Raw genomic sequence first — 257745 nt, 5'->3', positions numbered from 1 at the left:
CCAGTTTCCAAAAAAAAAAAAAGCGACAGAGGACCGTGTTAGACATCCCCACTAGGGACACTCTACAGGCAGCTGAGCTGGTGTAATAAAATACGAAAGGCATGGGAAAAGGTGAGAGTAAAAAGGCACAAGAGACATCCAGAGGAACACAATGGGCACCTTGGACCCTGATGCAAATACATTTTTTCAAAAACAATTTTTGAGATACCCAGCCAAATTGGAACAGACTGGCTATTAGATGATATCAAGGAATCACTCGTTTTGTTGGGGATGGTACTGGCATGATGGTTAGGGAAAAAATCTGTTAGAAATACATATATATAAATCTAATCTACATATTACATATATATGTATACTCCAACAGTAAAAAATAAAAAGCCCTGACCCACGTGGCTCAGTGTGTTGGTCATCACCCCGCAAAGTGAAAGGTCACTGGTTCGATTCCTGGTCAGGGCATATTCCTGGGCTGTGGGCCAGGTCCCAGTTGGGGGTGTGTGAGAGGAAACAGCCGCTATGTGGTAGCTTCGGCAGCTGACTGGATTTCAGTGCCACATGATTGGGAGGTGAAGTGACCACCCGATGAGGCAGTTGACAAATGGCAGACTCGGGTCTGGAACCCACTGGAAGCACCCACTGCTTCCCAGAGCTCACACACAGGCTGCCGGGTGCCACATCAGGCCACAGACATGTCGTGAGGGGCCCATAGAATATTGTTTTTCAATTACAGTTGACATTCAATACTATTTTATATTAGTTTCAGGTGTACATGGCCCATAGAATATTTTAAACCATTTTCATAACTAATTGCTAACATTTAAAAATCTAGAGATTCCACACTCTGGCTGGTGTGGCTCAGTGGACTGGGCACCAACCTGAGAACTGAAAGGTCACCAGTTCAATTCCTGGTCAGGGCACATGCCTGGGTTGCAGTCCAGGTCCCCCAGCTGGGGACATGCAGAGAGGCAACTGACTGATGTTTCTCTTGTACACCGCTGTTTCTCTTCCTCTCTTTCTCTGTTCCTTCCCCTGTCTCTATAAATAAATAAATAAACAAGTAAATAAATAATAAAATCTTCAGAAATAGAAAGAAAAAGATATGGGGAGTGGGTCTATATGAGGCAGGACAAGCAAGATGTTGCTAGGTATAAGGGTTTTCATTATTCCATTTCATTTACTTTTGAGTACATTTCAAAATTTCCATTATAAAACTTTGTTTAAAAAGAGAGCTAAAAAATGTTGGCTTAGCAACAGAAAGAAGTCCATATGTTCAGCCAAAGACATGAACAAGAATGTTCAGAACAGCGCTATTTATAACCGTACCAAACCGGAAACAACCCAAATGTCCATCAACGGTAGAATGAATCAGTGGTGAATATTCATAAAATAGAATTAATAATGCGGATGAATCTCAGACATGATAGTTGTAAAGAGCACACATAAAGTTATACACACTGTCTGCTTCAATTTAACACAAGAACAGGCAAAATTAATCTCTGCTATTAGGAGTCGGCATATTGTTTCTCGAGGTAGAGACTGAAGAAGAGCAAGAGGGGCCGGAGGAGTGACAATGTCTGAGGGCAGAAGGTGGATGTCCCAGCTCAAACAGCAAATTCTTCCTTCCTCCAGCTGTTCACTTTTTTCTTTTTTCAATTTTTAGTGAGGGGAAAGGAGGGAGAGAAACATCGGTCGGTTGCCTCTTGAAAGCCTCCAACTGGGGACTTGGCTCACAACCTAGGCACGTACCCTGACTGGGAATTGAACTGGCGACCTTTCAGTTCCCAGGCCAGCACTCAGTCCACTGAGCCACACCAGCCAGGGCTCACTTTTTTTCTAATTAGGCTCTCAACAAATGGGGTGATGATCATCTGCACTGGTGAGGGGGGAACTTTCCTTACTCAGTTTACTAATCCAGATATTAATCTCTTCCAGAAACACCCTTACAAACACACCCAGAAGTAATGTTTTACCAGCTATCGGGCATCCCTTAGTCCAGTCAAGTCGACATATAAAATTAACCATTGCAACGAGTCACCTAAAATGGTCTAGAAAATTACTTTTCTGCTGAAACAAAAACTGGTTTCTGTTCCACACAAGCAATATTTTCTATTTGTCCTGTCTTCTATTGCATTTCTCCTTCCTTGCTTGAATTTTTAATACCTTTTCTTTTTACTGGGTTGGAGGTTACAGACTCTTTCTCTTTTTTTAAAGTATATTTCATTGATTATGTTGTTATAGTAGTCCCAATTACTTTTCCCTTTGCTCCCTTCTGTCCAGTACCCCCCTTCCCTCCAGCAAGCTCAACCCCCTTAGTTCATGTCCATGGGTAGTGCATATAAGTTCTTTGGCTTCACCCTTTCCTATATTATTCTTCACTTCCCCCTGTCTATTTTGTACCAACCGGTTATGCTTCTTAGTCCCTGCACCATTTCCCCATTTCTCCCCCTTCCCCTTCCCAGCTGATAACCCTCCAAATGATCCCCATACCTATGATTGTGTTCCTATTCTGGTTGTTTTCTTAGTTTGTTTTTGTTTTTTAGATTCAGTTGTTGATAGTTGAGTTTGTTGTCATTTTAGTGTTCATAGTTTTGATCTTCTTTTTCCTAAATAAGTCCCTTTAACATTTCATATAATAAGGGCTTCGTGATGAGGAACTCCTTTAGCTTCACCTTGTCTGGGAAGCACGTTATCTGCCCTTCCATTCTAAGTGATAGCTTTGCTGGATAGAGTAATCTTGGTTGTAGGTCCTTGCTTTTCAGCACTTTGAATACTTCTTGCCAGTCCCTTCTTGCCTGCAAAGTTTATTTTGAGAAATCATCTGATAGTCTTAATAGGAACCCCTTTGTAGGAAACTCTCTGCTTTTCTTTTGCTGCTTTTAAAATTCTCTTTTTATCTTTAATATTTGACATTTTAATTACGATGCATCTTGATGTGGTCCTCTTTGGGTCTAGCTTGTTTGGGACTCTCTATGCTTCCTGGACTTGTATGTCTGTTTCCTTCGTCAAGTTTGGGAAGTTTTCCTTCATTATTTTTCACATAAATTTTCAATTTCTTGCTCTTCCTCTTCTCCTTCTGGTACCCCTATGGTTCAGATGTTGGCACATTTAAAGTTGTACCAGAGGTCCCTAAGCCTCTCCTCATTTTTTTCAATTCTTGTTTCCTTGTTCTGTACTGGCTGACTGTTTATTTCTTTTTTATGTTCCAAATCATTTATTTGAACCCCAGTTTCCTTCCCTTCATCATTGGTTTCATGTGGATTTTCCTTCGTTTCACTTAGCATAGCCTTCACTTCTTCCCTTCTGCCTTTGCCATACTCAAGCAGGTCTGTGACAATTTTTATCACCAGTGTTTTGAACTCTGTGTCTGTTTGGTTAACTATCTCCTCGTCTGTTAGATTGGCTATCTCCTTGTCACTTAGTTATCCCACTGGAACCTTGATCCGTTCCTTCTTTTGGGCCACACTTCTCTGTCTCCTCATCTTGAGAGCCTCTTGTGTTTGCTTGCCTCTATGTCTTAGGTAGAGCTGTTGTTCCTGTTATGTTGTAAGGGGCAGAGCCTCAGGGATTCGTCAGTACAGGGCGACCTGTATCACCATGTTGTGGCGCTGTGTGTGGGGGAGGGGTATGAGAGGGAACAATGCCGCTTACTCAGCACTCGCCCCTTTTCCAGGCATTTCTCCCACTTCCTGTATGGGACTAATGCCCCTCTAGCTGTTGCCCTGGTTGTGAGTCCCAGAGTGGGTGGGTTTGCGGGCATTCTAGGACCATGGTGGCCTCTAAACAAGTGGACTCTGCTGAGAGACCGGCAGTTTCTTCTGCCACCCCAACCCTCACTGGTTTTCACAGTCAGAAGCAATGAGGCTTGATTTTCCCCGGCACTGGGACCGTGTGCTGCGTGGTCTGACCTGGGACTGGGAACACTTCCCAGGTGTCCCTTCTCTACTTTTAAAATGTATGACTTCACTTTCTGCCATGAGCACAGCCACAGCCACTGCCTTGTCACTGCCATCACCACACCACATCCTCTCCGCCCTGGATCCACCCGTCCTACCTGTCTGGATGAGTATTTCTTCTTTATTTCTTCGTTTGTTGGACTTTTATGAAGTTTGATTTTCTGGAACTTCTGGTTGGCTCTTTTTTTTTTTTTTTTTTTTTTTTTTTTAGGTTTCAAGGTAGTTGTAATGCCTTCTTAGTTGAGGAGAGGCAGAGTCTCCATCTTGGCTGAACCTTCTGGAATCTCCAGACTCTCTTTTTCTTAGATTACCCTTACCATTTTCACATGTGTATTAACCAAGTCTAAACTTAGTCAGCCCTGACTGGTGTGGCTCAGCGGATTGAGTGCCGGCTTGCAAACCAGAAGGTCACTGGTTTGATTCCCAGTCGGGGCACATGCCTGGGTTGTGGGCCAGGTCCCCAGTTTGGGGCATGTGAGAGGCAACCAGTCAATGTTTCTCTCCTACTTTCTTCCACCCTTATTGTCTCTCTGAAAATAAATAAATAAAATATTTTAAAAATAAAATAAACTTAGTTAATAGATCTTTCTCCCTTCAAACTACACAAAGCCTTCAGAACCCTTTAATTATAACTCCTCCTCTGAGTCTTGTTTTTGTTCTGCAGAACTTGATCTTGACTTTTTAAGGACCACCTCCAAATTAGCATCATCATTAGTGAACTTGCTCCTCGTTCCTTCCTGCTTCACAGATCTCTCCTCTGCTGGGGTCATTTTAATTCTTTCTGAAGTTCCTTCTGTCTGTTGGTGATAAACTCCTATATTCTGCTGGCCTGAATTTCCTCACCTTGGCACAGGATGGGGATGGCTGAACTCGCTCATGGGCTGTGGTGAGGATCACAATGGGTCCCTTTGGCCATCTGTCTGAGGCTCTAATGCCCTGAAGAGATGGAATTGGCCCCACTGGGGGCCTTCACTCCAGCAGCCTGGGTCCCAGCCAGTCCTGCAACCCTCCTTCCCCGACTCTTGAGCCGCCAGAGCCTGCCATCTCAGGTGATTCTCATCAAAACCCCTTAGCCTGGCATTGCAGGCTCTGCACCTTCCAGATTTAACAGGCCCAATGCGCACACCATGTTACCTGCCCTTCCCCAGACCCCTGGCCCTTCCTTCCTCTGTGTACCCGCTCTAGAGGACACTTAGAGATGCCATATTTCCCTCTGTGACATTATACGCTACATCTTGGAGAGTGGGGGAGAGACAGGAGGGGTCCCTCAAACTGTTTTGTCTGCCATGGACAGAAAGAAAGGGGGGAACCAAAAAGGGGAGAACCCCACCACCGAGGCCTCCTCTCACAAAGCTATGTGTGGCCACAGATGGTAAAGAGGATTGGTAAGGCGGAACTCGATGGCCCAGATGCCACATTGTGGGAGATGTGAGGTGACTGGGGGCCGACCTGAGAGGCGAAGGCGGTGGGAGGCTTCAGAGAGACAGGGGAGTCCGAACGCTTCAGCAGTTTCTAGAAGAGCAGTTGAAACAGTGGGGTGTGGGGGTCCCTGGGGAGAAAGCCCCTTTAGAGATTAGGGTTTCGAGGTTTCAGGCCCTACATCCACCTTGAAAAGTCCCACGCCTACCGGGTCCCCTGCCATTTTTTGAAGCAGGGTTTCTGGAGGGGACACGAGTAGCCACAGACACTGCCACACTGCCACGTGAGGTCCCTGCACCTGAGTCGGGCACTTGAAAATGAAAAGACCGGGCAGCTCCCCCTTCTCTCCAAGAGTTCGTGAGCACTTGCTTGTCCGTACCTGCCAGACAGGAGGGGCTGACGAGGATGCCACGGTGAACTGCCCCTGGAGTGGGGAACTTGTGTTACGGGTGGTAGACCAGTCACCATTGCTGTTGGACGCTTTTGCTGGACAGGGTCCAGCTATGGGATTGCATACTTGGGGTGGGTGGCACGGGGTGCGGCAGCCCAGGGACTGTTGTTGACTTGCTGGTTGGACGTGCTTACTGTGACCCCTGCTGGTAGCTTCTATGTTGACTGGATAGGGAGCCAGGAACTGATCACACCTGGTACGGGCCAAGGGCATGCAGTCAGAACCGCGGTGCATGCCACAAGGAGGAAAAGTCTTCTCAAACGAGCATTAGTGAGGACAGAGTGATACCCGGGCCTCTGTCTCCATGCTTAACAACCTGGAACGGAGTGACACAGAGGTTCCGGTACTTGGCGCCCCGCTGTGAACCAGCCCGGTTAGAGAGCAGAGTGGATATCTTAGCATCGTCAGACTGTCATAACAGTAACTGAAAAAACCTGCTGCCAACAGCCTCGGCCACTGCTAATGCTTTATTCCCTGTCACCAGGCAAGGCTTGTGATGCATGCACCTTTACACCGTCCACAGGGACTTCGGCTTCTCTTGCAATGTGTCACTGGACCAAATGCCAACACAACATGAGCCCACTGGTGTCCTGACTTTCTGTGACATCAATGATAATCTGACAGTGGTTCCTACTAAGGAAACGTCCCACGGTGCCTTGCACAGCCCTCAGGCACCTGCAAGTGGGGACACTTGGGCCTCGTATGAAGACAAAATCCAGGGAGCTGCAGCTCAACTGACTTCCTTGGGGGATATCTGGGGCAACTTACTAAGAATCAGTTGCTGGCCTGACACCTCCAACTACAGAGAAAGAGGCCCGTCACCAAGTTAGCTCCTTTGTACATCACAGGCAGCATACTCCACTTTGAAGAATTTTACAAAAGCCTTTGAACTGGGCCACCAGCCAAGAGGCTGAGTCTGAATGGGCCCCTGCACAGGAAGCCTGAGGGTCAGGAAGCTGTGAACCAAGCCCTGCCACTGAGCCCCTCCCCTGAGACGCGAGGACTTCATCTCAGCTTTGGGAACCATGTTCCACCAGGACTCGCTGCCCCCCACTGTCCCCGGCCTTGTGCACTTACGGATTTCTTCCTGCCACTGGGGAGCGCAAGCTCCCACACACATCACCGAGGGTGCTAGCCAGCCCCTGGCACACTTGGCCCGAGGACTTCCCCAGCCACGGAAGCCCGATCTACCCACACACCTGTCTACCCACACACAGGCAGGCTGGGCCAACACGCCCCTTCCACAGTGACTTGTGGGAGCTGAAGGGAAAATAGCCTGGCTGCCTGGCTCCCAGAGTTCTCTGCAAAGGAAATCTCCAGTATGGCCATTTGTCATTTAAACCTGCCAGGGAACTCAACTTGAGCTGAAAGAAAGAACACAATAGACAGGATACCCCACGGAAAGGATGCACCTGAAGAGCGAAAAGATGTGGAAGATAGGAAGGTCTGAATACTAGGGATTCTAGAGAGAAACATAACCATGGAGGGAGAACACACCTGAAGAAATAATGGCGACGAAATTCCTGGAATTACACAAACCCGAAGCGCCTTGGGTCAGAAAACCCCCAAGAGTGCCAAAGGGAGAGAAAAGGAGTTAGCCCCACCTGCATGCGTTACGTAGAACTTTAAGAGTCCAGAGGTAATGCTTACCAGGGAGAAAGGAGCACATCGTACACACGGGAACGAGACTCCGACTGGTATCAGAGTGTTCAACAGTACCCTGGATGCAAGAAGACAAAGTAATCTTTTCAAAGTATTGAAGGCAAAGAATTTAGAATCTAGAACTTCTTATCCATCCAAACTGTCTTTCAATGATAACATATGGGTCGCAATATACTAACTGTTACAGTGGGTTAAGTGAACTAAACATTTCAGTTCAAAGACAAAGAGTGAGCCCTGGCCACTGACTCAGGAGGCTGGAGTGTCGTCCTGTGTGTCAAAACATTGTGGGTTTGGTCCCCGGCCGGGGCACGTATGGGAGGCCACCAATCGCTGTTTCTCTCTCACGTCAATGTTTCTCTCTCTCCCCCTTCCCTCCTCTTCTCAAAATCAGTAAACACATCCTCAGGTGATGATTGAAAAAAAAAAAAAAAAAAAGACAAATAATGACTCAATTCTTAAGAATCCAGCTAACACCTAGCGACACCTAGGGCCTGGGAACAGGCACTGACTGCGAGTCAGAGGACGGAAGGTGACTCACCAGGCAAACACTGACCAGAGGAGACCCGGGGCAGCTATGCTGCCATCAGGTGATGTAAACCGAGACACACAGCAGCGGCACGGATGCAAAGAGTCCCTCTGTAACTAAGGGGCCGAAGACAAACAGAGGTGGCAATCTTAACGCGGACTTAGGGAAACCAACTCTAGATAGAGTAAGCAAACATTGAGCGTACGGGAAGGAGTCGCTACCCCCACCTCAGGGAGCCCCTGTGGGTGAACGTCAGTGGGTCCGGCTGGAAAACATGTCCCAGCATTGCCTAAGGCTGTGACAGAGGAATTTCACGCCCAGGCACCGTCACAAGAGAAACTCTCCCACATGAACACCAACACATGCATGCATGATTACGACAACAAAAACATGGGAAGGACCCAAAGGCCATCAGCAGAGGAGTGAATGGATAAAGTGGGATACAGGCCCACAGAAAAATAATACTGACAGTCAAACGAACTACAGCAACACAGAGCAACAGGGGGAAACACAGCAATGCACAATTACATGAAAGAAGTCATTTGCCAAATATGACACTCAGCCTGTTGTTAACCTGTTCATAGGGTTAAAAATAACTTTAAAAAACTCTTTAAAAAATACATGTAGATATAAAATATATATAAAAAGAAAACAGGAGCATATGAAATTCAAGAAGACGGGTACCTGGGGTGGGAGAACAGAGAATGGGATGGGTAGGGTAGGGTGGAGGACTATGGTTGCCTGGGTTACTGTCAAAGTCCTAGCTTTTGTGGTGTGGGTCTGAAGGTGCTTACGCTATCAAAAATATCCAACTAAATATTTATATTTTTAAGATTTTATTATTTTTTAGAGAGAAGGGGAAGTAAGGGAGAAAGAGAGGAAGAGAAACATCGATGGGTTGCCCCTCACACGCTCCCAACTGGGGACCTGGCCTGCAACCCAGGCATGTGCCCTGACCAGGAATTGAACCGGTGACCTTTAGGATCACAGTCTGGTGCTCAGTCCACTGAGCCATACCAGCCAGGGCCCAACTAAATATTTAAATACATTTTATGGACCAAAAGAGGTATCATAATGGAAATTAGAAAACACTCTAAACTACACTTCACACCTATCAGAATGGCTATTATTTAAAGGGAAAAAAAACCCAAGCAAACAGAAAATAATGTGCTGGCGAAGATGTGGAGAAGTTGCAACCCTTGTGCATTGCTGGTGGGAATGTAAAATGGTGCAACCACTATGGAAAACAGTAAAGAAGTAGCGCCTTTGAAAATTAAATATAGCCCTGGTTGCTGTGGCTCAGTGGATTGAGTGCTGGCCTGCGAACTGAAAGGTCATCTGTTCGATTCCCGGTCAGGGCACATGCCTGGTTTCTGGGGCAGGTCCCCAGTTGGGGTCATGTGAGGCAACTGACTGATGTATCTCCCACACATCGATGTTTCTCTCCCTGTCTCCTTCCCTTCCCTTCTTTCTAAAAATAAATAAAATCTTTAAAAAAATTAAATATAGACTTACCATATGGTGCAGCAAATCTACTTCTGGGCATTTATCCAAAACAATTGAAAGCACAGTCTCTAGGAGGCATTAGTACAGCCACGTTCATAGCAGCATTATTCACAATACATAGTTAAAGGTGGAAGGAATCCCAAGAGCCCACTGACCGGTGAGTGGATAAGCCAAATGCGGCATATTAACACACGGGCAGTGGAATAGCACTCAGCCTTAAAGAGGGAAGGACATTCTGCCACCTGCTACACTGCGAATGAACCGTGAGGACTCAGTGAACTAAGGCCGACACAGAAGGACAAATACTATGATTCCACTCACTCGAGGCTCTCTAGTCAAACTCATGGAAACATGAGGCAGAAGGGGGGCTGTCAGGACCTCGGGCAGGGGCAGACGGGTAACAGTTAACGGGGGGCTGGTTGCACAATAATGTAGATGTACTTAACACAACCAAACTGTACTTTTAGAAATGGTTAAAATAATAAATTTTGTGTATTTTAACACAACTTAATTTAAAATGTTTTATTGATTATGCTGTTACAGTTGTCCCGATTTTTCCCCCTTTGCCCCCCTCTGCCCAGTACTCCCACCCCCCTTAGTTCATATCCATGGGTCATGCATATAAGTTCTTTGGCTTCACCCTTTCCTATATTATTAACTTCCCCATCTGTTTTGTTCCTACCAATTATGCTTCTTATCCCTGCATCATTTCCCCATTCTCACCCTTCCCCCACCCCACTGACAACCCTCCAAATGATCCCCATACCTAAGATTCTATTCATTTTAGTTGTTTTCTTAGTTTGTTTTTGTTTTTTAGGTTCAATTGTTGATAGCTGTGAGTTTGTTGTCATTTTACTGTGTTGATCTTCTTTTGCTTTTTCTATGTATTAGGTAGAGCTTCTTTGACTCCCTGCCTGGACGCACCTGTTACATTGCAAAGGGTGGAGCTCTAGGTATTCATCAGTGCGGGGCGACCCATTTCATCACTTTGTGGCGCTGTCTGTGGGGGAAGGATCAGAGAAGGAACAATGCCGCTTGCTCAGCACTCACCCCTTCACCCACTTCCTGCATGCGACTGGCACCTCTCTAGCTATTGCACTGGTTGTGGTTCCCAGAGTGGGTGGGCTCGCATACATTCTAAGACTGTGGGGGCCCTCTAAATGAACTCTCCTGAGATGGGAAGTTTCTTCCGCTGTCCCAACCCCCACTGGTTTGCAAAGCCTAAAGCTATGAGGCTTTATTTCCCCAGCACTGGAACCCTGGGCTGCATGGTCTGGGATCGTTCCCCAGGTGTCCCTCCCGGCTTTTATCCTCCACACGTGAATGTGGGACCACCTGGCCTGTTCTGCCGGCTGTAGCCACTGCCTTGTCACTGCTGACTCGCTGCAGCCACACCACACTCTCTCTGGATGAATATTTCTTTAAATCCTTGGTTGTCAGACTTCCATACAGTTCAATTTCCTGGCAGTTCTGGTTATTTTTTGTGTTGAGATTAGTTGTGATTCTTCTTATGGTTGTGTGATGAAGCAAATCATGTCTACCTACGCCTCCACCTTGGCTGGAAGTAGATGTAACAATTAAACATAAAAACTATATGTATTGTGTCTACAGAGAAACTGAATATGCAAATGTTCTACTCTGATGAAGGATATTACAGGTACTTATTTTACAATTCTTCAGGTTTGAAAATTTCCTTAATAGTTTGGGGTGGGTGAGGAGGTAAAGCTGAAAATTGACGAGCTAAGCACCCAACCAAAAAGTCAGAAAACCACAGAATAAACTCAAAGGGAGTGTGTGAGTACAGGGCAAACAGGACAAGAGCAGGAGTCAAAGAAACAGAAGGAAGCTAACAATGAAGAGGAATGACAACAAAAAGCTGGTATTCAGAAGAGACTAATAAACAAACTTCTGCCGAGATTGACAAGATACAAGGAGAGGGATCACAAATGAATATTAGATATAAATCAGATATAACTTTGGATACAGTCAAGACTACGAACATAATTCAATTCCAGGAACCATTTTGTGCCAACAAATTTGAAACCATAGGTTAAAAAGTGGGGAAATATGAAAGTATGTTTCCTTGAAAATATTACTGATTCAAGAACAGAAACCTGAGCAATCTATTATTAAAAACAACCTAGAATTTAAAATCCACCCATCTTCTCCAAAAGGCCAAGTGCAGTTGGTTTCATAGTAAGTTTTACCATAAATTTTAGAAATGCAAAATTGCAATCTTCTACAAGCACTTGTAAAAAAATACAGGTCAGCCCTGGCTGGTGTGGCTCAGTGGACTGAGCTCTGGCCTGCTAACGAAGGTTGCTGGTTCCATTCCTGGTCAGGGCACATGCCTGGGTCGTGGGCCAGATCCTCAGCTGGGGACATGCAAGAGGCAACATATCTCACAGTGATGTTTCCCTCCTTCTTTCCCTCCCTTCCTCTATCTCTCTGAAAATAAATAAGTAAATAAATACAGGCCAGCGAATGATCTCCAAATCATCTGAGGAGGCTGCCATGACCCTGACAGAGAGACTGGACAAGGGCAGTACAGGACAGGGAAAGCTCAAGTCACCTCCCCTAGGACCTTGGATGCCAAAATGCCCCCCAATATCAAAAACCAGCCCCAGCAATATACTGAAAAGTATATCATGACTCTTATTCCAGGAATGCAAGAATGTTTAAACATGAGAAGCTGTGTGAAGATCGCACCATATTTACAGTTTAAAGGAGAAAAACCACATGGCGAGCTCGGATCACCAAGTGTGCTTCTTGGCACACACACAGGATGGGGCAAGCACAGGCTGGCAGTTGTTCATATGGAAGATAACACAAAATAAACAAATAACAGTACAAGAATAAACTCTGTGTTTCACATATTCACAACTGTAGCCTACTTGCGCCCCACCCTGTGTATGGGTGGCTGGGTGACAAGAGAGCGAGCCAGGCTGCGTGGGGACACCGTGTGCCAATGACCTGGCCAAAACGGTTGGTCCTAAAGCGACAGAGGTGCAGAGCCTGAAGGGCCACAGATCTCGAGCTTGACCGCAGGAGGGGTCCGTGCTGTCAGGCAGCCAATTACAAGGACTGTCCTCGGCACCAGGGAGGGGGGAGGGCTCTTAGAACACTCAGCTTATTCAGGGTGATCTATTCATGCAGGAGAAGTCCACCACTGAGCTCGGAAACAGAGGTGGACGTCAGCTTCAGGGAATGACAAAGGGGAGAAGCACGCAGGGTACAAGGACTCTGCCTGCACCAGGATGCTGAGCTACAGCCCTGCAGGAGCTAAATGGTTGATTAGAGATGGAGAGGTGGAAATGAAAAGGTTTCAGGGAAGGAAGAGCCTATCAGTAGGTAGCAGAATCACCGAGGGCTGGAGGAAAACTTAAGGCCAAGTTGGAAGACACAATGTCAAAACGATCACACAAAGTGGGCAACAGTCAAAGGAGTACTTGGAGGAAAACTTACAGCCCTAAATATATCAAAAAACAAGATGGAAATTAAATCAACAAAACATACAACTCAGAAGCTAAAATTGAGAAAATAAACCCAAAGAAACAGGAAAAGGCCAGTAAAGTAGACAGACATTTTGCAAAGCTAGTCAAAGAAATACAGAAACTAGGACAGGTGATTGCTGGTTTGATTTGCTCCCGCTTCTTGTCCCTTTTTCAGGCCTAAGAACACGGTCAGCCCTCGCTGGTGTGGCTCAGTGGATTGAGTGCCGGCCTGTGAACCAAAAAGGTCTCTGGGTTGTGGGCCAGGTCACGTGAAAGGCAACCAATTTCTCTCGCACATTGATGTTTCTCTCCCTCTCTTTCTCCTTCCCTTTCCATCTCTCTAGAAATAAAAAATAAGTAAAACCTTAAAAACAAAACGAACAAAAAAACAGGTCGTATGATCAGGTCAGGTGTGGCTCATCTTCCCTCTCTCCAACCCCTTAACCACCCCCTACTCAGCCCTGGCCAGTGATTGCTCAGCAGAGGACAAGTGACTGAGCAAAACCAACTGGTCTTCCCTGAGATACATGAATCCTGATGAAAGAATGCTTTGGAAGGACTGAGTGGAGAAGGGAGTTTCCTGAGGAACACACTTACAGGGAGAAAGGGATCATCAACGGAAAGGAGCAGAGATAATCCAAGGGACTGAGGAGCAGCTACCTGATGGAATCCTGCGGCCCTGGGTCAGCGCTGCCTAAAGCTCTGCCCTTAGACCTCAGGCCAGTGAGCTCGTTTGCTTCTGCCGATTCAGATTAGTATTTATCCCGTATAAGTAATTTACCAAAGCCCCAAATACAAATTACTACACATGACTTTTTGCCCCCAAAATCTTAAATATACATGAAATATAAGATTATCAAAAAAAAAAAAAAGTTATCAAAATTGACTCAAGGATAGAAAACTTGAGTCAGAAAAAATTAAAAGGCAAAGATCCACCCCTGAAAAAAGACATCAAGCACAGATGTTTTTATAAATATTTTACCAAACTCTGAAGAAACAAGTAATTCCTCTCTAGAAATTAAAGCTGGAAGAAAAAGATTAAATGTTTCTAAGTCCATTCCACATGCCAGCATAATCGTTATCGAAATGGGACAAGGAGATCAGATCATTAAAGCAAAATGTGAAATTGGCCCAGAGAAAAATATAAAAATCCCAACTAAATAAATATTATAATACTAAGCAGGATTTACATCAGAATGTGAGAATGCTTCCACATCAGGAAACCTATTAAAGAAAATCTGTACAATAAGACAAAGTCCTTTGATTATCTCAATAGATGTCGAAATTCATCATGACATGTTGAATAAAGGAAAAGCCCCATAGTCAGCTAGAACAGGAGACACCTTCAGCCTAATGCAGGGTATCTACCAGAAACCTAAAGCAAGACCCGTATTTCTTCATGAAACATGAGCACCACTCCTGCCATTCAACATTGGTCTCTCTATAAGCCAAGAAAAAGAAATGAGTATAAAGGATGAGATGACTCTCTCTCTACTAGAAGATCTGACTTTTAATCAGAAAGAGAAGAGAGCCAACTGAAGAGTGAATTAGATCAGGTGAGCCCACAATGGTCGACAGCTTTCCTATACACCATTAATGGTTAGAAGCGTAATTTCAAAAGACCCATTCATAACAATAAATAACATTAGAGACCCCTGTGAAGACAACACTTTACAAAAGGGCAAACATAACCTCACTTTTGGATAAGACGATTCAGGAGCCCTGTTGGGTAGCTCAGTTGGTTAGAGGATCGTCCCGATACACCAAGGTTGCAGGTTCAATCCCTGGTCAGGGCACATATAAGAATCAACCAATGAATGCATCAATAAAGGGAACAATAAATGTTTCTCTCCCACTAAAAATCAGTAAGTTAAAAAAAATTTTTTTTTTAAATTCAGAAGTTTTAAGATAGTGCTTCTCTCCAAATCAAAGTATGAGACTTAAATCCATGCCAACGAAAATCTCAACAGGACTTTCAAATGAAAATTGACAAATCCACTCCAAAGTGGATATGAAATTTTCAAAGAACACCGGGGCAGAGATGAGGGAACTGTATCACTCATGCTATAAATGTGGTTATGCACACACAGATCAACAGGACAGATTAAAATGTCAAAGAGAACCATATTTATATGCAGGAATGTAGTTTATTTTAGAAAGGTATTTTAAATCAGGAAAGAATGGTCCATTCAATAAATGGTATAGACAAATGGCTGAACAAGTTAAAAAAATATACCTCATCTGAAGTTTGTGTGCAAATATACATTTTTAAACATATGTATATACACACAACACACACATATATGTATGTTTAAAGCTACGTTAAGCAAACATAAGAGGTGAATGAGGGGCAGATACATGAGAGGCTGAAGGCCACTGCATTACAACGGGAAGCACAAAGACAGGCAGACCCACGGGCACACTCGCAGGGCTGGTAAAGGGGGGTGAGGGTTCGCACCAGTGGCTATTCCTTCTGTTTTTAATCCCCACCCAAGGACGTGCTTATTGATTCTAGAGAGGAGAGAAACATCAACGTAAGGGACAAACCTCAATCAGCTGCCTCTCGTGCACGCCCCAACCGTGGGCCAGACCCACAGCGCAGGCCTGTGCCCGGCCCAGGAATCAAGCCTGCAATCTCAGAGTTCACATGATGTCGCTCCAACCGACCGAGCCACGCCGGCCAGGGCTGGCTACTACCTCTTCATGAAGTGTGAGCTGTGGTAACTGACTAGCAGAAAAAGGAGGAATGCGTCGACAGGTAAGTGCTGATACACCTGTCAAAACTTACCCGTCTACCCAGAGCAGACCTGCTAGGCAGTGCTGAGGGTCTGTCTGAGGTTTGTAATGATGAATTTTAAGGCAAAACTAGAGCCCACTTGGCTGTTTTCTCTAACAGGTACAGAGGTGATGCCTGGGTAGGCTGGGGTTAGGTTACGGAGATGAGCACAATGAAGACAAGGGAGTGGAGGGTGTGGGCCATGGAATCCACGTTGCACAAGGAGGAAAGTGAAGATAGATGGGAGAATAAAGGTGAGAACGAGGTGCGGTTGGAGGAGGAAGAAAAGGGTTTTGCAGAGGCGGCAGTTGAGCAAGTGAGCGAGAAAGCCAGGAGGTGGTGACTGTACAGGTATTTGAATTCAAAAGGTGCTACAATTCCCACTGATGCCAGGGATCCAGGTGCAGGCAGCAGGCAAGCAGGAGGAGACAAGAGCATTAGTGACGCAGATACCAAGGAACTGCAGGAAAGTATCTCCAACAAGCCCATCCACGGGATACAGAAAATAAAGACTAGGCAGAGGTAAGAGACTCTACGCCAGGAGAGAAGCTTTTCAATGTCTGAGCAGTGACTAGCAGATCAACGCCAGCCCTGACTGGTGTGGCTCAGTTAGCTGCGTGTCCTTCCGCAAAGTGAAGGGTTGCTGGTTCAATTCCCGGACAGGGCACATGTCTGGGTTGCAGGTTTGGTCGATGTTTCTCTCTCACACTGATGTTTCTCCCCCTTTCTCCCTCCCCCCGACCTCTCTAAAAATAAATAAATAAAATCTTAAAAAAAAACCATCAATGCCAGCAACGAGGAGGGAGAGTGTATAGCCAGAGGTAAAAAAAAAAAAAAAAAAAAAGAAAGAAAAAGAAAAAAAGAGAAGTGGGATGATGTGGCTTACAAGACGGCTGAGGAGTGATGGTCTGAGCTGCCCCAGGGGCCGGCAACCAGGGCGCGTACATAGCTGCACAGGGGTGGGTGCCCCTGCAGCCACGGGGGACCAGAAGGGCAGGGAAAGCAGCTGATGAGGCACCGTGAAATTCGTCCTGAGTGTTTCTTAGTGGTAACTGGGGATTAGGTGCTATGGCTGTGATCCTCAATCAGTTCTGATTATAAGCAGGCAATAAAGTGGGACTGTCCCCAGCTACAAAGTACATGCAAGGAGGGACGGCATAGGGCCTGCCACCTACTAAGTGAGCAGCGGGAGAGAACCCAGAGAGGACTCCAGCCGCTCCCTAGTTCCTGCCTGTTCAGCCCACCTACCCATGAGGCCTCCGCCAAGGAGACACTTTTAACTTCACCACAGGTCCTTCCACCCTCCAGAGAGCCACTCAGACACCAGCACACATCACCACCCACCAGGGGTTTAATTATCTTAGGTTAGAAGGCCAGTTCAGAGAGGGGTCCTGCCTCGTCCCCACCCGGAGGGGAGGGAGAGAAGACGAGCAGGGCACCCTGGGAATGTCCAAGCTCAGAGAAGCCAAGGACTAGGCTCTGAGTAAGAGAAGTCGGTCCCGGGGTCTCAGGCCGTCTCCTCCTCTTCGCTCTCCTCCTCACTCTCGTGATACTGCCTGCGGTTGGTGTTAACAAAGAGGTCAGAGTCATCCTCAGAGCTGGACTCTCCTCCTGACGACTGTGGCTCAGCTGGGAGTTCTGGCTGCGTCTGTCTGCATGGGGAAAAAGGACAGAGTTAGCCCAATGCCTTCTGGGAAAGCCAGATGTGCACTCAAGGAGCCCCACAAAAAGGAGGCCCCTATGGCCAAGCAGTCAGGGCTCAGTGAGTCAAGACGGGGCAGAGTCAGGGCAAAGAGCGGAAAAACCCAGCCAAAGGAAGCAGGCTAAAGACTACCTTAGAAGTTTACCAGAGTCACTGCTTTCAATAAGGACTCTACCACCAGCAGGCAATGGACCCATACTGCATACCAGATATCACACTAAGCAATTTTATAAGCATCAGCTCCTTTAACCTTCACGAGACTCCATTTTATAGGTGAGGTAACCCAGGTTTAAGAGATGAAGCAACCTGCCTCAAGTCCCCCATCTGTAAGTGGGAAATCCCAGATTTAACCCACCACATCGGACTTTCAGGCCCTATGTATAACCACACACTCAGGAGCTCTCACCAGGGAGAAAGGAAGGCTCTATTTCCCCCTGAAGGCACTAAAGCCCAACCTCCCATTTGTCTTCCCTGCCCTAAGGCTTGATCCTCACCTGTTCCTGTTGTGTTTCTCAGCCACTTCAGAGAAGGCCTCGGGCCTGTGTCAAGAGAAGAGCCAGGGTAAAAAAGAAGAGAGACACCTCTCAGAATAAGACCTGTTTCCAGCTGTTCCCACCTGGGATGCCATGATCTTCCCTCCCCCAATCTCTCAGCTAGGAAGTCAATCCCTCCAGAAATCAGGCAACCAAGGACCAAGGGGACCACCTACCAGAGCCCTTCCTTCTGCAGAGAGCGCACATGGTCTTTGCAGAGCACAAAGGAGATCTCGGCCTTTACCTTTTCTCCCTCTTCAATAGGGTCAACAATGAGAAAGTCCCCTGCACATGGAGAGAAAAGGCACAGCCAGTCCAGCTCGCAGTGGCGGAAGCCAAGGTCACAGGAAATGCTCTTATCTCCTAGAGGGCTGCCTCTCTCACCTCTCTTGATCCAGATGTTCTTGCGGTATTTGGAGGGCATGCTCACCAGGAAGCGCTGCCCCTGGGCTGTCTCCACTTCATGCAGATTGTTCCCTGGGGTCCTGAGCACCTGGTCCAGGAGACCAAGAACCAGTTGGCCTCATCAACCAGCTCACAGACCCAGTGAGCTACACTGCACCCTCCCTGCACCCCAGGGGCCCAATGCTACTCACTCTCACGATCTGCTGCTGGTCAGAGGGAACCATGTGCTCCCCCAGCACCTCCTTCACCACATGCTTTCTTTTGGTGGCCTGAGACATGCTGGGTCCTATCCCAGGGCAGTGAGGGACACAGAAGCTATCAGCTCCTCCTCCTGAGATTCTTGGATGGCAGGCAGAAAACCCAGGACTGTTTTGAAGATGGGGAGGGACTTTTTACTGAGAAGTGACACCGTGTCCTGGTTAAGAACGTGGGCTCTGAAGTCCTTGACCCCTTCCTATGGACGAAACAGGGGTTCTATGGTTAGTGACCTCACAGAGTGTTCCTGAATAGGCTGATCAAGGCGGGTGGCTATGCCTCAGGCCTGTAACTTATTCAGTGAAAGGTTTTGATGTTTGAATTTTATTTATTTACTTATTTTTAGAGAGAGGGGAAGGGAGAAAGAAAAAGAAATATTGACATGAGAGAGAAGCATCAAACGGTTGCCTAAGTGCCTCGACTGGGCACTGAATCTGCAACCCAGGTATGTGCCCCTAACATGAATTGAACTGGTGACCCTTTGCTCTGAGGGACAATGCCCAACTGACTGGGGCCACACTGGTCAGGGCAGTGAAAGGTGTTTAAGACAGCCAATACCCCCGGAAAGCATGACCAACCTCAAGAAACATAATCCTGTTAACCACCCTGTAATCCAACCCCCACCTTGCTTTCTCGCACCCTCCCGTAATCTCTTTAGCTCCTTCAATTTCAAGTCCCCCCCCCCCCAAAAAAAAAAAACTACAAAACTGTAAATCTCCGGAGCATTTAAGATCTTGCTCCCTGGCATATGTTGTCAGATTGGCTCAAATAAACTCATAAAAATTCTCTCCAGGTTTGGTTGTCCTCGCGTTGACGATCCTCACTGCTCAACTTTTCGCGGCTTCTGAGAAAAACAACAGCTAACCCAGAACACTGTCATTAGACTGAGATGATGTAAGCAAAGCCCTCAGCACTGTGTACGGCGCGCAGAAATAACTCATGTTGTTCTAAGTACTACAGCACACGTAGGGACTAAATCAACCCCGGCAATTGCTCAGGAAGGAAAGCTAAGCTGTGCCTTCCTCCACACGCTTGTCCATCCCAGTGCACAGATGCTCAGTCTCTCAACACACTCCAGTTAGGAGACCACCGCGATGGGCCAGGCCAGGGACGAGGTCATTACCGGGCCCGGTAAGCCGGCTTGGTTTATGGCATCCGGGAGCTGGGTGCCGAGGTGACAAGGACCGGCACCACCACGGCTGGTGGTTTCCAAAGGGAACTCCTAAGTGCTGCCTCCGGTCGCCGCTCCCTGTCTTCCTTCCTGGCCTATCGCGGAGGAGAGACGCTCAGAGAGAGAGAGAGAGAGAGAGAGAGAGACCCACGCTTACTTTCTCACGCTCTCCTCTCACGGGCGCTGCCTGAACGACTCTTGCTCTCTACGCCGGTCGCTGGGAGCGGAAGCTTCAAGACTCACTTCGCAGCTGAGCTAACGAAAGTACAGAAAAGGGACCTGCCGGTTGTCACTACGGCGGAGTCAGCTTGGGCTCGGCTCTCCGGCGCCTCCGGTTCCGGCTCCACTCCTAAAAGTCCGAAAGCAATGAGGACGACACAGGCCGGCCTAAGTCGGACTCTTCGGAGCTCCGTACTTCCGGCGCTCTGTCATAAGCCTCCCGCCACGCTTCTTCCTCCTTGTCCGTCTCTCTAATTCTTCCCACCGCCAGGTCGGCGAGGGCTAGGTCCTTGGGTTCCGGATGCCGTGCAGCGGGGAAATGAAGTTTTCTCCCTGGAGGCTTCTGTTCCCTGAGACCGAAACGCTGCCCGAGAACCGAGACTATGCAAGGGAGCCCGGATTTCTGCGAATCGACCGAGAAGAAACGCCTACTAATGTCGCGGTCGAGGTCCAGAGCGCTTCATCTCTATGGCTCTATGGGGCTAGAAGTGCCAAATTTAATTTTTTGGGGTGGTTCGTGAGGCGACCCGGAAGCGGAAGTGGAGGAAAGTTCTAGTGGGTGGAAGTACTGGCGGGAGCAGCCGGGCGGCGGGAGGAGCCGTTACTGAAGCTGGAGGTGAGCGCCAGCCGCGGAGCAGGACCTGGTCTGGAGAACGGTGGCGGTGCACGGAGGAGGGGAGGAGAGGGGTTGCAAGCGCTATGGGCGGCCAAAGGCTGGGTCCTCCAAGAGCGTTCGGCGGGACGCGGCGCGTGGGCGCGGTGGCGCGTGGAGGGGGCGGGGCTGGCGGGGCGCTCCCGGAGCACAGGCGTGGTCGCCCGCGCGGGGCCGGGCGCAGGTGTACGCGCTCTGGCCTGCGTCCGTGAGCGGCCTGCGGCGCGGGTGGGGCGGGGACCCTTTTTTAGCTTTTCCGGCCAGGTAGCCGTTCCAGGCAGTGTCAGTTCCTTCTTTTGTTAGCCAAGGTCACAGAAGGTGTGACACTTTCAGGGCGAGCCCTGGCTGCGGACTGGGAATTTTCCCACTGCGCCGCGTGCGCCACCTGATAGGACAGGATAGTCTTTCCTCTGGGGCAATACCAAAATCCACTTGTCGCAGGGAGTGGAAGAGATTTCGCTCTCGATTCGTGGGAAAAACTCTTTGGAGCTCAGTTTTCTTACCCGTGAAATGAAGGGCAGCGAGTGAGCCATCATCATGGCTGGTTTAGCTCGCTCTTAGTAGGAGATTTGGGCCAGTAGGCCTTGGGGAGCTCCCAGGTTTTCAGCCCTAACCAACCTTTTCTTGGGGTTCCCAGATTAGTCGCGATCAAGATGACAACCTCCCAAAAGCACCGAGACTTCGTGGCAGAGCCCATGGGGGAAAAGCCAGTGGGGAGCCTGGCTGGAATTGGTGAAGTCCTGGGCAAGAAGCTGGAGGAAAGGGGCTTTGACAAGGTGCGGGTGGCCGCGTGCGGCTGGGGAGGGCTGGGGGTGGCCACTAGTTCGGGAGCGAGGCGTCGAGTTTGCCTGTCGGGGGTGGACAGCGGTGTGTAACCTGACGGGACGGCCAGGGCCGGCCCTGCCTCCTCGGCTCCTCCGCTTTGAACGGGGCAGAGCGGCCTTCTTGTTTCTAGTCTCAGAGCCTTGAGCAACTTGCCCTTCACTTTGCCCGTTTTGCAGGCCTACGTGGTCCTTGGCCAGTTTCTGGTGCTAAAGAAAGATGAAGACCTCTTCCGGGAGTGGCTAAAGGACACATGTGGCGCCAATGCCAAGCAGTCCCGGGACTGCTTCGGGTGCCTTCGAGAGTGGTGTGACGCCTTCTTGTGATGGTCTCTGGGGAGCCCCCAGTCCCCAAGCCCCGCCTCAAGTGTCCAGAGTTCGCAGCTGAGTGGGGGCTCCTCCCTCGTCCTCTACAAAGGAGACGATTGCTGTCTGCTCACCTCCGACGTCCTCCAGGGTCTTTGTGGGAGTTCTCTCCCGTCACCATTTCAAGTGTTTTGGAATTTTTGCTCTTGCATGCATGCCCCTTCTCCTTCCCCTGCCAGTTTTAGGTCAATAATTACCAATTTTTCTGGGTGGATTCCTGGCCCCTTCCCTCACCCCCACCGTCACCTTTGGTCTGTTTTATGCCATTGGGCTTCTCTTTTGGTAGAAGAGTCACTGTCCATGTAAAGTTTTTTGAATCAATAAAGTGTGTGGCCTTCAAGACTGGGTCCTATGGGTGAAATGCAGCTGGGCTGGGAGTCGCCTCTTCTCCAAGGACTGATAGGTCTGCTGTACTCCTTATCAGTGCGGATCGAAACTGGGAGCTTCCTCCTCACTCCAGAGGACAGCCACCCTTGCCATGCACACCTCGGACAGGTGCCTTGGAGTGTCTCAATCCTTTAGTAACGTGGGAGAGTGTGGGTTGATCCCTTCCTGGGATCCAGATGGGCTGTGGTGTTCCAGATGCCAGTTGAGTCAACAGCTAGGCTAGGCAGCACCTGGTGGAAAAGTCAGTGGGAGTCAAAGGTACTGGGAAGGGGTGGGACCCTGTGTGGGTAAAGGTTCACCTGCTAATCATCATGTGCTCCCCTGGCTTCTGGGAAGAATGGGCAGGGGAGGCAGAAAAAGCACGGGTATCACAGCTGAGAAGGTGTGAGTTACGCTTTTATCTGGTACGCTTTCATCCTGTTCTTGGTTGAACACTTAATGAAACAGGCTCACAGCTAAGATTTTTGCAAACATTGTTTTTCTTCCACAATAAGTAATTGTTTTCTCTTTTACAGGTGAGGAAACCAGGGGCTCAGAGACTAAATAATAAGTAATATGTTCATGGACTTACTGGTAGGAGGCACCCAGACTGGCCCTCAAGACAGCTTGGAAGCACATGTACCTGAGAGCCCTATGTTTCTTGGTCATGCCACTCTGCCTCTCTGAGCCTCAGTTTCCCCACTTGGAAAATGAGGTTGTAATGATCAGATGAAATGTTACCTGTGCAGCACTGAGCCCTGCTTGGCTTTCAGTCCTTTGGTAAAGCAAGAGGAACTACTTGCTGAATTTTCCTGAGTGTTACCAGACCTTGAATGTCAGGTTCCTGAGTGTCATTGTCGTAGAAGTGAGCAGTGAATTCAGTATAAGAGCAAGAAGATAGAGTTTATTAAAAAGTGATTGTGGCCCTAACTGGTGTAGCTCAGTGGGTTGAGCATTGGCCCATAAATCGAAAGGTCGCCAGTCGGGGAACATGCAAGGATTGCAGGCCCGTCCCCGGCAGGGACGTGAACAAGAGGCTACCTATCAGTGTTTTTCTCTCTTTCTCCCTGCTTTCCCCTCTCTCTAAGAATAACTTTTTAATGTTTAAAAAAAAAAAAAAGCTTCTGCACAAGGGACTTGGCCAGAAAAGAGAAGTTGAGCTTCTAAGGGGTTCTTATGGATGAGTTACACTGGGGCCTTGGGGTGGGTGTAGGGCTTCGGGATGTGGATGAGGCCAGTTGTCCCACAATTGTCATCTGGTAATGGTTGATCCCTGAGGTAGTCACAAGATGTTTGGGGAGTGGACCACTCAAAGGGCCTGTAAAATAATGCTTATACAAATGTAGTTACAGTTTAATTGACAGGATAAATGAGTGTTCAGAATATGACAAGAAAGGATTGTAAGAACGGAGTCGCTCAGAAGGCCATCAAGACGCAGCGAGCAGGAAAAAAGTTTATTGGGAGAACCAGCAAGCAGGGAGGGAGCCGTGCCGCGGGTGGCTCCGACTCCGAACTCCTAGGGGAGGAGGGGTTGCTTTATAGGGGGAAGAAAAAAGGAGCTACTGAATTTAGTCACCGTTTTTTGGTTATCTTGGCAGCTGCAAATATGACGGGCCGATCAAGGCCAAACGTGGCTCAGCTTGACGCATCCTGCTATCTTCCAGCCCACTACAAGCAGGGATCTCCCGGCCCAAAATATCGTTCTCTCAAGCAGCTGCAGGCGGGCGGGGGGAGGGCATGGGAACTGAGTCTGTCCAGGATGTTCTAGCACTCGATACTAACTGAGCTATCTGTATCCTAGCCTTGTGGCCAAGGCTTGTGATGTGCCGTGGTAGCTGAGTTGAAGAAGTGCAATATTAAAAGCCATGAGTCTTAAGCCCAGTGTGTGAAGACACACTCTGAGTTATAACTCAGTGGCACAACTGGAAAACAAACAAAGAGGTTATGGTTGTACATTATTTTCTTTAAAGATGCGGCTAGGTTAATTTCAACTCCGGGAGTCTACTGAAAGCAGGGAGTTGTGGGCCTCTAGGATGAGTTCTTTCGGTCAAGATGAAATCCAGTTGTTATCCCCTTTGCTGTCATGAGGGGGTTACAGTCTGGTTAGAGGAGACTGACATGTTAAGTAAAAAATGGAGGATGTGAGAGATTTCCATGATCTTGTGATAGGGGAAAAGTAAGAAAAAAAGTCGATCAGTTCAGCTGCATTAATAGAAACTAAAGATAACCATGAACAGGGAAGGGGCAAGGCTGACCCAGAATGGGAAAGGACATCTGTAACAAACAATAGGGTTGTATCCAGAGCACTTACAAAACTGCAGTGAAGGAGAAGCAAACAGCAGCAGAAAACCGCGTAAAAGGCTTGAAAGGCAGCCCTGAGAGGGTTACCCAGATGAGTGAGACTGGAAAGGGGCCTTATTAGACTCGTAATCAGACGTTTGCTCATGGGATTAGCGAACACTGCAGTCAGACGATGCCGAGTGCTGATGAGGGGATGGAGCGCCAGGGGCTGGTGGGAGTAAATTGATATGAACCCTTGGGGACAACGGTCGGGTATTTTCTAGGAAAACTGAAGACCCACTCTGTGACCCAGCAATTCCACTCACATGGGGCTATGACTGAGGACCCCCGCACCTGCCCCAGCACTTATGGGAGCCTTGACAACAGCTTTGTTTATAACAGCCCCCAACGGGAACAGCTCATGGCTGTCAGTACCAGTGAACGTGAACTTGGTGTGGTACAAAGGTTGACTCAAGATATCAAGTAGTGTGATGCTACTCTTGTTAGCTGTTGCTTGGGGATCGCCTCCTAGGTGGTACCATTAGATAAGCCTATTGATGAAGCCAGCAGTGGTCGCCTGTCAGGGCAGGAGGGGCAGGAGGCGGGGAGCGGGGCAGCCTGGGAGTGGCGGCAGCCGCTCCGTTCCTTGACCCGCATGGTGGTAATACAAGCACTGACCAGTTGTTAAAGTGAATGGAGGTGTTCTGCGCACTTTACTGTGCGTTAGCTACACCTCGGAACAGTAGAAGAAGGAAAGGAAAACAAAAATAAAGACCCGGGGATAGAGCAAGTACGCAAGCAGTGGGGAACGATGGTGATTAGTAGGGGTGAGGGTGCCGTGCAAGGTTGGCTCTGGCGAGCGTGGGTGGCCCCTTGGAAGGGCCCCAGGTGGTCAGCAGGGCCCGGCTTGTGTTACAGCCACTTCCTGGGAGGGCGCCAGTGTGAAGCCCAGGCTGAGATGGTAATACGGGCTGTCCCAGGAGTTTCAGGCCTTACTGTGTTTCTGATGTTTTCCCGGCTGGGTCCAAGTTCGTTTCAGAGGCCCCTCACTTTGACCCTTGTACTGTGACGCGGCCACGCAGTCTAGTGTGCTTGGGGGAGGTGGGGGCTGGTGCTCGGCAGGGCCCCAGCCTCCCCCCGCCGCTGTCCTGGCGCTGCCAGGTTGTTGGCTCTCTCCGAGGTAATGGAGACCGGGTCCTCCTGCACGACGCCTTCCCCAGGGTCCTGCCCACACTGGCTGCCTCGTTGTGCTGCCCGTGGCTCTGGCACTGGGGCCGTCTAGCAGGCTGTGGGTGGGATGTGCTGCCTGTCTGCTCTGCCCCTTCCTGGGTGTGGGCTCTTCCCTGCCTCACCCACGGGCTTTGTCTGAAGGGCTGGGCCCTGCGCCCTCACCTCTCTGCTCAGGCAGTACCTGTGACATCTTGGAAAGGCCCAGACACTTTATCTGTGTGCCTCCCACACAGCTTTCTGGGTCAGTCCTGGAGCAATAGGCGACAAAGGGCATCTGGAATGTACGTTGTGACAATGGCCTCAGAGATCAGGCCCCAGCTCGGCCAGCAGGCCTAGATATTGGAGAGAAGAGACCCAGGGGGGGGACATGGAGAAACCAGGCTATCTAAGTGTCGGCCACATGGCCCAGCAGGACCTGCTTTGTTGGTGGGCACAGGCGGGCCCGGAGGTCAGCAGGCGCCGACTCGGTGTCATTGTTGCACCCGCGCCTGCTGCCACTGCACTCGGCCACAGCTGGGCCCCCTCGGCCTGCCTAGGCATGAGCGTTCAGCTCTGGCCCAGCACTTGGGGCGCGCCCTACCCATGTGTGCTGGGGTCGTGAGGGGGTCCTGCTGTCCCTGGCAAGGAAGTAGGGGGGGTTGCAGGACGAACCCCAGCCCCATACCTGCCCCGCTGGCGGCCCAGGTAGTAGGAGAGGCTCACAGTGTGTGCTCACGACTGTCAAGCCCCCTTTCACGTTGTCCCCTCCCTGCAGGGCCCAGGGCTCTCCTGTTAACTCCTGACCTTGACTGGCGGTAGCCTTATAGCCAGCTGGTCTCTGTCCCTCCTTTATTCTCCGCGACCTGAAGCGGAGTGCCTCACTGCTCTGAGCCTCGGCCTCTGCTCAGCTGAGCAGGATGGTACAGACAACCTGCTAAGGAGTAGACAGCCCCTGCGCTTAGGAGGGGCCCCTTGGAAGGGGTGCGCCTCACTGCTGGATCACAGCTTCCCGTGCCAGGTCTCCTTTCCATGGTCCAACAGGGAAAGGGGAGCAGAGCCCTGGGGGGTAGAGTCAAGGTTAAGGGTTCGGGGGGGCAGCATGAAGGACCTGGGTGGCCTGATCCCAGGTAAAGGGAATGTCAAAAGCCCACCCTGGTCAGTGAGGCCCACTGGCTAGGGACAGGCGAGTGGTGCCATGGGCAACCTGCGTTGGGACGTCTGCGCTACAGCTAAACTGGAGGCCTTGCCCTGTGGCCTGGGGGGCTGCCAACCTTGGGCTCAGCCTGGCTTGGGCCTCCTGGAAGGCAGAGGGGTCATTCCAGGGCCAACAGGGTAGAGTCCACGCCAAGTGCTCTTCTCCAGATGAGACCCAGCGCCGGGAAACCCCTGGGTATCCCACCTGCAGGGCAGACGGCATATTCCGGAGGAGCAGTCCAGGACTAACACTAGGATGCTGGCCCTTGGGCGCCACCCCAGAGCCCACCACTGACCCTTCCCCTCTGACCTCCCATTTCTTCCTTGGAGAAAGAGGAAATATTCGCTGCTCTGCAGAGCTGTTACGAGGATGAGAAAACAGGTTGAGTCCCTGGCACACACCAAGAATTCAGTAATTGTTCATTTCCCTTCCCCTACCCTTCTTTTCTCACCAAGACACTGCTTCTAGCTGTGTGACCTTAGACAAGTGTCCTGACCTCTCTGATTAACTTTCTTAATCTGCAAGCTAAAGATGATGCATACTACTTTGTGCTGATTATGAGAACAGACCAGGTGAAAAGTCTTTGGTAATTGTTAGGTCAGGGTGCAGAAGGCTCGTCACCATCAGCACAGAGGAATGACAGGGAAGGTAGGGGCAAGTGAGCTGGGGACTGGGCCTTCGCTAATTCTCCAGGGGGGTTGTTGGAGGTAAGTGTAGCCAAGGCTGCACTCCAAGTGACAGGATAGCAGACCTGGGAGAGCCTTACGAGGCTCCTGGCCCCTTGGGGCTGCCTCGTCTTCCCTTCTGTTGCTGTCCTGGGTCTCCTACTATCCCCCCTCCCGGCTTCTCTGGTCAGGTTCCTGCCTGGCCTTGGCCTCCCCAAGCCAACCTTGAGCCAGCCAGCTCTCTCACAAACTGGGGTCTGTCTCTTTAAGGCAGATACCTGAGCCCACAACAAACCTGTGACAGTTCCTTGGAATCCCAAGATTGTTTTCACAGCTGGGCTGAGAGGGTAGGGTAGCAGCTGGACTGGGTACTGACCGCACATGCTGGGAGATGCTAGATGCTTAGTCATCTATCACAGTCCAGTGCATCCCGGAACACGGACGACCACCCCAAACTTTCAGCTCTCTGTTGACCAGAAGCCTTCCCAATAACACACGGTCCGTTCTCACATAGTTTACATATGTGTTACATACTGTATTCTTATATTAAGCCAGAGGAAGGATGGTAAGGAAGTCGTAAGAGAAAACACATTTACAGTACTGAAAAAAATTCGTAGGTGGACTCATGCAGCTCAAACCCATCATTCAAGGGTCAACTGTGATAATACCCACTTATTAAGCACGACTTTTGTCACATACTGTAAACCAGTCCCTTTGCCAAGCCCCAATTAAGACCCTTGACCCTAAGCACTGACCAGATCTTAGTGTTATAAGGGCAAAAGGCCCGCCCCCCAGCAACACGACTAAAACTGAGTACTGTGCTCATAGTTGAAACAGAAAGCACCCTAACAAAATCTGGGCTGCTTCCATGTTTACTTCAATGCTGTTTTTTTTTTTTTTTAATGTGCTACCAGATTATCCCACACCCCCAAAATGATAGTGCCCTGTTTTGCTGGTACTTCCAGCTCATGCCCAGCTTCCCTTTGGGTGGCCCAGTCTCGGGCCATTAATAGAATAACCTTAGAAGATAATAGCTGTTCCCTTTCTTCAGATGAGGACACCGAGGCTCTGGAAGCTCGAGGGACTTGTCAGAAGTCGCCCAGTTAGTAAATGGCAGAGCTGGTATGGCACGTCCCCCTCCTCCTGGCCAGTCCTCATTCTTTGGTCTCAGTCTGGTTTAACAGCAGAGATTTGAGTTATGCCGTCCAGGCTCAAAGGCCAGCATCACCAGTTCTGATACCATCTACCATCTGGGGTCCTTGGGCAAATTAGTTGTCCCTTGTGTCCTGTTTCCCCCTCTGCCAAGTGGAAACGTAGATCCCCAAGACACGCTGGCTGTGAGGGTTACACCGCATCCAGCTCAGCATAGCAGTGGCCCTTCTTCCCAGGCCTCCTCTAAGCATGTTACCTATTGACTCCTCATGGCACCCCATTTTACAGAGGAGCAAAAACTGAGGCAGGAAGAGGTTAAGTAACCTCTCCAAGGTTCCAGTTAGTAAATGGGGTGATAGAAAGCGCTTGCTCATGGCTGTTGTTGGTTTTTCCGACTGGATGGGCCTCCTGCAAACTGTCCTGAACGAGGCACTTGTTGCTGAAGACTGCCACTGCGACACGCTGGGTGTGCCCGTCTGCTTCTCCCGTTGGTGCTGGGAAGGGGGCCTCCCCAGACTGCCCAGCCCCGGCGACCCGTCCCTGAGCGGGGGCGCACAGCGGCGACGGGGCGGGGCCGAGTGTGGTCGGGGCGGGGCCTCGGCGTCCTGAGCCCTTAAAAGCGGCGGCGCGAGGACGGTCAGGCACTGTGGACATGGCGCATCTTAACCTCCCGCGGACGCTGGGCCTGGCCCTGCTGGGGTTCTGCCTCCTGGCGCTGCCTCGCGACTCCCGCGCCCGGCCCGGGGAGCTCTACGTCGGAGGACGAAAGGACCTGGCGCTCAACGACCCGCAGGTGCAGAAGGCGGCGCAGGCGGCTGTGGCCAGCTACAACATGGGCAGCAACAGCCTCTACTACTTCCGAGACACGCGCATCCTCAGGGCGCAGAGCCAGGTGCGGCTGGGCCCCCCCGGGGCAGGGGGCGCTGGGACTGAGGCGAGCGGGGCCCCAGAATAGGGGAGAGTTACGAGTAATCAGCATATTTCAACACAACATATTTTCAAAACTAGGATTCATGGCAAAAATTTCCAATGAACAAAATATTTAACTTTCAAATAGGATCCAACCCTGACCTTGCACAGCTGCTTCACTAGCCTCGCACTAGGTCCTGCCCCGCCTAGTGACTAGGGAGGCGGTGGGCTTCAGGGTGGCGTGTGCACTGATCAGCTTCCTGCCTGGCCCAGGCCTCCGCCCCTCTCCCCAGGGATCCCCACCAGAACGGTCCTGTCCCAGGTCTGAATCCCAAGGCCAGTGTGCTAGATGTGCCCAGGGGAAGGGAATGGGAGGCGGGAGACTGGGGAGAGAAGGGAGGGGTCCGGGCAGGGGTACTGTCCCACACCTCTGACCTGCCCTGCCCTCCATCCCAGCTGGTGGCCGGCATCAAGTACTACCTCACCGTGGAGCTGGGGAGCACAGCCTGCCGGAAGAGCGCAGTGACCGGAGATCGCATGGACCTCACCACCTGCCCCATGGCCGCAGGGACAGAAGAGGAGGTAACAGCCCCGCACACCCTCCCCCTCACTCCCCTTCACCCGGGGCCCTCTGGGTGGCCAGCTTGAACTGGTCTGGCTGGCCAGACTGAGGCCAGGCTGAACCTGTCCCTGCCTTCTGGATGACTCAGCCCCAGGTCAGGGTGCGGTGCAGAGAGGAGACTGGGGCGTCCCCGTCAAGTGAGCGAGTTGGCTAGAAAGACCTGGGATCTAGTCTCCACCACAGGACTTGTCCCTTGAGCCAGTGACTGCCCCCCACTGTAGGCCCGGCCTGCGCCCGGACTCACCCCTCCTCCTCTCCCCACGCTCTGTCCGCAGAAGCTGCGCTGCGACTTTGAGATCCTAGTGGTTCCCTGGGAGAACTCCTCCAGACTTCTGAAGCACCACTGTGTGCCCGTGTAGCGGACCCCTGCAGTCGACCCCTGCGGCCGTGGGCGTGGGAGGGAGCAGGCCGGCCATTGGAGCGCACTTAGGGTCGGTGGGCCACATCTGTTGCAATAAATTGCTAGCACTGCTTCTTGCATCCGGCTCTTCCGAGTGTCTGACTCCTCCCTCCCTCTCGTTCACCACGCCCACTCCTGGCCCTGCCCTGCCCCGCCCCGCCTCTGTGCCAGCCCAGATGGTGCGGAGGGGTCCGGGTTCAGTCCCCAATCTGGAGTTCTTCCAACTGCCAACCCCCAGCTTCACAGATGTAGATAAACAATACTCCAGATTCTCAATATTCTCAGAGTTAAGGGGAGGGAGACAGAGTCACAGGAGAGGGATGGAGCCCCATCGGAGCGGAAAGAGTAGGAGTCAGTGAATTCTCTGAGGAGCACCTGCATGCCCCTCCCTCTCAGCCCCCAGGACGACTCAGGGCGGCATAAGAGGGTGGCGGGGTGATGGGAGGGGTGGGTGAGGGGAGTCTGCCAGCAGGGCCCTAGGACTCTGCTCTCAGCCTGTGAGACTGCTCTACCCACATGTGCCCCGGAGATGGCAGAGCCCCTGCAGGCTGAGACTAGGAGGGCTGGGACAGTGACTCTCAAGTACACATTGTGGGCTACGCGCCAGAGGGACTGCCCGGTGCTTTGCCCTGGGTGGGATCCCCAGAGGGGCTAGACAAGAACCTCTAAGAGGTTGAGGTCAAGTCTGCTGCCCACAGGAGGAATACAAGGCAGACACAATTTAAGGAAAACAGAGTTGTAACATATTTTGCCCACCTGAATTTGCAGCTACAATTCGTACTCACCACACACGCACTCCCAGAACTCCCTAACACACTAGACATGCACATACAGAGAAACCCAAACACACACTCTGGAGCTCCCAGACACCACACACCTATACAGAAAAACAAACACAACCTAGCAACCCAGAAGCACAGACACAAATGCACAGAAGCACCCGCACCCAGAAACCACCTGGAGATGTGTGCATGATCCCCAAACACACAACCCCAGAGATCCACATGCTCCACCCAGAGCTGTGCAACATCCATACCTGGGACAGGTGGGGCAGTGACTGGATCCCTTGGGAGCACTAGGTGTGGGCACCATCAGGCCCAGACAGGCAAAATGCGGTGGCTGTGGGGCACCCCCACCCCTGCCTGCTGGCTCCCAACAGGCAAGGTCACACCCTGCTGCGGCTGCCTGGTCCCCTGCCCAATGCTGGGACCTAACGAGGACCAGTCCCAGCTGCCAAGCCCTGCCCCCTGCCTTAGAGATGGGGACCAGGTATAAAGTAGATGTGACTTCCACGTGGAAGACTGAGGAGCTGAGGAGCTGGATTTGACAGGAGTTAGGGGTGCAGGAGAAACTTCCAGTCCCGCTTCTGCACAAGCCTATCAGGCGCCGCAGCTCACGCAGAACAGGGACACGTGGAGGGGCTGCTGCTTGGGAGGGCTCCCACGTGCAACGAACCAGGAGCTTTCAGCATGTGGCTGGCACAAAGTGGGTGGCAGGAAATGCTGGCTGAATGAATGTATGAGCTGGTAGAGTGAGGCAAAGCCTGGAGACATATGCCAGATGGCCTCTCCACCCTGACATCTGTGCCCAAATTTCAGATGGCATTTCCTCTGCACAGCCAGCCCTGGGCTCTGGGCCCTGGGCCAGCCAGCTCCCATGGCCAGGCTGTGAGGGGAGGTGCTGCTTCTGTCCTGGGGCCTGGAGCCTCTGCCACTATCATGTCCAGCTTAGAGGTACAGGGGTGTTTGGCAAAACTGTTTGCCCCCACTCCGGAGTGCCACTCCGGACACCCTGCAGCCTGTACTGCATGACAGCTTCACTGTACCAGAGGTGAAGTGGGTGCTGTAGATAGGAGGGGGTCTTCAACTGTCTACAGTATCTGCATGGGAGCCCCCAGAGCCGGGCTGGGCGTGTGCTTGACTCAGGGCTGGGTCTCTAGCACCCAGCTCAGGCCCAGGCACTTGGGGACCTCTGGGTCTATGATATTATCATGGATACTGAATGTGTGGTAGGCCTAAATTCCTGAGCTCTGAACCCCCATTTCTGGATTCTGTGGGTCCCCAACGCCCTGACAACAGGGGGCTATTCCAGTTTGTTCTCGCTCCTGACTCCTGGGCCAGAAAGGACTTCCTCCCCGAAGCAGAACAACGGCCCACTCTCCCTTCGGCACTGAGCCCGGTCCCCTTTCCAGGTCACCCCTCTGGTTGCTGCTAATGCACTGCTGGGCCAAACTAGGATGCGGGGCCTGGTGGGGCTGCAGGGGACCACGAACAGCGCCGCTCCTGTCCAACACATGCACACACGGGTGTGCGCACACACATGCACACACACAAGCTCCCCTGCCCTGTGCCTCGGCCCAGCCAGTGAAGACGCAGAGCTTCTGGGGTTTAAACACTCTGTTAGGGCCCAGCCCTGCAGCCTGGACAATCATGCCGGCGCGTCTGGGGACTTGTCCTGACCAACCCCGGTGGGCAGCATGCCAGAGGCTGAAGTCTGTATCCGCTGTCCGTGTCCAGGGATCACTTCCTGAAGTCCTCTTCTCCAGCCTGTGGGGCAGGACGGGAGGGAGGCTGACCGCCAGCGTCTGCCTCCTCTAACACCCATGGAACTGTTACTCAGGGCCACTTCAGGGTATGGGTCCCCCTGCCTGGCCTTTCAGGGCCCCCCTACCCCGGCCCCTCCCTTCTGGGCCTGCGTGGTTCACCTCAAACGCGGTGTCCACGATCTCATCAATGACGGACGCCTGGGATCGGAACTTCTGTTGCCACTGCTCCACGGCAGCGGCCAGCTGCAGGAAATGAAACAGGAGCTCCTGCTGCCTGGGGGCAGGGGCGGAGGGAGCCCTGGCCCACCTGCTTCGGGGCGCTAGAATCCCCAGGTGGCTGTTCTTGCTTGCCTCCCCCCGCCCCCACTCACACACTCACACCACCCCCCGGACCTCCATTTCCAGCCATGGCCACAGCTTTTCTAAGTGTGGCCTTGCCTCCCCCAAGTCCCCCTGTACCACAGAGGGTGTTAATTGTGTCTCCTCCCAACCCTCCACCCGTCCTCCATCTGCTGCCCCTCCCACTGCCCGTGCCTCTCTGGGCACCCCCCACCCACCCATCCTCCCACCTGCCTACTTGCCCACTCGCCCACCCAATCACCCCACCCTTGCACCCACTCACCTATCCCTCCATCCACCCGCTCTTCCCTGGACCTCCACCCCACCCCTTCACCATGCTGTGTGTGGTCAGTCACCCAGCTAAACCCCCACCCGTTCGCCCGCCCTACTGCCCATTCACCACCTGCCTGTCTTACCGACCCATCCATCAGATCACCCTGAAATCAATCTACCCTGCAAGGTGCTTGGAGAACACAGAACTAAGAAACAGCCCCTGCCCTCCAGAAGCGCAGTCTGTGGCCGAGCCAGAGCAGCAAACCAAGTGTGTTTACGCTATGAGAAATGCAAACGCAGGATCAGGAAGGGCTTCCAGGGCAAGTACCACTCGGCTGAGTTTGAAAGATGTGAGCGTTTGCTAGACTCGGGCAGGGCTCCGTCAGGGAATGGATGGACTGGAGGTGGAGACACCCAGGCAAGGACAAAGCAAGGCGCCTGGACCTTATCCTTAGGGAGGCGGGAGCCCTTGTAGGCTTTCAGAGTCAGAGGAGGAGAGAAAAGACCATACTCTAAATAACTTAAAAGGAAAAAAAATGATTTAAACAAACAAACACAACACAGAGCACTCTTGACGGAGGTGGACTAGTGGGGAAGAACTTGGGGGCCAAGACGCCACCGAGGAAAGTACAGCAGCGGCACAAGGGCCCAGACGAGGCTGAGGGCCGGAGAGCTGGAGCGCTGAGAGTGGGCAGGAGGGCCGGGAGGGGGAGTGAGCAGGATTGGAACTCTGCTCTCCCAACTCCGGGTCACCTGACCCTGGCATTGGCCACCTGGGAGCATTCCAGGGAGAGAGAACAGTGTGGGCAAAGGCCCGGAGGTGGAGAACTATGTGCTCTGCTTGGGAAACGCTGCGGGTGAAGCAAGGGGGTGAGGGGGCAGCAGTGGCTGCAGCAACACAAGCGAGGCTGGCCAAGGTTTGCTCATGGAGGGCCCTCGGGGTTGGCCTCCGTCAGTGGGTGACGAAAGCCGGGTGGCCCTGCCCGCTGCTGTGGAGCCAGTCTGGATGACGCGGTGGGGTGAGGCCCGGTTTTCAGAGAGAGGGCTTTTAGGGAGCCAGGCCTGAGAGGCAGGCAGCAGGAGCCTGTGCCAAGTGCCCCACCTTGCATGGCCCTGAGCGCCTAGCTGTCCTGGCCCAGCTGACCGCTCAAGTCAACGGAAATGGGGTGTTGCCCATCAGCCTTGACCCGCGCTGTTCCCCCCACTTCGCTGACGGCCAACACAACTGCAGAGGTGGGGCCCCAAGGGCAGGAGCTCATGCGTGTCCTCTCTGTGGCCCTAGAGTCCTGGCAGGGCCTGGCCCAAAGCAGGGGCCGGAGGTGCTTCTTCAGGAAGAAGGTGAGGGGGCTCACTGCTCCTCCAGGGCCACTCTGCTATCTCTGCCCGTGGCCCTTGGCCTCATGGGCTTTCACAACCCTTTAGGTGCTGCTGCTGGGATGCTCTTGGTGGCACAAGACAACTCTTGGTGGGCAGAAGCCACTCATGTTCTGCACATCTGACCCAGAGGCTCTATGGAAGCCTCTGTGCCCCAGCCCCACCACAGAGGTGGCCCGGGGACCTTTCCCTGCCAGGCCCCCAGGACTCCCCCCTTAGACCCACAGCCTCCCCTCTCTTCGGGTCTCCTTACTTTTCCGTCATAGTCCCAAATTTTTTCTCGATGAGACGCTTCTGTTTAGTGTGCTCGCTCATCTCCTCCTCGGGCTCTGGGTGTGGAGAAAGGGCGGGGGGCTTAAGGAGATGCCTGGCCTGAGAGGGAGTAGAGGGAGCCCCATGTGCCATGGGGATATTCAAACAGGAGCGGCCACGTTTTTGCCCAGGATGCCCTTGAAGAGCTCGCTTCTCCAGGCATGGAATGGGTAGCAGTTGTGTGTGTTTGACGCTGGCCTGGCCAATCAGAACAGCCTATCCTTTTGACTGCAGGGATAGGTTCAGAAAGAGGCAGGTGATCAATTGGAGCAAAAGAGCCAATTAATTTTTCACTTAAGCTCTTCTGCACTGATGGAGAGGGCAGGTGAAGGACCAGGTGACCCCTGAGGGCCTTTATTCCTCTGGTGTTAATGATCCTAAGTGGGAGTCTGGAGCTCAGATTCTGAAATTCTTTTATTTTATTTTTTTAGATTTTACTTATTTATTTTTAGAGGGAGGGGAAAGGAGGGAGAAAGAGGGAGGGAAACATCAGTGTGCAAGAGATACATCAATAGGTTGCTCCTTGTACACCCCCAACTGGGGACCTGGCCCGCAACCCAGGCATGTGCCCTGACTAGGAATTGAATCAGTGACTTTTCGGTTCATAAGCTGGTGCTCAATCCACTGAGCTACACCAGCTAGGGCTCTGAAGACCTTTAAGCGGGAAGCAAGTAATGGGCTCAAAATCAATTCACCCAGAAAGTCAGGCGTGTAAATATGAATATGTACAGGAAGCTTCATTTTTGTGAGCAACTCTGGACCAGTGTGTATCCGACCTTGACAAAACCGCAGACAGCTGAAACCATCTCATGTAAAACCACTGCTAGAAACTTAAGTTATTAACAGAAAAAAAATGTTTGGTAAATCATAATTTGGCTAATTAGTCATTTGCCAACAGGTCTTTCAAGAACTGACTCTCAGTTTAATTGATTTTTGGAGGATTGCCTTAGTCTCTCTGGACCAAAGATGAAAGCTTGTGGGAGAGGCAGCCAATTGATGTTTCTCTCCTTCCCTCTCTCTCTCTCAAAAAAGGAAGGAAGGAAGGAAGGAAGAGAAAGAAAGAAAGAAAGAAAGAAAGAAAGAAAGAAAGAAAGAAAGAAAGAAAGAAAGAAAGAAAGAAAGAAAGAAAGAAAGAAAGAAAGAAAGAAAGAAAGAAAGAAAGAAAGGAAGGAAGGAAGGAAGGAAGGAAGGAAGGAAGGAAGGAAGGAAGGAAGGAAGGAAGGAAGGAAGGAAGGAAGGAAGGAAGGAAGGAAGGAAGGAAGGAAGGAAGGAAGAAAGAAAGAGAAAGAAAGAAAGTCCTCCTGAGCCTCAGATTTTAAAACTAAACCTGAGCCTGGAATCCTGGGCCTGAGTGTGGAAGGAGGGGAGGGCTGATACCTGCTTGGTCGAGCCCTGTCAGCGATTCATCCAGCAGCAGCTCATGGATCTGGGCGGCCCTCTGGGAAGAAGAGGCTTCGGTCCAGTCAGAGTCCCTGTCTGCCATCCCTGGAGCAGCTTTCTCCCTTCCCTCCAGCCTCTGTGCCCCCTCCTCCTGTTTCCCTGATTGGGCCCCCTGCCCCACCCCACCCCACTGGGTACCTCCTGCTTTACTTTCTCCAGGCCTCTGAGCAGTGCCATCTGGAAGTTATCCACCAGGACGGCAATCACGAGGCTGGAGTTGGGGGGATAGTGGGGTGCTCTCAAGGAGGAGGCTGGAGGAGAGGCTAGCACCTTTCTCCGGGTGCATCAGGTCATGATCAGGGTGAGAGGGCTGGGGAGGGGTTGCCCCAGCGTTGGGTGGGGGAGGGCAGTGAAGCTGGGAGCAGCGCAGGGGCAGCACCCTTACTTGAGGAAGATGAAGTACTGGATGATGATGTAAATCATGAGAATGGGGATGATGTACCAGGCACCTGGGAGCGGGGGGGTCAGAGCTGTGAGTTCCCTGCCGGCCCTCACCGCCCTGCTGCCAGCAAGCAGCAGAAGCCCCACTTTGGAGGGAGAGTAACCAGCCCTTAGGGTCTGCCCACCCCGCCAGCCTCCTGCCCTCCACCCAGCCTGGGTCCTGCCGCACCCTGGGCCCGGCTGTCCAGGTAGATTTGGGACCAGTCATCCAGAGTGAGCAAGGTGAAGAGGGTGAAGATGGTGGTGAAGATGTTCTGGAAGCGCTTGGGGTCAGACTGGCGGAACAGTCCCCGGAGCACCACAGAGAAGAGGACTGACTGTTAGGGCCAAACCAGGCTCACAGGGCCGATTTCCCCCTGTCCTCCTGCGCGTGGTCTCTACCCCTCCCCCTCCCCCACAGCCCGGCAGGCTTGCCCCAGCCCCCACAGTGCAGGATACTGAGGCAGGCAAACATGAGGACAAGGATGGCGGTAATGGATGGCATGGACCGAACCAGGGTCCCGGTCACTTCCTGGAGGCTGGTCAGGAAGCTGTGGGCAGAGGTTGATAGGGAGGCTGAGTCAGTGGTGGCGGGGATCTGTGCCCAGAAGCCAGAGCTCATGCTGAACCCAGGAGGTCCCTGACTTGCTAGTGACTTGGAAGAGTCCCAGCCCCTCTCTGGAAAATGACGAGAATGATCCGACAGGAGGCTTATCAGAAGCGGACTGGAGTCTGCAGGCTCCTCCTCCCCCATCCCTGTAACAAGTCACAGCACATTCCTGGGGAGTCCAGGCCTGTGTCCCCTCTTCCTCTGAAGTCCCCACACCAGAGTGGGCAGCTGTGGCCCAGCTGACCTGAGTCTCTGCAGGACTCGAATAGCCCTCAAGGCTCTCAGGCTCTTGAAGACCTTGAAGATCCGGAAGACGTTTGGGTTGTAGATGGTGCTCTTGAAGGAGTGGGAGTTCAACTGCATGAGTGTGAAGTCCAGCACAGCCATGACCATGATGGCGAAGTCTGAGGGCACAGGGTGCCTGGGTGTAAGCCGCAGCCCTCCCAAAGCCAACACCCCCTGCTCCTGTCCCCTGTTGTCCTTAGCATCCCTCGGGCAGTTCAGTGGCTCCCCCCACCCCCCATCCCTAAACACATGGGCCCATCCCCACACACCCAGATTGTTCCAGAAGTCACGAAAATAGTCGAGGCCCATAGCAAAGATCTTGAGCATAGCTTCCACCATGTAGATGCAGAGGAAAATGGAGTCAAAGGCCATGAAGAACCACTCTGCGGGGACACCAGGGGCTTGCTCAGGGTCATCCCTGGCAACCCTGGCCCCTCTCTCCTCCCCGTGGGAACCTTACACACAGCCATTTGGGGAGAGCCTCGCTCTGCCCAAATAGCTGTATGTCTTAACTGCTCCGCGCTTCAGTTTTCTTGTCTGTAAGTGGTGATAACAACAGCTTGCCTGATAGTTTTCATAAGCATGAAAGGCATTTAACACAGTAAAATGCTTACAACGGAGCCTGAACCAGTGACATGCAAGAAATATCAACCATTTTTCCTCTTCTTCTCTCCTTAGTTTATGTCCTTTCCTTCACCCTGATCCCCAGGGTCTTAGGGGCCACCTTCTCAGGTTCTCCACGCTCACCCTTCTGGGGTCTTCTCAATCTCCCGGCCCTTCTAGCCCGCCTGGGTCCCCAGCGCCCGGCAGCAACGCAGCGTATTTAGAGCGGACGCGCCACCTAGTGGCTGCAGCCACAAACAGCCATCCTCTCGTTCCGCGGGCCTTCCTGTCTGGCTGCCCGGCTGACCTCAGCTGTCCCTTGGAGCCTCATCCCTAATGCTGAGCAATGTTGTCTGCTTCCCAGGCGTGAGGATCAAATAAGCTAAGTCCTGTGCATCACTCAGCCCTGGGTCTGAAACAACAGCACTGGCCTTCTCCACGTGAACGCGGCTCCCAGTTCTTACCGCCTCGGATCTCAATTTCCGGGAAGGTCTGCGCCACAAGTGTGATGGTGTTGAAGCAGACGATGAGGAAGATGAAGGCTTCAAAGACCAGGGACTCAGTCAGGGTCCTGAGCATTTTCCGAAGGCCATGAAAGAGGTTGCTCAATTTTCCCCACAACCAATTGTGCAGCTTCTTGTGGGCCCGCTGGGTTCTGCCGGCTTTAAGGGGGCCAGAAGGTCAAGTTAGTGTGGGACGGGGGCATAGGGATCCCCAGCTTCCTCCCAGGCTGGGCTGGGGTTCATCTTCATGCCTGCCTGCTTGCTTGCCAGCCACTCACTAAAGTGCCTCTGTGTTGGCCCTGTATTGGTATCGGGGCAACAGTCCGGCTCCTTCCACAGAAGATGCCAGTCTATTTGGGGTTCAGGGTCTGCCTGCGCACCCCTTGAGGGCCCATGCTCCCTCACTTCCATGCCTTTCTTTACTTGTATGGCAGCTTCTGTGTGGAGAACCCGATCCTCCACCCCACCCTGTCCTCTGGGTTCATGCTCCCTTTCCTTTTAGGGTTCTGCTGAAACATCTTCTCTTGGCTGCTTTCCCTACCCAGTGCACTAGACATTCGCCCCCCTCTGCTTGTTGGTGGGATTGTTGCCATGTTTATTGAACTACTAGGGGCCAAGTTTGGGGTGGGGGTGTATTAACAGCCAAGGTCTCTCATTGCCCTCTAACCAGGCCCTCATCCAGGTACTGCTCCCCAGCCTCTGTCCTCAAGAAGCTCACAGTTCAGCGTGGGAAATATGGGGAAATAGAATCCATGAACGTTCTGTCATGGAGGATAAGCTTCCATCCCTCGGTGGTCTGGGATAAGTTGGTTAAGTGACCACCCCCAGCTTTGGAGCCCTCGAGGTCTGGTCTTCCCTGTGCTTCCAGGGCCCCGGTAGGCCAGGTACTCATATTAAATAAGAGGGGATGTTTGAGACGTGAACGTGTGAATGAATAAAGCAGTGACTGAATGAACAAACAACTGGTGGCCGGAAGAGGCACCTAATTCTGGGAATGAATGATTGGATGGTGAACAGACAGGGGAGTGGATAGTCAGTGAAATCTTCCTGCTGTGAGAGTCAAGCCTCATGACCTGCGCAAGGTTGGTGCCGGGCCTGAGTCAGGTGTGGAATCAGGCCAGGCAGTGGGAGCTGTGGGGGAGGACAAAGACTCACTTTTGTGCTTCTGAAATTGCTCATCTTCAGCCCAGCTTTCTGAGGTTTTAGAGGCAGAATCCTGAGGATGGACTTTCTTGGAGCCCTTGGGGTCACGTGGGTGAACTGCACTGCCGGATCGAGTCAAGCCGACGCCCCCGTGAGGTTGCGGGGCTGCTGCATGAGAATGGGCCGGGCCGACTCTGACCGCGCTGTGCGGGCCAAAGACCCGGGAACCGGCACGATGCCCCTTGTCATAGCCATGGTCACTGTGGGGGTCATCGTGGCGCCGTGCACCATGCTGGTGCTCTCTGTGGTGGTGATCTCCACTGCGGCGCTCGCCCCGGTGGCTGTGGTGGTGCTCAGTGTGGTGGCTTGGGTGGTACTCGCTGGGGTGGTGGGGCACGCCATGGTGAGAGGACCCCCCATAGGAGTGGTGGGAATGGGTCTCTCCATGAAGAAGAGGGCTTCTGTGGTGCTGGGCTTGATGGTGATGGTGCCTGCTGTGGTCGTAAGCAGCATAGTGCTGGGGCCCCCCGTGGTCATAGGCCTCACTGTCCTGGTGGGACTCTCTATGGTAGGGAGGCTCCCTCTCATGATGGAGCCCACTAGAGTGGGGAACGTCACTGCGGTGGTGAGACCCACCGTGGTGGTGGGGCCCCCCACGGGGGGAGGGCTCACTCTGGTGATGGGGCCTGCTGTTAGGTCTCCTGCTCCCCTGGCGGTCTTCATCATCAAAGTCGTCCTCAGCAGAGGAATGGTGGGAGAGGGCGATGCTCCAGGAAGCAGCCGAGGCGAAGGACGTGGAGTGGTGGGCCCCGCCATGATGGGAGGAGTGGCGGTGGGGAGGGGAATGGCGGGAGAAGGCAGGGTCGGGGGAGTCTTGGAACTCACCACGGTGGTGAGACCCACCGTGGCGATGGGACACATTGTGATGATGGGACTTGTGATGGCGATGCGCTGAGCCGTGACCTGGCCTGTGGTGTAGGGGTGACGAGCCGGGGTGAGGGGACATTTTCAAGTCACTGGTGTCTGCCTCATCTTGAGCCTTTTCAGCCATTGCAGGTTGACCTGTGACTATGAGGGGAGCCCTGAACAAGAAAAGCTCAAGACGTAAGCACCGCAGGCCCTCGGCTGGACGGCCTCCTCGCCTAAGCTGTGGCAGCGGGGCTGTGAGGAGAGTCTGGCTCTTCTCCTGGAACTCCTTCCTCTGTGATGTCACCAGCAGGCCCCTGCCCAGGCCTCATTCGCAAGTGCCTCCCACGGGGCTGTAGTTCAGAATCGAGGCTGTGTCTAACTCCTTCATTGTAAAATTAGGAAACTGAGGTCCAGAAGAGGGAAGGGAATGGTCCGAAGTGGCCCAGAGGTTCAATGCAAAGCCAGACGAAGCACAGAAATCTCCTGTCACACACGGAAATGCAGTAACTTCGTCCTTCCTGTGGGTCCATTGAGAAACACCAACTTGCCTGGGGAAGGAGGCAGGCTGAATCCGTGGGATGGGTCACCTTATGTAGTGAGGACTCCCTGGCCAATGGCCTCCTCGTGGGAGTTTACATGGGATGTGAAGAAGTACCCATTCTGCGAGCATTTTCAGAAGCCACCCGCAGATCTCTCTCCCAGACCATCACGTCATCAATGCCCAGTTGTGTTCTTCCCAAGTCTCCGCAAATGGCCAGCCCGTCAGACGTCGGTCACGAGTGCAGACCATTCTGCCTCCCAGGCCCTCTCTCCTTCGGCACCAAGTGGATGACACTTGTACTGCCCAGTGTTCCTCCCGCAGGGGGGATTTTCCCTTCCTTCATCCCCATCTTCCAGGGCCCCCTCGGGATGGGGCTGGCACTAGCTTATGGTGCAGAGCCTTCCATTAGTTAGACCTGTCCTTCCTCCTCTTCCCTGTGAAGCTGTTGAGTGTAAGCTAAGGGAGGGGAGGCGCAGCTGCAGAAACAAATGCCATGGGGCTCCGACGCACCTGCTCGGGCGCTTCATTTGTGCCTTCTGGGTCTGTTGGGGCACCGTATCGTATTCGCCATTCCAGTTTCCAGTGGGATGCAACTGCAGATCCAGCTTCATGATTCTGGGCCTCAGAGAACACCCGGTTTATGAAGAACATTTGGTTCCATAACCACTTGGTGTTCCATAAATCAGGCATTCAGCCTTTGCCAAGGTCCAGTGACAAGCCAGAAGCCGCTTTTTAGAATGTAGAAGAATTGTTGGCAGAGGCCAGCATCGCTAAAACTCCAAGGGTTGTAACTATGATACTCCTATTGGGACTTGCCAGAGGTAGCACATGGCATCTTTGGCTGACACCTAAGTCAGGCACGTGGATCTACCAGGCATAATGCCCAAGTGGTAGGGCAGCTTGTATCATAGCCTGGACTTTTGAAGAGCCATTTTTAGATCCGGACTTAACACTGTCAGGGTTATAGTTTGCCCAGGACATGAGTCAAAGCACCTTGTCCACAGGTGTTATATGTTGGCTCCAAAATCCAACAGACGTAGCATATGTCACTCTTCTTTCTTTATGGGGTATGGCGTAGAGGGCAGCAACGTGTTCCTCAAATTAGAAGATATCTGATATTCCCCAGACCGCTGGTCCCCTAGAAACTGTCCTGTTCTGGCAGGCCCTCGAACTCCCACAGGGCTCGTTCCCGACTCTGACACACCTAGGTCTATGGCACCGGAGGTGCTGGACGTTCCCGGCTCACAGAGTCTAGTTAGCATAATGGCATCAATTGAATGTATCAGCCTAGGGCCCTCTGTGTTGTCAAAACGCTTATGGTCCCTCTGGACCTTGCAGTTTGCAGGAGAATGGAAACCCCTATTCTATGTGAATGCACACTGAATGTAATTTACCCTACTCGTGGGAATATGAGAGCGGGCATTTGTTAATTCAGTGCCACACACCAGTGACTGGGGTTTGTATTAATTTTGTCCAATGAAGATATCAGATCCAGAATTGCAGCTGTGATTGGCATCACTGGGTTTCCTTTTTCCCCTGTGAAAAAGGTGACTTATAAGGGGATGTGGGTGGAATCACCTTCGCATCTCTCACGTCCTTGGCAGTGGCACTAACCTCTGCAATTTCTCCAGGGTTGTGCCGTCGCTTTTGGTTCATAACTTGGCAGGGGTGGGAGGACAATGCCAGGGGTTTCCCCTTGGCCCTCTTTTTTTGCAATGTCAGGGAACCAGTGGGATGTTCTGTCAGCTACTGAGGACTAACCTCCCAGTACATTCTGGGATAGGGGAAGAAACCACAGCACACATCTGAAGGCCTCAGGAATGTGGCCTTGGATCTCCAAAGGCCTCTGGTGCTAATTGGTCTCCATGGGTATAATATTCAAGTTAACATCTGTCGCTGCAGTGAATTTGTACAGTGTCATTTTAGCTGAGCTGGAAATATGATTCCCAGAATCCTCTTCCCTGCAGTCCTGACTTAGCGGGGGCCACAAGTGACACTTTGTGCAAGATTTGGAGGGTAGGAGTGAAACAGGAGTTGTATCCTTTTCCCACTAGGAAGGTGGGCGCAGGGCCACCAGGAGCAGTCGCAGCTCCTTCGTGATGACCTTCCTCGCTTGTGCATCCTGTTGGCAGCAGCGGGGTCCATGGATCCTTCAGCTTTTGCCAGATCCTCCAGCTTCTGTCACTCCCGTTCCAGGTGTATGTTTAGCTCCCTGACAGTGTGCCAGTGTGCCAGCTTCTCCTAGAGGTCATGTGCATCACCAAAGCTGGAGGCTGAGATGCAGCAAGATATGGATGCGGCTTCTGGTCTGTCCTGCGGGTCCTAGCCCATCCTCACAGGTGCGTTCTCGCTTCCCCCGCCACACATTCATCCCAAAGGTCTGCCGGCTGCTCTAGGCTCCAGCGCCGGCTAAGGATACAACGGCCTTGCTTAACCAGCTCTCACAATTACGTAGGGCCTTCTCCCTACAGTACATCTTTACCATATATCATCGCTACCAGTAATGTCGTTTCTCTGATCAAATCCTGGCTGATATGGTAACTTTAAAAGACACACAAACTGCCAGTTTTCTTTGTTAGAAGAGTCTTAGAGCTCTATCCATGTCTCTCATGCCTTTGTGCCAAAGGCAAACAAATCAATGTCTCTGGTAAATTCCTTATCTTAGCAAAGTGCTCATGCCAGGTCTTGTTTGGCTTCCTAGCAGTGCTGTATGAACACTGTGTCGGGAACAGCTCCATTGCTTGAGGAAAGAGGGAAAGTAGTGTGATAGAGTGAGTATTAAAATAGCCCCAGCTCTGCCCTGCCTTCTAACCATAATGCATCTTGAAATGTGACTTTCTGGTACCTATGTCCCTCGAATATGGACTTGCTTTGGCTAATCAAATGTAACAGAAATGCTGAAGGGTCTCTTGAAAGACTGAAGAGAACTTTCCTGCTGTCCTTCACTCCCTCAGACCCACACTTGGCCAGTGAGCATAAGCCCAGGCTCATCTGCTAAAGAGAAGAGAGACCAGATTTCTCTGCATTTTTTCCACCATGTGAGGCTACAGAGAGAAGTTGACTTTCTTCATCTGGGAAGGGGACCCTCACCAAACCCGATCATGCTGCCGCCCTGGCCTCAAACTTCCAGCTCCAGAAGCTGTGAGAAATAAATGTTCATTGTTTAAACAAACAGTAGAGTCACCTTGGTGGAGGCCATCGTAGACTAGCCAGCTCCCAGCCCCCCTGCTGGCTGATCCATGAGTGAGCTCAGCATAATGAAATCCATCAAGCTCAGCCCAGATCAGCGGAACCACCAAGATAAACTATAATCTAGTGAGAAATAAAACGTTTTTTAAGGCCATTATATTTTGGAGCTGTTTGTCACACAGCACATAGCTGATACAAGAAGCATGGGAAAAGGGACATTTGCATGGGGTTTTGAAGAAGGCATACAAATTCTCCAGGTGGAGCAGAAGAAAAGAAGCACCGTGGGCAGAGAATGGAAGTGTAGATGGGCACAGCACCTTCAGGCAGGGATATGCTGTTACGTGTTTAACACCCACTTCTCCACGTGTAGTTCTGATAGGCATGTTGGTTGGTCTTTTCATTTCTGTTAATGAGTAACAAACTTTTCTCATGAAGGGCCCGTAGTAAACATTTGGGGGCCATACAATCTCCAGCACAACTACTCAGCCCTGCTGTTGTCCTTTAGGGTGCCACAGAACAATAAGCAAATGAATGGCTGTGGCCATGTTCAAATAAACTGTTATTTACAAACACAGGTGGTGGGCTGGCTTTGGTTTGTAGTGTGCCAGTCCCTGGTCTCGTTGGAGAACAAAGCAATCAATCAATCTCTGAGTTAGAGTGTGTGCTGATTGTAGTATAACTACTCCCATGTGGCTGATTCCGCGCTACCACTATAAGGTCACGGAACGCTGTTTGGATGAGACATGCGTAAGGAGCACACAATCCTGTAGGACTTCCGCCAGACACATATCATGGATATAGAGACCCTTAAGAGTATAAATAATAGTAAAATCTAGTAAGCTAACTAGGAAGTGGTGAGTTGTATTTATGTATTACCTTTGTTATTAGTGTAATTGATTTAATGGTAAGTTTATATAACAATAATATGACTATTAATTTTTCATATAATTTAATTGTGTTCAATTGGCTGGTAAAATTCAGCTTTCAAAAGCTAGTAAGAGCCAGACCTGACAGACATACCAGTGCATCCAGGGAATGCTGCCTGACACTGTGGCTGGAACCCGATGGGGGCTGAGGGACAATGGGAGATGTAGCTGACAGGTTCTTTGGGGTCAGGCTAGGCTGGGTCTTGTGGTCCTGATGGGGGGGGGGGCGTGTTTTAACAAGGGAGTGATAGGATCAGAGGGCTTCAAGAAGGATTGCTCTGCCTACAGAGAGGAGACTGCGTTTGCCGTGGGAGCCTGAGGCAGGCAGGTCCATGAGGAGGCTGTTGATGTAACAGTGGAGAAACTGAAGACTTGGGCAAAGACAGATGTGGTGGGAAAAGAGGGGGAGATGCCTGTTATTCAGGAGTCAGAATGTACAGGACGTGGTGGAAGGTAGGTGGCACTGGGGAAAGGGTGAGGGAGACATTAAAAAGACACCAAGGACTGATTGTAGAGACTTCCGGTCAAGATGGAGGCGTAGACAGACACACTGTGTCTCCCTCCACAACTAAGAAGGACTACAACTGCCTCAAAACTAGAAACAACCAGAAGTTCCAGGAAATCAAACTGCATGGAAGTTCAGCAAACAAAGATATAAAGAAGAAATACTCATCCAGACAGGTAGGAGGGGCGGAGCTGGGGTGGAGAGGATGCCGTGTGGTGGTGGCAGCAGCGGCGGTAGAACAGCAGAAAGCACAGTTACATGTTTTAAAAGTCAGGAGGGACACCTGGGGAGTGCTCCCAGCCCCAGACCTGACCTTGCAGCCCATGGTCCCAGCACCGGGGAAAATCAAGCCTCATTGCTTCTGACTGTGCAGACCAGTGGGGGTTGGGGTGGAGGCAGAAACTGCCGGTCCCTCAGCAGAGTCCACTTGTTTAAAGGGCCCCCATGGTCCTAGAACGTCTGCAGACCCACCCACTCTGGGAACGACAGCCAGGGCAGCAGCTAGAGGGGTGCCAGTCCCATACGGAAGTGGGAGAGGTGCCTGGAAAAGGGGCAAGTGCTGAGTGGGCAACATTGTTCCCTCTCAGACCTCTCCCCCGCATATAGCGCCACAACGTGGTGAAACGGGTCGCCCCGTACTGACGCATCCCTAAGGCTCTGCCCCTTACAATGTAACAGGAGCGACAGTTCTCCCTGGGACATGGAGGCAAACACACACAGGAGACTCCTGGCCAAGATGGAGGCCTAGACGGACATGCTCCATCTCCCTCCACAACTAAGAAGGAATACAACTACCACAAAAGCAGAAATAACTGGAAGTCCAACGTATGAAGTTATAAAGAAGTGGTGCTTGTCCAGACGGGTAGGAGGGGTGAAGCTGGGGCAGAGAGTTCAAGCTGTGCTGGCAGCAGCAACCTCGGTGGGACAGCGGTAAGCACAGACACCCGTATTTAAGGGGAGGCGAGAAGCGCCTGGGGAACACCCTCAGCTGCAGACCAGACCCGTCAGCTCGTGATTCCAACGCCAGGGAAGGCAGACCCCCATTGCGTTGGACTGTGAGGCCCAGAGTGGGTGGGGATGGAGGAGGAGGCTCCCCGTCTCTCAGTGGAGAGTGAATGGCAGGAATCCATCTTGGACCCTCGCCCCCACAGAAAACACCACAATGTGGTGAGAAGGGTGGCCCGGTTGTGATGAGTGCATGGGGCTCCGCCCATATAGTGCAGGAGGTATGACAGTCCCACCCAGGAAGCAAAGGTAAACACAAAACTGTCAGGATGGCAGAGATTATGATAGAGATTCCGGTGACACAGCTGACCAGACAGCAAATATCTAATCTAAAGAAGCAGCAGATAGGAAATCTTTCTGAGGCTCAGTTCAGAGCTTTGGTTATATGAATGCTTACAGACCTAACAGCAGATCTTAAACAAGACAGGGAGGAATGAAGGCTAGTCCTGCTGAAATGAACAAAAACACATACAAAACTAAAGGTGAGGGAAAGAAAACCAGGGATCAAATCAACAAACTGGAACATAGGGAAGGAACAAACAGTCAACGAGGGCAGAAAGAGGAAACGAGAAGTGAGGAAAATGAGGAGAGACTCAGAAACCTATGGGACAGCTATAAGTGGGCCAACATCCAAATCATAGGGTTGCCAAAAGGTGAAGAAGAAGAACTAGAAATGGAAAAATTATGTGAAAAAATAATGAAGCAGAACTTCCCTAACTTGGGGAAGGAGCTAGACTTACAAGTCCAGGAAGCACAGAGAGTTTTGTGATTACTCTATCCAGCGAAGCTGTCACTCAGAATAGAAGGGCAGAGAAAGTGCTTCCAGGACAAAGTAAAACGGAAGGAGTTCATCAGATCCAAACCACTGTTATATGAGATGTTAAAGAGACTTGTTTAGGAGAAAGAGGATCAAAACTACGAACATTAAAATGAAAACTGTATCACAACAACCAACAACAGAAGCTAGGGAACTGAAACAAAGGCAGACTAAGTAGGCAAGGAGAGTGGGAAAAGAATTATAGGTATGGGGAACATTATGGGAGGAGGTCAGCAGGGAGGGGGAAGGGGGAAAGGGAGGGAGATGGTACAGGATTTAAGAAGCAAAGTAGGAGGGGGTTGAATAGACAGGAAGATGTTGAGAAGAACTATATGCACAACCAATGGGCATGGACTAAGGGGGGGACAACTGGAGGGCGGGGGCAGGGGTCACTGGGTGGAGAACAAAGGGAAAAGAAACTGGGACAACTGTAACAGCATAATCAATAAAGCATACTCAAAAAACAAAACAAAACAAAAAAAAGACACCAAGGACTGGGGCTGGAGTAGCTGCTTGAATCGGGGTGCCAGCCCCTGAAATTGAGAGCACTGGAGGAGCCGGTTTGGGCAGAAGATGAGACATTTGGTTTTGAACACTATGCATTTGATGAGCCTGGGGACACTCACCAGGGAGGGAGCTCTGGACCAGAGACACAGCTGGGATTGAGGTCCAGGGTCTTGCCTTCCGTGGCGCCAGCTCGTGGGAGTGTCCTCGCTCCTGCCTCTGGCCTGGCTCTAGGCTGCCTCTGGAAGCCACATCCCCTCTCTGGGACTCACTCTCCCCATTTGTAATGGGGTATTAGGCTCTGAATCCCTTGCCCTGCCTGGGTGTTGTGAAAATCCCATGACATTGGAATGGGGGTGGAGGAGGCTGTCCCTGTCCTGTCCTTTGTTTATCGGAGCGTGCCAGGAACTCTGGGGGAGGAGAGGGCTGGCCGGCTGGCTGGGGTCCTCAGATTCCTGCAATCCTGCTGGTTCACAGGACTAATCTCAGGTTTAAGAGGTTGAGGAAGGGGCGGCCATGCTCACCTCCCCCATCACATCTCTTTTCCCTCCATCCCCTCATCTGGATGGCCAGCCCCTCTCCTCAGGTGCTCCCGCCCCCAGTTCCCTTTTCACTCCACGGGCACCTCCTGGGAAGCTGCCCAATGGAGTTGGCAAATGGCCAGCTTCCTCTCTCTGTGCCCTGCCTTTGTTACCTCGGCTCCTTCCTCCCACGGGCGCCCGCTCCCAGGGGGCTTATCTCAGATGGCTCTTTGAGAAGGAGCCTGCAGGGGGTTGCTGGGTGTGTGTGAGCTGGTGGGACAGTGTGTTCCAGTAGTGGGATCAGGCTTGGGAGCCCGAGGCTACTCAGGGTCTGTTCTTGTTACTCCATCAAACAGAGAAACCATCTCCCAGAGCCTGGTGTTTCCAGTTAGGCCCTGAGTCCATTTTTCTGAGTCCAGAGCTGCACTCTCTGCTGAAGTGGGGCAGGTTTGTGAAGGAGAGCCCACCTGCCTGAGCGTTAGGGAGGCAGGAAAGGCCTATTAGGGCAAATATTAAAGTGAGTTTCCTAGGAGGATCCAAAGCAAGATGAAGGATGTTTCTGGCAAAAATATGACGGAGGCTAGGGCTGGGAACAAGGAGGTGCAGGGGACAGTGACAGACGGATACTTCATGGCCTGGTGCCACAGCATGCTTGTCTTTAGGTGTCTAGTACAATTTTTTACTGCTGTTTAATGCTGGAAGCCTAATTATACATTTGCATGTCTATAATTACTGCTTTATTTGCCTTTCCAGAGTTCTACTGCTAAAAAGGGGGGAGCTATCAAAACGACCTCCTTTCAAGGCCAGGGTATGTCATTCAGCCTGTCCACAAACCATCGCAATCTCCGTTGCCCAAAGAGGCCAACGATTGTCTCCGTGGGAAATAGAGGAGGTGCTAGCAACATCTTGGGTTCTCCACTTGCTGACCTTTTGGGGGAAGTCCCCTACGGTCAGCCTAGCCTGGGGCATGTGAACTTCTTCATTCGAATGGCCCTGCGACAGCACTTAGGAGCACAGATTCTGAAGCTACACTGTCTGGGACCAGATCCTAGCGGCCCCATTCTAGCCGTGTGACCTCTCCAAGTTTCAGTTCCCTCGCCCATACAATGGTACCTGTCTCACAGGTTAAGGGATATAAATCCCTTAAACAAGTAGCTGGCGCACAGCAGACCACTTCAGTTACTATTACTTGTCTGGGTATGTCAACGCAGCTGGACGTTCTAAAGTGGCAAAGAAAGTAACAAGAAGTCCTGGTTCTCTGCCAGTTTTAAGAAGGAGTCTTGCTGCGCTAAAGGACATGAGAAGCAGGAAACGACCCTCCTTTGAGTAGGGCTTGTCTTCTCCTTGTGGGAAGAAGGCCAGTGGTGAAGTTGGTGACTCAAAGATGGCAGGTACAATTCGGAGTCTGTCATCTCCTTCCCTGGAATGACCCGCCTCCCGCCTCAGCTCTGCCCACGGAGCTGGAGCTGCAGCTCTGCTCTGATGCCCCGCAGCCCTTCCTCTCTGCTTCCTGTCTGCTCCAGGTTCAGTGCCCCCCATGGGCCCCACGAGGAGAAAGGCCCTAGCTGCCTTGCTCACCTGTGTCCCCGAGTTATAGAGATGATGCTCAAAAAACATTGTTCAATTGAATGAAAATAATTTAGGTGTTTCAAAGGGAATGACTGGGGCTGAGGTGGCCTAGTTAATCAAGGGTGAGCTCCTGTCAAGAGCAGCGGAGGGGCCCCCTCCTCATGGTGACCACAGCCATTCTTGGGCATCTGCCTCATCCTCAAATGTGGGGAATCCGGCTTTCAATGACTGACATGCAGCCTGCACATTTTAGAGATATTTTATTAAAAAAAAAAAACAACAAAACAACCCAACCAACCCAAACAAACAAAAAGCCCAACCCAAGAACTCCTGGTTCTGGGAGTCTGGGAGCAGCTTAGGTCTGTGGCAAGGGTGGAACCTGGAAGACAGATGGTGTGGGGACCTCTGACCCCTGTGAGGCAGAGCAAGAGCCCCGGGAGGCTGGCAGGCAGGGCCCTTCTCTGCAGCCTGCGCCCATTCACTGGGAAAAGACCCAGAAAAAGGTAGAATGGACAGTTCTGGATAAGCCTCAGACCTTCTGTAAAAGTCACCAACCAGTTAGGAAGGTGGACAGGATGGTCCGGGCCTTGATCGGGCCTATCAGCACCCTCCCAGAAGGTGGGGTTCGTCCACCCTAGGGAGGTGGGCTCAGATAGAGATGCACCCCCAAATAAGGCGCGGGGCTGAAGCCTTTTGGAAGGAGAGGCTCAGATGAGGCAGGACCTGGAGGCAGCCCCAGGCCAGACCCCTGGAGCTCAGTGCCCCTGGGGGCCGCGGGGCAGTGCCCGGATGGGCCGAGGGGGCGGGGGATTGTCCAGTACCGGTGGTTCGGGCCGGGTCCGCAGGGCGACCCGGCGCTTCTGCTTGCGCAGCAGGTAGTTGGAGTACTGTACCTCGGGCATGGCCAGCTTGAGGCAGGCCTCAGTGGCCGGGCCGGCGTCGCCGCTTGGCAGGTCATAGCCCATGATGTCCACCTTGCGGCTGGGCTGCCACGGCTGCAGCTGCTTAGTGCGGATCTGCGCCGCGGGTCGCAGCACGGGCTCGTCGCCGAAGCAGCGCCGCAGCAGGCGCTCGCGGGCCTCGCGCAGCTCCCGCGCCTCGCGCTCCACGCAGGCACGGCCGGCGTGCGCCACGCGGCGCCAGAACGTGGCATTGAAATGGTCGTAGAGGCCGGCGTCGAGCGCGTTCCAGGCGCGCGCGGCCTGCGCCAGAGCCGCGGGGATGCTGGCCAGGCGCGAGCTCGCGGCCCGCGCGTTCAGCTTGGCATAGAGCACGTCCTCCAGGTCCCAGGCCAGGAGCCGCCGCAGCAGCACAAGTGACTCATCGAAGTACTCGGCGATCATGACCAGCGAGAAGACCTCCTCCACCTGGCGGATGAGGCCAGCCAGGTAGGCGGCGTCCTCGCGCGGGCTGCGCTCGTTGTCGCCGCCCAGGTCGTAGGCCAGGGTGTTGTGCGCGTACATGGCGAAGTGCTCGCCCGCGCGGTAGTAGGCCTCGGGCGCGCGCAGGAACGCCTCGAGCGACGCGTTGGGCACGCGGCGGAAGGCAGGGCAGTACTGGTTGTAGTAGCTGAAGAGCGACTCGAACATGGCAGCCGGCTCGCGCAGGATGGTGACGTAGACTGTGTCCGGCGGCATGAGGCGCTCGAGCTCCTCGCGATCGAAGCGCAGGTGGCTGGCCAGCACGTGCGGCGGGCGCGTGGCCGGGTGCACGAAGTGCGTGGAGAAGTTGCGTGGGTAGCAGAACTGGTGCTCGCAGCTGGGGTGCGGCAGGGCCACCGTCAGGTTGTGGCGCTCGGCGAAGCGGAACAGGATATTCTGCACCGTAGTGCCGGCAGTCTTATGCGTCTTCAGGAAGGCCACGGTCAAGTGCTTGGGGCGTGGTGGCGAATCCCGCAGAGGCGGGCAACTCAGAGGGAACAGCTTGGGGTACCTGCAGGATCCAGGGAGGGGTGCAGGGAGGAGGGTGTGAGAGGTGTGCGGCTTGACCTCTGACCCTTCCCAAGGATTGTGGGGTGGGCCACAGAGCGGCTTATTTTGGGCTTTACCCACAGAGCAGTAGAGGGGTATGGTAGGCGGCCTCTAAGATGACCCACGTGATCCCTGCTGGCCTCCTGGTATTCATGCTCTTGTGTATTTCCTTCCCCTTGAGTATGGGCGGGACTTATTGCTGCCTCTAAGGAATAGAATAGGGCAGAAATGATGGATGTCACTTGTGAGATTACCTTACAGAAAGACTATGGCTTCTATCTTGGTGTCTTTCTCTAGGAAAACTCATGCAGGGGCAGCAAGCCGACATCCTGTGAGCAGCCCTATGGGGAGGTACCACGTGGCAACAGCTCCCCAGGAACTGGGCCTTCGGTCCATCACCCTGCTTAAGGAATTCAAATCGGCCAACAACCACATGAATGAGCTTGGAAGGGGGGCCCTTCCAATCAGACCTTCAGATGACACTGCAACCCCATAACAGACCTCGAGCCAGAGGTACCCAGCTAAGTGCCACCTGGATTCCTGACTCACAGAAGTGAGATAATAAACGTAGGATAGGCTCAGCTGCTAAGTTTTGAGGCAATTTGGTTATACAGAAATAGATAATAGAGGGACAATGGCCCTTGGAGGTCCTTGAGGAATTGCACTTGATACATACAGGAAATGAGGGTCAGAAGAAGAAAAATCATTTACATAAGTCTGGCACCTCGGATAAAGTCACAAAATGCTCCTGCTCTCTGTTTTCTTTTTTATGTTTACTTTTTCACTGGCTCCTCACCTTGTGGACGAGTGGCTTGGGCTTTGTCATGTGATTCTGTTAAGACCTCTGGATCTTTGTTAATTCAGCCAATATTTTTTTTTTAGCATCTCCTGTGTGCCAGGCACTGTTCTAGACTCAAGAACTATGATAGCATAAAAAACAGATGATAATCCGTCTTCATGAAGCTTTAATTTCTGTTTCCCCAATTCTGAAACAGGGTGTTTGGGATTATCGGTGACCTATAAGCTCTCTTCAGACTTTGATTCACTCTCCTATTTCTTTTCTTTCTTTAAGATTTTATTTATTTATTTTTAGAGAGAGGGGGAGGGAGGGAGAAAGAGAGGGAGAGAAACATCAATGTGTGGCTGCCTCTCGAAAGCCCCCAACTGGGGACCTGGCCCGCAACCCAGGCATGTGCCCTGACTGGGAATTGAACAGGCAACCTTTTGGTTTATAGGCTGGCACTCAATCCACTGAGCCACACCAGCCAGGGCTCCTGTTTCTTTTCTACCATCTTAAGCATAATGTAATGAGGACAACTCTAAGCAGCTTTGAGAACACCATTGAGAGTTTCTCTCTGTGGCTGATTTGGGCTCATGATAATGTCTACACAGACATTAAATACCAGAAAATCATCAGGGGGGTTGGGCCCACTGACACCATTCTCCTGGGAAGACCATGTAGAAAATGGGGACGTGGAGGCTCTGAAGGGATGCAGGGATTTATTGGGTTCATATGTGAGCCAGGAGTAGGGTCAGGGCTCGTATTAGTTGTCACATGGTATCCTGTGTCAGGGTGACAGGCTGGGCCACACATACCATCATCTGTTTCACAGATGAGGAAACTGGGGCTCAGAGAAGTGAGGGGACCTCCGCAGCACAACAGAAGTAACGAGAACTTGTTTGCAGTCCTTTGTGAAGGCACCCTGTGATGCCGAGCAAAGGACTTGGGCTGGATTAGAGTCCCAGCTTAGTCACTGACTAACTCGATGACTTTGAGCAAGTCACTCAGCCCTTTGAGTGAAGGTGGGTCCCTGCCCTGGGAGGCTGTGTGGATCTAAACAGATGTACGGAAAACACTTCCAGGAGAGAGGGAAGGAACAAAGCCGAGCAGAAGACAGACTCTTCCGGCAGGTGCGTGGAATGGGAAGAAGTGCTCTCAGTTCTGGTGCTAACGCAGGCAGCTGGCGGCAGGAGAGCCACATCATCCCCCGGCCCTGCCCCCTCACAAGGCCCTGACCCCTTACCAGCTGAGTTGTGCCCCCTGGTGGATGAGGAGGCTCAAGGTGCTGCACCCTAGCACCAGCAGCAGGATTTTCCTGCGGCTCATCATCTTGGTGGCCTGCTGCAGACGCTGGAGGATGGGTGGCATGATGGGGTGCCCACCCCTGGACTGGCCAGGGTCTCGCTATCCAGGACACCCTTTGCCGGCACTCATGGGGGCTCCTGAGGCTCTGGTAGCAGGGCCAGTGTTCCTGAGAGACCTGGCAGGAGAAGGAGGCAAACAGGTTTGTAGTGGGCAGAGGAGACGGGCTTCGAGCCCCAGCAGACTGCTGCAGAGGAGAGCTTCCAAGAGTGGGGTGAGCAGGGAGGCCAGGGAAGATCAGATTCCTGCCTCCCTTCACCAAGACCCTATCTCCGCATTGCTCCAGATAACTTAGTCTTGGGTGGAATTACAGACTCTGGGGTGTGGCCAGCCCTGCGGGCTGTAGCCACCGCCTCCCTTGGGCCCTGTCTCTGCTTCTCTGCCTGCCCCTAATTGGTCTCTGTCTCGTAGCCATTTGTATGTCTCCCCAGTAGACTTGCCTTAGCACCGAGGCTTGGCTCAGAGCACAGAAGTCTCAACTCAAGGTCTGCCCTCCTCCAGGACTCCTTACCTGATGACCTCAGCCAAGGGTCGGTCTTGAGGCCCCAGAAGCTGACCAAGCCTTCACCTTCTCTGACATAGGGAAGGAGTCAGTACTGCAGGCTACTGTGTACTGCGCTATTATATACTTCATCCTGTTCAAGCGCCTGAACCCTAATAGGTACCCCCACTTTACAGACAACGGAGACTCTTGTCTGGGCCACACAGCTGGTGTTAGCGGAACCTGGTGTCAGACCTGCTCTTTCTGGCTCCAGAAGTCCATGCCCTTAGACAGATGCCCTGCTTCCACAGAGCACTGATTGCCCCAGCCTGCCCGCGCCTCTGGCACTTTGCATGCTTCTGAGCCCCGAGCCCTCCTAGCTAGGCGCCTGCTCTCAGGGCCCGAGACCAGTAAATCCATGAGGGAACGAAAGGGAGGACTTGAAATCCTGGAGCCCTATCTGGATTCCATCCCCAGACACCTGAAACCCTGGCTACCCCATCAGCTTACTCTGCAGGGAGAGGTGCCTGGCCCAGGCAGTGGGATGGCAGTCTGTGAGGGGCTCCTGCTGGTTGCCCTTCTGAGGATCTCCCGAAGAAGGGGGGCCTGCATCCCAAGTGAGGGATGCTATAAGAGGCCGAAGGGCCTGGTTCCAGCCACTCACCTGTCCCCACACATGAATGCCTTGGCTCAAGGGCAGCCCAGCCCTTGGCAGCTGCAGTGGAAAGTCAGCTTCAGTAGCAATGCCTGTCCCCTAGCTAGGTGCGGGTCTCTGCCCCAGGGGCCTCAGTCTCCAGGTTGTGGTTCAGCTTCTGCCTCACATACAGCCTTCTCCAAAGGGGAGGGGGAGCCTGGAACCTCACGGGCATGTGCGAGTGTGGAACTAGGACACCTGGGTCCCAGGAGGGGTGAGGTAATGTGAAAGCTCTTTGACCGTCACCTCCCCTGGCGGCCCTGGGCTTGGCTTCCAGCTCCTCTTCTTCCCCCAATCCCAATTAATCCTGGATTACATTTAAACCTGTTTGGGTAGAAAGATGTCCTGCTTATGCCTGTCCCCTCTCTCTGGGCCCCATCACCTTGTTTCCTCCACCAGCTTGCAGACAGCCTTAATCCGCCTGGAGCCAAGGAGGGTGAAGGGTCCAACCACAGAGGACAACCAAGGACATAGCAGAGAAAGTCCAAGTCCTCCCCCCACCCGGGTCTTTTCAAGGGTTGCTGAGGGAGGCGAGGGCTGGCCTGCCTGGGTGGGCAGCCTTCAGGAGGAAGTCAAAGCCAGTGGCCCTCACAGACCTTCTTCCCTTTGTCTTTGAGCCTGCCTAGAGGACTTGGTGACCACACAGAGTTTCCCAAAGAGGCAAAGTGGGCATTCAGCCTATTCCCATCTTTGCTAAATTCACTGAAACCACCCTATTTTTCAGAGGACTCTGGTTCAGCCAAAGATATCAAGCCTCGAGGAAGCTATAGTGGAATTTCCCCTGGGAGGTCCTTCTACATGCCCCCCCCCCCAAGAGAAGGGTGGTGGTCTACCTGGTGGCCCCTTCCATCCCATTCCCCGTAGCCTCAGGGAGCCAGCCAGCCAGACCCCAGTGTGAGGCTCACTTGGAACAGGGTTTCATCAGCACAAGAATTCTCCGGGCACCAGTTTCTGCTTGGCCGCTGTCAGTGACGGGATGCTCAACACCTTCAGATACCTCCTGGTCCATTTCTGAGCAGCCTGGGCTGCTCACAGGTTCTTTCTGGGACAGCTGGGATCTTCAGCTTGTCCCCTTCCACCTTCCCCTCTGCCTGGTTGCTAGCGCTGCCCCCCTACACCACGCGGACCTTCTTTCCCCACGACAGGCTTTCAGGTGTCTGGAAGCAGGAATCCTGTCTCCTCTGGGTGGGCAGGTCCCACAGAGGTGCTGCTGGGACATCAGAGGCAGCCTCCCTTCTCCCGGCAAGTTCACTCTCTGGTGCCTCTTCTGGAGATGGGGTCAGGGCACTGGCACCCAGGAGGGGCTGTTTCCCTCTGTAGTCTCCCGGCTGGTGTGGGTGGGTCTGCTGGGGCCAGGTCCTGGCTCCTGCGCCTCGCCTCGTATGCTCCAAACTACTTCTCGGCTTCCCCTGTGCCCTCTCCGTGGAGTGTCCCTCAGCCATCCCAGACAGGTCCGTGTGCCCAGCCTCATCAGAATATCAGAGCTAATTTTAGTCAGAACGCTCTACCTCAGGCTGCTGCCCGCTTTTTGCAAATTGCTTTTCTTTCTCCAGGGAACCAAAGAAGAATGGAATAGCTAACCAGAGCTCTGCAAACTGGCCTGGATGCCCCCCCCCCCCAAATAAGCCCTTTTTTCTCTCCCCTCCAAGCTCTAGAGCTGTTATTGGTACATTTAGAGGAGGAGGGTGCCCTGGCCTTGACCACCCAGCCCTGATGACCTGAGGGACCCTTGGCTGACCCAGAGACTCCCTCCTTATGTGAAGATGGAACAGCCCAGTGAACGGGAAGCTGGCCGGGCACTAGAGAGGAAGGGACCAAAGGCTGAGAAGGCTGCAAATTAGTGTCCCAGGATATCAAGTGTCTTTCTACCTCCCTCCTTTGCCCGCCCGCCCCAGCCTGCACCAGGTTCCTCTAGCCCCCTTTCCCTGTCATCCACTTCCCACGTCATCCCTGCCTCCGAATTCACCTCCTCTCCACTCTCCATCACTGCCTACTGCCCCCCACCCCCATTCCCTCCGTTTCATCCCAGCCTCCCCCAGGGATCCGTCACTGGGATCTGCTCACCACAGGGAATGGGCCAGATTCGCCCTCTCACCCAGTCCTCTCTGTTCCCCAGGGGGAGTGGGTCCCCTTCCTCAAGTTCTCCAGGCACTGGGTCCCTCGGACACTCTCCCGCCCACCCTTCGTCCCCAACCCGGGTCTGGTCCACCCTGCTCCCCAGCCCCCCAGCCCCAGGTTGACTACCGCAGTACTCACGCGCAAGGGCTCTGCCTCCGACCTGGGTGGCGGGTGGTCGCTGCTACCTCCCAGCCCTTCTGAAACCTGTGCAGGTCCGAGGGTGCTGGGGCCCTGCGCACCGGGTGCCCGTTGCTCGCCTCTCCGCGCCTGGATGGGATCAGGTGGCGGCGTCTGCTGGGCTTCGCTGCTCTTGACTCTGCCCGCTGCCCGCCCCTCATCGCACACTGGAGGCGGGGCGGGGGCGGGGGCCCAGCAGCAGCGCAGGGGAGAGGGAGGGGAAGGGGAAGGGGAGGGGGCCGGCCTGCCTCGCTGGCTGCAGAGCATCTCCGGTGGCACCTTCGGATGCGGGCATCTTCCCCTGGCAGCCTTGCCGAGACCTTACCCCAGTGTGGTCATCTCCTTGCCCTCACTTTACAGAAGGGGAAACTGAGACCCAGACGGTATCTAGATACTACAGCATTGCTGGACATTCCTGGGCCCCACAGGTCATTCTTGAACTGGTGGATCCTGGGGGAGTTAGTGACACAGGGACATTTATAAGCACCCACGTGCTCCCTCTCTCCTCTCCTCCTCTTCCCCCTCCAGCCCTGGGTCTGGTCTCATTTGCCCTCACATCCCTGGGCACCCCTTCCCCTCTAGCCCCTGAGGCAGCCCCTTGCTGCTGACCACTCCCACTCTTCACCTTCACCAAGACCCCAGACCCACTCACTCCAGACCAGAGCCTTAGTGCGCCTGGGACTGGTTGCTTCCAGCCCTCTGACCGGGACCTCTTCTGCAGGGATGAGAGATTCAAAGGCTCTGTGTGAGCTCCCGTGTGTGTGGGTGGCCTTGAATTTTCTAGTGCCCTCTTATTCTTAGCTCCTACCACCTGGGAGCTGGGTAGCAGCACCTTCCACAGTCACGCCAGACACCAGGGGCCCCATTTTTAGTTCTGTGGTTCTCACGGATCCCTGCTTTCTCCTGCCCTCTTGGCCTGGTAGAGCAAGGATCCTGGAGCTGAGGCAGCCACCCACAGCTGGCACCGGAAGGGACTGGATGCCATTCTAGACCTTCACAGGGAGGTATTGTGTGAGCACCCTTACTGAGGAGGAGGAGGGAAAGGGGACACTCGGTGTCAGAACTGCTTGTGGGTCCAGTGTGGCTCCTCAGTCTTGCCCTCTGAACAATGGGGGTCCTACCCTGCTCGGGTCCCAGAGCTTTTAGGATAAACGGGGCCCCTCATGTGCTGTCACTTTCTGGCCTAAGCTACACTACCTCCTTATCCATCAGTCCTTAGTTGTCCTGACTCAGAGACCCCCCACCCCATTCCGCAGCACATACACAGGCCTCCGGGCCTCTAGCCTCAGATGACTTATCATTGGCTCTCCAGTTACAGGAGCAGAAAGACACTTCCTCTGTGTCAGATGGTTCTGCTTGAGTGGGCTGACAAGCTGGAGCAGGGCAACACTGCTTTTTCTTCTGTCCTCTGTGCGTTTGGCTTCTCCTCTGCCAGTGTCAGGAGACTGGGATGGTGGTAGTGATGGAAGCGGGAAGGGTCGAGGCCTGGGCAGGAGTGAAGAGAATTTCCTAGCCAGGCCTTTTCTCTCTCGTAAACCTCACCTGGGTTGGACCTGGCACCCCGTTCTTATTTTCCCTGCTCCCAGTTATTTCTCTGTTGGAGGCAGCCCGTGAAATGGAGCACGCTAGAGATCTGAAGGATGTGGGTGTTTGGGGGAAATGTGACCATTTCACTTGTTTCCTGGTTCTCTCTTCCAACGCGCGCGCACACACACACACACAGGTAGTGAGCCTGTCAGAGACAGAGCTAGAATGGCAGAAGTGGGGGGAGAAACTGAATTGACTGGTCAGAAGAGGGAGTGGGGGGAGCTGGGCAGGCAAGGGGTACCTGCGTATTTCTCCCTCAGGGACACAGGCCACTGCGGTGGGTGGGGGGTGCGGCAGGAGGCAGGGTCGACCCCCCAGGAGGCTTGGTGGGGATGGGGAAAGAAAAGGTCCTTATTTTGGAGACAAAAAAAAAAAAAGGACATAAATCCTGTCGCTGGAAAGAATGTTCCATTTACTGCCCCCCAGTAATAATTTACAGAGCGTCTCTTGAACCCTACCTAGCAGGCCCCTGCTCACATTCTTAGAGATAAGGTTGGGGAAAAGGAGCCAGAAAGACTTCAAAACAAATGGTGGCGGTTTGAACGTGTTATGGGAACTCCATAGATGGACAGGAAAACGGGAGAAGGCCTAGCGGAGACGACATCTGAGCCGGCCTGGAAGCTGCAAAAAGGGGCTTTAAGCCCCAGGCCGGCAGCTGGAGCTCAGCCCGGGCAGGTCCGCTCCTCTCCCGGCTCTGATCCCATTTCAGAGCATTCATCCACCCCTGCGCCGGGGGTGGGCGGCAGGCAGACACTTTTATCACAGGCATCGGCTGCAACTTCCCGCTTTTTGGCGCCCTCAACGCCTGGCCGCCGGGGAATGAGTCCTTAGGGACTCCTTGGGAACCTAAGCGTCCGGGCCATTCGCGCTTGATCTGGAAGTCGGCCGGAAGGCTGGCAGTCTGGGCTCGGGCGGATCAGACGCTAAAAGCAGCCCCTCCCCTCCTCCAGTCCCTAGTGTTGCCCTGTGCCGTGGCCGAACGCCGTACTACAACTCCCAGAAGGCTCTGTGGCTAGGCTGCCTAGAGACCATTGGAAAACAGCAGGGGGTGGGTCTCTATCCGAAGGCCGTCCAACCCTGGAGGGAACGTGGCGTGCGGCGCTACCGGAAGTTCCGGGAAGTGGGCCTCCAGTCCGGCCCGAGCTTCCGGATTGGTCGCGCGCCTTGCAGTGGATAAGATGGCGGCCGAGCATCCCGAGCCTCCGAAAGGAGAGTTGCAGCTACCGCCGCCGCCGCCTCCTGGGCACTATGGCGCCTGGGCTGCCCAGGAGCTTCAGGCCAAGTTGGCAGAGATCGGAGCTCCAATCCAGGGTGAGGAGCCCCGGAGGTCAAAAGCCGGCAGCGTAGGCCTGCGGGGAAGCGGTGTCTGGTTACCCCGGAGACCCGGGGGCGGGTGGCGGAGGCGGGCCGCTGGGGCCTGACTGGGGTCGGCTGGCCTGCTCGGCCTGACCTACCCCGTTAATACTTTGCGTTGCCCAGCAGGGAGTCGCGAGGAGCTGGTGGAACGGCTGCAGACGTACACCCGCCAGGTAAGTGTTGGCCGCAGGATGTCGGGATAGGCCGAGTTTCTGAAGGAGGCCTTCGTGACCTCTCGACTCGGTCTTCATTGTTTGTGCACCTCGACGCAGCAAGCGGAGCTTGCCCTTTTTGCTTGTTACCGTATTTATGTGCTCTGTTGTAACCGCTTCTGTATACATATTGGTTCTCCCCAGCGCCCAGCCCGAGCTCTGGCCGACGGGCACTGGGTAAATTTTGTTGCGTGAGTGGGAGCGAACGTCGTTTAGGGGATCAGCTGTTCTTGGACTGACCTCGAGTCCTTTTTCTTTTGCAGACTGGCATCGTACTGAATCGGCCAGTTCTGAGAGGTGAAGATGGGGACAAAGCCGCTCCCCCTCCCATGTCAGCACAGGTGAGGAGATTGTTCCACTTTATAAAACCCCTTCTGCTTAGGGTGGTCCCTGCTCCCATGTAGTGTACCAGGAATGCGGCTCACAGATTGGTAAGGGAGGTACTGCACTGACGGAATGAGGGGCGCTTCAGTTCTCCCTGGGTCCTGATCCTTGCCTCCTTTCCCAGGGTTTGCTCCAAATTCTACTTATCACTTAAGATTCAGCTTAAATAGCTGGAGTCCTGACTTCATTCTCCCCAGCCCCCCTCACACCAGCTGGAAGTAATTACCCTCTTCTTTGTCCTTCCAGGGGGCACATTTCCTGTGTCAGTTGTTGAGACATTAGTGCTCCTTGATTTGGCATCATACCCATTTAGTGAGTTGTTGAGGCACACTTTATTTAAGTCCTCTCAAATTCCATGTCCTTTCTGATCCCGGATATGGCTCTTTTTCTCTGGGGTCCATTGACTCCTATGTGTGGGGTAAGGAGTCCTTGGATGGCCTTTAGAGGTGTCCCTGAGTCTCCTGAGATTGTATTCAAAACCTGTGTTCACGGTATTTTTCCGGAGAGAGCTGATAGATTTCATTGGTTGGTGCCCCAAAGTTAGCATCTTCTTTTGGTATTGCTTTGGTGTATTGTCTTGAATGCAAGGACTGTGTGTCATTTGACTTTGAGTCTCAGCATCTGTGTGATAGTAGATCCCCAGCAAATGTCTGCAATAGAGAAATGCTTTCTAAATTATGGTCATATTTTTTCCACAGCTCTCTGGGATTCCCATGCCACCGCCACCCATGGGACTCCCTCCTCTGCAGCCGCCTCCACCACCGCCCCCACCTCCACCAGGCCTTGGCCTTGGCTTTCCTATGGCAGTTGGACCCCGCCCACCCAACTTGGGGCCCCCTCCTCCTCTTCGGATGGGCGAGCCTGTGGCACTGTCAGAGGAGGAGCGGCTGAAGCTGGCCCAGCAGCAGGCGGCGTTACTGATGCAGCAAGAGGAGCGTGCCAAGCAGGTAAGGCAGCAGGTAGCCTGGCCTAGCTTCTGAAGGGGGAGTGGAGTCTTGAGAGCTGGATCCTGGGACCAAGCCGCCTGAGAAGGTTTGGATGAAAGACTAGAATTTAGGCCCTAGGCTAGAAGAGGACTCCAGGAAGCAGAGTTGTAGCAGATTGGCCTGGAGGATATTGGTGCGGGTATGAGCTTGTTTTCTTTTTTAAGCAGGGAGATCATTCACTGAAGGAACATGAGCTCTTGAAGCAACAGAAGCGGGTAATGCCCCTCATTTTAACCTTTGACTCCATGGTCCAATTCCTTGGTTGTCATGTTTAGTGCTTAGTGTTTAAAACAAGATGCACTATTCAAGGTTACTTCATCCTTAACTAAGTTTCAGTATCTCCCAAATAATTTCATCTTTTTTGTAGGTTAGGGGTCTGTAAACTGGATTGCAGCCTGTTTTTGTTTTGTTTTGTATGGACTGTCGCTAAGAATGGTTTTTATATTTTTAAAAGACTGTAGAAAAAAAATATCTACCAGTGTATAAAAGAGTGTACAGGTGCCTGAATTTTTTTTTTTTTTTAAGATTTTATTTATTTTTAGAGAGAGGGGAAGGGAGGGAGAAAGAAAGGGAGAGAAACATCAATGTGTGGTTGCCTATCCCCTGCCCCCAGCTGGGGACCCGTCCCGCAACCCAGGCATGTGCCTTGACTGGGAATTGAATTGGTAACCCTTTGTTTCGCAGGCCGGCGCTCAGTCCACTGAGCCACACCAGCCAGGGCTCAGTGGCCTAAATGTTTACTCTGGTTTTTTACAGAAGAAGTTTGATGATCCCTTCTAATCTTACATGATGTTATTTTAGGTACCTTGGAGAGGACCCTGGGCTGATTTAGTCATTTATATCATTCAACCTCGCAGGTGCCTAATGTCATTTGTTACCTAACGGCTTACTCAGGAGTATTAGAAAAAAAGCATTAATAGAACCAGTTATGGAAATACTTATGAAGTACTGTCTTTGTCCAGATTGTGCTAGATCTTGAGGGGTAAATATAATAGAAGAATTCACTGTTTGTTAGAAGTAACTTACTCTTTTGGAAAGAACACTTGTTAAAAAATAGAAGTCAGGGTTTAGCTCAATCTGCTAGGAAGCAGAAGTCTGCTGGGGTATTTCTAGGGTATATGTGTGTGTGTGAGAGAGAGAGATGGGAACGGCTCCTCTGTTTGGATCAGTATCCTGGCAGTGTGGGGGTGGCGCAGATGTCACAGCTCCAGTGGTACCTGATTGTTCTCCTGGGGCCTATTACCTGGCTGAACGGATGTGTTTGCCAGGGGCTGCCTGCCCAGTGGATGTCCAAGCTGTGGCTCCACTTCCACTTCCCTCTTGTAGGCAGCTGTGTTACTGGAGCAAGAACGGCAGCAGGAGATTGCCAAGATGGGCACCCCAGTCCCTCGGCCCCCACAAGACATGGGCCAAATTGGTGTTCGCACTCCTTTGGGTCCTCGAGGTAAGACCTTGATAATGCAAGGAAAGGACTTGGAAGGTGATGAAAATTTTATTTACTTAAGTATATATCACATTTAAGAAGTGTACATATCAAAAGTGTGTAGTTCCATGAATTTTCGTAAGCTGAACACACCCGTACAACCAGTATCTGGACCAAGAACCCCAAAACATTACCAGCACTCCGAAAGTCCAGGCTCCCTTCCAGTCACCCCATTCCCCTAAGGGTAACCATCACCCTGACTTGTAGCAAGGCAGGTAATATTTAAAATGAATGTTTTGTCTCTTCTCACATTGGATTTCTTTCTTAGTTGCTGCTCCAGTGGGCCCCACTCCCACTGTTTTGCCCATGGGGGCCCCTGTGCCCCGGCCTCGTGTTCCCCCACCACCCCCTGGAGACGAGAACAGAGAGGTGAGATTGCTGATTTCTTCTTTGGGAAAGGAGAGTGTGGTTTAGAGGGGGACTACTTCTGGATTTTTAGAGCAAGATTCTGAGAGAAGATGGGAGGACTTCTGGGGCGAGGGGGTATATGTAGTTCAGACATGTTTAGGTGGGGCAGGGTTCTGCAGTTCACTCTGAGGGGTGCTGAGGGATGGTTGAGCCCAGTTGGTGGTGTCCCCTCTGCTGTGTACGTCATCTGGCTAGCAGCCTTCCTAGTACAGGAGGTAGACATCCTTGGGAAAGAGGCACTGAGCTAACCCCTCTGGCCGGGTTGTCTCTGGCAGATGGACGACCCCTCTGTGGGCCCCAAGATCCCCCAGGCTTTGGAAAAGATCCTGCAGCTGAAGGAGAGCCGCCAGGAGGAGATGAACTCTCAACAGGGTGAGCATGTTGCCAGGTCCTGCAGGCTGCGGGGCCAGAACCCGGGGAGGCTGCAGCTCAGTCTGCATTCCTCTCTCCCTTTCCCGAGGAGGGTTTGAGAGAGAAACTGGCTCTTGAGAAAGAGGGGTTACTGTGAGCAAGAGAGGAGACTCACGGCCACTTCCTTCCCTTACAGAGGAAGAGGAAATGGAAACAGACATGCGCTCGTCCCTGGGCCAGTCAGCATCAGAGACTGAGGAGGACACAGTGTCTGTATCCAAAAAAGAGGTAGGGTGCTGGGTCCGGGGGCAATGGCAGGAGATAGGGTTCGGGCACCAAAATCACTCCCACTCCAAGGGCTCGGTGTGCGGGAGCTGCTGTCTTGTGCCCGTTTCCGCCCCCAGCATCTCGTAGGTGTTTTGCATTTGATTGCCATAAGTCCTTTGAGTTCTGAGTATAACACACGCTTACATTTTAAAGCTAAAAAACCTGAGTTTCTGGGAAGTATAGTAATTTATCCAGAGGCACACAACTGGAGGGGGCAGAAGTTTGGAGTCTGGCTTCAAGCCTTCTTTTTTAAAAAAAAACTTATTTGGTTTTAGAGAGAGGGGTAGGGAGGGAGAAAGAGAGGGAGAGAAACATCAGTGTGCAAGATACGTCGATTGGCTGCCTCTCGTACGCCCCCAAATGGGGACCTGGTCTGCAACTCAGGCATCTGCCCTGACTGGGAGTTGAACTGGCGACCTTTTGGTTTGCGGGAGGACGCCCAACCCACTGATATGCACCAGTCAGGGCTCAAGGCCTCTTTTCTCGGCCTCTTGGGGGGAAATTGGGGGAGATTAGAGGTTGAGGGCAGGCATGGTGCTTGGATTCTCTGAGCCAGTTGGTTTTACTTGTTTTGGCAGAAAAACCGGAAGCGTAGGAACCGAAAGAAGAAGAAAAAGCCCCAGCGGTCACGGGGGGCATCATCTGAGAGTTCTGGGGACCGAGAGAAAGAGTCCACCCGGTCTCGCGGCTCTGAGTCCCCAGCCGCTGATGTTGAAATTGAGTATGTGACTGAAGAACCTGAAATTTACGAGCCCAACTTCATCTTCTTCAAGAGGATTTTTGAGGCTTTTAAGGTACAAGGAGCAGCCCTCTCAGCAGGCAGAGTTGAAAGGAAGGGGGCAGGGATGGGGAAAGCTGGGGTAAAGAGGACATCTCTTCAGTGCTGGGTGCAGGAACTAGGGAGGGCCCTGGGGCTGGGGTTTCCACGTTGTCTGCCTCCTCAGCTCACCGACGATGTAAAGAAGGAGAAAGAGAAGGAGCCAGAGAAACTTGACAAACTGGAGAACTCTGCAGCCCCCAAGAAGAAGGGCTTTGAGGAGGAGCACAAGGACAGCGATGATGACAGCAGCGACGACGAGACGGTGAGGCCCACACCCTCCCGCCAGGCTCTGGGGGTGGCTGGCTGAGAAGCATCCAGCGAGGGACCATGGGGAACTCTGGCTGGGGGAGAGTCCCTTTGGTGGCTGATGGTTTGGGGTCACCCGGGTGGTCTGATTGATGCCCAGGAGCCCTGCTCTGAAGAGGTAATTGCTCTGTTCTAGGAAAAGAAGCCAGAAGTCCCCAAGCTGTCCAAGAAGAAGCTGCGCCGAATGAACCGCTTCACTGTGGCTGAACTTAAGCAGGTGAGACCGAGCCGGCCCAGCAGGCCCTGGAGCCCCTAGACCCCCCACACGGGGTTTGCTTTGGGGAGGAGCGCTTTGACGGAGGCCGGGGGGACAGGTCCGGGTCTTTTGAAAAGGAGAAAGAAAAAGCTGTAGACCGGAGAGGTTGATCCTTTTTTGAGGTGTGTTGCTCTTTTTCAGCTTGTGGCTCGGCCCGATGTCGTGGAGATGCACGACGTGACAGCGCAGGACCCCAAGCTCTTGGTCCACCTCAAGGCCACTCGGAACTCCGTGCCTGTGCCACGCCACTGGTGTTTCAAGCGCAAGTACCTGCAGGGCAAACGAGGCATTGAGAAGCCCCCCTTTGAGCTGCCGGACTTCATTAAACGCACGGGCATCCAGGAGATGCGGGAGGCCCTGCAGGAGAAGGTAAGGGCCTGACAGGGGCTCTGATCTGCCCTGGGGGAGCCGCGTCTTACTAGCTGCCTGCTTCAAAACTGGGATCTGGTTCCCGAAACCCACCTTCTTATTAATTGGCTAATTATTTGTTTTGGAAGTCAGCACTGTATGTGACACATAGCAGGAGGGGCAGTCCTCGCCTCTGTGCTCAGAGGTCGCCCTCCCGCCCGATCTGGAGGGGTCTGGTTCTGAGTGGCTCCATTTCCCCCCTTGTCTCCTCATCCCTTCAACCCCTCTGCCTGTGCTTGGCCAGCCAGCGCTGATCTGCACACGGGGCCTCCTTCCCTGCAGGCCGCTTTTGGCTTTGTAGTTCTCTGCCTCCAACATGAGGCCAGTGCACCTTGTGGCTAGAGATTCATGGTGGTTATGTGACTTCTTAAATTTAAAATTAAAAACAAAAAATTATTTGTTTACTTATTTATTTTTAGAGAGGGGGCAAAGGAGAAAGAGAGGGAGAGAAACACGGCTGTGTGGTTGCCTCTCACTTGCGCCCCCAACCGGGGACCTGACGTGCAACCTAGTCATGTGCCCTGACTGGGAATCGAACCAGCGACTCTTGGTTTGCAGGCCGATGCTCAATCCACTGAGCCACACCAGCCAGGGTTAAATTTAAAATTTTTAAATAAATACTTTGTCCTGCAAAAATTCACGAGGCACAAAAGTGCCAGGTGAAAACTTCCGCCTCCCAGTTAGGCTCTCATCCACGAGGTCTCTCGGAGGCAACTCAGGAGTTCAGTCTCTGGGTCAGCTGGATTAAAAGTATTGGCATGGGGCTCCCTCTACATGGTGCATATATTTTGTTCAACATGGATTCTGTAATGTTGAGGGGTTTGAGCAAGAAGGATTTTGGTGACTTTCTGAATAAGATAAATGAAGTTTCACATTAGCTCTTTTGGGAGTGGGGAGGCAGATCTATTAAGAGTTGAACTTGCTGAATCCCTTTTACGGTGTGTCTTTTGCCATTCTCCACAGGAAGAACAGAAAACTATGAAGTCAAAAATGCGAGAGAAGGTTCGGCCCAAGATGGGGAAGATCGACATTGACTACCAGAAGCTGCACGATGCCTTCTTCAAGTGGCAGACCAAGCCCAAGCTGACCATCCACGGGGACCTGTACTACGAGGTTCGCCAGGGTTGGGAGTGTGGCTGAGGAGGGAAGGCTGGGCCTTCGGTCAGGGCTCGTGGCCCCCAGTCTGAAGGGCTTCGGGAGCTGCTGCGGGGGCCCCTCTGCTCAGCTTCAGAGTTGTCCATGAACTCTCCTGGCATGGGATGGGATTTAGAATCTTCCGATGAGGCGGTGGTTTTGAGAGGTGCAGACAAAGTCTTTGAAGTGGTATTTGTTTATGGTGGGTGGTTTAGGTACAGGGGCAGATGCTTTTAGGGAGCATTTTAGGCGTGGGGGGGATGGGAGAAAACTTTTTCTGATTCTTAAAATATTAATGACTACAATATCCTGGGATTTTTGAGGTGGAAGGATCTTGGCAATCATCCAGTCAAATGCCCTGTTTTACGGATGAGAAAGCAGGTCCAGAATTTGCCTTTGTTTGCATAGTGGGTTAATGATAGGACTGAGAGTCCTGCTTTTCAAACCCCCTTCTTCCTGGCCTTTATTCCTCTCTGTGCCCGAGCCAGGGAAAGAAGCGATGAGAATCAGAGTGGGGGCGAGGCAGCCCGCGGTGGGGCTCTGTCTCTGAAGTGGGTCGGGACTTATCACTGTTCTCGGGTCCGCTTGCCATTGAGCTCCAGGTGTGTGTCCAGCATTCACAATCCCACGGCTCTGCTTTTTCCTCAGGGGAAGGAGTTTGAGACACGACTGAAGGAGAAGAAGCCAGGTGACCTATCTGATGAGCTGAGGATTTCCTTGGGGATGCCAGTAGGACCAGTGAGTGCCAGTTACCTGACGGGACGCAGAGAAGAGGGAGGGAATTGGGGCGGAAGGGAAACAAAGGGATCGGATTGGGCAGATGGTATATTGCTCACTTTTTCCTGCAGAACGCCCACAAAGTCCCTCCCCCGTGGCTGATTGCTATGCAGCGATATGGACCACCTCCGTCGTACCCAAACCTGAAAATCCCCGGGCTGAACTCACCTATCCCTGAGGTGAGCACTGCCCTTTCTTTCATTCTTTGCTGCCTCTGTTGTTAACTAGAAGGTGATTTTTTTCCCCCCTGTCATTCCACCATGTTTTTATTTTTAAAGGAAAGAATAATGGGTTTTGTTTTTTAAAAAACCTGACATGCTCATATAAAATAATCAGAATTGAGAAGTACAAAGATGAAAACAAATCACCCACAATCTTACCATTCAAATAACTGGACTTAACGTTCGGTGAATGTGTTTCCAGTTATCTGTCTAGTATACACGTGGGTGGATACAGAAATAATTTTATGTCAGGAATGGCATTAAATTCATTTTTATTACAAAATTAAAAAAAACATTGCCTGGGCTGGGTGGCTCAGTTGGTTAGAGCATCATCCTGATTCTCCAAGGTTGCAGGTTTGATCCCTGGTCAGGGTACATATAAGAAGCCACCAACGAATGCAAAAATAATTGGAATAACAAATCAATGTCTCTGCCCCCCCCACCTCCTCCATCCTCTCCCCTCCTCCTCTTCCTCTCTCTAAAATCGATCAATCAAAAAATTTTAAAAGCATTAAATTAAAAAAAATTAACAGACAACAAAGTCATTGAGGTGGAAAAGAATTGGGAGACTTCAGAATTTCTTCAGAAATAGATTCTAAAAGTTTTCCAAAAGTTAGAAAATTATCAATAAGAAGCAGAAGTCATGTTTTTTAAAGAATCTGTTTCCGTTTAGACAGTATGGGCTACCACAAAAGCTGAGGTTATTTACATGCTTTCTGTCTCTCATCTCCCTGTCCTGTTGCATCCAGACTTTTGTTGCTTGTTACTTCTGCTGTATAATGCTTTTGTTACATTTAATTCGCTGAAATCATAATTTCCAGAATTCCAAAGTGTTAGTTCTCTACTTCGGAGTGTGACTTTTTTCTAGGCCTTCAGTGTTTCTTTAGGAGCTCAGGAATAGAATTGACTTGTATTTCCTCTCTTGCAGAGCTGTTCCTTTGGGTACCATGCTGGTGGCTGGGGCAAACCCCCAGTAGATGAGACAGGGAAACCGCTCTATGGGGACGTGTTTGGAACCAATGCGGCTGAATTTCAGGTATGGGCCATGGCTGGCAAGCTTGGTCTTAATTACGGGCATGAAGTTTTAGAGATAGTTGGTTTATAGCTTCATTATCAGTGGGCGGCTGTTGTGAATTCGCAGAGTCTCAAGAAGGGCGTGCATTTTTCTGAGCTGTAATGCAAAGGCAAGCCCCCCACTGGGGTGTGAGCAGAGGTGGTTTGTTTATTCCTCTATCAGTATCAGTTTCCCTTACAGCAGCTTGCCACACGATGGGTGGTAAACGTTTGTTGAATGAATAGTGATCTCTTTCAGACCAAGACTGAAGAAGAAGAGATTGATCGGACCCCTTGGGGGGAGCTGGAGCCATCTGATGAAGAGTCTTCTGAAGAAGAGGAGGAGGAGGAAAGCGATGAAGACAAGCCAGATGAAACAGGCTTCGTTACCCCTGCAGACAGGTGGGGACGCAGAGTCCTCCCGCCTCTCTGAACTGGCCTGTCTGTCTTTGGGGACCTTCTCTTCACTCCAAGGCTTGTTCTTTTCTTCACAGCGGCCTCATCACTCCCGGAGGGTTCTCCTCCGTGCCAGCTGGGATGGAGACCCCCGAACTCATTGAGCTGCGGAAGAAGAAGATCGAGGAGGCGATGGATGGGTGAGGAAACCAGCAGACTGAGAGGGGCGGACTTTCTCTCCAGCTTCTGGGTTGACTGGCTGATGTTGGTTGTCACTCGCTCGCGCCCCTCCTCCCCCCGTGCACACACAATTATGGAACACCAGCCTTGTGCCAGGCACTGCGCTGGGCGGAGGGGAGTCTGCCGTGAAAAAGACAGGCCAGGTAGTCCTCAGAGAACCAGAGTTTCCGACGGGGCAGGCCGGTGAGGCTGAGGAACCTGGGCCGTGGGATACGGAGGGGCTGGGTGGGGGGAGGCCTTTGGGGAGCCCTTCCTGAGGAGGAGGAGCGTGAGCAGAGGGCTGAGTGTCGGGAAAGAGCCGGTCGCAGGGAGATCGGGGGCAGCAGGAGCTGTGTGCCAACAGCATGAAGGCCCTCAGACGGGCCTGGGCCTTGCAGTCCTGCGTGCTGAAGCTCTTTTGTTACCTAGGTGAGCCTTCTGGACGAACTGACCCCCTTTTTCATGAAATGATCTTCTCTTTATTTTGTTCTTTGTTCCCTTTATTCTGTTTTTCTATTTTTTGGTGTTTTTTAAAAAAATAAAGATCGTATTTATTTCTAGAGAGATGGGAAGGGAGGGAGGAACAGGGAGAGAAAGCTCGATGTGCAAGGGTTTCCTCGATTTGTTGCTTCTCGCACACCCCCAAGTGGGGACCTGGCCTGCAACCCAGGCATGTACCCTGACTGGGAATCGAACCAGTGACATTTTGGTTCACAGGCCAGCACTGAATCCACTGAGCCACACCAGTCAGGGCTATTTTCCTACTTTTTGGATTAATTGAACATTTTTTATGATTCCATTTCATCTCCTTTTTTGACTTAGTAACTAAATCTTTGTTTTATTATTTTAGTGGTTGCCTTAGGGTTAAGAATATCTGTCTTTATCACAGTCTGCTTTCAAGTAGTGTTATACCTCTTCTGGATAGTATTAAGTACTTTACAAAAGTACTTGAATTTTTTCCCTCCCAACTTTTGCACTACTGTCATACATTTTATTTTTCTATGTTAGAAATCCTACACTACATGGTTATTAGTTTTGTTTCAATGGTCAAATATCTTTTAAAGAGAGTTAAATAATAAGAATCATATATTAACCTACATAATTACCATTTCCAGGGTAATGATATCTGGTATCATTTTCCTTCTGCCCTGAAAGTCTTCCTTCAGCATTTCTTGTTGGGGGTTTGCTGGTCATGAATTCTTTCAGCTCTTGCAGTATAAAAATGTCTTTATTTGGCCTTCCTTTTTGAAAGAATTTTGTCAGGTATAGGATTCTAGATTGACAGTGTTTTATTTTTCTTTGAAATACTTTAAAAGATATTGTTCTGCTGTCTTCTTTCTTCTATTATTTCTGATGAGGGATCTGTCTTCATTCTTTTGTTCTTCTGTACATGTGTTACTGTTGGTCAGCTTTTAAGATTTTTCTAGCTGTTTTGAACAATTTGATTATGCTGTGCACTCTGGGGCAGTGTATTTTGTGCTTTTCTGCGTGTTCCTTTGGAGTTTGTTTAGCATCTTGAATCTGGATTTACAGTTTTTATTAATTTCTGAAAAATTTTGGCCAATATTTCTCCAAATACTGTACTTTGATTTGTTCCCTTCTCTTTCTCCTCTCCTTTGAAAACTCCAATTATGTACGTATCTGTTAGATCTCTTAAAGTTGTCCACTTTTCACTGATGCTCTGTTCATTTTAAAAATACATCTTTTCTCTTTGTATTTCATTTTAGAAAATTTCCGTTCCTTTGTTTTCTTTTTATTTTTGCAATTTCTGATCTGACTTTAATCACACCCAGTGTAGTTTTTAATCTCTAGAAGTGTGATTTGGGTCTTTTTTTTTTTTTCCCCCAGTCCTCATCTGACGATATATTTATTGATTTTAGTGGGGACAGAGAGAGAAGCATTGATAGGTTGCCTCCCATATGTGCCCTGATCAATGGACAGAACTCATAACTTAGGTATGTGCCCTGACTGCGGATCAAACCCGCAACTTTTTGTTGTATGGAATGATGCTCCAACCAACTGAGCCACCTAGCCAGGGCAGATTTGGGTCTTTTTATATCTTCTGTGTCTTTTATTTAACTTTTGAACATATGGACTGCAGTTATGACATTTTAATGTACTTGCTTGCTAATGCCAACATCTGTGCCAGTTCTGGGTTGATTTATTTGTTTTTTATTTTTTAGATTTTATTTATTTTTAGAGAGAGGGGAAGGGAGGGAGAAAGAGAGGGAGAGAAACATCAGTGTGTGGCTGCCTCTGACGCGCCCCCAACTGGAGACCCGGCCCGCAACGCAGGCATGTGCCCAGGCCTGTGTTGCCTGAGAGACGTGTGACTGATCATATAGGTATCAACATGAAAGAGTTGTCAGGTAGAAAGTTGAGACCCGAAGTTTTATTAGACAACTGAGGCATTTTTTTCTGTGAACAACTTGGTTGGGAACTGAATTGTTTGAGAAGCAAGGTTTGACTGTACTTGGAAACAGTTTGATTCTTTCAGGTCTTGCCTGTCAGGTTCATTAGGAAGGACTGACACAGTCCTCTCCAGTATTGAGGCACAGAGTGCTCTGTGTACTTGCCCCAGTGCCTCACTAATCAGGAGGGTTTTCAGTCTGCTTTACGGGGCTAGGCACTATTCTCAGTCCCGAGTAAGTGGCAGGTACTGTTACCACTAATCCTCTCAGGTGGTTCTGTCCCTGGCCTGGGTAGTACTCACCTGAGTACTCGAGGAGGACCATCTGCTGATGTCTGGAGTTCTTGAGCCTCTGGGCTGCTTTCTCTCCTCCAGTGCCCTGTCACATGGTCTCTAGCTGCCTTGGTCTTCCTGCACTTTCAGCTTTACCTCTTAAACTCATGGAGCCCTCTGGCTTCTGCATGGGTTACTCCCTCGTTCTGTGCTCTGCAGACTCGCCATGCAGTAGGCTGGGCCATTGAAGGACTCACTCCATTTGTTACCTATCTCTCAGGAATCACTGTCCTTCGTTGTCTCATGTCCAGAGACTTGAAAACCACTATTATACTTCTGGATAGTATTAGAACCTTACATCGATTTTGCCTCCCTTTTAAAAAAAAATTGTTTTGGGTGAGAGGGTACATCGAGTCCTTATTGCACCTTGTCGGAAAGGAGAAGTCTTAACTTTTGCATATTCAAGAAAGAAAAAGACAGAAGGGTACTGTGGCTGAGTATAGTGAGCAGGAATTAGGCAGGGGCCAGATTATGAACCCTTTAGGCCATGGTAAAGAGTTTGGACTTTATTCAAATCATGATCAAAAGCCTCTGCCCTCTGTGGGTTTTGAGCAAAGGAAGGATAGCATCTGAATTCAGTTTTAAGGCGTTTGCTCTGGTTGCTGTGTGAGAATAGATTATCACCTCTTCCAGGTGAGAGGTGGGGATGAAGCTGTGTCTGGGTTGATGTAGATAGATTTGCTCTTATGTTTCAAATGGAATCATTCATACGTTCATTTACTTACTTATTTATATTGTTTTTCTATTACAGTTGTCCCATTTTTACCCCTTTGCTTTCCCCTGCTCTGCCCACCTTCTCCCTCTCCCACAGTCAACCCCCACGTAGTTGCCCGTGTTCATGGGTCCATTTATACTTGCTCTTTGACTAGACCTTTCCCTTTCTTTCTCCCCTTTTTTTCCTCCCCCCTCTCCTCTGGTCACTATCAGTCTGCTCCTTGTTTACATGCCTCTGGTTCTATTTTGCTCATTTGTTTGTTTTATTCATTAGTTTCCTGTATTAGGTGAGATCATATGGTATTTGTTTTTCACTACCTGGTTTATTTCACTTGGCATAATATTCTCAAGGTCCATTCATGCTGTAGCAAAAGGTAGGAGTTCCTTTTTTCTTTCTGCTGTGTAGTACTCTATTGTGTAAATGTACCACAGTTTTTGATCCCCTCATCTACAGACGGGCACTTAGGCTGTTTCCAGCACTTGGCTATAGTAAACAGCGCTGCTATGAATGTAGGGGTGCATAGGTTCTTTTGAATTGGGGTTTCAGGATTCTTTGGGTATAATCCTAGTAGTGGAATCACTGGATCAGTGATGGAAAAGGCATTTCCATTCTTAGTTTTTTGAGGAAATTCCTCAAATGGAACCCTTTAAATAGCTGGCGAGACTGGCTGTGGATGGCCCGTGCACCAGTGGAAGGGCTGGATGTTTGAGTTCTGTATGTTAAAACTCCAGGCTCAGCATTGGGCAGGAACTGCTGTAGCCTCTTCTCTCCTCCTAGCTTCTCTGTTTCTTTTGGAAACTTGCAGCCTCTGACACTTAGCCCTTCTTTGCATGAGGGAGTCTTGGTCCCCTAAACTTGATTCAGGGAATCCCTTAACTCAGTCTCTGTACTCTTTCGAAGCTGTTTTCCCTGTAGTCAGCACCGACCCAGTTCTCTCTCTCTTGGGTTTCCATGACCTGCAGAGGCAGCTTGGGCATCCATTTCCCCTAGGTTTCTCAGAATCTCCAGGGTGCCGGGTGGGGGTGCTGTTCGTGTTCCTTTTGCTTCCCTTTCGTTTTGGGCTTGACCGCTTTGTTCTTCGCAGAAGTGAGACGCCTCAGCTGTTCACTGTGTTGCCAGAGAAGAGAACAGCCACTGTTGGGGGAGCCCTAATGGGATCAACCCACATCTATGACATGTCCACGGTAAATACTTGGAAGATGCTGCTTTTGGGGGCTGGACAGGGGGCAGAAGCTAGGGCTTCTGAGCCTCTCTTTAGAAATGACAAGGCTCTAATCCCTTTTCTAGGTTATGAGCCGGAAGGGCCCGGCCCCTGAGCTGCAAGGTGTGGAAGTGGCGCTGGCGCCCGAAGAGTTGGAGTTGGACCCCATGGCAATGACCCAGAAGTATGAGGAGCATGTCCGGGAGCAGCAGGCTCAAGTGGAGAAGGAAGACTTTAGTGACATGGTGGCTGAGCATGCTGCCAAACAGAAGGTAGGAACTCACAACAGAAACCCCCGGCTGGGGACTGGGACTCCTTTTTCTGTGGAGGGATGTCCTCTAGTGGTGAGAGTGAGGGACAGCTCCATGCCTGCTGCCCTGCCTGAGCTTCTTTGGTGCAGAAACCTCAGAAAGGCTCCAGTGGGCTGCCCTGCTTAAGGATGATGAATCAGGCACAGGGAGGGGAGGAACTCATCCAAGGCTAAGAATCCAATTTCAGCACTTTCTCCACAGACATGTATTGTTGTGTCAGATTGCCCACCCTTGTTTTGGGGCTTAGCGGGTTGTTTAACCTGTTGTAACCTGTTTCTCTTTCTCTCCTTTAGCAAAAGAAACGGAAAGCTCAGCCCCAGGACAGCCGTGGGGGCAGCAAGAAATATAAGGAGTTCAAATTTTAGGTCCCCCTCCCTCACCCAGCCCTCCTTTAGACCCTCTGCCTGGATGCCTGGGCTTCACACATGGGTCCCCAAGAGCCAGCTCTCCCACATTCCCAAGGGCTTGTCATTTCATGTTCTTATTGTAGACCTGTTTTGTAAATAAAGCTGTTTCCCAAGGAAAGAGATGAGTCTGTAACACTCCTGATCCTCCCTCGTCTCCTTTTAGTGTCCTCCTTGCAAAAGGACTAAAGCAGCCTTTTCGCAGACCTTCAGGGCTGCCCCCATGACGGGGGGGGGGGGGGGGGGGGGGGGCACACACCTGGATCAGATGTGGTTGAGACTGGTAAAGCCCCAGCCACATGGAAATTGTGTTTTATCACTGCCTACCTTTGTAGGAAGGCCCTGGGGGAAGTACCTCAAGGCCTGGTTTGACCTTACTACTTTGTCCTTGGGGGCTAAAAATAGCCCTTAGCGCCTGGGCTGGGCTGAGGAAGTATAGTGGGCTTGGGAAGTAGGCCAGGTCGGGCCTTCGTAATAGACCTTGTGGTCAGAAGAGTCCAAGTCCTGCCCGGCAGAGAGAGCTCAAAATCTAGATTGTCCTGAGTCTGTGGTCACATGGGTGGTTTCAGTCTTGGGGGGCTTGCTTTCCCCAGGTTCTAGTTCCTGTCCCCAGAAGTCTTCCTGACAGGCTAGACAAGACTGGGCAGCTGGGTTAAAAGGCATTTGTCGAGCACTTCTGCTGCTGTCCCACTGGAGTTGGTGTAAGAGCACGAACAGATGAGCCCGTGTGCAGGAACCTTCAAGATGGATTCTGGAGCGCGAATGTGGGAAGTCCCATGGAGGACGTACTAGCTGAACAAAGCTTTGGGGGAATAGAATTTTAGGTATTTTCTAAGTAGAAGAAACATTCCAAGAGGAAGAAATTGAGAGCAGCGGTGGCGGGCCTTGGGCCTCTGTAATGGTTCTTTGGGAGAATGGGGCTCTAGGGACAGAAAAGGGATGGTTCCAGAAGGGCGAGGGCTCAGCTTTATAATCCATCTTTGCCAAGGGCCTTTCGGACTAGGTCCCTGAGCTCCCCCTCGCTACACTGGAGAGAAGCAGGGGCGGAAACTCCACGGCCCTTGGGCTCCGTAGTGGCAGAGGGCCCGAACAAAGCCCGGGGCCGCTGCGTGCGGGGGCCAGGTCCGCGGTGGGAAGGCGGGCTGGGACGGGCAGCGGGCTTTGCCTGGGCTCCGCGGACCCGAGGGGGCTGAGGCGCGCTCCCGCGGCAACAACCCCCCCCCCCCACGCCGTCCGGGGCCGCGCCCCGGAAAAGCGGGGTTTCCGCCGGCCTGGCCTCTGCGGCAAGAGGACAACGGGGGAGGGGAGGACCGCTCCCGGCAGCGGCGGACTCGAGGGGAGGGGCAGGCCGGCGCGCGCTGGCGGCTGACCCCGCTCTAGTGAGCGAGGGGCGCGCGCCCACAGACCGGCCGGGGCGAGCGTGAGCCCAGGCCCCGCCCCTCGGCGCTGGGTGGGGCCCGTGCAAGGCAGGGCTCCCCCCGCCCCTTCCCGGACACGCCCACCCAGTGTCTCGGCGGCGCGAGCCGCAACAGGCAGCGGCGGCCGAGCGCGAGGACTGCGCGCCGTGAGGCCCCGCGCCTGCGTGCAGCCTCTCGCTCGCTCGCGCGCTCAGGCGGGCGGGCTGAGGAGACGAGTCGAGCCCTCGCCGCTGCTGCCGCCGAGGAAAAACCTGGGAGTCCGCTTGGCGTCGCCTCGATTCCCGTAACCCCCGCGCCCCTCACCCCCGGCCGCGCCATGGCGGAACGCGGAGGGGTGGGCGGTGGTCCCGGAGGTGCCGGGGGCGGCAGCGGCCAGCGGGGCTCTGGGGTCGCCCAGTCTCCGCAGCAGCAGCCAACGCCGCAGCAGCCAACGCCGCAGCAGCCAACGCCCCCCAAGCTGGCCCAGGCCACCTCGTCGTCCTCGTCCACCTCGGCGGCGGCCGCCTCCTCCTCGTCTTCGTCCACCTCCACCTCCATGGCCGTCGCGGTGGCCTCGGGCTCCGCGCCTCCCGGCGGCCCGGGGGCAGGCCGCACCCCCGCCCCGGTGCAGATGAACCTGTACGCCACCTGGGAGGTGGACCGGAGCTCGTCCAGCTGCGTGCCCAGGTGAGAGGCGGGCGGGGGGGCTGCGGGGCCGGGGCTGGGGTCGGCCCCCGCCTCCCAGTCCTCTCGGCCCCGTCGCCCAGGGGACCCCCCCTCCCGAGGTGCTCCCTCTCTGCGCGGCCCCCGCCTGGCCTCCCCGGACTCCTCCCGCGAAGACCCCGCCCTCTCCCGGCAGCCCCACCTTCCGTCTCGGTCTCGGGCGGGACCACCCGCTGCCCCTCCCGAGCGGGCCTTCGGGATTTTCAGCCCTGGGCCTTCCTCCGGGTGACCGCCTCCGGCCTTCCCGACAGTTTCCCCCGCCGAAGTCATACTTCTGTCCCTGCCGCGCCGGTGCCCACGGGCTGTACATGTTACACCGGTGTGATACAGATCTCCTGATATTGTTATTTCCCAATGTACTCAGCGTGCGCCAACGTCGGCTGTCGCCTCTGCCAGGTGGAGCCCGTATATGAACCCTGGGGGCCTCTAGTTAGTCGTCAGCTCACAAGTTCCTTTGCACTTCCAGTTTACACACGTTCTGTCGCGGCCTCTGTGGTCCTGTAAGCGTCGTGTGTCTTCAGGTGTGTTTTTCATCCGCTCCTTCCCCCTCCAGGAACCGGCCACCCGTTCTCCTCGCCCGGTCAGGGCTCCAGAAAATGCCTGCCTTGTTCCTAAAGTCAGTCCGTTCCTGTCTGTTGGAGCCGCCTGGGGGCTTTCTCCTTCCATTGAGAAGATTTGCCCGAGTTCGGGATGTTTTCTGCTTCTGTGTTGACAAGGCAGCTCCTTAGGGGCAGTGTGCGGCCTCTTCCAGTTTACCCGGTCCCCGGAGTGGACACGGGGGAGCTGGGGTTGTCCGGGAAGCCCGAGACGTGCCTGGAGGTGATCTTGTCACCACGAGCTGATTCTGCTGCCTTGGCGTCTTGGGCTCACTTTTTTCTCCGTCAGCCCAGCCTTGGGCACATGGATGTGGAAGGGCGGTGGGGGGTGTGGTTCCACCCACCCTCAACTCTTTTTCTTTTCTCCACCCTTTATTTTGAATTATTTCATGCATACAAAATTGTATCTATATGTATATGTCCTAGATAGGCTATTAAAAAATGATGACAGGTACATCTCTAGCCTTGACTCAGCTTAAGAAATAGAACATTACCAATTACGGGGAAGCCCTCAGGGTGCCCCTTCCTGACCACATTCCCTTCCTCCCCCGTTATTCCGAATTGTGTGTTTATCATGTCCCTGGTCTTTTAACGCTAGTTTTATTATATATGTGCATCTCTAATGTTTTTAAATTTTGAATGTTTTTGGAGTTTACGTAAATGCTATTATATTCTTTGTGTTCTGTGACCTATTTTAGTGTGAGGTGTTTTTTTTAAACCTAGATTTGTGAGAATCAACACTGTTTTATGGTAACTGTAGTTAAATATTTTCTCTAATGGATGGAATTTCATTGTACGCATGTGTCATGATTCTCCTTTTGATGAACATTTGGGTCGTTTCCTGTTTGTTAACGTCAGCAGTCATGCTGTAAATATTTTTTGTCCGGGACTCCGGGTGTTCCTTGCAAGTTTCTTTTGGTTGTCCTTGATATGTAGGGTGGAATTGTGTTTGCAGGGTATACATCTGGAACTTCTTAGGATAACACTAGTTTGTTTTCCATTCGCTCCCCTCTACTCTTCAGGTGCTTTGTGTTTCAGCATTCGTTTTTACCTGCTTACACTTCCTTTTCTTTTCTGCTCCTCCTTTAGGGCAATCAGGAGCCATGTTAGTTTAGTTTGCTTTGGCCAGCACCCTAGCACAACACCCAACGCAAGTGGGAGTTTAATGTTTGATTCTGTTCCTCTCTTGGTCCTAAGCAGGCCTCTCTTTATACAGGCTCATCTCTAGATGAAGTATTCTAATCAACATCTTTGAAATGCAAAAGCACAGTACCTTTCCCACATGGACTTGCCCAGTCTTCCTTCACATCTGTCTCTGTGTTTGGTGACGTTCAGGCCGCTGCAGCTGCCTTCTCTAGCTTGTTAGGTTGGAAGGCGTGAGCTGACTGGCCAGAAGCTGCTGTGCAACGGGAGTTGTGTGTGTGTGTGTGTGTGTGTGTGTGTGTGGTGTGTAAGTAAAACCACTGATTGCTGTTGATTTTAGGTCTGCTCCATTAGTCACTGAAAAGTCCTCGTTTATTATCCCAAGAAACAGCCAGGCATCGTGTTCAAATCGGTCATTGTTATGTTAACTTGGTGTGAGAGGCTTAGGCCGGCTTGTTTTCACCTGCAGGGAGTACGCAGCCTGTCCTGTCTACTGACCAATCCTTGCTATCCTCGATTGTCTGTTCTGCTCTGACTTTGTGTTCCAGCCCTCTCCATGTGCCTCCTGGCTCCTTGCGGAGCACTTGTGCTCTTCGGAGCATGCTGTTTTATCTGCGGGATGGAAAATAACACCCTGTGGGGGAAATGGCTTGCTCTTGGTCCCGTGAATTATTAGAGTCGTCTGGTTAATTTGAGGTCTCCTTAGGGTACTTGTTCATGTTGTTTAGAATATATTGGCAGTGTGCCCTCTGTATATAGTTTAAGACTAACATTCTTGTCTCATGTAACTTGAGACACAAACATGAGATATATGCTCTTAAGACATGTAAACATGATTGTGATATAAGACTGTTATGGGAATCAGTCTTGTGAAATATGATTATCTAGGGCAGAGAAGAGAGTTGAAAAGTTGAATGTTAGGGTGATCACGCTCCTTTTCTTGCTCTCTATAGAAATATAATTTGCTTTTGAAAAAAAACTTCCCTGTTATTAGATATTTAAATAAAGATGAGCGATGAGCATTGTAGTTGTCCCTCAGGTAGGTACTCAGCTCTTTTTCAATCTTTACCTGAGCGGGGGGATGTGTGTGTGTGTATATATATATATATATATATTTTTCTTTTTTTTAAAGAGAGAAAAAATGGGGAGGGATGGGGGGAGAGAGAGACATCAGTGTGTGAGAAATACATTGATTGGTTGCCAGACACCCAACCAGGGACCTGGCCCACAACCCAAGCATGTGCCCTGACGGGGAATCGAACTGACAACCTTTTGGTTCACAGGCCAACACTCAATCCACTGAGCCACACCAGCCAGGTGGAATTCACAGCTTTCAAGTTGGCATTGTTTTCCTGCCATACTAAGGAGTACTTCTCTACTGTGTATGGGCCATGACATGGATAGTGGTGTGGCGCCATTGTAGGCACCATGTGGCGTGTTGTTTGATGTTAAAGAAAGGGTTTTAGAGTCTCATATTGATTCCTTCTCTTGGGTTTGTATATGAAGTTTTCCCTGATGTTGTTTTATGTTTTTGAATTGCTTACGTAGGAGTGGCAAAAAAAATTACTAAATTATTATTAAAATTTTATTAGATTTCACAAGTGTACAGCATTTCCTCAGTGGCACAAAACTATTATGAGACAAAATGTGCTCTGCTGTATTACTCACAAACTATATCACATTTGTCTTTGAACAAAGCACATTTGCATATCCTTATCTCTATATATACTTAGGGAAGGAGTTCAGTAGTTATTAGTCATATTTCTCCTTAGATCACTTTTTTTTTAAAGTAGGTACTAAAGTTAAGCCTTATTATATACAAGTGTTAGAGCCAAAGGAGGTGGCCATGACTAAGCTGGCACGACTGGACTCCAGGCATGTTTCATGAAGGCACATGGGAGCAGTTGCCCCTGTAACCACAAAAGCACTAGGCAAGCCAGGCTATAGTGCTCTGTGTTCTTACTGCTCTGTGTATGCTAGGCCAGACTCTTCCACACCTTAGTTTTTTTCATCCATTGACTGGGAATACTCTTATTTACTATCCATTCTAAGATGTGGGTAAAATATTCAATAAATATACTGTATAATAGGAGCTGTAGTGCCGTAGGAGAAAGTACCTGGATAATAGCTATAAAGTGAATGTAATTGATCAAATAAGAGAGACCTGGTGAAATTTTTGTTATTTCTCTAGCATTAAAAGTCTTAAAAGCATATTTGTATCTTAGAAGATTTGAATTTCACATTGTAAGTGTTGTAATAGGATATCCACTCTGGTGGGGTAATATTATCCATCCTCCCTGTGGAAGCTCAGATTCCTTAAGACAGAAAGAGAATGACTTTCACAGAGTCCGTTTCACATGTATTGATTTACAGATCTTTTGGACACACTAATGGTTGTGTGATTTCCTTTTAAACTAGTTTTCAGTTTCTGAGCTGAGCCAGTGAGCTGCCGCTCTTCCTGCCCGTGCTTGCCCGGGTGTGCACGAGGGAGGCGCAGGTCAGAAGGTGTGTGGGCTGTGTCTTTTCACTGCTTTGCCCCAGGAGGCTTTGTCCTGTTTGGGCCTGGACTTGAAGGTGGTGGGTCCTCTGAAATTTGGAGTCAGCTTGGCTTGCACCTGCAGCATCACATTCTGGAAGTACTTCGGGAACCCAGGGTAGATGGAATGATTTCAAGAGCTTGTCTTTTACCAGTTGGGGTTCGGGGTGGTATTAAGGGCTCTTGAGAAAAGACAGGGTTTGAAGTTGGTCTTAAATCATCTTTCAGAGGCCCATTGGGCTGGAACTGAGCAAGGTGGTTCTAGATTGGCAAGCACTGGCAGAATCCTCCTTCTCTAGGCCTCATTAGAAGAATAACCAGCAACGCTTCTGAGGGCGTTAGAAAACCCAAGCAAGATGTGCCTGGCTACCAACTCTAGAGTGTTTCCCGCTTACTGCTGTTCACAGGCCAGTTGGGAAGCCTGCTGGGCCTGCATTTCCTACTGTCTCATTACAAACCAAGGAACAGCTGTAGCCACAGCTCAGAGAACCACTTAGGCGGGCGCCCAGCGGGCCTCTGCCTTGGGTAGCGCAGAAGAGGTGAGTAAATGGTGATACGTTGTTACTTAGCTTATATATCTTCTAGAGAACACTTCCTTAAACATTCCATTTGACGTTCAATTATGTCTTTAGGTCTTAAGCTGTTTTATCTTTAAAGCTGTGCTGTCTAATACAATATCCACTAGCTGCATGTGGCTATTTTGTGCAAGCCAAACGAGACACTGGTCACATCTGGCTAGTGGCTTTCATACTGGATAGGGCAGATTTGGAACATTTCCAGGACCAGAGAAATTTCTGTTGGGTTGGCCAAAAAGTCCATTACGGTTTTTTTTTTTTTTCGTAAAATAAAAAACACATTTTTTATTTTTACCAATAACTATATTGATTTGGATATTTGAGTATGTCGGCTCTCTCCCGCTATTGGCTTCTAGTGGGGAGAAGCCAGGGGTGCTGCTAAATATCTCCCAATGCATAAGACGCCTCACAGCAGAGAGTTATTTGGTCAAAATGTCAATAGTACCAAGAAACTTTGCAAACCATTTTTGACATTTTTAATCAGTCACCTCACCTTCTCCATACCCTGCACAAGTCACTTATTTTTGCACTTCAGTTGTGTTTTTACCTTTCTTGAAATAATAAAGCATGATACGCTGAAAATGTTGCATATCCTCTTCCATCTTCAGTATTAAAATGACTGCACAAAAATTCACCAATTTTGATAAGTTTTCTTTTTTTAATGCACGTTGATAATGACAGCTGTCACAATACAGTCTTAAAAAAATTGTTTCGAATGAGGTTAAAGACAACTAAACATTATTGGAGCCATTGTAAGGAAAAACCAAACAAACCTTTTGGCCAACCCAATATTAGTTTTAGGGAGAAAATTTTCTTAAGTATGGCATTTCTAGTATTAATATTTATGGTTTCTCCTTATTCATTTAGTTAAAATGAATACTTTGATTCTTTTCCAGATTGTTTTAAAATGCCTCCCTCACTGTGGTTGGGTTGAAGTTTTGATTCCCTAAAAGGGCACATACCTAGGTTGTGGGTTTCATCCCCAGTTGGTCACAGACAGGAAGCAACACACTGATGTTTCTCCCATCGATGTTTCTCCTCTCCCACACCTCCTCCTCTTTCTAAAATCAGTAAACATATCCTTGGGTGAGGATTAAATAAATACATACATAAAATGCCTCTCTCTTTTGCTATTTCAAGGGCTCGTTAGTTTTCTTTTGCTAGTTTTTTCCCTCTAAACAGTGCTACCTTCTAGTCTGCTCTCTCCTTCCCGGAGGCAGTTTGCTTCCTGGTGCCCCCCTGCCATTTGTTTCTCATATTTTTAGATTTTAATCAATATCCATTGAGAAAACCGCCTGGAGATACTAACTTAAAATGGTGTTTAGATGGTAGGATTATGTGTGATGCTAATTTTTGTCCTTATATATTATTTGATGGTTTATAAACTTGCTACCAAAAACATATATTACAGAAAATACCAGTAAATGTTGTTTTTAAAATACATACTTAAAAATGCATGTTGACACTACTCAATTGTACACCTCAAAGGAGTGAACGTTACGAATTTTATATCACAATAAAGCTGTAAAAAATGTACATATTGATTGGATGAAAAAATGTGGGGACTAAAATTTCACTCCACTCATGACCTTTCTTGGTTCTAGGATTGCTTGTTCATTTTTATTGATAGCAAAAATGATGACTGGAGAACATTCTAAAACATTGCTTCCTTGTGGTGGGGTAGTATTGATAACAGTACATTTATGTATTTAATGTTTGTGTAGATTCTTTCAGAGTGTAAAGTACACTGAAGGCCAGAATAGCTGAGTTTAGTTCTAGCCTCACCAATTACTCTGAGCCTGAATACTGTTCTTCCTCTTTTCTCATGGAAGTCATGCTCCTGTGAACTCCCGGACTCACCTGTATCTCAGTCCGCCTCTCAGCACTCTCAGTCCTTCTCGTTCCATAAACGCAGGGCTGGGTAATAATAGTCCACAGATTATTTTGGCAAAAAAATTTTTAGAACTCTGATGTGCATCTTAGAAATCAAAGTTTTGTGTGTGACCTGATCCAGTTATAGATAGATGTGAAAGGAGGGATGTTTTAAAACTCTCTTCCTATTACAATACCCATTCCTCTCTTTGTAGACTTCAAAACTCCTCCCAATGAGTCTGCATCTCAAAATGTTATTGTGAACAAGATTTCCCCCAGGTAACATTTTGGATATAATTGGCATATTAACTGTCCCAGAGGAAGTTTAGACTGGCTATTGTGCTTAGATACAGGCAGGTGGTTTTTCTTTCCAAAGCAGTTTGTGTGTTTGTGTCTGTCTGTCTTGAGTTTTATTTTGTTCTTCTTTTCATAGGTGAGATAGTGTTTTTAAAAGAAAAAAAAATATTTAATCCTCACCTAAGGACACTTTTTTCATTGCTTTTAGCTTCAGGATTTAGAGTAGCTTCTTCCTGTTTGATGGCACCTCTCAAACGTCTTGCGCTCTGCTGTTTGCAGTTCTGCCCAACCTCTGCTGCTGGTCTCCTCCCTGAAGGCAACCCGGGCAGCAGTTCAGTCACTCCGTCTTCATAGTCTTCCCAGTTCATTCCTTTAGCAGATGTTTCTGGATCAACTGGTATGTGCCACAGACATTTGATTCCATGAAGTAGACATTCTAGTGGGTGAAGAGAAGAGACACTATAAAATAACTTAATAATGCTTTGACTAAAACGTCTTTGACTTAGCAGATAGTTCCCGGTGTGGCGGCTCAGTCCTGTGTCTCTGCCGGCATCTCTCAAGCTCTCCCAGGCTCAGCAGCTCCAGGCAGGCGGGCGAGGCACTTGCTAGGCTCTCTACCTCGAGGCTCTGTCCCGAGATCATCATGTGGCAGGCTCCTGAGTATCATTAAGGTCATCATCATTCAGTTGACCTGCCACCTTGAAAACTAACCGCATCTGCTGAGTCCATTCTGGGAATTTATACAATAAATCTTCACAACTAGTTATTATCATTTAAAATAATCCCATTCATTTGTGTATAATAGTTACTTTGTAGGTGTGTAATAAATACATTTGTCAAATGAACAGTGCCTGTTTATTTATAGTGTTCATTGAGTGGAAATCTATCATGCACAATTCATTTATTTAACAAATTTTTTTAAAAGATTTTTTTTATCTTTAGAGAGAGGGGAAGGGAAGAAGTAAGGGAGAGAAACCTCAATGTGTGGTTGCCTTTCACGTGTCCCCAACTGGGTACCTGGCCCACAACCCAGGCATGTGCCCTGACTGGGAATCGAACCAGTGACCTTTTGGTTCTCAGACTGACGCTCAATCTATTGAGCCACACCAGACAGGGCCATTTAACAAATATTTATTGAGTGTTTCTGTGTGCCAAGCACTGCTCTAGGTGCTGGGGGAACTGGCAGCAAAGGGGTTGACAATGTTCATTCTCTCCTAGTGTACTTGGCTAGTGGAGGGAGACAGAGAATAAACAAGTACTTAGATCCTGGATAAGTAGCCAGGTAGTGAGTAGGGCCGTGATGGAGGGTGGTCGGAGCCTGACTGAGCACTAAGTGAAGGTGCCGCAGCAGTCTTCACAGGTAGGTGCTGGGCTCCCTTTCCCAGAGAGGGAAACCCAGGTCCCGCGAGGTGAGGGCAGTTTTGCAAGGCTACATAGTTCAGAGGTGGGTGGAGCGGGGATTTGTCTTCATGACTCACGATTGTCTGACACCAGCGCTCTTTCTCTGTTTAAACTTGGTGTCCCCCAAGCCCTGTCTGGTTCTCATAGTTGACATACAGCATTTAATATTTTATACTTTTATCACGTTAGAATTATAGAATGCTGTCACTTACCAAATTAGAGACAGCGAGATGCTTCACAGCCTAGTGACTGGGTATCAGTTCCAGTGCCAGTAGCCAGGGTTTTAGTTCTGGCTTGTTTACCATTTGGGTGACTTGGACGAATTATTTCACCTCTAATGCTTCAATTTTCTCATCTATAAAGTGGGCATAATAATTGTCCCTACCCCTCATTTATTATGAGGGTTAAATGAGATTAATAAGTTCAATGCTTATATGGCATGTAGAAAATACTTTAAAATATTACCTATTACTATTATTATTTGTATCTTAATGCTAGTCCAGCTTTTTTGTCTCCTCCGCACCCTCCCCAAACTGCCTTCTTTCTAGAATTAGGGCAATTCTCTCTTAATATTCTGATTTCCTCATTGGGACCATAACAAAGTCTTGAACTCACCTTAGACACAGATCCTGCCAAGCCCCAAGCTTAGTAGACTAGAAAGTCAAAGCAAAATATTTTGGTTCTCTGAAACAGTGGCTGAGTCGGGATCCTGTTTCTACATCCTGCCGGCTTATATGAACGGAAGAGATGGCGCAGGCCCCGCCTGCAAACCACAACTTTGTTTTGAGCCCACTTGACTTGACAGCTTCCCTATTCTGCCTGCTGACTTCTTTAGCTCTGCTTTGGCAGCCAGAAGAGCAACTAAACCGGTTTACGGCGAGCCATTTATCACCAGTAAAAGCTGAGCGACTCCAAGGAAAATTGAGGGTTTAAATAGAGTTGATATTTTTCTCTTGTTTCCTGAAACTTTCCTTTTCATGTCTCAAACGGCAGTAAAACTACTCTACTTCTACAGGAGAAACCTGATTGTACATGTAAGGTCTATCATGAAACATTTGGATCTTTGTATATATGTTAGTTTTCTCCATGAATAACCACCAAGCCTTTGTTTTTCCATTATAGTTGGAAATCTACAAGTATATTTACATGGTTCTGGTTCTTCCTTAAAAATACATAAAGCAGGTGAACCTCTTCTCAAGTGTGGTTAATCATGACGAATGAGGTCCTCACAGTGAACATCAGGGCTTGAAATGAAGATTGTAGACTGGTAGCTGGTGCATAACTGTGATATTTTTAAACTTGGATTTGCTCTTCTAGTTTTGCTTTTGTCTTTGTTTCCCTCCATGGCTATCAATATGCCTTCTTTCTGCCTTGTTGCTTCTAATAATATACCATAGGCTGAAGAACCAGATAATCAAATATGTCAAGAATGAATGGGCTCTGAAATCGAGGGGCTGTAAAATACAGCACAGGGAATACAGTCAATAATATTGCAGGATGTAACTCTGTATGGTGTCAGGTGCGTACTTGAAATATTGGAGGGATCATTGGTAAAGTATATATTGTCAACCACTGTGCAAGAATGAACGGGCTTTGAATATAGGGCTAAGAGTAATGGGCAGTATAAACTGAGAACATGAGAGTCACAGCTGGGGTCTTTTACGGGCAAAGTAGAAACATTTTGCTTGCTTCTTCCTTTGGGTTGCGCGCCAGAGAGCGAGGATTGCTGGTGAGTTTAAGGTCCGGGGTTAATCTTCTAAAGTCCCAGGGAGTGAGGATCTCTGTTGAAGATACAGTTACAGACACTAGTCAGATATGGATTAGGAAGTAAGGCCCTATCTCTTAAGTGGTTGCTTAAATTTTTTTTATTACCTCTGGGCAAGTCACTTTTCCTGATTTTTATTTTTACTTTATTTTATTTATTTTTTTGATTTTGAGAGTACGTGTATTAAAGCTTAGGGAAGAAGGAAAGGCTCAGGCAAGATAAGCAGCAGCAGGAGAGAGCCTAGACGGGGTTGGCCCGGGACGAGCTGCCACTGCCCGTTGCCCCCCTGGTTCCATGTCTTGTGGGGACCCTTAGAGTTTAGGAGAGGGAGGGAGAGGGCGCCACTTTCTGATTTTTAAAAGCGAGGCTACCTTTTTCTGTTGTTGCCTTGTTGATTTGTTATGAAGAGAAACAAAATGTTTGCAAAATGTTTGAGCATCTGTACTCATAGGCATCATTACCTTAACATTCTTGGGTAGTGTCAGTGAAGCTCCGAATATGATGATGTATTTGTAGAGCTATGGTAGGCCTGACTCCCATTAGTCACCGTTTGTATTACTTCACAGGTAGGTTTTGGTCTGGTGCTTTTCAGCTCATCCAGTGGCATGTGGGAGTGTTACCTGCCTTAAGTCTATTGTGTAATAACATTGTCTTATCAAAATGAAATGATGCGGAAAGTAGTCTGCAGCATTCTGTCATCTCTGCCATGCGCCATATTTGATGTGGATAAAAATGAATAAGCAACTCTGGAAACCAAAGTCCTCTGGGAACATAAAAACTCTTGTGGCTATTAATGGATTTAATTGTATTTCCTCTCTGCCACCCAAATGTGCAATAAATTGTTTATGCCGTTGCCTTTAATAGAGAGAATTGTTCATTAACTGTATGTAATATCATTAATGCTTTGTTTTTATTACTTGTAGATAATCCCCTCTATCTTTCCTTAAAAAAACTTATAAAAAGAAATAGCTATAATATTATTAAACATTGCCCATTAATCATTTCGGTTTATTTTTCTCTCCACAGAGAAAAAGGAAAGTATCTCATTGGAGAAACAAAAACTTGGACTGGAAATGGGAAATGTTCTTCTAAACTAAGATTTGGCATAATGTTAGTTTGGTATGCTTTGGCCTGAGGCCAAGTGATATGTTTACTTAATTCTCAGGCAGCCTCACTTATGAACAAATGTATGTCTCACTGTGGTGAGGTGTTATTCTTTTTTTTTAAGGTTTTATTTATTTATTTTAGAGAGAGGGAAGGGAGGGAAAAACAAAGGGAGAGAAACATCAATGTGTGGTTGCCTCTCGCGGGCCCCCAGCTGGGGACCTGGCCCAAAACTCAGGCACGTGCCCCGACTGGGAATCGAACTGGCAATCCTGTGGTTTACAGACCGGCACTCAATCCACTGAGCCACACCAGCCAGGGCAAGGTGTCACCTTATTTGAGTTCATTTAAGAGAAAATTGTATAGACAAATCACTGGGGTGACACTATTTGGATTTTGTTTTGTTTTGTTTGTTTGATGCCCATTCAAGTATTTCCTCCTATTCTTGTATATATCTGGAGGAAATGTATATCAGCTAGTTGCTATAATTTTTTTAAAACCATGAGCCCCAAATGCTTTGGCTTTGAATTTGGTCTCTTATTTGGCTTTACCTCACCATGTGGGTTTGGAAGTAACTTCATTTAGTCAGCAGATACTTACTGAGCATACGTGTCAGTCATCACTTTAGACACTGAGGAGAGAGCAGTCGATAAAACAGACAAAATTCCAGCTTTCCTGAGGGTTACCTTGTAGGGGGCAGGCGGGGTGGCCAGCAAGCGAGTGAGCCAATGTACTAGGGTATGTCAGATGGGGAAAACTAAAGTGGGAAAGGGGGATAAGTAGGGCAGAGAGAGTCGCAGTTTTGAATAAGGTGATCTAGAAGACCTCAGAAGGCGAGCAGTCCTTGTGGAGCACACATTTACGCAAGTCAGTAGAGGAAACAGCAAGTACTGGTAGATTCCAGAAGCATCCAGGAGGCCAGTGGACTGGAGCCAAGTGAATGAGGCGGAGAGTAACAGGGGAGGAAATCAGAGAGGTACACAGGACCAAACCTTTTAGGCTTTGGGGGACTCTGGCTTTGACCTTGAGTAAGATGGGAAGCCAGAGAAGAGGCATGATAATGACTTCTATATTAAAGTAACCACTGGCTGTTGTGTGTAGAATAGCCTGTAAAGAAGGGCAGAGTTGGAGCCAGGGAGACCAGTTGGGAGTACGATGATGTAGTGGGAGCTGATGTTGGCTTGGACCAGGGTCGCAGAGGTGGAGGACATGAGATGTCTTCAGATTCTGGGTATATTTTTAAGACGAAAGAATTTGTTTATGAATTGGATTTGGAGAATGATAGGCGAAAAGGATTTAAGGATGGCTTCAAAGGTCCATTTAACTTACTTTTACAAAATTTTTTTTTTTTACCAAAGAGTTAATTATTATTGTCATCTCTTTATCTTAAGTGACATTATATGAGAAAGAAATCTGTTACAGAACCCTTCAAAGCTCTTGAGAAAGTTTGTTTCTACTTTTGCCATTTGTAATTGATTGAGAATAAATTTCCTTGGAAATACACTGGGTGACAGAATAATCCATAGGTTGGCAAGTGATTGTGTTAAAAATGTAGATAAGTTCTTTTTATGCTGTGGGCCATGCTGTTGCTGTCGGAGCAGCTGAGTCTTAACACCCCTAGTTATTCTGCGGTCATAATTGCTTGGTCTGGTATCTCCTATATGATGCTTACTTGTTTCATGGTTTTGGACGAGGGAGCTCTATTGCAGAAGCCATTAACAACTATACATACTCTTTGTCACTATCCCTGTGAAACTGAAAAGAAAAGTAAAAAACATCTTTTCTGTGTTGTCCTAAATGACTGGTTTGCTACAGTAGACATTCTGTCTGTGCTTCCGAGGAGCTGCTCTGTAAGGAGGAGTCCTGCTGCAGAATGATCTAATTTGTTGTAATCTTGAAGGTGGAGCTATTTTTGAAAGAGAACAGGAAAATAGTGGAGCTCTTTGCTTGTGAGTGCCAAACTGGGTCTAATCGATCTAAAAGGAAAAGAACTCAGATCTTGTAGTTTGAACTCTTATTTTCCTCCTGTTCTGCTCTCTGTCTAGATCAAGTTTATGAAAGGCATGTTTAGGTAATTCCTCTTGAAAATGGCAGCTGGGCTTTTCTTTCTTCTCCCGCCCCTCCCCCCTCCACCTCTTCTCCTTCTCTTCTTTTTAAGGTAAGTATATTACTTACCTTGTGACTTGGATGATGTGAGTAGCATAAAAGAACAGCTACTAAGTTTAGGAATTAGAATTCTCTCTACAGTTCTTTTGATAGGCTGATGGCTTGTAGCTGACTCTCCACACTCTCAGACTTTATGGCCCCTTTTCTATCCTGAAATGAAATTCCCACACAATAAAACTTACCAACATATTTACAACATCTTAATTGTAATATAAAGGAAAAATGAAAAGAGGGCTGTTTGTAATACAATATGTATTTCTAAATGCAAAGTCCCAGAAGACATTTTTAAATGTTCACAGCACATTAGAAACTGTAGCCCGTCAGGTGCTTGCAGGTACACAGAGCTGATCTCTGAACATGACACCCATGAATAGAGACCGATACAGGTGTATTGCGTGGGTGACTCAGATGATATGTGGCAATGCCATCGGTGTGTGATTTTCTAGAATGGTGACTAAATCTTTATCCAGTTCTACACAAAACAAAGTACAGACTTTGCTCTATTTACACAGCAGTGACTTTCTTGGAAAATTTGGTTTACATCAAATGGTGAAAAGCATAGTTAAGATTCAGTGTAAAATCTGTTTAGTTGTAGGCTTAGATAATTATAAACTGCTTTTTATTTACATAAATATGTGCCCTGCAGGACCAAAGGCAGATTTATTATGAATCTAATGAAGATTTGAGATTCAAGGCCCTTCATGTACACTGGCTACGTCCATGGCCCTAAACTGAATTTTTAAAGAAAAATCTTAATTGAAGTTTAATATATACTTAGAAAAGTACACATAGAATAAGTACAGTTGATGAATTTTTACAGATGGACCATATCCATATAACTGGCACCCATAGCAGGAAACAGAACATCACCAGTACCCCAAAGCATTACCTTGCCTCACTTGTAATCACTACCTCTCCCTTCCACCCAAGATAACTAGTATCCTAACTCTAATAGCCTTAGTTTTGCCTGCTTTTGTACTTCATACAATGTACACTCTGGCATCTAACTTCTTTTGCTCAACCTGACGTTTGTGTGGTTCGTCCCCATTGTTGTAGTTGCGGTTTACATGTTCTTGGGTAGCATTGCATGTGTGACTGTGTCACACTTGATTTAACCATTCTGCTGGTGACCACATGCAAGACTTCAGTTTGGGGCTGTTATGAACATGCTGCTGTGAGCATTCTTGTATACATCTCTTGGTGGATGTGGGCACTCTCATGCATTGCGTTTCTTTTTTCTTGAGTTTATAACCAGAAGTGGAGTTGCAGGATTAGGGGGTGTAAGTATGTTCAGCTTAGCAACACGAACAGTTGGTATTCTTTGTCTTGTTATTTTAGTCATTCTGGTTGGAGGTAAAATGGTGTCCCCAGTGGTTTTAATTTGCATTTTCCTTACGATGTTGAGTACCTTTTCATAAACTTATCAGCCATTTGGAATGTTGTCTTTTATGAATTGCATGTTCAGGTCATTGCCCAGTCAATGGATTGAGAAATACCTGGCCTGTTACTGGAATGTAAGTTGTGAGGGAGGAAGGATACTCTGTGCAATTTCAATATGGAATGTATTCAGTGCTCCTAAGATAGTGAATTTCAGTATGATCCCCTCCCCCTTAAGTGTCTGTAGTTAAGTACCTGTAGAGTGCAGATGCTTGCCCTTTTATTTATTTGTTTATTTTTTAGAGAGGGGGAAGGGAGGGAGAAAGAGAGGGGGAGAAAGAGAGGGAGAGAAACATTGAAGCGAACAAGAAACATCGGTTGGTTGCCTCTCACGTTGGTTGCCTCATACGGGCCCTGACCAGGGGACTGAACCCCCAGCTGAGGCATGTGCCCTGACTGGGAATCGAACTGGAGACCTTTAGCTTTGTGGGACCATGCTCAACCAAGTGAGCCACGCTGGTCAGGGCTATACAGATATTTTAGAGGGTCAAGTTGTTCTCTGAGGCTTGTTTCAAAACAATCTTTTTGATGTTGTCTGGTGAGTTCCAAATGTGGAAGGTCATTTGTTTTTGTTTTTTCACCATTACCTTATTCTTCCAACAAAATTGTAATTTTGGTTTATTATTCAGTGTTTTATTATTATAACTATGGAAAGGCAAGTCACTGTTGAGCCATGTAGTAAACTATGATTTTCCTTTTATGGCCAACTTTAGTTTTTCCTAGCATTAATAATTGTCTTTTTAGTTTTGTTTAATAATAGCTAGTATTAACTGGATACATAATATGTACTAGGTGCTGTTGTAATTTCTGTCCATGTGTTAATTTATTTAATTATCAGATAGGTAGGGAGGCTCAGAGAGGTTAGGTAACTTGCCCAAGAAAATCATATAGTAAGAGTTCAAACCCTGGCAGTCTGGCTTCAGAATCTGTGCTCAGAACTGCCATGCTAAATTGTTTTTCTATTAATATATACCTAAACATTTATTTTATTTAAACATTAAACTTAAATGCAGTGAAATGCATAGATCTTGGATTTGTAGTTTGATGAGTTTTGACAAACATATACATTTGTGTAACCAATACCTTAATCAAGATATAGAACATTCTAATCTGTTCCAGTCAAAGCCCACCTCTCATAGGCAGTTACTGTTCTGGTTTGTATCACCATAGATTAAGCACCATTGTCAGTTTTTGAACCTCATATAAAGGGAATCATATAGAATGTATCCTTGCGTTGGCCTTCTTTTGCCAGATTCATCCGTGTTGTGTGTGTTGGTTCATTCCTTTTTATTGTCGAGCAGTATTTCATTGAAGCAGATCCTATAGCTATTTATTCTCCTGTTGATGGACATACAGGTTATTTACAGGTTTTGGCTTTTATGAATAAAGCTGCTGTGAGCATTCTTGTACAAGTCTCTTTATGGACACATTTCCATTTCTTTGGGGGCATATATATAGAAGTGGAATGGTACGTCTTAGTGTAGGTGTACGTTTAACTTTTAAGAAACTATCGATTTACCAGAAATGGTTGTATCAGTTTACATTCCCAAGTGCTGCGGCAGATACTAAGGCGGCTCTTAGGATCTCTTGTTTTTATGCCCTAGTGTATCCCTTGCCCCTTGTATGCGGGTGGGACCCGAGACTCGCTTCTTCCTAATAGAAAATGGCAAAGGTGACAGGATGTACAGGATTATTTTACATCAGGTTGTCACGCCCACCTCGTGCGGAGGCTTTTCCCTGCTGGCACTGGAGGAGCACGTTGCCATGTTGTGAGCTGCCTGCAGAGAGGGCCACGTGGCAGGGAGCGGAGGGCAACTCCAAGCCCACAGGCAGCCATAAACGTGGCCCTCAGGCCAGGGGCCCGTGACGAGCCTGATGCTGCCACCAACCACGTGCGCCTGGAAACAGACCCTGCCCCACGTAAGCTTCACGTGCGACCACAGCCCCAGCGGACACCCTGACTGCAACCTTGTAGAAGACCCACCGAAACCGAGGTGACAAGCATGCATGTTTGCAGCTGCCGCCCTTGTGGCGATGTGTGCAGCAGCGGGTCCACGTGCTAGCCACGCGCGAGAGATCCTGTTGCTCCACATTTCCACCAGCGCTCAGTTTTCCGGTCTTTTAAGTTTTAGCCATGCTTGTGGGTATGAAATGCTCACTTCTTGTGATTTTACTTTTGTTTCCCCAATGACTAATGACATTGACTACCTGCTGATTGCCCTTTGAGTCTCTTCTTTTGTGAAGTATCTGTTCAAGTCTTGCCTGTTTTATAAATTGTTTGTCTTTTAATTTATTTGCAGGAGTTCTTTATATATTACAGATCAGGTTCAGATACATGTGTGTGTATGTGAGTGTGCACATGTGTGTATCTGATACATTTTTTTTTTTCTGTGACTGGGATGAACTCCCACATACCTCTCTCCTCACCCAGATCCCCAGAGTGTTAACATTTTGCCACATTTGTTCTGTTACCCTGTCTTTCTCTAAGTTAGTTTTTCTGAGCCCTTTGAGACTTGGGTTGCAGACACGGCGCCCCGTCACCCCTAAATATTTCTGTGTGTATTTCCGCCACTTAAAGGCACTCCTGAATAGCTACTACACACCCCTCTCAGTCGGGTAACTAGTACTGATCAAACCCTGTTCTCCAGCCCATAGGCTCCATTCAGTTTTCCAGCTGCCCCAACAGTGTCCCCCTTTTTTGGCTTTGGTCCAAAGTCCCACTTAGGAACGTGCGCTGGATTTGTTGTCCTGTCTCTGCATGCCCTCCGATCTGGAGTAACCCTTAGGCTTCCTCTGTGGTTCATGTCCTCAGCAGTCTTATATTCAGGAGGAAGGTCTGCAAGCTGAATGCATTAATATTTTCTCATGACCAGGTTGTGATTTCTTGACCAAAATGTCAAGCAATGATGCTGTAATTTTCTCAGTACATCACATCAAGGGGCATGTGATGTTAACCAGTGCCATTACTGGTGATGTTGACCTTGATCGTCTGCTCATGTTGTGTCTGCCAGGTATCTTTGCTTCACTGTAGAGTCATTGTTTTTCTTTTCATAAGTGGTATTTTGTGTGGAGACAGCTTGAGATTATGCCATTACCCTGTTCCTTATCAAACTTCAGACTACTAGCATCAGTGCCTGCCTGAACCGGCAACCACTGTATGGTTGCCAAATGATTTTTTTTTTTGCTTTCATTATTTCATCTCCACTTATAAATTGACCTTCTACTATAAGGTCAGTTGGGTGGCTAGAAGGCTGGAGGCTGGAATCATCTGCAGGCTCTTTCATGCACATGGCTGGCAACCAGGGCTGCGGCGGGCACACCTGTCGGTGACTCTTCCATGTGGCTCTTGGGCTTCCTCATATCATGGTGGCTGGGTTCCAAGGGCAAGCACCACGAGAGAGAGAGAGGTGGAAACCATGTCAGCTTTTCTCTCTCAGCCTGGGCAGTCACACTGTGTCATTTCTGCTGTGTTGTGTTCATCAGAAGGCATTAAGCTCAGCCCATAGGCAAGGGCAACAGAATTTGTTCTCACTTTTTATGAGAGGACTGTCAAAGAAATTATAGACATGTTTTAAAACTGGCATAGTATTTACAGTATTTTATCTTATAAATTAATGAATGGAAGATTTTTTTTATTTGTATGGTTAAATTTGTTTAGTACTTCTAATTCTTGTTTAAGGTTTTAAAATAAATTTATATATACTTTCATGTAGCTGCATACAAAAGACCATACCACGTATACATGTATTGTTGAGTGATGCCTTGTTTGTTCATCTTGCCTTTTCTCTTCACGTTCTCATTTTGCGCAGCTCCAACCACGTAACTCATATGTGTTTCTTCTTATGTTTTTCTCCATTCTTGTATAGTGTGGAAATGTACATACATATACGTACCGTGACTTGGGGGTATTGTTTAAAAAACAGAATCATATTAAAACTGATTTTTGCCCTGGCCAGTGTGGCTCAGTTGGATGGAATGTCATCCTGTGCACCAGAAGGTTGGGGGTTTGATTCCCTGTCAGGGCTTTTAGAAAAACTGGTGTTTGCATCCTGCTTTTCTCACTGAACACCTTGTAGAAATCACTGTAAGTCAAGAGACTTTGTTCTACTTTGTTCTTAATGGCTGCACATGTTCTCTCTGATTTGATTGTTTGATCATAAAGGGTTAGGAGACTGGACTCAGGGAATAGGATGGAATGGGAGAGGCTTTCAAAAAAAGGTAGATGGAATGAGACAGAGAGAGGGGCACTCAATAGACCAGATCTGTCAGCTAAGGAGACAGAGAAGTTAGAAAAATGTGGTGGGGAGGTGCGCTGGTTGGTTTTGTCTGAGAAGTGAATGTTTTTGCGAACAGTAAAGTTGTGTGCCAGGCAATTGAAGACACAGGTCATGCAGCCAAGTCCAAGGGCAGAACTGGAGTCGGGGCTGATAGATGATCTGTGAGGCAGAATAGATGAGCCCCTAAGGGAGCTGTGTCTTGCCAGGGTGCTGTTTGTTAGTGCAGACCCAGAAAACGAGATTTCTTCCTTCTAGGCTGGGATCCTGGGTGTTTACACTTGATGCAATTAAGTTCTATTCTTTAAAAAGCTGTCCATTTTTTTAGAAGCAGCGTTTTTATTTTCATTTTATACAATGTGGGCTGAGAAACTGTCTTGCTAAATATAACAATGTGAGACACTTAAGACATTTAAAATATGAAACCAGAGCTACCTGATTGGAACTTCCTTGATCTCTCAAGTGAAACCAACCTAGGCTACCTGTGTAATTAGCATCATTGAGTTCTCTTTCATGTTGGAGAGGATTTGCAGCACTAAGGAATGGATGCATACTGAGTAGGACAGACCCATGATTTTGCTGAGGCTCTTAAGCCTTGGTAACCACCCTGATCCATTGGGATGGTGAGGATGTTTAAAATACTCAAGGTCGGTAGTGGGAAATAATGCTGTCTCCTTTTTAGGAACAAAAACCTAGCCCTCCCCATCACCCCGCTCCAGGAAAGTTAAGGGGAATGGTTGTAATTTTTTGTTTTTAGATTGGCTTCCTGAAGGTCAAAGCTAGAGATAGCCCACAGCTCTGTGTAAATAGTACAGTTGAAATGATAAAAGTCCTATTGATTTAATTGATCAGGGGAGGGGACGTGAAAGGTGCTCCTATTATTGTTTTTCCAATAGCTTCAATAAACAATATCAGATGTCAATTCTATGTAAAGTATGCTGGGAAAGTTACACAGATGAATATGTTACAGGCCTGTCCTTAAAGAGCTCACTGTCTTGGTGTAAACAGCTAATAACAATACAGAGCATATTGAAATCAGTAAGAAAAAGAGGTGCAGGAGACAAGGGCATTAATTCCTTGAGAATCTGGCATTGGAACAGGAATTTTGTGTTCAACTTTTTGTTCTGGAAATTTTTTTTTAATATACAAAAACAGAGAAAATGGGTAATGAATCCCTATGAACTCATTACCCAGCTTCATTATCAGCTCAAGGTAGTGTCATCTGTTTCCTCACCCCTCCCCCACTTTCACCCAAGATTATTTTGGGTTACCCCCTCCAGATTATTTTGGAGCAAATGCCAGACATCACAGGATTTCTTCTGTAATAATTTAAGTATGTACGTGTAAGATACAGAGACACTTCTAAAAATCTGTCCTAAAATAATTAACAGTAAGTCCTTAATTTCTGATTTAGTCAGTTGAGCTGGACTTCACAGAGAAGATTTTAGGAAGTAGTGAAAGAGAGAAAGGGATTCGTTTTGAGGAAACGGCGTGTGCAAAGCAGAGAAATGTGCAAAAGTGAAAGGTAGTAAAAGTCTGGTTCAGCCTGTGACAGTGGAGGTGGGAAGGAAATGGCAGGTCTGAGTCATTGTGGAGGAAAACTCAGTGGGATTTTCCAGTTGAGGGTAGCTCTGCGCATCTTCCCTGGGTTTCTGGTCAACAGTGCTTGAGTGGTCACTTTGAGCCATACAGAACAGGGCCAGCAAACCAAGGCCTCCTCCCAGCCAGCATTTGTGAATAAAGCTTTGTTGGCACACAGCCACATCCATTTGTTTGCACACTGTGGACGCCTGCTTTCACCCTACAATACAGGGTCAAGTAGTTGCAACGGAGACTCTGTGGCCTGCTAAGCCCCAGATATTTGCTATTTGGCCCTTTATAGAAAAAGTCAGTTTCTCTAAGAATTTTTCTTCCTGTTTGATTGCTATTTGGTTTTTTAATTTATTGTCTTTCTCCCCCCAGTATAGATAAAGTCAGGGGTTTTTGTGTCCTTTTGTTCACTGACTCTGTCCACAGTGTCTAGATTAGTGCCAGGCACTTCCTAGGCACTCAGCAAGTCGTCGGCAGCCGTCCGTCTCGAGAGACGATGGTGTAGCTTCTTAAGAGTCTATCTGCACCGCCGAGAATGGCTGTGCAGTCCGACTCGGGAGTGACACGGTATCTGTCTCCTCCCGTGTTGAATCGACATCTTGCGATGTCGCTGGAGTGTCCTCTCCAGTGAAGCTGAAGCTACAGAGCCTGGGCAGGGTGATATGGAGGGTCTGCTGTTGCCCATGCAGCAGACCCCCCCTCTCTTCGCAGCTGAAGGATCCAAGGGAAAGACGGAGTCAATACAGCTTGGGTTCAGGTGCGCCGCAGGAGTTGCCGGTGTTGACTACAACGTCAAACCGCCTTAGGGACTCCGGCTCCGGATTTTCTGTCGGGGTTTACTCCCTTAGCCTTTCCCCTGAAGAGGTATGCCGCAAGGCAGCGGAGGTTTTTTGGAATCAGAGTTTTCCTTCTCTGATGTGCCCTGACTGGAAGATCGAACCAGCGACACTTAGCTCGCAGGCCGACGCTCAGCAAGTAACTGTTGAATAAGTGAGTGAATGTGGTAGTCTTTTCGCCCCTCTTCTACGTCAGACATTGGCGCTTCTTGGGGGACAAGAGTGGCGTATTTTTAGGTGGCAATGATGCTATTATATAAATCTGCTATAATTTTCCCCGAACAAAGTTTAGAAAATTGTTTTATCGATACAGTGGAGTCTTAAATTCTTTTTTAATCCTTCCCCGAGGACACTTTTTCATTGCTTTTAGAGAGAAAGTAAGAGAGACAGAAACATCAATGTGAGAGAGAAACATCGATTGGTTGCCTTCTTGTACATGCCCCACCCAAGGATCAAACCCGCAACCTGGGTATGTTCTCTGACTGGGAATCGAACCCACAGCCTTTTGGTCTATGGGACGATGCTTCAACTGACTAAGCCACCCCAGCCCGGGCAATACAATGAAGTTGTAAGCAGCAGTTAAAGCTAGTTGTTATGGAGACCATAGAAATGTGGGAACATGTTTATGATGAGTCAAAATCTGATGCACATAGACTCTCTGAAGTATTTATGAGTATGGACAAATACTAGAAGATAATGCAAAAATGAAGTCATTGTTTGAAGACAGTGGATTTTTGGGTGTTTTCCTCTCCAAATTTTTTTTTACTACTACAGGCATACATTGGAGATATTATGGGTTCCGTTCAGACCACCACAGGAAAGTGAATATTGCAATAAAGCAAGTAAGTCATGGGAATGTTTTGGTTTCCCAGTAGATATAAAAGTTATGCTTATACTATACTATTGTCTGTTATGTATGGAATAGCATTATGTCTGAAATGAAAAAATGTACATACCTTAACTAAAATACTTTATTACTTAAAGAATGCTAACCATCATCTGAGTCTTCAGCAAGTTGTAATCTTTTTGCTGGTAGAGTCTTACCTTCAATTTTTTAAAAGTGCAATATCTGTGAAGGGAATTAAAGCAACGTACAATAAAATGAGGTATGCCTGCATTATTTTCTCGTGTTTTCAATAATGGTTTTTATTTTTATTTATTTATTTTTTAAAGATTTTATTTATTTATTTTCAGAGAGAAGGGAAGGGAGGGAGACAGGGAGGGAAGCATCCATGTGCAAGAGATACATTGATTGGTTGCTTCTCGCAAGTCCCCAGCTGGGGACCTGGGCCGCAACCGAGGCATTTGCCCTGACTAGGAATCGAACCTGCAACCCTTCTTTCACAGGCCGGTGCTCAATCCGCTGAGTCACACCAGCCTAGACAATGATTTTTAAAATACATAATTTTTCCATGCCTTCTTCCTTCCTCATCTTCCATATCTGCACCATGTGCAGATATCTAACCTTTGGTGTGGATCACAAATAATGCAGTAATCAGGAATAAAGAGTTCGTATGGAATCTCGGCGTTCAAAAGGTTGATGGGTATCATGGATCAGTATTTCGCTTTATCCCACGATAAACTGCTGCAATATGCCTTCCAGCAGCAAGTATGCCAGTAAGCACCGTTGGTTAGACCCTGATTTGGGTTTGTAAGTTTTCATTGAGACAAAGCCCTTTTACTTGAAGCGGAGGTGCGCAGGCATGGTGGAAAGGCGTGGTCCAGGTGATGATGTCTTCCGTGTGTGTTCCTCCCTACTCTCGTGCAGAGATGCATGTTCTGCTTAGTTTTCTCCATGGTGCCATAGGAAGGCAGCCTTCTTCTCAGGGCTTCAGTCATTTGGAGCAGTCATTTGGTTTTCTTCCCATTTCACTTTCAGGCTGCCTTTAAAAAACATGGACAAGTCTTTTCGTTGTGCCTCTGTTTCTCCATGTGCAAACTTTTGGTTCTCTCATTTCCCAAGGATGTGGTGAGTTTGAAGTCTTTTTATTTAAACAGCTTCATGTTGTTCTAGCAAATTACATTGCTAGGTTATATATCATTGGGTTTCCAGCCATCGCCTCTAGGGTTCATTGAGTATCTTGTTGGGGCAGCACAAAGCAAAACACAGAAAGATTCCACAGTGTGGGACGCTTGCTTTCTGAGGGGATCCTCTCAGGTGTAGCAAACAGGAACATGATGCAGTACCTTATTTTAATTTAAAATAAAACCCAAAGTCCTTCCAGTAGTCACAAGAGTTACGTGATATGACTCCCTGCCTCTGTTTGCTAATCTGACCACGTGCTACTTCCTTGTAGATCCCCCCATCCTAGCAGTGTAGGGTCCCCCCATCCTAGCCATGTAGGTCCCCCCATCCTAGCCATGTAGGTCCCCCCATCCTAGCCATGTAGATCCCCCCATCCTAGCCATGTAGGTCCCCCCATCCTAGCCCTGTGGCTCTCTTGCTCTTTATGTTCCAAACATTTTACTGTGGTAACAACCAGTGATTTTTCTCTTCATACTGTATTGGAAGTTACTGAGTTTTTTCTTTTTTCTTTTTGTAATCTCTTCCTTAAATTGAGTTGAACCTAGCTCTCTCCAAAGGCAATTCCTGGTGTTAAGTGGAAACTGTTTCCTCAGAGCCTACTGTGCCATTAATAAATGAAAAAGGATGTTGTCAGCCAGCATAATGCTCTGCTTATGAAATTGCAATTACTGATGCTGCATTTTGTGAAGTTCTTACAATATAAATGGCACAAGTAATTTGATGTTACGACTCCAGAGAATTCCTTACATAGTAAGCCAGCATTTCTTTTCCTTCTCAGAGGGATATACATAACATTGAGTCAGATTTGTCTTGGGTGCCATACACTTGAAACTGAGCGGGTTCTCCTGCCTGTGCTGAGACACATCTATGAGAGTATAACTGATTCTCTAGTTGTACAGAGATAGAGGGAGTGACCTTTTCCTGCTGTAGTCTCGTTGATGACTCATGGTCTTGAAATAATCAAAAAGCACTTATCATATGCCTATTGCTTCATAATCCTTTGATAAACTACCAAAGCTCTTACCAAATGCCTCTGGATTTTAATGGCATTTGTTTACTTCATAGCACATTCCACAAAACACTGAAAGTCTGAGGGATATTCTCTGTGATCCTTTTCTGTTGATTCTAGTCCCAGGTTGTTAATCACGTTTCTTGTCCTTGGTCTTCACTTCCCAAGACAAGTGATCTGCTGAGAAGTAAGTTGAACTTACTTTCAATAGCTTTTATAATTGTGTAGTAGAGGCTTTTAAAAAAGTTTTTAAAAGTCTTTTTTCCCTATTAGCCTTCCTTATTCATCCATCTAGCCATCCATACATTTTTCTGTTTTTCCATGTAACATTTATGGAACATTTACTAGGTGTTAGTTGTTCTGGAACTTTCTTGTGTCCTCTTCACTGTAACCCTGCCCTTAACATGTTTCTTTTTATCTTCTTATCCCATTTTTTCTTTTCAATCCTCACATGGAGTATTTTCTAATGTTCCAGTAACTGTTACTTCTAATTAGTGAAGTTAATTTCTTCAGTAGAGGATTCTCTTTATTAACTTTAGAATTTTCCTTGTTTTGTAAATAGGTCTATTACAAATGCTGTTATACAAAACAGACATAAATATGATTTTCTCTTTCTTATTATTACTGTAATTGACTCATGTAACTTCAGAAATGGAGAAACTGTCACTGTCAAATAGAAATACAATGTAAAAAACAGGTTCGTTGAAATATGATTTACATACCACATAGTCACTTAAGCTCACTCGTTGAAAGTGTACAGTCCATTTGTTTTTAGCATATTTACAGACATACGTACTTTTAAGTTTTCTAATAGCCACATTAAAAAGAGAAATCGCAACAGATGAAATTAATTATTTTAAATTTTATTTATTTATTTTTAGAGCGAGGGGAAGGGAGGGAGAAAGAGAAGGAAGGAGAGCTCGATCAGCTGCCTCTCCCACGCCCCCTACCAGGGACCTGGCTGGCAACCCAGGCCTGTGCCCTGACCCCGAATTGAACCAGCCACCTTTTGCTTTGCAGGACAACACCCAACCCAATGAGCCACAGTAGTCAGGGCCAGATGAAATTAATTTTTAAAATATATTTTATTTATTTATCCACTTTATCCAAAGTGAATGTAATCAATATAATAAAAGAATTTTCCACTGCAGTTTTCAAGTTGAAATTCATTGAAGTTACACAGATGTTGAGTTTGAGCTGTTCTGATTCGTGATCTCTCAGCATGAAGACTGTTTACCACCAACTTTATCTCAAGTGATAGAAACTATGATCTTCTAGTGATTCAGGCCAAAAACTTTAGACTCGTTTTTAACTTCTCTCTGTTACACTCCCTGCCCCCACCAGGAAACCCAGCTGGCTTTAATTTCAGATGTATCTGGAATCCGAACACTTCTCACCACCCCGCAGTGTCCCACCCGTTGGAGCCGCCGTCACTCGTCCCCAACACTGAGTTACTTCAGTGTTGTAACTTAGGGGTCAGTGGGCTTTTTGGTAAAGGGTCCTGTAGTAAACGTTTCTGCTTTGCAGGCCATGCAGTTGTCATGGCAACCACTCACCTCTGCTGTGGTAGTGGAGATGGGCACAGCTGTGTTCTAATAATTGGGTATTTACAAAAAGGCAAAAAAATCCATTAAAGTTAAATAGAAGTTTTAAATGTAGTTTCTTAGTCCCACTAGCCACATTCCAAGTGCTTAGTAACCATGCGTGGTTAGTGGTTATCATATTGGACCATGGAGCCCTAGAAGGACTATTCTATTGGACGATAACACTGCCTCGGGCAATTGTAATATTTATTGAACGTGCAAATTTTCTGGCTCTTTTGTGATGAAGATATTTTGGACCATGAATCACAATTATTTGTCTGATGGAGTTAAGAGGCAGTGTGCTTCTTTGACAGTGGACTGTGAGAGAGAACGGAAGACACAGAAAGAGCCTTTTTAAAGTTACTCTGAAAGAATGGAAACATTGGCCAAAAGCCTCACTTTTGCTTCACAACTTCCTAAATTCTCTCAAATAAGCAACAGCCAGCCTCAGCAAGACTCCAGCATGCCCCCCACCCGTACCTCTTGCTAAGTGGCTCCCATCTGGCACTAGCAGGGGCCATCCTAGGTTCACAGCTTCACTTTGCCGGGGAACCTCCAAGCCTAGCATAAGTAGCAGATTGCCTGATGGCTCAGGCAGGGTGTCCCTGGAAAGAACACAAGTAGGGGCTGACCTTGGCCTGCACCACCCGGGAAACCCCAGAGCTTGCACACCCAGTAGACAATTATAGACCACATTGGAGCACCACCACCCTGCCTCCGCACAGCTGATCCTCCACAGAGGGTGGAGGTTGGTGGTCAGTGGTCATTGTCAGTCCTTGCGGCCGACTGGCCTGGGTAAATCCTTCCCATTGACCTTCCAACAGCAACCAAGGCTCAACTACAAGAGGAGAGTGTACTCAGCCCATGTGAATGGCACATTTCGAGTATGCAGCTTGGGTGATAGGGGCGGCTGCGCCACTGGACCCTACAGGACACCTAGTACATTAGGCCTCGCTACCAAGACAGGGAATCAAAGCACCTCTACCTAACACATAGACACAAACAGGGAGGCTGCCAAAATGAGGAGACAAAGAAACAGCCCAAATGAAAGACCAGATCAAAATTCCAGAAAAAGAGCTAAATGAAATGGAGATAAACAGTCTATCAGACGCAGAGTTCAAAACACTGGTTATCAGGATGCTCAAGGAACTTAGTGAGGACCTCAACAGCATAAAAAAGATCCAGTCAGAAATGAAGTATGCACTAATTGAAATAAAGAACAATTTACAGGGAAACAACAGTAGAGGGGATAAAGCCGAGAATCAGATCAATGGTTTGGAACACAAGAAAGCAAAAAAACAAGCAGTCAGAACGAGAAGAAGAAAAAAGAATCCAAAAAAATGAGGATAGTATAAGCAGCCTCTGGGACAATTTCAGGAGGTCCATCATTTGCATCATAGGGGTGCCAGAAGGAGAAGAGAAAGACCAAGAAATTGGAAACCTATTTGAAAAGATAATGAAAGAAAACATCTCTAATTTAGTGAAGGAAATAGACATACAAGTCCAAGAAGCACAGAGAGGCCCAAACAAGATGGGTGCAAAGAGGCCCACTCCAAGACACATTATAATTGAAAGATTAAAGATAAAGAGAGCATCTTAAAAGCAGCACGAGAAACACAGTTAGTTACCTACAGGGGAGATCCTGTAAGACCGTCAGCTGGTTTCTCAACAGAAACTTTGCAGGCAAGAAGGGATTGGCAAGAAATATTCAAAGTCATGAAAAACAGGGGCCTACAGCCAAGATTGCTCTACCCAGCAAAGCTATCATTTAGAATCGAAGGGCAGATAAAGGGCTTCTCAGACAAGAAAAAACTTAAAGGCATCATCACCAAACCATTATTACATGAAATGTTAAAGGGATTTATTTAAGAAAAGAAGATCAAAACTGTGAACAATAAAATGAAAATAAATATCTGTCAACAATTGAATCTAAAAAACAAACTAAGCAAATACGAAGAACAGAGACAGAATCATGGATAAGGAGCGCACTTTGATAGTTGCCAGATGGGAGGAGTACCTTGCGTTGAAGAGGTGAGGGGATTAGGAAGTACAAATAGGTAGTTACAGAGCAGCCATGGGATGTAGGTACAGCATAGGAGATGGAGAAGCCAAAGAACTTATACGCATGACCCACAGACATGAACTAAGGAGTGGGGACCGCCTGAGCGAGTGGGGGATGCTGGGTGGAGGGGCAAAGGGGAAAAAGTTGGGCAACTGTAACAGCATAATCAATAAAATATCATTAAAAAACAAGCCAGACACATTTTATGATTCTATTTATATGCAATATAAATAGAGACAGAAAGCAGATTAGTGGTTGCCTAGGCCTTGTGGGATTGAGGGGAAATAGGGAGCAACTGCTAGCTAATGGGTGTGGGATTTCTTCGGGGGAAGATGAAAGTGTTCTAAAATGGATTGTGGTGTTGGTTGCACAACTCTGAATACAGTAACAATAATTCAACTGCGCACTTGAAGTAGATGAACTGTATAGCATGGGAAGTGTCTCCAAGAAGTTGAGAGGCAGTAGTTCTGACAGTTAGTGCTCAGTAAATGGCAGTGCACATCCTCTCCACATGGGCTTTACCGTTTTTTCTCTCTTTAGCTATTCCCCCTTCAAATAAAAATAAAAAGAAATAAAGCTAAAAGCCTTCCTTTTTCTCTGTATTAGTCTTCTTCAGCCCAAATTTCAATGCTTTCCTAACCATTCCTACCAATCACGTTCAGCATTTTTCATACATAACTTATATTATTATCCTTTTATAAATTTACGTCTTATCAGTCTCATTAGACATGGAGACCCTGGATAGAGAAAATATTGGGCGTTAATGTTTAATCAGAGGCAGTGCTGAAGTGCATTGCGCACACACTGATTTAACCCCTGTGAGGATTCCTGCCTCCACCACTAGTAAGCAGCAAGGGGAGGATTTGAATGTAGGTCTGCTTGGGAGTTACGGTGAGCTGAGAGTGTGTGGACAGGTCTGAATTAGGAAACGAAGCCATCAGAAACCGCTGGTGCCTGGCATGTGCCCAGCAAACTAAGTCATAATAATCCAAAACTGTAAACAACCCAAATGCCCATCAACAGATGGATGGATAAACAAAGAACTGTTATTTGGCATTAAAAAGGGATGATGTACTGATATGTGGTATAACACGGATGAACCTTGGAAATGTTATGCTGAGTGGAAGGAAGCCTTACCAGAAGAGCACATGCTCCATTTATATGAAATTCTAAAAAAGACAGATCTAGCTCTGGCTGGGTGGCTTTGGGGCATCATCCCAGCACGTACCTGCGTTGTGGGTTCAATCCACAGCTGGGGCGCATGCGGGAGGCAGCCGTTTCTCTCTCTGTCTCTCTCTCCGTAAGTCAATAAACATATCCTCAGGTGAGGATTTAAAGAAAAAAAGATCTAATCTATAGTAACTGAAAAGTGCTTAACTGGGGCCGGGGTGGAAGCAGGTTGACTGGGATCGGACCCAAGAAAATTAAGTTTTAGGGTAGTGATTACACAGGTGTATAAATTTGTCAAAACTTACCGAAATGTACAATTAAGATTAGTCTGTTTAATTACATATAAACTATATCTCAATAAAGTTGATGAAAGATCTGGTGCCTGCATGCAAAACACTTGGGTTTCTTTTGTCATATTTACCTCCCTGCTTCTTGGGCAGATAACTGAATTTCAAGGTCCCCTGGCCTCCTGCTGACTCATCCTAGACACACTGGCATTCTTGTTTATGAATAAGTATCACCATCCTTTGGTCCTCTTCTGTCTCTAGTTGGCAAAGCATCTTCTTAATTGCAGTGTATTGGTTATTTTCAGATGTGCTGTTGGAACCTGGATAGTTGGGCTTCAATACCAAAGAACAAGCACGTGCAACAGAAGTATGGCTATTTTACAATACAACGAGAAAAGAAAATGCGTTCATTTAGCTTAATAGGAAGACATTTAAAAAATGAATATTTTAAACTTTCAGTTGTTTTGTAGATTTGACGACTTGTGTATTTTGATTATAGTGTAGCTGTACCACTTCAGAACATTTAAACTATATATAGAGTGTGATGTGAAAATCCTCCCAAAGCTCCCTTACTTTCTCTTGCCCTTCCTAGACTAAATCACTATTAAGAATTCAGTATCTACTGTTTTCTTCAAGATCTTAACCCAAAGCATCTAAATGAAGTACATGTACAGTTCGCATAAATATTTTGTATAAGGAGGATCACCGAGACTTGTTCAGCATGCTCATTTCCCATGACAAGGTATCTTGGAGATTTTTCCATTTCTGTGCTTAGGGGTCTCTGTCATTCTTTTTAATGGCTATATAGTATTCCACAGAATGGACAAAACACAGTTTATTTAACTAACCCCACTAAATAGATATTTAGTTCACTTCTAATTTTCACTCGTACGGTCCATCAGCAAGTGAATTTAGAATAATGTAAATAATTTGTGAGGATTTTTTCTTTTTAATTCGGTTATATAATTATTTATACTACACTTTCGAAAAGCTTATGGGGGTGAGAAGTACCTCTCTGATGTTGTAATGTTGAAACAACACTGTTTGAAAGCCTTTGCTAGAGAAGGTCGAATGTGAGTTCTCTGTGATTGTGTCTTTTCTTTATCATTGTGTCTTCAGGGCTTTTTCCTAGGTGTGATTACAAAGCCATAGCAACTTAAGGAGCTAGAAAATTAACTTAAACTTTTACCTGGTTCGTTCAGAAGCTTACATCTCTTAAGGATTAAACTAGAACCACATAAGAAGCCAGCAGTCAGTTACAGAGGGTTAATATTTTCCCACTGAGCTGGAGCCAAGCGTACGTGAAAAATGCTCCTCCCTCCTTTTGTTCAATTTGAAACCCTATTAATATACATCATTGCTGTGGGGCTTTCTGTCTTCCTCTGCTGATGACCAGCTGTTGCTGGTTTATTAGCACTTGAAATATTAAAAACAAATACACAAAAAAACCTCTTCACTTTTTCTTGTCCTATGTAAGGGAAGATCCACAAATATGGAAATACTGATGTTTAAGCGAATTAGAAGGTTACATTTTAAGCACAGGGGTTTGAGTATTGCAAAAACTGTCATGATATAAACATTCCCTCAGCTCTGCTTTTTGGCAAATAGTAGGGGTGGGAAGCAGGCTGACATTTCTTTTAGCCACCCGAGAAGGACCAGACTGCCTTCCTGTTAGGTTTGACTGCTTGCTTAGTTATGAAACAGCCCTAAAGAGGCTTTTTTTTTTCACATTTATGTGGCCTCATTGTTAACCTCATCCTCCCCCTTTCTTTTTTTGGTTTCTGGTTTGCCCTTCTATTTTGTCACACACTATAGAGTGAAGGAGTTGCAGTTGGTAGAAATTATTACATTTCTCTGGTGGTTTGAGTTGTCTGGCTTTAAGCTTCCTTCCTCTTGGGACTGTATTAGACAACCTTTTATGTCTGATGGTTTAAATTCGTGTTAACCTTTTCATTTATTGTGACTAAGATGAATTTTAAAAGAAAACCATTTCCTCTATTCAAGAATTGCCTTGGCAAGAAGTTGGAAATCCTAGAACCCTGTTGCAAAGGAATGCGCAGCTATTTGTTACGAAGGAGCGTGCTCAGATCCCTGGGAGCGTCTCTTACTGTCAGGGTGCAAATGGGTGTCTTCAGTGGGAAGGAGACTACTTGCAGGCAATGAGGCAAAAGCTTCAGGCGGCCAAGGGGGAAGCGAAGGGACAGAAGTAATAAGCAGGAGACCTGGCTCATGGGCTTTGTTCACTGACTAACCTCGAGGCATTGGACTTCCCTACCTCACATTGTTTCTTTGCCCTCAGTCATTAGATATTAAGTTTACTGTGGATGAAGAAGATTGTGTTTATAAAAGGGCTCCGATGCCTACCAAGAAGTTATTTGTATATATGAAGTATTGTCTATTATCTTTCTTAAGGGTGACAGGTCCAGCGGCCTTCGATTTATCTTAAAGAGTATAGCTCATAGGACATAGGAAGTTTATTTAATAACTCAAGAAATATTTACTGAGTATCCATTATATACCAGGCATTTGGTAGGTTTGGGAAATAGCGTGGTGAGCAAAATAGGTAAACTTCCCCGTCCTCATAGAAATTAGGTTTTAGCTGGGGGGATACCTGAATGAGGGCGCACAGGCTAATACACCGTGTGTGGTGTATTAGTGACAGATGCTAACCAGAAAACACAAAGCAGGAAAGAACCAGGAAGTGACGGAGGAGGTCGTGTGGCTTCATTATTATTGTAATGCGTTTCTTATTTATTTTCCATCTGGCCATGCGCACAGGCCGGGGCAGCAACATGGGGCTACGGCAGGTGCTGCTCCCTCATCCCACCATTTGCTACCCAGCTTGAAGGTGCCCTACAGGTTTCCTTTTTATTTTTATTTTATTTATTTTATTTTTTCTTTATTTTTAGAGAGACGGGAAGGGAGAGAGAGAAATATCAACATGTGAGAGTAACGTTGATTAGTTGCCTCTCTCAGTGCCCCAGTCAGGGACCTGGCCTGCAACCCAAGCATGTGCCCTGACTGGGAATCGAACCTGTGACCTTTCACTTTGTGGGATGATGCCCAACCCACTGAGTCACACCAGTTAGGGCGGGTTTCCTTTTAAAACTATGCATAGTCCTGGCCAGGTAGCTCTGTTGGTTAGAGCATCATCTTTTGAGTTTAATCCCCATCAGGGCACATGCAAGAATCACCCAATGATGCATAAATAAGTGGAACAACAAACTGATGTTTCTCGTTCTCTCTCTCTTTCTCTCTCTGAAATCAATTTTTAAAATTAAAAATTGAAAGACATTAAAAAAGTAAACAAAACTATGCATATTTTATGCATTCAAAAACATTGTTCTGAGAAGGGGTCCGCTGGCCTCTCCAGATTGCCAGAGGGACCGTGGCGTAGAAGAGGTTAAGGACCCTGCAGTAGAGGGTTCTCCATCCAAGCACGTGGGACTGAAAATGTTTATTTCTGTTACGCTTGATGTGATAATGATAAAGTAGATGTCTCCATGTTGATTTTCATAAGGTTTCTGGTGATTGTGGCTTTTCAGCCTTTCTTTAAATGATTTGAAGCCGTCGCTCATTTCCGAGGCTGGCGTTGCAGGACAGTAGGTGTTCCGTTTGTGTTCTGCAGGGCCCCGGGGGGCCTTGAAGTCTTGCCGCAGACGCGATGGTCATTTTAAATTAGTGCCTAGGTCGTTCTCATCCAGATTAGTCTTAAGCAAGTCAGTCAGATGCCTGGCTTTGAGGGAGGCAGAAATAAGGAGAATAGATTGAGGGGCTGATAAACATTATGGGACGTAAACAACATAGATTAACAGATGCAGAAGTGGGTGAACCACTGATTTAACTTCTTGGGCATATGGCACTGAACCACTATTCAGACCTTGTTCTGATATCTATTTTCTGTATAAGAGTAAGACATTCCGAGCTTATTTCTCTCTTATTTTCCTTCTCACCCTTCCCCAGTTTTTGTTTTTCATATCTTGAGCATCATGTCAGCTAGGAAAGTGGATTAAAAATAAAAACATCCTTGCTCTTGATTTGGGGAGATACAGACAATTGAATAATCAACAGAATATATTATGGTGAGTGATAGGATAGAGATAAGCGTAAGTTTTAGTGAAAACACAAAAGTGGGACACCCCCCCCCCAAGTGGGAGTGGGGGGATGGCCCAAGAAGGTCTCCGGAATCAGTGGCACCAGAACTGAGTCGAGAAAAAAGCCATGGCCTTCCTTTGTTGGTCGCTGCTGTTCCTGGGATCTCAACTTACTGAAAGTACTGCTTTGGTTTACCGCGGGGTCAGCGGATGCTCTCTGGCCCACAAGCTGCTCTACTACAGCCCACAGGCTGTACCTTATAACGTAGTTTAAAATAAAAAGAATACGTATTGTATTTTCTGATTTGTGAAAATTTATTGAAATTCAAATGTTTGTGTCCATAAACTAAACTTTATTGGAACACGGTCATTCATTCATGTATTGCCCATGGCTGCTTTCCCTCCCTGAGATGGTACAGTTGAGTGTTTGCAGCGGAGGCTGTAGGGCCCCTGCGGCCTCAGGTATTTAGGCTCTTTATAGAGTCAGTCCGCGTTAACACCTGTAATGCCCTAGTGACGTGCAGGCGGCCGCAGGGTGCGGGGTCAGAGGGGCGCGTGAGGTGCTGCTGTCTTCCGGTGACTGGTTGCAGGCCGTGCGCAGGAGGTGCCTGGGACTTCTCCTTCCTGACCCCCCACTAAAACAGTGCATGCACCCCTCGGTGCACAGTGACAGGCATTTATGTCATTCTTGTGCTGTCTGTTTTGAAATTTTAGTATTTCTCAAAAAGGGAGTATCTGGTATGAGTCAAAATGTGCCTGCCTGAAGGGTAGGAACTGTGGCGTCCACTCCCCGCTGTACTGTGAACTCAGGAAAGTCCTTTAAGTTCCTTGCAGGCCTCTCATAAAGTGATGAGGCCGATGGGTGATCAAGTGGGTATCTCCAGGTACCTTACAGCTCAGCAGAGAGAGTGTCGCATGGGGGAAGGAGCGTGCATTCGGTATCAGGCAGACCTTTGTGTGAGTCCTGGCTCTGTCACTTCTACCCAGGTGACCCTGAGCAACTTACCTGAACTTTCTGTGCCTTAGTCAGCTCATCCAGAAGTGGGGCTGTGAGAACCACCTTAAAAGAACAAAACGAGATCATGTTCTTAAAGCTCCTGGGACTAGAGGGGGGATAAATGGTGATGGAAAGAGACACACAATACAGTATAGAGGTGATGCATTATAGTATTATAGTATTGCACACCTGAAACCTGTGTAATTTTATTAACCGGTGTCACCCCAATAAAGCCAATAAAAAAAGTTTAAGAAACACACTCTTGGCACTAATATGTATTTAATCTAGTGTAACTAGGATAATTATTATCAGTCTGTGAACTCTTACTGTATATTATGAGACATTATAAAAAGCAAAGAAGATCTCCTTGTTTGTTTTAATGATAGTAAGAGCCTATCAGCTGTGACTTAGTACATTTGCGTTTTTGCTAATAACTGGCTTCCTAAAACACTGATTTCTTTGAACCAAAACTTCTCCTAACTGGTAAGTTTTGTAGCTCACGTTTTAACGTGAATTAACACAAAGTATATGTCTGGCCTTGTAAACACATTCAATCATATTGTCATTCTGCCACACTTAAAGCAAATGATAACGGGGAAGAGATTTCGTGGGTCCTATCATCTTCCCTCTGTATCAACTACTTTCTTTTCATTCAGTGCAGTAATTGAGTTGTTTAAGGAATAATTTCAGTTCCCCTTTTGGAAGGTTAGTTCTGATGACGAGCCTTAAACCAAGGAGTTCTCATGTTTGTTTAGCATAATTTTTGGTGGTTTAGAGGTAACAGAGTCCTAGAGGCAGTACTGATGATTAGTCACAGCACTCCGTTTTCTGTTTTTGAATAATTTTCCTTTGATCTTAATTCATAAAAGTATATTGAATACTAATTATATACTTTTTCAGGCAAACTCAGTGTATGAAATATTTGTGTTTATGATTTGCTTAATGGAAAAGATGTGGGCTTTCTTTAAATAGGCAGCTTTCCCAGTGGAATCAAGGTAATTAATTACTGTTTGAAATACATACAACTCTATTCTATATCAGTGTATATAAGCTAGGCAAGTATTAGACTGTGAAGTTAAGAGCAGGGGCTTTGGAGTCACATTACGTAACTGCGGATTCAAAGCCCGGCTTTGCCATGTGTCTGCTAGCTGTGTGTGATCTTACGTCCTCGTGGGGATAGTAGTTCTCAGGGCGGTTGTGAAGATGAAGTGAAATTATGCGGGTGCAGTGCTTAGCCTGGTGTCTGACGGACAGTGAGTGCCTTCATCACACCTGTTGCTGTTAACTTATTTTAGAGGTCTGTGCAGCACATCGCTGTCTTTGAATATAGACCGAATCTTCCTATCTCTGAAGCTTCGATTTTTTGCTGCCTAACATCAAACCCCAGCCTTGTGAGCTGGTGGTGGTTCCCCTTAATTTCATGGCCTCTTTCTTTTCTGTATGTTCCCTACACCCCATCTGCCTAGAACACCTTTCTTATTTCTTTTTCTCCTGACCTATACTTCAGAGCTCAGACCACCGCTCACCCTCTGCCCTGTGCTTCCAGAGTCCTTCCGTACCGCTCTGTGTCTCCCATGCTGCGTCGTAAGGAGCTGTTTACTCACTGTCTGACTGGGGAGCCCCTTGGGGGCAAGGCGTTGGTGCTCAGTTTTGGAAATGCTGTACGGGGATGGGCAGGACAGAGTGTTCTCAGGGGCTGTGTATCCTGGTGGGAAAGGCAGCCTTCATGAGTGTATACAGTGCTCCGATAGGGCACAGAATGCAGTGGGTATAATAGGAGCTTTGGGCCTTGTTTGGAGACATCAAAGAAGCATTTTTCTAAGGGAGTGATGTGTATTTAAGTGGAAATCAGAATGATGTGTAGTGGTTATTTAGTGACATCAGGGGAGACTTCCAGGTGGAGAGAAGTGCCTGGATGGGGAGACTTGGGGCGAGTTAGGCTCCTCTGTGCTTTGATTCTCTTATTTGTCGTGAGACTCGTGTGCCTGCCTCATAGGGTTGCCGTGTGCACAGGACTGTCCTCACAGTCACCGTCCCCTAGTTAATATTCCTGAAGCAGGCACCGTCAGTCCATCCAGGCTGGTTTCCGGGTCCAGTTGCCGAATTGCTGGATGTGTGGGCCCCTGGCTGCACTTGTCCTTGTAGCCGTCTGCTTTACCTGGCTGAAGGCCTCTCAGGTTTTAATAACCAGAACAAGGTATTTTGTTTTGTGTTGTTTATTTGTTTTAATTATAGAGCTCCAACTCTGCCTTTCATTGCTGCAGAAGTCTCATGATGTGCCAGACTCTGTAGGCCAATAAATGTCATCAGTTAGAATGTTTTCACCTTCAAGAAACAGAAAAGCCAACTCAGTGACTTAAACACACACGCAGAAATTCCAATCACAAGAAGTCTGGAGGATAGGGCAAACTCAGTGTTGCTTGATTCTGCAGCTCAAGTTCATTTTCTCTTCCTGCCCTTCCATCTTCAGTGCATTGGCTTGTCCTGGCCAGCTCCCCATGGTCTCAGGTAGTCTGTTGTAATTTAATTCCAGGTATTACAGACAGACACCAGCATATACAGCTGAAGAGGAGGGACTGTTCTTTCCCATGTCTCTCTTTTTATCATGGACATTTGGGTGGTTTCCACCTTTTGGCTATTGTGAGTAAGGCAGCTAGAGAGAAGGAAATCAAAACCCAGGTAGGTTCATTTGCCAACTTCACACAGCTGGTTCAAACGGAAGCAGTGGCCTGCTGGGGAAGGCACCAGGCCAGGGATGAGAGGTGCTTGTTTGGGGCTTTCCTTCCCCTTTGACTCCTAGAAATCGGGGTCTTTCCTTGTTCTGAGACACATTTGTTAGTCCTGACAGGGTTTCCAGCAGAGCAGTGACTGGAAGCAGATTCACAACTGGCAGACCAGGTAATCCCTGAATAAGTAAATCCCAGTGGAACCAGAAAACTGGGTCTTGCTTTTCTTAATTGGAGCCTGACTTAGAATCAGATATTGAACTGAAAAATAGTATTAGCCATTAGAAAAAGAATTTAAATTACTGTCTGTCCATATTTAGAATTTCTTGCTATCATTTCCACTGTATGTAACACTGAAATCCTTTGTGGTTGTCTGCTGCAAAAATGAATCTTTGACCTGGCAACTTTAAATGCTTTTGACACCATTGGGAATTTTGAGAATTCTTAATTTAATCTGTTCTTGTCCAGGGATGGAGGCAGGGATGAGGGAGAGCTCTATCCTTTTGTAGTGAAGATCACGCTCTTTGTAAGCAGAGGCAGGTGCTTCTAGAACTTATGTTACCAGGTAGTGATTCTTGGCCTGATAAGTATCATAGTCTCCCTTTTATTTCTGAAGGCAGTAAAGAACCAGCCAAGCGCAGAGGTGAGTGGGAGGTGCCTGGCAGTGGAGGGCCCTGTCGCTGTTAGAGCAGCGCTGGGCTGCAGGTGGCAGAGGATCCTAACAAAGTGGGAAGCGAGGCCCCAGTGCTCTGCTAATGACTCTTAACTTCCTCTGCATAGCGCAGTAATAACAGGCCTCTCCCCAGGCTTTCGTGAGGTTAGAACATAAACGGCTTTGCTTTGCTCCTCTTCCCCATCCCAGCTTCATGGGTTTTCCCTTTAAGTTCAGTGATTCTTGTTCTCTTTGGCGATAACTCAGCTCTGTCAAGCAGGGACTTGTCCTGCCAGAGAGAGCAGGCAGGCCCTCTGGCTCCTGGCCTAGGCCGGTCTGCAGCCCTTTCACCCACGCACTCATGCTGCTGAGACTTACGGTCTCCCTGAAGGGAAGGCGCAGCATAAAATGGAGAACCACACTGCAACCTGCCTGCCACTGAGTCACTGTTCACAGGTCTTCTCTGTGCCTTCGTTTTCTGATCTGCACAAGGCAGACGGTGCTGACTGGGGAGGAAGGTTGAGGAGAACTAATACAATTGGCTGGGCTGCATCAAGGCCAGAGGAGGGCCTTCCTCAGCCGAGAAGGGCATGGCTGTCCATCCTGCGTGCTGTGTGGGCAGAGCCGTCTGTGGCAGGGGTCCAGTAGGGGCGTGAGGCCGCATTTCTTCTCTCCTGAGCTAAAAATATAACTGAGGAGATGTGACCTCCGCAAAGGATGATCATGGCTGGGTGTGTTCAGTGTATAATTCCAAGGAAATGATATGCAGATACGATGGGTAGAACCGTCTAAGTATTGCACACAGTGACTCAAGAAGTACTTTTTTCTTTGTAGGAACAGCCTTGTAAATGGAGATTGATCTCCTGTACTTTTACACTTTTCTAGATTAAATGAGTCCAATAGACTATAATAACTATTTTTGTTTTCAGTTAGTTGAAAAGACTATATATTACAATAAGTGAGACAAAAAGAGAATGTGTGACATTATATATGTATGTCTCCTAATGGATGTGCACACCACCACCAGTTAGGTAGCCTTGCCAACTAAAATAGAACCCGGATTTGTTAAAACCTCTAGGTCTTGCTACAAATTTATAGGGAATACGAGGGACAGCAAGATAGATGGTGTATGTTTGGGGGTGCAGTCAGCAAATTTCAAACTGCAGGTGCTTTGTAGGAAAACAAACCAGTTTCTTCAACAAATAAATAATAAAGAGGAAAAAGGACAGAGGGGGAGCTGATTGATAGACTTACAAGAGGAGTGAACCAATAGTGATATATAGATCTGATCAGAGAAACAAAATGAAGAAAAAAATGTCAGTCTGAGAAACGCAGATACTATTTATTTGATATATTGAGGAAGTTATTGTTAATTATATTAAGTGTGAAAATGGTATGATGGGTGTGTTTTAGAAGAATATTTATTAGAGGTATATATTAAAATATCTACATATGAAGAGAAATGGTGTCTGGGACTTGGATGACAGGGTTGGTCGTGCATTAAAATTGTTGCAGCTGAGTGTTGGATAAATCAGGTTCATTATAGTGTTCTGCTGTGTGTATGTTTGAAATTTTCCAAATATAAAGCTAAACTTTTTATTTCTTAAAAATGTATCAAGATCACTATCTTAATAGATGGGAATCCAGTGGTTGCCTGGAACGTGGGGCCAGAGGTGGATGACAGCACAGGGCACGCGCAGCCTTTGGGTGTCAGAGATGCTTGGTGTCTTCACAGTGATTGATGGTGGTTACCCAAGTGCATACTTTAAAACTCATCAAACTGTTCATTTAAAATGGGTGCATTTTATTGTATGTAAATTATACTGTACTCAAGTTGATTTAAAAATACTAAGGGTTTTCAAGCCCTGGTTGGGTAGCTCAGTTGGTTAAGCGTTGTCCCGATATGCCAGGGTTGCCGGTTCGATCCCTGCTCAGGGTGCATATGAGAATCAACCAGTGAACACATAACTAAGTGGAGCAACCAGTTGATGTTTCTCGCTCACTGTCTTTCTCTCTCTCCCCCTCTCCCTCTCTCTCTCCCCCTCCCTCTCTGTCTAATCAATACAAAAATAAACAAATAAAATATTAAGGGTTTTCACACGTCATACACATAGTATCAAATGGTAATTTCAAAGGTTTGATGCTGCTTCGCATGGCCAGGCAGCAGGATTCTCTGACTCGTGCTGCATCTCAACCTTTTTCCCGACTTAAAACAAACTTTTATCAGTCACACTCCTGAGTTTGCTGTGGCATCATCATCTTCCTTGCAGCCGTAGAATCAGCTTGAATTCTGCAACAAGTTTGTTTATGTGTCTATTGTCCAAATGGACATACGCATGTGATGCTGGAAGGGACATTTCGCCATGTCCGATGGCAAGTCATTGGACACTCACTGCATTATCATAGTCAAGAACTAAGTGTGAACCTGAGCTGAGAACTGTTCAGGTAGGTTCTGATTTTGACCAACAAACCTGTCAGGCAGTCAGCATTTATTAAATACATTCTTTGCACCAGCCGCTGAGCTGACTTCTGGGTTTATGAGAATGAATATGATATAGTTCTACCCTTAAGAGTATAACTTTCAGGGTGGAAAGCTAGTCGTGTTTACATGTAATTTCAGCAGTATGATCAGTGCTGTGGTAAAGTGGGCGCACGATACAGTGGTGGCCACACTGATGTCTGACACAGCGCCCTCGTCCCCCAGCCCTGCCTGTGACGTCACATGAGTCAACGGAGAAAATGTCAGGCCGTTTGGACACAGGGAACATTCTTTTTACTTGTAAATCTGTGTGTGTTTGGTTTTTTTTAGATCTCAAGATGCAGGGCAGCCAGGCGGCTGATGGCAGCCTCCACCTTGTGGAATTATTCTGACAAATTTGAGAGTTCGTGGTTGCTCGGCAATAAGGAGCTAAGCTCAAAAAACCGGTGTTGGCTGGTCTTGGAGACTGAGGGTGGCTGAGATGGTTCCAAAGAGGTTGGGGGGTGATCCTGGGTCTCTTCCCTCCAAACACTGTTGAAGCCACAGACAGACCCGGGGCCACCGAGGACTCTGCCTGTCTTGTTTTAATTCCTATTTCTCTGATTGCTAGTGAGGATGAGGGTCTCCATCTAACCTGGTTAGCCTTTGGATTGTCCTTTTATGAATGACCTAGTCATATCCTTTTCTTATTTTTTTTTCCTACAAAGTTCCTTATATGTTCTAGATATTAATCCTAAATCAATTCTAAATGTTGCAGATGTCTGTTGTCCTCTGGCATTCGCCCATCTGTTAACTTTGTTCTTAGGTCTCAGTGTCCTTTATGCAGCAGAAACCCTTTGTTTTGATACAGTCGTTTCCTTCACATTTTTTTTTCAAGTAAAAAAACTGCTTTTTGATATCTTACTTAAATCTTTTTCCACCTTTAGGCACTAAGAAATTGCCCTGTGTTTTCTTGTAGTTAGAAGGAATATTAGTTTTAGGTGTGTCTCGTAAACTTGTATTATGTCCCGCTTGATCTTCCCATTGGTCCCTACGTTTGTGTTCCTTCGCCCAGCCGCTAGCCCCTGTAACGCCCGGCAGGCAACTCCATACAGCCCCCGTGGGCCCCTAACAGACACCGCCGCCGCAGCCTCGCTGGCACGGCTCTCTTCGCTGTATCCCTCACTCACCTCGGTCCCTGGGCCCCGCCATCGTTTCTCGTGTTCCCCCCACATCTACTCTGTCAGCAGGTTCTAGACGCTCTAACTCTAGACTTTGTCTCAAACCTGTGCCTGTTTCTTAGCTTCGCCTGCCGCTACCCTAACCCAGGTCACTGCCGTCTGTCTCCTAGGCTCTTTCCCTCTGGCCTCTCCCCGAGGTGTTAGCAGCCGGAGTCACCTTTTCCAAACACTGGTCAGAGCAGGTCACTTCCCTGCTTAATAAAAACCTCCAGTCCCCTGTCTCCACACCCGGCCTCGCGCTTCGGCCTGACCTCGGGTTCCCTTCCTTGTTCTGCTCCCCCTACGAGGTCTGTTTTTTGTTTTACGACAGGTCTGTTTCTGCCTCAGGGCACTCACTCCCTTCCCTAGAATGGTCTGCCCCTGGCTGCTTGCATGGCTGGTTCTTGGCCTTTTGTTACCCACCAGGTAGCCTTCCCTGACCAGTCATCGGGACCTTTGCCCGTCCTCCTTTCGGCGTCATTCCTGCTCTCCGGGGCTCTGTTGTCCCTTTATTGTGGTCGTTTGTTGCGTCACTGCCTCGCTCCAGCCCTGCAGCAAGTGTCACAGAGCAGGGCGCTGGGTCTGTCTCGGTCACGACTGCGTCAGGTGTGCAGTCAGGGGACAGTGTGAATGGGAGGGGGCCTCAGGCATTGTCCCTTGCAGTCAGGAGAGTCACTGCTGCCAGCAGAGGAGGGAGGAAGGCAGCTGGCCCTTCGGGGCCTGAGACTGGAATCTGGTTCTGCCACTTCACTGGTTTGGAGACTTTGAGCAAGTCAGGTACCTTCCCTGCGTGTTTTGTCCTCTAGAGAGTGGAGATGACAGCACATACGTTATCCGTGTTTTGTAAGGAATAAACGAGGTAACTTACGAGAACACCTAGTAGACACCCCGGCAGTGTGTGCCCTGACGGTCTCAGAACCCTCTGTCTCAAAGCTGCCTCCCTAATTCTGGGCCAGCCCCTGAACCCCCAGTGTGTGATGTAAAAAGTGGTATTTCTAACAGGTCTGGTTGTGTTATGGAAGTTTTAAGGGAATATTACTAAATTGCACAGACGAACAGCCATTCTTACCCACTGTAGGAAAAGGTGAAAACAAAAGCAACCAGGGCTGCCACTTAACGAGCGTGAGTGGCGTTCCGCGTTTGTCCAGACTACGACGTCTGTTCGTGCCCTTCCTGCTCGTTTTGGGCACGCTCGTTCTTCTCGGCACTTCCCCTCAGTGCTCTTCCCTGGCGGCCGCCCAAGGCCTCGCTGTTGCCCGGCAGTTAGGGCTAAGGATGTCGCTAACCCCAGTACCGGTCATCCGAACAGCTAGTAATGCTCATGGTTTATAATACAATACAGGTCAAGAGCTGTCTGAGAAAGATTTTGCCTGCCAGCAGATCTGAGGTCTGAGAGCCACACAAGTAGCTTCTGCGGGAACAGATTTGCTTATATGTCCTGTCCAGGCTCAGATGCTCGGCAGATCTTTTTGTTAAATGCACCTTAAAACAGTTTTTCTTTCTTTCTTTTCCATCATGAATTTAATTATTTATAAAACTACCTAATGAGACCAGCAGGAGTTATATCAGTACTACTTGCCCTGGTTAAGTGTGATACCAAGCAAGACATTTAAGTTCCTTCTTTTTCAGATGCCTGTGCTAATTTCTCAGCAATAGGAAAAGCTAGTGTTACCGTATCCATAACACGTAACATCCTAAAGTGTGCATAAAGTGCTCCAGGTCTGCCCTGGCCTGGACATCCCGACTCACTTAATTCCTTTACACCACAGCCTGGGCGGAGGGGCCCCCACCGCGCCGCGAGCTGACTCCTTTCTGCTGCGTTCAGAGCAGCAAGGACTGCGTGGAGGAGTTTCCTCAGCTTCCCCGGCCGGCCTTTGGGGCAGGCCCTGCTTGTCACTGCCCTTGCTGACTTGGGTGGCAGGTGACTGGTTTTGTTTATTTGTTTTTAGTGCTCTTTTTTCTCTGTTAACCTGGGTGTGAAAACATTTCTAATGGCGTATAGTTTAGTATAGCATTTCCCAACTTGGGAATATGCAGTTAGGTGCCAGGTTGTCCTGGGCTGATGGTGCCCCCTGATGGCCTGTGTAGAAAACTCAGGCGCCGGACCTCCCCTCTCCCCCTCTTCCGGGGCAATCCTCCCTGCGCCATGATTTACACACGTTTACTCTGTCTTGCTGGTTTCACGTGTTTACGCCTGAGATAATTCCTGTTATGTCCTCTTTGGGCTTATTTCTAATTTATTGCCACCTTACCTCCTAAGTGCCTTATTTCTTCTCTTCATTCATTCTTTTCATTATACATTTTTGAACTAAAAATTTGCCCCAGTCATGGCTAAAAGTACGTAGTAGCACATGCTTATTAGAGCAAAAGGAAGCACTAGACTTTGAAGTAAAAATAGATGCCAGAACAGACTCACTCCTGCCAACCTCTAAAGCTTCAGAGATGCCTAAGGCGTTCCCTTCAGAGTCTTTAGAGGTTTTGTTAACCTTCTCAGCCGTCTCCAACTAAACTTGCTTGTCTTCAGCATTAGACTTCCAGGCAAGTAAAACAGTTCTGAGTTTTATTTTCCTTTGGAAGTTACTGGTCCCCTGCATTTCTGACCCGCTGTGGGTCGGTGTGCGCTGGCAGGCTGGCTTCCCGTCCCTCCTGTTCTCCATATGTTAGTGCTGTTTCAAATTCTACCCGACTGACTTGCAGCTAGCTTCTGGAATACGGCCCATTTGTAAGCTGTATCTGGTAATACTTGTGCTTTTTAGCTCGTAATCAGACTGCGGTGAAAGTGACAGTGACATCTAGGTATCTCCCATGGGTTCTGGCTTACGGGGTCTACACAGCAAAGAGCCGTACTCCTGAGACCTCATCCTTAACCCTCCAACCCCGGCCCATTCCCAGAACTCTGCGTTTGCCCTCAGTAATGGAGGGGCCCGGGGTGGGGCAGGCGGCTGAGTGGAGCAGGACTACCCCACCCCACCACTGCAAAGACACCAAAGCCTCCTGAGTACAGGAGCCATGACTCAACGAAGCATTCAGAACACCCCCCTGTGCTGCCCCCAGAGAACACTTTGTGCGCTCAAAATAAAAGGTTTAGCCCCCACATCCAGGTGAGCGCACGGAGGACCCTGGGGCTGTGGGGCACAGCGAGACGGGGGTGGGACGACTGTGCCTCTGGCCCGGTTGGATGAGTTGGGAAAAGAAAGATTTGCTCAAGGGGTGGCTGACTGCTGCCCCAGTAGAGGGACCTGCATCCTGTTACCCTCTCCCTCCTACCCCTGACCCCTGCCATGACTGCCTTGGCCCACACCCCTCCAGCTCCCCAGGGGCCCAGGCTGGGGGGCTGGAGGCTCAGGGGATGGCCCTTGCTTGACTTAGTCTGAGCTTGGGTGGCCCAGTGGTCAGAGGGTGGATACAGGCTGCTGGGTCGTCTGGTGCCTTTGGGGGCTTGGTTGCTGGGGTGTTGACTCCTGTAACCCCAGAGACCTCCACCTCCAGCTTGGAAAATCCAGTAGGCTGCAGAACCCCCTGTTCTCTGCTCCTCGCCCCTCACTGGGCTTGGCATAACCGTGCTGGGAAGGAGAGCGGTGTCAGGCTGGTGGCCGCAGCGTACGCAGCCCTTCTGTCGGGGGGAGAGGCAGAATGGGCTGGGGTGGCAGCAGCCAGGTCTAGGGTTTGGCCAAAGGCTCCTTTCCCTGGGGGAGGCCCAGAGAGTGGGCTGGGGCTTATTAAAAAGACAGCCCCTTCCGCCTGCACAAACCGGGCAGATACAGTAGTGTCGACGTCGGCACCATGAGGTGCCCAGCAGGTGGGGCGGTGGCCTTGAGGGCTGTCCTCGAGGGAGGCAGGGGTGACAGCGCTGGAGACCAGTCCTGTTGGTCGTAGGTCTGTGAAGCCCTTTCCCAGTGCCTTGTGTTGCGTACAGTTTTACGTACAAATAGGCAACATTTGGCCAAAGGAGACCTCCTCAAACCCAGGCTGACCCACTCCACGTTTTCCTAGAGGGGACCTAATCAGTCCCCACCCACTACAGAGCATGTCTCTTGGTCGGGGGAGAGTGTGTGGGGAAGTATTTTGGGTCTCTGGAGCATCCCTCACCTCTGGCGGCTCCTTGGGAGTCTCTGAGGGCATGTGTATTCCCGCTGGGGACTATGGGATCATGTCTCCCCCTACCCAGGCTCTCTGGGGAGCCTGTTTTCCTCCCAGGGTCCCTGCATGTCAGGCATAGACCATCTCTTCCCAGGGAAGGGGGCTATCTCTGGAGCATGTCTGAGAAGGGATGTTCCTGCCCTCCCCGCGTCTCTGCTCTGGGGGTCTCTGACCTGCAGCACTTTGGGAACAGACTGGACAGCCTTGAGTTGTTTTTTTCTTCCAGGGGCTCTGGGGTGCCTCTCTCCTGAGAGAGCCATTTCTTCCCTGGCGGCCATCTCCTGGTGGCAGCAGGGCTTGTGTTAGCCGTGAGACAGTCTCTGTGGGGGCGTCTCCACACGAGACTTCTCTGGGAGGGGGGACCACGTCTCATGTGTTGGGGAGTGGGGTGTGTCAGGTGCCCACGCTGGGTTGTGTGTGTCTTGGTTTGTACCACTTCCCACTGCCTCGTCCCTCCCAGGACCTCCTTGTCAGGCTGTCAGCACAGCCCCGTTGACTCGGAAGGATCACTGTCTTTCTCTTTCTCTGACCTCCCCTCCCCCGCTGTGGTTCGGTTTGGTTGCTGAGCTGTCAGTGAAAAACTGGAGTAAAATTATCCCTGAGCTTTACAACAAAAGTGTGAAAACCAGAAACGATGCGAAAATTCGGAGTGATGAGCACCCTGGATTTAATTCTTTCTGGTGCTGTGAGAGCCTGTCATCACTCGATTGCATACTTTTGACTTTCCCAGCGCCGACGCTCTCCTCGGGGCGCAACCGCACGTTGTATTTTGATGGAACCTCGGTGGCCATTTAGCTTAGTGTCCCCGTCTACTCTGAGCCCCTTCCGAAAGCTGCGTTAGAAGTTGGCTGTTTAGCCTGGCCTGAATCCATTATGGACTCGCCTAATCCTTAGAAGGTTCTTCTCTATGTTCCGCTGACATTTAACTCCTGGGAACTTCCATTCAGCCATTTACAGCAGCAGACGGCCCAGTTTTTCCCTCTGACGCAGGGACGCCCTTCAGCTGTGGGACGGCTCTTGGCTGCCCGCGTCCCTCCGGGCAGATTTCTCTTAGCTTTTTGGCCTGTTTTCCTAACAATTCTGGGAGTTTTTGTACAATAGAGAAAATAGCCCTATGTTTTTGACATAAATTATAAAATTTCTCCCCATTTTGTGATTTGTCTTCAGGCTTTGTTTACAGTGGTGTTTTACCATGCAATTTTTTTCTTAATGTAGTGAAATGTATCAATTTTCAGAAACAGCCTCTGCACTTTAAATCCTCAGATATAATAAAAATGAGGATTTTTTTTTTTTTATCCTTAGGAAGCCCTTACCCACTTTGAGGTAATTTTAAAAATATTTTTCTCGTATTTACTTCAGTACTTTAATGGATTTGTTCTTATGTTTAAACTTCAATCCTTCTGGAATTTATTTTGGTATAAGAGGTAAGGGTTCAGATTTACTTTTTTCCAGCTAGCATCCAGTTACTCCAACCCCATTTATTATTCATTTTGTCCTGTTGATTTGAAATGCCATTATGTTAAGTTCATGACATAGGTTGGGATCTCTTCCCAGGATTTGTTCATATTTTGCTGCCAAGCAAACCCTCAAAACGTCTTATACCTCTGTTTATTGAAAGTTTTGGCCTCAATAGAAAAGTTCTTACGTACTCAGAGTTGAGTGTTCAGCCTGTCGTCTGGCCTGTCAGGATGGTTCGGCTGTTCCTTCTTGCCTCAGCGGCCGCTTGCTCTGTGCCACCTGCAGGTTAAGCGTCGCTTTGGTGTCGTTCTCCAGGCCACTGATGGGCCAGTGTAGGGCTGTCCTTTAGACATCAGTGGAAGCCACTGCTCACTCTTTTCTCGGTCAGAGATGCAACATGGCAGAAAGGGCTTAGAGTTTTAGTCTCACTTGCAAGACTTTATATGGGCATCCCTTCTGTTCACTCTTTCTCAGACTTTAATGTGCATAGGTAACCTGAGGCCCTTGTTGAAGTGCAGGTTCTGATTCAGCAGGTCTGGGGTTGGCCTGAGAGTCTGTCTTTCTGATTAGGCCCCGGACCATGCTGGTGCTGCTGGTCCACAGATCATGTGTATTAGGCAGGACCAGGTGTCAGGGCAGCCCTGCTCTGAGAAATCACCCAGAGACCGCTGTGGGGTCAGGGAATGGGTTTATTGAGGGAAAGGGGGTTGGGAGAGAGGCAGCTCCCGGACCAACTCAGGGGCCCGTAGGAGCAAGGGGAATGGGGAATGGGGACTCCCGGTCCTCCTCGTGGGCCCGTAGGAGTCCCACCACACTTCTGCAGGCGCTTTATTTATACTTGTCAACCACACATTTTGGTGAGGGTGAGTTTTCTTATGAACATATTCAGTAGGTCATTTACATCTGATTGCTCCTGACACACACACACACACACACACACACACACACACCACCACCACCACCACCCCCAGGTTAGTTAACATATCGGGCTCCATCCATTACCATTTCCCCTGGGATTGGCTTCAGCCCATCAGCATATCCTTTGGGAAGGACCAAGTCCAGGGCCAGGTTCATTAGCAGATACCAAAAGCCCAGGTGTGCATTCTAGCTGCCTCCATGTTCTGACTCCAAGGACAGAGTGAGCCAAGCAAGGTGCGCTGGATGCAGTACTTCCGGAGGCACGGGCTCGCAGGCGTGCACAGGTGCCTTCGGTTTTGTGCCCCGGGTGCCTGCCAGGCCCAGCACTGATCTCATGTTCCTTAGAATTGTTAGAATCACTCCTGAGAAACCGACTGCATAGGTCTCCTGACAGGTGCGGCCTTGCTATCTGCTTCTTAAAACAAGTTTGAAAAGCACTGAAGAAGAGATTTAGAAGTTCTTTTAGGATTGATTTCTTAAATTAAAATGAACCCTGTTGTGACACTGATGCTTACAGCCTGAGGACATGGTGGCACCGTTCACCTTTGGTGCTTACGGCCCCCTAAGATAGGAGCCGCTCAGGCGCGCAGGGGCATCGCTACTCCAGTGGGCGGCGCCCTCTCGGGTTGGGCGGAGCCAGCCTTCCCTCCACGTGTCGATGATTCTTGGAACATGGTTTTCACTCAAAATCAAACTTATACATAGAAAAAAAAAAAAAAAAACTTAATTACACCTGTTGCTATGGGCCCATACTTCTCAAATTTTAATGAGTATAAAAATCATATTAAAGTTCAGATTCTGATCTAGTAGGTTGGGATAAGGCCTGAGATTCTGCCTTTTTATTTCTTAAGGGATGCTGAAGCTTCTGATCCACAACCACAGACCACAGAAACAAGGATTTTCCCCCTAAAGTGTGAGAGGGTTTTGGTTAAAAATGTATTTGGACAAATTCTTCCTGGGTTTACTTCAGTAAACAAGGAAAGAAGCTTAAGTTGTTTCTCATTTCCTGCTATTACAAACAATGCTACAAAGAATAAATTTATCACATTTATATATTTTATGTACAATATATGCTTTGTTGTCTATTATGCAGCAGTTTATTTTATGGTCTTAAATTTTATCTTAAACTTTTTATATATTTAATGCAATGTTATTATTTTTATATCATAAGTTCTCTCTTGGTGGATTTGGAAAGTGTTTTCTTGTCCCTTAATGTGATTAACACTGAACAAGTGAAGACATGCTTATTCTTTTTCAATAATCCAGGTAGAATCTGTTCATCTCTTCACATATCAGCATTTTAAAAATTATTATTATTTATTTTTTAAGAGTTTATTTATTACCCTGGCTGGCGTGGTTCAGTGGATTGAGCGCCACCTGCAAACCAAAGGGTCGCTTGTTCAATTCCCAGTCAGGGCACATGCCTGGGTTGTAGGCCAGGTCCCCAGTTGGGGGCGTGTGAGAGGCAACTCATTGATGTTTCTCTCCCTCTCTTTCTCCCTCCCTTCCCCTCTCTCAAAAAATAAATAAAATCTGCCTGGTTCATGTGACTCAGTTGATTGAGCGCTGGCCTATGAACTGAAAAGTCGCTGGTTTGATTCCCAGTCAGGACACATGCCTGGGTTGCAGGTCAGGTCCCCATTTGGGAGTGTGCAAGCGGCAACCAATCAATGTACTCTTGCACACTGATGTTTCTCTCCCTCTCTCTCTCCCCCTCCCCCTCTAAAAAGTAAATGGGTAAAAATATTTATTTTAATATAAATTAAAATCCTCTTTAAAATATTATTTATTTATTTATTTATTTATTTTTAGAGAGAGGGGAAAGGAAGAAGGAAGAGAGGGAGAGAAACATCAGTGTGTGGTTGCCTCTCGCACGCCCCCAACTAGGGGACCTGACGTGCAGCCCAAGCATGTTCCCCGACCTGGGCTTGATCTGGCAACCCTTTGATTCACAGGACTGCACCCAACCCACTGAGCCACACCAATCAGGGTAGCATCTTTTTTTTAAAAAGGAGGAAATAATTTATGTCAGATGTAAACCTGATCTTTATATCATTCAGAGCTGTTAGTTTAAACCAAAGCAAATGGAACTCCTGAGAAAAGAGGGGAGGGAAGGTCCAGGCAAACGGCCACCTAACGCTGCCGACCCCTGGAGAGCAGCCTGAAACGTGTGTGGATGTCAGTGGTGTCCAGGGTTTTCACATTCTCTCCCTTTAAATGTCAGCCCCCTTCACTGGAGAACCCCAAACCCAGGAGTGGTGTTTGTGTGCGGCATGCCATCGCTGGGAGAACAAAATGCATCGCACACTGGAGTGGGGCCTACATTGACTCCAGCTACGTGGCTTGGCTGGAAACTGTTTACAGGTAGATCAGGTCCATCCATCTAGTAAAGAGGCTATTTTTTTCTGATGTAGCTTTTTGAACTGCAGTCAGGTGGTTCTGTTAATGAAAACGTCAAACAGAAAGAGTGATTTCCCTCCCAAGCAGTATTAGATTATGGTGTTGTTAGGAGCCTTGCAATTGAATTACCTTTGTGTAATCAATCCCGCCTTATCAGTTAATGCTACTTGTAATGGATTGCTGGCTTCCAGAGACATTGTGTGGATTATTTAAAACTCCTCGCTGCTGTCTGGAAGAGACATCACTATGGCATGTCTGCCTTCCTCAAGTGGTGCGTTCCTCAAGAGAACACTTGTGCAGCTGGCTGGTGCTGGGAAGGTGTCCTGGGGCAGCTCTGGGCACAGAGAGCTGTGCTGTATGCGGGCATCTCCGCTGACCCTTCCCTGTGTGGGGGCATGTCTAGCTGACCCTCCCCGTGTGTGGGCATCTCTGCTGACCCTCCCCGTGTGGGGGCATCTCTAGCTGACCCTCCCTGTGTGTGGGCATCTCTGCTGACCCTCCCCGTGTGCGGGCATCTCCGCTGACCCTCCCCGTGTGCGGGCATATCCGCTGACCACTTCCTGTGTGCACTCAGCTAGGCTGGATCTGGCTGCTTTGGGGTCCTGTTAGTGCAGCTTTGCTCTCCTTCATGTGTTCCTGTCAGGTTGTACCGCTAACCCAAGGGAAACATGAATGAGAACATAATTTGCCATGAGGTTTGCCCTGCCGTAATGTATAATGCTCAACTTGGGAAGCCGTTTGCTTTTGGAGACTTGTGGGAGGGCGAAACATTTTAAGAAGTTTGAAGGGTGATATACAATTAATTTAGGATGAGTTGTGTAAAAGAAATGCCTCTGTCACAGACTTACTGTGTCAGATAATAATGATATTGAAAAGTGCTTTTAATTTTGGGAGTTTTATGATCATAGATATAAGAGTCAGAAATTTTTGAACTTTGATTCCTACTTGCCTCTTACTGATAACTGACCATGTTTAGCTTTTTCTTGAGTTGGGCTCTTATCAAAGGATGGGAAGGCTAACAAATAGTAACAGCAATGCCTGTTTGCTGAGTGACCAGAGCAGCCACGTGATATTTTGCAGTTTTGGGGGGGGTAGGTACAGCAGGAGGAGCCAGTTCTATGACAAAAAGAAACTGTATTGTGTGAGGAAGAGAAGAGGTATGTTAGAGCAAGGAAATAAATCTTGGATTTGATTTTGTACAGATAAATGTAGAAATGGGGTGACCAGCTTTCAGTGGCTTAGGGTTGACCTCAGAAACAAGCCGGCAGAACGCATGGCCCGCAGGGAAGGCACACAAGCGTAGCCACGCAGCTCGCTTTCCTAGGGAATCACGGCGGGGCCTGCTTCTGGGGCCTGGATGAGACTTGAAAGAAACTGCCATTGGTTTATGCTTAGACCAGGTAGAGTTCTTCTGAAACCCTCTTGTAGCCATCTTTTAGGAAGTTCTATTTTGCTTTCTCAAGACCTCGAAGTACGTGGTATAAAATAGCATAGGAAGACAACCGGCCATGAGGAATGTTCGTTATTCTTTATGATCTCGTTGTCATTGGACTTACAGTGTAGTTTTGTGTCATGACTGAGAGGACATTTGAAGATGAGAGATTTACAGGTGGCTAAGGACAAAGGCAGGACTTTGGTGGGTGGCGTGAGGAAGTCAGCAAAGTTGTCCTCAAAAAGCAAAAAGAAACTGGACAGAGCTGTCAAAAATAACCATTTCAGGGCTCTGGAAATAGAACAGGTGCAAATGACAAACTGAGAAGCATTTCTCTGTAAGAAACTGCTGAACATCACATAAGAATCGTGGGGGTTTTTGATATCCCAGCCTGGGACTACTTCCTCCACCCCCATTAGTGTGGTAGTTCTCTGGGTGCGGGGCAGACCATGAAAACTTGCAGCTTGGCTGCTAGCGGAGGCCCACGTGATTTGGAGCAGAAGGGAAAGCCTGTGCCCACTGGCACTGTCGGTAAAAGTATTGATCTCAGTAGGAGCTGAACAAGGCAGTTCCAGTAGCCTAAATAGCTATCCTCAACAGGTCAAGCAACAGACGGGTGGGCAAGCCAAAACGTAACAGAGGTCCTGGAAATGACACGGGCACAGAAAGCTTGAGAGGCTCTCTACACTTTTCTGACTGACTAGAAGCCTATGCACACACGTAGGTGAGACTGGAAAGGGCCCAGCGAAAGTAAGTGGGGGCAGACCTGAACTTTGTATTCCGTAACCCCTGCACAGACCCACGGGCAGAGGCTGCAAGTCTCGCTGGCTCAAGATGTGTGAGTGCAATCTTTAACCAGTTATTGGCTGATCACTAAACTCTGTAGACACAGGGGCAGCTCCTAGGAAGTCAGGTTTAAAAGCAGAAACAATGATTAAAAAAAAAAAAGAAGCAACGAAGTAGAAACATCGTGACTGCACACGTGGGGGAGACAGAGTCTGCAGCTTCAGGCCAGGAACAGCACTGACAGGAAGCGCTGTCCGCTCGGTCACTGTGAACTGTAAGGGACGGCCCGTCTGGGTAAAGACAGAGCAGCACAGAGTGTTTGCTCGGAGACTGGCGGGCCCACATACATTCTTCCCTGGCTTTTTAACAGTGGTCTTCTCTAGAGGTTTATAGAGTTGTTTCTTTACTTTATATTTACAAAATAAATTAGATATTTTTTCTACAGTGTACCATTAATACTTTGTAAACACATACACAGAAACACTTTTAAAATATTACTCATAGCAGAACACTAACTCAGTCCAGTCCACGTCCTGTGTTCCTCTTCTGTTTTGTTTTGTTTGTTTGTTTTTTAACATGTCTATTCAGTACATTATAGAAATCTTTGGGGGAAAAGCTGATCTTCCTCATATTTATTTACTTCTCCCCATCTCATTTCTTTGTTCCTATTATGCATTGCACATAGGGAACCATCTGTAAATATTTACACTTTATTAGAGATATATAAATAGTAATTATTCCATACAGCAGTTGGAATTTAATACTATAATCTGTAGGACAGTTACTCAGTCCACATTTTTTCTTTCTCTTCTCCCCCCCAAAAATAGCCATGATGACTATCAAAACAAAACCCAAAACAAAGAAGAGCTCTTATTTTCTGTGTCCTACAGTTACTAAATACAGGACAGACTGAGTTATGATGACTCCCAGGAAGGAAAAAGACTTGTTTTCTAGTATCAGAATTCCAGTTCATACCTTCTTTAATTTGGGACATGGGCCATGTTTTTAAGGTTTTTTTCTTTTCATTAAAATAAAAACACAGTCCCAAGCCTTTTCTACCTTGGACTTTATTACATGTGGCGCATGGACTGCTTGACTTAATAAATTTCTAAGGACAATCAAGACTTGACCATTGAGATATTATTATTCGTTATTTTAAAACATTTACTTATAAATGTTTTGTGTGTAACACTATGCATTTAAAGGTAGGATGTTATTTTTAAAAACTTAAAAGTATATTTAATTATAAATTGGATTAGAGGAAATTTCCAGTAAAGATGGTAGATTGAAGTAGTTGCTCAAGTCCTCCCACAGATAACAGTTAGAAAGTCTGGACAAAATGTAACCACCTACTAAAAGCATCCGAAACAGCTGGAGGAGAGTTGACTCCTGAAAAATTGTAATTGGAAGGTGCAAGACTTGGAAGTTTGTGGCTTCTTTTGCCAAAAGGTTTGCTCCAGATCCCATGGTGGTTATAGTGGAATGAAATGACCGTGGAAAACTGCAGCCTTCTAGGTAAGAGGTGACAGAGAACAGAGGTCAGGGGTAGAAGAACAGCTGGAAATTTAAGAGGGAAATCCTGGAAGCAAGAGTACCGCAGAAAGGGTGAGGCCCAGCATCTGAATAAAAACTTTGCCTAAGTCCCTAACTGACTATTGTATTATTAGTCAGCGTTCTGCAGACGAACAGAACCAGGATGACTACATGAGTTTTATTCTAGGCACTGGCTTATGTGGTTATGGAAGCTGAGAAGCCCCACTGTCTGCAGTCTGCAAGCTGGAGAGACAGGAAGGCCGGCTGTGGAATTCAGTCCGAGTTGTAGGCCTGGGAATTAGAGGGCTGGTGGTGGAGTCCCCGACTGAGCCCAAGGGTGCTGGTGTCCACGGGCAGGAGAAGATGGACTGTTAGCCCAAGCAGAGAGCACAGACTCTTCTTTCCTCTGCTTTGTTTCTGTTTGGGTCCACACAGGATTGGGTGATAGCCCCCAACACGGGAGAGGGCCGTCTGCTTTACTCAGTTAACCCATTTAAATGCTAATCTCTTCCAGAAACATCCCTACAGGCACACCCAGAAATAATGTTTGGCCAGCTGTCTGGGCACCTGCTAGACCAGTCAAGTTGACACATAAAATTAACTGTTAAGTTACAGATGTGCAGGGAGACCCCAGTGGGCCCAGCGAAACAAAAACAAAATTAAAACCAATTAACTGAACAGAACAAAACAAAAGCAAAAACAGAAAAATCAGGCAGAGGCAAGAGAGGTATCAGTCCTTGAAAGACAGACCTATACTTTCTGAGATATATAAGTTTATTTTATTTTATTTTTTTAACTGAGTTCATTTCTAAACTGCACAGCTCAGGCAGTAGCAAGCTGAAACCTTATTGGCTCCAGGCGACAGAAGCAGCTGGAAAATTAGAGACAAATCACAGAAACACAAAAATCACAGAGTGTGAGCCATTAAATCTTTGGCTGTCTGCCAAATTACACAGGTGCCAGGAGACCCCAGTCAGCTAGCTGAAAAAAGCAGTAGCTAGAAGCTGTCAGAACTGAGCAAATTTTTCTTTTTTTAAGATAGAAGGGAAGGGAGGGAGAACGAGAGGGAGAGGAACGTCAGTGTGAGAGATCAGTTGCCTCTCACATGTGCCCCAACCTGTGCGTGTGCCCTGACCTGGAATCAAACAGCAGCCTTTTGCTTTGTGGGACGAGGCCCAACAAACTGAGCCACACCGCTCAGGGCAGAACTGAGCACATTTATCAGCTGCTGCGTACCGTAAGAGGGACAGATTTATAGTTTGCATCGAAACAAGTTAACTACCTGCTAGAACTTTAAAAACAAAACAATAATCCTCAGGACACAGCAGGATCCACAGTTGCTACAACATCTTACCTATAATTACTAGACATAAAGAAACAAAAGTGTAACTCATACTTAGGAAGAAAGGCAATTTGTAGACACTGACTCTGATAGTCTAAGTGGGTATAGATGTTGGATTTTGCAGGCAAACGCTTCAAAGCAGCTACATACATATGATCAAAGAATTATAAGAAAACATGGTCAGAGAATTAAAGGAAAAGTAAGTGACCAGATATAGAAATTGCAACAACATAGTGGAAACTGAAAAGAGTGAAAGTTTTAGGGCCAAAATAAAACAGTAACTGAAGTAAAAACTCACGAGATGCGCCCAACTGCAATTTTGAAATAAGAGACAAAAGAATATGAACTTGAAAAAGAATAATAGAAATTACCTAATTCAAAAAAGAGGGGAAAAAATATTGAAGAAAAAGGAACAAAGCCTCAGAGACTTCCAGGACAACATGAAGTCGTCTGATATAGTTGTTGTTGAAATTCCAAAAGGAGGAGAAAAATGGGCCGAAAACAATATTTGAAGAAATTAGTAGCCCAAACTCCCCAAATTTGGTAGAAAACATTAATTTACAGATCCAGGAAGTCCATGGACTCTAAGCAGAATAATATAAATACTTATATTAGAATAAGCACAAAGAAAAGCACTTGTAGGCACATCATAGTCAAACTGCTGGAACCAAAGATAGAGGAGGATCTTAAAAACAGAAAAAAATGACACATTACATACCAATATGGCTAACATCAGAAACAGAGGAAGTCAGACAACACAGGGAGGGGCAATAATATATTCAAGTATTGAGAGAAATGAAACTGTCAACGAAGAATTCAGTGTCCAGAGAAGCTATCTTTCAAAAATAAAGGATAATGACATTTCCAGATAAATAAAAGCTGAGGAAATTTATCCTCAGCAGACTTACACTAAACGAAGTTTTGGGAATGAAGGGAAATCATATCAAATGGTAACTCAGATCTATAGGAAGAGACGAAGAGCCCTAAAAATGGTAACTGTAAAAGACAGTATTTTTACTTCTAATTTCTTTAATGGACGACGACCTTAAAGGAAGCATAATATGACACAGTTGCCGGCTTTCTAATGTATGTGGCGATATAGCACAGTGTCAACAGTAGCACTAAGGTGGGCAGGGTAAATGGAAATTTACTGCTGTAAGGCTCTTATATTTTACTTGCTTGTAAGAGACAAACTTTAAATGCAAAGACATTTAGGTTGCGAGTAAAAGGATGGAAAAAGATATATTATGTAAGCAGCAAGCATAAGAAAGCTGCAGTAGCTGTATTAACATCAAATAAAATAGACTAAAAGACAAAGAGTATTATTAGAAATGAAGAAGGACACCACGGAGACAGCCCTGGCTGGTTTAGCTCAGTGGATTGAGCGTCGGCCTGCGAGCTAAGTGTCGCTGGTTCGATCTTCCAGTCAGGGTACATCAGAGAAGGAAAACTCTGACTCCAAAAAACCTCCGCTGCCTTGCGGCATACCTCTTCAGGGGAAAGGCTAAGGGAGTAAACCCCGACAGAAAATCCGGAGCCGGAGTCCCTAAGGCGGTTTGATGTTGTAGTCAACACCGGCAACTCCTGCGGCGCACCTGAACCCAAGCTGTATCGACTCCGTCTTTCCCTTGGACCCTTCAGCTGCGAAGAGAGGGGGGGTCTGCTGCATGGGCAACAGCAGACCCTCCATATTACCCTGCCCAGGCTCTGTAGCTTCAGCGTCATCACAAGATGTCGATTCAACACGGGAGGAGACAGATACCATGTCACTCCCGAGTTGGACTGCACAGCCATTCTCGGCGGTGCAGATAGACTCTTGAGAAGCTTACACCATCGTCTCTCGAGACGGACGGCTGCCGACGACGACGACCACGGAGACACAAAAATCCTCAATGTGTGTGCCCAGAAGAGCAGAACTTCAAAATAATGAAGCAAAAGCTGATATAAGTAAGGAGAAAATAGACAAATTCACAATCATAATTAGAGATTGAACATTCTTTTCTGGGTAATTGAATTGAAAAACTATAAACAAATCAGTAAGGACATAAAAAATCTGAATGACACCATAACCAACTTGGCTTAATTGTCATATACATGCTACATTCCATTTTTACGTGCATATGAAACATTAACCAAGATGTTAACCATATGCTAGACCACAAACAAATTTTGGTAGAATTAAACTGAGTGATAGTTTATAGGATATATTCTCTGACTCCCAAAAGAATTAAATTAGAAACCATGAATGATAAAGACATCTAGAAAAGTTCCAATATTTGGAAATTAACTCATTTTTAAACAACCTAATGATCAAAGAAAATTAGGAAATCAAGGAAAATTAGAAAATATTTTGGACTGGATAATAATAAAAACATAACATCAAAATGTTGAGCTAAAACATTCCTTAGAGGGAAATTTATAGGATTAAGTACTTATAGTAGAAAAGAAGAAAGATCTAAAATTAATTATATGAACTTTTACCTTAGAATACTAGAAAAAGAAAATTTAAAATAAGTGGAAAGGAAGATAAAAGAATCAAACATAAATCATTGAAAGAATAAAAACAAAAAACATCACTTGAACAAAGGTTGATTATTAAAAAAGATAAGTAATATCAATAAATCTCTAGAGTGATAAAAAGAAAAAACATAAATTACAAGTATTAGGAATGAAAGAGGGGGCACCACTACAGATCTTTTAGACATTAGAAGGATAATATGGGACTATTATGAACAATTTTATGTTGATAAATGACCAATTAAAATGAAAGGAAGAAATTTCTTGAAAAACACAAATACCAAAGCTGACACATAGAAATTTGAATAGTGAATAGCCCTTTACCTACCAGACAAGTTGAATTTGTAATTTAAAACTATTTCATGCCCTGGCTGGTATTGCTCAGTGGATTGAGTGCCAGCCTGCGAACCAAAGGTCGCTGGTTCGATTCCCGATAAAGGCACATGTCTAGGTTGCGGGCCAGGTCCCCTGTTTGAGGGTGTGTGAGAAACAACCACACATTGGTGTTTCTCTCTCCCTCCCTCCCTTCCCCTCTTTCTAAAAATAAGTAAATAAATTTTTTTTTTTAAAACCATTTCACAAAGAAAACCCCAGGCCCAAGTGGGTTCACCATTGTATTATAGTGAACATACTACAGTCATATGAAAGAATATACTACGTTTTGACCAAGCAGCATTCGTCCCATTAATGCAAGGCTGGGTAGACACCTGAAAATCAGTCAGTGTAATTAGTTGTATTAACAGAACAAAGGGAAAAAAGCCATCTCATCATCTCCACGTGTTATTCCTAGGACTGGTAGCATCCTGACCATTTAAATTGAAGTTAAAGTTCTCAAGTTTTAACTTATTTTTTATTTGCATTTCTTTTATGCTGAAAAAAATTGTGACATTAACATAATTACTTACCTTCTTTATCCTACACTATATAATAGTTTTTAAATTAAAAAAAAAAATCCTAGCCCTGGCTGCTGTGGCTCAGTGGATTGAGCGTCGGCCTACGAGCCAAGTGTCGCTGGTTCGATTCCCAGTCATGGCACGTGACTAGGTTGCATGTCAGGTCCCCAGTTGGGGGCGCAAGTGGGAGACAACCACACAGTGATGTTTCTCTCCCTGTTTCTCCTTTCTCCTCTCTCTAAAAAGAAACAAACAAACAAGTAAATTTAAAAAAGGAGAATCATTCAATGAATACATAAATAAGTAAAATGACAAATCTCTCTCTCTCCCTTCCTCCCTCCCCACCTTCCTCCCCTTTCCTCTCTCTCTAAAATAAATAAATAAATGATTTAACTTTAAAAAGAAATATGTATCTGTAAAATAAATCCCTAGAGTAAAAATGCTGAGTCAAAGAATATTTGCATTTGCAAGGTGAGCGCAAATGACAAAACTGCGCTGTAAGGGTGTGCCAGCGTCGGTTCCCACAGCGACGTGTGAGCGCCCTTTCCCCACAGCCTTGCCCAGTGTTAAAGGTCTTCCTTCCCTTCTTTGGGGGTGGGGGAGATTTTTGCTAATCTGATAGGTCAAGGATGGCAGTGGTTTAATGAGGAGTCTGTAACTATGAAGATGACGTAGGAATTACCCCACTTTCACAAAAACAGTGGGAAAAGCCCACCTTTCTTTACATTTCACAAGATGCAAAGATTAAGAAATTAACCACAGGACCTAATTAGAAAATGATCTGGCAACATGCCCAGCTTGTCCAGTGGCAAAGGGACAAAATATTCTGCATTTTGTGGCACTGTTTAGAAAGGGATCATTTAAATGCCCTCTAATCTGGTCAGGGACTGTCCAATTAAGAATGTTAGAATGGAAACACTTCAGTTGTTTATACTTAGTGTGGTGAAGCAGATTTGTTTTTCTCCCCTTCAAATCTTCCCTTTAAATATATTTACATTGAATGGTGAAGATTACAGTTTAGTTAAACAAACTGAACATTCCGCATTTTCTTTCAAACCACTGTGCTTGGAGTTAGAAGAATTTCAGTTTTCAGAATAAGACAGAGTCCCTGCCCTTCAGTCACGTTTAGTATGGGGCGACCAACTCAAGCAAGAACATGATGAGCGCTGAACCTGGTAGAAGCGGGGCGGGCCTCAGAGAAGGGAGAAAGCTTACCCCGCGGTGGGAAGTCAGGAGAGGGTGGTGTTTGGGACGACCTAGAATGGTGAGTAGCAGTAGGCACACAGATTTAGATGGAGAAAAGGGAAGATTTTTCAGTTAGTTTTTTATCTGGTTTAGGTGACAGAATGTGAAACATGTATTTTCTTGGCATTAGTCTGTTGTAGCAGAGCGTCAGACTGCAGTCTACCACCAAAGTTCTATATGTAATTCAGGCAACATAACCTAGTTAGGAACAAGGCCTCAGGCTGGACAACCCTGGTTGCCACCCACTGGCCGTATGACCTGGGCAGGCTCTTTAACTTCTCTGTGCCTCTGTTTTCTCACCTATAAAATGAAGATTACAGTTCTCTTGAGGACTAAATTGGCGTATGTCAATCGCATATTGTAGTGCCTGGCTCATAGTCTTATATGCTTGCTGTTATTACTGTGTTGTACCTTCACAAAGTGATACTTTTTTATACTTAAATGAATATTTTTCTGCCCTGACTGATGTGGCTCAGGGGGCTGAGTGTTGTCCCCCAAACCTAAAGGTCACAGGTTCGATTGCCAGTCAGGGAACGTACCCAGGTTGTGGGCCAGGACCCCAGTTGGAGGCATGCAAGAGGCAGCCCGTCAATATTTCTCTCCCTTTCTTTCTCCCTTCCTTTCCCTCTCTGTAAAAATATTGGGTTGGCCAAAAAATTCCTTTGTTTTTTTTCTGTACAGTGGCTCTAGTAGTGCTTAGTTGTCTTTAAGTTCATTCAAAACAATCTTGTTAGATTGTATTATGACAGCTGTCATATCAGTGTGCATTTTAAAAAACTTATCAAAATTGGTGAATTTTTGTGCAGTCATTTTAATATTGAAGATGGAAGAGGATACACAACATTTTCAGTGTATCATGCTTTATTATTTCAAGAAAGGTAAACACGCAACTGAAACGCAAGAAAAGATTTGTGCAGGGTATGGAGAAGGTGCTGTGACTGACTGAAGGTGTCAGAAGTGGTTTGCGAAGTTTCATGCTGGAGATTTCTCACTGGACAATGCTCCACGGTCTGGTAGACCATTTGAAGTTGACAGTGATCAAATCAAGACATTAATTGAGAACAGTCAGCGTTATACGATGCGGGAGAGAGCTGACATACTCAAAATATCCAAATCAATAAAGTTATTGGTGAGAATGAAAAGTTTGTCTTTTATTTTATGGAAAAAACTAAATGGACTTTTTGGCCAACCCAGTATTTTTAGAGAGAGGGAAATAAATAAATAAAATCGTTTTTGAAAAAAGGAATATTTTTCTGGTCACAAAATTAATATATGGTCATTGTAAGAAATGTGCTATATTTAGAAAAGCATTTTTAAAAACTCATGAGTAATCTCACCACTATGAAACAGCGTTAGCATTTTGGCATCTGACCTCAGAAGCAGTCTTGCATGGCGCTTAAGAACGTGGACTCTGGGGCCCACCTACTAGGGTTCCTCTTCTGGTTCCACCATTTATTAATTTCTGACTGTCTCTCAGTGAGCTCCTCTGTAAAATGTGGATAACAGTGCTATTCATAGAGGGGGGATTAAATAAGTTAATATATATGAAGCCGTTAGAATAGTGCAAGGCAGAGTAAATGCTGTATAAGTGTCTTTGCTGCTGTTATTCTTCTCTTTGTGTATGGCCAAGAATTGAAGAATCCCATCAGCCTCTTAAATATAGAGGACAAATAGGTGGGACTGATAGCGGTGGATCAGGCAGTCAAAAAACACCACAGAGAAAAAACACGTGCGTGCGCACACACACACACAACCTAGAGTAAATGATGGCCTAAGGAAAGGCGCCGCCCTAGGGAAAGGGGACTAAAGTAGTGACAGCTTTCCAAGAGGAGCTGTAACTTAGTTACAGTGGTCCCCCCCACCCCCGCCTTTTCCTGTGGTTTTACTTTCTGTGGTTTAGTTACCTGCTGTCAGCTGTGGTCTGAAAATGTTAAATGGAAAATTCTAAACCTAAACAATTTCTAAGCTTTAAACATCGTGCCGTCCTGCCCCATCTTACCAGGGTCATGAGGTTTCCCTTCATCCTTCGTCCAGCTATCCTGCCCATTTGTCACTTAGTAGCTGCCCGTTATCAGAGTGGCTGTCACCATATCGCAGTACTTGTGTGTAAGTCACCCATGTTTACTTAATATTGGCCCAAAGCCCAAGAGTAGTGATGCTGGCAATTCGGATACGCCACCAAGAGGCCGGGAGTGCTTCCTTCAGGTGACAAGGTGAAAGCCCTTGACTTGTTAAGGCACTTTATCTTCCCACATCATCAAAAGAAAAGTGAGTTTAGTAAAATAAGGTATTTTGAGAGAGACCACATTCACATAACGTTTATACAGTATATTATAATTGTTTTATTTATTATTACTTAGTGTTGTTAATTTCTTACTGTGCCTGCTTTATAAATTAAACTATCACAGATATGTGTGTATAGGAAAAGCACAGTATATAGAGGATCTGGTTCTGGTTTCAGGAATCCACTGGGGGTCTTGGAAATTCTCCCCTGCAGATAAGGGGGGACCACTGTTGATGGAATCTTAGTTCTCCCCATTGGAAAATAATTTCTTCCTGGGCAACTGGATGAAAAAAGTGAATAAAACCATGGTTTTAAACTCAAGTAGGGCCTTGACTGGTGTGACTCAGTGGATTGCATGCCAGCCTGCAAACCCAAAGGTCGCTGATTCGATCCCGAGTCAGGACACATACCTGGGTTGTGAGAGGCAACCAGCTGATGTATCTCTTGCACATCAGTGTTTCACTCCCTCTCTTGCTCCCTTCATTTTCCTTCTCTCTAAAAACAAGGAAATAAAATCATAAATTAAAAAAAAACCAAGTAGAAAATAGGAATGGCATAGTGTGGATAATAGTAATAATAAAATGATCCTTTAATTCCATTGGTACAATGAACAGATGAAATATTAGGTAAGAAAGAAGAGATTCAATTGGTTATATTTTCTTCTCACAGGAAAAAAATGCTTATTTCAACTTAAGAATAAATATATTAGGAAATGAGCGTTCAAAACATAAGCGATTCACTGTTGACTCCTGTAAATAATAGCTCTTCCCAAGTCAACTTAGATTCTAGGAAGAATATGATGAGTGTCATGAGTGGCAAACAGTTTATTTTAGGAGCCCCATCAGATGGATATTAATCCATATAGTGGGTTGAATAGTGGGCCCCAAAAAGATGTGTCTAAGTCCTAAACCTCATACCTGTGAATGTGACCTTATTTGGAAATAGGGTCTTTGCAGATATAATTAAGTTGAGGGTCTCCAGAGGAGATCATCCTGAATTTGGGGTAGCCCCTAAATCCAGTGACTGATGTCCTTATAAGAGAAAGGAGAGGAGTGACAGAGAAAGAGTAACACAGACAGAAGGTCATGGGAGGACAGAGGCAGAGAGTGGAGTGATGTGCCTACAAGCCAAGGAGTGCAGGGACTGCCCGCAGCCACTGGGGCTGTAAGAGGCAAGGAAGAGTCTCCTCCAGCGGCGTCGATGGAATGCAGCCCTGCTGACCCCTGGTTCTGGGCTTCCAGTCAACAGAACTGTGAGAGAAGACATTCCTGTCGTCTTAAGTCACCAAGTTTATGGTGGTTTGTTATATCAGGCTTCGGAAATTAACACAAAGAGGAGAGTAAGGCATATCTGAACTTGTCAGAGGCGAAGTTATGTTATGAAGGCTCACAAAAATACATTTTCTAAGACTTAGGCATCTATTGTATAAAACCAAAGTAAAGAATCTTAAAATTTTATAGGGTAATAAATTTGGGATGGAGGAAAATATATCATTTTAGATAGAAATAATCCCAAAAGGGAAAATAAAATGACCCTTTTTATTTGGAGCACTTAGCAAGGTTGAAGGGAGAGACAGACAGAGAGTGTGTCTGTGTTAGGCAATTTTATAAGCATTTCTATTCAATTTGCCATTAGAGAATAATTTTAAAACTGTACTGAAAATGATACAAGTTAGTTTTATGCCATATTAATACAAAAAAATGATTGTGAATCTTCCTTCGAAAGTAGTTATTGGTAGAGTCTAACCTGATGCTCTTCCTATTCCAGTATCTCAATTCCACATGACATTTCTAATTACTTTGAGACCAGGTTTAATTTTATCTTTTAGTTTATTGCCTCTAACATTTCTGATATAAAGCTAAATGATTTTTCAGATCATAAGTCTAAAATTTGTACTTCAGCCTTGGCTTGGCAGCTCAGTTGGTTAGAGCACTATCCCGAATCACCAAGGTTGTGGATTCCATCCCTGGTCAGGGCACGTGCAGGAGCCAACAACGGATGTATAAACAAGTGGGACAACAGATCTGTTTCCTCTCTCTCTCTCTCTCTCTCTCTCTCTTTCCCTCCCCCCCCCTCTATTTCCCTCTCCGCCCCTCCTCTAAAATCAATAAAAATATTTTAAATAAAATAAAATTTGTACTTCATGTGTTGCAGTCCCAGTAAATGGCCTTTTTTTAAAAAAGATTTTGTTTATATATTTTTAGAGAGTGGGAAAGGGAGGGAGAAAAAGAGAAAGAATCGATGTGTGAGAGATACATCCATCAGTTGCTCTCCACACACACCCCCACTGGGGACCTGGCTCCCAGGCCGTCACTCAGTCCACTGAGCCACACCAGCCAGGGCCCAACAGTGGACTTCTGAAATGCTCATTCTTATCCCTGCCTCCTTCGTTTCACGGTGGAAGGTCTTTGAATAGCTAGCTATGACATGGAGCATATTCTTATTTGAAGCCCTGTGGTCTCAAACAGTAAAAATGTTAGTTCTTCTCTATGAAGTTCTTTATCAAGAATGCCTAAAGACTATCCTGTCCCCTTACCCTGAGAGCGGCTGTCGGTTTCCAGAAGCAAATGTGGGTCCTGCCCGGAAGTGGGATGGAGAGGGAGATCAGAGAGCAGTGGGGTTCTCTCGGGGGAAAGGCAGCCGGCTGGTTGTACAACACCTAAACACGCACCACTTAAAGGTAACATGGCAAGACTGTTCAGCCCCCAATGGGACCTGCTTTTTAAAATGTTAATAGTGCTAGTAAAGAAAGACATCTTAAACCCAAATCACACAATTTTCTTCTTTGTTCAAACATTCTAAGACTGCCAGAGGCTGGGTGTTGCCCGGTGGGAGCAGAGGAAAGAGAAGCAGATAAGAAAGGAAAGGGAGCTGGAAGCTGTGGGTGTTTCCTTCCAGAGCCTACAGGGGCGGGGTCTGGGTGGCTGTCATGCCCCCGTAATTGGAAATGAGAGCAGAGAGCTTTGGTTCTCGCCTCTTGCTGTTACTGTGCTTCTTTTGAACTTCACAGACTAGATTTCTTCCTGTGTTATTTGGTTTATCAGTCAAGTCTCATTACAGAGAAGATAACGGATCAACTCCTCACCTCTTCGAATTTAAAAATAGTACAGCCCTGGGATGATGATCCAGTAGGACATCACTGAAACTCTCCGGATCCTTGTTCGCGGGGCCATTTTTCTTGTATACAATTCTAGGGAGACACCTGAGGTACTTAAAAAATATTTTTAATAGTTTGTTGATTTATTCCATCCAGGTCCCCAGTCACCTCTATTCCCTACATTTCGAGATAAAAGGTAACTTCTCTCTTCCCCACGAGAATGCTGAGAACCACACGGGACCTTAGACTTATCCATTTGGTCCTGACACCGTAGCAAGCGGCTGAAGTGTGAACTGTTGGACCCACGCTAGTCAGCGTGGAGGGGAGTCCCTCCTCTGTACCACATTGCTCTTTTCCCAGCTCCTCTGGCCTCTCCTTCAGCTGCAACTGAGTACATTTCTGAGAAGAAAGGGTACTTCATGTAAAAGCTTTTGTTTTTGCTGCTTCGCCCAAACGCCGAGTATTGTCACCAGTGCTCTCCATTTCGCCAGATGCGATGATCAGTGTTCTGACCTTGGCTGACTTCTCAGCAGCATCTGACAGATCTTCTTGAGCACTTTCTTCTCTGGGTCCGTGGGGCACACCCTTTCCCTGCCTCACGGGCAGTTCCTCATTCTCCCTCCCTGGACCTTTCTCTTCTGCCGGCCTTGTAAGCATGGGCGTGCCCAGGGGTCCAGTCCGCCCCCTCTTTTTAAATTTGAACTTTCCTCTGGAGGACTGCAGCCGTCGCCACTGCTTCAAACGCCGTGTCTTTTTACCCGTGACTCCTACCTACATCTGTGTCTCTCGCCTAATCTTTCGGACCTCAGGATTCCTAACTACTGCCCACCTACTTCAGTTTTTCCATTTGAATAGCAGACTCTTTCACACTTAATGATGACGTGACTCTTCTGCCCTGTTCACCAAAAAACTCCCCCATATCCCCCTTTTCAGTCAACAGTGCCACCGTCCATCCACTGAGTTGCCCAAGCCAAAAACCCCAGAAACATCTTTGAGCTTTCTTTCCCCCATGTCCTTCATTCGATTTATCAGCAAGTTCTATCAGTTTACCAGAATCTTCCTGAATTCCACACTTCTGCCCATCTCCACTGCTGCTGCCCCAGATCAAACCTTCCTGTCTTGCGCTGCAGCGGCCTCCGGGCCCGTCTCGCTCTTCCCACCCTCTGCGTTCTGGGCTCCGTTTCCTCACAGGGCAGTAGAGTGAACTTGCTCGAATCATCGATACCGTCCACTTGTTCATAATTCTCCATTGGCTTCCCTCAAAGCGCAGTTTTCTACCACGTAGTCCCGCCTCTGTTTGCCTCCCTAACTTCAGCTTTGGCCGCTTCCCTCGTGCCCTGGGCTGCAGACGTGTCCCTGCCCATCTACTGTTCCATCCTCACGCCCCTTACAGATCTCCCGGACACACCTCCCTAAGCAGTCTCTAGTTTATTTTCGCTTGGTTTTGAACTTGATGCAATGTCAAACTCTATGTGATCATCTGCAGCTTCGTTTTCCCTCAGTATTGTGCTCGGACGTTAATGCACGCTGGAGTCATTTTCACTGCTGGGTAGCACTTGATTGTACGACTGCGCCGCAGTTTATTGTCTGCTCTTCTGACAGTCACTGTGCCTTCGGTGATGACAAGCGTAGCACGAGTAATACCTGGTTTGCAGAGAGCTTCTGTGGGGCAGGCGCTGCTCGCAGCCGATGGGGGCGAACAGGCATTGGACGGTGAAGTGGCTTCCCCCGCCGTGGAGCTCGTGAAGGCGGTGGGCGCTTTGGTACGGGCCCCCTGGGTCATGGGGCAGGTGCGCTCCAGCAGTGAAGTTGCTGAGTCCTGGGCTTCACACGCGTTCGGCTTCACAAGCCTCACAGTCCCCGACGCGCATGGGGTTCCAGCCGATACGCCCACCAGCGGCATCCGAGTTCCCATCGTGCCACATTTTCACCCACATGTAGTTTTGCTGGTTTTGTGGGTGTAAAATGATATTTTGATTTCAATTTGCATTTCCCTGATTCCTAATGAGGTTGAGCATGTTTTTGTACATTTATTAGCCATTAGTGTTTCCTCTTCTGGAAACATGAAACATCTGTTCTTGTCTTTTACCCACTTTTCTATTGATTTGCCAGTCTTTTTCTTATTGAATTATAGTTCTTCATATTCTAGACCTTTTGTCAGCATTATGAGTTTCAAATATCTTTTCCAAGTTCATGATTTGTGTTTTAACGTTATGGTGTTTACTGATAAACAAAAATTCCTAATTTTAATACAATTGAATTTCTCAGTGTTTTCAAGTGTCTTATTTAAGAAATCCGTTCTTGCCTGGCTGGGTGGCTCAGCTGGTTAGAGCGTTGCCCTGTGCACCAAAAGGTTGCAGGTTCAATCCCCGGTCGGGGTGCCTGTGGGAGGCAACTGAATGATGTTTCTCTCTCACATACACGTTTCTTTCTCTTCTCTCTTCTCTCTCTTCTTTCTTCTCTGCCCCCTCCCCACCTCTAAGCATATCCTCCGGCGAGGACTGAAAAAGAAGAAGAAATCCATTCTTACCTCCGAGTCAGAAAGCTATTATCCCAGGTTTCTTGTAAAATTTTGCCTTTCATAATTAAGTATTTAATCCACCTGGAGGTTATATCTAGTGTGAGGTGGGATCCATTTTTTTTTTAACTTCATAGTTTATGCCTTTTCCAGTTACTTTAATGCTGTCCTTTTCTTATATCAAGTTTCTGTATAATGGTGGGATTTTTCGTCTGGGTGCTCTGGTCTGTTCCACTGATCTCTTTTTGTTTTCCTTCAACACCATACATGTTGGTTTTGGCTTGAGCTCAGTGGGCATCCAGGAGGTGGATGGAATAATGTTCCTTTTTGACACATCTCAGGTACAGAAGTTAAGTAAGAGGGATGGATGCTCGCTTCCTGAAGGAAGACACAGTTTGGACTGAGAACGGCATTCTGACATTCTTCCTTTAGATGAAGCAGTGTTTCCCCAATAGATCGTCAGTCACTTTTCTCATAGGTTCCTTACGTCTGACTGGATCTTCTTTCTCTAAACTTTTCTAGGCTGTTCAGCTTGACCCTGAAGAAGCTCGTCATGCTAAAAGAAATGGACAAGGATCTTAACTCAGTGGTCATTGCTGTGAAGCTTCAGGTGAGCTGAGCAGGGCGGTTTGTTCATGATTCAAGGAACCTAGATAAGTTTTGCCCACTGTTGGGGCTTCAGAAATACCGGTGGGGACCATGCCTCTCTTCCTTCACTCAGCAAAGCAGGTGCGACAGTGGACAGACAGTGGGGCGTGTGAGGCTTCCTGAGCCCCAGCGCTGCCTCTTAGTAAAGCACTCCGTTTCTTTAAACCTCAGTTTCTTCCTCTGAAGAATAAAAATGGTTCCTTCTGCCCTGCCTGTCAAATAGGATTGGTATAAAGGGCAAGTGATACAGGTGCTGAGTGTTTGGGAAACTATTCAGAAATGACTGGGGTGGCTCGAGTCAGTATCAGCCTTACTCCCAGGATTTATAGGCCAAGCAGATGCATGGTTTGGGGTTTTCTCTGGAGATTTTCTGTAGGGTAGAAGAAATTCATAGATTATTATTTGAGAATTGGAAAATAAAATTTCACTGGGATATTTTATATTCTGGGTAATCCCCACATTTAACTCCTTATACTTGACTTAGTATCTCCAGGAGACCCAAAAATATTTTACATGTCTTCATATTCTAAGCATCCTGAATTTTCAGGAAGGAAGGGAGAACGTGAACTACGGAGATGTTAAGGAATTTATCTGTTGCCAGCTGGTTACTGAGCGGCAGAAGTGGAACTAGACACTAAGGAGCGGGTAATTCGTGTAGTCATTAAACACCGTTATCAGACCTTCCTTAACTGATGAGTCCTTTCTAATGACGACTCCCTAGAGTTGACTGAGATTCTGAAGTGCCTCTGGAGTCATTAAATGATTATTGAATTCTTCAGTTTAAGAATGGTGTATTTAATGAATTCTTAGTCATTGAAAAGTAGTCAACTAGATGATAACTCCCTACTAACCGGAATATTTTATTAGCTAGATCAGCTATTATTCAGCAACTTTTTGTCCTAACTTGGGCTTCATTAACATCCACATCTATAGCACTCACAGTATGTGAACCATACACCAAGGTCCTCAGCTCTGTTTCTGAAATAAAATTACCTTAATTTAGTCCTCAACACTTGACATTTTAATTACTTCTTATGAATTCCTGTGTGTCCCAACTTAGTATATTCTAACTCCCTATCCATCTTCATGCATAAAACTGTGGGTTGAAAAAGCAAGTGTGGGACAAAGCAAGTGGGGACGTTTAGTATCTTTCCCTCCTTTCCTGGTTTTGCACCTGTTTCTAGATCGTAAGCAGTGTTCCAGTTTAGGGGGCTTGTTTCCTTTGCTAAAAGCCGTTGCTTTCTCGTGAAAACACTGTTGGTGTGGTTTTGAAAGGTCCCCGCTGCTCTTGCCATCCCCGCAGTTAAACTACCTTTGCCAAAAGAAATAATTTCTTTTATTCCCTGATTAAATATTTAACATTCTATAAAATTGAAAAATATACCAAGAAACTACGAATATCCTGAATTTTTTACTGCTTTATTTCCAAGCAGCTGAAAGTAATTACAGATGTTATAACATTCATTTACCCAGTCATTTATTCATTTATTTATTCATTTAATTAAATATGTGTTGTTCGAGCACAGGGGATATAGACGTGAACGAAAGAGCTCAAAATCCCTACCTGCAGGGCTCTTCACATGCTGGTCGAGCAGCAGTTCTCAGAAATGAGGTTTGCAGCCCCTGGGCACCCTAAAATTTCCCTTTCAAGAGAGACAGGAGGTCAAAAGCAATTTCCATGATAATACTGTGGCATAATTTGCCCTTCCCACTGTGGTGACATTTGCATTGAAGGCACAAGTGCAACCCTGGGTGACACAGCCCGTCCTTAGTTCTTGTCCCAGATTGGACCAGGAGTCATTGTGCTGTTTACCATCAGGCTCAAAGGGAAAAAGGCCAGTTTTCTGAAGAATGTCCTCCAAGGAGTAAAAATGGTGCTTTATCTCAGCCCTGCAGTCCATTCCTTTTTAATGCTTTGTGTGATGAAATGGGAAATATGCATGAAGCCCTTCTGCTTCATAGCAAAGAGCGCTCTTGTCTCGTTGACAGGTACTTGGGAAATCAAGCTGTGAACTGAAGTCACTGCTTTCTTAGTGGAACCATTTTTACTTTGAAAGAGGAGCTTACAGACAAACTGCTTATTCAGACTTGTGTATTTGGAAGATACTTTCTCAAAATTGAACTTGAAAATTTTCTTGAACTCTCACTTCAAGGGAAACAACTGAGAATATTTTTAACTAATGATAAATACAATTTGAGCTTTCAAGTGAAAATCAGAATTCTGGAAACCTTGTCTCTGACACTGTAGTTTCACAGCTTCCCAATTCTTACGGACTTTCCTGATGATATCAGTGATGATAGTAATGATTATGATTTTTTTTTAATATGTATAACGAAATGAGTAACTTGAAAGATTTATATCATTCAGTGAACCATTATTTTCCAAATGGCCAATCCATGAGGTCATACAATTATACTGGGTAAAAGATTCATTCAGAGACCAAAACTGACCAGTGGGTTGGATTTTATTTTTAACTTTTTATTCAGAATAATTTTACATTTACAGAGGAGATGCAGGAGTAAGATGTAGAGTTACCATGTACCCCTCACCTGGCTTCCCCCAATGTTAGCATCTTTCTTAACCATGGTCCATGTATCAAAACTAAGAAATTATCACTGGTGCTACACTGTTAACAAAATTTACAGACTTTATTCAGATTTCCCAGTTTTTCTACTGATGTCCTTTTTCAGTTAATTGATTGAATTTTAATGTAGAACAGTACAAAAAGACTTACTGATGTGGTCTTGAATTCTACTTTGCAACTAACCTTGAAGAGACGACCACTTGTAGAGTTTTGGTGTAGGATCAGAGAAGGATGCTCCAAAATGCTCCTTCATTTTCTAACTCTGTATCTCGTTGAGTAAGGATTTTTGCAGTAGACTGAGTACAGAAACAGGTGTGGGAATCCAGCTGCCTTCTACTATGCCAGACATTGCAGAGATTTGCAGAAATGTGAAAGTATGCCATCTCCCCTCATACAATGCTGTTGAGAATGTGAGATGGTGCAGTTTCCAGACTTTGGAAAATAGCCTAGCAGTTCCTCAAAAGGGTAAACATAGTTACCATATGACCTAGTAATTTCACTCCTAAACATTACCCAAGAAAAATGAAAACATGGCCCTGACAGGTGTGGCTCACCGAGGGGAAGATCACCAGTTCGATTCCTGCGGGTCAGGTCTCTGGTTGGGGACCCGAGAGAGGCAACCATCAGTGTTCCTCTTGCACATCGATGGCTCTCTCCCTCTCCTTGTCCCTCCCTTCCCCTCTCTCTAAAAATAAATAAAACCTTTAAAAAGAGAAAAATGAAAACATGTCCATACACTGCATACGGATGTTTATGGCAGCATAAGAGCAATAAAGTGTAAGTAAGCTACTTCCAATAACTGTTGAATGAACAAATAAAATGGAGCAGTACCTGCCGCCTCCTGCCCCGTGCCCCTCTCCTAGGGGCTCAGCCTGCGCCCTGCCCGCCTGGCGCTGCCCCAGCCCTCCTGGCCCGTGTGAGGCCGCCCATGCCTGCCCCCCGCAGCCGCCATGGGCTGGCTCAGAAACAGGAAGACTAAGGACCGGCGCAGCGCGAGGCCAACAAGAAGATCAAGCAGCTGCAGAAGGACGAGCAGGTCAACTGGGCCATGTGCCGCCCGCTGCTGCTGGGTGCTGGGGAATCTGGTAAAGGCGTCATTGTGCCATTGTGAAGCAGAGGAGGATTCTGCATGTTACTGGGTTTAATGGAGATGAGAAGGCCACCAAGGTGCAGGACATCAAGAACAGCCTGAAGGAGGCCATTGAAACCATCGTGGCCACGATGAGCTACCTGGTGTGCCCCATGGAGGTGGCCAGCCCTGAGAACCACATTCTGAGTGTGATGAACTCCCCTGACTTAGATAGTCCTCCCCGATTCTATGAGCACCCCAAGGCTCTGTGGGAGGAGCACTCCGATGAGTACCAGCTGACTGCCTGTGCCCGGTATTTCCTGGACAAGACCGATGTCATAAAGCAGGCTGACTATGCCCCCAGTGATCAGGACCTACTTCGTAGCTATGTCCCGGCTTCTGGAATCTTTGAGACCAAGTTCCAAGTGGACAAAGTCAACTTCCACATGTTAGACGTGAGCAGCCATTGCGATGAATGCCGCAGGTGGATCCAGGGCTTCAGTGGTGTGACTGTCATCTTCCAGTGGTGGCCAGCAGCAGCTGCAGCACAGTCCTTCAGGCGACAACCAGACCAGCCCCCTGCGGAAGGCGCTGAGCCACCTCAAGAGCATCTGGAGCAACAGTGGCCACGCACCATCTCTGTGGTTCTTCTCAGTAAGCACCACCTGCTTGCCCGGAAAGTCAAAAATGAAGGACTGCTTTCCAGAATTTGCTCGCTACACTACTCCTGAGGATGCTACTCCCACGCCCGGAGAGGACCCCCGCGTGACCAGGACCAAGTACTTCACCCGCGGTGAGTTTCTGAGAATCGGCACCGCCAGGGGAAGTGGGCACACTACTGCTCCCCCCACCTCACCTGCGCTGTGGACGCCGAGGACATCCGCATGTGTGTCCACTGCCACCACAGCAGCGCTCAGCGCGCGCACCTCTGTCAGCATGCTCTGCTCTACGAAGAGAATCCCCAAATTTAATTAGAGCCTTAAGCACAATTCATTAAAGGTAAAACAGTCATACACACAGTTAATTACCCACCACAGGGCAAGACTGACAAAGCACCCTTTCCTTTCCCCCTCCAGTGATTTTGAAACCCCCTTTCTCCCTTTTGTCTTGCTCACATTTTACAATTTTAGAAAGCTCGAGGCGGCCTTCAGATAACGAAAGAGAAAAAAGGCCACAATAGTTCCCTCTCTCTTTACGTAATTAAAATAACAGCAGCAAACAAAAATAAATTAATGAAATACTGTCTTGTGCAGCATTAAAATTCAATAAACATTAAATGTGAACATAAATAAATAAAATGTGTTGTGTCCATACAACGGAATATTATTTGGCAATAAAAAAGAATAAAATACATCCATGCTACGATGTGAATGAAGCTTGAAATCATTCTACTGAGTGAAAGAAGCCAGTCACAAAGCCACGTGTTAGGGTTCTATTTGTATAAAATGTACCGAACAGGTAAGTCCAGAGTCAGAAATAAATGAGTGCTTGCCTAGGGGTAGGTAGGGGCGGGGTGATTAAGTTGGTTGGGTGACAGCTAAAGAATATGGAGTTTTTTTTGAGAGGGTGATGAAAATGTTGTAAAATGATTGTGTTGATGGTTACACAACTCTGAATATACTAAAAGCCATTGCATTATATACTTTAAATGGGTGAAGTGTGCGGTATTTGAATTATATCTCAATAAAGCTGTTATTTAAAAATGTATGCCATCTTCTTTCTAAATTCTTTTTATTTTGGAAAAGGTATTTTTTATAAAAGTATTTTTATGTAAACATATAATCGATTTATTAGTTATTTTAGAATTAGTATATATTATTAAATATCTCAGTAATTCCTAATATGATTAATGCTGATAGCTATACCTACATAAACAAAAGTTTATTTGGATCTTCAATAATTTTCAAGAGTTTACAAAGATCCGGAGACTGAAAAGTTTCAAAATCACTATAGGCCCTGGCTGCTGTGGCTCAGTGGATTGAGTGTCGGCCTGCAAGCCAAGTGTCGCTGGTTCGATTCTCAGTCAGAGCACATGACTAGGTTGCGCATCAGGTCCCCAGTTGGGGGTGTGAGTGAGAGGCAACCACACAGTGATCTTTCTCTCCCTGTCTTTCTCCTTTCCCCTCTCTCTAAAAATAAATGAACAAATAAATTACTTTTTAAAAAAATCATTGTAGTAGAAGGAAAGAGACAATAAAAATAATAAATAAGAAAATTATATCCAGGCTTTCCTTGAAAATTAATCCATTCTTGAAAACATTTTGGATGGTGGGAGCCTATCTTCCATTATTTAAATAGGAAGAATAACATTCTCAGACATCAAAAACCTCAAGTATTTCCTGGAATATCACTATAACATTCTTAAATATCTCGTGACAATCCACTGATAATTTTTTTTTAATTTAAAAAAGCATTTAAAACACCAGTGACCTAATTTTTAATACATTAATACTCATTAATGGGTATTTTTACGTGCTGTGAGTAATGATGCTGTAGTATCAGATATAAATTATTTTGCTTCTATACTGCAAATGCAGATATACAATTACATAGTTTTTAATGATATGTAAAGATACGAAAGACAATTTTGAAATTGGGCCCACATTGGTGCCCCAGGCATGTGGAAGAAGCAAGAACTGGGACCCATGGAGGGCCTAGTCTGGAGAGGGCGGGAAGGACGAGAGCAGTGATGCCCGCGCCTTCAAAGTGCCCGGCCCGTGGCTGCGCCGTACTCCGCGTCCCGTCACCTGCACGCTTGATTCGTTTGAACAGGTTTGCGATTCAGACAATGCAGTGGGAATAGAAATGCTTACAGGTATGTCGAGCGCGTATTTAGTTAGTGAGGGTTCAGGTAACAAGGGCTGCTGCTGTTGGAAGGTGGTGTGCGCTGCAGGGAAGTGAGTAAATAATGTGAGAGAAAGAGGATGGAGCATGCAGGGGCGCTGGGCACGGGGAGGGAGTTACAGATTAGACTGCTTGTGCTCGGCGGTCCTGGTGGTCCTGGCGGCGTGGCGGTCGGGGTAGGCGGTCGGGGTAGGCCCCCTTGAGAAGATGGCGTTGATGCAAAGACTTTGAAGGAGGTGAGGGAGGGAGCCTGCCAATATCTGGAGGAAGAACCTTCCAGGCAGAGAGAAAAGCCGAGGCAGGCCCTAAGGCAGGAGTGTGTCCGGCCTGTCTGGCCCAGTGGAGGGGAGGGGAGGCCAGGGAGGCTGGAGAGGACAGAGAGCAGCAGGGAGGGGAGGGTGTGGGCACATGCTGCCAGGCCTTCCGGCTTTCGTCCTGTGTGAATTGAGGGTTTTGAGCCGAAAAATGATAGGACCACTCCAGCCGTCGTGTGAAAACTAGACTGAAAGAGGAATCAGAAAGACCGGTGAATAGGCTCCAGCAGTTATTCTGGCGAGAGATGAGGGCGGCGGCGGTTTTGGGTGAAGCGAGTGGTAGGGTAGACATGTCACCAAGTGAGGTGGGAAAGCCTGTGGGTGAAACAGGCTTGGAGGGAAAGCCCCCAAATCCAGCTGATCGTGTTGCGCTGTTGGATAGAGTTGGATGCATGAGGTTAGAGCTCGGGAGAGGGTCTGGGGGAGAGAAATCGTTTGAGAGTCACCCACCTGCTTGAGATCATTGGGAGTGGGGTGAATATAAAGAACAGAACGGGAAGCTCCAGGCACCCCAACGTTAAAGTCGGAGAGAAGGACCTGAAGCCAAGCTTGAGGGGGAGAGGGAATCCAGACGCGGGTGGTGGTCTGGCAGCCAAACGAAGCACGTGCTGCTGGGTGTAGAGCGGCCCAGCTGTCAGAGCTGCAGGCGGGTCCCGCCCGGAGCACAGAACAGATCATCGGGTTCCCCCAGCGGGGCTAGCTGTGAGACCCTGTCAGCAGCAAGTCCGGGGCACAGGGAGGATAGAAAGGCTGACGAGGGTGGATTTAAGTGGAAACAAGAGGAGACTTCAAGAAACCAAAACCGACTCTTAAGGAGTTCGCTATAAAAGGAAGGTGGGGCAGGAGTGGTAGCCTGCGGGGCCCGTGGGGACAATGGGGGGGCTTTTATTTTTCCTTGAGAGCAATAACAGCATCTTGCTGCCAAGGGAAATGATTGAGAGTAGAGAAGAAAGTTGGTGATGTAGGTGAGGGAAGAAGGCTTGAAGGGTCTGAGCAGTGAGGAGGGGTGAGACCACACGTGGGCCGCTGGCAGCGGGGGAGGGAGGAGGGCGTGGGTACAGGCCGGGCCCGGAAGTGGGCGAGTGTGGTGGGACTTGTGGGAGCTCTTTTCCTGTGTTTTTGTTTTCTCAGCGAAGTAGGAATCGAGTTTATGGGCTTATTAGCACGAGGAGAGGAGGCAGGAGGGGTGGGAGGTTTGAGGAAAACCAGAAGGTGGGAAATCGCCCTCGAGTAGTGTGGGAAAGCGGAAGGACTCGGAGAACACTGTCTGATCGCTTGGCAGCGTTGCAGGTCTACTTAACAGTTGGGGTCATAAATTTAAAGTCAGAACAGTTTGCCTGATTATATGATTCTCTCCAGGCATGTTGAGCGGCACAGCTGGATTTAAACAGGGTTGTGATTTCCAGAGGAGTACATCAGAGCTACAGCAGGCGAAGGGGTGAAGGGCGTGTGCAAAGGCATGTCTGTCAAGACTGATGGTGGCATTTAAGCTGCACCAGGAGGGAAGGAGGGCGAAAGGAGAAGAGAAAGGATGGGAGGATCGATGGGTTGTAGGCCCTGGTGGGTTTGAAGGATTATCATTGTTGACAAACTGTAGAGAATGAGCAGAATGATAGGAATGCCAATCAGAGATGGAGGGGGTCCCGAGTATGATCACGTGAGTGACCAGGACAGTGTGGGAACAAGGTCATTGCGAGAGAAGAGCCGTGGGATTTAGAGGTCAGGATGTTAGGGAGAACGTGTGTGTAATACTGAAAGCGTGAAGCGTTACAACGAGCAGTTTCGGGGAGAGGGGCAGTCAGTGAGGAGCCAACACCAGGACCTGGCAGCAGTGACTGGTGGGCAGTCCTAGGGGACAGCGACAGCAGGAATAGAGGGTAACACGGACGTGTGGCCTCCATTCCAGTGGGGGTTGTAGGCAGGAGGAAGGGAGAAAGTTCTGTAGCTGGTGACGCGGAGCAGGAGGACACCGTGCCACCTCCACGTGGGCCCAGCGGTGTGTGGGTTGTGGGAGAAGAGCAGCTGCTGTCTGAGAGGGCTGCCAGGAAGCAGGGTCTTGGTGGAGGTCAGGTTTCAGCTGTGGGGGCTGTCCTGCTGTTGGAGGGTGGTCAGCAGCAGCCTGGCCTCTTCCCTCTGGAAACAGCGCGCGCGCACGCACGCACACGCACACACACGCACACGCACACACACGCACACACACACACACACACACACACACACCAGTTGTAACACCCAGAAATATCTCTAAATAGTACCAAATGTCCCCCACCCCTGGCAGAAATATGTAAACCACATTTTGGATTCTCCCAACATCTCAGATTTATTTTAGAGATTTCTTAGCCCAAAAGCCTGATTGAACTTAGGTGAAAACTTTGCCAAGATTGTTGTTTGTAATAGAGGTTACTACAAAAACCATTGTCTAACAGATAAAGCAGAGTTTCCTTTATTATTTTTAATTGCTAATTATAAGACATTGTGAAATATATTTAGAAGATTTTTCCTTCTGCATTAAACAGAATCTACATTTTATTTTAAAAAATTAGAAATAGATAAGAAACCTAAAAATAAAATTAAAAAATTTTAAATTTCTAAAGGAAAAAAAAAAGCAAAATATCTGCCCCGATACAGCAGAATAACTTCACAACCTTGGAGTAGGCAAAGATTGCTTAGCTGAGACCCATAATGCATTAAACATAAGAGAAAAAATAATAACATTGACTAGATCAGAATTAAATACTTCATCAAAAGATTATTAAGAAAATGAATAGGCAAAATATTTATAATACATATGCCTGACAATGTTGTGTATAAATTTAAAAACAACTTAATAACAAGATAAGCAGCCTGGGCAGAGAAGTCTGGTCAGGTGCATATTGCATACACGGAGACTTAGAAATCACCCCAACTTGCGGCCAGAGTGGCACCCCACTGAGCGTCCGCGTTAGAATCCACGGGTTCAGGACTGACCACCCCAAGTGCTGGTGAAGATGTGGGGCAGCTGGAGCTCTCCTGCCCCGCTGCTGGGCCGTAAAATGGCACCAGCACTTTGAAACTCAGTTTCTCATAAAGTTAAACACGTTTCTGCCCTAAGACCCGGCAATTTTTCTCTTAGGCGTTTGCCCAAGAAAACACAAAAATGTGTCCCCACAGACTTGTACGAGAACGCAGCCTTAAGCCAACACTAGAAATGACCTAGACGTGAATGTTCAGCCACTGGCAAATGCATAACGTGTGGCCCACATATCCATAGTGTAGAATTCTACCCGGCTGTAAAGAGGAATGAACTATTGGTACACGCAACAGCCTGTGTTGACCTCGGGCGCATTGCGTTGGGCAGAAGAAGCGCTACCAGAAGAGTGCATGCTGGATGGTCCCGTTTCTGTGGACTTCTCCAACAGACAGAACTAATAATCTATGGTGAAGGAGATCAGAGCAGTACTTGCCTCTGGGAGTGGTCCAAGATCGGAAAGGTGCGGAGGGTTTTTTCTGGAGCGATAGAAATGTTCTCCATCTTGATACAGCCGTGGGTCACGTGGTGTATGCGTTTGTCATGCACTAGGGACAGGGGCACTTCACTGGATTTATTTATTTATTTACTTATTTAGATTTCTTTTTTTTTAATTTATTTTTAGAGAGAGCAGATGGGAGGAAGAAAGAGGGAGAGAAACATCAGTGTGCAAGAGATATGATTGACTGCCTCTCACACACCCCCAGCTGGGGACCTGGCCCACAACCCAGGCATGTGCCCTGACTAGAACTCAAACCAGTGACCTTTTGGTTCACAGGCCGGTGCTCAATCCACTGAACCACACCAGCCAGGCTTCAGTGGATTTAAATCAAACCTCAATTTTTTAAAATAAAAGTAGTTTATAGAAATTTATTGGCATCCCCCGGACCCTCCTGCATACCTCTTTTTGTAGTTTAGGAATAGTTGAGCCTAACTTTTTTTTTAGGGCTAAAAACGCTACAGCATCTAACCCAGTTGAAGTTGGAGCAGGCAGGGGGACGAGAAGGAAAGGTTCCTGGAAAAAAATGGTGTCCGAGCTAAGACCTGAGAGACAAGTTGGTTAGCTGTGCACAAAAGCACAGAAGAGCAGGGGGTGAGTCAGCACTGGGACCCGGCCGGCCGCTTCCGTGCTCTCCCCTCGGGGCTACCACACCAAACTCTCCCCAAGCGTCTCCAGTCCTCTCTGCCTTCCCTCTGCTTGAGCCCAGGGAGAACTGCAAGCAATCAAGATGGTATCTGAGCCATTGTACTCCAGAGAGAGGCGACCACTGCCCAGGACACAAGGACCAAAGCCCAGGACACAAGGACCACAGCTCAGGACACAAAGACCAAAGCCTAGGACACAAGGACCACAGCTCAGGACACAAAGACCAAAGCCCAGGACACAAGGACCACAGCTCAGGACACAAAGACCAAAGCCCAGGACACAAGGACCACAGCTCAGGACACAAAGACCAAAGCCCAGGACACAAGGACCACAGCTCAGGACACAAAGACCACTGCCCAAGACACGAGGACCACTGCCCAAGACACAAATGAAAGAATGCTGCACCTTTTATCCAATTAACTTTTTCCCTGAATCCCAAACCCTTACCCTACACTTTTCTCCTCCTTATAAATATTGTCCGTTTATAATGGTATTTAAGACAGTCTGTAAGGGTACGAACCCGCTGTCTTCTCAGATGGCTGACCATCTGAATAAAGTGTCCATGAAGACTCAAAAAAAAAAAAAAAGCACAGAAGAGCATCTGAGAAGAGAAAAATGCATGTGAAAAGGCCCAAAGACAGAACGTGCCTCTGAAGTGTCAATCAGAGAGGAGGAGGCCTGCTGGGGTGAGCGTGGGGAGGTCACCCTGTCGCCTGGGGGACTGGTTCCTGCCGCCTCTTCCTCCAGAGTGCTGGGAGAGCTCAGATGCGATCACAGATCATCTTTATGTGAAAGCCCTTTATGAACGCACAGCATAATACAGGCAGACTCATACTTAGGCTGGGTCCTTGATTCTAACACGTACAGCAAAGACTGGTGAAATATGGGGACAGGTAAGAATGTAGAGTTTTAAAGTTGTTTGCAAGTGTGATGTTTCTTCCAGTCTGATTTTTGGTGACACAGCTTTGACAGTTTTTTCTTGGTTTCAGGGCTCAAAAAGGATTCTCCGCTCCAACGAGATCATCCTTCCAGCCAGTGGACTGGTGGAAACAGAGCTGCAGCTAACCTTCTCCCTTCAGGTGAGAACCTGCTGAGTCGTGGATCAGTCACACGCGATATCCAGCCTAGCCGCCAGGCAGTCCTCTAACCTGGATATTGTTTTATCCAAGAGCAGACATAGTTCCACGAAGGAAAGTCACCCAGTGAGTTAGCCGTAGCAGGAGTGGAGTAAAGTCACCTAGAGCTCCCATGGCTGGCCCGAGGGCCACCGCTCAGCCAGCCATAGTACGGTGCCGGGACCCAGGCGGACTGCCGAGTGATGCACCACGTCTCCTTCTCCCCTTTCCTCTCCTTAGATAAGGCTGTGTGCCCACCCATCCTGCCACGCTCTGCACCTTCATCTCTTGTGGTCCACAGTGTACACCCGCTTTACCCCCATGTTGTAGTCCATGCGCTCCCTGCTCTGCCTCGTGTCTGTCTCTCATCATAATCTCCGTAGCTGAAACTGAGTGCGTGGAGAAAACACGTGAGCACATGGCAAGGAAAGAGGCAGTTCTCTGAACATGTGCCCTGTGCCAGGCACTGCGCTGGGCGGAGGGGAGTCTGCCGTGAAAAAGACAGGCCAGGTAGTCCTCAGAGAACCAGAGTTTCCGACGGGGCAGGCCGGTGAGGCTGAGGAACCTGGGCCGTGGGATACGGAGGGGCTGGGTTGGGGGAGGCCTTTGGGGAGCCCTTCCTGAGGAGGAAGAGTGTGAGCAGAGGGCTGAGTGTCGGGAAAGAGCCGGTCGCAGGGAGATCGGGGGCAGCAGGAGCTGTGCGCCAACAACGTGAAGGCCCTCAGACGGGCCTGGGCTTTGCAGTCCTGCGTGTTGAAGCTCTGTTGTTACGTAGGTGAGCCTTCTGGACGAACTGACCCCCTTTTTCATGAAATGATCACTTCTATTCTTTGTTCCTTTCGACCACAGAGCTGCAGTGCCAGGCACCATGCAGAATCAGACCCCCCGAAAGCAACTTAATGACACTTCTTTATCCCCTGACTCCCCTGTGAACAGGCTGTGTACCCTCAAGCAGGACTAGAACCCCCAAGGACCCAGTTGCTCATTAACCATTCTTGACTCTGTTTTATACTTGGCAGTACCCTCACTTCCTGAAGCGCGATGCAAACAAGCTGCAGATCATGTTGCAAAGAAGAAAGCGCTACAAGAACCGGACCATCTTGGGCTATAAGACCCTGGCCGTGGGACTCATCAACATGGCAGAGGTGAGAAGAATGCAGTCTCTCTCCAGACTGTCGGCCTTTCTGTCAGAGTCTGAGAGGGACACCAGGCCCAGCCGTGTGACCCAGCAGATGGTCTTCCCAGCCTGCGCGCTGGGTGTTTTATTTCCTAAGTTAATTCTTAACATTGGAAACTCAAGATATACCTCTTTTTTCAAGTACTCTCTCCCACACAAAAAGCTTTTTAACTTTTATTTTTATTTATGTGTTTATTTTTAATCCAAGGACATGCTTATCGATTTTAGAGAAAAAGGGAGGGAGAGAAACATTGATTGGCTGCTTCCCATACATGCCCCCACCAGGGACCAAACCCGCAACTTAGGCAAGTGCCCTGACTGGGAACCTGACCCTCCACCTTTTGGTTTATGGGATGACACTCCAACCAATAGAGCCACACTGACCAGAGCAAGCTTTTTAACTTTTATTTTATTTTATTTTATTTTATTTATTTATTTTAGATACCGGAGAAGGGAGGGAGAGAGAGGGAAAGAGAAACATCAATGTGAGACACATTGATCAGTTGCCTCTTGTACACGTCCCGACTGGGGACCAAACCCACAACCCAGACACGTGCCCTGACTGGGAATTGAACCGGCAACCTTTCACTTTGTGGGACAATGCCCAACCAATTGAGCCACACTAGTCAGGACAAGGTTTTTAACTTTTTTTTTAAATTTCAAACTTACAGAAAAGTTGTAAGAACAGTATAAGGAATTCTCATATACCCTTCATCCAGATTCTTCAGTGTTAACATATTACCACATTTGCCTAGTTTTCTCTGTATATACATTCATACATTCTTTCCTGAACCATTGAGAATAAGTTGCAGACCTGATGTCCCGTTACACATTAACACTGCACTGTGTTAATTTCCTAAATCATGGGAACACCATGCCTTCCTGAAGATCAGGCCACCGCCACCAGAACAAGATCACCGTCTGCCACGTGCTTCGGTGATGTCCTTCCTGGGCCCAGATTCCACGCAGGGTTACGCGTTGGATTTAGTTATCATGTCTCTTTAGTCTCCTTAGCCCACGACGGTCCCTCAGATTCTTGTTTTTTATGCCCTTGACGTTTTTTTAAGAGTACAGGCTGGTTACTTTATGGAATGTTGCTCATTTGGGTTTGTCTAATGTTTTCTGAAGATGAGGTTCAGCTTATGTATTTTTGGCAGAATTACCACAGAAGTAATGCTGTGTTCTTCTTATTGATTTGTCCCATTACTGGTGGGGTTAACTTTTATCATTTAATTAAGATGGTGTCCGCCAAGGTTTTCAGTATAAAGCTAGTAAATATTTTGTATTTATCAATGAAAAAATACTTTATAGGGAAATGTTTTGAGACTATGTAACAATCTTTTTTCTCCTCATTTTCACCAGGTAGTTTGAGCGTCTATGATTCTTACATGAATCAGTTACTACTTCGATGCTTGCAAACTGAATTTCTAACCCCACCAGTCCTTCTGTGTTTATTAGTTAGCTTTCTAAGATAGGGTTTTCCCTTCTTCCTTGTTTATTGATTGATTACTTTGGTCATATCAGTTATGGGCTTGTGGATCCCTGCTTTATTCAGTGGGGTCTAATCTGCTACTGTCATTATTTATTTTGATGCCCAAATTATCTCAAATTTGGCCAGCAGGAGCCCCTTCAGGCTGGCTCCTATGTCCTTTTTCAGGTGCCCCATCATTATTCCTTATATACTGCACTTCTTTACTTTCTGAGGTAAAGTGCTAGGCTCCTCATGTGCTTTCCCGACCCAGCCTTGGAGTGAGCTGATTCTGATGGTCCCGGGTTCCTTTCATTGGAACATGGTATTTGGAGACCAAGATCTAGGTACTGGGGGTGCTCGTTTTCCCAGCCAGGGTGTCACCGCTTCCGGACAGAGCCAGGAAGTCTGTGTACATACATGCCTGCGGACGCGTGTATTCACACACATCAGAGCTATTTCCGCATATGTGTCTGCTTATCTCATCATGAGCTCACACCCCAGCCAATCCCAGCCCAACACCACAGGGCTTTCCCAGCCTTCCCATGTGTCTGACTCCCTTCTCCAACAGTAAGAAACCAGGCTCCTGTTGTCCTCGCTGTGTTTGCTCCCCTGGGGAGGCCCCTGTGTGCCAAGCAGATCCTCTCGGCCCTGACAAAGGGGAAGCAAGAGGGGGCCACAGGTCATTTTAAAACTTATTTCTGTGCTTGAGTACATCGAATAGGAAAATCTTGGGGCCATAATAAGTAGAATATGTGGGGTGGTCCTCGCCCATCTTTGTGTCCCCTTCACAGTTTGTATCAATGTGAGGGGCTGAGGGGAGGGGAGCAGGGAAGGCGCTGCCTTCCCAGTTGTGTGAAGCCCTTCCGTGCCCCCCTGTACCCAGGGCCTCTTCCTTGCTGTGAGGCCCGCACGGTGACCACCTGCAGGCCAGCCCGCCGCCTGGAGGACTGGTCTCTGTGAAATGCTTGAGCTGAAAGGTCGTCCTGGGGTTGGCAGTCGTTTTCAGTCTCAGGCTTTGATTTTTGTCCTTACGCACATGGCCTGACCAGTGGCTGGCACGTCTGGAGACAGTTTTCAAGTAAGCCCTTGATAGCGATAGGAGGGGAGTGGCCGTGGGTTTGGAAGATAATGAGGAGGGAAATGTGTTAGCAGAGCGCCGTACCCATTGGCCTGCAGAGACGTTTGGATTTATGCAAACAGACAGGTCTGCCGTCCCCTCCGCAGTCAGATGTCTCCCTTGCTGCTCTGTGGTCTTAGGTGATGCAGCACCCGAACGAAGGCGCTCTGGTGCTGGGCCTGCACAGCAACGTGAAGGACGTCTCCGTGCCTGTGGCAGAAATAAAGATCTACTCCCTGTCCAGCCAGCCCATTGACCACGAAGGGATCAAATCCAAGCTGTCTGGTAAGATGTCTGCGGTGTCTCAAGGCCCTGCCGATCGAGGACCCATCACCCGATCGACCCCGGGGAAGGCTGAATGAGATAGTGCCTGAAACACCACTAGGGAGGGCAAGTTGAGGGACCCCTGAGAGCAGCGTGGCCTATCCCGGCCCAGGCCCTCCTCCGCCCTCGCGTGTTTCCTCCTCAAGAGAGCTGTGTCCTGGCCAGTCGCGTGGGCTGGGCCTCCCCGCTGTGAGATGACCTCACTGAGGTGTCTGTTTCCAGATCGCTCTCCTGATATTGACAATTATTCTGAGGAAGAGGAGGAGAGTTTCTCATCAGAACAAGAAGGCAGTGATGACCCACTGCACGGGCAGGTAACTTTCCACAGCCCCTCGCATGTAGTGTCTGGGGAGCAATTCGAGACCCTCCGGGGGCTGCCCAAGCTTATTCTATCCCCCGCCCGCCCAGGACCTATTCTATGAGGATGAGGACCTACGGAAGGTAAAGAAGACCCGGAGGAAACTCACCTCAACCTCTGCCATCACAAGGGTGAGCCTCAAAGGGCTGCGGAGTGTTGGAGCTGAGACTTCCACTTGGTGGGTGGGGGGTGGAAGGTGGGTTGTCTGCTCACGGTGTTTAAAGTCTGCACGTGAGCCTGCCCTTGAAGGTTCCGGCGTGCCTCTGTGCGTCTCCTCCTCCGCCTGCAGCGTTACTGATAGGAGCATTTCTATCCTTCCGGCTGTCTTAGAATTTTTTTTTTTAAATTGAGAATCTTTGGTTTAGACTTTAGAACAGATAATGCTTCCTCAGGGAGCAGAACCCTTCAGACACCCTACATCCCTCTCCAAGTGATTGCTTCAAATTACATGCTCCCCGCTCCACAGAAATCCAGTCCTCTGGGGGAATCACGATTTTAAATCATTTGTTGAATTTACCCAGAAATAATAGGCTAGTGCTTGGAACTGTGGGTTTGATAAACTTTAATTACATTAGATATAGTTCTTGCCTAAACAGAGACATAACCTTAGAGAAAAATGCCTTTGGATCATATACCCCCTGCCTAAGAGTTCCTCAGGAGTCCCTGGTTTTGGTGCAATTAGAACTCTGAGACACTTACTACCTGAATGTCTAGGTTAACTTTGATTCTGTAGTTCCCGTGCTGAAGTGTGGGAGGCACAAACGTGTTAGGGGTTTTTAGGAGAGAAATTCAGTGTCATTTTTACCCCAGAGGCTTCCTGAGTCTGTAGTGCAGAGCTAGTCTAGGGACCCCAAGGGCAGAGGTTCCCACCACCTTCAGGAGTGACATAAACATGGGCCAGACCTTCCAGATGAGTTGTTGTGCCCAAGCCTGGCACTCCACCGTGACACGCCTCTGTCATCTCCGTCTTCCCGGGGTACCACTGGGCTTAAATCAGGACTACGGCCTTGATTTCCCGTGTTGAGCAGTGAGTTCCGTTGTCCTCGGGTGTCTCATCCTTGACTGGCTGTCCAAAGCAGTCTGGGCCTGTCACCAGAGCCACTGTCCTCTGAGAATGGGAAGAGGCTGGAGCATCGCGTTCTGTTGCAGTTCCTCCTGCTGGGTTTTTCTTCTTCCTGCTCTGTAGCCACAGAGAGGCCCTATTTTCTTCCGGCAGGGTACCCCCTGGAGCTTCAGAAGCCACCCCTTCCTGTGGTCACCATAGCCCCCCCCCCCCCCGCGCCTTATATGACCAGAGTTCAGTGCTCCTGTTAATAACACCCACTCCCCCAAGGGTTGTTATTAGCGGCAGGCACTTCTCAGCCAGACTTCCAGACGTAGTCATTGTTCCTTAGTGTCTGCCTCCTTTTGTGTACGTGCTTGATTCTCTCCCTGCCAGGAACACTTTGTTCCAGACACATTCATTGAATTGCTGTTCTCTGAACACGTCTTATGCTTCCTTCACTGTGAACTCATGCTTTTTTCTCTTCTGTGAATGACCTTTGCACTTTTGGAAGCCCTGCCCTTTCTTGAAGGTGTAGCTCAGTCTTACTTGCAAGTTGGTCTTTTCCATCCCCCAGATGGTGAGTCTGTTATTCAGGCAGGAAGTACCTATGGCCACAAGCTAGTCATTGTGCCCAGAGTTGGAGGCAGAGATAAGGAAGGCCCAGTCCTTGCCATCCAGGAGCTCGGTGTGCAGGGACACAGACACACCTGAACAACACGGCGGGATGGGTGCTAGGGGGTAGAGCTCTGTGTAGGGACAGAGGAGCCTAAGGGGAACATGGCCAGCTCTGAGCAGGGGTGCCAGGGAGCTTCAGGGCTTCGGGGTGAGGTGCTGAGACACGGGTTTCTGAGGATGAATAGAATGTCACCGGCTGGATTTGGGGCAAATGTTGAATCAAGGCAGAAGATACCCGTAGAGAGGCCCCGAGGTGCAAGCGGTGTGCAGCTGTTCAGAAAACTGTAAACAGTTACTTTCTACCTGAATGTGAGGCGAAGGGGTTAAATGTTAAGATGAATCTAGAGACAGGCAGGACCAGCCCTCCGGTCGGGTTGTTCTCTAGGCCCTACGGGCTGCTAAGACCTCTGGGTTGGAGCGGGACCTGATTAGATCTGCATTTGGAGTGGTCGCTGTAGATTTTGGAGGGGACAGACTGGAAACTGGCTGGGTGGGCGGGTAGGGATGCCACCTGAAGGCCGTTGCAGTTGATTCCAGGGAGATATGAGGAGAGACACCTGGACGCGGCAGCGTTACAGATGGAATGAGGGTAGGGGTTAGGGAACACAGGGCTGTGGGGGGCCGGGGGCAACTCCTGGGTGGTGACATTAGTAACTGGGGAGGAAACACAAGGGGAAGATGAGTTCCGTTTTGGAAATGCTGAGTTTGAGGACCCTGTGTACATACGCAGGTAGAAGTCGCCAGTTGGCACCATGGATCTGAAGGACAAGAGAAAGTGATGAACTGCCGGTGCCCATGTGGATGATAGCAGAGCGAGCGCGGGGCAGGGCCCAGGGGACCCATGAGACCCCCTCCTTGCCCCTGTGCACTGGAATTAGCCATGCACGTGCCTGCCTTCCCTCAGAGGCTTTAAGTGCCAGAGTGTAGAACCTGTCTCTTCCCACCTCCATGTCCCCCCACAGCTCCTCACAAACGTGGGCTCTCGATCTCTCGCTCTTGACTTGAATTGATCATGTCCACGAGTTTGAGAACTGTTGTGCAATTTCTCCCTACAGCAACCTAACATCAAACAGAAGTTTGTGGCCCTCCTGAAGCGGTTTAAAGTTTCAGATGAGGTACGACCCCTTCCTCCCGAGGGTGATGGTGAGTAGGTTCCCCTGAGGTGCACCCTCGTTCCTGGGGTGCACTCTTTGTTGCCACTGGGAGTCAGGATTCCGGGGCCCCCAAGTAAGAGAGCAGCTAAAGAAGGGCTTTAAGCTCCCTGGAAAGAGAAAGAAAGGCTTCACATGTAGCACCCAAGGCTTCTCGGTATTGAGAGACAAGGGTGGTGGGTTACACCCAGCCATGGCTTGATTCCAAGCCTCTGGTTCGGGGATCAGTAACAAATCCAATTGTTGTGAGTTCCCTTCTCCTCCCATCCCAAGGGGGACATCATGAGCAGCAGCCCGTGAGGTGCGAGTGTCCTCCATGGTCAACCCTCGAGTGACCTAGAATTGGCCATTAATAGAGAAGCAGTCTGGGCTCTGGCTGGCCCCGTGCCAGTTTTCACAGACTTCTCTTCTCAGTGGACTGAAAAAACGATGAAGACCAAACTTGTTGAGAGATTTCCTTGTCCCGTGGGCTGTAGGAAGGCCAAGCTAGCCCGCATGGGGTCGTGGGCTTCCAGGTTTCCTGTACCCCTTCTTTAGGAGAGGTATGTTAGCGCTTCCGCTTTTCTTCCTGATACCAGCCCCATAGTGTGGAGTGTCAGAGGCACAGAAGGGAGAAGGTGGCCTCCCCACACCCTTGCTCCCAGGGTTGGATCACTGCCAGGACATCAGGACTGCCCTGATGAGTGAAGTTATGGCATGTCCTTTAGTGGGGACTAGTTAGGGAGGCCAGTGGTGCCTGTCCAGGAGGAAGGAAATGCACGTTGCATCATTGTTAGTAGAGGTTACCCCAAACTCAAAAGATGTTTTCCCTTGCAGGTGGGCTTTGGCCTGGAACACGTATCCCGGGAGCAGATTCGTGAGGTGGAGGAGGACTTGGATGAACTGTATGATAGTCTGGAGATGTACAACCCCAGCGACAGTGGCCCCGAAATGGAGGAGACAGAGAGCATCCTTAGCACTCCAAAGCCCAAGCTCAAGTGAGGCCCAGCTGCCTGGAGCCAACTGTCTCCTCGCACCTCTGCTCCCCAGGCCCCGCTCCCGCACTGCCCCCGCCCCCCATTCCCATGGCATCTTGGCTCTTTATTCTTGTTGAACCTCCAGCTCTCTGGGTAAAGATCATTGTTTCTGCCCCTCACTGACGAAGGTCCTGATAGGACTTCCCTGAAGTCCTTCGGTCCAGGTCCCTACTTGTCCGGGCTCTGCTGTGTCCCTCCTTACCAGGTGTCCTTGACGCCCAGGGCGTTGACCTTTCTTGAACACCAGCTCTACCCAGCTCCGCAGGAGCAGCTGTGCTGGGCCGTGTGGCCACTGACCCTGGCTGTGCTTCTTCACCGCAGGCCCTTCTTCGAGGGGATGTCGCAGTCCAGCTCGCAGACGGAGATCGGCAGCCTCAACAGCAAGGGCAGCCTCGGCAAGGACACCACCAGCCCTGTGAGCAAGGCCAGTGGCTGGGGGCGGGGCACCCGGGAGGCGCTGGCGCTCAGCACGCTGGGCCCTGTGCTCCTGGCTCAGGTTGTGGCCCCAGAAGGGCAGTCTCCTCTTGTTTCGACCTCAGTTGCCTTCATCTCAGCCCTGGCTGGGGGCTTAGTTCTCCGAGGGCGCGGCTGTGACTGTGGCTCTTCTTTCTAGTCTGTTCCCGCTGTGGCTTAGAGCCATTCCTCACAGAGCGCACATGCCTCAGCACCCCTCCCTCGGCGTCTGTCGCGTGGTGGCTGGGAGTGTGGCAGCCGGCCAGTGGGAGGCAGTTCAGCGTTCCGGGCTGGGGAAGGAACAGGTGGAGAGCGGGCAAGAAGCCCACAGGTCTGTCTGCTCAGGAGACGCTGAGCATATGTAGGTTTATTCATCGAGGGGAAAGTGCTCTCGGGTAATCCAGAGTTTAGTGGGCAGGGTTCCATGCTGCCGAGTGAGCATGAGAGAAAGGCGCGGACTGCCGGAGCTCCCGGAGAGCCGAGCGTCACCCCGGACCGTGCCGTCCCCGCTTGGGAAGCTTCTCCCAGCGGTGCAGCAGAGGCAGGCACCAGGCTGATGCTGTACCCGCCTCAGACCCTGGGCGGCTGTTCTTCCTCTCATTTGCAGCTAAAGGAAAGAAGACATCATGTCCGGTTTTAGAAACCCCGTTGTATTTTCTTAAGGCAGAGAAACTGAACCCTTTTAGTCCTCCTATTCTTGCCGCTTTACGAGAGGGATTACAAAGTTCATCTTGCAAATAGGTACTAATAGTGGGGAAGTAATGTGAAGTGTGTGGGGCGCCTCAGTCCCTGAAAAGCATGGTGTCTGTGGAAGGGCTGCCACCTGTCCCGAGTGTCTACAAACGGGCAGGAGCTGGTAGGCTGACATACTGCCTGCTGCCACCAGGTGGGGCTGTCTTCCTCCTAATCCCTCTTTCTGGCGAAGACGTTGCAGACACAGTCTGGCCCTGGAACAGTGACACCAGGTGGCGTTAGTGAGGGCGCGGCACCGAGAATCCTGCCGCAGAGAAACGTCAGGCCTGCCACTTGGAGACCCTGCATTTCCAGCCGCTCTCCAGCCCAGGCTCTTGTGACCTGGAGCTGGGGACGCCTTGCTCTGCTACGTATGTGTAGGACACGGCTGCTCTCTCCCCCGGGGCTGCTGGATGGCCCTGCTGAATGTCACTGTGCATGTGGACATGCTCTTGACCACTAGAGCCAGATTCCATCTCAAATATAAATATAAGTGATGAGGAGCTGGCCAAGGAAGATTCTGTCAGTTTCCTGTGATTGCAGAACAGGGCTTTACTGTAACAGTGCAATGACGTGATTAACTGGGGTACTGGCCCTAAAGCACGAGCAGCACCTGGCATAGGGCAGACGCCCAGGGTGCTGCGGGCGTTGGTGAGGAATCAGCCTCTACAGCAGAACGGCCTGAGGGCCCGTCTAGGCAAAGTGCTATTTGGGGAAGGGGAGGACTGGGCTGAGAGCAGGTGTTCTGGAGTCAGACTTCTGAGTTTGAATCTTGACCTCATCAGCCCACGGACTGTGTACTTGGGGCAGTGCCACGCCTTCGTTCCCTCATCGGCGCAGCTGTTCCAAGTACACGCCTTGCAAGGCTGCATGAAGATGTAATGGGAGAATGCAGAGAAATCCTCTAGCATGGTGTTCGGTTGATGGATGCACGGATTTACTGCAGCTGATAGAATCTAGATGTCTTTTTAGTGTCTTTAAAATTCTTGTTTCCTTGGCCAGGTTTCAAACTCGCTTTGCTGATCCTCTGTGACATTTCTATTTTGAAGAACCCATATGTCTTGATGTGGGTGTGCAGCTTTGGAATTCTTCCGTATGAAAGGCATTTTGGGGAAGGAACGACAGAGCAAGGCTGCGCTCCTACATGGAGAACTTCTGAATGTATCAAGGAAAAAGACTGAGGTTGCGCCTACGTAGGCAGGCCTGCACATGCTGCCCGACTTTTATCCACTCGCCCTGATTTCCTAGCACTGTTGTGAATTTATTGTTCTGAATTTTTCTTTTTGTTCCCCAAATTTGAGAGGATTTAGTTTATCACTAGAACCAGAAGGGATTTCTGCCAATGCAAAGTATTACAGGTGTTGCGTTCTCCCAAGGCTGGAGCACACAGGAGCAGCATAATTCGGCTCCTGAGCTGATGACAACAGGCCCTGACAGTGTGTCAGTTGGGGTGGCCAGGAGGTGCAGACTTTCAGCCAAGACTGCCTGCTGCTAAAAACTGCCATTTCCATAGACCTGGAAATAATAGTGTTAGAGGCTGACTAGTCCTTCATAAGCATGGCAGCTGGAAATATGCCCCCCCCCCCCCACAGGATCCTGTGCATCCCCTGCAGCAGCCAGCAGCGCCCCTCACACCCCGGGCCTCGGACCACTAGCGTCTGCCTCCACTACTGTTACCAGAGAAACCCTGGTCTTCTCGCCGGCGCAATAAAGAATTACAGATCAGCGGGCCTGTTAGCGTGCGCGCCACGTTTGTTAGTGAACGGGAGAGCCAAAGCGAGGGGCGCCAGAGGCCGTGTGACCAGCGCCCAGGTGGCCAGAGGGCCAAAAGGAGAGAGAGTCCTTTGTTCTGAGGACTTACGTGGTCGGTGGGGTGGGATGGGGTGGGGGTGAGGGGTTACATTTTGACTGACAGGTAAAGGTGGTGCCAGCTTCCCCAGGGAGACGTGACGACCCAAACGTACGTATGGTTGGGGATCTCTTAGCCCAGATCCTTACCTTGCTTTAGATTATTTGTTCATTTTGCCTACGTGGCAAGGGCCAGGCAGCTAACCAAAGCTGTCTTGTGGGGGCGTTTTCCCTTTAGGCACCGTAGTCCCCCTCCCCTTCCAGGCCTTGGGATGGATGCACAGTCTCAAGGTTTTCCTTTCCCAGCTCGGGGAGGGGACACACAGGCTTTCAAGGGCTCCCCCGTCCGGCACTGTCACAGATTTGCTTGTGTTGTTCAGAATGCCTGGCAGCCTTATCAGACCAGGGTCAGGACTGCTGCGTCAGTGAGGGCACATGTCTTCCTTTGCTTTTAGCCTCCTGTGTTAAGTTCTTTGTTAGCTGGCAATGGTGAGGGCCCTGCCTTTGTTTCCCCTCTGCTGCTCATTCGACTGTAACAGTACCGCACAATCAGAAAGACATGGCTACTGCACGGCTGTGTCCCAGGGTCCTGCGGTGAGAAGAGCCCTTGGAGCGGGAATAGAAACTTGGAGAGTCAGAGGTGGCCCTCAGTGGGGCTGTTGGGAACCCCCAGAGGAGTCGGTCAGTAGCCGGCGGTGCCCACCCACCCCGATCCAAGCTAAAGGGCTTGTCGGGTGTGGCAGCTTCGCTTGGAAATGTGCAGGACTTGACTGCAGGGCATGCCGCCTTAAGACCTTCCAGCAGAAAGGTGTCATACTGAGACCCAAAACAGAGTGAAGTCCTCTTCAGACCTAAGTCTGACCAGGACTCCGCCATGGCTCTGCGCTGCTAACGCTGGCGATTATTATACATAGTGTGTATACACAGAGTATAGCCGTGCAGCCTGGAGGCAGCCTATTGTGTGTGGCTCTGAGCCAACCTGTCTCAAGATCTGGAGTCGCAGGGTCTGTGGAAAGCGTGTTGGGTTAGTCTTGCAAATGGCTTCTCAGCCAGCGGTGGTTTTTACCTCCCAGGGAACGTGTGGCAATGACTGCAGACATTTTTGGTTGTCACAACAGGAAGTGGGGTGGGGATAAGGAGCTGCTTCTGCGACCTAGTGGGTCGAGGGTAGGGATGCTGCCCAAGACCCGGTAGCACCCAGGGCAGCCCCTACCACAGGGGAGGGTCTGGCCCAAAATGTTGACAGCGCCAAGATGGAGAAGCCCTGGTTTAAAGAAGGACACAGAAATCTACTTTTGTGATCCTAGTTCATTAGTTTGCCAAGTGATTCCTTGAGCCTATTTGATATTTATCAATGCTCTTTAATTTATTGATACTTAGAGAAAGGACTTTGAGGAAGTAGAAGGAAGTGGGATATCCTTGATCTTTTCTGACTTCCTGGTTCCCCACAAGAACCAGAAAGATTCACTGAGATCCATACCTGTACTCCAGAGCATTTGAGATCTTGCTCCTGAGCATTGTTGTCAATTGGCTCAAATAAACTTTGTAATGATTTTTAAAAATATATCTTTTCCCCAAGTCCCACAACCCTCAACTGATCATGACTTTGTTATTGGTACGTGCACAGCCAGAGCAATATTAGCAAACATGAAATCTGGCTGTGTATCTGTATTTGCAAAATACATTTTTAACATTTATGAGAAATGCTGGTAAGAGTCAGATACAGAGGGAGAATTAATTCACACCCAAATGGCTTAACATTGGGTGTCTTTTTGCTTGGTATATTCTGAGGGTTTTCTAGGTGTTTGTACCAAGCAACAAGCAAGTGACTGCCATGGGTATCTTCAGTCTCAAAATCAAAGGCCAGAACTATAAGATCCTCCTTTCTTCTCAGCAATTTCTGGCAAGCAGAAGAGGCCCGTAATGTCCCTCCTGGGCCAGGGGGTTCGCTGAGTCCAGGGCAGGACTTTATGGTTCCCATAGCAAAGCCCTCTAAACTCGGAGCTTCTCTTCTCTGGTGACATCTTGGGAGAGTCAGAAACTCTGGGTTCCACGTCTCACTGTGTTACTGATTTAATGATTATAAAAATAGCTAACCCTTCTGAGGCTTAGCTTCCACCCAAGTAACCTTACAAGATGAAAATCCCAAAGATTATACTTGGTCTTTAGATTAAGTGAAAGTATTTCAGGTTTCTTAGGTACCTAGAAAACAAGTTAGTGGTAATTATTTGGGTTGGTGATGACTAATTATTATAATTTTTACAGATGGAGTTGGCTGCTCTAGAAAAAGTCAAATCTGCTTGGATTAAAAATCAAGACGACAGCCTGACTGAAACAGACCCCCTGGTATGCATGGCTCACTCTCCTCTTTCAGCGTTTAAAGTAGTTGTATCTCTAGAAATAAAGGCAGAAAGACCCTCAGGACCACCATGGAAATTTTGCCTAAATTTATGGACTTGTGAATGTCCTGTTCTCTTTCTCCTGAAATCCTTACCCATGGACTATAACCTGCCCCGGAGACCAGGTTAGTCCCCAAACTAACAAACCAGACATGTTCCCATTCTGCCCTTCAATCTGATCAGAGGCTGACTTGAATGATTTCTCACCATCTGTCGCCCTCATTTACTCCTGAGAGAGATGATGACCAGTGTCTTCCTCTAAAACAGTCTCTCCCTTCCCCGTTGCTCTCACAGCGGCCAGGCAGCCACAGCATTAAATCTCCCAGGAATTGCCGGTCAGCTCCCTGCTCTGAGAGGTGCTGGGGCTGCCCAGGAGAGCGGGCCAAGCCCTGGGGAAACGGAACGGACTGGCAGGGCTGCACAGTTCAGTTACACATTGAATTCCGCACACATGTACTGGGCATTGTGTGTGCTGAGCACTGAAGACGCAAACGCGAGAACACGCCTCTGCCTTCGAGATGCAGCCCTGCAGCAGGGGGCAGAGGGGTCCCGCCTGGGGGAGGGCATCTGCTGGGCCTTGGCAGGGCTGGAGGCTGGGCTGTGGGACGGAGCAGAGAGCCTCACCGAATACCGCCTGGGGGGGTGCTGTGCATCAGCCTCACAGGGAGACCTGGAAGCTGAGTGGAGTCCAAAAAGGAGTTATTTTAGGCTCGTGTTTCTTATGGTAAATATTGGTGCATTCAAGATCTGGTGTTTGACAACACATTATGCTTGATTCAAGATTAACTTACAACTTACTTTGGTCCATACTGCACAGTGGTCATCTAAAAATGGAGCTTAATCATATTGCTCCCTGATTAAAACTCTCTTCCTTCCCACCTAGAGAAGCTAGATCCTCGGTTCAGGTTTGTGTGTTGACATATAATTCATAGATGTGGACAGACTGATGGTTAAGACAGTGTCCGGCACAGCAGGCGTGCGCAGTTACAGTAACAGCATTCTCACGGTGGGGGAGCGGGAGCTCCGGAAGAGGAGAGGAAGTGGCTGGTGCTGTCCTCGTGGTGGCGATGGGCCCTGCCTCGGCTCCGCGAGGCTCCTGGTGGCGCTCTGTCAGCAGTAACCCTCGCTGCTCCCTTTCCTCCACGGCAGGAGATCACTGACCAGGACATGTTTGGAGATGGGAGCACAAGTCTGGTTGTGCCAGAGAAAGTCAAAACTCCCATGAAGTCCAGCAAAACGGATCTCCAGGGCTCTGCCTCGCCCAGGTACTCAGGGCGGGGGGTAGGATGCAGGAGGCCAAGCAGAGAGCACGAGGCTGCAGGCGCACTTAGCAGAGGCTCGCGGCCTGGGGGAGAGCGGGCAGCAATGACTTGGGGTCAGACGGATGTTTCACCGCCTTCTTTGCGTGCGTCTGGCAGCAAAGTGGAAGGGGGACACACTCCCCGGCAGAAGAGGAGCACACCCCTGAAGGAGCGGCAGCTCTCCAAGCCCCTGAGCGAGAGGACCAACAGCTCTGACAGCGAGCGGTCCCCTGACCTGGGCCACAGCACACAGGTACCCTCTGAGCGCCCCTGGGCCTCGGCTTCTGTTCTGTCGTCTTCTGGGCAGTTGGGGGAGAGGAAAGGAGGACCGCTCTGAAGGGCTCTCAACGCGAGCTTTAGAAGCAGCCCTGGATAGAGAAGGCCAGCCCGCTTGTTATGTACCACAGTCTGGGATAGGCTTCGGGGCCGTTAGCAAGGAGCCAGGGCACGGAGTGAGACACTAGCCTTGTCCCAGCTGCCATCAGCCCCAAGTGGCAGCTCCACGCTTTCTGGCTTGTTCTGCCTCCGTCAGACACCCGTGTGGGGACTGCGCGTTGACTTGGGTCCTAGAAGATGGCTGCCATCAGGCTCTCGCTGTGCAGCCCCAGCCTGAGCTCTGACACCGTCGTGCTGCCGTGGGCCCCTCGTTCCAGTTTCAGGCTGGCTGACCAGGAGCACAGCGCTGTGACTGAGGCCTTCGGGAGCGGGCTGGGGGAGGAGCGCAGCAGGACCTGGGCCGGGGGCCTGTGTCTGCCTTTTGAAGGCCCGTGGTACCAGCGGGTGGGAAAGGACTTAGTCTGCACTGACACCTCACTCAGCTCCTGTTCTTCTGGAGTTAACAGCAAGCCTGTTCATTTACCTGACAAGTACCACTGAGAGGCAAGGTGGCGTCAGCACGGCTCCCGAGTTGGACATTATGACGTAGCTGAAAATGAACCGAGACTAGAATAGCCCAGTCCTGGGGCGACGTGTTGCCCTCGGGGTGACCTTCGCCCTGGACTGCCTTGGTTCCCGTTGCCCTTCTCACTAGTTCTCTCCCTGATGCCCTCCGTTCTGCACCGTGAGCACCTGCTCACTGTCCTCTGCCTCCTGCCCTGGTCCTTCCATGCCACCTGTCCTATCTGCTGGCCTCGTTACCCGCCCTGCATCTCTAGCTTTGCCTGCCCTTCCTGTCGGGATGGCTGCTGTGGCTTTGATCCCGTGGAGGCGTGTGTTCTCTGAGGACTCTGCTTGCTGTTTGTCCTTCTCCTTTGGGTTCCGACCAGGGGGATGCTGGGTTTCCTCCCCAGATCTCCAGTGTCTCCGAATATCCCTGCTCCAGGAATTCTCTACCCACTAGCCCACCCGGTGCCATCCTCAAGCTCTCTGGGGACTGCCTCACAGACACTTTTGTCCCTGCAGATTCCAAGAAAGGTGGTATATGACCAACTGAATCAGATCCTGGTGTCAGATGCAGCCCTCCCAGAAAATGTCATCCTTGTCAACACCACTGATTGGCAGGGCCAGGTAAAGCGCTGGAGACTGCCGGGTCAGGAAGGAAAGGCTCTGGAGAGCAAGGGACACCCAGGGCCTGATGTGGGAGGCAGGGCGTGGAGGAGTAAGGACAGGGTCCGCGCATCTCAGCCTCCTCCTACCCTGAACTAAGCCCACAGCTCTGCACTCTAGTCCCATTTCTGTTGTTTTACAGCCCATGGTACCTTGCTTCCAGTACCTCAGTTTCCTCTTCTGTGAAAAAGGCAACAGGATCACGTGTTCTGCCTTCCCCCAGGGTGGTTCTGTGTGTCAGAGAACATCAGGGAAGAAGGGTCCCTTAGAAGCTCCAAGTTCAATAGCATCCAGCGGCTGCCCATAGTTTCCATGAAGGCGGCTCTGATGGGGCAGAGGACACCCCCCCCCCACTGTCCACCCAGTTAGATCCCGATGCCCAAATCCCTGGTCTGAAGGGCAGAGGACAGGACCCTGCACTTTGATCTAGGCCCTGCCCGTCTTCTTGGCGCCGCTGGGGAGCAGCATGCCTGCTCCGTGGCCTTAGCGGTGTCCCTGCCCCATCCTGTCCACCCCCAGTATGTGGCGGAGCTGCTCCAGGACCAGCGGAAGCCCGTCGTGTGCACCTGCTCGGCTGTGGAGGTCCAGGCCGTGCTCTCAGCCCTGCTCACCCGCATCCAGCGCTAGTAAGGACTCTGTTCCCCTCCTGCCCTTTGGGGTTCCTCTCACCTCACCCCACCCCCCAACTTCCAAGCAGTGACAGGACCTCCTGGCCTCATCACACCAATAGTCCACATCAGTGCTTGCTGGAGCAGTGGCAGGTCATGGTGCTTGGATGTCCCTGCTGGTCCCAGAGGGTCAGGGCATGAAAAATGTCATTCACCTGCCCTCCCTGCCTCCCTGCCTCCCTGCCTGGACTCCTGCCTCATCCTTCACCTGCCTCGTCCTCCTGAAACCCAGGATGAAGAAGACCAGGAAGAGAGAACCCAGGGTTCTACAAGACCCTTCACTCAGTCCCTCTAAAACTGTCCTGTGCTACTTGGTGTCCAGAGTCAGAGCTTTCCTTCCCAGGACCTCCTGTGGGACCCAGAGTCCCTGCGGGGGGCGGGGAGGACACTGTGGGTGTCCTGGCATCTGGGTTCACTCCCACCTGGCCCCAGGGGCATCGCCAAGCTGTCTCCCTGTTAGCCTCAGCCAACACCGTCTTCCTTCTAGACAGTGAGCCCTCCTCTCTGACCCTGAATGTCTCCCTGTTTTCCAAAGCACTAGCTTATTGCTTTTCTCCGTATTATTATTTTTATTGGTTTGTTTCTCCCGTGTGGGTTGGTTATTGAGACCAAGTCAAGTCTGAGCTTGGAGCCCTCCTCAGAGCAGGTTGCTGGTGAACCTCAGAAAGTGGTTGTGACTGTCCCCTTGCTCCCCAGCTGCAACTGCAACTCCTCAATGCCGAGGCCGGTGAAGGTGGCAGCACTGGGCGGCCAGACGTACCTGAGCTCTATCCTCCGGTTCTTCGTCAAGTCACTGGCCAGCAAGACCTCCGACTGGCTTGGCTACATGCGCTTTCTCATCATTCCCCTCGGTGAAGATGCCAGACCCCCTCCTGTATCAGGGTGGGGTGGGTGGGGCCCATGGGAGGAGCAATCAGGGACCAAAGGCCAGGCTGTCATGCCATCCCCTAACCAGCTTAGCTTCTCTGATCTCCACCTACCAGGTTCTCACCCTGTGGCCAAATACTTGGGCTCAGTCGACAGTAGATACAGCAGCACCTTCCTTGACTCTGGCTGGAGAGACCTGTTCAGTCGCTCGGAGCCCCCTGTGTCAGGTAATGACTTCGGGCAAGGGATGGGGACAGGGTGTGCCTGCTCAGGGGGCCAGCCATGGCTGACGGAGGCTGGCGCGTGCCTACCCCCCTGCGGTGCTAACTCTCCCAGCCACTTCGCATCTTTGTCTGTTCAGCTTTAGGAAGAGGAGGCCCATTAAGTGTAGCCCTTCCACCCTGGGTGCTTTCAGTCCCTGCTATTCGCTCTGCTCCTGTACATCTGGAAAGGAGGAAGGCCGTGGGGGTAGTGCTTGGGGGCACACGCCTAGTTGTACGGGCCAGATGTGAGTGGTCTGCTTGTTTCAGAACCCTGGGCTGCTCCGACTGAAACAGAACCCACGGGCTGTTTTGTTAGGGGCCCGATTGCCCGCCGCCAGAATTATAACTCAATACCAGAGTTCAGTGAAAAGAAAAATAATTTTTTAATAGTTACATAGATTCAGATTTGCGGATTTCTGCCGTTAATTCTTATGTTCCTTAAAACACCCACAAACACATATCCTTGCCTCCCCCTGCCAAACCAGGCTAGTTTTAGAAAAGTTAGAGAAACCGTTTCCTACTTTCTAAATACAGTTCAGCTTTACCAGTAGCTGCCAACCATTCAGTTCTGATTGAGGAGGCCTTGTCTGTGTGAGGGTGCTCACCAGCTTTTAATCCAAAAACCTCGTGGATTCCCGGCCTCCTTGTAAACTGCATGTAGTTTTTCTTTTTTGTAATTTACATGGAGAACCCTTCTCAAAACAGCATGACCCGACCCCTTAAAATGTCTTCCGCTTATTTTTAAATCCCTGACTGCGTCCTGTGATGCAGTGGGCATGGTACCCAGTTCTGACCATTCGCAGAACCGTACGCAGGCTCTGTGTGCTCTTTCCATACCATCCCCTGGTCCAAGACCCCTCCCATCTCCTTGAGGCCTTGGAAGCATCCAAGCCGTTTGTGTAACAAAGACACCAGCCACCAGCACCCCCCACGGCATGTGGAGGCATCCTGAAAGCTGCTTCCTTCAAATAATCCCCCAGCCTGCAAGCTCTGGGGGTTTCTGGACACCCCCTTCTGTAACATATTGATAAACGAGTAACACCAAACCAGCCATGTCGTCCTGGAGTACCGAGTGAGGTGGCGGGCACTGGCGCGAGCTGGAGCTCCGTGAGGCAGAGGGGGAAATGCTTCCTCAGACCTTGAAGGAAGTGATAGGCACAGACTGGTGGGGTGGAGGGGTCCCTCTGGGTTACGGGGTCAGTATGAGCAAAGATGGAGGCCTGGGAGAGGGCAGGGCCATGAGGAGCAGCGGGTGGGGGCTGGAAGGGAGAGGACAGTGCTTCGGCCCCTGGTGCCTTCAAGTCAAAACCCTCAGATCTGTAGAACCCCCACACCCACCTCTACTCACAGTCTCAGAATGGGGTCTCTAAGGGGGCTGTTGGGTTGGCCTGCTGAAGCCAGCTGGAGTTATTCCTGGCTCTTCTGCAGAGCAACTGGACGTGGTGGGGCGGGTGATGCAGTACGTCAGCGGTGCAGGCGTGACACACCAGCTTCCTGTGGCTGAAGCCATGCTGACCTGCAGGCACAAGTTGTAAGTTTCACTTTGGGAGATTTCTTAAAACTAGGTGGGGTGGCCCTGGCTGGTGTGGCTCAGTGGATTGAGTGCGAGCCTGCAAACCAAAGGGTCGCCGGTTCAATTCCCAGTCAGGGCACATGACTGGATTGCAGGCCAGGTCCCTAGTTAAGGGTGTAGAAGAGGCAACCACCATCGATGTTTCTCTCCCTCTCTTTCTCCCTCCCTTCCCATCTCTTAAAATACATAAAATCTTTTCTTTTTTTTTTTTTAAGTTTGGGCACAAGTTGCTATACACGTGGGTTCTTAACCATTCTCACCAAGATGTATTAAAAAAAAAAAAAATTAGGTGTAGTGGGCTAGATCAGTCTTGAATCTTCTTTGCTTTTTCACATTTTTCTTCATACCCCATTTCCCTGTGTAGGAACCCAGGAAAATGAGAGAGACAAAGAGGGACAGTGTTTTTACTGTCTGCCACCCAGACCCTCCCTCCCTCGCCCTGGGCCTCCACACCCATCTGGGTGCCCTCAGTACAGCGAAGCCCACCCCAGGGACTGAACCTCAGCAGTGGGAGCAGGGGGTCTAGTGTGCAGAATTGGGTCTTTTGCCTCCATTTTGTGGCCCCTCATGCCATCCTGAAACCTGATGGAAAGGTGTCATGTAGTGTCTGGACTCCCTTAAAGCCACAATAGAGGATGAAAAGCATATGTCCCCAGCCCTCCACACGGTCTCAGTCACTAACTGTAAAGCTCTCCTGTCTCCCAACAGCCCTGATGAAGACTCGTATCAGAAGTTTATCCCCTTCATTGGCGTGAGTACTGACTCCCCTCTTCTGTGTTCCGCTCCCATGCGCCCTGCCTTCCTGTCCTCCCCCCCCCCCCCACATTCATGCACAGAAGACTCATCTAGACAGTGTTTCTCATCCGGAGGCGACTCCCCCAGACATCTGGCGATGTCTGGAGACATTCTGGGTTGTCACGGCTGGGAGTCGGGTGCTACTAGGATCTTGTGAGTAGAGACCCAGATGCTGCCATGCACAGGACAGCCCCCACCATGGGAATGACCTGCGCCAAATGTCTGTAGTGCTGAGGCAGAGAAACGCTGGGCTGGCACGCGTGCTGAGCTGTTCCTTTCAGTGTCTCCTTTCCGGAATCATGGACACCCCACCCCACCCCGCCCCCAATCATTGCTGGCATCTCCTGTTTATTACATCAGACCCTGAACCTGGTGCCTTGGCCCTGGAGAGTGACGTCCAACATGTAGCTTCTGTGGGCCCAGGGAAAAGAAAGCTGCCTCAGAAAGAATGGTAACCCTGGCTGGTGTGGCTCAGTATACTGAACACCACCGTGCAAACCGAAAGGTTGCCGGTTCGATTCCCAGTCTGGGCACATACCTGGGTTGTGGGCCAGGTCCCTCTTTGGGGGTGTGCGAGAGGCAATTGATCCATGTATCTCTTGCACATTGATGTTTCTCTCCCTCTCTTTCTCCCTCTCTCTAAAAATAAGTAAATGGAATATTTTTAAAAATAAAAGGATATTTAAAAAAGAATGATAGATCATATTCTAAAGAGAAGTCAAGAAATAGGTTGTTTCCATCTTTAGGGTCATAAAGACCACTGAGAATAAGGGTCTCTTTCCCCTATTTAGTCAAGAGAGAATCCCTATACTAGTGGATTTTGAAAATAAAAGGAACACCTCTTCCATGAGGTGTCAGGTGGTACTGATCTTTCCTTCTTTTGGTGGTCACTGGGCCACAAGACAGGAGAGGGAGCCCTGAGGGGACAGCTGACCTCCTGCCAGGGCCAAACTCTACCCTAGAGGCATGACTGAAAGTCAGAGTCCCATGTAGAAGATGGTCAAGTTTCCCTTCCAAATCAGCTCATACCCTTTTATATGCTCTCCTTGACTTCTGGGTTCTGGGGCAAAGGGGCAGGTGAGGGCCCAGCTCCCTGTGCTCCTGTTCCCTGTTAAGCTCAGATGTTGGCTGTCCTGAGCAAAGTTTGGGGGTGGCAGAGCCTGAGGAAATTCACTTGTCCCACTTCTCATGCATCCCAAGGCCTCCCTTCTGGCCGGTCCAGTCAGTCCCCGTTAGCCGCTGGGGCTGCTCTCATAGCCGTGTTGGGGGCCTCAGACTGGCCCGTGGCCTGCGTGGCGGTCAACTCACATCTTCATGGAGCTGTGGATTGCTACGCATTCTGGCCTCACAACCAAGAGAGAGGTCTAAAAATTCAAAATTCAAACAGACAAAGGAGGTGGCAGCCTCCTTCAACACCAGGGGAGCAAGAGGAGTCGTCTCCAGGAAGCTCAGGGTCGATGTGTTACTTTCTGGGATCTAAGAATGCATAGGAAATCCGCGACCAGTTTCGGTGAATGGCAGCATTGTGTTCTGAGCAGCCAGCCTCAAGCGGACCATCTGCATAGGATCTGCACTTCACACCAGCCCCCTGGGTCTGCCTTCTGTGGCCTCACAGCTCTGCTCAGCCTTCGCCAGGTGCTAGAGCCCCAGCCTGCCAGTTCACGGGCTTCTGTCACTTGACATCACAGCTCTGGCATTTAGTTTGTCTCTAGCCGTGCCCCTTGCTGGCCGCTGGAGGGCGCTCTCTGTCCTTCCCAGAATTCACTATATGACATCTAAAATTATTTGGGAAGCTGGTATCAACCCCATTGCCTTAGAGGAGGTGAAGCTGGGACCCCTCCTCGCTGGTATTCCTCCAGATTCCAGGAAGTCTGGAAGGGAGGGAGCAGGTATCAGCATGGCTGCTTCTTGGCTTGGTGCCCCAGGCTGGCCAGGCCAGGAGGCACAGAACTCCTCCCACCATGCCTCCATCTCCCTCGGCTGGGCTATGTTAGGCTGGCTCTTCATTTCTCTCTGACCTGAGGAGATGGCCTCCTACCCATGTGATCTGAGATGAGGGCGATCAGGTGCCCTTGCCCTTGCCCTTGCCCCTAGAGAAGAGACTCAAGGTCTCCTGTGCCCCCACCTCATTTTTTAGAACTGGGTGTTTTCAGATCTCCTCAAGATCTGGGCTGCTCTGGATTCGCAAAGATTTTTAAAACTTATGATCAAATAATGTGTAGTGATGGCTGTTGTACCCAAACATCTGCTTCCAGTTGCATCAGAACAAGTGCTGCTTTGGTGAGGGGACCTAATTCTGTCTCTTCTTTCCTCCCAGGTGGTGAAGGTGGGTCTGGTTGAAGACTCTCCTTCCACTACAGGTAAGTGTGGGACCCCTTTGCTTCTGTGGAGTGAGGGGGGCCTTCCCGGCTTCCCCTCTGGTCTAGCAGGCCAGAGGTGAAGACTTCGGGTGTCCTCGGTGAGGGCAGGGTTTGAGCAGGAACACTGGGCACCCTCACTCCCCGGCGAAGCGCTGGCGGCGGGGGGGGTGGCCTTAGCCCAGAGGAGAACAGGCTGCTACTGAGCCGCAGGGACACCTCGACTCCTTGCCACCAGCGGGTCAGGGTGGCTTCCTCTGGCCAACTGTGTTGTCACCAATAGGTGATGGGGACGACTCACCTGTGGTCAGCCTCACGGTGCCCTCCACCTCACCGCCCTCCAGCTCAGGCCTGAGCCGAGACGCCACCGCCACCCCTCCATCCTCCCCGTCCATGAGCAGCGCCCTGGCCGTTGTGGGGTAAGGCTGTCGCTCGTCCGTGTCTTCCCTGCTGCGCCCTCCCTCAGGGCCCAGGGCTCCCCGCTGCCGCGGTGTCCGGAGCAGCAGCCACACACTGAGCTCAGAGGGTGGAGCGGTGCTGAGAACGCTGGGTCAGAGAGCAGAGGCCCGGGTCACCAGCGGCCCACCCCGTCTGCCTGCCTCACAGAGTCGTGGGGCTGCGTGGGAGGCCCTCTGTAGCCTGTAAAGCGCTGTGTGCACGTTTTGTCCTGGGAGTCAGCCCGCCTGGTTTGGGCTGCGGGGCTGTGGTACAGTCAGCACTGCTTGTTAAAGCGCAGTAGGGGAGACTTGATCCGAGGTGGGGGGCCCTGACGGGTGCACTGCGGTGGGATTTTGGAGTGGGGGGAAGGTGGGGCTCAACATAGCAAGTGAGATTTATAGGCAAGGAGCAGTGTGGGGCCAGGGGGTGGAAATGACTGAGAGGACGCGTGGGGTGGGGGATTCCGGCCAGACTGCCTCATTCCTTTTTGTTTTTGTTTTTGTTTTCTTGAGATTGTTTTTATTTATTTATTTTTAGAAAGAGGAGAAGGGAAGGAGAAAGGGACAGAAACATCCATGTGTGGTTGCCTCTCTCACACCCCCTACTGGGGACCTGGCTTGCAACCCAGGCCTGTGCCCTGACCGGGAATTAAACCGGCGACCTTGCGATCCACAGGCCGGCGCTCAGTCCACTGAGCCACACCAGCGGGGTGGGAATTTCATTAGGATGGACGTATCCAAAGGTCAGAGCCATGGGGAGGGAGGCTGCTCTGCAGGCAGCTTTCCCACTGAGGCCTGGGGGCAGACGAGCAGGCGGGCCCCCTCTGAGCCGAGGGGACAGCTCAGCTCAGGTAGGAGAGCTGGCCTGGGTCAGGAACAGAAGGAGCTCCTGCTGCTCCCCCTCCGTTTCCCTTTCTTCTCCCTTCTGCCTTCGCCTCTTTCTCTTCTGATGTTGGTCCTTGTAGCAGCAGAGGGGGTGGGCCCTGGCCAGCGGCTTTTCCAGAACCGCTGGTGACAGTGTGGGCCCCTGAAGAATATGAAGTGTCCTTGGAGCAAATTCCACATGTGGCCCCAGAGACCCTGGCTCCCCGGCTTCCTGGGGCTCTGGGCATCAGCCCTTTCCTCCTGCTCAGCCAGTTTAAGCTTGTATTTCACAGAACCGCTGCAACGAGGCAGAAAGAAATGTCAGGTGGCTTTTGTAGCCTGTGTTCCTATTGTGTCTGACGCCTCCTTTCAAGAAAACATCAGCTCTTTTTCTCCTTGGAGCTAAAATTACCCCTGAGCTAGAAGTGCCAGAAGTAAGAAAAAGCCGCAGGTCCGCTCCGTGGGCTCCCCCGGGGCTGCCCCGGCGCAGCGGTGCTGCCGCCTCTGCCTCGCTCATCTCGAGACCCCGGCCGGGTTTGGCCCCGACTCTGCGCACTGTGTGCACGTGCGTGGGTGCGTGGGCGCACGTGTGCAGCACACACTGTCCTCCCTCCTGCTTCCCTCATCCCCCTGCCGTGTTTTTGTTCCCTCACAGCGACCCAGGTCTTTACCCTCTCAGGGCTTTGTCCTCAGATCAGCCTGACTCTCACTCCCACGTGTACCACCTCTGTGAGCCTGTAGGGAACCTGGAGCCGCTTAGTCGGCCGCCTGCTCGCACCCCTCCCACGGGCTGCTGGCCCCACTCTGCCGCCCACCCCTACCTGGCCATGCAGTTGGGAACGGAGGGCAGAGCCTATTCTCTGTTATTGTTCCCCTTCTCCAGGAGCCCCAACACACCATATGGGGACGTGATCGGCCTCCAGGTAGACTACTGGCTGGGCCACCCTGGGGAGCGGAGGAGGGAAGGTGACAAGAGAGACGCCAGCTCCAAGAACACCTTGAAGAGCGTCTTCCGCTCAGTGCAGGTTTCCCGCCTGCCCCACGGTGGGGAGGCCCAGCTTTCCGGCACCATGGCAATGACTGTGGTCACCAAAGAGAAGAACAAGAAAGGTAGGTGACATCTGAGGCCAGGGACAGTCAGGGTCACCAGACCCACTGTCTCAGGGTCTGGACGGAATCTTCTTCTGGGAGACCTTGGATGAGGGTGAAGCAGCCCAAGTATTATGTGGCCCAGCCTGGGCCCCCCAGGGGTCCTGCCTCACCTTGTCGGACAAGACCACCCTTCTGTAGTGAAGGGGTGATCCCCAGCAAGTCATCGGCCCCTGTCTGCTGCGCCTCAGCAGAGCAGGGACCGGGCAGTGAGTGCTGTCGTAAGGAAGCTAGCCTTTCTAGCCACTGCCATCAAGGATGGACTGTGTGACAGGAGGACACCTCCATGCCACAGCCCTAAGGTCACCATGGTCCCATGGAGCAGTGTATTCACACCCAGCCCTGGAGGCCACTTGAGCCTTCATGAGCTCCAGGGCATAGTTCTTTAAGCTTCTGGGGAATACAGCCCATTCCAGTTAAGAGGGGTGCCGTAAGGCTTCAGAGGCCGAGTTTGGGTGGTCCTGGGTCCTATGCTCTGGGAGACAGACAGGAGTCCCCACAGTCGGGCCAATGCTGGGGCAGCACTTACTGCAGGTTGTACACCCGCAGACCTGGCTGGGCACCTGCAGTGGCAGGTGGGGTGACTAGGGCACTCACAGCCCCTCACCCCCAGCTGCCAGGAAGGAGGCTTCCGCTTCCTGTTCATACCTCTGTTCCACGGAGGTCTCTGAGGGGGTGGCGGGGCTGTGCCGAAACCTGCAGCTGCACCCCTGAGGCCAGCCTGGGCTGGGCTGCCAGCCCAGCAGTGCCCTCCTGGTCTTGCCTCGTCCCAGGCAGAGCTGCTGCAGACACAGCCGCGTGGCCTCCCGCCCAGCCGCGGCCGGCACAGCCCTGCAGGGCCTGCGAGTGTCCCCCAGGCTGCCTAGGACGTTGAGCTGGAAGGGACTTCAGAGACCGCCCTGCCCCAGGTCCTCATTACACAGGAAGATCTTTGAGGCCTGGGGGTTGCGGGGAGACCTGTGCTGAGACACAGCAGGAACCCCAAGATCTGGAGAGCAGGAAACGAGGGTTGGCCCTCTGCTTCCAGCGGGAGGAGGAGGCAGTGGGGTGGGGGAGAGGGCTGGCTGCCTCGCCAGGGGCCGCGAAGGTGGGTTCCTGCTTCTTTCCAGTCCCCACCATCTTCCTGAGCAAGAAGCCTCGTGAAAGAGAGGTGGATTCTAAGAGCCAGGTCATCGAAGGCATCAGCCGCCTCATTTGCTCTGCCAAGCAGCAGCAGACCATGCTGAGAGGTGGGCGCAGCTCAGCGGGGGATACGGGACTGTGGGGGTGGGATGTCGGTGCCCCCCCAGGGGACCTGGGAGGGTGGCCTCAGCAGTGCTGGTCATGCCCTCCCCTCCCGTCTCCCCCAGTGTCCATCGACGGAGTCGAGTGGAGTGACATCAAGTTCTTCCAGCTGGCAGCCCAGTGGCCCACCCATGTCAAGCACTTTCCAGTGGGACTATTCAGTGGCAGCAAGACCACCTGAGGGCAGTTTCCTGGCCACTCTCCCTCCTGGCACTGCCACCAGCCTCACCGCCTGCGGGCAGGGGAAGGCCGGCAGGCCCAGGCTCAGCACCCCCTCCCTGGTTCTGGGGCCTGCACCCCCCTTGCCCAGGCCTGAAGGACACTGCCACTGGGGACGCTATCCCCGCCCCACTGCTCAGTCCCACCCCTGGGCGGACCGTCCCTCCTCCTCCCCACACCCCCACTGCCTCCTGCTCCAGGCCCAGGCATGTTGATTTTGCCTTCTGGCGCCAGGTCCTGGAATTGAGTCCCCCAGGCCTGCCTTCCCCTGACTCCTAACCTCTTCCCCCACATGCCACCGGCTCTCTTCCCAGAAACAGGAAACCTGGGGTCCCGGCCCTCCCTCCGCCGTCCTACAGCCCAGCTGCTGGAAGCTGCTCAGCCTGAGCCTACACCCCAGGATGGTTTCTGGGGCAGTGCTGGTCTCCCCCACATGCATCCTCACCACCCCCAGGCCCCCTGTAGATGCAGCCTGTGTCCTGAGCGTTTCTTTGGTTCTTTGCACAACCAGTCTCTTGGTAGTTCCATGTGACACACCTGGGCACGGGTCCCTGTCCTGTGGCTCCCCTTGTCGGTTATCCTCCCCTGCCTCCCACCCACTCCACCCAGCACAGCTCTGTCTCTTCCTGAAATCCTGGGCCCTGCAGAGATGGGAGACAGGCGCCCACCGATGTGCTGTCTGCAGCACCCCAGCCCCTCCACCCCTGTCCCTGCCATGTCCCTCTGTCTCCCTTTCCCTGCTGTTCTTCCCGCCTCAGCCCTGGGCCCCTGGTCTGGGCGGAGACCCCATTCTGCCAGCCCCGGGTCCCTGCAGCAGGCTCTCTTCCTTCCTTCCCTGTCACCACGGACTCAGGGTCTGAGCTTCCCCCCGGGCCTTGACCATCAGCCTTCTCAGGAGAGGCTGAGCCCACGGGGTCACGGTCCCAGCCGCAGGCCTCCGTTCCCCACCAGCACCTCCAGGACTTGACCGCTGCCCTCTCACCCCTTCCAGAAGTTTGCACAGGACTTCATTTTGAAATGCGTCTTTCCCATTCTCCATGCCCCCCCAGCTCCTCCCGCCCTGACCCCTGTCAGCCCGGCTGTCCCGAGCGCCCCCGGGGCCTATGCCGCTCTCCTGGCCGGAGGGAGCGTGGAGTGGGAGGGACTGAGTGGATGCTGGATTTTTCATTCAATAAACCGGTGATTTCTTACCAACTCGCAAGCCCTGGGCTTCTGTGCCTCTCACTGACGCAGGGCCCGTCCCACCGCATAGGCACAGCGTGGCCGCCCCCACTCAGAACCGGCGGGGACCTGGCTTTGGGAAGAAGCAAATCCTGTTTTAATTGCGTGAAGGTGTCTTGCCAGCAGGGGGCAAGCCAAGGTCAGAAACAACGCCCTTCCCATCCCACCTCCCATTTTTTCATGGGGCTCAGGGCCCCAATCCCACCTCCCAGGGCCCTGGCACCTGGAGGGCACTCATGTGATTGAAGATTCGAATTTGGCTGACATCCTGCCATAGTTTCTGGAAGTCGGGAAAGGCTGAGGCCACAGGGCTCCCTTCCTCTGCAGGTGGTGGGGGTGGGTCTGGGGTCCATCACTGAAGTGTACCTGACGCCCTTAGCCTTAGAGACGGCAAACAGCCCTGGCCCCTGCACCCTGGGGCCTGGTTCTCCACACACACCTCCCCTGCCCTGCAGGACAGCCACAGACAGAGGGCTGGATGACCAGTGGGGCAGGCTGTCATTGGCTTCCCCGAGCCCTGTGACCAGATGACCTAACAGAGGCTCTGGGACCTGGGGTGTGGCCCTATGCAAATTGTCTTAGCCCGGAAAATGGAATTAATCCTGCCTCCCATGGGGGACAATCCAAGGAGGTCTATGAAAGTGTCCCAGGATTCAACCTACACTTTAGTGACCAAACAAGGCGTACAGTCTGGGTGGTGAGAGGAAACACCTCAGATTGTATATGTGGGGACCAGTGAGAACATGAGTGGTCCCCACGGCAGAGCAGCAGAGGGGGCTGGCAGGCCAGGCGCTGTGGGCACCTGGGAGCCGTTGGGAGTGCCAAGCGGGAGGGGTGTGGGGCAAGCGGACTTGTGTCCCAGGTCCTCACCCGCTCAGGCTCCAGCTCAGAACTGAGAGGAGAGAGCAGGTGGGGGGGACATGTGAGTACGGAGGAAGCATGAACCCCAGCCTGCCTGCACCTGACCCCAGGGCTGCAGCCTCCGCCTGTGACCGTCCACCTCCCCTGCTCCCAGCACGGTCCCTCCCACCTTCTCCAGGGCCTTGCTCCTGCATGTGACCCTCACTCCTGCATCAGCCGTTCCCGCTCTCTGTGGCTCTCTCACGAACACACAGCAATGGCTCCCGTGTTTAAAACACTTTCCCTGACTTGCTCCCTCCGGCTGCCACACCATACATGCTCCCCGTAGAGCGAAATTCTTCAAAAGGGTCGTTCGCTCTCCCTGTCTGCGCATCTTCCCACTCCTTCAGGCTGCTTTCTTCACGATCCCATCAAAAGTGCCCTCACCAAAGTCACTGCTGGCCTGGGCTGCCAAACCCAAGGGTCCATTTTCTCGCTGACCCCTCAGCAGTATTGGGCGTGCATGCTCCCTGCCAGAATCGCTCTCTCCTTGGCCTGTGTGCCCTCCTCGCACTTGACTGGCTACCCTTTTCTTGGCCTTCCTTTCTGGTCGCCCCCCACCCCCACCCCACCCTGCATCTGGCAGCCTTGAAACACAGGACAACCTGGGGCTCCCACCCCTGGCCTCCTCTCTCTCCTCACCCAGTGCCGTGGTGTGAAGTGCTCCCTGTGCACAGACTTTCTCTCTGTTGTTCCGTTGCTAAGGCCAGAAGCCGGGACCATCCCTGACTCCTTCTCTCAGAGCCAATATCCAGTCCAGCAGCAAATCCTACAGGCTTTCCCTTCGGGACAGATCCAGAATGCAGCAGCTCCTCACTGCTTCCACTGCTGCTGCTGCCTCTTGTCTGTGTACTGCAACAGGCTCCTTATTATCTCTGCTTCCTGTAGTCTATTCTCCGCACAAGAGCCAGAGAGAGCCTCTTAAAATGTTTATCGGATTATATTCCCAATAGGAATATTATCCAAAACCATAGTCATAACCTGCCAGGCCTAGCTAATCTGACCTCCCGAGGGCTGTGTGATTATCTCTCCCTCACTCCCCCTTGCTCACTGGCCTCTACATTCTTCAGACACACCCTGTACAGTCTGCCTCAGGGCCTTTGCACAGGCCATTCCCCCCCTGCCTGCCCATTCTGCTCCTTCCCTAGGTCCCTGTGGCTTGCTCCTTCATTCAAGTCTTAGCTGAAAAGTCACCTCTCGAGAGAACTTCCCTGTTCGGCCTGTCTAAACTGGCACCTTCCTTCTCTCTCACCCTTCATTTTTATTAGCATTTCTCACTCCCAGGCATTAATTATTGTTTGTCTCTCCCCACTAGAATGTAAGCTCCAAGAAAACAGGATTCTCCCCGCCCCCCCCCCCCCCCCGATAACATCCTTGGGCCCCAGGATACCCCTTAGCTCATTACAGGCACACAGTCCATGTTGGTGACGGGGAACGAAGAACCCTGACCTGTTGCAACAGGGTCCCTAATGCAGACTTGCTGCTCAGACACCGTGAGGACTCAGCCCAAAGGCCTCCTGAGTTTTCTGCTAGGCCCTGGAGGAAGAAGACAGACTCCTACTCTGAGCAAAGAGGAGGAAGAGGGTAGGAATGGCTTCCAGGCCCCCAGACACGAGACAGCTCGGGGAGGGTTTACCCTGAGACGGCTCTGACCAGCCAGGCGCTGAGGAGTGAAAGCCAGACCAGAGCAGAACTGTCCACGAAGCCCCCAGACGCCTTCTCCAAAGGCAAAGAGGTGGCATTTTGGTGCAGAAGATGCAAGAGCCTGTGTGTCACCTGCACACCAACTCCAGACTTGTTTTTCATTTAAATAAACTTTTCACTTTAGAATAGTTTCAGAAAAGTCGCAAAGATAGAAAAAAGTTGCTACTTACACCTTACCCCGTCTCCCCTAACATGTTACATTAGTGTGACATTTCCTATAACTAATGAACCAACTGAGACATTATTACATACGAAAGCCCACGTTTAACGCGGATTCCTCCGCCTTCCCCTGACATCTTTCCTCCCTCCCCGACTCCTAGCCCTCTGGGCTATGACGTTTGCTCAGACTTTCCCCATCTTTGATGACCAGGACAGTTTTGAGGACCACTGGTCAGGTATTTTGCGGAATGCCCCTCGGTTGGGACTTGTCGGTACATCCTGTCAAGGTCACACCATCACCGTGGCACCCTGACGATGCTCACCTGGTCATGGGCTGAGGTCGTGCGGCCCGGGCCAGGTGCAGCCCCAGTCCACATGGCTCTGGGGACAGCCGGCGCTGAGCACAGCCCACGCTCAGGACTGGGCAGCTTCCCTCTCCATCCACCGTTTGGAATTCCTTCGCCTCCCACTGCCCTGTCCAAGGACTCACGGTGGCGTGAGTAGCCCCCCTGTACGCCCAGCCAGGCTGCTGCCAAGCGAGTGCGTCCTGAGGTTTAGTTCACTGACTTCTCAGTGCGGGCCTAGGATATCAGTTTGGCTGCTACTTCCTTCCTTTCTACCGAGAAGGACGTCAAAGGTCAGCGCTCCCTCCCAACTCAAGACCCCCATGTCTAACCACGTACTTGCCTTGAGTCCTCACAGACACCTCAAGCCTAATATGGTCGGAACACTTCCTTCACTCTCCCCAGTTTTAATAAGCGGCACCAGCGTCCCTCCTCTCGCTCAAGCCAGAGACGGAGGAGTCGCCCTATGTTAGACAGTGACTCCTGTCCGTTCCGCCTCCGGAACACTGTTTTCATCCGTGACCGGGAGCGCCCCCTCCCTTGCCGGAGTCCCGCAGAGGCGTCCTGCTGCCCTTTGAACACAGTCTCCCCACCGCGGTCCCTCAGGCCTGCCTGCGGCTCCGCCTGCCAATAACCGCACTTCCAGCTGCTTCCTCCCGGCAGCTGACCTCCAGTCATCAGATCCCGCTTCCCTGCGTGGGCCTTCCCTGCTGTTTGTCTGGTCCCCTCAGTGCCCTCACTGCCCCCACTCATCCCCTTTGCCTGTGTCACCTCCTGCCCAACCACCCTGCCCAAAGCCTGTCCCCTCCTGCCATAAATGCCTTTGTGCCACGTTAGAACGAGAGTCCCAGGAAGGCAGGGGCTCGGGCTGACCGCCTGGGCACCCACCGCACGGGCGCCTGGCAAGCACCAGCCAGCTAAGGAAGGAGTCCGGTCCAGTCACTTGTCCAGTGTACACAGGCTGGCGGAGAAGGAGCCAGAGTTCTAACCCAGGTCGTCCAAATCCAGACCACCTCTCAAGGCCCTGCTCAGACGCCAACTTCCCGACCATCTGTATGTCCTACTGCGGGCCGGCTCCTGTCCTAGGGACAGTGGCACCAGGCTGAACACAAGGTTGGGTCCTTACCTATATGAGAACTCTGAGATAAGAAAGGGGAGACAGACAAATAGACAGTTGCCACACAGCATGACAGGTTGCATGGCAGCACCCAGGAGGGACATCTAATCCAGCCTGGGGAGGGCTGTCTTAGAGGACATCTCAAAGGAATGACACCTGAGCAAAAGCTACCTGAGGCAATGGATGGTATGGGTACAGGAAATAGCAATAACCAGAGATAGAAGAGAGTCTGGCCCATTCTGAGAGCCACAGGCACGTCTGTGTGGTTGGAAAGCAATGGGATGGCGAGTGGGCAGGCGGACGAGGAAGGAGGAGGCCAGGGCACCGGGGAGCCTCGTGGCTGCGATAACCACTCTGTGCGAGAGCATAGGCTGCGCACATCACCGTGAGGTCCGTGGGGGGCCAAGCGAGGCTGTTAGGCAGAAAGGTGACATGATGGACTTCAGAAAGGTCACCCTGCTCCCACACGTGGAAGGAAACGAGACTGGAGACCAGAAGAGCTGGAAGGGTATTACAGCAACTTAGAGAAGATGTGGCCTCGGCAGGGGTAGAAGACGTGGGGGAAATGGAGGCTTGAGCCTTATGTAAGAGGTGGGATCAACAGGTTGGTCAGGAAACAGGGTCCAAGGAGAGAGAGAGTCAAGGATCGGACTGGCCACCTGCCAGGGGTGAATGGGCAGATGGGGAACATCTCTGGAGGAGATGTGGGTGGGAGGTGGTGGGGTTGGGGCAAGGGGGGCATGCTCTTCATAGGTGGGCATCCAACTGGAACTGAGTCTATAGGTCTGGACTGAGGGAGAGCTGGGTGTCCTTAGCAGGCGGAGCTACCCTTAGGCAGAGTGAAGTCGCCGGGCCGGGCTGAGCCCCCTCCGTCCTGACCGTGGAGGGCGCCTGCGTGCAGCACCCAGCATCCGAGTGCTTGTTGTATTCAGACTTGCCTTTCTCTCCCCACCCTGTGCATTGCTCACTCTCATTCCGAATGTGTTTTCTCTCCAGCGCCGCCAGAAGCAGAAATGGCCTTGTGTTTCGTACTGTTTTCTCCCCACTCGCCAATAAGGAGCACAGGATCTGTTCGATTGTAAGCTTGATGGTGATAGTAAATAACTACTAAGAATAGTGTCTCTATATACAAAGCATAATGTTAACACCTGAACCCTTCTACTTACTCTGTGCTCTTGTGGACCCAGCAAGGTAGGTCTTAGGAATCTCGCCCTGCAGAGGAGGAAACAAATACAGTAAAGAGCATGCGTAAATCCACACAGCCGTCAGGTGGCGAACACGGCTTTGTCCTGGGCCCAGTCCGCCCGGAAATCCTGTGTCCCTTCCCACTGAGTGGGGTGGGGGACCCCTCTAGTCTGGCTGGGGAGCCACAGGAGGAGGCGGTGCCGATTTGCCACGTGGCTGCCCGGACAGGAGCTGCTCAGGGGAGCTCTGAGCAGGCTCAATTCTTGGTTTGGTAGCAGAAAAAACTGACTCCCAGAAGGGATCACAATGGCACAGGCCCCTCGGGAAATGGGGAGGTGTGCATTACGTGGGGAGACATGATCTTTCAGGAGCCTCCGATCTTTAGCATTTATGGCTGACCTCTTGGACATTTGAGGAGTGGGGGGTGATATGCTTGGTCAGATGGTCCCTAGCCACTTCAAAGCTGACTTCAGCGGGGGGAGTGCTTCTGAGGATCCAAGGGGAAGGGTAGGAAGCAGAGGGAGGGATTTTCAGGGAGTAAACTATATTAAAAGCAGCAAGAACAACTTCCCCAGGCTTGGAACCAGTGGGGATAAGCCGATGATGAGCTCTGCAGAAAATGGCATAAGGAGCTGAATCACCGCCGAGCATGGGCTCCTTCCTTTCCTCTCTCTTAACTGAGCACCCATCAGCAGCCTGGCATGAGACCAGCAGCTCGGGGAGGGGGGGCGTACAGAACAGAGCGGATGAAGTAACAGTCCCTTCCTGTGGGAGACGCACAGTGTAGCCCTCAGAGACAAGATAAAGAGCCGAGTGGCTGAAAGGTTTGGACACATGCAAGGTCAAGCACTGTAAGCAAGATAAGAGCCTGAGAACCGGCAGAGCAGGCCAGGCCTTCCCTCCACCAGGCAGGCACGGAGGAGCAGGGCCGGCTGCCCAAAGAGCGTCTCAGAGAAACCACAAAGATTGCAGGGAGTCAGCAGAAAAGCCAGAACAAGAGCCCAGCAAAAGCCGCAAAGGGAGATTGGAAAAGGCTCTTTCCGTTCACCTGGGAGAAGATGATTTTTAAAATGTGCTCCTTTGTGAGATGGGGAGAACGCACAAAGGAAGAAAGCAGGAGTTGCGGACATGTGTTTGGGCTCAGCCAGGTGTGGTTTGCACCTGTGCGTGCCTGTAAACCCCTGCACCTGGAGGGGCCTCTGGGGGAGCCCGCCTCAGGCTGTGTGCCACCGTGCTTTTGCGTGGGTGTGAACAAGCAGCTTGACCCGGCTTTGAAACCGGAAAAGTCCACGTTCATGCTGCCTGTCACCACCAGAACCAATAAGCAGAGACAGGGATTGAATCTCTATGGGCAGTGGTCTGAGAGGACGGAGGTTTATGTACCCTAACAGACCGTCTTATATTTCCTTTCAAGCCAGCCTTTTTTATAAGGAGCGCGAAAGTGTAGGTAAGGGATTTGGAATTCGGGAATGAAGTTAGATTAAAAGCTGCAGTCTGGCGATTTCCCTCACATGCTTTCATCCGTTGACAGGTGATTCTTTATCTGTGTCCTGTGTCCTGGGAAGCGAGAAGTCTCTCCCTGGAACACAAAGGCTCGATACCATCTCAATTGCTTGCAGGCCTCCTGGAGCACAAAGGTGGACTTGCTGTGGTCTCCTGGAGTCAAGGTGGGTCATACCTTCAGTTCCTGAAATGAGCTTTTTTCACGCGTTAACGACTAAGAGTATTAACTATAGAACTAAACTAAAATTTCCCAACTCTTGAGTTCCCCCATCAGTTTATCTTGGCCTCTACTTCATGGGACCAGTGTTGTCCCTTACACATCGGAACAAAATGACCTGAACTCTAGATTAGGGAAGGACATAATGGTTGGTCACTGGGAGCCTCAGCTCCCCGGGGAACAGCAGGCTCTCACCTCTTGCAGCCGCCTTCCCCTCTCTGGGCCTCAGTTTCCTTACTCATAAAATAAAGCAAGGGCTTTCAACCAAGGGGGCACATCACTGGCACCGCTGAAGTTTTTAAGTAAGAGACGGCTAGGGCCTGGCACCACCAAATCCCAGTCTCTAGAAGGAGAGCCTTTTAACAGTTCCTTCACTAGAGATTCTGAAACCCAGCCTCGCCAAGAACCACCCCGGTGCCCTGGGCTCCAGGTTCTGTTTCCTCCCTGTGAGCTTGCAGGCTGGTTGGGAGTGCAGCCATGGGCTGATGGAGACTCTGTGCCCAGAGGCAGCCTAATGACACCCCAGTCAGAGCGCCTCTGGGAGATAGGGCCTGTGTGAGGAAGGGCTTTAAAGGACAAAGGAAGACAGACCCCAGATGTCAAAGACTCCCACCTTCAGGGCCCTGGAGGAAAACTGGCCGGATGAAACTGACCAGGACAAACATCAGCTCTGCACTGATGCAACCAACACAACGGATGGACAGCAACTGGCACCAGCAGGTGCTTCTGGGCAGGGGGCGCTGCAGGGCTGAAGACAGTGGTCAGAGGGAAAGAACCACATTTCATCGTAACTTGCAGCTGCCTTTTGAATTCTGCATCGTATGACTATATTAGCCACCTTTAAAACTCACTGGGAGCCCTGGCTGGGTAGCTCAGTTGGTTGGAGCGTTGTCCCGATATGCCAGGGTTGAGGGTTTGATCCTTGACCGAGTCAACCCACGAATCCGTGAATAGGTAGAGCAACAAATTTCTCTCTTTCTCCTCCTTCCTCTCTCTCTTTCTAAAAAAACAAAAAGTCACTGTGGCAGAATTACAGGACTGGGGAGAAGAACCTGTCTGGATATAACTGGGACATATGGAATCCAGGATGTTAGCTGACAGGCTTACCCACAGCAGACATGGTGGGGTGGCTGTCAGTCAGCCTGACTTGCAACTTCACAGGAGACAGGTGGCATGTTTGTTAAGAGGACTCCATCCCGCTGCGATCTGTGCAGTTCACCTCCTGCTGGATCCCTGGGCCCTGGACTGAGCACAACATTCTAAGCAATGTCTGGGCAGCCATGCTAAACTACACTCAGAGAAGAGAAGCGGGATGGAGAAGGGTCAGGAGACTGGGGCAGGAGCAGGTGAAGGGACAGGGACTGTCAGCGCAGGGAAGGAGAACATCGTGGTCTCTGAGTAGCTTCATTGGCAAAAGGGAGCAGACTTCTTCCCGAAGGCAGAGCTGCAGTTTGGTGTGGCGAGCGCTGCAGGAAGGCGCTGCTGGTGCTATCGAAGGAAAAACTTTCTAACGTTAGTCTCACAGCAGAAGTTAGTGAGCTCCCCGTCACAGGATGTACTTGAGCTAGGGGCACTGGGCCATCTCTCTGTCAGAGGGGAGGCCAGCGAGATTCTTGGATACACCAGGATGCTGAAGCGGGTGGAATCTGAGTCTGAGCCCACCCTGATTCATGAGGAACACCAAGATCTGTGGGAACTAGCATCAGGCCTTGCTTTGCAGGTTTTGTCCTTCTGGGCAGTTATCCTGCTGTCACCCACTAATGACATTGACCTAGAAGCACTGGGGGCAGTGCCAAGACAGCCACCAATCCAGGGTTGCAGAGCATCAGTCCAAACTTGGGCCTGGAAGGGACCTGGTAAGGCCAACGGATGTATCCTTCAGCCCCACCCCACCCCACCCCTTTTTAAAAAATAACCAGCACATACCGAGTGCTGCTCTGTGACTGGCCAGGGGCTACTCTGAGAGTGAACAAAACAGGCAGGGCTTGGTCTACATTCTAGGGAGGAGACAGGAAACCGACAAGAAAAATGTTAGAAGGGGTACATGCTATAGAGATCATTCAACGGGTGCATGAGATGGACTGGAGGCCTGCTTTACATGGGGGGTTGGGAATCAGGGAAGGGCTCTCTGAAGGGGTGACATTTCATCTGAGCTCCGAATGACATCATCACCTTGTCTTGATCATCTCTGGTCAACAGCACTTGCTGTGGAGTTTACCCACAGACGCATGAGTCTTCGTTTTGGCAGATGCCTGGCTGCCTTTTGCCACCCTTTTCTCCCTTCCTCTGTCCCTTCCTCTCCACGAAGCAGCCCTAAGTTGTCGTGAGTCCTACAGGGAAATGAACAGCTCCGAAGGAGTTGGGCGGGGGCACAACCAGTCTCTAGAGACAAATGAGCCTGAGGTCCGTGGGACCTGAGAGACGGGGATTGCAGCAGTGCCCAGTCATGGAGTCTTGGCGAGCATTCAGTGAGTTAACCCGCTTGCGGCACCAAAGCACCTGACACACAGCGCTCAGAAAGTGGCAACTCCCTCAATAAACGCCGATAAATGCCCAGTGTCTCGCTGTGGACCCTGGGCCGGCTCCCTGCGCCCCAGTTTCTCTCGCCGTCCCCTCTAGCCGCGGACTACGTGCGTTCAGGCTCGCAGTTTCCCGAGCCTGTCCACACTCCTGCGGCCTCGGAGCGGTTTACGGTTGACAAATTCAAGGCCGCAGGTGCTTGGAGGCAGCTGCTGGGAACCTGCGCCGGGGGCCAGGCCCCGCCCCGCCCCTGCTGGCCACGCCCCGGTCCTGCCACCCCTTGCCCGGAGCAGGCCCGGCTGGCGCGCTCCTTTAAGGCAGCCTGCGGGCGGGGAAGAGCGTGTTTCGCCCCCTCCGACGTCGCTGAGGTAGCGGCTTCACCTTTAAGGCGGCGCGGGGACTGTTGGGAAGGGCGGCGGGATGGAGGCGGTGGGACCCGCTTTCAGCAGCGGGTCCCAGTGAAACGGGGAGGGAGCCAAAGCCGCAGCCGGAGCCAGAGCCGGAGCCGGGCCCGAGCGCGAGGTGCAGGTCCGCGCGGGCCCATTGGGCCGGGGGACGGGGCTCTGGGTCGGCCTAGGGGAGGGGGTCGTCGCAGGCGCGGCCTGTGCGAAGGCCGGGCCCGCCCGCGCGGAGGGGGTGCGGTCCTGGGTGGCCCGGAGCGGGAGCTCGGTCTTTTCGGGGTAAGTGACCTCTTTGCGTCGCACCGACCTATGGGGAGGGTCTTCGTGGGCGGGGTTTGGGGTGACGGAGCACGCGAGATCTCTGCTCCTCCAGGGGAAGGGTCTCCCAGAGTCAGCCTATCCAAGAGGAGGGGCTCTGTGCCCCGGACTGCCTGTTAGGGCGGGGGCTGCCGGAGGGGCTGGGGCTGGATCTCCCGGAGGGGCCGGGGTCTCCCGCATGGGAGTGAGGCCCCGCGATCCCCGCAGGACTGTCCCCCGGTGCTCCCTGCCCTGGCTAAGAGAGCCCTCCAGGGACGCCCCGAGACTGGGCCGCCTATGCCAGCCTCAGCCGGTGGTCTGGTCCGAATCCGGGTCCAGCCTCACTTGGCCTCACCGCATTGCGTCTCCCGGGCGGAGACGAGCTAGGCGCGCCCCCTGTAGGCCGAGAGCAGGCACGGTGCGTGCTGCCGACTAGAGGACCCGGGCACCCCGGGGACCCAGCCGTCCGGGGACCGGAGGTGTTTACCTTATCCGGGCGGACGGCGCTGTGGCCCCAGGCCCAGCACCCGCCTGCCCGCCCCCTCGCCTTCACAGGCGCAAGGCCATGGCCACGATGGTGCTTCCGCGAGAGGAGAAGCTGAGCCAGGATGAGATCGTGCTGGGCACCAAGGCCGTCATCCAGGGGCTGGAGACCCTGCGCGGAGAGCATCGTGCCCTTCTCGCTCCCTTGGTCGCTCCCGAAGCCAGCGAGGCAGAGCCCGGCTCACAGGAGCGCTGCGTCCTTCTGCGCCGCTCCTTGGAGGCCATCGAGCTGGGGCTGGGGGAGGCCCAGGTAGGCTGGCCTGGGGTGCTGAGGTGGGAGGTCACAGGAGGGAGGGTTATCTGAACAGGGAATCATCTGTCCTCCCGAGCTCCATGGTAGGACCCCAGGAAATACCTGTGGCTTTGGAGACTCCAGTGGGGCCTTGCCCCAGGAGAAGCCTGATCACCCCTTAGCCCCCACACAGAACCCTGTTCCTAGCTTCTCTGCTAGGTAGCAAAGACCGAACTGCATACGAGAACAAAAAGGAAATCCTTAAGAAGCCCTCCCCCTCACTCATTCTTTTCTTTATTCATTAACAGGTACGTTATCAAATGCCTACTATGTGCTAGGCAATAGGTCAGGTCCCGGGGATACAAGTCCAACAAGACAGGCAAGATTTCTGCCTTAGTCCAGTAGAAGGACAGTCAGAAACACACATACATTTGTTACACATTGTGAGAAGTTCTCCAAAGAAAAGAACAAGATCTTATAATAGCTTTTAATGGGAAGTCTTATCTATTGGTCAGGCAAGACTTACGAGGAAATACATTTAAACCGAGACCTGAAGGAAGAAATGAACCAGCCTCCAGAAAGGGAGGAAGGTGAGAGGTTGCATGTGCAAAGGTCCTGAGGTAGGAAAGATCTTATAATAATGGGAGAATTGAGAGAAAACCTATGTGACTGGAGCTTCATGGGGAAGGAGAGGGGGAGAAAAGAGACCTATGGGGAAGGTAGGGGCCAGATCATGCTGTGCGTTACTAGTGTGGGTTTCATTCTTAGGAAATTGGGAAGCCATCAGAGGGCTTTAAGCAGTCAAGGGACACACAGTATGACTTACATTTTCAAAGCTCCCTCAGGCTGAGATGCAGAGAATGAACTCTAGTGGGTCAAGGATGGAAGCAGGTAGGAGGCAGTTAGGAAGCCACTGCTGGGATTCCAATGAGAAATGGTGGCTAGGACTAAAGGGACCAGTTTTAGGTGTTCTGGAGGTAGGCCCAGGAGGATCTGGGGCCACTGTGAGGGGGAGAGAGACCAGGTTTGTGGTTGGAGTAAGTTCAGGGGATGAGAGCCTGCTTGCTTAGGGGTTCTGGTTTGGCCCCCTTAGAAGTTGGGGCTGCCAGAACAATATGCAGATGGAGAAGGAGTTAGGTTTTGGGGAAAGAGTCTTGGCTGAGATACCGGCTGTCTCTGTGAATCCTGAGCAGGTGGTATCATCTTGGTTTCCTTGTCTTTAGGGATCATGCCATCTGCTGTATATACTTGCAGGTTGTTTAGGGAATTTTTTTTGTTTAAAGCTATTGGTTTTGAAAACACCTGTCATTTAGGCATTTGCTAGTCAACTGGGAAGTGCAAGGTCCCAGGCTGCCTGGCCCTTTGGAGGGACAATGTGTTGGTCGTTCATTCCTTGGCCGGTTGGCTGCCAGGTGCAGAAATGGACACACAAGGGCCCCCTCCAGTGTGTGCAGGCCCTTGCACAGATGGGCAACAGGATGGCATGAAAGGAGTGGAAGGTGCCCTGCTTTCCTGGGACGGTGGGTGTAAAAGAGAAGACACTTCACTACGGAAATGACCGTGGATGTGAAGGATGGAGAAAGGGTAGAGCTTATGCAAGGCCCCAAGGCGGGAAAGGCGTCGTAGAACTGGGGAGAGGGGTAGGGTTAGGGTTAGGCCTCCAGGTTTCCTTACCAGCCCTGCAGTTCCCCAGACCGTCTGCTGGGACATGCAGCCCTTCCCGCCCTCGGAGCTGCAGAAGGGCTCGGGCTCACCTGGACCCTTGGCAGAAGGCGGGGTGGGACCTTTGAGCCACCTAACAGGGTTCCTTGAGAAAGGGTTGCAGTGGCTGTGGCTGCAGGGGCTTGATTACAACCCCCAGGAGAGACAAAGAAAGAAAATGGCCAGCGGGGGAGGGGAAGCAGAGCACCCCAACTAGCCCTTTTTACCATCAGCCCAGTGAGGTGGGAGCTGGCCCATCACCGCAGAGAACTAGCTGGAGGCCCGGAAAAAAGAGTCCAGCAGAGTCGGCCTAGGACCCCAGGGCTTCTGACCGCAGAAGGAAGGAGTTTGGGATCCCCAAGCCTCCTGGGTTCAGGTCTTGGCCTGTGGTCTGTTTGGGGCCTTGGGAGAAAACTCCCTTGATGTGAGGACTTTAAGTCCCTGCAGCTCCTCACAGGCAGGGCCAGATCTCGTCCTTCGCTGGGCCCCGGTGCCCCCAGAGGCCTGGGCTGGGGGGTGGGGAGACAGGTCTCTGACCTACATCCCGGCGGGCTGCCACAGGTGATCCTGGCACTTTCGAGCCACCTGGGAGCCGTAGAGTCAGAGAAGCAGAAGCTGCGGGCCCAGGTGCGGCGCCTGGTGCAGGAGAACCAGTGGCTGCGGGAGGAGCTGGCAGGGACGCAGCAGAAGCTGCAGCGCAGCGAGCAGGCCGTGGCGCAGCTGGAGGAGGAGAAGCAGCACCTGCTGTTCATGAGCCAGATCCGAAAGCTGGATGAGGACGCCTCCCCCAACGTGAGTCCTGCCACAGCCCCTGCAAGGCCACCAGACGGGGGCCTGGGAGCGGGGAGGAGGCAGCGTGGAGCCCACTCGGCTCCGACCTACTTGCCGACCCCTGGGCTACCTTGCGCTTCCTTCCTTGATGCTCTCCTCTCTTCCTGCCCAGGAGGAGAAGGGGGAGGTCCCCAAAGACTCTCTGGATGACCTGTTCCCCAACGAGGAGGAGCAGAGCCCAGGTGTGGACGGGCAGCTGGGTCTGGGGGTGGGTGGGTGGTCCTTGGGACCCAGAGGTCACCAGAAACAGGGACCAAATGGCTGCCATGTTCTTTCTTGCCTCATTTCTGCCCATCACATCCCAGCATGTGAGAACTTAAATGGCAGGTATTACATGTTGCTTCTCTCCTCCCCTCAAGCTCTGTAAGGAGCAGGCATCATAGTTCACAGCTCTGGAGCGGCCCAGCCTGGGTTCAAGTCCCACTGTGTCACTAGCTGCTCTGTGACCGCTGGCAGAGTTTCGTTTCCTCTCTGAGCCGCCTCTGACGGTTCAAGGGGGATGCGTGTGCAGTGCTGAGCCCTGGGCCAGTGCTCGCCTTGCTGCCAGTGCCAAGTGTGTGTTGGAGTCTCCCTTCTGCAGCCGAGGAGGCTGAGCATCGGAGGTCAGGTGGTTTGCGCTAGGACACAGAGCTGCAATAATGGGAACTGGGACATCACTAACTTTCTAGGGGGTGACTAGACCCATTCTAAGTATGGAGAAATGGAGGCAAAATAGTAACTTGCCCAGGGCCACATGTCAAGTGAGTTAAAGGCAATGTTGGCAAGTGCCAGCCCAGCTCGCGGGGGGACAGTTCGGTACATCTGAGCTCCTGCCCTTGTCCTTGCAGCCCCCAGCCCTGGAGGCGGGGATGTGGCCGCCCAGCATGGAGGCTATGAAATCCCGGCACGGCTCCGCACCCTGCACAACCTGGTGATCCAGTATGCCTCACAGGGCCGCTACGAGGTGGCCGTGCCACTCTGCAAGCAGGCACTCGAAGACCTGGAGAAGACATCGGGCCATGACCACCCTGACGTGGCCACCATGCTGAACATCCTGGCGCTGGTCTATCGGTGAGGCTCCTCTGGCCACAGGCATTTGTGGGAGTGCCTGTGCTTTCCCCGAAGGCTCCAGCCCTGGGTCACAAACCCTAGCTGCCTGCCGTGGGCCACAACGTTGGCTCCTCCAGGCAATTGGGCAGCAGAGAGGGGAGTTTCTGCCCAGAGGGGGCTGAGCCTGGGCCTGCATGGGCCTGGGCTAAGAAGGAGCATAAGCCTCAGTCTAGTGGAGGAGAGAAGCTTGGACATAACCAGGGAGGGGGCAGCACTCGAGGACTCCCAGGCACCAGGAAGTCCCCACAACTTCTCTAGGCACTGTGGTTTGAGCAGGGTCTTTGGTGGAAGATGAGTCTGCCCAGAGCATGAGGGATTGGGAAAGGTTTTCCTGGCAGAAAGCAGCATGAGCAAAGGCACTGGGGAATACAGAACAAGGTGGGCTGGGCACAAGGCAGTGGTGGTGGGATCTGGGAGAATCTGCCTCCTACCCCAGCACTATGCCCTGGTGAGTTGTGGGTGAATTACCCAAAGCCCCTTGCCCCCAGCTCCTGGAGGGCAAGGGCTGACCAGGTCTCCCCATGCTCTGGGTCATAATCATGCCAACTCGGTAACTATAAGAGAAATCAAGGGATCTTGGACCACTGTGGGCATGGCCTGGGCTGGAGGATAACCCTCTTCATAATTCTCTTTACCCCCAGGGACCAGAACAAGTACAAGGAGGCTGCTCACCTGCTCAATGATGCCCTGGCCATTCGTGAGAAGACACTGGGCAAGGACCATCCGGCTGTGAGTGAGGGTGGGTGGAGGTGGGGGCTGCTGCTCTCTCTGTAGCTCCCAGGTCCCGGAACCCCTGGCCAGCAGGGTCCTGGGTCACGGAGCCTCTGTTCTCTGACCCCCCAGGTGGCCGCAACATTAAACAACCTGGCAGTTCTGTACGGCAAGCGGGGCAAGTACAAGGAGGCTGAGCCTCTGTGCAAGCGGGCACTGGAGATCCGGGAGAAGGTGGGAGCAGGCAGGGCTGGCAGGCCGGGCAGCTGGGCAGGCCAGGGGCCTAGGCCTGCTCTGAGCCCAGCCACTGGCTCCTGCTCCCATCCCAGGTCCTGGGCAAGTTTCATCCAGATGTGGCCAAGCAGCTGAGCAACTTGGCGCTGCTGTGCCAGAACCAGGGCAAAGCTGAGGAGGTGGAATACTACTACCGGCGGGCGCTGGAAATCTACGCCACACGCCTTGGGCCTGATGACCCCAACGTGGCCAAGACCAAGAACAACCTGGTACCCTGGGCCAGGAGGGGCTGGCAGAAGGGAGGGCGGGAGGGAGGCAGGAGGCTAGGGGAGGAAGAAAAGGAAAAGGTTCAGCTGCCTGCATCCTGTTCCTCCTCTGGCTCCTGCCTCTCTAGGCCTCCTGCTACTTGAAGCAGGGCAAGTACCAGGATGCAGAGATCCTGTACAAGGAGATCCTCACGCGTGCTCACGAGAAGGAGTTTGGCTCTGTCAATGGTGAGTGCATGGCTGCCATGTCCTCCCAGCTCACCCAGTGCAGGCTCACGCGGCCATCAGCTTCCACAGCAGCCAGGCAGGCCTTCACGCCTGGGCTTCTGGTTGGCCCCCAGCACTAGTGTGCGCACATGAGCATGTACACACGTCCTGGGCCCTGCCTGTGCCATGCACGCCCTTTGCGTACCCCATGCGCTTGGCTCAGAGCCTTTCCCCTTTCTCTGCTGGGCAACTCCTGTTCCCGTGAAGGCCCAGCGCAGGTGTCCTCCCCTCTGGGAATCTACCTTCTGGCCCCTGATGTTCAGTCATTTCCTGCTCTGGGATCCTTCGGCCTGGCCTGTCATCCAGGCTCAGCACGTGTCTTAGACTGTGGGCCTGAGATATCTAAGGGTCTGCTCCTTCAAGCCCCTCAAGCACAAGCCTGTGCCACAGTCCTCTCTGTTCCAGAGGGTCAGTAATGTTTTGGGTCTGACTTTTGTTCATTCATTCAACAAAGCACAACCTTGGTCTTTCCTGGCTTCCCCTGACCCATTCCCCAGGCCCCAGTTTTATGTTCAACCCAACCAGCAGAGGCCTATAGTGCAGGCTGGTGACAGCCCCCTTTCTCTTCCCCAGGGGACAACAAGCCCATCTGGATGCACGCAGAGGAACGGGAGGAGAGCAAGGTAGCTGTGTGGGGCAGAGCTGGGGTGGGTGCTTAGGGAAGGAGGGTGAAGCTGGGGTTGTGTAGAGGGGAAGGCCTCTCCTCCTACATCCCTGACCGTTCTTTCTCCAGGATAAGCACCGGGATAGCACCCCCTATGGGGAATACGGCAGCTGGTACAAGGCCTGTAAAGTGGACAGGTGAGGACTGCGGGGCAGGGCCGGTGGTAGAGCAGGAGGCAGGGAGCCCGAGTCCTGGGTGGGCGCTGAGGCCGGACTGCACAACTCCTGCTGTTCCTCTCCCGGTCGCACCTCTTCTCTATAAGCTTGTTTTTCAAGGCCTGGGTCGTAGGCCACCTGTCCCTAAATGGCTTTCTCTGCACTAGGAAAGCTTGATTATATCATCCTTGGCACTCCCAGCTTTTAGTCCGAGAGGCAACATCCCACTCAGGGCCCTGGGGCCAGGTCCCCAGCCTGAGGTAATCCAAGACAGGAGAGAGCAGCTGGGCCTGGCACAGAGCTTGACACTTGGGAGGGGCGAGGTCAGGGTCGGCCGGATGGCTCCTTAGAGCCCAGTGTGGGCGGATGCCAGGCTAGGCCCTGGTTCCTGGGGGACATGGAGTTTGAGACTGTCTCGCTGTCCTGCCCACAGTCCCACAGTCAACACCACCCTGCGCAGCCTGGGGGCCCTGTACCGGCGCCAGGGCAAGCTAGAAGCCGCGCACACACTGGAGGACTGCGCCAGCCGCAGCCGCAAGCAGGTGGGGCGACAGACATGCGGGGTGGACGGGGATCTGCTCGGCCCTGTGTTTTCCAGCCACCCTGTTGCTCCACCTACTGTGCCTCCCGTCCTCAGGGCCTGGACCCAGCAAGCCAGACCAAGGTGGTGGAGCTGCTGAAAGACGGCAGTGGTGGCCGGGGAGACCGCCGTGGCAGCCGAGATGTGGCCAGGGGCGCTGGGGCTCGGTCTGAGTCTGACCTCGAGGAGGGAGGGCCTGTGGCCGAGTGGAGCGGCGTGAGTCTTGGGGTCGGGGTGGGCCCGGAGGCCGCGTGGCCAGCAGGGCGCAGAGACAAACCTGTTCACCCCGCAGGACGGCAGCGGCGCCTTGCGGCGCAGCGGCTCCTTCGGGAAACTCCGAGATGCTCTGAGGCGCAGCAGTGAGATGCTGGTGAAGAAGCTGCAGGGCGGTGGCCCCCAGGAACCCCCTAACCCCAGGTCAGCCTTTGCCCCGATAAGCCCCAGGGTGAGCCTCAAGAACGCGCCCAACATACCCCCAGCCCCCAACGCGTTCCTGACCCAGGGTGAACGCCCTCATCTCCCATGCTCCACCACCCACCAAATCTACCCCCCCCCCCATGAGCCTCCCTCCCCAGACCCAGCCCGACCCCTTCCCCTTCCTCCCCCAGTTCCCCCACGGGCACACCCTGGCCTGCCTTTCCCCTCAGGATGAAGCGGGCCAGCTCTCTCAACTTCCTCAACAAGAGTGCGGAAGAGCCCGTCCAGGTATGGGCGGGTGCAGGCCTGCATGCCCCTGTCCCCGCCGCGCCCCTCCTCTGCCCCAGGCCTGAGTGTGGGCCGGACACCGGGGAGACAAATTAGGGAAACCCAGCTCCTGCCTGGGCGGACACGCGAGTGGCCAGTGCCAACACAGTCACCGCGGCGGCGGGCGGGAGTGTGGGAGCGCCAGGGCGCGGGCGGGGCGGGGCTCGGGGACTGCGGCTGCTCAGACCCCCCTGGCGCCCGGGAAGCACAGCCGGGCAGCAGCGCAGGGCTGAGCCGCCTGCCCCTGTGCCCACAGCCCGGAGGCACAGGCCTCTCTGACAGCCGCACCCTCAGCTCCAGCTCCATGGACCTCTCCCGACGAAGCTCCCTGGTGGACTAACACTGAAGGGGCCGCCGGTTGCCACAGCCTCCACCCAGCACTGCCCCCATCCCCAGCCCTGCGCATGGGCCTGCTGCTTGCCCCGCCTGTCTCTCCCAAGGACCCTTGTCTTTTCTGTTCAATCTCAGGGTAACCTCCTCCCTTGTCATCTCAGCCTGAGCCCTGGAGGCTGGGCCTGCCCCGCTGCAGCTGAACCCCTTATTTATTCCTTTCATCAGGGTCCCCTCTTCCCCAGGTTCAGGGCCAGAGAGGCTGACTGCGGTCTTCCAGGTAGAGATTCAGTGGTCCACCATCCCCTGGCCCTGGAGCCAAGAACACTAAGCACCTGCCGTCCCGTCAGCACCCCTGTCCTCTACCGCCCCCCACCCCGCCCCCCGGCCGTTGCTTCTGTATATAGAGAAATAAGTTATTGGCCGCGCCCCTCCCCTCAGTCCACGGTACGGCGCGTCCGGGCCGCCCCTCACCCCGCCCTCCTCTAGTGGTACCGCCCAGGCCTTAATCACCCCCATTCCGCGCGGTGGTATCTCCCAGGCTCGACAACACATGCCCGGGGCCTCCCTAAAGGGTTCCCTGGGGCACTCGTCCCGGACTCTGAGGGGTGCGTCGTGCCCCAGGACAGAGAACCTCCCCTGACAGTCCCCTCACCGCTGGGCCCTGCCCCGGCATCCCGGCCTTATGCACTGCCCTTCCCGCCCGGCCCCGCCCAGGTACGGCCTGATCCCGCCCCGGGCACCACCCGTGGAGCCATCAACCACGCCTCCCACCCCTGCAGCTTCTCAAGGGACACTAATGTCCCCCTGTGGCTGGAGGGGCTGCCCTTGTTGGGGGGTGAGGCGGTTGCTCTATTTTCAAATGTTGCTGTAGAAATAAAGATGGTTTGGATCTGAGCCAGGCTTGTTTTGGGGCTGAGGCCGAGGGTCCCCAGTGTTTCTAGGTTGGGGGTGGGGTCGGGAAAGGCTGCTAGTGTGTGTGTCGCTCACGTCCAGTCCCTTGCAGCTGGAACCCAAAGACTGCTCCTATCTCGGAGTTGTTTGCGGCCCCCACGTTATCTCTGAGGTTCTAGAAACTGCGGGCTTTGGTTGAGCTCTCACCCTTACTAAGCTGTTAGACCTTGAACGAATTACCGAGACGCGATTTTTTCATCTATAAGATACGGATGACAACTCCTTCCTGTGGGGCCTGTGGCTGTGAGTGAGGAGCGCCAGCACACGAAGAACCCTGGATAAATGAGCTTTTACAACTCCGGGAGCTGGGCGGGTAGGGATAACTGTCTTTGTCAAAAAGATGTGAAAAGTGTCAATTCCCCCCCTAAATCGAGCTTTCAACTCGGGGACGCCGTGAGGCTCCCGAACGCTGTTACCAAGCCCAGCTATGTCTACAGAATGAACTACAAGCCCCAGGAGGGAATGTGCGGGGCTAGGAAGCTTGGGCTTCCGGGTGTACACCTGCGTGTGTGTGTCAATGTAAGGAGACTACAAGTTCCGAGAAGGGACGCGGCTAGGCCCCCGTCGTGCGTGCGTGCTTGTGTGTGCGCGCGCGCGCGCGCGTCAGGCAATGTAAGGCGACTACAAGTTCCGAGAAGCAGCGCGGCGAGGACCCAGTCTGGAATGTTTGCGGCTGCGCGTCGCGGGCGGGGCCTCTGGGGCGGAGCAGCCACCATCTTGGAACGGGAGGCGGAGCAGAGCTGACTGAGAGCGACCGAGCGGGCTGCCGCTGCCGCCATGAACCCCGAATAGTGAGTGAGCCCCGCCCGCGCCGTTCGGCGCAGCCTCCATCCCGAGTACTGGGCTGCACGCTTACCGGGGTTGTCCGGCCTGGGTCACGACTGCGTGGCGCCCCCACATCCGGGTCCCTCTTCCGCTGACCCCCCCCCCCACATCCGGGTCCTGCCCCTCCCCCGGGGGCCCCAGGACCCCAGCTCCACACCCCGAGTTCTTGCACCCAGAGCCGCAGAAACTGCGACCCCGAGAGGCGTTCCTTGGAGGCCAAGGGACTGGCCTTAGCAGCAGGCCTTATCGGTCAGGTGACCTGGCAGCCCTGGTCTTTGCAGGCCTCAGTTTCCCCACCTGGTTGAAAGTGGCGATCTGGGCGCTGACAGCGGTCTCAGCGTTTTGGCGCCGTTACCAGATACCTCCTGGTCTCGACTCAGACTCGGGCCCTTTAGGTCGGGCCATAAATCCTTCTGCTCTTCCCATTCTCCCGGAATCCGGTTCTTGGGGCTGGCCCGGGGGCAGGTTAGACACGTGAGGCCCCGAGGCGCCGCTCTGGGTAGCTCTCCCGCAGGTCCTCCCCCCAGGGCTGCTGCTTGGCCCCTTGTCTCCGTGTAGCTGCTCTGCCGTTCCCGGGGCCAGCCCCTTCCCGCCCTCTCCTCACCTTTGCGCAGGCCCCAGCGCCACTGTCACACCCCTTCTCGTGGCTGTCACACTGCTGATGAAGTTTAGATTAATGTGGCCTTTGCTTGCCCCCCTCCTAGTGGGATTCTCTTTTCCTCAAACTCCTTGGTCACTCCCCCTACGGGCAAGTGGCCCACATCTCTGCCTCAGACTGCTCATTGACAGGTTTCCCCGAGTGTCAGCGATCTTCCTCCTCTGCCACTTCCTTTTTCTCCGCCACATCCAGGCCTCACGTGTCCCTGGGGAAGGCTGAGGCTCTGAGCTGGAGCGTAAGGGGGCTTCGAGAGGGGAACTGACAGGCCTTCGCAGAGACTTGGGAGTCTGAGCCTGGTTTCCAGTCTTAAAGTGCTTAGCACAGGGCCAGGCGTTAGCAGGAGCTCAGTGCATTTTAGCCGCTGTCTGTTATCATTGCCACCCCTTAGACTTCACTCCATGCTCTTTACATAGGTATTCATGTAACGACCTCTAGGCTGGGCCCTGGCTCCCCCTTCTGGGCCCCCCCCTGCCAAGTCAGGGACACCACAGGGCAGTGTAGCTGGGTTTCCTAAATAGCGCCTACCGGACCAGAAACCGTAGGGTCTGTCAAGAATCAGGGTAGGATACCCAGCTCTGTCACCGAACTTTTTGTGATCCTTAGCAAGTCATGTCCTTTTCTGTGCCTCAGTTTCCTTTTCTGTAAAGTGGGAATTCATACTCAGACCTTTGGGCCAACTGTGTTATGGGGGTTGTTCAGCTGTCCCCCTCACCGGACTTGTGGGGGGATCTTGTGAGCACCTTAGTGCCCTAAACCGAGACGCACCTCAGTGTGGGAGAATGCCATGGCTGTGACTCCAGGATGGTGGCACGTGGGCTTCCTCCCTCCCTTCACACCTTCCCATCCTTTCTCTTTAGTGACTACCTGTTTAAGCTGCTTTTGATTGGCGACTCGGGCGTGGGCAAGTCATGCCTGCTCCTGCGGTTTGCTGTGAGTAAGAGGCCTCCCGTACCATCCATCTGGGTTTCTGGCTGGTGGCTGGAGGGGAAGGGGCAACCCAGAGCACAGGAGCCGCAAGACCTGGGGGACGGAGGATGACGTCGCAGGACCTGCCAGCAACATAGCCGACTGAGCAGGGGCACATAGCTGGCCTGCTGGGTGCAGTTAGGAGCTTTGCTGGGGCAGGAAACTTGAGGGAGGTTTTCCAGTGAGGCCTCCAGCCTGCTCACTCAGGCTGTTTCTCTGGCCCCTTGGTCTTCCAGGATGACACATACACAGAGAGCTACATCAGCACCATCGGAGTGGACTTCAAGATCCGAACCATTGAGCTGGATGGCAAAACCATCAAACTTCAGATCGTGAGTGTCGGTCTTCCTAGAGTCCCCGGAACAGAGGCATCTGCTGTGGAAGGGGAGGGGCTCTGGGCATGGAGCCCAGGGCTGACCTGCCCTTCCCTCCTGCTGTCTTGCAGTGGGACACAGCTGGTCAGGAGCGGTTCCGGACCATCACTTCCAGCTACTACCGGGGGGCTCACGGCATCATCGTGGTGTATGACGTCACCGACCAGGTACTCCTGGGCCCGCCATCCCCAGCTTTGTCTTCTCAGACTCAGGTCCTTGGCTCTGGCTTCTTTTTACTCTTCCCATCTTCCCTTCCTAATGCGGCCTGGAAAGGAGGCTGGACTTGGACTCGTGGCACCAAGAGGGAAACAGCGTAGAAACGAGTCTTGGCAGAGCCCTTTATTTTAGACCTTCCAGGCACCTGTGTCTTGGGGCAGTTTAGTTGATTGGTTGTTGTGCTGGACCCATGGCCTCCCATGTGGAGAGCCTTAGGCAAGGAAGCGAGGGAGCTCTGCACCCCGGGCCTGGTGTGAGCGGAGGTCTGCGGGCCCTGCGTCTGTTGCGGCAGCGTGCCGTGTGTCCTTGGCAGCAGTGGTGACGTTAACAACCAGAAATGGTCCTGGCATACCGTAGAGTTGACAGAACCTGTCATGGTCTTCAGATGCTCGTGACACTCTAAGGAGGTCTGTGTTCTGTTCCCATGTCACAGATGGGACGTGTCAGGGTGGTGAGGAGACTTGCTCAGAGTCCTGCAGCTGGACACGTGGCGGAGACAGAAAGCCTAGGTCTGCTGATTCTGGCTGCTTGGTGGGGACCAGGCTCTGGGGGCGTGGACGTTCTTACGTTGGCTCCGGGCCAGGGGGAGCGCCTGCTCTGAGGGGCAGCGGGGCGCTTCGGCTCGCCAGGGACTCAGGATGCCGTCTGGACACCAAGCTGTGGGTGACCTGTGCTCCACTCAGAGGTCACCGAGGACCTCTAACTGCCAAATCCTGTGACCTCATTTCGGCTCTCGCCCAGGCTGACCTCCCGTGGCTTTGACTCTGTCCCACTCCTCTCCTTGAGAAGGTTGCTGCCCGAAGCTCTCCCAGCCCTGCTGCCTCAGCCGCTCTTTTCAGCGGCTCTTTGCTGGTTCACCCTGTACTGACCCCCCAAACCCGCGTTTGTGCTTCATGACCCTGCCCCACGCTCCCTTCTGACCCTGCACGGTTTTGGCCACTTGTGGTTTGGCCTCTGTCTTAGGTTCTGTGATTCTTGCGTCTAAACAGCTGTCGCTGTAGAGCTTCTCTGTGCCCTACGTCCCACGGGTGCTTTGTGTCTGCATTAGCTCTGATTTTCACGGTATTACCCGGGGAACGAAGTGGCGGGGTCCCCAGTTTCCTGGTGAGGAAACGTGCTTAGAGAGCGGTTAAGTACATGCCTGTGGTCTCACAGCCAGGACGGGCGAGGCCATGTTTGAGTCCAGGGTGTTTGCTTCCAAGCACGCCCTTTCCTGCTCCTAGACAGCCCCCCTGAGCACTGGGCCGGCTGCGGAGCTCCGCACACCCCGCACTGGCCTCGCCGTCGCCCCCTGGGCCGGGTCTTGCAGCCATGTCAGCCTGACCAGAACAGTCCGCCCCCCCCCGGCCTGTCGGTCCCCGGCCCCCACTGTTCTCCACATCCCTCTCAAACCTGTCTCCCTGTGATAACAGCAGTGATGGGGATAATAGCGGCTCCTTCTAATTAAGCACTTGTTACAAGACAGGCCTGCCTTCGTTATTTCTTGCTTACAAAAGCCTCCTCTCCCCTAGGAGGTGCTGTTTTATACAAGTGAGGAAACTGAGGCTCAGGTCAGGGGACATACCTAGGGTCACCCAGTCAGTGGCAGAACCGGGGTTTCACCCAGGATGGTCTGATTGAATCCTGTGCTCTTCCCTAGTTAAGCGCACAGCTCCTCTTCTCTGGATTATTCCAGCCACTTCCCAGTTGGTCTCCATTTTCTTGCTGCTCTGATCTGACCTCTACACTCATTCTTCTCTCTTCTTTTTTTTTTTTAATCCTTACCCAACAACATGCCTTACTGATTTTAGAGATGCGGGAAGGGAGGGAGAGAGCGAGATAAATATTGATCGGCTGCCTCTTATATGTGCCCTGACTGGGACTGAACCAGCAACCCAGGCGTGTGCCCTAACCCGGAATCGAACCCTTAGCCTCTCGGTTCACAGGACAGTGCTCCAACTCACTGAGCCACTCCGGCCAGGACTGTCCAGGATTCCTGGAACACAGGTGTGCTCCTGCCACTCCCTTTCTAAGGAAACTTCCACTGGCTCCTGGCTGGCGAAGAGGCAGCCAGGCTAAGCCCCCCCACGCACTGGCTGTCTCCTTGCCCCCCCCCCCCAAAGCCTCTCCCCACTCTCCAGCGACACCGATCTCTCATTCTGGGACCGGCCGTCCGTGGGCTCCTCTTGTCCCTTTCCCCATCCCTTCGCGGGCTTTCACACGGGGCCAGTCCATCCCTGCAGGCTAGGTCATCTGCGCCTCCCCAGGCAAAAGTGGTCCTGGAGCTCTGCAGCTGCTGCCCCTGTCCCTGCAGCTCTTGTCACCCTGTCCTGCCATTGTGTGTGTCCTGGGCTAGTTCTGCCTTTTCCGACGGCTTTAGGGCAGGGCCCAGGCATCATTCCCTTCTTTATCCCCAGTGCCCAGCACAGGGCCAGCCTGGGACATGGCAGGAGGTGTAAGTGTGAGCCCTGGCACTGTCTGTCATCAGGCCTCTGGCTCCAGCACAGCCCTAGGAGTTCTGTCCTTTGTCCGCAAGCCGGGCTGGTGTGGGGAATGGCGCGCTGCTGGGAGAGCTGAGTGAGGAGGCTGTTGGTGCCGGAAGCGGGACGAATGTTAGGTTCTGTTCCCAGGATTCCTGTCTCTCTCATAGGCCAGGGGCTCCACTGCCACTGGGCTCCAAGACTTCAGACCTTACAGGGGTCCTCAGGCCACTGTGAGAACTGGGTGGTTCTGGCCGACCTGTTCCTGTCTTCCTTCTGGCGTGTCCCTCTCTTGATGCCACCTTCCCCTCACGTGTGCTTGGCCCTTTTTTGTGTCTCGGAGAGGCGAGCAGCCGCAGGCCTTTAGGCCTGTGCTGTTCAGCTGTAGGGGCTGTCGGCACACAGCTGGGGCTGGCTTTTGGGGTGTCAGATGGTGGAGGCGAGGAGAAGAGCTGAGCCTGGAGGAGCCCCTGCCTCTCTCAGGAGCCCAGGGCAGCCCCTACCCTTCACAGCCCCTGTGTTCCAAGCCTGTGGGTGGGTGTGGGAGTTGGGAGCAAAGTAACTTTTGACCCTGGTCCCCCTAGGAATCCTATGCCAACGTGAAGCAGTGGCTACAGGAGATTGACCGCTACGCCAGCGAGAATGTCAATAAACTCCTGGTGGGCAATAAGAGCGACCTCACCACCAAGAAAGTGGTGGATAACACCACAGCCAAGGTGAGTGGGCCTGGGCTGGGCCTCTGGGGGCGGGGCGGGGGGGACTGCCTCTCACCCCTCCCTCCCCTCCCCTCCTCTCCTTTCCCCTTGTCAGGAGTTTGCAGACTCTCTGGGCATCCCCTTTCTGGAGACGAGTGCCAAGAACGCCACCAACGTGGAGCAGGCATTCATGACCATGGCTGCTGAGATCAAAAAGCGGATGGGGCCTGGGGCCACCTCGGGGGGTGAGCGGCCCAACCTCAAGATCGACAGCACCCCTGTGAAGCCAGCTGGCGGTGGTTGTTGCTAGGAGGGGCACATGGGGTGGGACAGGAAGGGGCACCTTCTCCAGATGATGCCCCTGGAGGGGGCAGGGGGTGCCTCCCTCTCCTGGGGCATTTGAGTCTGTGGCTTTGGGGTGTCCTGGGCTCCCCATCTCCCTCTGGGCCATCTTCCTGCCGTCCTGAGCCTGGGTTCTGCCGGGACCCCCAAGGGAGGACATCCAGGACCTGTGGCTAAGGAGGGGGTGGGGGTTTGCTCTGCTGCTGCCTCTAGGTAACTTTAAAAGATACCCCACCATACACCTTTCTTTGGGATGAGGGCTCCTCTGTCTGGCTCCCTCCCCCTGCCCCCCATGTATGCTGCAGTGGGTTTCTCTCCTTATCCTTCTTCCTCCCCCCGCCTCCCCTTTCCCAAGAGCTGAGGGCCTCCCTGGCCTCTACTGCCTCTGGCTGCAGTCAGCACCCCGGGCCAGGAATGGGACCAGGGGATCCAGGACCTGGGATCCAGGGCCCTGGGTCGGACCTCAGGACGGGCATGGGGGCCCCAGGAGCCCTACAGCCCACCCTTCCCCATCTCCCTGCCTCTCCTTCCACCCCACCCACACTCACAGCTCCAGCCGTCCGGCCTCGGTGGGGTCTGAGCACAGTTAGGGCAGGTGGGCGGGCAGCTGGGCTGGGCCTGTGTCTTGTGCCCAGAGGGAGCCTGCTCCTGCCGCCTCCTGCCCTACCAGAGCCAGGCCCATTGCCGCCTGCCCGCCTGTCCCTTTGTCCCCAAGGCAGGCGGAGGTGGACGGCACACTGTGCCAGAGGCCAGGCACCAGCCTTAACCCTCACGCAGCCAGCTCCTCTCCCTTTCCCTGAGGCAGCACATCTGGCTTCCTCTCCCTTCCCTGGAGCCCAGGAGGGCAGACCCTCACCCCCTGTTGCTGCTTCTCCTCTGGGGAATACGGATGCAACCCAGGGTTGGGGGCCTCTCTGCTCAGCCCCTCCCACCCAGGATCCTAGCCCCTGGCCCCTGGCACAGCTTCTTCCTGCAAAAAAACAAACCTTTGGTCTCTACTTGAGAAGCCATGTCCCTGTGCGTCTCTCGCCTGTCCCACCTGTACCCTGCCTTCCAGCTTGTATTTAAGTCCCTGGGTTGCCCCTTGGGGTGCCCCGCCCACTCCCAGGTTCCCCTCTGGTGTCATGTCAGGCGTTTTGCAAGGAAAAGCCACTTGGGGGGAAAACACAGGACAAAAAAAATAAATTTCCACTGGCCCTCGGGTGAGCCGCGGGTTTTTGCAAGGAAGTTGTGGTGGTGATCGTGGTCTGTGGTGGGAGCTGCCTGGGGTGGGCTGCTCGGGGGTCTCGGCTTGCGCTGTGGCCGAGGGATGCTGTTGAAAGCCCTTGACCCACTTCCTGAAGCTTGTGCTTCTGTGGTCCGGCCCCATGGGCCCCAGCGCGGTTCCAGCAGGGAAGGAGGCGGGAGGCGGCCATCAGCAAGTACCTGGCGAACACCAGCACTACCCGGGGTGTGCAGCTGGGGGGCCGCCCCGGGGCCGGACACTGCGTGCCCCTGGGCCTGCCCCACACACCCTCCAGCGCTCTGGTTCACTCCTCCCTCTTGGCTTTACCGGGTTCAAGCCAGCTGTTTCTGCCCGCTGGGACAGGGACAGATCCTTCGCACTTAAGACCGCTCAGTACGGCCCCCTGACTTGGGTGAGGCCGCTCAGTGAGAGCAGGGTTGTGTGCGCTGGTCCGAGCGGACCTAGTGTGATTGCGGCTCCGGTGGGTTCATCGCGTGACACGGTGGGCGCGTTGAGGGGTGGACGTGCCTACGTGTCCCTGAGGTTGGGGCGGGGTGGCACCCAGGCCGGGTCAGGCAGGCGGCGGGGCTCACCGAGACCCAGCCCCGCCCCGGGCGGCTCGCACGGCGGTCCCGCCCCAGGCTCCGCCCCAACCATCTTCGCGGGCTGGAGAGAGGGATCCGCGGGCGAGAGATCGCAGGATGAGCGATCGGGGCCCGGGCAGTCGGCAGCGGACGCGCCGCCCGAGCCCACCGGCCCGCGGCCCCGGTCCCGGCCACGCCGCCAGCGTCTCTCGAACCCGCGCCTGAGCCCTGCGTGCCATGCCCGGCCGGCCCTAAGTGCGGGCCGGGGCGGGGGGCGTCCCCTTGTGCCCGGGCCCCGCGCTGGCGCCCCCCGGGCTGCCGGCCGGCGCGGGGGCCATGGCGTTCACCTTCGCCGCGTTCTGCTACATGCTCACCCTGGTGCTGTGCGCCTCCCTCATCTTCTTTGTCATCTGGCACGTAAGGCTGGGGCTGGGGGCGGGGTGGGGGGCAGGGGGCTCACGGAGCGGGCGGGGCAGCGGGAGGGTACCGGTACAATGATGGTCTTGGGGCCCAGGGAAACTTGGAGCCTCCTCTCTGCTCTCCTCCATCAGCCGGCTTTGGTTTGCCCCCATTAACGTCCCCATCGTCGGCTTCCTTCCCGGGAGGCCCCCCTTCCTCTGCTGCCCCCGCCTCTCTGTCGGTATGTTAGTCGGTCCCTGACTCCCTTTCCTGCCCCAAGCAGCCTTGGGGTGTGGAGTGGAATTCTGGAATTCTTGCCTCTTTCTGCATATCCCCCCAACCATCCAGTTGCCCCCGTTTCCGTTGGGCAGTTTGTCTGTCTGCCCCCCCCCCCCCTCAACCTTTGTGGGTTTTTCCAGCTGGAGTGATGGAGTCGGTTACTATGGCAACTGCATCTGTTTACAGGACCCACAGATCAGGAGCCCATTAACCCTTTCCCTTTCCACCCCCTCCCTGACCCATCTGCGACTGGCTCTAAGCAGCCCCAGAGACCTGGCCCCCACCACCAGCTCACCTTAGGCTTCCCTGCCCCTCCTGCCAGGGCTTTCCCCCATCAGGGTTCCTCCCCCCTTTCTAGCTTCCCTTCTCTTCCTGCCCCCGCTTTCCCCTTTGTCTGGTGTTCCCTTGGGTCTGTCTCTCACTCTGGCCTGGCCTCACACCTGGCCCTTGAGAATCTTCATGTCTCATTCCTTTATCCTGATCACCCCCATGCTCTCTGGGGCCTCTCAGTGGTGCCCCTGCCTGGCTCCCGTCCTCTCACTACAGAACTATCCATCCGCCTTCAGCTCACTGTTTGGGGCCTGTGGCCCCCCCTTCACTGCCTCCTTCCTCTGTCCCTCCTCTACCCCCACCTGATCGCGTCCACACAGCCGGCCCATCTTGGCCCTGGCCCACTCAGCAGGGCGTCCTCTGCTCGCTCTTCCAGCACACGCACTGATCTTCTCCTCTGGGGGGGTCAGCCCTGCTACCCTCCCTTCCTCCCTTCCACCTTTCCTCCCTCCCTTCTTCTTCTCACTTCCTCTCCATTGCCTCACCTGCTCCTTTCCTGGTCTCTCCACTTCCTCTCCTTTCTTTTCCTGGGACCTGCTGCCTGCCTGCTCCGTCATCCTCCCCACCCCTTGACCAGCTTCTACCCTGCCTGTCTCTTTTACATCAGGACTCCGTGGATTCAGGCCATCTCATGTGTGCGAAGAGTGACCTCCACAGGTGCCGTCACACACGTCCCCCATCTCCAGCTTTCTCCCTGGCTTTGTCTTTCTTTCTTTGGGTCTCTCAGTTGCTTTTCCTTTTCTCCGCCTTTCTGTTATCGCTCCTTCCCTCCGTTCCCCCTGGGTCCATCTTGATCTCTCTGAGTCTCCTATCTCATCTGGGCCTTGGACGATCCAGTGGCGTAGAAGCAGGAGGGCTGGGGTCCTGAGGACTCAAAGGACTTGAGGCCGGGAACACAGTTAACTGGCTCCTGGAATTCAAGAAGCCCCTTTCCAGGCCCCTCCTCACCCAGAGGCCTCCCACAGCCCCTATGGGGGGAGGTGTCTCTGCCCTTAGTGGGTCCTCAGAGAGCTCTCCCATCCAACTTGTCTCCATGCTTCCTGAGAATATGCTCTGGGTGGCTTTGAGGAAATCAAGGATGAATAAGACTCATGCTTTGCCCTTCTGGGGTTCCCAAATTGGGAGAAATGGCCCAAGCTCTCTCAACAAATATTTATTGAGCACCTACTACATGCCAGACACTCTGTTGGCTCAGCTCTCTAGCCGCGTGATCTTAACAAGTCCCTCATCCTGACTTTGTTTCCTCATTGTTGGTAAAATGGGCTCGTGGTGTATACCTCACAGGGCCCAGGGCAGGACCTGCTCAGGGGATGGGGTGGGGACAGGAGGTGTGGTCCTCAATCCAAATTGGCAAGAACTAGAACCCCCAGATCCTACCCCACACCCTGAGCCCAAGCCCACTGGTTGTTAAGCAACCCTGATGGTGAGTGACGCGTGTCAGCTGTCACCGTGGGGAATTGTTTGTTCCAGGGGGCTGAGTCAGCGCCAGGCAGCCTGGGGGGGTGGAAGGCGAGACACCTGCCTCCTGCTGGTGGTGCCAGCACTGGGGCAGACAGACAGCACCCTTCTATTCCCTGCTGGACCCTGTTGCTGTGCCTGGCAGGCAGGTGGCTGCCCAGAGTCAGTAGGAAGTTGGGGGTGCTGTTCCAGATGGCCCCCGCTCCCTCCAGGAAGCCCGTGTTCTCTCCCTCCCGGCCGTCTGGGGTCTGGGCTGCTTGGGTGTGGTGGGCCTGCTGCCTCAATCTAGGGCTGCTGCTGAAGGGAGGGAACCCAAGAAGCCTCCTCTGCCAGCCCTCCTCCCATGCCAGCTCCCCCCAGGTCTGTCTAGTGATCCCCTCAAATACCTTCTCCTCCCAAGTTCCCCATCCCAGGGAGGATGCTGTCCCAGCAGGTGCTCCAATACCCAAAGGCACCTTGGGCCCCCTGCCTCCACTCCGCTGCTATTCGAGCCCTCTGGAGTCTGGCTTCTAAATAGCTCTGGAACCCATCCACACTCTACATCCCCACTCCCACTCTGTCTTCACTCAGATCACTGTCAACACCAGACACTCTAACAGTCCCCTCACTGGTCTGAGTACTCTAGAGTCTGAATTAGAATCCTGACTTGCCATTAACTAGCTGTGTGGTCTTGGACTACTCACTTAACCTCTCTGTGTCACTTTCCTCATTTGCAAAATGGAAACAATAATACCAGTACCTGTATCATGAGGTGGTCACAAGCATCGTGTACATCTTGGCTGGAGCTGTTAGCCAATTTGTACTTTCTGCTCAGCCAGTCCTAAAACATCAACCTGACCACCCCACTCTGCTGCTCCCTACCCCTCAGTGGCTTGTCCTTATTTTTATATTAAAGTCCAAACAACTAACAGCTGGCTCTGGCTCTGATGACCTCCCTGGCCCACCTTTCTCCATTTTCTTCTTTCTTCCCACACACCTCACACTTTCATTCTAGCCCCATGGAACCTGCAGCTTCTTGAATATTCTTTTAGCTCTATGCCTTTGAACCTGCGGTTCCTGCTGCTCAGACTGCCCCCCTCCCATTTGTTCACCAGACAAACACTTACTCCAAGTCCAACCAGAAGCCCACGTCACCCCCACACTGGGTCAGGCACCCACTTCAGGGTCTCCCTGTGCCCTGCCTCCCTGATCACCCTGGAATGTACTTATAGTTCTCCCAAGCCTGGGGTTCTGCCCGGGCAGGGGCTGTGTCCTAGGCCTCTGGGGTCCCAGTGCTCAGCACAGGGCTTGGCAGAGAAGACACCATCTCTTGAGGTGTTTTGGATGGAGGACCATGGACATTGCCTGACTTGAACATCACTAGGGTTCTTTCCAGACTGTTGTGTGACCTTGGGCCAAGCACCCCCCCCACAGGCCTCAGTTTCTCCACCTTTGCAGCAAGCCCCATCTGGTGTGGTCTCCATGTATTACTAACTATCCCACAGAAACACAAGTAGAGGGCCGTAAGCCGCTGCCCCAGCCCTGACAGGCACACGCCCCTTCCCCAGATCATAGCCTTTGACGAGCTGCGGACTGACTTCAGGAACCCCATCGACCAGGGGAACCCAGCGCGGGCAGTAAGTGATACATGTGCTGTGCCGAGGTGTGTCCGTCCGTCTGTCTTTCCATCTGTTGAGGGATAAGGGAGGATGGGGGACTGGAAGACTGGTGTGTGTGGAGGGGTACGGGTACTGGGGACCTTGCCCCTTCCTCTGTCTGTCCCCACCCCCAGAAAACACCTGGCACGGGCTCAGGGCTCGGGTTCCTCCTGGTGGGGCAGCTGTTGCCAGGCTCTGGGCTGTTGCCGTGGAGACGCGGGTGAAGGTCCCTCCATGGTGATGGTTGTCATGGGGACGGTGGGGCGGCTTCCCTGCTGTGCTGACAACGCAACGCCGCAGGCTGCTCTGGTGCCCCCTGGCGGCCACGTGCAGGGCGGTGCGGGAGCGGTGGGGCGGCGGGACTCCCCAACGCCTGCTCCGCCTCCTTCCCCATCGCGACTTTTTCCTCCCCCTACAGCGCGAGCGTTTAAAAAACATCGAACGCATCTGCTGCCTCCTGAGGAAGGTCAGTCTCAAGGTTGGGGGCAGGAGGATCCTAGCCCAACTCGGCCCCACTTTCTGTGACCTTCCTCCTCTGGAGCTTGTTTGATGGGCTTTGCTACCTGGCAGTGGGAGGCCAGAGGCCCTTTAGTTCCCCGAGGTGATGGTGGGTAGGCAGCTTCCAAATCGCAGCTCCCTTCTGTGCCCTCGAAGCTTGGGTCTGTCCTGGCACCAGGCCACTGACCTCTCACCCTCACTCCCCAGCTGGTGGTCCCCGAATATTCCATCCACGGCCTCTTCTGTCTGATGTTTCTGTGTGCAGCAGAGTGGGTGACCCTGGGCCTCAACATCCCCCTCCTCTTCTACCACCTCTGGAGGTGAGGGCAGCAGCGCCTCAGGGAGGGTGGGGGGGGGAGCCTGGAGGGTGGGCACTCAGGCCCTTCCCTGGCTGCAGGTACTTCCACCGCCCTGCCGATGGCTCTGAGGTCATGTATGACGCGGTCTCCATCATGAATGCTGACATCCTCAACTACTGCCAGAAGGAGTCCTGGTGCAAACTCGCCTTCTACCTGCTCTCCTTCTTCTATTACCTGTACAGGTGAGGCCCTGCCCACAGGGCAATCAGAGAAGGGGTTCCCCGTGCCTTCAGACCCAGGAATAGCTGGGCCCCAGGTTCCTCCCTTTGCCCTTGAGGACTGAGAGCAGCCCAGGGTGTGACGTGGGGGGCGGTCAGTACCTGGGCCTGCTCAGGACCCGGCTTACTGCTTCGCCTCGTCTTCCCACAGTATGGTTTATACACTGGTGAGTTTCTAAGGGGGAAGCCGGCCAGGGAGTGAGCCCAGAATGGACCGGACGCCTGTGCACCCCCAGCCCTGCTCCTCGGCCGCAGAGGCCTCAGCCCTAGGGAGGGAGGGGGCACTGGTGCCCCCAGCCTCCTCTCCACCCCCCAAACTGCTGCTGCGGGGACCTCCCGCCTTCAGAGCCCCCTCCCCTTGGACTAGGGCTGGGCAGAGCTCTAAATAGGGGCAGGAGCTCCTCTGCCAGCCTGTTGGCATGGCAGTCTGTCCTGGAAGGGGCAGGACCTCTGGCCTTGTCCACTTCAGGGGGAACTTGGCCCTGCCAGGGGGCAGGGCTTGACCCTGGAAGTTCTGGGCGCCCCCCCTCGACTCCCACCCTGAGGCTCCCCCTGCAGGTGGGGAGGTACCCACACCCAGAATGAGCAGGCTCAGCAGGGGGGCAGCCCCACTCCTAGTCTGCCCTCTCCCCTCCCCCAGGCTCTCTCTTCAGACTCCTTCCTGTTCCCACTTACCCCACCCCCAGTCCACCCTGTCTCTTGAACCTATTTTCTATGTTGCCTGGAGGAGTCCGCACCCCCTCCCCAGCCATTTGTGACAAAATATGAATAAATTACTGCAAACACATGGGCCCCAGTTCTCCTCCTGAAAGGCTTGAAGAGATGGGGCAAAGGGACTGCATAAGGAACAGCCCCAAGCTAAACCCCCAGCACAGCTGGACTCGTCCCACCAGCCAACAGACCCCTCTAGGGACCCCTTCAGATGGATCAGAGGCCTTCGAGGTCTCCTTGGCAGCTGTCCCCTTCCATCATCGCTTTTCCAGACACAGCCATTCCTAATGAAACCCTTCCGTCTGCCTTCGCGGCAGCATTGAGGTCACCAACGCAGGAAGCCCTCCCTGGGTTCCCCTTCTTCTAGACAGCCCCAAGCCTGTTCCCCCGATACTGCAGAGGCCCAGAGGCGCCAGCAACTCCCCCTCACGCCCTAGAGACAAGGGTCAAAGTCAAGGAAATCAAATCTTCACTGTATGGAAAAATCAGAGCCAGTAGGGATCAAAGGTCACCGGACCAGGTGGAAGGTCAGCCAGTATATGATGAGGGGCTGGAAGGCTGCAGCTCCCAGAGTCAGGTAGAGCTGGAGATGCTGCCGAGGGGCCGGGCCCCCCATGCTGTCGGGACCCAGGGTCGCTGTCCGCAATGAGCGCACCTGGAAGAAAGGAGAGCTGAGGCTGAGCTGGGGCCATAGGGAGAGGGGGAGGCTCATCCCTGCTCCAACCCGGGGCAGAGGGGGCGGGGGCAGCCCTGACTCACAATGAAGTACATGAGTGCAGACGAAGTCCAGGCCAGTGCCACGTAGTAGCCATCACTCCCGAAGAGCAGCCCTGTGAGCACACTGAGGATCATCCTGTGGGGGGCAGGGATGAGGAGAAGGCTGGAGACACCCCCAAGGGTCCAGGCCTAAGCCTCATCCCCCCCACCCCCAGCCAGGACCCAGAGCCCAGCATGGACTGCACCCACCACCTCCCAGGACCTTCTACCCCCAGTCTCCCTCCACAGGGACCTCGACTCAAAGTGAATCTGGAAGGCCCAGGACTCAGCCCAGGACTGGGAGATCTGAGACCCCCTTCACTACCCCAGCTCGAGGCCCTTCTCCCCTGTGCTCCCATGGTGACGCACGTTCCCAGCCTCCTGACACTACACAGGTCCTGAGGAGTCTGCCCCAAACAGCTGGCTCCTCTATGATAGAGGAGCTAGAGGCAGAGAGAGGGCCAGGAATCCAGGGCCACAGACCCCCTCCACCAGGCCCGCCTCCCGCCTGGCTCCCAGGTGCTCACCCGACATATTTGTAGCCGCTGTAGGCCAGCAGGTGGAAGGTGCTCAGGTCACTGCGTACGGTGGCCAGGTAGACACCCAGGAGCAGGGCCAGCACCTCCAGCACGACCCACACCAGTGCTGTGCTTGCACACAGGCCCAGCACCTCTGGGGAGAACCTGTGGCCGCACGGGGGTGGGATGGGGTCGGGGGAACTGAGAACCAGCCATCCTGTGGCAAGGGTGAGTGGGGGCTGGGAGTGGGCTTGGGACCTGGCACAGATCCCCTAGGGCTGAGAAGAGTGGGGATGGGGAGGGGGTTGGCACTGACCTTTTCTGAATGCCCAGTGCCATCCCAGCCAGCAGCACATAGGTGATGAAGGCCATTGCTGCCAAGAGCCAGAGATGCCATCAGCCTGGTTTCCTCAACCAGAGCCCCCTCCCTTCAGCTAGGCATCCGAGGCCACTGACACCCCGGTCTCCCCCTGATACTTCCCTCCCTGCATATCCCAACCTGGCCAACTTTCACACTCAGCTCCCCGGCACCTCGCCTGGGATGCCCTTCCCCGCTCAGCCCACTCCCCCTGTGTAAATGACACCCGATCCTGCTCTCAAGGACCACCAAGCTACCTGCCTCGCTGTCCCTATGCTAGGAAATGCACCAAAATTTCCTGCTGTATCTCAGAATCTACATCACCGGTCAAGGCTATAGCTCATCCTTGACCCACAGGCAAGGGCCAAACTGACCTCAGGGAAGACGACAGGACCAAAGTGCAGGCTGGACGCACCCTCCAGGCTGCCCCCGGAGCCCGGCCCACGGAGCTGGCCTCACTGCAGCCAGAAGTTCTAAGTCTAGGCCTTGGTGCTAGCTACAGCTCTGGCAACCCTGCCAATGCAGAGGGTGCCACGTTTAACTGTTTTCACAAAAGCTCAGAACCAACGGGAGCTGGGTTTTCACAGCCTGAACTCCAGTTCTGTCCTCGGCCTGCTGAAGTGCCAGAGCTGACGTGCCCACCAGAGGGCAGGGTCTGAAGTAAGGAAACCAGCTCCACCTGTAAGCACGTGGCTTCCAAGATATTTACGTGTCTCAGCCTTGGCTTCACCATATAAAATGAGGATGGAATGCCCACCTCACTCAGTGGTCCTAAGAGGGAAATGCAATGCAGGATGAAAGAACCTGTGTCCCTCCTGGGGCAACTGGGCTGGCTCGCTGCCCTCCCAGCAGCTTCTCTGAGGCCTGGCCTGGGCCTTGGCTTGTGCAGGCCACAGAGCAGAGAGGAGCAGATGTAGAGTCTGCCAGCCACGGCCAAGTGTGGGCAGCCTGACCTGTGCCATGTGGATGGGCACTTTGGGAACTTAGAAGCGAGGGATGTGTGAGCAGTCCTTGGGGGACAAAAATTAATGATAACAACTGCTATTTACTGCGTGCTTCTTATAGGCCAGTTGCTGTGCCAAGTCCCTGTCACCTCACTGAGTCTCCACAACAATCCTTTGCGGTAGGGACTGCTGTTACTCCTGTTTTACAGAAGAGTGAAAGTAGCCAGCTGAGGTCCCACAGCTGGAAGGTGAAGGCCAGGTCTAAACCCAATGCCCAGGCTGGGGAGGAACATAGTCCAAGTCAGGCGGCAGGAGGTCACTGAAGGCACGCCCGGAAAGCTCCTTACTGGTCACCCCACTGTCTACCTGGTATCTAGTGAGTGCCATACACAAAAGCACCACGAGCAGACGCTGAATCAATGCATGAGCCTCTCTTCATTGGTGCCTCAAGACACAGCCCCCCCCCCCATACCCTAGCCCAGGTCAAAGACTCACTGGGAATATAGAGGTCAGGGGCATTGAGGTCTTGTCGCGGGGGCAGAGGGACATCACGACTGTACTGCACTTCCCAGTTCTGGCAATGGCAGCAGCGGAGGGTCAGGAGGAAAGACAAGAAAGGAAAGAAGGGGGTTGAGGTCTGGGGGCCAGACTCGGGCAGGACGAGGGAGGCAAGGGTTCCACCAGCTCACCTGGTGTGTGTAGGGGAAGACGAGTAGCCCCAGCTTCTTGGCCACATAGGCTGTGTCCACAGCGAAAAAATACTTGAGTTTGTTCACAGACACAAAACGGTGCAGCTGAGAGGGGAGAGGGGAGGCTGTGGGCAAGCTGCACCCCGAACCTCGGGGTGCTCTTCTGTGTGCTTCTTCCCTGAGGGCTGCTGTGAGGATTAGGTGGGATCCCATGATGTCCCAGCCCTGGCCAGAAATCCAGCCACCCTTGCCCTGGGGGAGGGCCACACCTCCTTGTGCACCATGTCCTTCCCGTGGGATGCGATGGAGCTGCCATAGACCATAGCCATGTTGGCCATCGGTTCTCCGAGCAAGTGGTTGACATTGAAGGCCACATCTGCTGCTGGGGCTGGGTATCCCCCTGGATGGTTGGAGTAACCACCGCTTGTGTCATCGAAGAGGGGAGGGGGATCCGGAGCTGCCCGGGCCCTGTGCTTGGAGCCTGTGGATTTGTAGGTACCAAAATAGGTGACAGGAATACTAAGCACGAGCCCAAACCACCGTCCCTTCCCCAGAGGTCCTTTTCCAGAGGTGCTAAATGTAGGCAAAGAGCTGAGGTAGTGCCTGGAAGTGGTTGCCCACCGGGGACTGCTGGGACCTTCTCACGGGAAGTAAGTGATCTCTGAACTGAGACTTGGAAAGTGAGTAGAAGTTTGCTGGGTGGCAAAGATCATGGCGTGGGCATCCCCAAATGAACAAAGGTGGGAAAGGCGACAGCTGGGCACCCGAAGACCCAGGGCAATGGTCAGGGACCCTACCAGGGGCATGACAGGGAAAGGAAGTTCTGGAGGCGGGCTCCGTTCGTGCCCGGGTTGGGCATAGAGATCCCAGCTGTGCTGTCACCGCCCGATCTTAGCTTCACCGAGAGGGCGAAGTCCAGGACGCGTGGCCGAGTCGCGCCGGGAAGGAACCCGAATGACAACCCCCGCCCTGGACTGCGGCTACAGCCGCCCCTTTCCCTTAGGGTGAGCGGGCACTTCGGAGAGTCGGCCCGCGCCCCGCCCGCCCCACGCACCGTGAGCTCCGTAGCCCGAGGGATAAGCCATGGCCGCGACGCTCGCTCTCTCGGAGGGCCCGCTGCGTCGCCTCGTGGGTACGAACACTAATGAGGCAGCCGCTCCGCTATCTGGGCACCGACCTAGGTTACCAGGTAGCCCGACACGTCCCGGACTGCGCGACCGCCGCCACCATGTCTGAGCGTCATCCTACGCCACCCGCCATTGGCTCCTCGGTGGCGTCGGCTCGTCCCAATTGGTTACTGGCGCTCCATCGCCGAAGCGGATTCGGCAGTAGTCAACTTCCGGGAGGGGGAATAGGCGGGGCAACTTGAGGCGCTCTCGGATTGGGTAGTGGATTTGCTGGTTCGGCGGGAACAGCCAATAGATGTGTTAAGGTAGAAGGGCACTGAGAATTCCGCGCCTGCGCAGTGTGGCACTTGACGAAGTCTTGCCACGACTACACCGGGCGGACATCAGGCGGAGACCCGGCGGAGACCAGGCATAGGCAGGCTGCGGCTGCGGCCCGGGAGCCGGTCTTCACTCGCGGCACATACTCCAGGACGGACGGGGGCGGTGGGGCTCTGACCAATCCCCGCCCCTGCCCCTGTGGTCTTTTGCCCCTCCCTCTCAATGCTCTCTTTCCTCCCCCTGTCCCCTACACCGTCCCAAGGCCTGGCATGGAGCCCGAGGTGCCCGGAAGGTGGTGGCAGGAGCCCGGGACGGACTTTGACATCGCAACTGAGTCCCAGGATGCTGACTCCTTCTCCCGCCTCCCACCACTCCTCCTCTCCGCGCGGGTGCTGTCCGCCGTCCGGTGCTGAAATGCTCTCCACCGCTGCCGCCGCCCTGCAGACCCCGGGAGCCTGCTGCTGGAAGGTCCTGCGCTCTCAATCCACTCAAACACCGTTACACATTTTGAAAAACTGGAGGCCAGAATACCTGAAGTCCAGGGATTGTATGGTGTAGTTAGGATAGGATCCTGACCAGGCCTGTCCCGTGGTCCAGAGGATTTGGGGATAGAGAGATCCGCTTCCGAAGCTGAGGTTGAAACACCTGAGTCATTGCTGGCTCTGCGCTCATCTCGAAGTGAGATCCCCCCCAAAGCCTCACTCGTCATTCCGGGGGCTCCTTTCTCTCCACCCAGTTTCTGACCTCTCTCACCCTCCCCAAAGACAGTCCTCAGGGGCCAGTCTTCTCACTTACCTCAGACACCACTTTCTAAAGAGCAAGATCAGGTCCTCTGTGACCTGCCTGTAGTTAGCCACTCAGCGTCCAGTTACACTGGGTGTCCTTCCTGCTCTCCAAACTCAACCCACGTGGCCCAATCTCAGTGCCTTTGCGCAGAAATCCCCTCCACCTGAATGCCCTTCTCCCTCAAATCCACTTGTCCAAAGTCTAGCTGTCCTTTAAGTCAGTTCAACTTGTGCTTCTCAGACAAAGGGAACAGAGGCCTAACCTGGCTTGGAGTGGAGGCTGATGGTCAAGTTCTAGGCTCCCTCTGGGTGCACCAGTTTGCCCTGGATGTAACTTCCACAAGGACGGGGCCCCTGCTATTTTCCACTCCCACTCTTCACAGTGCCAAGCACAGTATTTGCATATAGAAGACACCCAATAAACACACGTGCCAATAAATAAATGATGGATGAAACCCTGGATCAGTCCTTTCCTCTACCATTTCAGTTACCTCATCTTTAAATGGGTAGGGGTGTTGAAATGAGTGGCCTTTGAGTAGCCCTTTTGGGGGAAAAAACGCAAAACAAAACCCACCAACATTACAGATTCCTATGTGTTCCACCCACTGATTGTCTTAGCTTGAGGCCTAGGCCCCAGACCCAGGGGCAGGTGTTAAGGTCTGAGGCCCCCGAGGGCCAGGAAGCAGCACTGGGGCCACCAGTACCTGGGAGGGGTCCTCCCATGCAGGTCAGGGGCACCCCCCCCCCATTGATTGAATCAGATGGGATAACTGAGGTGGTGGATGGAGAGTGCCCACCCAAGGTCACACAGCCTAGGGCCCTGAGTCTCAGAGCCACTATCCAGCTAATGAGACTCATTACATGTTTCTCGGCTGTAACTGCCTCCTCTTCGACAAGCAAGGCTTCCTGGGTGGGGTCGGGGTGGGCTAAGTCCTGGGCCTGCTCCTCACAGGTACCCACCCACCTTCGAGATTTCCCTTCCTCGTTTCACAGCCGGAGACGCTCAGGCCCCAGAGAGCAAAGACTCGCCCAAGGTCGCCAGCGCGAGCGCAGCAGGAGGTGAACCCCGGCGTCGGTTCGCCCAGCCTGGGCTTCTTGCAGGCGGGGGCAGCGCCCGCGGTACCAGGCGCTGCTGGCGGCGCCGCCGGTGCCGCGGGGGCGGGGTCAGCAGCGGGCGGGGCGCCGGGCACCGAGGCCGCCAACGCCGCCGCCGCGCTCCGGCGAGCTCGGCGCACTCCTTCCGCGGCCGCCGAGCCGAGCGGACGCCCTCCGGGGCCGTGCCGCAGCCCTCCGCCCTCCCCCCTATCATGCCCGGGGCCCGGGCCCGGGCCGCCCAAGCAGCCAGGACACCATGCCCGAGGGCGGCGGTGGCGACGGCGGGGAGGTGCCCGAGCTCATTCCGGACCACGAGCCCCTGCGGGAAGAGGTACAGACTCCGTGGTGGGGGAGCTGGAGCCGGGCCGGAGCGGGAAAGGGGGACGAGGGAAGGGGCGAATTCCGGGATGGAAGCTGAGGTGGGAAGTCCCGGAACCCCTGCGGCCAATGACGTCATTGGGGTGGCCTGCGTCCTGCGAGGGGTCCCAGGGGCCTAGGGACCCGCGTGGGTGCAGGGTTGGAGCAGGTAGGAAGGGATGTGGGGGGCGAGTCCTGGTCCCCGCGCCCCCTATTCCAGCCTCTCCCTCTTGTGACGTCAGCACTTGGCCCCTAGCGCCCCCATTCCGCAGCGCTGCCCCTCACCCCTAGGGCCCCGGGGTCAGGCCCCTAGCCTGTCCTGGCAGCTCACGAGGTGACCGGGTGGAGCCTGCAATGCAGCAGCAGTAGCAGGGACTTGGGGGGGGGGTAGTGGGGGGAGGAGGGGAAAGAGGAAGGGAGGAGGCCTCTGGTACCCTTGCTCCCTCTCCCAGCTGTGAGGCCCTAGGGCCTGTCTTGCTGGTTGGAACCCCCAGGATGGCCCCTCCTCAGTCCTAGCTAGGAATAGGGTCTCCGAGGGTGTGGGGCCCAGTGGTGAGGTATTGGGGGTGATAAGTGGCGAAGGGATCTATGTGTGGGGGGGTGAGTGTCATGTGCTTGTGGTGTGTGACTGCTGGTGCATGCTCCCCATGCCTTGGGTGGGACATGTGTATGTGCCCTCAAGTCAAGTGAGGCTCTGATGGGTCTCGGCTTGGGTAAAGTGGCCATGTGTGAGTGCATGTGAGTGTCCTGTCGTGGGTGGGTCTCTCCTGTAGAATCTGTAGGTGTGGGTGTCAGGTTGCAGAAGGGGTGGAGGATGTGCACTATGGCCAGGAAAGGGTCTGGTGTGAATCTGGGCTTCAGTGGACGTGTGATGTGTATGTGTATGTGCATGTCCTGGGTGTGTGTGTGTGTGTGTGTGCACATGTGTCTGCACACACACAGGTTATGGGGCAGGGACAGAAGGTGGTGCCCTGGGCACAGGTGGGGATCTGGTGCATCTTGGAGGAGCAGGCAGCACACACTGCTGTGGTGGGTGGGTCTGTGATGAACGTGTGTGGGTGAGTGGGTATGTGCACCTTACTGGCCCTGCTGCTCAGGGTGCTGATGTGCACCTGTGGTGGGTGAGGATGATGTGGGGGAAAAGGCAGGCCACCCTGGGCTGGGATAGGGGTGGTTCTTTTCCATTGGTGTCTCTCAAGGCCTGGTGGGGCTGGGGAGGAGAGGTGGCCCACTAGCCCCACCTTTGCTATTTTCACCAGACCACCTCTCCCTTCTCTCCTTTTCCCCCCTCCTCTTCCCGCTGCCTCCCCCCTTCTCTCTCCCTAGGCACCTTGGGGAGGAGGCGGAGGACAGGCTGGCAGCCCCGCTAAGAAGGGTGGGCCACACGCTCTGGGCCAGGCAGTAGCCTCTGCTGCCCAGCAGCTGTGTCCCGCCCCCTCCCTCAGCACAGATGGGGAGTGGAGGCCGGCACTCCATCTGCTCCCCCCAGACTCACACCTCCCTCGTTCCCAGCTCTTCCTCTTTCTCACTTCCTTAAAAACCTCTCCCAAGCCTCCTGCTGTCCCTAGTGGAACCAAGGATAACAATAATATTTATTCCCATGGCCAGACCCTGTGCTGAGATCTTCATACATATGATCTCGTTGAATCCTCTCAACAACCCCAGTTTACAGATGAGGAAACTGAGGTCCAGAGTCATACAGTAAGTGGTGGAGCCAGCACTGGATCCTGGGCAGTCGGGCTCCAAAGCCCTTGCTCTTATACCTGTAGGGCCCTTGCCACCCTGTCCTCCCACACCACCAGGTCCAGGAGTTGAGGCCCAGAGAGGGCAGGAATGTGACCAAGACCACACAGCTATTTCGGGGCAGAGCCGGGACCAGAGCTCAATTTTCTCAGTGGCCAGGGGTTCTTCTCTTGGCAGAGATGGGTCTGTTTTGTCCTAGATGCCCTTGATTGGGGAATGACAGGGCACAGTGGAGGACAGACTCGGGCCAGATAGGCCCACGTTTGAATCCTGTGGCTCTATTGTGAGTTCGCTGGAAGGGCGGGGCCTGGAGTGCGTTATTCAATGTCTCAGAGGCTCAGGTTCCCATCTGTGGAGTGGGGAGTGCAGCGCCGCCTGCCTCCGTGGGCCTAAGTGGAGGGGCCGGCACAAGCGGTAGCCCGCCCTGACCGCACCCCTCTCTGCCCACCCTGCAGCAGCGGCCCCTGAAACAGTCCCTGGGAAGCTCCCTGTGCCACGAGCCAAACTGGAAGTGCCTGCTCCTCACGCTGCTCATCCACGCCTGTGGTGCCGTGGTGGCCTGGTGTCGGCTGGCTACAGTGCCACGGCTGGTCCTGGGGCCTGAGGCCGCCCTGGCCCGTGGCGCGGGGGGCCCGCCACCCACCTACCCAGCCAGCCCCTGCTCCGATGGCTACCTGTACATCCCGCTGGCCTTTGTCTCCCTCCTCTACCTCCTGTACCTGGCCGAGTGCTGGCACTGTCACGTGCGCTCCTGCCGGGCGCCGCGCACCGACGCCAGCACGGTGCTCGCCCTGATCCAGCGGCTGCAGCAGGCGCCGCCCTGCGTCTGGTGGAAGGCCACCAGCTACCACTACGTGCGGCGCACCCGCCAGATCACCCGCTACCGGAACGGCGACGCCTACACCACCACGCAGGTCTACCACGAGAGGGCGGACAGTCGCACGGCGCGGGGCGAGTTTGACTACTCGGCCCACGGCGTCCGTGACGTCTCCAAGGAGCTCGTGGGCCTGGCCGACCACGCGGCCACGCGGCTGCGCTTCACCAAGTGCTTCAGCTTCGGCAGCGCCGAGGCCGAGGCCTCGTACCTCACCCAGAGGGCCCGCTTCTTCGGCGCCAACGAGGGCCTGGACGACTACCTGGAGGCGCGCGAGGGCATGCACCTGAAGGACGTGGACTTCCGCGACTCCCTCATGGTCTTCGCCGACCCCCGCAGCCCGCCCTGGTACGCCCGCGCCTGGGTCTTCTGGCTCGTGTCGGCCGCCACGCTGTCCTGGCCCCTGCGCGTGGTGGCGGCCTACGGCACTGCCCACGTGCACTACCAGGTGGAGAAGCTTTTCGGCGCCAGCTCGCCCCCGCCCGGGGCCGTGCCCAGCGGGCCCCCGCTCTCCCGCGTGGCCACGGTGGACTTCACGGAGCTCGAGTGGCACATCTGCTCCAACCGGCAGCTGGTGCCCAGCTACTCAGAGGCCGTGGTCATGGGCGCCAGCTCGGGCGCCTACCTCCGTGGCTGCCAGCGCTGCCGCCGCTCCGTCAGCAGCAATTCGCTGCCCCCCACCCGGCCCAGTGCGCCCCGCCTGCCTTTCAGCCGCAGCCGCCTCTCCCTGGGGGCTGCGGGCCGGGTCACACCCGGGGTCTTCCGGAGCCTGAGTGGGGGGCCGCTGGGGCGCCGCGGAGAGGACACGGAGCCCCTGGAAAGCCCACCATGCTATGAGGACGCCCTTTACTTCCCGGTGCTCATTGTCCATGGGGACAGCGGCTGCCAGGGAGATGGGCAGGGCGCGCGCTGAGACCCACTTGGCCCCCTCCGTTCCACCAAGGGCTTCGACGCCTGAGTAACTGTCGTCCGAAACCGGGGGGGACTCAGACCAGCACACACGGGGAGGGGTGGGGTGGAGTCCTTAAACAGACTAAAATGCAGTGACTCCGGGTCGTTTTGGGGGTAAAATGGATACCACCGAAGTTGAGTCTGTGAACCTTCCCAGCAGGACTCCCGCCCACCACCACCACGTTCCACCCCCTGCAATGGCAGATGATTTGTCTTGGGAGCTCAGGCTGGGCAGGGGAGGAAGTTTCCAGAAAGCTGGAATGAAGGAGTCCTGGGGACAGCTGTTGCCTGCAGCGCAGGACCTCCTGTGAGTCTTCCCTGCATGGCTGAGGCCACACTGGGAGCCCTCAAGCCCCCCAAAGCACAACTCGGTGGTCTGGGGCCATGCGCAGACAGGATGACCTCCATGAAGCCGAAGAGCTGGTTATGGTAGCACCACGGCCTTGGCCCCACTGCCCACTGAAAGTCCCCATCCTCTTCCCCTGACAGCCACCCCCCAACCTGCCCTCTGGCCTCTGCTTGGGGCCAGTCCCTGACTAGACCCTGCAGCACAGCCTCCCCCTCTGGGAGCCAGGCTCTTGGAGCACACACAGCCTTGCCCTGCGCCACCCCACCCGTTTCCCTGGTGTAGCCCTCTCACCCCACATCCAGCTCCCCCTAGAACCCGAGACTCCTTCTCAGGACCAACACTGACCCCACATGCCCTGGTCCCCACTCCTGCCCCACCCTCACCCCCCGAAGTTCACATCCACCTCTGTCAGCCATGCACACACCCTTTGGGCTTCGCACTCATCACTCCTCTGGACTCCTCTGCCCTTCATTTTCCCGGTGACCCATGGGCCACAGGGCCACAGGGCATCCGAGGGGCCTCGGCCTGACACAGCCTCCTGGACGATGCCCTCGCTCTGCACACAGAGGCCTCTGCCCCCCTGATCAGCAGGGCCCGGCCCAGGGGCCGCCATTGCTCCCTGGAGGAGGAAAAAGTAGTCCCTTCCCTTCCCACTTGTGCTTCCAGCCCCTCACAGGGGCCAGTGGTGGAGGGAGGAGGCAGCGAAGATGCAGTTAAAATAAAAGTATAAAACAGAAGGTCTTCTCATGTACATTCCTGAGTGGTGGGTCCACGGCCACTCCCAGCAGCTCAATGCGCCAGCCTGTGGCCTGGAAGGGGAGGCAGGGTTGGGCTTCAGCCTTCCCAGGAGCAGGGTAAGCTGAGAGGGGACCTCCCCGCCCAGCCTGGGGCCTCTGAGACTCAGGTTTGAGTGTCTCTGAGCAGCTGACTCCAACCAGTTGGTGTCTGGGTCACTTCTAAGGCATGGTCCAAGTGGTCCCTCTCCCAGCCCAGTGGGGGTTCCGTTCTGCTGCGGGACGTGCAGAAGACTAAGGAAGGGTGATGGGGCCCCATGGTGGGGAGAAAGAGCTATGGTCAGTGGCACAAGTTCAGTTCCCCTGGTGGCTGTTGGTGTTAGTGACCCTGGGCAGTGAGCACTGAGCAGGTTGGAGGACACAAAGCGACAAACAGCCAACCCCAAGTCAGGGCCTGGGATCCAAAGGCAGAACAGGGCTAAGGAAGAGCCTCGCCTACTGATGGAGCCCAGGAGGCCCCTGGACGTGGCATCCTCACATGTCCAGCTCTTCACTGTGCGGGGGCACCAGGCTGCGGGGTGCCTGTGGGCAGAACCCAGCCTGTAGACCACCCTCAGGGCCTGGCATGGCTCTGCATTCACTCGGATAAAGGGCACTCTTTTCTAACTCATGCAAGGGCTCCCTAAGGGCAAGTGGTGGCCCTAGAAGGGTGCTGAGGATGGGAGGGATTCTCCCGGACACAGACAGAGCACAGGGTCTTCTGGGTGGTGGCAGTTGCCTGCATGAAGGCCCCAGAGCAAGGCACCATGAGGAGGCAGGAACAAAGAGCAATGGAAGTGTTGGCTGAGGCCTTCAATACCACAAAACCCAGAATTTGTCCTTCAACTGGAGCAAACTGGAGTCGTGAAGACGGTTGAACAGGGAGGTGATTAGGTCAGGGCTGCATGTTAGGGTTTTAGCCGTGTGGGGAGGGTGGGGTTGGAGACCAGAACTCATCCTGTGCATTAGCTCACTGCCTCACTTTGGGAGTGAAGACAATTCTTTGTAAAGAAGCAGCTTAGATGAAAAACACTCTGGTGCTCAGGCATTCAAGGAGGCCGAATGGTGGGGGGTCAGTGTACTGGCTCCAGCTCCACCCCCGTGGGGACACTTTCCCTCTTCCATCATCCTGCTCTAGCGACTGTCCGTTCTCCTCTCCACCTCAGAAACAGAACCCCAGTTTTACTTCTGGTGCAGTCAGCCCAGCTAAAAGGCAGCATTCTAGCCTCCCTTGCCCACATAGTGTGGCTTCATGACTTAATTTTAAGATATGAGACATAAGCAGAATGTGTTGCAAGGGATGTCTAAGAACGCTCTGTGAAATACAGACTATATTGGTAACGGCTCAGTCTGTCCTCTTGCCTCATCTCACGTTCAGTGTGGAGTGCAGATGTCATGGTTGGACATCCAGCAGCTTTCCTGGATCAGGAGGTGACTTGGAGAATTCTAGCCAAGTGCTGAGGATAGCAGAGCATAACACTGTGCCCCCAAACTTAGCGGCTTTAAAAAAAATCAATGATCATTGCTGTCTCTCCTTGTTTCTGTGGGTCAAGAATTCAGAGAAAGCAAACGGGGATGGCTTAGCTTGCTCCAGGACATCGAGGCCTCTGCTGAGACTGAAAAGCCAGGGTTGGAATCATCTTACGGCTCCTTCACTCACATGCCTGGCAGTCGATGCTGGCCGATGGCTGAGGGCCTAACAAGGGCTGTGGGCTGGAGCACCCAAAGAGGGTCTCTCCGCAGGGCTTGGGCTTCCTCATAACACGGCAGCTAAGTTCCAAGGACAAGTGTACCTACGGGATGGCATCTGTATTGCCCTTCGTGATCTTGCCTCAGAAGTCACATGCATCCCTTCTGCCCCTTTCAATTGGTCAAGGTTATTACAAAGTTCTATCCAGTTTCAAGGAAAGAGAACATAAGACCCCACCTCTTACAATGTCAATATCACATTGCAAGATTAGCATCATGTGGGATAGGAGATACACGAGTAGCCACCTTCAAAACTGGAATCGCTCACTGAGCCAGATGCCTGTCCTAACTGATCGGTATATACAGAGCTGTCCGAGAAATGAATGCCAGCCTTTTATGATGCTGGTCTGAGGGAAGAAGGTGGTGGTGTGTCAAATATGGGCTTGCCGAGGGCAGAATGACCAGCTCTGGCCATATTTGGAGGACGTCTGGCCTGCGGCAGATTAAATAGGGCTGCAAATTCTTTGCAGCTCCTCCCCTCAAGGGGTGGAATCTACTTCCCCACCCTTTACATCTGGGCTGGCCTTCAGACTCGCTCTGGCCAACAGAATGTGCTGGAAGTGAGGCTGTGCAATGGCTGGGGCTGGGCCTCAAGAGGCCACGCAGCTCCCACCTGTGCTTGCATGGAGCCTGAGGCCACCACGCTGTGAAGGTGGCCAGCCGAGTCTCCTGACAGATGAGAGGCACACACAGGAGCACCAAGACCCAAGCTAAGAGCCAGTATCAGCGTCTAGATCCGGGAGGGAGGCCATTTGAACATGCCAGCCCCAATCAAGCCACATATGGCCGTGGCCACAGGAGCGACCCCGGGTGTAACCTGCAGACAAGCCACCACGTGGATTCCAACCCAGATTACTGACCTACAGAACGTTGAGAAATAAGAAATCCTCATTTTACACTACCACGTTTTGGAGTGATTTGTTACGTACATAATGCATAGCCGATTCAGGACCCTGGACCCACTTCCACCGCGTGATGGTCAGTCACGGGGCCTGCACGACCAGACAGAGAAGGGAACGAGAAACCCCAGTGTCCGCTGGATAGCTCCCACCTCCTGGTCTCCCAATGTCTCTTGTTCACGTGTTCCTTCCCTATAAGAGCCAACATCGAGCTCAAATGCTCCATTCTAAACCATTCTCAAGAGGAGAATAATGTTAGGTCTGGCATGAGTGAGAGGAGAAAGGCAGGAAAACAGGCCATGAGTCTAAAAGGTTTATTTGGGCAGCTGCACAAGCTGAGACCAGGAAGGCAGGAAGGTGTCAGCAGCGAACAAAAGAAAGGCAGGGGGTTTTAAAGGGAATAAGCGGGGGGGAGAGTTGAGGGGACTCTCTGTAGATGGCTTTGGGGGAGTTGGCCCTGAGAACAGAGAGGCTTACTAAAACAGAAAAGTCACTAAACTCTTTGCCAGCAGGCTAAGATATCTCCGAAGCACACAGGGCATCAGTTACTGCAGGGGGCAGCAGATTTACTGGGGGTCAGGCGGTCCCTGACACCAGCAGTTACTGTGGGGGTTTTGCTAAAACCACACCTGGATTCCCACCACCCAGGTCTTGTGCCTAGGAAATGCTGTAATGCTTCAGGCAGGGGGCAGAGCCTTGCTCCAAAACCCCAGAGGCCTCTGCCTTTGCTTTCTGATTGAAGCCTGACACAGCAGGGGTGAGAGAGAACCCCTGAATTCCACCTGCACCCCAACCTGCTCTTCTCTTGGACTTGCCCAGCTCAGTAAACAGAGCCGCCATTCATCCAGTTGCTTAAGCCAGACACCTGCATGACAACTCTCTTCTTTTACGAAAAACTCTGTATTATGTAAAATTGCAAACATCACAAAAGTAGGCCTTGGTGTGCTGAGGCCCCCTGGAGCCAGCCCCAGAGCTACAGCCACTGTCCCCCATGACCACTCCTATTTCACCTCCACACAGTCCTGCTTCTCTCTGCTCCAAATGGGTTTTTTTGAATAATATCGAGAAATTGTAGCATTTCATCCAAGAACACCTCCTTCACCCCCCACATGAAATCTACCCCCCAGGATTCTACCTACAACACATCTCTCTGAACAGCCCCCAGGTCTTCTGTACCGCAAGCCACCAGGCCCCCACGGGCCCTCCTCCAATGACTATTGCAGACTGCAAGAGGCCTCCTCTTGCAGCCCATGCAAAATCGTCTTAAAATGTTAATCAAATCACATCTCCACTTCACTCAAAGTACACCAGTGTCTCCCACCAAACTTCAGATAAAATCCAGACTCCTGCCCTGGCCTGTAGGTCCCCGTGGGATCTGGCAGACATCGCCAAGCTCACCTTGAATCCGCTCTCCTTTCCTTACAAAGCCCTGACCGCAGTGGCCTTGTGTGTGATCCTAGGACAAATCAGGCTTCTTCCCACCTCGAGTCTTGGCACGTGAGGTCCCTCTTCCTTCCATAGCCTAGGGGGCTCCCCTCAACTCATGGTGCTCGGCTTGTGTGTAAGTCCAACTGCTCGGTTTAAAGCCAGCACCCCACTGACCTCACCACCATTCCATTTTTTTAAATGATTTTAAATTTTATTTTTAGAGAGAGGGGAAAGGAGAGAGAAAGAGAGGGAGAGAAACATCGATCGGTCACCTCTCGCAGGCACCCACAACCTAGGTGTGTGCCCTGACCGGGAACTGAAAGGGGGACCTTTTGATTTTCAGAACCAAGCCCAGACAGCTGAGCCACGCCGGGCAGAGTCCTACCCCTATTCTTGACCTCAGCGTCCCTCCCTTTGCATTTCCTTCTTGCCACTCACCATAAGTTGCAATAATTTGTATTTATGTATGTATGAATCTATTACTTGTGTCTTCTATTAAAACTAAAGCTACGGGAGGCCAATGGTCACAGGACCAGAACTCGGAGTCAGATGGGGTCCCAGCCCCGCCGCTGTGACCGCAGCTGCGCCGGGCAAGGCACTCGCCATCCCTCTGCCTCGGTCTCATCCGCTGCGAAATGCGGGATAATAATAGACTCTGCCGACCTCAGAGGCTTGTCATAAGGATTCGGTGAGATAATATGCCGCCATGCGTGAACAGGATCTCAAGCATGGTACGTGCTAATAAATTTAGCTATAACCATCATTTGTATTATTATTATTACTTATAAATAGGCAATTCATATAACACACACACACACAAGCAGCCAGCGCAGCGCCTGGCGCACAACAGACGTCTAGTCAATATGCGGTAAGTGAGCGATTCCCGAGCTCCTACCAACACCTCCAACCGCCGGGAGCTGCTGGGTCCCTGGACGGAGTAGTGAAGCTGCTTATCCATGGCCCAGACCAGCCGACGGAGCTTTGCATCACTGAACCTCCCTTGAGGTGGAGCTTTAGGGTCCTTGGAGAATGGGCCCAAGCGGGGACGTGTATGCAGAGTCCCCAGTGCAGAGCCAGCCACGAAGGGCTGTGTCTCTCCCGGGGATCAGGCCCGGGACCACTGGACCCCAGAGCCTCCCCGAGGGGGCAGGCCCCTGCATCTACTTGCCAGCCACCTCTCAGCCCCTCCCTTCCCAACTCTGCCTCTGCCTGGGTCACCACCATCTCTGCCCGGGCGGGGCCCTGAGTGGCGTCACCTCACATATTCCCACAGCTCTCTTATCTGCCTACTTTTGCAGCCTTGATCCCTTGTGGGGCTGCTGATGCATAGTAGTGTCTCAATAAATACTGGGTAAGTGAGTGAACAAATTATTGTTTTAGCGGCCAGGCGGTTCCGGTGGCCTCCACTTGACCCTTTCCCCTGTAATAGCCCTTGTCGTCGTGGGGACATGGGGCTCTGTGTCACAAGTGCCCTAAGTGACACACACAGGAACCAGGCAAAAGTCCTAGGCAGGAACTCTGTGAGCACGTCCTGCAGCAGAGCACCTACCGGGGCAGAAAATAAAATCTACTTTCTTATTATTTGCTTATTAGTAAGGGAAACTGCTACTTAAAAGTTGCCTGCTGCTGCGAATCAAAAGGTCACCGGTTCGGTTCCCGGTGAGGGCACACGGCTGCGTTGCAGGCAGGGTCCCTGGTTGGAGGTGTGCAGGAAGCAACCAATTGCTGTTTCTCTCTTCCTCCCTTCTTCTCTCTCTTAGAATAAATAAGATCTTTAAATTTTAAAAAATTTGCCTGCCACTTTAACCCCGGTTGGTGGATCTGTAATCATGAGGCTACTACTCCTCTTCAACAGACAGAATTACAAGCACACGGCTCAGGAAAAGCCCAGAGGCTAACAGGAACACACTCACAGGGACACCGAGAAATATAAACCTTGGAGAGAAACAGAGATACCAGAGATCTGTCAGGCAACTGACAGACTTCTAGCTCCAGGCACTCCACAATTTCAACAGTGGACTGCACTATCTTCCTTTCAATGACTTAATATCTTTGTGAACCGGGGTTTTTGGCCATGATACAGGCAGCTACCACAAGGCAAGGCAACGTGGGGCACTTTTGAGGAGTCGTACAGTGCCCAAGACGCACCCCATTAGCTAGCAATTGTGGTTATTTGAGAATAAAATAGTTTTGTATCTATGTATGTGAATTATTTTTTCAAATGACTACCAGAGTACTAAAACACATGTACTTCCTAGTTGTCTGGACCTAACTGTTTATGAAATAGAGCTGTTTGTTGTTTGGGGAGGCCAAGGGGGCACTGAAATGCTTAGGATGTGGTGAACCAGCAGTGTCTGGGGACCTCTGCCCCAGGGACTTGGTGGGTTTGGGACGGCCATTTCTGCCACTTGAGCTTTCTCCCATGAGCAGTTTCAGGGGTCTGTCCTCAGGGTGTCCCAGAGGCAGCGAAAGCAGAGGGCACGTCTTGCCGCAGGTCCGTGCAACCCCCAGGAAGGCCCTCGTTGGCCTCCAGCAGGAAACCCTGACTTGCCCGATAGTCTTTTCTCCTTTTCAACAGGTTACTGTGGCTACAATGGGTACATAGTACACAGTTTTCAAATGAGGAGACAGACATAGTGTGATTAGGGAACCTACCCATAGTGGAATCCGAACCAAAGCAGGCTGTCTGGTACAGGGTGCCTGCTCTTACCTGTGGCTAGTTGGCCTCCTGGCGAGAAACCCCGGAAGTCGCCAGGATCACGCAAGAACACGGCCACTGCCAGGTTCCCTAAAGCTGCACCTAGTCTGACCCCTTGTCTGGGTCCTGCAAAGTCACAGGCAATGAACACCGCATTTACCAGTTTCACCCACCAAAACCACCACTGACTCTTCCCATCCCCCCACCCCACCCCATCACAGTGTGATCAACCTAGGAAACCACAGCTTGCAGATTCACCCCTAAAAGCCAGTTCCCTGGGAGGCGGTGACAAGAGAAGAAGGATGAGGTGCCCGACATTAATTTGCAGCGGGCAAGAGAATGGGAGGGAGAGAAACAGAGCAGGTTAATCAGTAACAGAGCCAGGGGCCAAAACCAACAAGACGGCTCACATTCCTGAATGTATGTTGAAACTTTTTTTTTTAAAGATTTTATTTATTTATTTTTAGGGGGGGCGGTGTGGAGGCAGGGAGAAAGAGAGGAAGAGAAACATCCCCCGGTTGCCGCTTGCACACACCCCAACAAGAGCCTGGCCCGAAACCCAGGCGTGTGCCCTGACCAGGAATCAAACCGGCGACCTCTCACTTTGGGGATGAGGCTCAACCCACGGAGCCACACCTGTGACAGCTGTATGCTGAAACTTGGAATCAACTCCCAGGTGGCTAGTTCTGCTCTTACCCGGAGCCAAGAGCAGCCACCGCACCCTGCTTATGCACCAACTTTCTGGACTGGTGTCCACAACCAACCCAGAAGCACCCAACACGTCTTTACAGCCTATACACACTTACCCCAGAGCTGTTCTCGCCTCGCCTCTCCCACCCCACTTACCTACAGCTGTTGTAAATTCTTTTAAAACCACTTAGATCTTTCTTCTCGAAATTTATTGTATAAAGGACCCCTGTCAATCCCAGGGTGGCAGACACGCTGTCCTCCTCACCTAATCCTGCTGCTGGTGGTTCAGACTGCAGACCCCAGGATCTGGTCATTTTTCTGGCTGGCATGTGGGTCCTGACCAGGTGGTTCAGTTGGTTGGAGCATCCTCCTGGGCACTAAAAGGTTGCAGGTTCGATTCCTGGTCATGGCATATACCTAGATTTCAGGTTCAATCTCCGGTTGGGGTGTGTGCCGGAGGCAACGGGTCGCTATTTCTCTCTCTTTTTCTCCTTTCCTCGCTCTCTAAAATCAATAAAAAACCATATCCTCGGGTGAGGATTTAAAAAAGGAGAAGAAAGCTTTTGTTCTCAAAGGTTTTTGGTTAACAGTGGGCATTTTCTCACGGGAGACATGGCTGTCATTATGGCCCTGCTCTGGGGGTGTAAATCACAGAATCTACTTGGGTTCTGACCTCCACTTTCTCAGTCAAACAGGGCAGGTGGCTTAAATCAGGGCACTCAGGCAAGTGTCTTCAGCTTTCTCCCCTGTAAATTGTGATAATAATAGCGCTTACTTCCTCAAAGTTGTTATGGATCTTAAGTGGGTTAAGACACGTAAAGCCCTTAGACTAGGACCAGACATATAATAATTGTTGCAAGCATTCACTATTATTTTCATTGTTTGGCACCAAATCCTACTCCCATTTACAGCAGCCAACACACCAGAGCTGGAATCCCAGTTGGAAAGCCTCCCCCTCCCCAGGCCTGAGTTTGTCAGGAGGCGGCGCCACCCTGGGCCCAACACAGGGAGTGCAGGGCGCCCAGTTGGGTGCTAGTACCTAATTAAGCTCAGATGTGTTACTTCTGCCCCCTTCAACCTTAGCTACCCCTGGTCTGTCCCAATAATGTTTGAAAAGTGTTTTATTGAGCTCCTAGAGCTGAACTCAGGTGCCTTGGCCTCCTGGAGCCCCAGTCTAGTGTGGGAGTGAATAGGTAAATATTTTCAAGTTTAGTGATGAGTGCTGTTATAGAGATCTGCCCCGACATCAATCCTGCTTCCCAGACTGTGACCCTCAGCTCCCACACGAGAGCCTCTGGACTCAAACCCACTCCCTCCTACCAAACACATACCCCTAGGAAAGGGGTCCACACTTTGAAGTTGGGGTAGGGGAGGACCCCAGGTGACCGACTGCTTTCCCCCGTGGGAAACAGACGTCATGGGGAAGGAAGAGCAGGAGTCCCACCAGCCGCTGTAAAGACTGGCCGGGGCCATCTCAGCTCACAGTGGCTTAGGGCCCGTGCAAAGCCCCTTTGAGGTCTTGCCAGTACAATGAAGGGCACCTGCAAGCGGATCTTCTGTGTTGGCAGATATTTGAGTAACACAAACATTTAATAAATGAAGAAACTATTTATTGAGCACTACGAGCTCGCTCTGGGAGAGGGGCCAGATTGAGGCCTCCCGCTGGCTGCAAGCCGCCGTGCGGAAGGCAGGTGGCACCAAAGGCCCGCTCATCGACGCCGCCCGCGGGGCTAGCGACGCCGTCTCGAGCTCCCTGCGGAGAGTCGGCCATCTAGACGCACAGCAGCGGTGGGTGAGGAAGGAGAGGGGGCGCCTGGGCTGGGTTCAGGGGCACCTTGTTCGGGGACCTGAGGTCGTATCCGCTAGTCTGAGCGTACCCAGAAGGTGGTGGGAGTCGCGAGAAGGTCGGGCCTCAAGGTTTGAGGGGCCGCCCAGAAACCGGAGGAGGAGCCTGGGAGAAGAGGTTGGGTTACGGCCTCAGCATGGGCGGTACTTGTGCACGTGGCCCCTAACGAGGGGCACTCTGACCATCAGGGTCTTGTTTGTGGGCATTCTTCTTTTTAAAAAAGACTTTACTTATTTATTTTCAGAGAGAAGGGAGGAAGGGAGAGGAGGAGAGAAACACCGATGTGTGAGAGATACACTGATCTGTTGCCTCTCCCACGCCCCCAACCGGGGGACGTGGCCCGCAACCCAGGCATGTGCCCTGACCCGGAATCCCACGGGCGACCTTTCGGTTTGCAAGCCGGTGCTCAACCCCCTGAGACACACCAGCCACGGCTTGTTTCCGGGCATTCTTATTCGGCGGCCGGGGACTCTGTGTAGGTGGGCCATTACCTCAGTGTGAAGGGAAAGTGTTAGCCGTACGTAGGCGGAGTCCTTTCCCTTGAGAGATGGACCTGGAGCTCTGCCCCTAAGCCTTGGGTCGGCAGATGAAGGGGCGGGGCTTGCAGTTGGGGGTGGAGCCTTCAGGGGCGCTTGAGGGGAACGTGTGAACTCCTGGAGGGCGGAGTTTGCATCTCTGCGACAGAGTTAATGTCTCCGCGAGATTCCTCGCGCTCGCGGACCCAGTCCCCGGCTCTGGGAAGGGGCAGAGCTTTGGTTCTGTTATGCGGGGCTGCGTGAGGAGAATATGTAAACTCTAGGCAGAGTTCATACCTCCTGGAAGCGAGAACTGATAACTCCGCTAGTCTGTGAGCAAACCGCGCCGAGGAGGCGGGGCTTATGGCCCTGGTGGGCGAGGGCTATTGGTACTGCCTCGGCCTGGGCGGAGTTAACAGAGGGGCGGGGCAATAGTTCTGAGAACCTTTGAGCTGGCAGGGGGCGAGGCTTGTGGCTTGGGTGGGCGGGGCCTCTGGAGAACTCCTGAGGGATCGCTTGACAGCAGTGAGTGGGCGTGGCTCGTAGCTCCAAGGGACCCGGCTGATAGAGAGGGTCTGGGTGTAGGCCGGGGTCGCGCCTCGGTGAGGCGGGGCCTGAGAGTCAGTGGGTGTAGCCTGAGACACAGTTCTGGGCCTGGGCGGAGTCCCGGCTCATCGCAGGCGGGGGCTCTGCCCTGGGAGGCCTTGTATTCAGGCCCGCACGCAGCTCCGCATCTGGTGCTCATTACAGGATGACAAAGAGCCGGCTCTGGGCCCCCTTCCCCACTCCCATCTCCTCCCTCCGACAGCGGTGCATTTAACTCCTTCCTGACCTCGAGGCGCTCTGTCTCCTCGGCCCAGGGTCACACGACAGAGCTCCAGCCCTTCCCGTCCCGCAGGCTTTGTCACTCCCCAGCCTGTGCTCGCATCTCCTCCCCAGACGCAGGCCTTTGGGTGACCCTGCCAACCCCACTCCCATGCAGCAACCTCTCCGGCGGCGTCTCCGAGGTTAAAAGCTTGGGCATGATCTGGAGGGGCGTCTGGTTTGAGTTAGGGAAACGTGAGGAGGGGCGGGAGGTGGTGCGTATTGTTCCCCCCGCCCCCAGGTTGGTCCCCAGCCCCGGCCTCTAGTCTGCTAGACTCTTGGGGCCCAACCCAGCCTTCCAGCCCAGGCTCAGTTCTTGGGACCAGACGGTGGCATAGGGAACCTGGTAGGGAAAAGAACTCTGGTACACCCCTCTTCGCCTGCCCGGGTGGTCGTGGTGGCTCTCCGTCTTAATTAGAGGGCCCTTAAGAGGCTGCAACTGAAAAATTACAGAGGCGGTGAGAACGGGTGCCTCCCTGGCCCAGGTTCGGCCTCTCCCTGTCCCCAAGGCAGTGAGCCCAAGATGCTGGAGTCTGCAGGATTTTCCCAGGCTGTGATATTTGACCGTTCCCTCCTCCAGTTTGTGGGACACTTTAGCCTTGAGCAGCCTGAACCTTCTCTCAAGCTCGGGTCTCCTGGGTTCTTTCTGGTCCCATACCACCCACACAGAGAAAGGCAAAGAGTGGCCCAATATGGAAAGGTGTTGCTCAGGAGGCTGCCCAGGGAGCTGGATTTGGGCTCTCTTTTGGGTTGGTTAGTGCTCTCTCCCCAGCCTAGCCCACTAGGCTCTACCTCCCACCTCCTCCGTGAGGAGGGAGGAGTGCCTCCAGAGTACCTCTGGAGGGGTGGCAGCACTCTTGAATGACCCTGAGCCCCAGCCAACAACTTCTGGGCAGCCTGCAGGGATGGGAAGGGAAGCACCAGAAGTCAGGAGACGCTCACCCACAAGACTCTCCCAGGATCATCAGGCCCAGGGCTTACCTTTGACCCCTAAATCCCAGCTTGGCTCCAGTTCAGCAGAAGCCCTCATTCCAGAACCCTCCCCCAGATTCAGCACTACCTTCTTGGAGTCTTGGTATAAAGAAGAACAAATATGAAATTCTCTCCATCCCAAGCCTCCCACTCCTGGGCGTTCTGTGTAACCTTGAGCAAAGTCCTGCCCTCTCTGGGCATCTATTTCCCTGAGGGGAATAGGTATGACTAAGGGAAGCATACCTTTCCTTAAAGGGTCTTACCTTATTTTCTTGGGGGCCCAGACAAGCTGAAGGAAGGTCCCCTCCTTTTCTCTGAATCCTCCCAGACCCTCCCCTCAGGCACCAATGGGGGTCAGAAGCGTTGGATGAGGTTAGTACTCCGTTTATTGGAGACTACCCCAGCACCCACCCTCTGAGGTCCCGGGGGCCTCAGCATCTCCTCTGTCAAAGGTGCCAGGCCAGGGAGCAGAATTTCCATGAGTCAAGTCTAGTGGCTGACTGAGAGAGGAGCCTGGCTGGGCCCAGAAAGCAGGAAGCCCTCTGTCCATCTGGGCAGCCTGCATGGGCCATGTGTCCACTGCATGCCCCTTCCCCCACCCCAAGGAGTGGAGTGCTATGCCGCATCACACGCTGGTTCTGCAGGTCTGCACCCCTGTGAGGCTGCCCTGGTGGGGCACAGGTTCCGTCGGGCCCTTGTTCCCAGCATGGGTGACCCAGCGATAGCAGTCCGTAATGCGCTTGTTAGGTGCGTGGGGGCCACAGCGGGTGCAGTACACAATGCCCAGTGCGAGCAGGACCACCAAGAAGACGCATGTAGGCACTAGAAGTGCCACGAGCAGCCACCGGTCATCCCTCTGGCTTCGGCCTGCAGTACTGGCCTCCCCCAGGGCTGTGGGGGCTGCTGTGGGGGCTGCTGAGGGCAGCCATGGGGTCAGCTTGGGATCAGAGGCATCTTCTCTTGGGGCCTGTGGGGCTTTAGAATAGGTGTGTGTAGGGCTGGTGGGAGCGGTCTGGTTAGTGGGGCTCTGAGGGGGCAGCGGAGTGTGGAGAACTGGGAGTTGGGTGGCAGCAGGCACAGGGACTTGATGGGCAGTGGGCAGAGGGGACCTGGAGGTAGTAGTCAGAGATGGCTGGACATGCGAGGTTATGGGAAGGCGTGTGGTCTGGGCTTTGAGGACTGGGACATCTGGGGCCACAGGGGGGCGATGAGCACTGGAGGGTGTGACCAGAAGGGTGTGGTTAGCTGGGACTGGAGGCAAATGAGTGGCGTTCTGGGTATCAGCCACCTGAGTGTCTGGAAACATGGGAGACTGGTGGGCACTGGACAGTTTGGGGTATTTGGCTGAGATAACTGAGGGGTGGTGGGCAGGGGGTCGTGCTGGGTGAGTGGCAGAGATAATGGGAGGCTGGTGGACAGAGGGCAGGTCTGGATAGTTGGCTGCGATAATGGGGAAGTGGTGGTCAGGGGGCAAAGCTGGGTGCATGGCAGGGATCCTGGGGGGCTGAGGAGCGGGGGCCAAGGGTGGGTGTGTGGCAGAAATAATAGGGAGTTGGTGGGCAGAAGGCAGTGTGGGGCGTGTGGCAGAGACTACCATGGGCCGGGTGACAGAGAGCACTGAGGAGTGATAGGGGGCTCTGGGGGCACTGAGCGGGGGTGGCCAGGTAGGGTCCAGGTAGGGCATCTGTGGCTCTCCGTCCTCTGGGAAGCTAGGTCTATAGGCCAGGCCAAAGTCAGGCAGATGTGTGGCCTCCATCCATGGAACCCCAGGTGTCCCTGTCCAGCCATCATTGAAGCCGCCCCAGACCCCACCTTTATCCTCCTCATCCTCTCCATCATCCCGTGACCTGTCCTCATGGCCCTGGGAAGCCTGAAGGCCAATGTCTTCCGCGGAGCTGCAGGTGAAGCCATCCTCCTCAAGCTCGTGGCCCTCACGGCAGTAGCACTCAAAACCCCCGACGTAGTTGACACACATATGGTCGCACACGCCCATGATCTGGCACTCGTCTGTGTCCACACAGCGGTGGGGCTCATCCTCGGCTGGCCGGAAGCCCAGGAGACAGTGGCAGCTGTAGCCCTGTGGCCCACCAGGCTCACACTGCTGCTCGCATGGGGCATGGACACAGGGGTCCTCGCAGCTGTGCCCGTCTGCCGCCAGCCGGAAGCCTTCCGCGCAGCGACAGGACACATGACCGTCCTCCTCCTCCACACACTCGTGTTCACAGCCCCCGTTGTCCGGGCTGCAGCCGGTACCTGGGCACAAGGGCCCAGCCCGTGACCAGCGCATACCGCCCTCAGGCCGCTTCACGCACAGCAGAGAGGCCTCCCTGCCGGCCTGGCACGGGACCGCGGCCACGGAGCCGAAGGGCAGCCACTCGAACTCCGTGGAGATCAGGTGAAAGGGGGTGGTGTAGACGGCTGCGCCCGCCTGGCCGGCCTCCTCGGGCAGCGCTGGGCAGGAGCCCTCGAAGCCGAACTGACACAGGTAGCCATCGACAGCCAGCGTGCAGGAACCCTCGAGCCAGCGATGCTCGCCGTGCGCCTCAAGGGCCACGCAGCGCTGGGCAGGGCAGGGCCCGCCCGCGGCCGGCTGGGCCCAGTTGGTGAAGGCCGTGTCCTGGTCTCCCGTGGTCCATGTGAAGCCGCGCAGCGGGCGCTGCGGCTGGCACTGCCGGGCCTGCCGCTGCAGCCCGATCCACAGCAGCTGGCCGGCGGGGCCGGCACCCACCAGGCTGTCCACGCGCTGGGCCTCCTCAGAGGTTCGTGGCGTGGCCAGGTCGCCCCCCAGCTCTCGGCAGGCCCGCCAGGCTTCCAGGAAGGTGTGTCGCCGTAGGAAGAGCGCGTAGCAGCTGTCCCGGCCGCAGGCGGCGCGGGACTCGGTGGCCCTGGGGGCCTGGCCCAGTGTGGGCACCGTGGCCGCCCAGGCCAGCAGCAGGCGCAGCAGCATCGCGACGCCCCCCGACTGGCCCGGGCTCGGTCTGCGGCCGCTCTTGACAGGGGGAGGGACTGGGGCCTCTGGTGGGCGGGCCAGGGGCGGGCCCCGCCGGACCCGACGCCTTGTAAGGAGTGGGCTGGGGCCGCCGCCAGCTCCCCGCTCCTGCTCCCCCGGGGCTGTCAGAGCAGGAAGCAGTCGGGCGGGGGGCAAGGGTAAGGGGGCGCGAGCCGCGGAGGGAGGAGGCGCACCCCCGGGCTGGGAGTCACTGACCGGGGGTCCTGCCTCCCTGAAGAGGCGGGCCGACCCTCAGGAAACTCCAGCGCAGTGGGACTCTTGGCAGTGAGGTGAGGTCACTTCCCAGAGACTGACAGTGACCCAAATCTGGACACACCGATCTCATCACACCCGGGAACAGTCTCACTGCCCAACAGCTTTCCATACATGTGGAAATGTGCTCTGACTCATGCCCTTCGCATCACACACGTGTGTATGGGCCTCGCCCGACACAAGAGCTGTCTCCTCTGACCCTCTGGCCCGGATTTACACGTGTTCCGACACCCAAGCCTTTCCCCTCACTACAGCCCCGTGTGGGCCTGCAGCCCCTCCTTTCCACACGTTCACATCCTCTGACATGCTAGCCCCTAGGTGCACCTACAAAGTGGTGCGGCATCCTACATGCCCCAGCATGTAAAGTCCCTCACATGAGTGTGCAGGCCCTGAATGGGGGCCATCTTCAGCCCCTCATTCACATACTAAGCCCCTGCCTCAACCACCCTCCTCCCCCAACCCAAGCCTCTTGGCTCCAGCCAGACTGCGGGTGTGTGGGTAGGGAGGAGGGGCAGGGGACTGCTCTCCCCTCACCTCTGCTCAGCCTGTGGCCCTGGGAACCGGGGCACAGAGCGGGAGGAGGCCGCCCCCAAACAGGAAATGCTTCTCTGGGCTCCTGCTGCAGGAGGGCAGGGTGCAAGGGGAGGGAGCCGGGCAGGGGGTGGGCTGCATGCTGGGTGAGCAGGGAACTAGTGAGAGGCCATGTATGGGCATGCGGTACACGATGACACGTGTGTGTGACACAGGCATCACGTGTGTGGAGCCCTCCCTGCCCTCAGGGCCCGCTGTGTAGGCCTAGCCAGGGTCCTCTTCCTGCCCCACTTGGAAGCCTCTGGGGGCACGTTCACTGCAGTCATCAGCCAGGATGGTCCCTGGGGAGCTGGTTGCCAGATTAACCCATGCACACCCCCCACTGCACTCTTGGCAGAAGTTTGAGCTGGGAGTGGGGACATGAGGGAGAGGTTCTGCTCTGGTCCAGCTTTCCATTCTGCCACTGATCTGCTGTGTGCCTGGAGGGAAGTCACTGACCACCTTTGGGACTCCATTTTTATCTACAAAATGGGGATAATGTGTCAGGGCCTTTCTGTTCAGCAGGGCTATTGTATCACGGCAGTCAGTGTTTGCAAATGTGCTTTGTCAGCTGCAAAGCATGAGGGGAGTGTTCCTGAGTCTTCTGAGCAATACTGGGTGGGCGTGGAGCCCAGGGCTGCTGTGCTCACCACCTTAGGGTGCCAGGGCCGGCCCTGCAGACCCAGCCAGTCCCCTTGAGAACCAGGGCCTTTGAAGTGCTTTCTACGGGTCCGGAAGGTGGTTCTGTCAAGACCTACCTCCGTGAGACACGTAGAATATCTATCCCCCTTCCCACGAGAGGAGAGTCAGTGTGGGCAGGCCAGCAGCCTTCCTCTGGCGCAAGCCCAGAGTCTTGAGATCATCCCTGAGCCCTCTTTCTCTCACACCCCATGTCCCATTTCTCAGCAGACCCTGGCGGCTTCGCCTTCAGACGAATCCAGAATCTCACGCTTTCTTATCACCCTCTTTGCCACCTATCTCTGGCCCCTGCCACTATCATCTTTCATCAGGGTTCTTGCAACACCCTCTCCTCTGGTCTCTCTTTTGCCCTCTCCATCCTGTCAGAGGGATCCTTTGAAACCTAGGTCAGGTCCAGGCAGATCCAGGGGCTCCCTGCTCAGAACCCGTGAGGTCCCCATCTCACCCCAAGGAAAGGCCAAAGTCCTCACCATGTCCTCCGGGCCTATGTGATTTCCCCCCAAACTTCTCATCCCAATCCCTCCCCCTGGCTCCCTCTTCTCCAGCTGCTCTGGCATCCTGGCTGTTCCTGCAACTCACCAGGTTCATTTCTACCTGAGCACCTCTGCCTTGGCTGTTCCCGACCTGGAATGCTCTTCCTGCCGTGTTTGAATGCTTTGCTTCTTGGTTCCCTCCAGGTCTCAGCTCAAGCATCAGAGTCCCTAAGTACCCCGCCCCCAGGGGCTTCCTGCCCCCAAGTTTTGTTCCATTTTTCTCCTTTGCATTTATCACTGTCTGAAATGGTATATATTTAGTTGTTGGCCTGTAACCCTCAATAGCCAGGATTTCTGAACCTCGGCACCATTGCTAGTCACGGTTGAGTACTTATTTCTTATGTGTTCTTTGTAGGACTTTTAGCATCATCCCTACCTTCTACCTAGATGCCAGTAGCATCCCTCCAGTGGGACAATCAAAAATGTCTCCAGACATTGTCAACTGTCATGTCTCCTGGGGGCAACATTCTCCACCCACCCCCGCCAGAGAACTCCAGCCCTTGAAGGCAGGGTCAATGTCTTGTTCCCTGTTGTATCCCCTGAGGGTTAGGGTTAGGGTTAGGTTTAGGTTTAGGTGCATAGACACTGCTAATAGGGGTTTGTCGAATGAATGAATGAATGAATGAGACTCAGCTCAGCTAAGTGATGTACCTGGCTTAGGACAACACATGGGGTAAGCTGGGATTCTGCCTGGAGCCAAAGCCCACTTGCTCCCCACACTCACCCAGCCCTCCCCAGAGGTAGAACCATCCTAGGATTGGGAGGTCCCCTGGATTTCAGCAAGCCTTCTGCAGATGGGGAAGCTGAGGTCCAGGGATTCTCAGAGTGAGTCGGTGGCAGGCTGGGACTCAGGGACCCTGACTCTTATTCTAGTTCTCTCCTTGCTGCGGTGCCCTGAGGAGTCATTTGAACGCAGTCTGAGAGTTGGGTATGACCCCAAGGAGTGCGGGTAGGAGGGAAGCACAACAGGATGCACAGCCTAGACAAAGGGACTGAGATGGAAGAGCTCAAGATGTGTTTGGAGAACACAAAGGACTCCACTGGGTTGGCGTAAGGGACATCTAGAGGGACAGTGAGGAGTGGAGAGGGTGGCCAAAAGGCTGGCCTCTAGCGTGGGGGCCAAGGGGAAGAGACATGAGCGGAGAGCCCTGTGGCTGGTGTGGTGGGTGGAGAGGGGACGGGAGGCCAGGGACCAGCTAGGAGGTTGTTGCAATAGTCCGGGAGAAGGGAGGGAGCTGGCTGGAGAGCGGGGCAGCAGGGCGGGCCAGGCTGGGGGAGGCAGCCTCTGGAGGCTCCTCAGGGGCGGGCCAGAGCCTGGTCCAAGGGTGTGGCGGGCCCAGTCATGATTCGGGCAATGGCCAGTGCCGGGGCGTCTGAGGGGAGGCTGCAGGCCATCTGGCTAGTGGGTGGGTCAGATAAGAGGTCAGGACTCCAGCCTCATCGTGAGTGAGGGGTAGGGGGAGAAGGCTCCAAGGCCAAATTCCAGATGGTCTGGCTGGGTCTACTTGCAAGTGGAGGGATGCTTGAGCCAAGAGTGGGGAGCAGTGGTGAGGAGGAGTAGGGTACACCTACCCCCAACAAGACTAAGGGTTTGGTAGATATAGGATGAGACCTGGAGACATATCTGGGTGCCCAGTGCGGGTGGGTGCCTGGCACTCACCTGCCCCACCCAGGTTGGGAGAGATGAGGTTGAGGCAGCCTAAGAACTTGCCCTAGTCAGGATGGAGGGTGCAGGGGGCACAGCTTGGGGATTTGGTGGGCAGATGGTAGACGGGGGCTGGGTGCGGTCTTACTCTTCCTGTTGGTGTTGTTCAGCCTGACTCGTTTTGGTTCCTCCATTGCACAGAGAAGATGCTCACTGATGCGACAGATGCTTGGAGGACAGGGGGTGGCTCTATGGGTGGATGCATGGATGGAAGGAAGAGTAGTCGGGGAAGAGAATGAGTAAGGGATGAATGGGTGGTGGAGACGGATTGATGGGTGGATGTGGGAGTGGGTAAGTGAATGGGTGTGTGGACGAGAGGATGTTTAAATGCGTCATTGGTTCAAGGGATCCAGGCAGAAGAGCTAGTTCATAACTAGTCGTTACCACGATGGACAGCAAGCTCAGAATGCAACCCATGGGTCTGTACGCGTGACGCCCAGGTGCGCAGGACAGCTCAGCGAGCCCGGCAGGGACCATGTGTGATGCTTAGCACACAGCCTGATTTCTCTTGTGGGGGTCTGAGGCCAATGTGTCTCCCTGGCTGGGGTGAGGACAGCCCAGGATGCCAGACCCAGCTCCCATAGGGGCTCACCATTCTGGGGTTCGCTGCCCTGATCACAGCCCTTACGGGGCAGGCATGAAAACAGAAGCCCACTTCCCCAGAAGGAGCCTTATCTTCCAGCTATCGGGACAAGCCAGACGGTGGTTTCGGATGCAGTGTGTGGGCCCGTGGGGGTGGGGGTGCAGGCAGCCTGAGGAGGGGCTGGCCTGAAGAGGGCCCAGTGGGACAACCATGATGGGGGAGTCGAGTGTGATTAGGGGGCGCCCCCTGGGCAGGCGTCCTAGAGAGCTTTGGCGCACCCCGCCGCTGAGCCAGCACATTGCTTTGTGTACAAATCACCTCCTTTCCTCCTTTTTCTTTTATCCCCATCCCCCCGCGCCCCCTCCGTTTCTAAATTCTTCCCAAACCACCCCAGCCTTGGGGCTGTCAGGAGAAAAGGCCTGCGGGCGGGGTGGGCGGGGTGGGCGGGAGGCCCCTGTTTGGTGGGAGCCACAGGAGAAGAGAGGTTGGAGCGGTCCCAGGGCAGGGCTGGGGAGAGACGGGAGCAGTTTCGGCCTCCTCCCCCTCCCCACACGCTGGGGCCGCACACTGTGTGCTTCTGGATGGGACTGCCCTGTGGGGTGGGGTGGAGGGTGGTGAGGACTGGACAGGGTGGGAGAGAGAGGGGTCGGGAAGGTGGGGCCCAGGAAGAAGAGGTGTTGTCCAGGCTTGGCCCCTGGGCTAAAGGATTCTGACAGGTGGCGGGGGCTGGGGAGTGTCTTTGCCATGGAGCGAGACTGTGTGTGTGTGTGTTTGTGGGCATGCCCGGTGTTCATGCATGACCATGTGCATGTGTGCTTACACAGGCCCAGCATTGCTGTGGTGTGCACAGCTGGGTGATGTGTGTGTGTCCCCATGGGCCCACACCTGTGCCCACAGCTGTGAGGGGAGAAGCATAGGGCTGCTCCCGTATTGCCCAACCTGGGCCCAGCTGGGGCCCCAGTCCCTCTCCTGGCAGATGCTTGACCTGAACATCTGGCCACATCTGCCCATAGGGAAGGGAGTTCTGAAGCCCCCATCAGAGCTAGAAAGGCCCAGCCCTCCCACTCAGTGTACACAGCCCAGAGAGGGACAAGTCTTGCACCAGGTCACACGGCAGATGGAGGCAGGACAGGGACTGTCCCTGAATCTGGGGACCCTAGGCCAGGACAGATATTCTCCTTGTCCTTACTGTTTCTGTCTTCCCTCTGGTCCTTTGGCTGTGAGGCTGGCCCTGTCCTGGCCTTGCAATGTGCTCCCGGGAAAACCCAGCTGGCCTTTCTCAGGCCACAAAATCCTCATCTGCGCAAGGGGTGTCTCTGGGAGCAGACTCTGGTCCCTGTGGTGTCTGGCAGAGGTCTGTGGCTTCGGGTGACCAGCTCATCCCAGTTTGTGGAAGACTTCCCTGGGCTCAGCACTGCAAGTCTCCTGTCTGGGGAAGCCCCTCAGTTCCAGGCAAACGAGGTTGGTTGGTCATCCTTCCGCCAGGGATGTTTCTCTTTCTACCATGTCTTTCCTGCTGCTATCTCGCTCTCAGCCCGCACCTCTGGAAATTTCCTCTCCCTGTCCAGCGCCCTCTTCTTCCTGTCCCCTCACTGTCCCCAGGGACTCAGGCTGCAGCCTCTTTCTCCCCGTTCCTCTCCCCTCCCTCTCTCTTGTCAGGCGTCTCTCTCTCTCTCTCCTGTCTGTCTCTGTGCGTCTCTCCACTCCTGTTCCCAGAATTGTCACCCTGTTGGTTTCTGAAGTCGGTCTCTCTGTTGCCTGCCCACTTCCGTGTCTCCCCTCTCCGCCTCTGGTGTCTTGCCCACTCTGTCTCCCCAGTCCTATCCCAGGGTCTCTGGCTCACCACCTTCCCTGGGTGGTCCAGGCCTCCCTCCTCTGCCCTGGCATGCACCCCCGGAGCTGGCTGGGGTGGGAGCCAGGTCTGGGGGCTGTGACCGGCAGGGAAGGGAACCCAAGCAGACATGATATTTATGTTAGGACTTCAAAGTGGAGCAGAGCCTGAGGCAGGGATGGTGGGGGTGGGCGGGGGTGGGAGGCCGTGGGAGGGCGGTGGGCAAAGCCAGACTAAGGTCAGCTGTGGCCCCTCCCTGGGGAAGGTCTCCTTGGTGATACGTGCCTCCCACGTGGGACACTGAAATTCAGAGTAGGGACAGAACAGGCTATTTTGGTGCAGAGTTCCAAGAAAGGGACTTCCTGTGCCCCGGTTCTGCCCCCAGCCCCATGCTTTCTTCCTGTCATCCTGCAGGAGCAGCTGGATCCTCTGAGCATCAGCTCGGCCTGGGAGGCAGAGGGTTCAGGGGGCGGCAGGAGCAGGGGGCTCCACCTCAGCAGAACACCCCGATACCATGGCCCTGCCTTCTCAGCTCTCCGGCAGAAGCCTCTCCTGGCCGGGCAGTGAGGGGCTGTCACCTCGGTGGCTGACTGAGCCAGGCAGGTCCTGCCCCTCAGGGCCTCTGGGGTACACTTGGGCGGAGAGCCCAAGGGGCCAAGATGTCTGTGAAGGTCACCCCACCCCTGCCCCCACCCTTGGCCTAACCCTTGCTAAAGATACGCAGCTGCTGGGCCTGGGAAGGCGTGGGGTCAGGGGCCCAGGCCTGGGCGGGAGGGGCCAACTGTCTCATCCCAGGCCTCTGCTCTGGGTCCTCAGCCCCTCCCAGGAGTAAGGCCCAGCAGACACCCCTTGAGGCTGGGCTGCCCCCTCAGGAAGTCCCTCTCCCAGGCTGGAGGCCTGCTGTTAAGCCAACCCTCTGGTCTGAAGGCCACCTAGGCCCCCAAAGCTCCAGCCCCTGGGCCAGATGCCCACCCCCCACTCCAGATACTCCCCAGGCACTTCCGGTGAATTGGTGAATCACTACGGCTGGAATCTGATGAGCTCAGGCCTCCCCACCCAGTGCTGCCGGCTTCTGCCTCCTGCCTGGCCAGTGGGGTTGCCAGCCCCCCTCCAGGGGTCTTTTTAGCAGCTCACAGCCCCCGCCAGGATCCATCATGGCGCAGGGTGGCTGAGTGGTGACGGATAGGCCAGGGCTGGGAGCGAGAATGGCTCGGATGTGTTCCGCATGATTGAAAGTATAAGAAGTATGTGTGTGTGTCTTTGTCTGTGTTGGTGTGTCTCTGGATTTGTGTCTGTGTGTGTCTCAGTGTCTGTGTGTCTGAGTTTGCATGTGTATCTGCGTGTCCTCACTGCCAGTGCCTGTGTGCTGTGTCTGAGCGGGGGACTGGGCTGTGACAGTGGCAGCCCCGCATGGGTGGGTAGGGTGCGTCGTGAGGTTTCTTTGCAGCAGGTACCCACAAATCTCTGTGTCATCCTGTGCTTGTGTGTGTCAGGGGGTCACATTCTAAATGGCAGAGGAACTATCTGAAGGAATATCTCTGAGTTTGCAGTTCTAGAGATGTCTGGGGATCAGAAGAGGGGCCTATGGGGGTCACTGAGTCCCATTCTGCAGGGCACGAATGGTTAACAGGGTCAGGGTGTTCCTGTGAAGGTTGGGGGTGCCCAGGTGTCACAGGACCGTGGCAGGCAGTGTCACACATTCTGTGAGCGTGAGTCAAGGTGTTTCTGTGTGTTCAGTTGTGGGTGTGAACATGAAACACAAAGCCGTGGCAGGTGTGAAGCACCCTGTGTTGAAGGTGGGCCAGGGTGTGGTTGTGGGTCTCAAGGGCCCTCCTGCCCATCCCTCCTGAGGCCGCTCTCAGGCCAGCCCACACGCCGACTCCTGGGCCTGCCCGGCTGGCCGGGGAAGCCCGGGCGGGAGGCGGCCCTTTCCTCAGCCCTTTCCCAACCTCTGTTCTCAGGATCCTCGATTGCAGGACGGTCCCCGGGCCCCGCTGCAGGGCTGTTTCCTTCCTGGCACCAAGCTGCGTGTGTGTCCTCTGAGTGCCGGGAGTCCCTGGGTGGCCTCAGGTGGGGAGGGGACCTGTGAGTGGGAACGGGGCGTGCTCGCCCCCTGGTGGTAGCGGCGGCGAGTGCACCGCCCGTGCCCCGGGGAATTGAGGAACCGTTTGGGCTGCGTCTTCCCGAATCACTGGGCAAGTGTGCACTGAGGGCCAGGCGTGCTCTAGGCGCCGAGAGTTAGCGGGGACGAGGCCAACTTGGCTCTGGCCTTCTACTGGGGAAGACAGACAATAAACAGACTCACACATAGAACTACGGTGACTCCAGAGGTGATAAGGGCAGCACTGCCAAGTGAGGAAATGACTCGGGGCTCCTCCTTAAGAGATCCCAACGTCAGGGCTCCAGCGCTGCGATGCAGCAGTCTGAGCGCTTCCTCTTCCAGAGGCCGAAGGCGGGAGGCTGGGGTGGGGCAGGGTGCAGCGCAAAATCCAAGCAGAGTAGGCTCTCAGGTACCGCCCAAACCTCGTCTGTTTCCCTCTGGCTGGGGCTGGGGGTGCTTGGTCCCTACAGACACTCCATAGGTTACCACTGAGTGATGAGTAAACAGTCCTGCTTTGGGGGACTGCAGAAAGAGAAGCTCCACAGACCCTGGCGTCCGAGCCCTGTGCCCTGTAACAAGCCACTTTCCCCGAGCAAGCCTTGGTTTCCTCACCTGTAAAGTGGGGATAATGAGGCCAGCCTTAGACCGGTCTGTCATTGTCTTCCCTGCCCCTGTATCCGCGGTTATGCTCATTCCAGGCCTGGACTCCTGACCAATCAGAATCTCTTGAGAAGATAAACCCAAAGGTTCAGGCAGGGCCTGGCAGTGCTCCGCGTGAGCCAGGGCTGGGGGAATCTGGGTTCCCAGAGGCCAGGATTAGGGCTCAGCAGGGGAAGGGGTGGTAGGGGCCTGCAGAAGCCCCCAAGGCAGGGGCCCAGGAGCCTCAGCCAGTCCTGGTCTCCGTGAGACCCACTCCACAGCCAGCCCTGGGGTTCGCTGATCACCTCCTGCAACCATTCCAGGTCCTTCCTCTGGGACTGAACTTGAAACATCCTGTGTTTGGTT

General features: G+C 51.6%; 13 protein-coding genes, 1 non-coding gene and 1 pseudogene across 25 annotated transcripts; 10 read left to right on the top strand and 5 right to left on the bottom strand.

Moving 5' to 3' along the window:
- Positions 1-17226: 17226 nt before the first annotated feature.
- On the bottom strand, positions 17227-20673 carry EIF1AD (eukaryotic translation initiation factor 1A domain containing). Its single transcript, XM_090258261.1, has 6 exons — positions 20008-20673; positions 18616-18878; positions 18404-18512; positions 18196-18304; positions 17981-18025; positions 17227-17436 (listed from the first exon to the last, which is right to left on the bottom strand). The coding sequence occupies exons 2-6, from the start codon at positions 18700-18702 to the stop codon at positions 17292-17294; spliced, it is 495 nt and encodes a 164-aa protein (XP_090114387.1). The 5' UTR covers positions 18703-18878; positions 20008-20673; the 3' UTR covers positions 17227-17291.
- Positions 20600-21891, top strand: BANF1 (barrier to autointegration nuclear assembly factor 1). Of its 2 annotated transcripts, none has more exons than XM_090258249.1 (3): positions 20600-20685; positions 21359-21497; positions 21723-21891. In XM_090258249.1, exons 2-3 carry the CDS (start codon positions 21375-21377, stop codon positions 21867-21869), a joined length of 270 nt encoding a protein of 89 aa, XP_090114375.1. In that variant the 5' UTR covers positions 20600-20685; positions 21359-21374; the 3' UTR covers positions 21870-21891. The 2 variants fall into 2 exon arrangements, with proteins under 2 accessions (XP_090114375.1, XP_090114379.1); XM_090258253.1 differs by having other exon boundaries at positions 20646-20713.
- A 2148-nt stretch (positions 21892-24039) lies between these two features.
- Positions 24040-24198, top strand: LOC150017477 (small Cajal body-specific RNA 1). Its single transcript, XR_016509548.1, has one exon.
- A 5205-nt stretch (positions 24199-29403) lies between these two features.
- CST6 (cystatin E/M) lies at positions 29404-30784 on the top strand. The gene is made up of 3 exons (XM_090258238.1): positions 29404-29667; positions 30141-30266; positions 30582-30784. The coding sequence occupies exons 1-3, from the start codon at positions 29428-29430 to the stop codon at positions 30663-30665; spliced, it is 450 nt and encodes a 149-aa protein (XP_090114364.1). The 5' UTR covers positions 29404-29427; the 3' UTR covers positions 30666-30784.
- Positions 30785-33129: 2345 nt separating this feature from the next.
- CATSPER1 (cation channel sperm associated 1) lies at positions 33130-41604 on the bottom strand. Its single transcript, XM_090291855.1, has 12 exons — positions 40566-41604; positions 39372-39569; positions 38574-38687; positions 38264-38423; positions 37869-37960; positions 37600-37743; positions 37375-37438; positions 37128-37200; positions 36927-36987; positions 35491-35566; positions 33411-33525; positions 33130-33252 (listed from the first exon to the last, which is right to left on the bottom strand). Exons 1-12 carry the CDS (start codon positions 41602-41604, stop codon positions 33226-33228), a joined length of 2163 nt encoding a protein of 720 aa, XP_090147981.1. The 3' UTR covers positions 33130-33225.
- A 9709-nt stretch (positions 41605-51313) lies between these two features.
- On the bottom strand, positions 51314-59326 carry GAL3ST3 (galactose-3-O-sulfotransferase 3). The gene is made up of 3 exons (XM_090267444.1): positions 58584-59326; positions 55034-55270; positions 51314-52971 (listed from the first exon to the last, which is right to left on the bottom strand). The coding sequence occupies exons 2-3, from the start codon at positions 55156-55158 to the stop codon at positions 51795-51797; spliced, it is 1302 nt and encodes a 433-aa protein (XP_090123570.1). The 5' UTR covers positions 55159-55270; positions 58584-59326; the 3' UTR covers positions 51314-51794.
- A 2027-nt stretch (positions 59327-61353) lies between these two features.
- SF3B2 (splicing factor 3b subunit 2) lies at positions 61354-76801 on the top strand. 2 transcript variants are annotated; one of them, XM_090258230.1, is made up of 21 exons: positions 61354-61520; positions 61692-61738; positions 62041-62118; positions 62860-63108; positions 64474-64591; positions 64899-64999; positions 65314-65410; positions 65586-65677; positions 66295-66510; positions 66661-66798; positions 66979-67059; positions 67240-67467; positions 68470-68619; positions 69289-69378; positions 69489-69596; positions 70567-70674; positions 70951-71093; positions 71186-71287; positions 75849-75948; positions 76052-76237; positions 76570-76801. In XM_090258230.1, the coding sequence occupies exons 1-21, from the start codon at positions 61388-61390 to the stop codon at positions 76639-76641; spliced, it is 2637 nt and encodes an 878-aa protein (XP_090114356.1). In that variant the 5' UTR covers positions 61354-61387; the 3' UTR covers positions 76642-76801. The 2 variants fall into 2 exon arrangements, with proteins under 2 accessions (XP_090114356.1, XP_090114352.1); XM_090258226.1 differs by having other exon boundaries at positions 61689-61738.
- Positions 76802-78217: 1416 nt separating this feature from the next.
- Positions 78218-188250, top strand: PACS1 (phosphofurin acidic cluster sorting protein 1). 2 transcript variants are annotated; one of them, XM_090258221.1, is made up of 24 exons: positions 78218-78764; positions 147762-147849; positions 159843-159932; positions 160988-161113; positions 163874-164018; positions 164280-164371; positions 164466-164546; positions 167191-167250; positions 168103-168263; positions 168624-168717; positions 173601-173681; positions 174884-174999; positions 175153-175288; positions 176437-176541; positions 177100-177206; positions 177945-178099; positions 178232-178342; positions 179807-179909; positions 180660-180702; positions 183064-183106; positions 183387-183522; positions 185288-185514; positions 186663-186782; positions 186903-188250. In XM_090258221.1, exons 1-24 carry the CDS (start codon positions 78415-78417, stop codon positions 187016-187018), a joined length of 2886 nt encoding a protein of 961 aa, XP_090114347.1. In that variant the 5' UTR covers positions 78218-78414; the 3' UTR covers positions 187019-188250. The 2 variants fall into 2 exon arrangements, with proteins under 2 accessions (XP_090114347.1, XP_090114343.1); XM_090258217.1 differs by having other exon boundaries at positions 168624-168726.
- LOC150017472 (guanine nucleotide-binding protein G(s) subunit alpha pseudogene) lies at positions 151423-152512 on the top strand (annotated as a pseudogene).
- A 9964-nt stretch (positions 188251-198214) lies between the features above and the next one.
- On the top strand, positions 198215-207868 carry KLC2 (kinesin light chain 2). Of its 9 annotated transcripts, none has more exons than XM_090258209.1 (16): positions 198215-198294; positions 199180-199417; positions 201662-201892; positions 202044-202113; positions 202759-202981; positions 203662-203749; positions 203864-203965; positions 204061-204234; positions 204360-204459; positions 205072-205121; positions 205232-205299; positions 205751-205859; positions 205955-206113; positions 206190-206314; positions 206506-206602; positions 206898-207868. In XM_090258209.1, the coding sequence occupies exons 2-16, from the start codon at positions 199190-199192 to the stop codon at positions 206979-206981; spliced, it is 1908 nt and encodes a 635-aa protein (XP_090114335.1). In that variant the 5' UTR covers positions 198215-198294; positions 199180-199189; the 3' UTR covers positions 206982-207868. The 9 variants fall into 9 exon arrangements, with proteins under 9 accessions (XP_090114335.1, XP_090114327.1, XP_090114336.1 ...); XM_090258201.1 differs by having other exon boundaries at positions 198220-198294; positions 199143-199417; XM_090258210.1 differs by lacking the exon at positions 198215-198294 and adding an exon at positions 198312-198448.
- Positions 207869-208606: 738 nt separating this feature from the next.
- On the top strand, positions 208607-215687 carry RAB1B (RAB1B, member RAS oncogene family). Its single transcript, XM_090258193.1, has 6 exons — positions 208607-208716; positions 210266-210338; positions 210611-210706; positions 210820-210915; positions 214008-214139; positions 214234-215687. The coding sequence occupies exons 1-6, from the start codon at positions 208703-208705 to the stop codon at positions 214426-214428; spliced, it is 606 nt and encodes a 201-aa protein (XP_090114319.1). The 5' UTR covers positions 208607-208702; the 3' UTR covers positions 214429-215687.
- An 849-nt stretch (positions 215688-216536) lies between these two features.
- On the top strand, positions 216537-222234 carry CNIH2 (cornichon family AMPA receptor auxiliary protein 2). The gene is made up of 6 exons (XM_090258192.1): positions 216537-216686; positions 220283-220351; positions 220791-220838; positions 221078-221190; positions 221268-221411; positions 221599-222234. Exons 1-6 carry the CDS (start codon positions 216606-216608, stop codon positions 221624-221626), a joined length of 483 nt encoding a protein of 160 aa, XP_090114318.1. The 5' UTR covers positions 216537-216605; the 3' UTR covers positions 221627-222234.
- A 376-nt stretch (positions 222235-222610) lies between these two features.
- YIF1A (Yip1 interacting factor homolog A, membrane trafficking protein) lies at positions 222611-226720 on the bottom strand. Its single transcript, XM_090258183.1, has 8 exons — positions 226478-226720; positions 225693-225904; positions 225424-225528; positions 225230-225308; positions 223749-223806; positions 223442-223597; positions 222918-223011; positions 222611-222813 (listed from the first exon to the last, which is right to left on the bottom strand). The coding sequence occupies exons 1-8, from the start codon at positions 226506-226508 to the stop codon at positions 222667-222669; spliced, it is 882 nt and encodes a 293-aa protein (XP_090114309.1). The 5' UTR covers positions 226509-226720; the 3' UTR covers positions 222611-222666.
- A 2130-nt stretch (positions 226721-228850) lies between these two features.
- TMEM151A (transmembrane protein 151A) lies at positions 228851-233274 on the top strand. Its single transcript, XM_090258171.1, has 2 exons — positions 228851-229079; positions 231304-233274. The coding sequence occupies exons 1-2, from the start codon at positions 229005-229007 to the stop codon at positions 232633-232635; spliced, it is 1407 nt and encodes a 468-aa protein (XP_090114297.1). The 5' UTR covers positions 228851-229004; the 3' UTR covers positions 232636-233274.
- Positions 233275-245824: 12550 nt separating this feature from the next.
- CD248 (CD248 molecule) lies at positions 245825-248420 on the bottom strand. Its single transcript, XM_090267443.1, has one exon. The coding sequence runs from the start codon at positions 248401-248403 to the stop codon at positions 246082-246084; it is 2322 nt and encodes a 773-aa protein (XP_090123569.1). The 5' UTR covers positions 248404-248420; the 3' UTR covers positions 245825-246081.
- Between the last annotated feature and the right edge of the window lie 9325 nt (positions 248421-257745).

Source organism: Furipterus horrens, unplaced genomic scaffold (assembly GCF_987537825.1).
Source record: "Furipterus horrens unplaced genomic scaffold, mFurHor1.1.pri manual_scaffold_2, whole genome shotgun sequence".
Taxonomy (NCBI): Eukaryota; Metazoa; Chordata; class Mammalia; order Chiroptera; family Furipteridae; genus Furipterus; species Furipterus horrens.
This window is presented reverse-complemented; position numbering and strand designations above follow the sequence as displayed.

What these genes read in the sequence shown, in the direction of transcription:
- KLC2 (XM_090258209.1), top strand. Translation starts at nt 199,190, where the DNA reads ATGGCCACGATGGTGCTTCCGCGAGAGGAGAAGCTGAGCCAGGATGAG. An exon ending in TGGGCAAGGACCATCCGGCT is followed by an intron (nt 203,750 to 203,863) that starts GTGAGTGAGGGT and finishes CTGACCCCCCAG; the next exon opens with GTGGCCGCAACATTAAACAA. An exon ending in CAGGAACCCCCTAACCCCAG is followed by an intron (nt 206,315 to 206,505) that starts GTCAGCCTTTGC and finishes TTCCTCCCCCAG; the next exon opens with TTCCCCCACGGGCACACCCT.
- GAL3ST3 (XM_090267444.1), bottom strand. Translation starts at nt 55,158, where the DNA reads ATGCCACCCATCCTCCAGCGTCTGCAGCAGGCCACCAAGATGATGAGC. An exon ending in CAGGGGGCACAACTCAGCTG is followed by an intron (nt 52,972 to 55,033) that starts GTAAGGGGTCAG and finishes TGGATCCTGCAG; the next exon opens with GTACCCCAAGCTGTTCCCTC.
- CNIH2 (XM_090258192.1), top strand. Translation starts at nt 216,606, where the DNA reads ATGGCGTTCACCTTCGCCGCGTTCTGCTACATGCTCACCCTGGTGCTG. An exon ending in CTCTTCTACCACCTCTGGAG is followed by an intron (nt 221,191 to 221,267) that starts GTGAGGGCAGCA and finishes CCCTGGCTGCAG; the next exon opens with GTACTTCCACCGCCCTGCCG. An exon ending in TTCTTCTATTACCTGTACAG is followed by an intron (nt 221,412 to 221,598) that starts GTGAGGCCCTGC and finishes GTCTTCCCACAG; the next exon opens with TATGGTTTATACACTGGTGA.
- YIF1A (XM_090258183.1), bottom strand. Translation starts at nt 226,508, where the DNA reads ATGGCTTATCCCTCGGGCTACGGAGCTCACG. An exon ending in GCACTGGGCATTCAGAAAAG is followed by an intron (nt 223,598 to 223,748) that starts GTCAGTGCCAAC and finishes GTGCGGCCACAG; the next exon opens with GTTCTCCCCAGAGGTGCTGG. An exon ending in CTGCACTCATGTACTTCATT is followed by an intron (nt 222,814 to 222,917) that starts GTGAGTCAGGGC and finishes CCTTTCTTCCAG; the next exon opens with GTGCGCTCATTGCGGACAGC.
- TMEM151A (XM_090258171.1), top strand. Translation starts at nt 229,005, where the DNA reads ATGCCCGAGGGCGGCGGTGGCGACGGCGGGGAGGTGCCCGAGCTCATT. An exon ending in ACGAGCCCCTGCGGGAAGAG is followed by an intron (nt 229,080 to 231,303) that starts GTACAGACTCCG and finishes CCCACCCTGCAG; the next exon opens with CAGCGGCCCCTGAAACAGTC.
- SF3B2 (XM_090258226.1), top strand. Translation starts at nt 61,388, where the DNA reads ATGGCGGCCGAGCATCCCGAGCCTCCGAAAGGAGAGTTGCAGCTACCG. An exon ending in ACGGGGACCTGTACTACGAG is followed by an intron (nt 68,620 to 69,288) that starts GTTCGCCAGGGT and finishes CTTTTTCCTCAG; the next exon opens with GGGAAGGAGTTTGAGACACG. An exon ending in AGCATGCTGCCAAACAGAAG is followed by an intron (nt 76,238 to 76,569) that starts GTAGGAACTCAC and finishes TCTCTCCTTTAG; the next exon opens with CAAAAGAAACGGAAAGCTCA.
- BANF1 (XM_090258249.1), top strand. Translation starts at nt 21,375, where the DNA reads ATGACAACCTCCCAAAAGCACCGAGACTTCGTGGCAGAGCCCATGGGG. An exon ending in AGGAAAGGGGCTTTGACAAG is followed by an intron (nt 21,498 to 21,722) that starts GTGCGGGTGGCC and finishes CCCGTTTTGCAG; the next exon opens with GCCTACGTGGTCCTTGGCCA.
- CST6 (XM_090258238.1), top strand. Translation starts at nt 29,428, where the DNA reads ATGGCGCATCTTAACCTCCCGCGGACGCTGGGCCTGGCCCTGCTGGGG. An exon ending in TCCTCAGGGCGCAGAGCCAG is followed by an intron (nt 29,668 to 30,140) that starts GTGCGGCTGGGC and finishes CCTCCATCCCAG; the next exon opens with CTGGTGGCCGGCATCAAGTA. An exon ending in CCGCAGGGACAGAAGAGGAG is followed by an intron (nt 30,267 to 30,581) that starts GTAACAGCCCCG and finishes CTCTGTCCGCAG; the next exon opens with AAGCTGCGCTGCGACTTTGA.
- CD248 (XM_090267443.1), bottom strand. Translation starts at nt 248,403, where the DNA reads ATGCTGCTGCGCCTGCTGCTGGCCTGGGCGGCCACGGTGCCCACACTG.
- PACS1 (XM_090258217.1), top strand. Translation starts at nt 78,415, where the DNA reads ATGGCGGAACGCGGAGGGGTGGGCGGTGGTCCCGGAGGTGCCGGGGGC. An exon ending in ATGACCCACTGCACGGGCAG is followed by an intron (nt 164,372 to 164,465) that starts GTAACTTTCCAC and finishes CCGCCCGCCCAG; the next exon opens with GACCTATTCTATGAGGATGA. An exon ending in CCACTGATTGGCAGGGCCAG is followed by an intron (nt 176,542 to 177,099) that starts GTAAAGCGCTGG and finishes GTCCACCCCCAG; the next exon opens with TATGTGGCGGAGCTGCTCCA.
- RAB1B (XM_090258193.1), top strand. An exon ending in GCCTGCTCCTGCGGTTTGCT is followed by an intron (nt 210,339 to 210,610) that starts GTGAGTAAGAGG and finishes TTGGTCTTCCAG; the next exon opens with GATGACACATACACAGAGAG. An exon ending in TGTATGACGTCACCGACCAG is followed by an intron (nt 210,916 to 214,007) that starts GTACTCCTGGGC and finishes TGGTCCCCCTAG; the next exon opens with GAATCCTATGCCAACGTGAA.
- EIF1AD (XM_090258261.1), bottom strand. Translation starts at nt 18,702, where the DNA reads ATGTCTCAGGCCACCAAAAGAAAGCATGTGGTGAAGGAGGTGCTGGGG. An exon ending in ACCAGCAGCAGATCGTGAGA is followed by an intron (nt 18,513 to 18,615) that starts GTGAGTAGCATT and finishes CTCCTGGACCAG; the next exon opens with GTGCTCAGGACCCCAGGGAA. An exon ending in GAACATCTGGATCAAGAGAG is followed by an intron (nt 18,305 to 18,403) that starts GTGAGAGAGGCA and finishes CTCCATGTGCAG; the next exon opens with GGGACTTTCTCATTGTTGAC.
- CATSPER1 (XM_090291855.1), bottom strand. Translation starts at nt 41,604, where the DNA reads ATGGCTGAAAAGGCTCAAGATGAGGCAGACACCAGTGACTTGAAAATG. An exon ending in GGAAATTGAGATCCGAGGCG is followed by an intron (nt 38,688 to 39,371) that starts GTAAGAACTGGG and finishes GTGTCCCCGCAG; the next exon opens with AGTGGTTCTTCATGGCCTTT. An exon ending in CCTCATGTTTGCCTGCCTCA is followed by an intron (nt 37,744 to 37,868) that starts GTATCCTGCACT and finishes CCTAACAGTCAG; the next exon opens with TCCTCTTCTCTGTGGTGCTC.